Here is a 253445-nt window from a genome sequence, read left to right as displayed (position 1 = left end):
ATGCACCTCTGGAATAGTGTATTTATAATTGCCACTTTAAAAGGAAATCGTTGGGGAGGTGAATGACTAAAAATGCGATTAAGCAAGTGACTAAGTAAATGAGGGAATACTGTACTCTTATTAAAACAAATGAATGCACTTAGCTTAATTGCAAAACCAGTAGAACTTACCTTGGGAAGAGCATATTTAGAGAAAGAAAATGTACCTTCAGGCCATCATCTCCCCATTCACCTTGTGCCCCCTGGATGAAAGATAGGAAAGGGAATACAATGACTTGGAGGGAAAGTTGAAAGCGTCTTTCTAGTTGCTGACTGCCATCAAAGATGAAAGTGCATCAACAGATATGCGATGCCTAAACCTAGGCCAGCCTTCTCCAACCTTGCGCCCTCTGGATGTGTTAGACTACAACTCCCAACATCCTGAGCCAGCAGGCTATAACAGGTTTGCTGGTAATATGGAGCAAGCTCTGTCTAGCTTGGCATTTTGAATGCTATCCTATGCCCGTCTGCTTGAAAGTAAGCCCTGCTGAGTTCAATGGGGGCTACTGCCAGCAAAGTGTTACAGGATTGCAGCCTTCAGCTTTCTATTCCAAGTAGAACACATCAGATGTGTTGAGCCCTGATGGTATTTTGGCACCCATTAAAATCTTATTTATTTAACCAAGCATTTGCTGGTTTTAATGTGTAGCTTAGAGAGATTGTTTGTTTTTATCGTGGATGTTCATTTCACTGTTAATTGATAGAGGACTGTGCACAAGTAGGACACCATAGAGTCTGTTATCATGTTGTATCAGCTACCAATCCAAAAAAGAAAAGAAAATACTCCTGCGTGGAATATGGGGGATTACAGCCGCTATACACATTCCTCCTGGGAGCATATCTTAACAATGCCTCACTGGCAGGAATCATATGGATCATAAAGCTTGGAAATGACCACATTTCCTTTGTGTATTTGTAAAAACATCTCCATGGGATACCCGACAGCTAAAACGCTTTTCTTCTATAGAATATCAAAGGAAAGCTTCCCAGTTCTGCTATGACATGGAGTTACTGTCTGTTGATAGGGACTCCAACTCTGCTTAGTACTAGAGGCAGTCACTATGGGAGTTTATTTGCATCACTGATGATCATTAGCATGTAATTTTACCCTTTGCCATTTTCTCCCTTTACGGCCTTATTTTCCAAGTAGGGGCTCCTTCACACTGACCTTTTATCCTGTAATTGAGATTGCTCCTTCACGGAGGTTTGCAGGCTCTTTACATGACCCCGTGACCCACTAGGGCGTCTCCTACACGAAATGCCTTTTGATCCATTTTTAAATAGATTGCAGATCATGAGGTATCAAATCACCCCGTTGTGTTCCGCTTCAGTTTCCTCCGTGAAAAGTGTTAAAGCGGCAAGAAGAGGAGCGAGATCAATGAAAAATAATGCAAGACTCGGATATGGGGAGAAGGGGAGGGGGGAAAGGAAGCGGAGGAAAGAGGGAGTTGTCGTGATCCTGCATTTAAAACGGAAGCAAAAAGCCCCGTTTTAAATGCAGGATTTTAGGATGGTGTAGAGATGCAGTACGCCAGGTTTCCAAGTTACACCCTGGAGTCCCTGCATAAAAGGAGAGATAAGCTAGTCAAGCAATCCCATTCTCTCTCTCTCTTTCTCTCTCCAGTTTCTGTTCAGTGATTAGTTTCACTGTAGTGGGAGAATTTCACTCTAAACCTGACTAAGAAGAAAACAAATTGGACCAACTCAGCAGTAGCCTTTCCCTCCCCTGCATATGGAATAGTCATATACAGATTTAAAATGCAGCATGAAATTAGATACCATCTTTCTGAAATGTAAGTGCACTACAGAATGTCTTAACACTACACAAAATTAATATTATACAGCTTCTCTTACCACACTGCCTGGTCTTCCAGGTGGACCTCTCAGACCTCTGTCACCTTTATCCCCCTGCAAAGACATTTAATTCCTTTTTTAGTTTTCCTTTTAATGAGAAACCCATCATATTAGATGGATCATTTTACATATTAAAATGGATGGAATCTCAGAGGTTTCTAGGATCTCACATTGTTTGGATCTGCTACAGAAACAAATCATAAACTGTTTTATATTGAGTTTTGACTATTTAATATATTATTGTGTGTTTGTTGCTTTTTTATGTCACCCATTTCCTTTGTTACTGCTGCCCCATGGAAGCTCGCCTGAAAGGCATCTGGATTTTTAAAAATCCTTCTACACTCTGAGGCAGCTATACTGAGAGTCAAACTGCTCATTACTTTTGATATGTATCATGCAGCTATGTCTGTTTTTTCTTACTCAAAGGTAAGGTGGTTTGAACTCTTTGCCTCCCTCTGTTGTCCCGATCCAGATCCCACCCCCACCCCGCTTACGATTTGCATGGGGAAAAGCTCCCATTGAAGTGAATGGGGGCTTTTTTCCTAAACAACTTTCAGGTGCTGATGGCTTAATCTGGTGGCTCCACAGTGGGGGGCAAAGAGTTACCGCCCCATCTGCCACACTAGGGTTCCAATCTGGGTCAGATCCCCCACGCTTACTTTTGAAATAGACAAAAGAACAGGTGTACATGAATGCTACGTATTAAAAGTAACATATTGTTTGACCCCGAATGTGTTATACAAAGTGAAAGGAAAAGCAGTGCTAGACAGTAAGGAGATGTCCCTGATACCTGATAATACTTCTTGCTGTTCACCAGCATGCTCAATAAAACTGCATTGGAGTGTAGAAGTATTTATTTTCATTTGACATTTAATATCGCTCTGGGAAAAGGCCCTGACTATTTTCATCCTAGTTTCATGGACCACTGGAAAGCATCACCATGGAAGACAGTTTTAGATTTGCTGCTTTAGGGCACAATCCTATGCATGCTTAGACAGAAAAAAGTCCTACAACTCCCAGCATTCTCCAGCCAGCCATGCTGGTTGGGGCATGCTGGGAGTTGTAGGACTTTTTTTCTGTCTAAACCTGCATAGGATTGCACCCTTACAATATTTGTTTTAACAAACATATTTGAACTGGCATACTGTGATCTCCCTTACTAATAACTCTCTGCTTGCTTGTAATTAACCTGTGCTCTATCGAAAGGAGAGCTCTGTCAAGGAGATCCAGCACAGACACTTCTCTAATCTCAGTATTTGCCACTTTCCATTACCGTGGGAGGTTTGTTCATATTTTGTTCAAATTGTTCTTGTTTTGTGTCCCATGAATCCCAGCTTGCCCTCTAATCCTGGTATTTCCAAGGGACCCTATACGATAATGAAATTTGACTCAGGACAATGGTGCTATTATTGCGTCAAGATGGAATAATTTAGTACTTGAAAACATCAGGACCAGGGATTCCTGGATATCCTTCATCACCCTAAAAATAGCAATAATTGTGCATCAGCCATATAGTCCATGTTTCCTCTAATTGCCAGCCTTTCAGTAATATCTTTTACAGATAATTATACAGAATGAATTCAGCATTTGTGAAAACAATCTGAGTTGAGCATGAAGAACCAACTTCTCCTCTAAATTGAAGTATAGGTGTCAAGTGATTGGCACATTCATACACTCTGTCTCTGTGCTGCATTCATAATCTTGAATGCTTGAGCACTACATTTGGTGGAAAGGTGGGATATAAATGTAATAAATCTATAAATAAATAATCTGATGAGACTTCATCCAAGACTTTGAATCTCAAAGTCCATTTAAGAGAAAATGGAATTTTTCATCCCCCACCCCCTCAAAATGGTTGATGCCTCCAGGGAAGTCAACCCAAAGAAATGGCTTTTTAATATTTAATGAAATGAAATAAGGATCATAAAACTGAATGATATAATTTCAAATATGGTGACAGGGCCACCCATGGGTTTTTGGGAATGTGTACAAAATGTGTGTACCACTCTCCACATACACTTTTTCCCCAGAGAGACCACAGGCTCTACACAGGGCAGCACCAGCTCTACCTTTAGGCAGAGTGAAGTGATTACTGCAGGCAGCAAATGCCGCTGGGGCTTTCTTGGAAACCAGAGTCTTGTGCTTTTTAACTCTCACACTCAGAGGCTGACAGGTGAGAACCTCAAAAACTACAAGGTCCTCCATTCAGTTCTCTCTGTTTCCCCTTCTTGTCCCTATATATGGACTCATCTGGCTGAAAAACTTAAAATAGGTGAATGTTAGGTTAGGTGCGGTTGTTAAGCAGTTGGTGACCTTGACACTGGTGACTTATGATATAGAAGTGAAATGATACAACCATTTAATCTATGTATTCTTGCAAGTGCTTTAGGATACAGCAGTTCAAACGTGCATGGAGATTATCCCCATCTAGTGAAAATGTAATGGTGAAAGAGCACATACTTTATACCTTTGACCCCTCTTCTCCTATCTCTCCCATCATTCCTGGAAAGCCCTGAGTGGAAGAAAAGGATGGTAATAACAGACAGAGGTAATGTAAATGCATAATAAGTTCTAAAACATTATTTTACTTTGAAAATTGTCTGGTCTTCTCTGATTCAATTATTCTAAGTTCAGTTCCAGTTTCTAGTCTTGACATTATTCTATTTGTTAAGGCATTGCTCATTAGTGAAAAGTGGAGGCAGATTATTTCTGAAATAGTTTCTGAGGCCTGGGACTGGCCATTCCCTGTTGACATTAAGTCCTGAGTTGGTTCTTCTAACTCTGACAGCAGCATAGCCATATACATTTAGCTGTAGGGTATATTTTGTTCCTGTCTAAAAGGCAGATGATCTATGCAAGCAGGAATTCTCTGCAGCAGCCCTGGTAACATGGACCTCTCTCCCTAAGTTGGTCTAGGGATGGAGAGATCAGTCTGTTTTCATTCCATGCCACTTTTGCATGTATTCATTCATAGGTCTGTTCTGTCCAGTTTCTGCATTAAGCTGCAAATTAACATGGTATTATTACAGTTTCCAGGGGGTAGCCATGTTAGTCTATTGCATCAAAACCAACAAATGGTCTTGTGCCATCTTAAAGATCAACACATTTATTCTAGCATAAGCTGATAGTCCACAAAAGCTTATGCCAGAATAAGTTTGTTCATCTTTAAAGGTGCCACAAGACTCTTTATGGTATTATTATTTATTATTTGGTACTTACCACTGGTATATCATCATCCTTTATCCCCCTGGCCAAGACAGTCTCTCCATCTCGCTTGATTATTCCATCATGTCTGACAAGGGCTGTGCCGATCTGCTGGCAATCTAGGTGGAGAATGACCTGGTTTCTCCTGGGACTCAGGGCAAATTTCTGCCAGTCTCCATCAAACAACTTTGCCACATCCTCAAAGGTCGTTACTTCACTACTTCTTGCTGCTCCCGCATGATAGATCTCAGCAATGTAGCTCTCGCCATAGAGGCGGAGCCTAAACTGATCGGCACCATTGCTGCTGGTAATTGACGACAAGTCCCGTGTCATGCTAGAACACAGCTTTCCAAACTTTTCATGTTGGTGACACACTTTTTAGACATGCATCATTTTGTGACACAAAAATTCAGTTTTACTAGCAAACTGGAGGTTAAACTAACCCGTTATAAGAGGTACAGACACATACATAAATTGTAATAACGAAATGTATGGGGATAGAACATACCTCATGAAAACCTTTCATTTATATTTTTAAAAATATATGATTTGTAAGATAATAACATACATTGTTGTCATTTATAAGTAACAGTATGTAAATAAGTGCAAGAAAATGTGAAAAATAAACAAAATTAACTAAAGTATTTTCAAGACAAATTAGGACACATAGGCCCAGGTAGGAGCTCAGCTGCAAAAACACATGAAGTAGAGAAGCAAAAGTCCAACAAAAATGGTGTAAATATATATGTCTCACTACAAGGCTATATTGCTGTAAATATTTGCAATGCCTATGTCCAGAGTCCACTTCCAGCACTCTCCAGTGGTATACTGCTGGTGGGTGGTTAATCCACAATTACAGCAGAGTAAAAATAAAAATAAATGGCAGAAATCAATTATAAGTGCCACGTGGTGGGTGGCTTGCTGTTTGCCACATTGGGTTGGGGAGGGTGGCCTCCCTTCAGCCAGCAGCAGGTGGGTTGACTGGGTGACAGCCTGCAGCTGCGCTCGCCCAGGTGATTGGGAGCATGCCTATTCTGAGGCTTCTGGCCTCCACTGAGCTCCATCCCGACTGGCCAAGATGGTGGACGGCCTGCTTGGTGCAGTCCCAGTCCCAGGCGGCATTTCCACCCACGCGCTACTCTGGCCTGGCCGCGCAGCAGTGCGGTGCAGAAGTCCGCGAAGGGCGCGCTCGAAATCTCGCAGGGCCGGGGGCCGCTGCCACTTCGCGCTGGCATCGGCCAAGCTCTGCTCCCAGGGCGGCGCCTCCCCTCCCCTCTCTTCGCCCCATGCCTCTACCTCGCCGTACTGCTCCAACACCGCCAATCATGTGCGTCCTATGTCAAGACGCCACATGATCCTAAAGCAGCTAATGTTAAAGCAGCTAAGCCTTAGCTGCTTTAACATTAACTCCTTTAGGAAGTTCCAGGGGAGGGGCCAAGGGAAGCAAATGCGAGTAAGGGAGCTCCGCGGTGCCCTTCCGCACAATTTTCTGCATTTCGCGCAACACACCTACACACTGCCGCGCCACTAATGTGTCACGGCACACAGTTCGGAAAGCTCTGTGCTAGAACATCCTATTCTTAACATAGAGATGACGGAGAATTCTTGTGGAAGGCCATACGGGAGAAGATCGCTAGAAAAGAAAGGAAGCCTGGAATGCTTAGGATGTTTGGGAACTGGACATAAAAGTGCTGCCTCCCTTCCACTAGGAACCATCTATAAAACATGGCATACTTTAATTACTGAAAAACAAACAAACATTCACCTCCTACTTTGTTGTACTTTGTCCCATTATAACCAATATCCATCCGTCCTTTGTCACAAGTTTACTACCAAAGGCACAGGCCAACTTTACTGCTCCTGTCCCTTCACATGTGAAATACTTTACAGGTGGTCCCTTACCAGGTTTAACTTCTTGATGTGTAAAGGATTATTAATGGGGAAAGATTGGTTATTTCAAGAAGAGTGGGGGTGAAGGGAAACTATATCTGTTGCCCTGAAACAGATACAGTGTAATTTTTTGAACACAATTCAGTAACCTAACAAGATGAATGGAGTTCTCAGCTAGTAGCATGTAGGTTCAGAATTTTGGCTCAGTGCATACATAATGCTGCCCTATTGCTGAACCATGGTTAGGTAGTTGGGAGTACACCAGGAACTTACAAACTCCTTCCTCCTCTTTCTCACATGGGCTCTCCCCCCTCCCCCACTTCCAATTTTGGAGATACCTAAGCTCCGTGTTATATCTACACCAGCATTTTCACTAACTATAGTTAGCCTGAACTACAGCGTGCAAACCAAATTTCACTGTGTTTTGGTGCTATCATTAGGAAAAGCATTGGTGCAGATATAATGCTAGCCAGTTTAGTGACCTCCAAAAGTGAAAAAGGGTATGAAACTGCCTGCATAAGAGTGAAGAGGAGACAGGAAGGGTCTGCAAGCCTGCAAGGTTATTTAAGATCACCAGATCATGGCTTGGCAACCACACAGCTTTATGTCTGCACTGGGTTAAAGTTTTGGAGATAATTATAACCTTGGGTAATTAATTCCTCTCAAGAGTCTTTTTGTGACTTTCCAGGATGATAATTCCTATAATATTTTACATCTGCGATTCCAGGCAGACAGAAATGTAACTCTCTTAAGTAGGCTTTAGAAGTCTTTGGTAATTGCATGCTGGGATTCTTTGATATGGATGAACGATGTCATAATAATAGCAATAAGACAAATACCACATAATCTTAATTATCCCAAGTGCATTGTAGTAATAGTGATAACAGACTAGAGCTGGAATCTATTTGAAGGAAAAATTATTAGGACATACTTGTAATATGAATTTGATTGCAAAATTCTATTGTATATCTTATAATTCATTGTTCTCAACTATGGATTCTGTTGGATTTGGATTTTTAAAAAAGTTATAAACGCTATAGTATAGGTATCTCATTTTGAAGTTGATATTTTAACTTATTTTCTTTAAATTCATCAACAAGTGTCAACAAAATTAAGATTGAAGTTCTTTAACGGTATTCCTTGACTGGAGTAGATGCAAAGGGAAAGAGGTAATTGTTAGGGTTGTGTTGAATATTAAACCACAAACATTTTCAGGGATGGCATCACAGGGCTTGAAATGTTTTCCACAAATCCACTTCATGATTTATTTATTTTTGTGGTTGTGGGGCGCAGTTTGCAGCAGTTGCTTCTCCTGCCTGCTGCTGTTTTTGTGCCATTTTTTCTCATGGTTATCCTCCTCTGTATGGAGGATAACCATCCCAGCTTATCGTGGAGCATGAATAAGTGAGATAATGGCACAATGCTATGTAGCCAATCAGATCTGGTTATGGGACAGTGTCACAAAACCAATTTAGAGTGAGATCAAGAAGCATTCCCCTCACTCTGCATGCATAATTCAGAGAATGGAGCCATGGAATGGAGCCATGCTGGGGACATTCCTCCATGTTCGCAGCCTCACCCCAGAAAAAACAACAAAGGGGAGAGTGGTTTTTATAGGGAGTAAAAATGTTCATAAAAAGCACTTCCTGATTTTGTCTCAGCCCTTCTCATTGTAATTTAGGGGACCATCACAGTTATTAGCATCCTGTCATGCATCAACCTACTCTAATATGGGACTGGAAAATGAGAAACAGGAAATAAAGGCATTGAAAGGGTAAATTAACTAATTTTTGTTGTTTTTCATACCTGGATTTTATTTTAATATTGGGTTCCAAATGACATGCTGTCAGGAAACTCTGCGATCCTAGAACCATCCTATTTCCTACAGAACTTGCCACTCTTAATTCTTCTAACAGGTCGGCAACTAGAACATAATAGCAGGCAACATTATATGAATTATGTATGAAAATATAATGAAACAAAAAACACTGACCACACAGTGTCAAATATTTAAAGGGCTGTCTCCTACATATTGTCAGAGAATAGCTACCAAAAATGCAGGGTGCTGCTCTAGCATCTAACTCAGGGGTAGGCAACTTGTTTTCTGTTGAAGTCCACATCCTCTTGTGGGTAATCTGTTGGGGGCTGCATGTCAGTGGTAAACGGGACTGAAGCCAGTGGTGGGTAGGGCCAGAGCTGAAAGTTGGTGGGTCACTTCTTTTCTCTTTCTGCCTGTCCATTTTTGTCTCCCACCCCCCGCCACCCCCTTTTCTCTCTATCCCACTTCCTTCCCATGCAGCATGGCTGCAGGGAAGGGACAGATCTCTCTTGCCAGAGGTCTGATCACATGTAGAGGGCTTTTGAAATGAGGCTGAGGGCCACATAAAGTTAGGCCACTGGCCGCAAAGAGCCCTATGGGCAAAGGCTACCCACCCCAGGTCTAAAGGTATAATTTACAGCCCATTGCTATTAATAATAAAACTCCCTTTTATTTTAGAGGCTCAGGATTGCACACTAAAACAAAGTAAGTTGAATCTCAGAAGGCAGGCAAAGAACTAATTTACTTTGGAATAACTTGGAATAATAGGCTGTGCCGATACCATTTTGCAATATAATGGACAGAGTTAAAACACTTCTTTTCTTTAATTTGAAAGATACACGGTTTCCCCTTTTTGTATTTGTTAGGATAACTCTTAACTATCATGTATCTCTAAGCTTCCTTCCATCTCCGTTTCAGAAACTTGATAACCAATCAAACCAAATTCATAAGGTGGGGAGAAACTTTCAAATGTAATGGTATTACTCGTACAGCATCTCCATATGAGCCTAAAATCCTGCATTTAAAATGGGGTTTTCTGCTTCTGTTTTAAATGCAGGATCACAATGGACTCCCTTCACATCTGCTTCCTTCTCCCCTTCCCCTTTACCCCTCCTTCTCCCCCTTATCTGAGTCTTCCATATGTTTCATTGGACTCGCTCCTCTTCTTGCTGCTTTTCTTCTTTTCACGGAGGGAACTCAAGCGGAACACAAGGGGGAGCATGTAATTTGATAGCTCATTATCTGTGATCTATTTAAAAATGGAATATAGGTCATTTAGTGCAGGAGGTGCCCTGGAGGTTCACGATGTCATCTAAAGGGCCCACAAACTTCTGTGAAGGAGCAATCTCAATTGCAGGATAAAAGCTCCGTGTGAAGGAGCCCTTAATGTTGCTCACCTGCTATTTCCTCACTACTTTTTTAGGATGCTTTCAAGTGAATGGAGGGGCAACACAGGAAGAAAAACGGGAATCAACTCAAAAAAGAGGTACTTTGTAGTGTGAAGGTTTGGTGTGAAAGTGTCAGCCTGGTCAGCTGCACACAGACCCAGCAACTCCTGCCAGCTGGTGATTGATTTGGTTCTGTTGTTGCTGCCAGGGCTTCTTGCGTCAGGGGTTGGTATCATTGGGCAGTTGCTGAGGCCCACACCAATTCAGGGTGCCATTTCTGATCTCTGGAGCAGCCTTGAGCTTCTTCTACTCCTCTTCCTACCTGTCTCTTCCTGTTCACCTGCCTTCTCCAAGCATTTAGGCATGGAGAAGAGTGAAGCGCCACAGCAGTATTCTCCCTGTTTGCTTTGCACTGTCCCTCTTGGCGGTTGTGCAGATTGGGTCAAGCAGGATTGGCCAAGTGAAAGGGGAGTGGTGAGAAAGAGGGAGGCCCACTCAGAGAGCCCCCCCCCCCGAGGCATCTTGTCCAAGCCCACCCACCCCCTTCTCCCAAACCTGGATCAGGCACTGGTTGCTGTGTCCCATGTGCTAATCCTAGGCAACCATTCATTTAGACTACCTTTAGGCTGCCTCTCTGCTCAACGAGCACTTGAGATGATGTACAAATATAAACAATAAAAATAATAAAATACATAAGCCACAAAAATCAGTACAAAATGTACACAATTAACCGGGGATTCATAATAAAATCAGAGAGTAGAGTTAACTATTAAAACCTCAGTGGAATAAAATTGTCTTCACCAGCTGTCCTAAGGGCAATACAGAAGAGGATACCCTAGCCCCCGTGGGGAGGGAGTTTCACAGGCAGGGTGCTGTTACACAGAATGCCCTGTCTCAAGGATCCACCATCTTCACTTCTGTAGGAGGTGGGACATCTAACAGGGCCTCAGTTGATGTATACAAAACCTTTTGTGCCCAAAATAGCCTCTCATCCTTCTGTTTCTTAAACCGCCTTGCTGTCCTTCTTTAAGCCCATAAGACTGAATTCTTCAGCAAAGCATCTCCTGATCTACTTCAGTCTCACCTTAGCTCCTCTACCCCATCCCCACTACTTGCTTGTTCATCTAATTCATTCTTAATGTTAATTAAATGATAATTAGTAGTACAAGAAGGAAATTTAACTGGGAGAGTTTAATGGAATAAATAATAAATTAAATTAATCTTAATCCCAGAAAGAATCTGGAAGCAGAAGGCCTAGTAAGGATGTGGGATTTTAGCCTCATGTGGTGAAGCTCTGAGTCTGGATCCAACCCACAGAATTGTACACTATGGGGCTGTCCAATTATCTTTAATGTTTGGGAATAAACAACAAGCAGGACCTCACTGCCTGTGCAGAGTATTCCCTGATACTGAAGTGGATAGGGCAGCCTGGGTTTGCCTAGAGATCTCTTGATCACAGCCATTGCTTGTCATAATCAGGTGCATGATGTGTTCATTTCAGAAAAGAAATGAAAGACTGAGCCGTCCCAGACACCAGAAGCTTTAAACTGCAACTGCAGAAACAGAAGTCCTTTATAAAGGTGAAAATACTTATGCAGAAGAAATATTTTACAATAGCGATCCCTGTCATTATAAATGACTTTGTTGTTGTTCAGTCGTTCAGTCGTGTCCGACTCTTTGTGACCCCATGGGCCATAGCACGCCAGGCCTTCCTGTCCTCCGCTCTCTCCCGGAGTGTGCTACCCATTTATATTTTATGATCGAATTCTAAGGGCACATTCCACCCAAGATGTGCTCTCATGCAACTTTATTGGAACGAATGGCCATCACATGATGAGCACTGCCATGCTCCATTGCACGGGAGAGCTTCCTGGGTGATTGTGCCCTAACTCTCTTTTTTAAATTTCAGAGCATCCTCTGCTTTCTAGATTTCAGGTACCATAATGACAAACCTGGCAATGAGTACTCAAGTGGCCTTTAAAGTGGTAAAGGTGTTTTCATTTTGAATTGTCCATTTGGGGGGGGGGACACAGCAATTAATCATTAATTCAGCTTAATTATTAATAGATTTAGCAGGATGTACCTGAGCAGTATCCAGAGAGAGCTTGTCCAGAGACACAAATAGGCTCCTAAGCAAAACAAGAAAAATACCCATCTCCATGTCACAACTGAAAACAAGGAAGAGGGAAAAAAAATCAAAGCAACTTTTTATGAAATGTAGAAATCATAAAGTCCACCGTAACCTTCCCCAAAGTGGTGCAGCAACTCCCTTCATGCCCAGTCAGCATGACCACTGTCTGAGGATGTTGGGAGTTGTAGTCCAATACAAATGGAGGGCACCAAGTTGGAGAAGACTGGTTTGCTGCAAAGCACAAGGCAAGGGCTATGCCTGTGAATGAATAATCTGTTCCATTATTTATCATATTGGTACCCCATCTTTTGCAAGCAGAACTCAGGGCAGCATAGCCATTGTCCCCCACAACAACCCTGTGAGGAAGACTAGCTGAGAAACATATCACCCGGTGAGATTCATGGCTGAGCTAGGATTTGAACTCAGGTCTCCCTAGACCACGTCAAATAGCTTTAGACTGCATCACGATGGTACTTTTTTTTCCTGCTGGCAGGGCCAATTATACTTTAAATTGCCCAGTTCTGTGCAAAGTTAGGTATCCTTTAAGACCATTGCTTTTAATGGCTTTTAGTTGTTCCTAACTAGGCATTACATCAGCTTGGATCAAGGCAAAAAGAAAACAAGGTGAGGGTGGTAAAGCATAGTCTTTTACGTCTAAAGAGCATCTTGAGTGCCCAGTTTCCAACTAGGCCTTTATATTCATGGTTTAGGCTGCAATCCTATACCCACTGACCTGGAAGTCTCATTCAAAGCAGTGCATGTATAGGTTGTAAATGTAAAGATTCGTAAAGTAGGATGATCAGAGTTATGGGCACATGATTGCCACAATGATATGTATTCATAACATACATTTATAAAACTGGTTGCGGGGCGGTTCAATCTGGAGATTCCACAACATATTTTTGTTCCACTGATGATGTAGGTTTACTGTTGCAACAGATGTTCTGATAGTTACCATAAACAATTAACACGTTCCCCCAGTTATGTTGGACTGCAACTCCCAGCATCTCCAGCCAACATGAATTGTAATCCAACACAAGTCGAGGGCACCAGGTTGGAGAACACTGTTCCAAATCTTTCCCAATTAAGCCCATCTCCCCCCACCCCGCTGTTACATTCTGTATTACAGCTTTTGCTGCAAGCCAGCGTTTATCAGTCCAAAATTCTTATCCTATCTCTGCACCATCAACTCAGGTTTCATTTTTCTAGGCTACTGTCTCAAATTCCATACTTTTGTGCTGCATCTTCAGAAAGTGCCACTGGTACAATCCAAGGCACTACAGGTAGAACCAAAATGCATGTCTGAATAGCCCTTAGAAACAATTTATTAATGCCCAGCCATATTTAACTTTTAAAAAGTTTTCTAATATTGTTTTTAACAGTTTAGTACATTTTTATTTGTGAACTGTGTTTTCAGAATTTCTCCTAAACTGAGTTACAACAATTGTGATTTAAACTGAAAACATGAAAGGCGAAATCAGAAGAGAAATGTTACTGTACCTTTAAATTTGAGTCCGCCATATTTTTCAAGGAGCTGGACTCATACAATATTATCCACCTACACTCAGCTGTTCTAGTAATTAAATCTTCCCTGGCTTTACTTCTTTCCTTTTGTAGCTGGAACGTAGCTGGAAGTTTATTCCCCCCCCTTCCCTTGACTTGCTTTCCTTGATTTTTGATCCTTCCTTTGGTTTACCAAAGTAAAACCTCACATCTGTCAGTGTTTCCCTTTGTCAAGTGTTGCATTCTGGACTCAGAAATGGAGCGTCTTTCAGCAGTCCCACAGTGGTGAGAAATACTTGATTGCTGGTGCAAACATCTTCAGTTTCTTCCAGTTCAGAACACCTCATCACAATTCCTCACTACGTTCTAGCATATTGTAACTGATGGATAACTTCACAAAACTACAGACCTTCACATTTTCTAACTTGCTCTTTGGAATACTTGTTCAGAAGTCTTTGATCTGTTGCTGCTTGAACTGTCCTCCTTCTTCTTACTCTCTATAAAGGTCACAGCATATTTTGGATCAGAAAACCAGAAGCATGTGGGATGTGTATGCACGTGTGTAAAGAAGTCTTGCACAGTTGTAAGTGCAAAATCCAGATATGGAAACAGGTGAGATTCTCTTGGTATGGGATGCAGTACTAGGGAAATCTGCATCTAGGGAATTCCTTGTTTGTTTTAAATTTACTGCGATGTATCCAATATTAGTCCTACTTACACTAGACCCATGGAAATGAATGGGACCTAAGTTAGACTAAGATTGGATACAACCCATTAGGTTAATTTACTAAAACAAGCTCATTTATGTATTACTTGATAATAGATTGTTCATATATTCTATCCATGTGAATACATAATCATAGCAACAATCAATATAACCATAATGTTGAATTCCTTTAGAAGCCTGATGTTCAGGATTAACATTCCCCCAGACCACAGAACATAAGTAGAGCTGTGCTGGATCACGCCAAAGGCCTATCTAGTCCAGCACTCTGTTCCTACAGTGACCAACCAGATGCTCATGGGAAGTCCACAGCAGGGTATGAATGCAATAGCGCCCTTCTGCTCAGGTACTCCAGCAACTGGTATTAAGAGGAATACTGTCTCTGATACTGGAGGTAATATGTAGCCATCATGACTAGTGGCCATTGATAGTCTTATTCTCCATGATTTTTTCTAATCCCCCTTTAAAGCCATCTAAATTGGTGGCCATCCTTCCCTTTAGCAGGACCAAACAAAATGTTACAAACTAGTGAACAAGGTTTCAAGTTCTCTGGAGCTCTTCACCAAGCTGGATGTTAAGCAAAATGAAGCACTGGGGAAGAGAAAGGCTGGCTTGATACTATAGCCACAGAAAGGACTAGGAAGCATTCAACCAGCTGAGGTGATAGAACTGAACAGAAGCACGTAACTATTCTGTATCTGGGTTTATATACCCAGTATACAAGCCCCACCCCTGTGTGCACTGTGTGACGACGCATCATGTACGATGGAGCCGCACATGGTTACACTCCTGATGTCATGTGGTAGAGGTGCTGGCCCTGCGCTCTATAACCACACATTAGGCATGGCTGTCTGCAAAGGAAAGCCTATGTGTGTAAACCTCTCCATGCATTGGCTTTCCATATGTTCTGGAAACTTGCATCATTAGGGTTCCAGAACAGATGGAAAGCCTACACTCATAGTGGTCTATGCACATAGACTTTCCTTTTTTTCTTTTCTTTTTTTAAATCATGAAATTTTATTTTATTCCAAAAGAAGGTTAACAAAATAAAGGCAACAAAAAGAAGCATAATAAAAAATCACAGTAACTAAAGAAACAAAGGAATCCACTAATTAAAAATCTAAGTAGGAGCTCAATTTCTAATGACCTTCCTTCACAGTAGGGAGGTCAGATGCAAAAGTGGAAGGGATTCCTGCACCTTGAATAGTTGTGGAGAAAGGGGAGTTTCAGCAAATGTAGCCTACACTGCTACATCTGCTGAATTTCCCTCTTCTGTGCAACTATTAAATGTGCAGGAACCCCATGCACTTTTGCATCTCGCCACCCTACTTTGTAGGCATCCACGCCTAACGTGAGGATGTTGGGGGAAGACCCACAGTTCTTTTCTGTGTGTGCTGATGCCCCTTGCACCTGATGCATGAGTGAAAAGGGGTACAGACAGGTATATATTAGGATATGAGAGCTGGAACATCAGAAGAGGTGGGGGAGCCATGGAAAATCACCCAGCTGCTAACAGAACAATCCTATGCAGGTTTAATCCAAAAACACTCCCGCTTTGTTCAATGGGGGTTACTCCTTAGCAAGTGCGTTTAGGACTGCTGCCTAAAACACCCTGTTGGGGGATGAGGCATGCTGGGTGGGGATAATGGGTGTTGTAGTCCAACACATCCAGAGGCCACTAGGTCAGGGAAGGCAGGCGAAGAGGAAAAAGATGCCAGAGGGAGTTCAGATGGCAAAATATGTGTTAATTATGCAGTCCTTCCCAGTAACTCAGGTTATGGCAGAACAGGCCCGTTTTTACTTTAGCTAGGTACTGTGCTCCTACTCAAGACGTTTACTGTAGATGTTCCTTATGCGTATCAGTTATAGACCAAGATTTATAATTACGGAATTCCGTTGTTGTTTCTTCTGCGTCTTCTTGCCTTTATGTTGTTAACTTTACTTCGAAACAAAATTTCGGGGCGGGGGGAGGGAGAACAGGCCCCAAGGGAGCCAGGAAAAGTTGCAGCTCGTTTGGCCTCCCGGAAGGGGCCGCTGGTAACCCACTAGGTTTGCTCGCCGCTGCAGGCAAAAGCATGTACAACTGGACGCAGGCGCGGTTGCAAGCGTGGGCGCGGCCGAGGTCGGAACCCTGTCGAACTTCCAAGTCGTGAAATGTCCGGGCAGTTGCTGGCTCCGTCCTCGCGGCTTCTTAGCGGAAGGCTGCGGGAGAGCGTCCGCCGGTCAGCGCCAAGGACCCGCGCCATGCAGGCGAGCTCAGCCCCTTCAGGAGCTGGAGAGCCACCCAGAGAAGGTGGGTAGTTGTGGTTTCTTCCCAGGGCAACGAAGAACCATCCAGATATTTTGGACCACAACTCCCACGATTCATGATAATCGGTCATGCCGGCTGGGGCTGATGGGTGTTGAAGTCCAAAACATCTGGAGGGCGCCAGGTCGGGGAAGACGTTATTTCATGTGTAGACGGTGAACCGACCTTCTCTGTGCAAACAGGGTAGAAACTCAACAGTGTCAGGGACAATCCCCTGCCTCGGATCGATTGTGCATGTGCGCGCGCGCGTGTGCGTGTGTGTGTGTGTATATATATATACACACACACACACACACACACACACACACACATATTTGCAGCTCCTCAGCGACATCTACAGGCCAAGCTTCAGGGCTGCAAAAAGTGGGGTGGAAATAACAAGCAGAAATTGAGGAGGTCGACTTTCCGGGTCAATTGCATTCTGGGGAGAAACTTCACCTATTGGTTTTCTGCCTGCATGCAGGACGAGGAAAAAGTATGCAGCACTGCCAGTAAAAAGTTGACAGCTGTAATAACTGTTATGAACCATGAAGTAATTAAATTTAATTAGGGAGTGGGTGGTTACATATCAGATTTCACTTCGACTAGCGATGTGCCTTGCAGGGAATGGTTGTTTATGTACTGACTTAGTGGGGATGCCACCTTTTTTCTGCTCTTGTATCTTTGAACAGCTGTGTGACAAACAACTTCAAACAGATGCAGTTCTCCCAAGCCTTCAGATGCAGTGACAGAAAAAACTTAAAAGTTTACCTGTTAAGCTTCTGCCCGTTGTGAAGACCTAGGAGGCCTTTTGTAAGGAAAAGCAAGTGGAAGCCTTGGTTGTCATAACAACAGTAGGAGGCAGAATGTGTGTGAAAAGGAGTTTCAGCCGCTCAGTTCCCAACCCTAGATAGGGTAATGGGTGAGTGTATGTCACCAACACCAGCTACTCAAGTATAAGAGTCAGACCATTCAGACAGAGGTTGTCTTAATTCCTTGAGATTGGACAGTGATTTCTTCCCCTCCTATTCTCATTGGTAAACCATGCTGCAGGCCTCCTTCCTATTAAAAATGTAGTGCCCAAATCCTGTGCACAGCCACGCGTGCTTAATTTCCATGGGAATTAATGAGAGTAAGCATATCTAACTATATGCAGGATTGCAACTTTTAATTAACATCTTTTTAAATACATGAAAATGTGTTATAGTAGTTATCCTTATTCATAGCAACCCTCTGTAGTATGTAATTTTAATGCAAGTTCCAGATGGGGAAATGAAGCTGAGAAAGCAACTTGCTTAAGGCCGCTTAGGGCGCAATCCTATGGCTGCTAGTCAACAGCTAGACTGCCATAGGATTGGTCAGTTCCCAGGAACTGATCTTGGAGCCTGCGCTCAGAAGAGCAGCGCTGAGCGGGGAAAATGGGCCATTCCTGGGGGCGGGCAGGTCGGAAGTGCCAGGACGACACTTCCTGTATGTCGTCTGTCCACCTCTCCCTATGCTCCAAGGATCTGCTCCTCACCACTCCTCCTGCCCTGCACTCTGCTTGGAGGCGACCATTGATCCAGATAGGATTGCTCCCTCCAGGTACAATCCTATGCATGTTTAGACAGAAAAAAAGTCCTACAGCTCCCAGCATTCCCCAGCCAGCTACAGCTGGCTGGGGATTGCTGGGAGTTGTAGGATTTTTTTCTGGCTGCCTGTGAAATGCTTTTTTTCATAGCTGTCTGGAGAATGCTAGGAATTGTAGAACTTTTTTCATAGCTGACTGAGGCATGCTTTTTTCATAGCTGGCTGGGGAATGCTGGGAGTTGTAGGACTGTTTTTCTATCTAAACATGCATAGAATTGTGCCCTTAGTGAGTTCACAGCTCATCAGGGATCAGGACCACGGTCTCCCTGGTATGAAAATCCACATGGTGTGGTGGTAGAGATGTTTGGTTTGGGTGGGTGTCTGTCACCAATCTGAAGTACTTAAGGAAAATAATCGACCATTAAGATAAAGATTGACTTAAATCCTTGAGATTTGGGTCTTTGCTCAACTCTGAAGCTCACTGGGTCAGTTAAGACTTTTGTCTGCAGTGGAGGCTGGTGGCTTTGATGTCAGTAGGGCAGTGAATCTGCTCCAGTTTTCAGTCAGAACCAGCCCAGATTCTAAAGGAGAGTTTCCCTTCCTGCAAAATGTACATGAAATCCAAAAAAGATGTGTAACACTCGCATATTAGAAACTATGCTGTCAGTACACACAGTAGATGTAATTTCATAGCCTCTGCAAAGGCCCTAATTGTGCACACTGGGCACACAGTGTGAAGGAACTTTTGCATGGACTGGGGTCCTTCATATTATATTGAGCTGAATAAACAGCTATGATGCAAATAACAGACTTTGACCAGTCAAGTAGCCAAGCGCTTAAATTAAAGATGATCCAGGGGTAAACTAAGCACTGGTGAATACAAAGTTCTGATATTACTAAAACCTCTTCATGCCTAGTTTGATGTTCTGTTTTTTGGTCTTCCTTGCTAATATATGTGGTAGTACCTATTGTTCATAGATGACTGGGTCTGAGTATAAACAGGTACATAAGCCTTACATTATTCCCTCTGTGTGGCTGGACATCAGCTAAGAAATATGTCATTAAAAGCGTGTTTACAAAGACTATTTCTTTAAAAAAACAGACAATAAAATGAATTAGTAATGCATCTTGTACTGTTTGTAGCCTCCACTACAAATTGTTAGTGTCATGTCTAATAAAACAACTGGTTTTGATTTACTAATTAAATGAAATAATTCCCATTGTTCTGTGAAGGGGAAAGGATTGTCTCATAATTGGCTAAAAGTCAGTAGTGGAAGAGCATTATATCTTTAGCTGCCTTTGGGTCAGCAATACAGAGATATGGAGTAAGGATTATAGGCAAGAAAACGTTGAATATCTATTATTGGTTTCGATAGCACTAACTTGTAATAACTTCCTGTGAATTAACAGATCCATTTTGGATCAAGGACGTTTCAATAATGATTAGAAATAAGGGGTTGCATCCAAAGCAGTGCTTGTACAAGCATGATTGCACAAGGAAAAGTCTACACTGCTTCTTCCCCACTGCAGTCCCCTGAAAAACCCCTCCTGAGGGCTGGCTCTTCGGAAAGGCCAGGGCATTGGGGTAGTGGTAAATTTTGAACTGCAGACGCTCATCATGACAGTCCCCATAGCCACGCCTCCAAGAAGAGGCCAACAATCAAGTTAGCTGTGTTGATCCATATCAACAAACCAGTTTAGCAGTTTTTGTCTTTTATAAAGAAAATGGGTCTTAATTGCCTATTCGAGATTACGCCACTCCCAAAATTGTGCTTTGTGAGCTATGTTATAATGCAAACAAGGGATTGGAAGGGGAATGATCAAAAAGTGCTGGTGTTGTATCCCACTGAGCCCTGGCTTCACTACACCACTGGCAGAAGAATGCAGTGGGATGAGGAAATCGGGGTGTGCTTCCTCCACCCAATGAGGCGAGTGTGTTTGGCAGTTCCTTCTGTGCAAGCATCCTTGTGCTTTGGATGGCCCCCAGGTTTTTAATGTGTTCAAATACAAATGGTGTTGGTTTGGGAAGTTCTTTCAAGGTTTGGGGAACCATTGTAGTCCTTTAGAAGTGTGTATTCAGATCTCTAGAGTGAAATACCCAGCCTTCCCTGTATGTGCTGGAAGCAAGACGTGTGCGAGTTACTTCTGCCTTCTGTTGTCTGTGGTTCTTTGTGGTGGAATTTGCGCTTCTCTCCGTGTCGTGAGATACGCAAGCTGCTCCCTCGTTGCAAACATGCAAACATGTATCTCTCTACAGGGGATAGCCTTCTCTAACCTGGTGCCCTCCAGACATTTTGGACTACAACTCTCAGGATTCTTGACTATTGGCCATGCTGGCTGGGGCTGCGGGGGGTTGAAGTCCAAAACATCTGGAGAGCACCCAGGTTGGGAGAAGGCTGAGGCTGGAATGCTAGGCGCTTGGCCCTGGCTGTCTTTCCACTCTAGAGGGTTGAGAGCAAAGCTGAGCTCAACTCCTTAAACCCATTTTATAGAAATAATTTAAATCCAAGATGTTTTCTTGCAAATTAGTGGTTGCTTGCTGTGCCTCAGCCCATTAAAAACACACAGCTATCCATTATTATTAATCCCCAGGAAATGCCTTGTGTCTTAATTCTATTGCTTGTATCCAAGCCTGGGAAACTCTCTCTCTTTGGTGGTGGTTGTTTTTAAAGGGGGGGGGGAACCATCCCCCAGCCCAAACTATTTGAATCCAGTCCATGCAGTTAGTTGAATTTATGAAGAAATTGTAAATGTGATATTGCGGACTTTACCTCAGTTTATATTTTAAACGGACTATTCTTAACAGTACTACATGTTAATCCGTTCAACCAGTCGTTTAAATTAGATTACCATATGAATGGATGACTTAAAAAAAAGAAAGAAAGGAATTTCATGTCAGGTCTGCTGTTTTATTATGTTATTTCAGGGAGAAATAAGGTAATTACTGAAATCCATGGAACGATAATGACAGTTGGAATTAACAGGCCAGAAGTCAGGAATGCTGTGAACCAGGAGACCGCAGGATTGCTGCTGCATGCTTTCCGGTCATTTGAAGAGGATAGTTCCTTGACCGTGGCAGTGCTTCATGGATTGGGTGAGGGCCCCTATATTCTTCAGTCTGTACTCTCATCTGCAACAGGGCCAATTCACTTCTTGCATATTTTAAAGTGTACCTGTAAGATGTTTTACACCTGAGGTCTCCAATGTCGTGTCTGCAGACACCTCTCTTGGCACCTGCCAGGTTCCCTGTCTCTCTGGATTTTGATTTTATTGATTTTTTTGTAATTACATTAACTGGGAGACTGGCATGCTGCAAAGTGAAGGGCTACCCTCCAGTGCCATCTTTAATTGGGTTCAAAAGAGTGTTTTTGTGTTTTGGAGCTTAGACTCCACCTCTGCCTTTGTTCTTAGGGTCTTGGGAAAGTTACTTTTCTCTTAGCCTCACCAATTTGCCTTCTGGGAAATGAGTGTTTTGTGACCGACACTGATTTTATGAATGGACAAGACCCTGTATGGGAGCCATTTTATGAGAGTGCCCACGACATTCAATCAAAATTCCAAGTTGTCCACCAGCCCAAAAACGTTGTACACTTACACTTAAAAATGGAATATATGAATGCACACAAGAGAAAAAATGGATGCAAAAGAGAATGTGTGTGTGTGTGTGTGGGGGCTCCTAAAAAGAAGCTTGAAAAGAATCTGTCATGGCTCAGGAAGGTTCTGATGCTCACCCCCAGGCAGTCATAGATATCTGCGCATGACTTGTATTTTGCCTACTTAAGATGAGACTTATGTCATCCATAATGAAGTTTAACGTTTCCCTTTAGTCTGTGTGAAGGAGTAAGCCTCCAGATCTAAGTATGTGATAGTTAAGGATTGAGTTCTCATCCCTCCTTCCCTTCTGCTACTTCGTTCTTTACTATGCATTATTTGCAAATTGGGTGGCGGTGGGGAGTGAGGAGGGAAATGGTTGTGACCAAGTTGATCACTATGGGAAAAATCCCATGCATGTTTAGACAAAAAAAAGTTCTACAATTCCCAGCATGCCTCAGCCATGCTGGGAATTGTAGGACTTTTTTCTGCCTAAACATGCATAGGATTGTGCCCTAAGGCTGGAATATGTTCAAATAGTAGGGAAAAGTCAGTTAAAGCATAAACATTGTAAAACTTCCTTATAACGATTTTTTTTTTTAAATGAGTAGGGTAAAAATGGAAATAAGTTGCCAGACTAAGAATTTTTGATTTTTTTAAAAAAAGAAGCCCACAGCAAACAGTATCCATAACTGGAAATAATGATAGGGAAAAAAACTGAATTAGGGGAAGAATAATGGGGAGGGGGAGTCATAGGTCAGTGAAATAAAACATTCATTGCATAGTGAAGGGTGATGACTTACAAATTGCGTACAAAAGAGGAAATGCACCACCAAAAAAGGGGTTTGCCAATTTGTGCAACACTTTCATATGCTAATCTATATGTATTGATGCAAGCTTAGAAATAATAACTAATTTAAATAGGAATACAGTATACCTCACCATAGTGGGCAAGACTGATCAGGTGACCTGTGTGCCTGCTCCAAGGGCAGTATCCAGTTTGTCAATACCACTAATGTAAATTATGTTACAGTAGCATAAGCAATGTCTAGCGCAGTGCCAATAGCGTGACAGGTTTTCTGGGGAAACCCATTGCACCAGCAAATGCTGTTGGCATTTGCTAGGGGTTGCTTATGCTAGCACAACATAATTTATGTTAGCGCTAGTGTAAAAATGGATGCTGTCCCAGGTGTTAGCTGTTGATGAGCAACTTCAGGGCCCCGTATGTTTCTTTATCTTTAAATTGGATTGGACCGGACAGGCCTTCAAAGAAAGGAGACCTTCAAAGAGAGGACTGTCCTCTCTAAAGTAGGACATGTGGCCACCCTAAGCCTTCCCCAGCCTGGTGCCCTCCAGATATGTTGGACTGCAACTCCCCATCACCTGCCAGCCAGCACGGCAAATGGTTGGGGATGATGGGAGCCATAGCTGAACACATCCGGAGCACACCAGGTTTGGGAAGACTACCCTTAGGTAACAGAGGTGGGTAGCTCTGCAGACAGTCGTGACACAGCACCAGGAGTATATAAGCCCCTGCGAGGGCACCCAGCGGGTATAACAAGGCACATGACATGGTGCATGTTGTTAGAACTGCGAGCACACAAATGGGAACTTTGATAATGGGGAACGTAGGTTGCTTCCAGCAAGGCTTTTATTGTTCACTTGCCCTTCCTCGAACTCAAAATTTTATGGAGAGTCCAGATGTTGCTGTCTTCAATTTGTAATCATCCTGTGTTTTCTCACCACTTCCCTGTCTCCTTACTACAAAAAATCTGTTAAGGAGGGAAAAGCAGAATAACTGCCTTTTCATTGATTAGCGCTAGGACCAGTCTGTCTGGAAGCGTGTGAAAGAGCATTTTACACAATCAGCAGACAGGCCAGGTGAACAACAAAATAGGAAGGGCAGGTGGATGACTGACTCAGAACTCTTAATTATTCTGCCTGAGAAGTCAGGGACACAAACGCCCAGTGGGAGCCTCAACTTGGCTGCAGCAGTTGGGGGTGCAACGAGAAGGTACCCCACTCAGGCAAGTAAGGGTGGAGGGGAACTTGCCAAAGAATAGGAGCCTGTGTTTTAAAGGCATAGAATCATAGAATAGTAGGGTTGGAAAGGGCCTACAAGACCATTGAGTCCAACCCCCTGCTCAATGCAGGAATCCAAGTCGAAGCATCCCTGACAGATGGCTGTCCAGCTTCTTCTTGAATGCCTCCAGTGTGGGAGAGCCCACTACCTCCCGAGGTAATTGATTCCATTGTCGTATTGCTCTAACAGTCAGGATGTTTTTCCTGATGTTCAGCCAGAGTCTGGCTTCCTGTAACTTGAGGCCATTATTCCGTGCCCTGAATTCAAGGATGATCAAGAAGAGATCCTGTCCTTCCTCTTTGGACAACCTTTGAAGTACTTGAAGAGCGCTATCATATCTCTCCTCAGTCTTCTCTTCTCAAGGCTAAACATGCCCAGTTCTTTCAGTCTCTCCTCATAGGGCTTTGTTTCTAGTCCCCTGATCATCTTCATTGCCCTCCTCTGAACCCTCTCCAGTTTGTCTGCATCCTTCTTAAAGTGTGGTTCCCAGCACTGGACACAGTACTCCAGATGAGGCCTAACCGGTGCTGAGTAGAGGGGAACTAGTACTTCACATGATTTGGAAGCTATACTTCTATTAATGTAGCCCAAAATAGTGTTTGCCTTTTTTGCAGCCATATCACATTGTTAGCTCATATTCAGCTTGTGATCTACAACAATTCCAAGATCCTTCTTGCCTGTAGTATTGTTGAGCCAAGTATCCCCCATCTTGTAACTGTGCATTTGGTTTCTTTTTCCTAGGTGCAGAACTTGGCATTTATGCCTATTAAATTTCATTCTGTTGTTTTCTGCCCAGTGCTCCAGTTTATCAAGATCACTTTGAATTTTCTTTCTGTCTTCAAAGGTATTAGTGATCCTCCCCAGTTTTGTGTCATCTGCAAATCTGATAAGCATTCTCTGCACCTCCTCATCCAAGTCATTAATAAAAATGTTGAAGAGCACTGGACCCAGGACTGAGCCCTGTGGTACCCTGCTCCTTACCTCTCCCCAGTTTGAGAAGATCGCATTGATAAACACTCTTTGAGTCCAATTCTGTAGCCAACTGTGGATCCACCTGATTGTTGTTTCATCTAGCCCACTTTGAGCTACTTTGCTAATCAGGATATCGTGAGGCACTTTGTCAAAAGCTTTGCTGAAGTTGAGATACATTATGCCCACAGCATTCCCACAGTCCACAAGGGAGGTTTCCTGATCATGAGATCAGATTCATCTGGCAGGATTTGTTCTTGACTAATCCTTGTTGGGTTCGAGTAATCACTGCATTGTTTTCAAGGTGCTTCCAGATGGATCGCTTTATCATCTGCTCCAGAATTTTCCCAGGGATTGATGTCAGACTGACTGATCAGTAAGGATGGTGGAGAATTCCGCCACAGACTCCAATGAGGACCCCCAGAGTCCGTGGCGGAATGGAACACTTACCTCCACCTCCCTGCGGAATCCTCTTCAGCCAGATCCTCCGGCTCCGGATTTTCAGCGATACGGCCACCATGCCGTATCGCTGGTTGAAGAGACTGACTGTGGATGCAAATGGCTTCCAGGATGCCATTTGCGGCCGTAAAGGCATTAGTTTAAGGTAAATGCAGCCATACATGGCTGCATTTAGCTTAAACTAAGACCTTTATGGCCGCAAATGGCGTCCTGGATGCCATTTGTGGCCGCGCTTTTCATTCACGCGATAGGCTATGCAAATATTTGCATAGCCTATCACATAAAACAGGGATGCAAATGGTGTCCTGGAAGCCATTTGCGGCCGATTTTTCACGTGATAGGCTACGCAAATATTTTTTTTCACACAAATATCGCATGAATGAAAAGCACGAACGCAAATGGCATCCAGGATGCCATTTGCGGCCGTAAAGGTCTTAGTTTAAGCTAGATACAGCCATGTACGGCTGCATCTACCTTAAACTAAGGTTGCGTCCACAGTCAAGTCCCCTTCAGCCAGCGATATGGCATGGTGGGAGTATTGCTGGCGCTTCAGAGCTGGCCGGCGGCTCTGTGGAATCGCCGTGGAGTGGAGCTCCGGGGGGAGGAATGGATCACCTCCCCGCTGTGGGTGGATTCCCCATGGACTGGAAGGTAGGGAATCTGCCCATCCCTACTGGTCTGTAGTTCCTCGGTTCTTCCTTTTTGCCCTTTTTGAAGATAGGGATAACATCAGCCCTCCTCTAATCATCTGGCACTTCACCCATCCTCCATAATTTCTTAAAGATAATAGTGGTTCTGAGAGTTCTTCTGCCAGTTCCTTTATTACTCTAGGGTGCAGTTCATCTGGCCCTGGAGATCTGAACTCAAAGTAATTTTTGTTGTTCAGTCGTGTCCGACTCTTCGTGACCCCATGGACCATAGCACGCCAGGCCTTCCTGTCCTGCGCTCTCTCCCGGAGCGTGCTCAAGTTCATATTCATTGCATCCGTGATGCTATCTAGCCATCTCATCCTCTGCCGTCCCCTTCTCCTTTTGCCTTCAGTCTTTCCCAGCATCAGGGTCTTTTCCAGGGAGTTTTCTCTTCGCATTAGGTGGCCAAAATATTGGAGCTTCAGCTTCATTATCTGTCCTTCCAATGAGCACTCAGGGTTGATTTCCTTTAGGATGGACTGATTTGACCTCCTTGCAGTCCAGGGGACTCGTAAGAGTCTTCTCCAGCACCACAGCTCGAAAGCATCAATTCTTCGGCGCTCAGCCTTCCTTATAGTCCAGCTCTCACAGCCATACATTACTACTGGGAAAACCATAGCTCTGATTAGACGGACCTTTGTCGGCAAGGGGATGTCTCTGCTTCTTACTATGCTGTCTAGGTTGGCCATAGCTTTCCTCCCCAGGAGCAAGCGTCTTTTAATTTCATGGCTACAGTCACCGTCTGCGGTGATCTTGGAGCCCAAGAAAGTAAAATCTGTCACTGCTTCCATTTCTTCCCCTTCTATATGCCAGGAAGTGATGGGGCCAGATGCCATGATCTTAGTTTTTTTAATGTTGAGTTTCAAACCAGCTTTTGCACTCTCCTCTTTCACCCTCAACAAGAGGCTGTTTAGATCCTCTTCGCTTTCTGCCATTAGGGTGGTATCGTCTGCATATCGGAGGTTGTTGATAATTCTCCCAGCAATCTTAATTCCGACCTCTGATTCATCCAACCCGGCATTTCTCATGATGTACTCTGCATATAAGTTAAATAAGCAGGGTGACAATATGCAGCCTTGTCGTACTCCTTTCCCAATTTTGAACCAATCGGTTGTTCCATGTCTGGTTCTTCCTTAACCATATGCCTCTCAATCTCAAGCTGCAATCCTGTCCCTTCAGCCTGTACTTCACCTTTGCCAGCGGGGTCATAAAACCTCCTTTGGGAGAAGACTGAACCAAAGTAGGAATTGAGCACTTCTGCCTTTTCTTTGTCATCTGTTATCATTTTGCCATCCTTATTCAATAGGTGAACCACCATTTATTTCCTCTGTCTTTTACTATGCATGTATCTGAAGAAAGCCTTTTTGTTGCTGTTGGCATCCCTCGCTAACCTCAGCTCATTCTCAGCTTTAGCCTTCCTGACGCCATCCCTACAATTCTGTGCTACCTGCCTGTACTCTTCCTTTGTTACTTGGCCTTCTTTCCACATCCTATATGTGTCCTTTTTTGTTTTCAGGTCATCTCTAAGTTTTTTGTGAAGCCACATTGGCATCTTCTGTTGTCTTCCACCATTTTTTCTTGTTGGAATTGTTGGTAATTGTGCCTTGAGAATTTACTTTTTTAAAAGCTCCCACCCATCTTGGACTCCTTTTCTCATTAGAGTCGCCTGCCATGGGACCTTACTGATCATTGTTCTGAATTATTAAAATTGGCTTTCCTAAAATCCAGGGTACGCGTTTGGCTACACTCGGCTTTTGCTTCCTTTAAAATGAAGAACTCAAGTATAACATGGTCACGTTCCCCCAGAGTTCCCATAACTGCTACTTTATCCATGAAGTCATCGCTCTTGGTTAGGATCAAGTCAAGGATAGCTGATCCTCTAGTCCCTCCACTTTCTGTAGGAGGAAGTTATCAGCAATACAAGTCAGAAATTTCTTGGAGGGGCCATGTTTTGCAGAATTTGTCTCCCAACAGATATCGGAAAAATTGAAGTCCCCCATTACTACTACATCAAGCTTCCTTGAAACTTTGGCAGTTTGCTTTTCAAAAGTATCATCCTCGTCTTCTCCTTGATTGAGTGGGATTAACTTCCCAGAGGATTTCCCAAGCATAAATACAAGGGCTTTTTTTTCTCTGTCAAATGGATTGTTTGCAAACGGCTGGTGGCTGTTTGGGCTGCTGGTAGAATCAAATCTTTGGTTTGTGGAAGGAGACTTGGATCTTGTGTCTGCAGTTATAAGTTGCCGCCCTCCCTGTCCTAGATGGTCTATGCCAGTGGTGGGGACCCTTTTTCAGCCTGAGGGCAAATTGCAAATTGGGAACGGTCTCAGGGGGCCACATTCTATCTGTGGGTGGGGCCAAACATGTTTATTACTATGTTAAGCCTATTCAGAAGTAAGCCAGACAAGGCTTCTGCATTTCTACTCAGAAGTAAGCCGACAAGTCTTCTGCATGTCTACTCAGAAGTAAGCCAGACAAGGCTTCTGTATGTCTACTCAGAAGTAAGCAGGACTGAATCACTCAGCAGCATTTTCAAATGGCATCTGAAATACTAAACCTCTGCCTAGCTCAGGCACTGTGGGCTGGCTGGGCTGGCAGGCCAGATTTGGTCCACAGGCTGTAGGTTCCCCAAAATGTCTTCATAGGAAACCCTTCCATGTAAGTAATAACATCCAACTCACATATTGGCCATCGCATGATAGCACTCACATGGATATTGCTGAATGTACACACAGTAAAATACGTGCGTGTGACATTATCAAACACTGTTTTCTCTTTATATGGATTGTACACCATTTGGTGTGGGAACATTGTCTCCTTTGAAACAGGCCTGAGGGGTGAGTGAGTGTGTGCAATTTAGCCTTGGCAAACACACACAAGGATTTTCTCCTCCCGGCATGCTCCTGCTGGCTGGGCTCATGCATACCTTTTCAAACAGCGATAACTTGAATAGCTCAACCTTTGTGAAATAAATAAGTATGTTGAGAGGAAGAGTAGTTACACTGAATAAAAGAGCATGGAGAATGCTGCCTTTGCCAAGGCAGCTCTACCCTAGAACCATGCCCATGTCTCTTTCATGCACCTGAGAGGAAATGGTGGCAGCTCATGTGGGATCGTCCAGCAGTGACTGACCCCCAAACTATTGCTGCTCCAGTGGAAATATGCAGCTAGAGCATTTGTGGCAAATCCAATGGTGGATCCAACAATAAACCAGCCATAAACTATAAGTACAAAGACACACACAGTGAGGAAATGTATAGTTTGACTAAAGGATGGTGGTGGAGGGAAGCAATTTTGGTGAACACTTTCAAGGCTCCACTTATGACCTGGACCCCCCGAGCAACTCCTTAGGGATCTCTTGCCTCCTTAAGAATCCCACCTTCCTTCTTTTAAACATCCCCTTTCCAGTAATGTAGATGTGGCGTGACTGGCACACTAGACACAGGGTTTAACCACCACATTCACTAGTAGATTTAAAGCAAAGAAATTACAGCTAAAGGTATTTACATAGTAGAGCTGACTGATACAAAAGGCATTAAAAGAAAAGTTGCAAAACACAAGTTCCTTTACCCTGGCTGTCCTTAGACTTTTCTAGGTTGCTTCTTCCTGCTCACCCTTCAGACTCGGCTCTCACTTCAGGCTGTGACAGTCTCTGCTCTTACTGGCTCTCTCGCTCTCTTTATATACGCTCCTCCCTCAAAACCGAAAGTACAGCTTCAGACCTGAGGAAATGAAACTTAACTGGAGAAATGAAACTGACACTTAACTGGAGAAATGAACTCCAGGCCAAATCAGATGAACAATGGCTGCAAAAAGGCATGGGGAAAAAATGAACACTCTTGATGGAAGGGATTTGTTTTTTGGGTAGATGAAATATTTCTGAACCCTCTGAAAGTGCTACTTTGAATCAGAAAACTGAAATGGTCAATCCATTTAGCATAGCCCCAAGGAAGCTGACCCTGTCTCTCTTTAAGTAATGAAGTGATGGTTGCAGCTTTTAAAATGAAAGCATAACATGTTTTTAGAAAACAAGCAAAACAAAGCTGGGTTTCTCTCCCCTCCCCCTTTCCCCATCAATAGATGGTCTTACTTAACAATTTTGCTTCATAATTACTATATTTACTTTGTTGAGATAGAAAAGCAGTGTTCAGTTGGAATCAAAAGCAGCTGCATTATTGGCAGTCTGAGGGGAAAGGAGAGAGATTACAGTTGGGAACTTTAAAACAAGAAAGATATATGTATATTTATATTTTTAAGGCTTTGTCCCCCCCCCCCCCGGATGTGTATACATAATGTTATTTATAGAACACTGATTTGATTGAGAAAATTATAGCATTGCGCCTTGAGCCTAGAACAGTGGTCCCATCTGTTAAAATGCATATCTGGGTGATGGCTGTTTTGTGGCCTTTTATGTGCTGGAGTCAGTGAGTGATTTCTGTTGGGTTGCAGAGCTGGATATTAAAGTAAATAACTGTGGGCACCAGTGCTTTGGTTTTCATCCTGGTGGTACAGTTAACAGCAGTTCTTTCTTCTGTTTCCAATGCACACAAAAGTAATGATTCCTCTGCCACACAAGAAAAGGCTCAAATTAGCTGCCTCTGCGGTGGTGGATGAAGGAGTCACAGTTTTTGGTGATAATGAGTGCATATGCACCATTAGGAATCCTTTGAATGAAATTCTTGGCTGTGGTTAAAATACTAATTAAAAACACGCACAAAATGATATGCCCTTATTGATTTTGTATTTGACATTATTAAAATGGCATTCTAAAAGGGACTGTGTTTGCTGCATCTCTCCCCCTCCCAACTTTTTTTCTGTTCTAACATTAGACTGAAGTTTGTCTAATGGAACTGGTTGTTTGATTTGATTTGATGTGTAATTTGGCCCTCTTTGCCCTTGTAGGGTTGCCACAGGCACAATGATGCATTGACAGCAAAAGCCACACCTGGCAAACTTCTCCTTCTGTGCACCCCTAGCCTGTATACATACTAATAATGTATTGTGCTTGTGGTCCTGAGGCTTTCAAGACTGTGTGGCTGAGCTTGTGTGATGGCACAGAATGTTCACAACCATTCCAGCTGCGCAGGAAACCACATTTCCAGAATGATTGCAGTGCAGCTTCTGTGAGAGAAAAGAACATTGTCATGCAACAAGAAAATCTGTCTCACATAGGCCATAAGAGTGAGAGAATAGTGAGGCAGGATGATGAGCCCCCCCCCCCCCCCACACACACACATCCTTGAACATATGGCAGCCCTGGGCCAAAGCATGTATTGGGCTGAAATTCAGTGACTTGAGGAAGTGATAAGTGATAGAGACATGGAGTGGAATAAAGTGGTGGCTTAGGAAACAGTAAGACTGGAGTGCAACTTCAGTTAAGACCTTGGAACAGGTCTTAAGTGCACCACTGTCATGAAGGAATACTATAGGCAAGGGATGTTTAGAACGCTGGAGGCAGCAGGGGGGTTGAGAGCTCTACTTTGGTGTTTTGTATGTCACTTTGAGGAAAAGGTTTGGCTGCAAAGGTGACTAAGAAGTGGCAAGCATAAATAAGAAGCAGGCATAACAGGACTAGCAGACTTCTGAAAAGGTGGTTCTGGGATACAGTCCCAGCTGAAAGTTGTCAGTCTCCCTTGTTGTGAATCTTTTGCCGGAAATTAACTTGAAGCAGGAGACTCACTGGTTGTTGCGTCTCCTCTCGTCTGGGCCACACAGTATCCCAGCTCTGTGGTATTCTTGGGCTTTGCTGAGGCTTAGCAGCTTGCACTAGTGCGAATTCATGTCAGCAACACAGGGGGGGATTATTACCTATTATTACCCACTTGCATAAAATGTGAGAGATACACAGTAGGTTGAGTGGTAAGATAAGAACGTAAGGACTGTCTTGATGGAACAAACAAAGGTTCATCTAGCCTAGCGTTCTGTTTGCAGGCATGGCCAGCCAGATGCTGCTGCAAGCTTATAAATGGAGCATGATGGTAATAGCTATCCTTAATTGTTTGGCCCCAGTAACTGGAGATGTACTCCTTGGAGCATGGAAACATTCCCTTTAGGTGTTAGGTCTGTCAATAGACATTAGCTACACCTTCTAGACAGTAGCTCTTTAGTTTAGGACTGCAGAGCAAAACGCATACTTTTGAATAAAAGAAAACTTCTGTATACAACTCAAATCATAACCAAACAGAGGGTGGGGGCAGAGCTGACACCAACATTTTTTCTTGTTCCATAATCTAACTTACCTCCCCGCCCCCTTCCTTGTGGTGTTTTATAGGAGGCAATTTCTGTGCTGGTTATGATTTGAAGGAGCTGGCCCACAATGCAGCCTCAATCAAATTGGAACAAGATGTCACCAAAGGTCCTGGTCCCATGGTATGTTCTCAGAAACAGTCTGGAGGGAAATCCTAACAACTCTGGGTAACTGAAGTCCATTTCCATGGTTGGAAACAGGCAACACATCGCAGCTAATGTGAAAGGAAGGAAGAGAAGGAATCTTCCCTCTCTGAAAGTAATTAAAACCAAATGGGCTTATTTCCCAAAGTAAAAGTTAGATGTCTTTTCCCAGTAAACTTGGAAATTATGCACGCTGTACCCTGTGTTACACACACACACATACACACACACACAGCGAGAGATTGAGAGCACACCCGCCCACAGAAGCTAGATCGGGATCTGCTGCTAGATCAATGGGTGATTTGCAGTAGATCACCAAGGATTTCTGACTCCCAGTTGGCCACTGAGACACATGCCTTAGTTACATCTATATTGGATTATTGCAATTCACTCTACATGGGGTTACCTTTTGAAGAGTCTTCAGAAATTACAGTGGGTTCAAAATGCAGCCAGGTGCTTGTTTATGGGATCATATAACACCTGTCCTGCAAGGGCTGCATGAGTTACCAATTTGTGCCTCGAAACCGTTCAGAGCATTGGTGATGACCATTAAAGTCCTAAATGGCTTAGGTCCATGATACTTAGGAACCACCTTCTCCTATACCAGCCTGCCCATACCCTAACATCTGATGGAGATGTCCTTCTCTACATCACAAATATGGTGGAAGTTCGGTAGATGGGGACAAGAGAAAGAGCCTTTTCTGTGGCCGCACCTAAATTATGGTACACTCTGCCTCAGTTCATCCCACTCCTATAGTGTTTGGCCAGATGGCAAAACCTGTTCTGTTTAGGCAGGTGTTGGATACATGTTTATCCGATGTCTCTGTTTTATCTGCTGCACCTGTCTTTGTTTTTATTACATTGTATTTTTACTATTTTATTGCATTTTATGGCTGCTTTAAATTGTTCTTAGTCATCCTAATGGTGCACAAGCACCAGGAAGATGGAATATAAAATGTTTATATGTATATATAAATAAAAAATAGTTTAACAGTACCAACAACTTTTCTCCCAGATTAGATCGCTGAAACAAAGAAAGCTTCAGGGGAAAACCAGGAATGGATTTTTGTGTGAAAGGGTTGTGAGCTCAGTTCTGGTACTGAAAACAAATTCCTGGACTAAGATGCACTGTTCCTTAATTCGAAGAGCATGTCTCCCCGTCTTTCAGAGCCCCCCCCCCATTGCTAAGGGATGCCTGAGGAATTCCATCTCTGAGAATTACAATATGACTTGATCCGTACCTGCCAGACTGATGTGTGAATCAGAACATAATTATCCTCCTGCTTTCATAGTTCTTCAAATTTTGCGATCCTTTTCTTGGCTCAAAAAACTTACTAAAATGCATTTTAAAATGAGGTACTTAAGGATAATGTGTACATTTCTGATTTTAAAAAAAAGTACTTCTGGAAATAGGCATTCTTGGAGAAAATATGTTCAAAAACTCCCATTTCAATACTTATTTCTATATGAATTTTCATGCGTATTTTTTTAAAATGGCACAGTAATGCGGTAAAGGGAGGGAACACACTTATGAATAGACTTGAAATTGACATGGTCTGGGTACGGATTGATCTCTAAATGTAAAGAGGATGTATAGTCAAAGATGCAGCCATATGGCAGTCTTGGATCAGAGAGTCAGGAAGTTGGCTGATGCACCTTAGGGGTTCAGGGTCTCTTCGAGGATCTGATGTGGAGACCCTTGCATATTTGTAAATAAAGCAAATATTACAAAAGGCTGCAATCCTATACCTATATACCTGAGAGTAAGCCCCACTGAACTCTGTGGGACCTGCTTCTGCATAGACATGGGCTTTCTTCACACGGAGCTTTTATCCTGCGATTGAGTTTGCTCCTTCACGGAAGTTTGCAGGCTCTTTACATAACACCGTGACCTTCCTCTTGCAAAGTGCCCTTTGCTCCATTTTTAAATAGATCGCAGATAATGAGCTATCAAATTACCCTGTTGTGTTCCGCATGAGTTCCCTCCTTGAAAAGATGAAAAGCAGCAAGAAGAGGAGCAAGGTCAATGAAAGAGAATGTGTCAGGAGGCCCTAGCTGGCCTCTTTCAGTCTACTCCAGTAGCCAACTCCAGACACAAACAAAGGTTCTTTTCAAGGCAACTTAATAACTCTATCACCAGCGACTAAGCTATGAACAGCAGAGTAACCTATGCCCCGGGTTGGAAACAGTTGGTCCCCGTTTGAACGAGAATCACTTGCAGACCCTGAACTTATGGGCTAGGGAGAGTCCCTCCCCTTTTCCCTTGGGTCCTCTGGACGCAACGGTTGCTTGCACGCCAAACGGGCGCTACGCCTCCTTTCCGCGCCTTCCATAGCTCGTCGCTCTCTGCGTCTGCGTCGAGCATCCAGCCAGTCCTCCTCCTGCACTCTTTCACTCCCAGGACCGCTATCTTATGTCTGGAATGCCAGTAGGAGGAATGTCTGCCAGCTGCAGGGCCTGGGAGGGAAGAGCGCACTCCTCTCCCACAGACAGCTGTTCCTCCTCAGAATCAGAACTGCTCTGAGGTTCTATGGGCTCAGTGTCCACCCTGACAGAATGGAAGACTCAGATATGGGGAGAAGGAGGGGGGAAGGGGTGGTGGGAAAGGAAGCGGGTGAAAAAGGGAGTTGTGATCCTGCATTTAAAACAGAAGCAAAAAGTCCTGTTTTAAATGCAGGGTTTTAGGCTGGTGTAGAGATGCCCATGTATAGGATTGAACGGCAAGTCTCCAGTGCACGTTTTCCCCCAAAGGAGATCAGACCCGGGTTGCACTGCCCTGGGATTTTCACTGCTTGGGGAAGTGGGAAGTACCCCAAAGTGTGTACAAAGATCTAGTTATTTTAACTATGTGCCATATTTCACAGCAGTAGGTCAATGGGTTGCCTTCCCTATTTGTGTGTTCTTATATGTGTGTTCTTATATTCATCAATGTATATTCTGACTGTGACAGGGTCCTTCCCGAATGAAATTTTCTAAGCCAGTGATTGCTGCAGTGAGTGGATATGCAGTGGCTGGTGGACTTGAGCTGTCCCTCTTGGCTGACCTACGTGTTGTGGAAGAAAGTGCTGTTTTGGGAGTGTTTTGCAGACGTTTTGGTACGTTTTATGTGATCTGTGTCTTAAGATTTGCATTTTGGCTTTGAACAGAAGCTTTAGTTGATTCAGGGCGCAGTCCTATAAGAAAAACGTCCTACAGCTCCCATGGCTAGCTGGGGCATACTGGGAATTGTAGGACGTTTTTCTATCTAAACATGCATAGGATTGCATCCCTAGTCACTCATTGTTTGTCCTCTGATGAAGAGTTATTTGTTCAACATGGGTTGGGATTGATATCAATTGTATTAATAAAAATTATTTTTTGTACCTGTGGATTTCCAAAATTGGAAACGGCGGTCTCCTTGGGCACATCTCATTGATTATTTGTTGACCATTTGTCAAACACACAGTAAGAAGGTAGGTGAGGATTATCCATGCTTATCTACCATATCTTCATCATTTCTATGGATGTATCTATGTGGCTTCAGTGACATTAATATTCCAGTTTGCTTCAAACATAGCTTTTTGTCTTCGTCTTGGTCTTCTTAGGTGTTCCACTGATAGACGGTGGCACTGTAAGATTGCCGAAGCTAATTGGTCTTTCGCGAGCACTGGATCTCATTCTCACTGGGCGGGCTGTTAGTGCACAAGAAGCATACCAGTTTGGACTGGCCAATCGGATAGTTCCCAATGGCCAAGGTCAGTGTTTTATGTGCCAAATCATTAACAGCTACCTTGTAAACAGTTGTTTTTGTGTGTGTGAAAACTAGTAAATATAAAATCAGGCAGGATAGACTTGGACAAATCCATATTGTCAGGCTGCAGTAGTCCCATGTCTCTCAGTCTTATTGGAGTCCATGGAATTAAATGTGTACAGTAGGATTCAGGATTGCAATCTTGTGAGTCATGAGAATCCTGTTGTTAAGTAACAGCACAAAGGGATGCTTGAGTGGAACAAAGTCTGCATTCACACCAATAGCATCTGAGAGATTCAAAGAAAGTTGCTTTTTAGTGTCACTTGGGACAATGAAAAGTAGTATATACATTTTCAAAAATAAAATAAACAATGTTCAGGATGGCATCCCAAAGCTTTCTAAATAAGTCTACAAGAATGCCTAGCCGATGAAAAATATTTGTTTGTTTGCCTATGCATTTCAGTGGCCTGAAAAACAGGGGGGACACACACACACCCAATTCTTTCATCTTACAAAATCTTCCTTGTTCAGTTGCCTAGGCAGTTCTTACTGGCTAAAAGCAAGGAAGCCAATGGCACACACATCTTGCCTGTGAACTTAGGGCCTCTTTTCTGTTCCTGCAGCCAACAATTGGCAATTCTTTATGGATTTAATTCCATTTAGAAGGCAGGACCTCAATTATGTTAAATTTAGAGCTAGAATTTGACAACATGGAAATACATTTCTTCCAATAACAAGGGTGTTTCCCTTCAAGAAAACACATTCCTGCCGTTAGCCTTTGACCACTGAGGGGGAATTACCTCCATCAGGTAAATGTATACAACTGTTCTCTGACCAATCTCTGGAGCTTTCCTGTTGAAGGAAAAAAGAAGACCCTCTGACCCAGGCCTCACCTCATTCTGAATTGGCAGAGAAACTGGTTTTACAGGGTAGCAGCTGCCTTGATTCAGTTTAAGCCGGTGTGACTGCAGACTTGTTCTCCAGACTTGTTAACAAAATGATGACGGCATGTACTTCATATCTGAATGCAAAACAGGCGTTGGAAATTGTTGGTGGGGTGTTTGCATTGTCGCAGCATTTTTAAAGAAGGAAATAAGGAGCCAACTAGCCATAACAAAAAGTTACAGATTCAAGATGTTTCTGTTCTTTGTTTTAAGGCTTTCTGTGCATGTGCGTGTTTTTAAAATTAGGTTATTTTGATCATGGAAGTTTAATGGGGTGGGGGGAAAGAGGACGAGGGAGATCATTTATAATACAGTAAGTTATTCAATCCCTGCTGAAGCTGCCGCCATTCTTCAAGTCCAAGAAGTGACTAACGTCTCCTCAGACTTGCTGTCCATGTACTCTGTGCATTTTGATATCCGGATTCCTTCTTTAAAAATATGTCTGTTTTAGTTGGCATCTGGAGAAGTATCTTTTGAAACAAACATGAATGGAACCCTGTTTTGTTTACTCTAAGCCAGGGATGTTCAACTGCCCACCCCCAACGAGATCCACCCCCCGCTCCCACCCGCAACAATCTGTTTCCCTAGCAGCCTTACCAAAGTTAATCAGAGATGTATGGTAAAATGTTTACTTATAGTTTCACTTGTTAGGAAAAGAGAGCATATTTTCAAGTATAAGAAACTGACAGTGCACTCTTATCCATGTCTACTCAGAAGTAAGCCTCATTGCGTTTAGTGGGGCTTACTCTAAGGTATGAGGTTATAGGATTGTATCCTGAGGCAACAATCCTAATACACTTTTACCTGAGAGTAACTCGCATTGAACTCCATAGGATTTTGTTCTGAGTAGACATGCACTTTGAGATTTTCTATACTTTAAATGTTACCTCTCTCTGGTATGTATATAATAAAGGAAAATATACACTGTGAAACACTTACTGCTTAAGGACAATTACTTTGTTAGGGTTCAATGTGATGGTGGGGGACACACTTTCCAAATCACTGCAGGAGAACAGAGCGACTGCTGCTGAGAAAACAGAAGTTTGACATCTGGACCCTGGAGCATTGCCAATCATCATGCAAGCAAACATAGGGCCATATTAGTTCATTTGGGCTTTATTTACAAATTTTAATATGCTGTGATTCTCCCTCCACAGCCCCTCTTTATTTTTGTTGCTGTGTGTACTGAAAACCGAGACAACTTTATGAACCCAAAGCCTGGCCATCCTGGCTGGGGATGCTGGGAGTTTTAGTCAGACACACCTGGAAGACACCCGATTGGGGAGCGCTGGAGTACAGGTTGTACCTACACAGGCATTTCAAGTGTCTCTACTTTCCAGGGAGAGTGTTTGTATCCTCTTGTCTCTCCTTGACAAATCACTGCCTCTATTTTGTCCATATTTTTGTCTCAAACTTCTCCCCGGAGACACCATTTAAAAACCCCCAAAACGTTTGCACTTCCCAGGGTAGTTGTCACCCCTGCCCCACCCCAGTTAAATCTCGGGGGGGGGGGAGAGGGAACAGATGCATCATGATTTTAGTGCATATGCGTATAAATACATGGCATGAATTAAAGGCACCAAGCAGTGGATTGCCTGACTCCGGCCGATAGGTCATAGAATCATAGAGTAGTAGGGTTGGAAGGGGCCTACAAGGCCATCGAGTCCAATCCCCTGCTCAGTGCAGGAATCCAAGTCAGAGCATCCCTGACAGATGGCTATCCAGCCTCGTCTTGAACGCCTCAAGTGTGGGAGAGCCCACCACCTCCCTAGGTAATTGGTTCCATTGTTGTATTGCTCTAACAGTCAGGAAGTTTTTCCTGATGTTCAGCCAGAATCTGGCGTCCTGTCACTTGAGCCCATTATTCCGTGTCCTGCACTCTGGGATGATCAAGAAGAGATCCTGGCCTTCCTCTCTGTGACAACCTTTCAAGTACGTGAAGAGTGCTATCATATCTCCCCTCAGTCTTCTCTTCTCAAGGCTAAACATGCCCAGTTCTTTCAGTCTCTCTTCATAGGGCTTTTTTTCCAGTCCCCTGATCATCTTTGTTGCCCTCCTCTGAACCCTCTCCAGTTTGTCTTCATCCCTCTTAAAGTGTGGTGCCCAGAACTGGACACAGTACTCCAGATGAGGCCTAACCAGTGCTGAGTAGATGGGAATTAGTACTTCCCGAGATTTGGAAGCTATGTGTCAGGGTGGACACTGAGCCCATAGAATCACAGAGTAGTTCTGATTCTGAGGAAGAGCAGTCGCTCCTGGGAGAGGAGCACGCTCCTCTTTCCCAGGACTAACAGGTGACGGAGATTCCTCCCACCAGCATTCCTAGCTTAGATAGCAGTCCTGGGAGTGACAGAGTGCGGATAGCAGATTTGGTGGATGCGCGACGCAGACGCAGAGAGCGGCGCCAGATGGAGGGCGCGGAAAGGAGGCGTAGTGCCCGGCTGACGCGCAAACAATGGCTGCGCCCAGAGGATCCAAGGGAAAAGGGGAGGGGCTCTCCTTAGTCCTTAAGTTCAGGGGTCTGCCAGTAATTCCCTTTCAAACGGGGACCAACTGTTCCAACTTAGGGCATAGGTACTGTGCTGCTCAGATCTAGTTGCAAACGGTAGAGTTGTTAAGTTGTAAAAGAAGAATAAAGCTTTGAAAGGAATCCCTTTGTCTGTGTCTGGACTTAGCTACTGGATTAGACTGAGAGAGCCCTCCAAGGAGCCCTTGACACTATGCTTCTATTAATGCAGCCCAAAAGAGCATTTGCCTTTTTTGCAGCCACATCATATTGTTGTCTCATATTCAGCTTGTGATCGACAACAATTCCAAGATCCTTCTCGCTTTGTTGAGCCACGTATCCCCCATCTTGTAACTGTGCATTTGGTTTCTTTTTCCTAGGTGCAGAACTTGGCATTTATCCCTATTAAATGTCATTCTGTTGTTTTCTGCTCAGCACTCCAGTCTATCCAGATCACTTTGAATTTTGTTTCTGTCTTCCAAAGTATTAGCTATCCTGCCCAATTTTGTGTCATCTGCAAATTTGATCAGCATTCCCTGCACCGCCTCCTCCAAGTCATTAATAAAAATGTTGAAGAGCACTGGGCCCAGGACTGAGCCCTGCGGTACCCCACTCGTTACCTCTCCTCAGTTTGAGAAGGTCCCATTGATAAGCACTCTTTGAGTCCAATTCTGTAGCCAACTGTGGATCCACCGGATCGTTGTTTCATCTAGCCCACTTTGAGCTAGTTTGCTCATCAGGATATCATGAGGCACTTTGTCGAAAGCTTTGCTGAAGTCGAGGTATATGATGGCTACAGCATTCCCACGGTCCACAAGGGAGGCTGCTTGATCAAAAAATGAGATCAGATTTGTCTGGCAGGACTTGTTTTTGACAAATCCATGTTGGCTTCGAGTAATCACTGCGTTGTTTTCAAGGTGCTTCCAGATGGATTGCTTTATCATCTGCTCCAGAATTTTCCCAGGTCTTGATGTCAGACTGACTGGTCTGTAGTTCCCAGGTTCCTCCTTTTTACCCTTTTTGAAGATAGGGACAACATTAGCCCTCCTCCAGTCATCTGGCACTTCCCCCATCCTCCATGATTTCTCAAAGAGAATAGACAGCGGTTCTGAGAGGGTTTGTTTGAACTGCCGAGCATGATAACACATAAGGTAATTAGTAAAATACATTTTTCCTTTTTAAATCATCTGATTAGACCCAGGCTGTGGATGTCGATTCTTTCTTGATGGGCCAAACACAAAATTCCAGTGAACTGTTTCTTCTCTGCCTACTACACATATTGGACAGGCGAAAGTGCACTCCTGTGCACTTGCGAAGGAATGGGAAATTAATATCTTTTTTAAACGACCCCATATGCATACTCCCAAAGCACTGAAATTTTTTAAAAAACAGGTGGTTAACAAGTGATGGTCCCTCCAAGGTGCTCAAATCTTTCCACTTGTCTAGCATTCAGCCCTTTGTTAAAAATTTGACTTCCTTCTCAACTTCTTACTTCCTATTTGCATGGCGGGAAGTCTATGCAAATTTTCAAAATAGAAAATTGGAATTAAAACCAATAAATATTGGTCAGAACAGTAGCTGAAACCACTTTTAATTGGTTATGCAGGCCATAGTTCTAGGCAAGGTTTCCAGAAAGAAGGGATGACTGAGAGAAGCGGAGCCAAAAATGCTTCCACCCCTTCTGTGAGGGCAGCCAGGTTCTGGGATCAGTCTTTAGCCACTGCTGCCTTATTGGCTGCCTCAGGCCAAGCCAGACATGATGCTGCTAGTTCCGTGGGTTGTATCCAAGATTAACCTAACTTCGTCCTTCTTAGAGTAGACCCTTTGAAATGAATGGGACCTAACATTGGATACAATCTCATGGTTTTTTTTTAAACATGGCACTCGATCATATAGAAAGAGGAGGTGATCCCCAAGCACTTCTCAGCTGAGTCGCAATAAAGCAAATTACCTTCTACTGGGTGGCAGAGTGCTTGGGGAGAAGGCTATGGGGAAGTAAGTGATGGCATCAGCACACACACCACTATCATAGTTAAAATCAGACCTTCCTCTTCTAACATCAGCCTTCAGCAATCTGGCGCCCTCCAGATATTTTGGACTACAACTCTCAGCATCCCTGATCATTGGCAATGTTGGCTGGGGCTGATGGGACTTGAAGTCCAGAACATCTGGAGGGCACCAGGTTGGGGAAGGCTGTTCTATGAGGTTGAAGCGCTTCCCTGTTTAAACACGGAACTGTTTCTATTGCATCTAATTTGGCCCTTAGCTCTTGGTGCATATGTGTATATTTCTATATTCGGATGTTTTGAAACTACAAATAAAGCTGCACTGGGGTAAGTGTGGACATGGATATTTAGACAAAGTTGTGATTATGTGAAGTATGGATTTTTCCCCCTTTCAGATGTTTGTTTATATAACAATGTTGGTTTTTAGTAATGTTGGTACTGAATTAATCAATGTTTATTTACGATAACCATCACTCTTTCACTCTTTGATCTAGGAGATCTCTGCAATATTTTTGGAAAATATTTCTGGCCAAAGGAAGGAGTGGTCCGTAGTGTGTGAATAGCAAGATGTTGCTATTTCTCATTAAAAACTCCTGCTCAACATTTTACATAAAAATGTGCATTCATTTGAAACCAGAAATATTAGGCTCAACACATCAAATTTTATTTTTAGAGTGTTACTCCAATGGCTACAATGGCTAACCATTGAAAATGGTTAGTCTAAAGCCAGAATATTAGGCTTTGTTGATAAGATGGTGCAAAGATGATGCATTCATATTTTGTAGGTTTAACTAAAGAATGTGTTAGGGGAGTGGAACAGAGTTTAATTTCTAAGAGGTGTGGGAACTCTGGCATGCGTAGAGAACTCTCTTGGAGTCCTAGGCCTGTTTTTCCTAATCTCAGTTGTTTATGGGGATGTTGTGTTTGTTGTTCAGGTCACTCTCTTACTTTATATTCTACAGAATTGAACCCTGGCATGGAGAGTGCATTGGGGTTAAGTGCTCAGATTATTGCTTTGGTTAAGCACTCGGATTGAGTCCTAGAGGGAACTGTGTGTGTGTGTGTGTGTGTGTGTGTATATATATATATTGCCACATTAACTAATAGCCACATTAACTAAAGCGGAATCAAAAGACTCTGGCCTTACTTCCTGCTGATTGGGCGGAGGTAAGGCCCGAACAGTAAATCAAGCAGAAAGACTTGGGCAGCCTCTGCATGGGTGGATACTCTAGAGCAGGGGCAAGCGATGTGCCCATGGGCACCAGTGCACCCTGGATACTTTCCTTGAGGCCCGCCAGGGTGCCCTTCCTGTCCCACAACAATAACATATTTTGCTGTGAAATCGGTTTCTGTTGGTGCTGAAAACTGTGGGTTCAAAGGAGCTGTTTAGTGTGTTGGGGCTCAGATGCCACCTCTGCCTTGTACATTTGGGCAGCTTACTTGTCCTTTGCCACATTTCCCTTGGCAGCGATGTTGTGGTGGTTCCCGGTAGAGTTTCAAATTGCCAAATGTGCCCATGGCCCAAAAAGGTTCTCTGACCCTGCCCTAGGTGCATGGGAACCTCCATTTGAAATTGCTCTTGATATACTCCCCACCCCACCCCTCCACACACACTTTCACACTTTTTAAATATAGTTGTATTCCTCTTTTCTTTCTTTCAGCCCTTCAGCATGCCATTGAATTGGCAGAACAAATTTCAGCCTTTCCTCAGCAGTGCATGCGTGCGGACAGAAATTCGGCTTACTATGGTGCATTTGATGCTTCATCATTCACAGAAGCCATACAATTTGAGTATGACACTGGAGTGCGGGTGGTATTAAAAGAGTCTATTCCTGGTGCTATTAAGTTTAGTTTAGGACATGGGCTTGGTGGAGCAAAGCTATAAGGAGTTGAATATCATGGCACTTTGGTTAAAAACATCCCCCCCACTTCAATAATAATACCTCTGTGTTGCAATCTCAAAATAAGGAAAACCACATTCAGTGTATATATGCATATCCTGTTGAAATTTAAACTTTATACTTTTATAGTCCATCTTCAATCGGTGGAAAATTCAAACTTGTGCTACTGCTAAGTAGGGGTATAACTTAATTTTGAATACAGTTAAGATTCTCTATTTTTATTATGTCAGGTCTAAAAATGGTTACATAATTGCTAAACTCAGTGTTTTGAAATATATCAAAATGTGTGTTAATTACTGTCTCTGGTTCTAGAGTAATGTTTTTTGTTCTTTAATTCCCTCTGTTGAATTAAAAATGTTTGTTACTTCAATTTACAGAAACCTTAAAAAAACCCTCTAGGATAATTATTATTGATCACTAACGTGTCTGAAACCGTACAAATACTTACAGGGGTTCCACAGGGGTCAGTTCACAAAGGTTGCCATTCTATATCCACTGGGAATAAGACTGGACTTATTTTTGAGTACATGTATAGTATTGTACTGGAAGTCTCCTTAATCCATCAATCCTATGTGGACACACAAAGAGAGAGAGAGAGAGAGCTTCTCCAGCCACAGTGGTTTCTTCTCTTGTTCTTGTAGGGCAGGGGTGTCAGCTCTTTCAGCTTAAGGGCCACTTTCAATGTTGGAGAAACAATTGGGGGCCCCATTCCAGTGGTGGATCGAGCTGAAGGCAAAAGGGTTGGGGTCAAAATGCCAGCATATTTTAGCTTAATGCTCTTGCTGCTATCTCTTAGCCATTAGGAAACACATTTTGACCTTTTAGAGTGGGGAAAAAACTGCCCCCCAAATGGGAAACCAAATGATTGACAGTCAGGGGATGAAGGTGTGACCATCTGGGGAATCCTAGGTGGGCCACATTTGGCCCACAGGCCTGAGGTTCCACATACCTCCTGGACATAGTCTGAAGGAACATGAGGCAGCCACCATGCTGAAGCTAAGTAGGTCTGGGTCTGGTCAGTGCTTGGAGTCTCACCATGTAGCCACCTTGGGTTCCACAATGGAAGAAAGGTGGGATATAAGTGTAATCAATAAACACCTGTTGTAGGAGAAGGTTCCCCCTCTGTTGAAATTAATTGAAAAGCATGCACATGCACAAGTTCCATAGGCACAATTGGGTGCACACAGATCTCTGGGAGTGGATATAGTTTTTCAGAGTAGATTATGTGTGTTTTGGAGCAGGGAGGAGTTGCAAAATTTTATTTGCTTATGACCTTCATTATAGTAAAATATTAAGGGATAGGGTATTGGATTTGTACTGGATAGACTAGAGTTCCAATCCTGGTACAACCATGAATCCCACTGGGTGGCCTGGACAGAGACATTTTACAGTCTAACCTTCCTCATAGATTTGTTGTGTGGATAATGAGAACTTGTAGGCGACCCTGAAGTCTTTGGAGGAAAAGCAAGATACAAATATGACATATATTAAAAAAAAAGATCAAGCACAAGGGGGTTGGGCTGGATGAACCCATATATTACAGGGGTCCCCAACACCCGGTCCGCGGACCGGTCCCGGTCCGTGGGCTGTTAGGAACTGGGCCGCAGTAGGGGTGTGTGAAACCCCCTTACCGTGGGTCTGTGTGGGGGGGAAGCGATCCGTCCCTCCCCCCCCCCCAAATCCTCACTGGCTTCGCTCCGCGGTGAGTCCGCAGAGCTGCTAGCTGGCTCCAACTGCTGGCAGACTTCTGGCGGCTGGGATGCAAATGGCATCTGGGTAGTGGACGCCATTTGCATCCCTGTTCTTCAAGTAATAGGCTACATAAATCTTTACATAGCCTATTACTGCAAAGAACAGGGACGCAAATGGCGTCCGCTACGCAGATGCCATTTGCATCCCAGCAGCCGGAAGTCCGCCAGCAAAACCATCCCCCCACCCCCCAGTCCGTGGAAAAATTGACTTCCACGAGACCAGTCCCTGGTGCCAAAATGGTTGGGGACCGCTGATATATTACCTATGGTATATTCATGGGTATATTTACAGTACATCACTGACAAAGAGATGACATACCTTCTGAGTACCAGAAGAGAGAATACCTTGGCTTAGGGGCAAGCATTTAAAAAAGCTAATTTAAAAGCAAACTGCCTTTTTTCCTATATGGAATAATTTTTTAAAAGCTGATTCTGGTTCACCACTAGATGTCCTCCATGAGTAGGAAAATATGAAGTCTGCAAAGCTATTCTGTACTTTGCATTCATAACATATTTAAATGCAGGACAGTGAAAGGAAAGTCTGAGAGAGAGAGAGAGAGAGGGAGCACAAATATTAGGAGGTGAAACATTCTTTTAATAGTATTAGTGTTTAATTCTGTGGCCTGAAACACCTCACAAAACATCTTTCTGTTTTATTCACCAAGGAAGTATTTTCTGGACTTTAAATTATGCACTTAAAAATGTATTTAAAAAAAAACTCAAATAGGAAAATGTTAAAGTTGAATGTGTAGTTGTAACAGGCCTTTCAAGTCCCCTCTTGTTAATTCCTTGACAGAGTGTTCAGATGGACTTTTGAACTGAAGTACTGTGACCTGAATCCAAATTAAGACATTCTGATAAAGTACTTTCACTCCCAGATGCCTAGTTATTCAAACTTCAAAATATTAGTAAGGTTTGACTGAATACATACCAGGTAATTAAGTGCAGCTAAGTCATTTTAGACTCTGGACATAATGATCTTATGGGGACACCCTTTAGACGGCCATGTGTGTTACTTCAATTGTGAAGTACACAACTAATATTTCTCCCCTTCCCACCATTCCATGCTTCACAGCTATTTCTACATTCCTGATATTTTAGAACAAAAAACAAAACTGTTTCCAACCCTGATTAAAAAGAAGAGAAATATACTTGCGTTTTAAACTCAAATCATAGCGCGCTCATGAACACATGAATAAAATGGTGTTTGCTTCTGCTGTCCTGATACTAAACACATTTTCTTGGGAATAAGTACCATCATGGTGTAGAAAAGGATAATATATTTTAAAAGTAAAAATAACGAGCATCTGTAACAAGGTTATATGCCCAGTAGGCTGCCCCTTAACTCCAGATTGTTTTTTAAAATAAGGATGTTGCAACAGTGTCAGGTGGGCCCCGACATGCCCATGCCAGCCCAGGAGCTGACGCAGGGCCTCTTTGCCGCTACCCCTTCACCTGCTGCTCTCTGGATGGTCATGGGGGGTGGGGTGGACATCATCTCTGAGATCCAGCCCCAGCTGCACCACTAAATATATATCACTCTGCCTCATGGCAAAATAGCTGTGCTCTATGCAAATAGAAAGGGTACCCAACTGAATAGGACTAGGGAGAAAATGTGGGAAGGATTACCCTTAGGTCTTCTGGAAATATGTGGTTTTTTAACCCCCCACCGAACTGCCTGGAGAGAGGAGTCTGTGCAAGCATGTTTTTTACTTGCTCAGTGGCCCTTTCTTTAGCTGAAGGGGAACAAGCAGCCTGGGGCATGGTGAAGAGGACGAATGGACCCTGGGGATTCCTTAAGTAGGGTGTGGAAGGAGTCCTGGCCTAGGAGATGTGCAGGCAGGAAAGCCAGTGGCATCTTGCAGCAGCCACTGAGGGAACGGGGGCGGAGGAGTAAGCAAAGAAACGGTTGTGGGAAGGTTGGGGTGAAGGGAAGAGAGTGACTGGGAAGCTGGGGAGCGAGCATCCAATTTCACATCCCCCATGATCCTTTGAACTGCAACAGCAACTGACCCTTTGCAGTTCAAAGGGCCATGAATGGGGTGAGGGGACTGGCCTCAGAAAACACGCTTACTCTGAGCCATGTTATTATCTCTCCTGCCCCATGATTTTTTCAGTGGCTTAAAGCAGGGGTGGACAACTTCTGGCCCTTCAAAGGTTTTGGCTTACAACCCCCATGATCCCTCATCATTGGCTATGCTGGCTAGGGCTGATAGGAGTTGTAGGCCAAAACACCTGGGGGGCCACCCCTGACTTAAGGGGAGAGGGGGGGAAACCTCTGTAATCCCACCCCCCTTTGGGCCCAGATGCTAGCATGGAAGTTTAAGCGCATTGCGCTCAAGGGATGTTTTGTGTTCAGCCCCTGAGCCAAAGACACCCCTACCCTCAGTAGTTCAGGGTCAAAAGGCAAGAGCAAAGTCAACACTCATCCCCTTTACACACCTCTCCCGAAAAGCACTGTGGGGCTAGACAGCTGTTGCCGCTCAGCTCAAACAGGGAGCTTCCCAGGTAAACAGGGTCGACTAAGGCTGCCCAGGGAACCAGGAGGTTTGGGTGGAGAGAGAGAGCAAGTACTCAGTAAAATGAGGGCAGAAAATCTTCTATTTTGCCTTGCCCTTCTTCTCCCCCTGCAACATTTTGTGGTGGGAACCCACTTGGAGCAATTTATTTTAAATAACGCCTGTATCTTATACCCTATATTTTTAGTATTTCTTTCTCTTCATCCAAACTGCTGTGTTTCTCCTGTGGCTGAATTCTAGGGAATGTCGCCGTAATGCTTGTTCGGACAGTTGCAATGAATTTGCAGCAATGTAGACCTAAACTGTGGGATGCATGGGGGTACTGTGGCTTTAAGCCTACCTCTGAAATCCCTCTTGAGTGTGAATTGAGATCCCTGCAAACTATAGGAGAAAACACAAGATCTTTCTTTCTTTCTTTCTTTCTTTCTTTCTTTCTTTCTTTCTTTCTTTCTTTCTTTCTTTCTTTCTTTCTGTATCAGCCATAAACATGCCAAGTAGTCTTAGACAAGTATTTTGTAGGGTTAGCTCTTCCCCATCTGTAATATGGGAGCTATAGTAGTGCTTTGTCTTATAGGGTTGTTGTACAAATGCTGAATAATATGTGAAGTTCCTTGGGCACTTAGTAGTTATGTAGTGCTCTAAGGGTGCAATCCTATGCAGGGTTAGGCAGAAAAAAGTCCTACAACTCCCAGCATTCCCCAGCCAGCTATGCTGGGAGTTGTAGGACTTTTTTCTGTCTAAACTTGCATAGGATTGCACCCTTAGTAGTGTTAAAAAAAAAAGGTAAGTGAAATTATATGCATAACTGTCTTTTCTTCTTGGTGTATTTGTTAGGCAAAGGCAAATATTTATGTAGCTCTTTTGGAGTGAACAAAGATTAACTACTTAGTTTATCCAAAAAACAAAACAAAAACCCTGTCCTGAGTTCATGGACTTCCTGCTGAAGTCATTCACAGGTTATTATACTTCCTGTTAACTATTCTACTTGTGAAACATGATACATTGTTTTTAGTACGAGGACTGCCATAAATAAGTTGTGGAAAAGAGGAGGAAGCACATGTGAGTGAATATATAAACTCACAGCTGATTGTCTGACCAAGAATTTCTGCTCATTACATGACTGGCAGTCAGGAAGGGTGTCTGCTCTTGTGACTCCTTTTCAGACGGATGTAGATCCTTAAGATCCATGCAAATCCATAAAAGGAAAATAGCCACAGCCCAATGTAAGTTGATATATTAAACTGGAAGGTGACTTTTGGTTAGGATGACTGGGCTCCTGTACTTAACAGCTGTGAAGAAGAGGGAATTCCAGCTTGTGCACCTTATCTTACCCCCTTGTAGCACTGTGCCACATTAAACAGTTGCACCCATTGAAATTCTTGCTTCTACATAACTAAAGCAGGGGTGTTAAACCTCAAGCCCACAGGCCAAATCTAGCCTAGCAATCCAGCCTTCCAAGTTTGGCCATGCACCCTTCCCTAGCCCCACCTCATTCCCATTGACTGCGAATTTGGTGGTTTCCTGGCTTGTGCATGTTTTCTCCCCTCTCCTAAGGCTTAAATTACTGGCAGTAAGAGACCAAATATACTGGCATTTTAGCCCTGCCCCATGGTTTTCAGTCCCACCCACTACTGGAATTTGCCCCCAGAGTGTCTCCAAAACTCAGTTTGGCTGTTGGGCTGAAAGAGATCCCAAACCCCTCCCTTACAGGTGCAGGAGCCTTGTCTGTTCAGCTGGTTATTCCTCTTAATGGAGATTTTTTAAACAATATATAAATAACCTCCCTGCTGTAAAAGTTGATTCAGAAAACTTGCCATTTCTGAATCCTTCACTCTAGACCAGCTTTAATTAGAACTTTAATACAAAGTGTGCGATAATGTGGAAGGACAAAACACTCTAAAAAATTATGAATCTTTTCAAGTAGTGAGTATATTAAATACAACATATCAGATCCAGAGAAGTGCTAAGCTACGGCACTTATCATCAACGGTACATAAATGTAAGGTATTTTCAGTGATCAATCTATTCTATGGAACAGCGTGAAATCACAGTTCAAGCAAAGACTGTTTCTACTTATAATAGCCCGAATATCTGTACTTGGTACTCACCTTTTGAAAAATGTTCTCATCGTATGCCTGTCAAGTACAGGAACAGTAGGAAGAGAACCAATATAGGATGCAGTGATTTATGATGATAGTCTGGAATGTTGCTTCCCTCCTAGTTTTGAAACACTAGAAAAGCCAAGCTGGTAAAGGCAGCATCTGCTATTGATCCAAGTAGTCCCTTGGTGAGTTTGTACAAGCATTTCCATTTCATTGTAGAACAACCAGAGGCATCAGCACACCTGTGCCATTATGAAGAAGCTTCCTTATGTTTGTGGAGATGAGAACAGTGACTTCCAAGTAAATCTTGCAGGTTCTCTAGAGGCCCTAACAGGCTCCTGTCTTACGGGTGCCTTTACCTGCTTAGTGCGCCTTAGAACAGATACTCTGCAAGCCTAGGCATTTTCTATAGGATTCTGTGCTGCAGAAATGTGCCTTTCTTCCTTCCCTGGGGCCGGTGGGGGAATTCTTGCTACTACATTCATGTTTATGCTTCAATACTATCTAGGGCCAAGGAATGAGGCTTCTAGGGTCAGTCAAGGTGATCTTTGGGAAGAGCACCCCCCTAAAAAAAGAAGAAAAAAAAGCTCTGTGGAAGGCTGCACATGGTTGATCAGTTAAGTTAATCTAGCTATTCTTTTAGCCCAGTGCCATTAATCAGAGGTAAAAGCCACATATAAGCATGCATAAGATTAGCCTTTGTTTCACCTATGAGATGTAAACCACCTTCTGTTCCTGAACACCCACTCGGCTGGCCTTTCCTCAAGTCTGGGCTGTTGGTTTTTTACTAGTAGGTTATGTTTCGGTTAATTTTATTTGGAAATCTCAATTTTTATAGATTTCATTGAAACATGTTTTTGTGGATTTTTAAAAATTATATCCACTTTGTGTGGTTTTTATTTTGTATGCTGCCTTGAGAGGGCTCCACCCTTAAAGGCGGGCTAGATTTTTTATCTATCTATGCATGCATCCCCCCCCCCCCGCAAAAATCTCGTTTTGCCTCCTTGGTCTCCCCCCCTCCCCTTTCCATCTCACCAGACAAAAATAGCACTTTTTAAAAGCTGCAGTTGGAAGCAAAGCCCCCTCAGACATAAAATATATCCAGTCATAGCTATTCTGTTATTGATTGAAAGCCAAAATTTCACTATGGAAGGTGCTTCCCCCCCCCCCCCCAAAAGCCCATCCCAAATTTCCCTGTCTCTTCCCAACACTAGTTCTAGCCAGGACAAGAGAAAAACCAAACACACATTCCTCCCTCGTCCTCTTCACATGTATTTCCATTTCGGCAGCAGATCGTTTCTGGTCTGTTTTAGTCCTTATCCGCCTATCTTATTCTGGGAAGGAGCAGAAGTGGAACCCATCAGAGGCAGGGCCCGGCGCCGGAGTTTGCAGGAGGCAACGCCCCCTCCTGGGGAGGAGAGGCTTCCGCAGTGACGGACAGGGACCGGGGGCCTCTTCAATAGTTGCCTCCGCTGCCCATCAAAAGAGGGGGAGGCGGGCGCTTCTGCCAGCTGGGTCGTGGTACCTGCGAGCAACAGCCGCCACTCACATGAGTGACTCAAGGCTGCCCGTGCTGACGAGGGGAGAGCGCGCGCAATTGGGATTGTCTTGAAAACTCCATCTTTCGCGCAAAAGGAGACCTTCACGGGGAAGCTGCTGTTTTGGCAAGCGCTTTTGCCTCCCAGGGAGGGAGGGAAGAAGAAAGAAAGGGGAGGAGGGAGGCGGTTTTTTAAATTTACTTTTTTTTTGGTGGCATTTTTGATCTGGTTCCCCCCCCCCTTTCTGCTCTTTCCCACCCCCACCTCTTGTCAAGCGGGTTCTTCTTTCTTCCCTGTCCGCACCAACTCCACTCTTGTGAGAGGGACGAGGTGGGCAGGCGGGCGGCTCCTTCTCACTCGCTCTTCGCGTGAAGGAGGGGGCCTGGGGACAAGAGGAAGAGGCGCAAAACAAACCGCCGGCTGTCCCGCCTGGGGAGAAAGACAGACGCCGAGCAGAAGTAGACCACTTTGCGGGCCGGAACTCTCCACCAGAAGAGCGCGAGCTGTCTTGCGCGAGAGGCGGAGGGGGAGTGGGCGTTGTGGGAAAGTTGCACCTGGGCAGGACCTTTTTCTGTCGTCCCGGCGGAGCGGGGGGGGGGGGGCGGCGGAGCAGACCCCTTTGCAGCGCCCCCGCGCGGGAGGGCTGAGAAAGAGCTATGCGGTTAGTTACTCTGAGGGAGGCTCCAACCCCTCCCCTCCCCCTCCAATGAATTAGCCCCCACCCCGAAGGAAGAGGGGTGGGAAAGAGGAGAGCGCGCGCGCGCGCTCTTCTCAGGCAAGCCTTAGCCATCAGTTAAAGCGAGCCGCAGGTAGGAGAGGCGGGGACAGCGATGCCGTTGAGGCTGCGCTGGCTTTGGTGGTGGGCGCTGGTGTGCAGCAGCAGCTGCTGCCGCTGTTCCCCGCCGCCGGTGTTGCCCGTTGTGCCCGCCGCGGGGGCGCTGCTCCCGGGCGGCAGGAGCGCTGCGGGCGACGGCGCGAGCAGCAAAGAGCAGCCTCAGGCGCCGGTCTCCACCTCCTCTTCCTCCTCCCCTGCGGGCTTCCTCTACCGGCGCCTCAAGTCCCACGAAAAACGGGAGATGCAGAAGGAAATATTGTCCGTGCTGGGCTTGCCTCACCGGCCCCGACCCGTGCACGGGTTGCAGCAACAGCCCGGAGAGGAAGAAGCTGCGCTTCCCCAGCAGCAGCAGCAGCGGCGGCCAGAGTTGGTGCCCCCGCCGGGCAGGCTCAACTCAGCTCCGCTCTTCATGCTGGATCTGTACAATACCCTGTCCAGCGAGGAGGCGGCGGAGGAAGAAGAGGCAGAGCACCGCGGGAGAAGCCGGGACCCCCCGACCGCGCACCCCCTGCAGCGCAAAACGCTCCTCAGCCACCACCCGGGATCCTCCGGCGGCGGCGGCGGCGCTTCTCCTGCCTTGGCCAGCTCACAGGACAGCGCCTTCCTCAACGACGCTGACATGGTCATGAGTTTCGTCAACCTGGGTGAGTTTGATGATGAGGAAAGGGGTGGAGCCCTCGGGAAACTTTGATTAGCACCTGTTGACACGTCGCGTGTGTGTGTACGTATTTACGCGCGGGCTAGAAACGTATTCTTCAAATAAAAGCGGTAGGTTCTTCCCCTCTTTTGGAAGTCATGCTTTCGCCCATCTCTCTTCCCCCCACCCCGCGCCTTTGTTAGTCCGAAAGTGCGTTCTAGTTGCACCACTCACATCCCGATCTCACCTACTAATGAGCTCCAGGATCAGAACTTTACAAGGATCAGAACTTTAAATCACAACGTAGAGCAGCGTTGCGTTTGCAGAATTGTCATACCATTCTATGAAGCTGGCAGGTGCCAAGCTAAGGGGAAGAATATAACGAGCCCTGAGATGTAATCCTACTGGATCGCCACCAGTTCCTGTTTTAAGATATGCCTCTTATTTCAAATATAATGAAAAGGCCATCTCATGGGATGGGGAAAGGGCCCCAAAAGTACATTTGTGCGTGCAAACTAAACAGCCACTTTAGTACTAGTTATCAATGGACCACTGATCTCTGAAGCAGAAGGGGGCTTTGGCTCCTCTTTCACTACCATCTGTATTATATAACAGACTTCTCTCAAATCAGAGCTTATTTTATAAGCTTATAACTGCGTAGAACCTGTTCAATATTTTGAAACTTCAGACTTCTCTGATTAGACACATTGGAAACTTTTGTTGATGGCCACCAACTTGGGTGGCTTTAAAAGGGGATTAGACAAATTAATGGAGCAATCAATGGCAGCTAATCATGATGGCTATATATTACCTCCAGTATCAGAGGCAGTATGCCTCTCAATGCCAGTTGCTGGAGGACATGAGTGGGAAGGTGCTGTTGCATTCATATCCTGTTGTGGGCTTTTCAAAAGCATTTGGTTGGCTACTGTGAGCATAGAAAGCTTGACTAGGTGGGCCTTTGGTCTGATCCAGCATGACTCCTCTTATATTGCATGCACAAGATCCCAGGTTCAATACCTGGTATCACCCAGTGAAAATAGTCCCAGAGAGATCTCTGCCTGAGAGCTTAAGGAGCTGTTACTACTTTGAGTAAACACTGGGCTAGATGAACCAATGGTCTAGCTTGGTATATCACAGCTTCATATGAAATCACAGCTTTTTGGTTACAGCATAAGGGGCTTGTTTCTATCATCCTTGGGAAAACAACACTGTTAATTCAGGGTTGTGCTCATATGGACTCTGAGTCTCATTATGTGCCCTGTATCCATTTTGCAGCCACACATCCCTTGCTTGTAAGTTACCTCAAGTCGCTGTCCGTGCTTTTTGTAAGTTGCTGGTATACAGTTCTGTGCACCTGTGGTACTGACCATGGTACTGTTTACATGCTTCTTTGGGCAGCTTAGCCAAAGGATAACTGATTTTAGAGTTCTATTGAGGAGCTGTTTCCTTCAAACATATCTTGCATTTATGTCTTGATCATGTAAATCAGCCTTTCCCAACCTAGTGCCCCCCAAATGTGTTGGGCTATATCTCCCATCATTCCCATCTAGCATGGCCAATAGTTGTGCAAGCTGGGAATGATGGGGCTTGTCGTTCTGCACATCTGGAGGGCACCAGGTTTGGGAAGGCTGGTGTAATCAAATGCAAGCTTGAAACAAGTAAAAGCTCGTTTTCTGTGTAGTAATGAAACACTTAGACTGTGATCCTTTATCTCTCGTGCCTGGGAGTAAGATCCATTGAGCATAGTGGGACTTACTTCTAAGTACACATGCATAGGATTGCTCTGTTAATATTTTGCAGTCTCTTGGATGAGTGATGATTACTACCCCTACTACTAGCTGTGTTTCTTAACATATAAGGATTCTTTGCATTATCAGATTATTGGTCCATCTTGCCCAGTGTTGTCTATTCGGAGGAACAGTGGCTCTCCTAGGTTTCAAGCAGAAGTCTTCCCTGGCTTTGCCACTTGAAATCCTTTTAATGCCAGGAATTGAAGCTGGGGCCTTCTGCATGCAAAACACATTCTCTACAACCAAGCTATGACCCCTTTTCAGGAATCCTTTCTTCTATGTAATCCATGTGCCAGCATATCCCAGAGCACTTCACACCTTCCAGTCACTTAATTTATGTTGAATATTAAAGGAACTTAATTTATGTTGAATATTAAAGGAATCATCCTCAGTGATGGTGATTTTGACTGAAGTGTGATATATTGCCTAGGAAACTAGAGCCTGTCTTTCCTGTGCGTGGATGTATGCACACCAGCAACTCATTCCTAGAAACTAGAGCCTGTCTTTCCTGTGCGTGGATGTATGCACACCAGCAACTCATTCCTAGAAACTAGAGCCTGTCTTTCCTGTGCGTGGATGTATGCACACCAGCAACTCATTCCTAGAAACGAGAGCCTGTCTTTCCTGTGCGTGGATGTATGCACACCAGCAACTCATTCCTAGAAACGAGAGCCTGTCTTTCCTGTGCGTGCATGTATGCACACCAGCAACTCATTCCTAGAAACGAGAGCCTGTCTTTCCTGTGCGTGCATGTATGCACACCAGCAACTCATTCCTAGAAACGAGAGCCTGTCTTTCCTGTGCGTGCATGTATGCACACCAGCAACTCATTCCTAGAAACGAGAGCCTGTCTTTCCTGTGCGTGCATGTATGCACACCAGCAACTCATTCCTAGAAACGAGAGCCTGTCTTTCCTGTGCGTGCATGTATGCACACCAGCAACTCATTCCTAGAAACGAGAGCCTGTCTTTCCTGTGCGTGCATGTATGCACACCAGCAACTCATTCCTAGAAACGAGAGCCTGTCTTTCCTGTGCGTGCATGTATGCACACCAGCAACTCATTCCTAGAAACGAGAGCCTGTCTTTCCTGTGCGTGCATGTATGCACACCAGCAACTCATTCCTAGAAACGAGAGCCTGTCTTTCCTGTGCGTGCATGTATGCACACCAGCAACTCATTCCTAGAAACGAGAGCCTGTCTTTCCTGTGCGTGCATGTATGCACACCAGCAACTCATTCCTAGAAACGAGAGCCTGTCTTTCCTGTGCGTGCATGTATGCACACCAGCAACTCATTCCTAGAAACGAGAGCCTGTCTTTCCTGTGCGTGCATGTATGCACACCAGCAACTCATTCCTAGAAACGAGAGCCTGTCTTCCCTGTGCGTGCATGTATGCACACCAGCAACTCATTCCTAGAAACGAGAGCCTGTCTTCCCTGTGCGTGCATGTATGCACACCAGCAACTCATTCCTAGAAACGAGAGCCTGTCTTTCCTGTGCGTGCATGTATGCACACCAGCAACTCATTCCTAGAAACGAGAGCCTGTCTTTCCTGTGCGTGCATGTATGCACACCAGCAACTCATTCCTAGAAACGAGAGCCTGTCTTTCCTGTGCGTGCATGTATGCACACCAGCAACTCATTCCTAGAAACGAGAGCCTGTCTTTCCTGTGCGTGCATGTATGCACACCAGCAACTCATTCCTAGAAACGAGAGCCTGTCTTTCCTGTGCGTGCATGTATGCACACCAGCAACTCATTCCTAGAAACGAGAGCCTGTCTTTCCTGTGCGTGCATGTATGCACACCAGCAACTCATTCCTAGAAACGAGAGCCTGTCTTTCCTGTGCGTGCATGTATGCACACCAGCAACTCATTCCTAGAAACGAGAGCCTGTCTTTCCTGTGCGTGCATGTATGCACACCAGCAACTCATTCCTAGAAACGAGAGCCTGTCTTTCCTGTGCGTGCATGTATGCACACCAGCAACTCATTCCTAGAAACGAGAGCCTGTCTTTCCTGTGCGTGCATGTATGCACACCAGCAACTCATTCCTAGAAACGAGAGCCTGTCTTTCCTGTGCGTGCATGTATGCACACCAGCAACTCATTCCTAGAAACGAGAGCCTGTCTTTCCTGTGCGTGCATGTATGCACACCAGCAACTCATTCCTAGAAACGAGAGCCTGTCTTTCCTGTGCGTGCATGTATGCACACCAGCAACTCATTCCTAGAAACGAGAGCCTGTCTTTCCTGTGCGTGCATGTATGCACACCAGCAACTCATTCCTAGAAACGAGAGCCTGTCTTTCCTGTGCGTGCATGTATGCACACCAGCAACTCATTCCTAGAAACGAGAGCCTGTCTTTCCTGTGCGTGCATGTATGCACACCAGCAACTCATTCCTAGAAACGAGAGCCTGTCTTTCCTGTGCGTGCATGTATGCACACCAGCAACTCATTCCTAGAAACGAGAGCCTGTCTTTCCTGTGCGTGCATGTATGCACACCAGCAACTCATTCCTAGAAACGAGAGCCTGTCTTTCCTGTGCGTGCATGTATGCACACCAGCAACTCATTCCTAGAAACGAGAGCCTGTCTTTCCTGTGCGTGCATGTATGCACACCAGCAACTCATTCCTAGAAACGAGAGCCTGTCTTTCCTGTGCGTGCATGTATGCACACCAGCAACTCATTCCTAGAAACGAGAGCCTGTCTTTCCTGTGCGTGCATGTATGCACACCAGCAACTCATTCCTAGAAACGAGAGCCTGTCTTTCCTGTGCGTGCATGTATGCACACCAGCAACTCATTCCTAGAAACGAGAGCCTGTCTTTCCTGTGCGTGCATGTATGCACACCAGCAACTCATTCCTAGAAACGAGAGCCTGTCTTTCCTGTGCGTGCATGTATGCACACCAGCAACTCATTCCTAGAAACGAGAGCCTGTCTTTCCTGTGCGTGCATGTATGCACACCAGCAACTCATTCCTAGAAACGAGAGCCTGTCTTTCCTGTGCGTGCATGTATGCACACCAGCAACTCATTCCTAGAAACGAGAGCCTGTCTTTCCTGTGCGTGCATGTATGCACACCAGCAACTCATTCCTAGAAACGAGAGCCTGTCTTTCCTGTGCGTGCATGTATGCACACCAGCAACTCATTCCTAGAAACGAGAGCCTGTCTTTCCTGTGCGTGCATGTATGCACACCAGCAACTCATTCCTAGAAACGAGAGCCTGTCTTTCCTGTGCGTGCATGTATGCACACCAGCAACTCATTCCTAGAAACGAGAGCCTGTCTTTCCTGTGCGTGCATGTATGCACACCAGCAACTCATTCCTAGAAACGAGAGCCTGTCTTTCCTGTGCGTGCATGTATGCACACCAGCAACTCATTCCTAGAAACGAGAGCCTGTCTTTCCTGTGCGTGGATGTATGCACACCAGCAACTCATTCCTAGAAACGAGAGCCTGTCTTTCCTGTGCGTGGATGTATGCACACCAGCAACTCATTCCTAGCAACGAGAGCCTGTCTTTCCTGTGCGTGGATGTATGCACACCAGCAACTCATTCCTAGCAACGAGAGCCTGTCTTTCCTGTGCGTGCATGTATGCACACCAGCAACTCATTCCTAGCAACGAGAGCCTGTCTTTCCTGTGCGTGCATGTATGCACACCAGCAACTCATTCCTAGCAACGAGAGCCTGTCTTTCCTGTGCGTGGATGTATGCACACCAGCAACTCATTCCTAGCAACGAGAGCCTGTCTTTCCTGTGCGTGCATGTATGCACACCAGCAACTCATTCCTAGCAACGAGAGCCTGTCTTTCCTGTGCGTGCATGTATGCACACCAGCAACTCATTCCTAGCAACGAGAGCCTGTCTTTCCTGTGCGTGGATGTATGCACACCAGCAACTCATTCCTAGCAACGAGAGCCTGTCTTTCCTGTGCGTGGATGTATGCACACCAGCAACTCATTCCTAGCAACGAGAGCCTGTCTTTCCTGTGCGTGGATGTATGCACACCAGCAACTCATTCCTAGCAACGAGAGCCTGTCTTTCCTGTGCGTGGATGTATGCACACCAGCAACTCATTCCTAGCAACGAGAGCCTGTCTTTCCTGTGCGTGCATGTATGCACACCAGCAACTCATTCCTAGCAACGAGAGCCTGTCTTTCCTGTGCGTGGATGTATGCACACCAGCAACTCATTCCTAGCAACGAGAGCCTGTCTTTCCTGTGCGTGCATGTATGCACACCAGCAACTCATTCCTAGCAACGAGAGCCTGTCTTTCCTGTGCGTGCATGTATGCACACCAGCAACTCATTCCTAGCAACGAGAGCCTGTCTTTCCTGTGCGTGCATGTATGCACACCAGCAACTCATTCCTAGCAACGAGAGCCTGTCTTTCCTGTGCGTGCATGTATGCACACCAGCAACTCATTCCTAGCAACGAGAGCCTGTCTTTCCTGTGCGTGCATGTATGCACACCAGCAACTCATTCCTAGCAACGAGAGCCTGTCTTTCCTGTGCGTGCATGTATGCACACCAGCAACTCATTCCTAGCAACGAGAGCCTGTCTTTCCTGTGCGTGCATGTATGCACACCAGCAACTCATTCCTAGCAACGAGAGCCTGTCTTTCCTGTGCGTGCATGTATGCACACCAGCAACTCATTCCTAGCAACGAGAGCCTGTCTTTCCTGTGCGTGCATGTATGCACACCAGCAACTCATTCCTAGAAACGAGAGCCTGTCTTTCCTGTGCGTGCATGTATGCACACCAGCAACTCATTCCTAGAAACGAGAGCCTGTCTTTCCTGTGCGTGCATGTATGCACACCAGCAACTCATTCCTAGAAACGAGAGCCTGTCTTTCCTGTGCGTGCATGTATGCACACCAGCAACTCATTCCTAGAAACGAGAGCCTGTCTTTCCTGTGCGTGCATGTATGCACACCAGCAACTCATTCCTAGAAACGAGAGCCTGTCTTTCCTGTGCGTGCATGTATGCACACCAGCAACTCATTCCTAGAAACGAGAGCCTGTCTTTCCTGTGCGTGCATGTATGCACACCAGCAACTCATTCCTAGAAACGAGAGCCTGTCTTTCCTGTGCGTGCATGTATGCACACCAGCAACTCATTCCTAGAAACGAGAGCCTGTCTTTCCTGTGCGTGGATGTATGCACACCAGCAACTCATTCCTAGAAACGAGAGCCTGTCTTTCCTGTGCGTGCATGTATGCACACCAGCAACTCATTCCTAGAAACGAGAGCCTGTCTTTCCTGTGCGTGCATGTATGCACACCAGCAACTCATTCCTAGAAACGAGAGCCTGTCTTTCCTGTGCGTGCATGTATGCACACCAGCAACTCATTCCTAGAAACGAGAGCCTGTCTTTCCTGTGCGTGCATGTATGCACACCAGCAACTCATTCCTAGAAACGAGAGCCTGTCTTTCCTGTGCGTGCATGTATGCACACCAGCAACTCATTCCTAGAAACGAGAGCCTGTCTTTCCTGTGCGTGCATGTATGCACACCAGCAACTCATTCCTAGAAACGAGAGCCTGTCTTTCCTGTGCGTGCATGTATGCACACCAGCAACTCATTCCTAGAAACGAGAGCCTGTCTTTCCTGTGCGTGCATGTATGCACACCAGCAACTCATTCCTAGAAACGAGACCCTGTCTTTCCTGTGCGTGCATGTATGCACACCAGCAACTCATTCCTAGAAACGAGAGCCTGTCTTTCCTGTGCGTGCATGTATGCACACCAGCAACTCATTCCTAGAAACGAGAGCCTGTCTTTCCTGTGCGTGCATGTATGCACACCAGCAACTCATTCCTAGAAACGAGAGCCTGTCTTTCCTGTGCGTGCATGTATGCACACCAGCAACTCATTCCTAGAAACGAGAGCCTGTCTTTCCTGTGCGTGGATGTATGCACACCAGCAACTCATTCCTAGAAACGAGAGCCTGTCTTTCCTGTGCGTGGATGTATGCACACCAGCAACTCATTCCTAGAAACGAGAGCCTGTCTTTCCTGTGCGTGGATGTATGCACACCAGCAACTCATTCCTAGCAACGAGAGCCTGTCTTTCCTGTGCGTGGATGTATGCACACCAGCAACTCATTCCTAGCAACGAGAGCCTGTCTTTCCTGTGCGTGCATGTATGCACACCAGCAACTCATTCCTAGCAACGAGAGCCTGTCTTTCCTGTGCGTGCATGTATGCACACCAGCAACTCATTCCTAGCAACGAGAGCCTGTCTTTCCTGTGCGTGCATGTATGCACACCAGCAACTCATTCCTAGCAACGAGAGCCTGTCTTTCCTGTGCGTGCATGTATGCACACCAGCAACTCATTCCTAGCAACGAGAGCCTGTCTTTCCTGTGCGTGCATGTATGCACACCAGCAACTCATTCCTAGCAACGAGAGCCTGTCTTTCCTGTGCGTGGATGTATGCACACCAGCAACTCATTCCTAGCAACGAGAGCCTGTCTTTCCTGTGCGTGCATGTATGCACACCAGCAACTCATTCCTAGCAACGAGAGCCTGTCTTTCCTGTGCGTGCATGTATGCACACCAGCAACTCATTCCTAGCAACGAGAGCCTGTCTTTCCTGTGCGTGCATGTATGCACACCAGCAACTCATTCCTAGCAACGAGAGCCTGTCTTTCCTGTGCGTGCATGTATGCACACCAGCAACTCATTCCTAGCAACGAGAGCCTGTCTTTCCTGTGCGTGCATGTATGCACACCAGCAACTCATTCCTAGCAACGAGAGCCTGTCTTTCCTGTGCGTGCATGTATGCACACCAGCAACTCATTCCTAGCAACGAGAGCCTGTCTTTCCTGTGCGTGCATGTATGCACACCAGCAACTCATTCCTAGCAACGAGAGCCTGTCTTTCCTGTGCGTGCATGTATGCACACCAGCAACTCATTCCTAGCAACGAGAGCCTGTCTTTCCTGTGCGTGCATGTATGCACACCAGCAACTCATTCCTAGCAACGAGAGCCTGTCTTTCCTGTGCGTGCATGTATGCACACCAGCAACTCATTCCTAGCAACGAGAGCCTGTCTTTCCTGTGCGTGCATGTATGCACACCAGCAACTCATTCCTAGAAACGAGAGCCTGTCTTTCCTGTGCGTGCATGTATGCACACCAGCAACTCATTCCTAGAAACGAGAGCCTGTCTTTCCTGTGCGTGCATGTATGCACACCAGCAACTCATTCCTAGAAACGAGAGCCTGTCTTTCCTGTGCGTGCATGTATGCACACCAGCAACTCATTCCTAGAAACGAGAGCCTGTCTTTCCTGTGCGTGCATGTATGCACACCAGCAACTCATTCCTAGAAACGAGAGCCTGTCTTTCCTGTGCGTGCATGTATGCACACCAGCAACTCATTCCTAGAAACGAGAGCCTGTCTTTCCTGTGCGTGCATGTATGCACACCAGCAACTCATTCCTAGAAACGAGAGCCTGTCTTTCCTGTGCGTGCATGTATGCACACCAGCAACTCATTCCTAGAAACGAGAGCCTGTCTTTCCTGTGCGTGCATGTATGCACACCAGCAACTCATTCCTAGAAACGAGAGCCTGTCTTTCCTGTGCGTGCATGTATGCACACCAGCAACTCATTCCTAGAAACGAGAGCCTGTCTTTCCTGTGCGTGCATGTATGCACACCAGCAACTCATTCCTAGAAACGAGAGCCTGTCTTTCCTGTGCGTGCATGTATGCACACCAGCAACTCATTCCTAGAAACGAGAGCCTGTCTTTCCTGTGCGTGCATGTATGCACACCAGCAACTCATTCCTAGAAACGAGAGCCTGTCTTTCCTGTGCGTGCATGTATGCACACCAGCAACTCATTCCTAGAAACGAGAGCCTGTCTTTCCTGTGCGTGCATGTATGCACACCAGCAACTCATTCCTAGAAACGAGAGCCTGTCTTTCCTGTGCGTGCATGTATGCACACCAGCAACTCATTCCTAGAAACGAGAGCCTGTCTTTCCTGTGCGTGCATGTATGCACACCAGCAACTCATTCCTAGAAACGAGAGCCTGTCTTTCCTGTGCGTGCATGTATGCACACCAGCAACTCATTCCTAGAAACGAGAGCCTGTCTTTCCTGTGCGTGCATGTATGCACACCAGCAACTCATTCCTAGAAACGAGAGCCTGTCTTTCCTGTGCGTGCATGTATGCACACCAGCAACTCATTCCTAGAAACGAGAGCCTGTCTTTCCTGTGCGTGCATGTATGCACACCAGCAACTCATTCCTAGAAACGAGAGCCTGTCTTTCCTGTGCGTGCATGTATGCACACCAGCAACTCATTCCTAGAAACGAGAGCCTGTCTTTCCTGTGCGTGCATGTATGCACACCAGCAACTCATTCCTAGAAACGAGAGCCTGTCTTTCCTGTGCGTGCATGTATGCACACCAGCAACTCATTCCTAGAAACGAGAGCCTGTCTTTCCTGTGCGTGCATGTATGCACACCAGCAACTCATTCCTAGAAACGAGAGCCTGTCTTTCCTGTGCGTGCATGTATGCACACCAGCAACTCATTCCTAGAAACGAGAGCCTGTCTTTCCTGTGCGTGCATGTATGCACACCAGCAACTCATTCCTAGAAACGAGAGCCTGTCTTTCCTGTGCGTGCATGTATGCACACCAGCAACTCATTCCTAGAAACGAGAGCCTGTCTTTCCTGTGCGTGCATGTATGCACACCAGCAACTCATTCCTAGAAACGAGAGCCTGTCTTTCCTGTGCGTGCATGTATGCACACCAGCAACTCATTCCTAGAAACGAGAGCCTGTCTTTCCTGTGCGTGCATGTATGCACACCAGCAACTCATTCCTAGAAACGAGAGCCTGTCTTTCCTGTGCGTGCATGTATGCACACCAGCAACTCATTCCTAGAAACGAGAGCCTGTCTTTCCTGTGCGTGCATGTATGCACACCAGCAACTCATTCCTAGAAACGAGAGCCTGTCTTTCCTGTGCGTGCATGTATGCACACCAGCAACTCATTCCTAGAAACGAGAGCCTGTCTTTCCTGTGCGTGCATGTATGCACACCAGCAACTCATTCCTAGAAACGAGAGCCTGTCTTTCCTGTGCGTGCATGTATGCACACCAGCAACTCATTCCTAGAAACGAGAGCCTGTCTTTCCTGTGCGTGCATGTATGCACACCAGCAACTCATTCCTAGAAACGAGAGCCTGTCTTTCCTGTGCGTGCATGTATGCACACCAGCAACTCATTCCCATGTGCCCTCCCAAATGTGCATGATTCTGCTGATCCCGTGGAATTGCCTTTTAGTGTATATGTCAATATAGACATGTTAGATATAGAAGGAAAGATTACTTTTTGAATTATAATTTAGGAAGGGGGAGATGGACAAAGCACTTAAGAATGTGCTGGGTTTTCTGTTCTTCAAATGGAGGCTAACAGAAAGAGGGAGTATAGCTCGCTAACTTGAAACTATACTTTATTTCCTCCCGCAAAAGGTTTATAGTTATTTAGAGCATACATTGGAGAGAAGTGGAAAACAAAACCAAACCCCAAAGCACAAATAACTTGTGCTTCTCTGCAGAAGCCAATGGTGCAAGAGGTGTCATTCTCTTTTAGGGGTCAAGTGAGAGTCATGGATAGGGGAGAAAAAAGCTTTGTTGGGGTTTACTAAAGAGCATTTTGTTGTAGTCATCTCAAAAGACCCTCACTGCAATTTGATACTTTGGTTCCTGGTATAAAGACTTGGAGAGATTGTCTGGACAGTTCTAATATTGGGGAGTGGACAGGTTGTTCCTATACTTCTGGATGCGTGAAGTGTTTCAGACTGTGCTTGTCCCTCTCAGTCATTGTGAATTGGTTCAGAACCAGCAGCGACTACACAGTCTGCACTTCCTGCACTCAGTCATTTGGAGTAGTAGTGTGGAAGTACCTGGTTTTCCTAGAAATGCTTCTCATTCCCCTTGTTATTTGGTATAGTGCAGAATCCGGATGAAAATATGTTGGACAATAGTGATTCTTATCTTCAAGAATGATGCAGATTGGATGTAAGTTATCCTTGTTCAACTTTCTGAGGAATAGTGGCTGACAGCTGGAATTTACTAGAAAGATGAGTGTAGACGTAGAAAGAAGAACAGCTAGCTTGATTAAAATGTGGTTTTAAAAAAAAGATAATAGCATTTGAAGAGTACTGTTGGAGCTGATATTTTATGCCATTTGTGAAAGAAGGAAATAATGAAAATTAACTTCACCGCAGTGAAATTGTGAGACCTTGAGAGAACATTAGTATGAGAGATGGCCATTAAAAAGAATAAAAAACAGATATTTTGATGAATGATGTTGATCATTAGGCTAAATAGTAGAACTATGATAATTAGGCTGGAAATGGTTTCTGTAATTATTATGGTGTTGAAATACCCTGCTGAACATTCCTCATGCTTTCAAATCTGGTCCAATGGTATGTTTGCAGAAATTAACAAGACACCCTCAGTTGGCAGCAGAAGTACAAGAAAGAAAATGAATGCTGTGTTGAGACATGTTTAAAGAAGGCTGTTAATTAGAGTTTCATTACCTTGTATAGGAAATGTATCTTCAAAAGATCTTACCAATTGCTAAACACCATGGATTGCTGTAGCAGCCTGGGGTACCGTAAGGCTCTGTGCTGAACGCGCACACTAAAACCAGACTAGCTATGGTGTTGCACCCTGCTCCAACTCCACCACCTTCCTGGTATAAGGCAAATTCCTCTCAGGGTTACCATTTCAGATTTCGAGGGGAAGGAGACTTCACTGGGGACAATAATCGCAGTAAGGTTTAACAGTTTGATATTGGAATATTCAAGATTAAACTGCAAAACAGCAGTATATGGTTCTTTTCTCTTTTTTCATTTCATAAGTATAACAATCATACACTGTATGTATATATTACATGCTATGTGATATATATGCATAAAGTGCTATGGGATTTTGATATGCCAACCTAGTACACATAGACACATTTGTTTATAAGACAGCCAGTCAATATGTTGAACCAGTGAGTTGGTCAAAAATGTAGGGTGTTTCCAGACAAGGCTTTTAATCGCCCTGCTTCATTCACAGAATTTTACAGGGGTGGGTCCAGACATTGTTATCATCCACTTGTAATCCTCCTGTGTTTTCCCACTGCTTTTCCTTGCTTTCTTTTTTACAGCAGAAAATCTGTTAAGAAAGGAATATGGAAAGCTGCACAATGCTTTTCGATTGTTAGTGCTAGAAACACTCTGTCTAGAAGCAGCGAAAGATACTTCTAAGGCACAATCAAATGTGGTCTCAAACATTGTGAGATGGGGGTGGGGGATTAATTGGCACCCTGACTTTTTGGTATGGGAAGAGTATATAACTTATACTTTTCATTAAACCAGTGGACTGTTTAAATATTCAGATCTTTTAAAACTTTTCTGCAGTTCAGGCCATCTGCCTTCCCATTGCTCTTCTCTCCTATGTCATGGTATTCTTGACTTGCCCCCTTTTATCAGATGTACTGAAAGAGTCTATGACAGTTCACAGACATAATTGGGTCCATCATTTTGAGTCCAGATTGAAAATACACAGGCCAACTATGAAAAGGAAGATTGTGTGACTTGAAACACCACACAAACTTTAATTGGATTTATGGGTGCTCAGCATGGGAGGAATGTAAATATTATATTTTGGATAGAGACAGCCTGTGTAGCCGGAACACAGTAAGAATGGGAGTAGTTAGGAGGGTTAACCTGCTTTTATATTTAAGGTGCATGTGAGTTAAGCCATGTTTGTATATGTCCAATTACATGTGACAATTAAGAACTGGCTCCAGACAGAGAAGTTTTTTTGTCACCTGGAAAAGATTTGGATTTCTTTTTTTCTTTTCAGCCTGTTGTTGTAGCAGTAGTGGTTTAATGCAGGTATGTGTGTGCAGGTAACCTAGGAGGGAAAAACTGTGAAAAGTATAATGCTCTGAAGGGGAAAGAAAGAAAGAAAGAAAGAAAGAGGATTGCTGAAATTGTATGGCTATGTGTTTGGGTAGTGGGCAGTGGGGAAAGATGGGGAAAAAATCCTGTTGCTAATAAAAACGAACAAACCCAATAACCCAAAAATATTCATTACAAGAGGAATTATGAATCCAGACACTTACATAACAACAAACAAAATTATTCACAAAATGTAGTCTAATGGCATAAAGTACAAGATGGGAGTACTAGGAAATATGAATCAACATCAGAAACCTCCCCTTAATATCCAACTTGCCACTTCATTGGAGCTTGGTTTTAGCTAGAAGAATTAAATTGCTTTCACTGCTGTTGTTTTTGTAGCATGTAATTTTTGTGTTCTTTGTTTTCTTTTTGCTCTTCCTGGTGTACTGCTGTTTTTCTGTCGTTTTTAATGTCAGACAATGTTACTGTACAAAGTAATATGGCATAACATTGAAAATTGGGCCTTAGTACAGAAAGCAGTCTATTTTTGATCAGGATGGGTTTATCTGGTCCATACTAAAAAGCAGCATGGACTTCTCGTAAAGAAAAAAATGCATAGATACTTCTGACAAGGCTGCATGGTACTTACATTTTTGTTTGTTTGCTATAAATTGGAATGGTAGTTGATCTGCTTCCTATCAGCAGACTGTTGCAAGGAAAGATGTAAAAGAAGTGTTGCCCTAGACAACATACTTTAACAGAAAGTACTAGTTTATAGTTCTTTCAGGTCTAGTGGTACTGCTTGATGTTTTCGGGATAGTTTTGAGACTGAACATTAAAATGGGCACCTTCATAGGTAGTGGTATGATGTCCAAGAATATGAATTTGTATTTCTGGTTCTGTACCATGCTTAGCACATTGTTGGTACTAAATAAATATTTAACAGTCACTTCATGTAACCTGCATTAAAACGGAAGGCAAAGGTAATTTTGTATGGTTCATGTAAGGGATTACAGTGCTTATGATGTTACCAGGGCTTGATTGAAACAAAAATGCTAGGATGCTGATGGGTTTGCTAACTTTTGAGGTAAGCAGGTTCGCATGATTGCCACAGCCCACTGTGGCTTATTTGCTGTGGCTTATCATGTTGTCCAAACCTGGTGAGGGTGGATTGTTGGCATGGTTAACAAACCACCCACAACCCATGGGTTGTTTTAGGACTGTGGGTGGTTTGTTAAGCATGCTAACACCCAATCCTTGCCAGGTTCAGATGACATGATAACCTGTGGCAACCACACACCATGGCTTGAATATTCAAAATGGCCATTAGCACACGCCGCAACCCATTGTGGCTTAAATAAGCCTGGGTGGGCTACAGTGATCATATGGACTGGGTTTTCCCCCTTGGCTCTAGAGTTCCAGCCTCCCTCCCAATCTAGCTAAACACTAGTGGAATGCTTTCTCTGTATATCCTAATGCTGGGCACTTCCGGGTAGTCAACCAGGTACCTTCCAGATATTTTGGACTACAACTCCCATAAGCCCCAGGCAGCATGGCCAATGGTCAGAGATTATGGGGGTTCTAGTCCAGAACCTTTGGAGGGCACCACCAAGTGTGCCACTTTCTCCCCACCAAGTGTGCTAGGACCTGAGGTTATCAGTATCTTCTTTAACCTATGATAGTAGTTAATATTTATTTATTGCTCATGTGATGTTTTAAAAGAAGAAGCAAAGTGTTGGGTACTGATTAACTGGCCTTGAAACAATGCTGATCTTTACATTTAATTGTGTTATCCTGTGCAACAGAGCAATGTCTAGTGGATCAATAATTCAGGGCACAATCCCATGGGATCTGCCCTAGGTACACGTAAGCCTCCAAACCCAGAAGCTTACATGTATCCAATGCAGAGTGGGAGGCACCTCTGCATTGGATACATGTAAGCCTCCGGGTTTGGAGGCTTACGTGTACCTAGGGCAGATCCCATGGGATTGTGCCCTGAATTATTCACCTTGTGCCTCCCACTCATTTAAGCTAGACGGGCAATTTCGCCTGTCTAGTGGAGGCTTCTGGGAGGGGGAGAGAAAGAGGCTGGGGAGGCCATAGGATATAGGATGTCTGCTGCCCCAGTTTCCTCCCCTCCCCACCCTACCCTGGGAACACCCTCTTTTCCCAGTCTCTGAACTCCATTTTGTGAGTGCGGACAGGTAGCTGGCGCGGTTGCGCCAGCTATGAGGGGAAGAGGGAGGGGGCAGGGAGCATGGTTTCCTGGCTCCCAGCTTGGAGCCCTGTTTATGAACTCGGATCCAGGGAACTAAACAATCCTATGTCATCCCAGATGCTGTCCAAGGGACATAGATTTGCTCCCTCAGTTGGTTCCATTCCACATACTCACCATGATTTCCAAACACTTGTTTATTGTGCTGGAGAAATATTTCAAATCTCTTTAGTGCTGACATCACATTTTTCAGTTTCTGATGACCAAATTCCTGGAATTCTTCCTCGTTGATGTTTATTTATGTGTACAAACATTTTGAAATTACTTAGCATCTTCAAATTTCACATATTGCGTAGCAGCAAACTAAAGTTTGCCATCAAGTGTACACTTGACAGGGAATTGCAGCCAGAGGGAAAAACACAGAATTAGAAATATATGCAACAAGTCAACACTCTGGAGAGTTTGAGCAGCTGTGAAAACTCACTCAGACAGTGTTGATGAGAGGGTTTTTTTTTTTTTGACGTAGCATTTCAGGAGTCAGGATTAAATGTATTTTCTCCAATTCTTTGTGAAAAATAAAAATAAAAATATTATTTTGCCAGTTCTAAGATTCTTCAATAAAGTCATTATTAGAGATGCATGGATTGTTGTTTTCTGTTCGTGTGTTATTTAAAACCTAAGCCATAGAGCTGATATTTTTTAGCAAACTGCCCCACACAGGTGCCTATGCAAAAACACTTATCTTGTCAGTTTCAGTATTATGGTTGCCTAGTTGTAAAGAGGTGAGATGCTCTGTTTACTCAAGGGCTTAAGAGTGACATAATGTCTATTTAAGCAAAGACACCTTTCCCATTAGGAAACAGGGTTTAACTGAACAGAGCAAAGATTCTTAAACACATTGGAATATTTATATTTTAGCACAGAAGTACCATAGAGAGGGATATAAAGCATTGCAGAAGGCCATCCGTACAACACTTAATTTGGGAATTGCTAGTCTCTGCAATTTATGATGGAATACCCCTGATCCACTGTTCATCTGGAGAGTTAGTGTGGTACAGTATTTTTAGTGCTGAGCTAGGACCAAGGAGACTTGGCCAAAGAGCTTTCTGGGAGCCTTTAGCCCCCGCCTCCTTTCTCAGACTAGCCTATCTTACAGTGTTGTTACAGTATACAATGGATGAGGAGAGTCCTATGTACACTGCCCTAAGCATGATGGAGGAAGGGTGGGATAAAAACATAATAATTCACTAGTTAAATAAAATAATGCATTGCTGGCAGGGGTGAGTGTGGGACGCATGCCACATGTGCAATATGCCCTGCAGGCTCCTTCCATCAGTACAGAGGAAGAGGGGGGAAAGCTATTTTTCCTCTTGTGCTTCTGCTCAGCAAGGAATGTGCACAGCTGGTCTGAATGGGTGTCTCGAAACAATGATGCAAATATTCTGCACATGGTGATCACAAAGCCCCTGGGTCCATTAACTTGCGCTTCTTCTCTTCTTATCCCATCCCACATATTCAGCTAAGCACAAGCTGTTTCTCCCATTGCAGATTCAGAATTCTGGAGCTTTACAGGTGTGAAAGAAGAGGGAGTCTGCTGTTACCTCAGCCTCTGTGGTATAACAGGTCTGGGCCGAATCTACATGGAGACGTTTTTTGAGGCGATTCTGTTTAAATACGGATATTCATCAAATTGGGTTAGCTCCTTCCCTGGCAAACAGTAGCTAGTAATGTGGTGTATACCCCTCCCCCCAAATCCACTTGCATGGGGCAAATGGCATCTGAAACTATTAGTTTGGGGTTGGGTGGGTGGAGTCCCATAAGTAGACCTGAACATCATCACCTGCATAGGTGCTGGACAGCGAATGAGCAGACGCTTGCTCCCTGCAACTTTCCCCCTTCCTCTCCGTGCTTAGTGAGTTTCAGTCGAGGATGAGTTGCTTATGTAAGCTTATGTAACAGACAGCTGTCCTCTATGTCTAGCCCTTCTCAGTGGGATTAGGGGTCATTTGGGGCCATCAGCTCTTAAAATCAATAAAGCTCTGTGTACCTACACATCTCCATAAGGGCATACCTTCCCACTTCCAGCGTAGTTTTAAAAGAACAGGCATGAGGCTTGCTCTCTGCCACTCCCCCCCCCCCCGTGGTCAGTGCAGTACAACTGGAGAGTGTTACTCCCAAGTAAGCATGTTTCTCCAGCGCACATTCATAACAGTGCAGTTTCAAAGGAACAGGATTGGCTGCCCAACCCATTTCCGAGGTCACTTACATGCAATTGGAGAGAGTTTCTCCCAAGTAAGCATGTTTCTCTGGTGCACATTTGCAACAGCACAGTGTCAAAGGAACAGGGCTGGCTGCCTATCCCCTTCCCCACTCCCAAAGTCAGTGAATATTTAATACAACAGGCAAAGGAATATTTCCGCCCCCTCTGTTGTACTTGGCAAAGTGCAATTGAAGTTACTTCCAGGTAGACATGTTTAGCCTTCTGCTCCCCCCCACCACAACTTTCCCTTCCACCAATCAGCACTGCTCCCAGCAACCCACACCAAGGGCAGTTCATGTCACACAGTCTCCTAAAGCTCACTTTAGGAGTGAGCTTTAAGCTGCCATGATGGGATAATCCATCAGAAAAGCAGTTTCAAAAACACTGGATTTTACAGCTAGAAACAATGTGCTGGCTACAGAGAAATGCATACATCATGACATGATCAACTTGGGGACGCAGTAGAACCAGCGTCATTTTGTCTCCCTTCTAATCTTAAGTGTGTCAGAAGCTCTCTAATGTTGGAAGAGAAAAAGGGAAGCCTATCCTTGAAGCATACTGGAGCAGTCCTGAACCTTTGCAGGATAGCACTATATCATAATGACACTAGAGTGGGCTGGTTTGGTGCTGAGTGAACAGCTTGCTGCTCAACCATTCTCAAATCTGAGCAGTGTGGGCTATAGCAGTGTGCTGTAGTTCTAGAGAACTTGGGTTCAAGGCTGAATGAGCAGCTTGCTCATATAACTTACATGCAATTAACATGCATAATATAATTATGCTATAATTACCAGATACCTCAAAATAGTATTGCTGGTCCTCGGTTGTGTGCATATATTGAAGGCCATTAATTTGTCTTCCATTAACACATTTGAAAGTGCTGCAAATTCCAGCTTCGAAATATTGAGAACTGGAATGTTTAACTGAAAGGGTGATATTTAAAACCAGACAGCCAGTTATAGAAAGGCAATTTGCTTGTTTTCCCCATAAACCTCTTTCACAATAAATCCTTAACTTACTTTCTCTCTCTCTCTCTCTGTCTCGATAGAAGGAAGGGGAATAGGATGGACAATCTAGCCACATGGCAGGCATGGTGAGCTCTCTTACCCACAACCATTCCTCACCTCTCAGAGCTAGACAGATATTCAGTGGCTTAATTATTGGGGAGGGAGAAACCCTTTCATGTTACTTCAAAGGAATTGAGCAGTGGCTATAGAGAGAATGATTTGTTTAAATTATTTTTTATAAACTGTATAAGAAAAGGATAAACATATGTGTCATGCCAACATTTACTTTACATTGAGTAAGCTCTGGTGGCTGTAATTCCCTTGCCTTCTGCCCCCCCCTTCCCTTCTTCCACAAGAATTCAATTTAAAAATGGAATAACAGTAGAATTTCATGTTTTAAGGTGGCTTCTCTTTTGCATATTTACTTGTGAGTAAGCCCCATTTAGTCAACGGAATTTACTTCTGAGTAGACATAAGATCATGCTGTAAGTCTGCAACCCTTGACACACTTACCTGGGAGTAAGCCCCATTTAGTCAATGGGATTTACTTCTGAGTAGACATAAGTTCATGCTGTAAGTCTTCAACCCTTGGCACACTTACTTGGGAGTCAACTCTACTGAACTTAATGGGATGCTCTGAATCAACAGAGGATGTTGTTTCTGAGCTTGGTGGGTGGGGGATCAGATCTGTCTCCCTTTGTTGCTGGGAAGCATTTTACTCTCTTCTCTTCTGATTGGCGATTGAGAGACATGTGATCTGAATCAAGGAAAGTCCTTCCCCAGCAAGTTCATGGTGCTACGTTGGCATTACATACTGCCAATAGGGCACCATTAACTTTTATTACTTGTTTATCTCCGATCTTCTTGAAAGCACGATAAAGGGGAAAATGTGTGCGAGGTGGCCTGGAGGTTGACGATGTCATGTAAAGGACCTGCAAACTTCCATGAGCAACCAGTCACGGGCATGCAATAAATCGCTCATGCAGAGAAACCCATAGTGTCAGAACCAGAGATTGGGAAGTATACTGTGTGCCACGCAAGTGAGCCACATGTTACAGTCCCGGGATAAAATGTTAGTGTAGGTTGGCCCCAGGACACATGAATGTCTGAAGGGCCCAGTGACCCAAGATTTAGGGCAGATCCTAATAGATTCTGTCTGTGGCTCTCCTGGTGATTGGCGGACCTGTAGGGAAAGTGCATTTACGACTACAAGAGAGATAGCAGTGCTGGGCAATTGCTGAAGGAGGGGTCTGTAGGCTTGCTGCAACACTCCATTGTATATTCCTACTGTGAGAATGTTCCTCTTCTGGTGGGATCCCTATTCTGCCTCCCTGCTGCTCTCCAAAGAGTCTGGAAACTGGAGAGGAGAGAGATTATCTTTTGCAAAAGTGAGTGGTACTCTTTAGCTGAGGCAGTGGGAGATATCTTTTTGGGTGTGTGTATTAGCCAGTGCATTTCTCTTGCATGGGCACCTACAAAAAGTCCTGAAGCTGGCCCTGCTACTGTCTAGGGTCTCCTGACAGTAGCACTTACTTATACAGTGTGAATTACAACTCTTCTCGAAGGGGTACTTAATGCAACATATAATCATAAAATAATAGCATACTGATCCAATAAAACTAAATAGTCTGCAATAACAGCATCCAGTTAAAAAGATGCAGTTCTTACACAGCATTAATATATATAAATGGGTGTTTTTAACTAGTACTGAAAGATGGATGGTGGGGGAGGATGGGGGAGATAAACAGATCTCCTTGGAAGGGTGTGCCAGGACACTGAAAGCCGTGCTTCTGCTCTCAAGGAGATGTCACCATGGAAAAAGAAGGGATACAGAGCAGACTCCCATCAGCTGATCTTAATACTTGGCGCAGGATATATGGAACAAGGCTGGGAAGTATGCAATTCCCAGAGAGTTTAGGGAGTTAAAAGTAAGCAGCACACCTTGAATTGGATCCAGAAATGAATTGGCAGCCCGTGCCAAGGCGCCAAAACTGAAGTGCTATTTTCACATTGCAATATTACTATGTTTCTGGAGAAATGCTTTTAAAACAAGAAGATGTGTACTTTAAACATACTTTGAAACCTAGAAGCCCTATTTTTAGCAGGGCTGTAGGTTTCTATTAATCATAATTGGTGGTCTCATGACTGACAACTCTGAGCAATAAATTAGTCTTAATAGGAGTGGAGGTCCTTGTGCTAAAAGCTCTAGCTGCTTGTGATCTAGTTGTTCTTGGACCACTGGGCAATATGCTGTGTGACACTAATAACAACCAATTTAGAATTAATTACCATAGTTGCAAACACTGCCAATTCAAAAATAAGACACCTAGCAATTTGTTTCTGGTGCGGTAATTCACAATGGGTGTTTTGGTACAGTGTGTACTCACATTTCTTATTTACACAGCTTTCATAGACCTCAGTGGTAAGCAATGTGTATAGAAACTCTCCTATGCAATGAAGCAGACCAGAAATTTTCTAGAGTATGGCTGGCGACTTTTGCCACAATTATTTGCAATATGAACAGTAATAAAACATAATAATGCAGGTCAAAAGACCCCTTTCCAGGTGAAAGCAGTGAATAGGCTAATACATTGCCTGTTTTGATTCAGATCATTCCAAAGTGATGTGTAGAGCGAGCACAATACTTTTGACCAAACAGAATGCCAAGAATTGGGCATGTGAGTTCTGAGGGTAGAGTAAATTCCTAAATAACTACTTACATAATTGTTGAATAATTAAATGAGCATTTTATTCACTATCATGAGAGGCCACACTGAGATGTCTCATGAGTTGGATGGCCACGGATAATTTATATTTGTAATTACACATGAATTTCTAAGTGGCTGGAGGAGGATGCTGCTTGCAGCCTGATCCTGTTTGAGCTAACTCCTTGAGCAAGACTAGAAGTGCTAGTTTTTAAGGATGTTTTGGAAATAAATGTCAGTCAGCCTGAGTGCTCCAGTTACATTTAGCAACACCCTACAGTGAAAATGTTTGATCATAAATATATGTACAATGCTCTCCTCTTGTTCTGGATGTATTGGTGAGAAAGTTTGGCTGATAAGTGCTACTTTATACTTTATGAGGTGGCTCAGATACCATTGTTCAACCAGTGTTTGCCATAGTAAATATGTAAAGTGAGAATGGAAGACACACATCACCAAACACTGGATACATTCCAGTGAGGCATGATTGATCAAACCTCTTTATTGTAGTAAATATCCACGGTGTGTTCAGAGATGAGTATCTCTCAGTTATGCTTGTGTTTTTAAATGACAAATACTGAGTGCTGTGTCAGTCTTTACGAATTGGTAGATTTGTAATGCATATAAGGGAAAACAAAATATTGCCTTCTGGCCCACAAAGATAGCAGGAACCAAAATGTTCTATGACTGGGTGTTACAAATTGCTGGGATCCTGGGTGAGGTACAGACCGAGATGCAAAAACCTGAATGCCATTTTTAGAACGCTTTTATTTAGATAAAATGCAGTTAGTTTCAATCCATTCACACTAGTTATATTCACTCAAATATCTATCAATGTTGGAGCAACAGAACCTGGTGGCCAATCCAGGTTGTGTACTCAGAAACAGGAGGTGTGCTAGTGTGCTTGGCTACTTCTTTTTGTTGTTCATGTCTTCCTCAAAGTTTAGCTTACTCCGATGTCTCTTAAATACTGTTTTTCTTTGCATGGAAAATACTCTTTGCACTATATGGAAAAACATGTCTTTTGACCATGTGTCATTTCTCTTTTGGAAATTCTTCTTTCTCATGTTAAAGGCCATCACCTTTCAGAAGCTTGGACTGTCCACTTCACCTGTTGGTAACATTGCTGAATTATATATGGTTTGGGGCTTAGACGTTTCTTCAACTAGTGTTTTTTCCAAGCTCAGCTAATCAACTGCATGTTGTTCACATCCCACAGTCAGCCATGCAATTCCACGTTGAGCTCTGCACATACACGTGCCTGTCCCCCCCCCCCCCAATTCTTCAGCCTTTTCTATCTGGTTACTTTGCACATTTCTTTGAGTAACTTTCTTCCATTCAAACCCCAGGAACCCATTCAGTCAAAGGGAGCCATTATATGATTTTACATGACATGGATGCATAATGGGAAGCAGTTCTAGATACAACAGCAGGGAACTAAAACCTAGGGCAGCAGTCATTTTGAATAGTTGCAAGAGTTACACAATGTTAAGTAAAGCCTCTGTGAAACACATTTCTGTCCCTTGTGCTTTCATTTTACAAGATCCAACAGACATTCAGGAGTCTTGGTGTCTCATGTAACATAGATAATATGGTGAAAGACCAAATGAAAACCTAAGGAGAGGCTGAAGTGAACACTAGACAAGTGTTGAGAGAAGAACCTGAAACTGAACCAAAAAAGTGCATGCTTGCTATATCAAAAGTAAAATATCATGGACATATCCTAATCAATAAAGTCTTGAAAACTGGCAACTAAAAATGACGATCATAGTTGAAATGCCTAGACCAGAGAGCAAGGATGATTTGGAAAGCCATATAGGAATGGACCCTTACCATGCAAAGTTTGTTCCAGATGTGGCAACTGTAACAACACCATTAAAATACTTATCGGCCCAAGATGTTGAGTTTTACACCCATGAAACAGCATTCAGACAGCTAAAAAACATACCATTATGCAGAGATTGCTAGATAAAAGAGAAGTTCCAGAAAGTATCTGTTTATTTTGAGAGGGATTAAGTGTACATGATGGAATCATACTAAAAAAATGAAAGGATCATAGTACCACAAGACCAAAGGAAATAATACTTAATACCATATCTGAGAGTTATCAGGGAACTGGACTATGTAAAAGAAGGGTTTGAGAAGTTGTTTACTGCCCAGGTGTGCACGCTGAGGTCTAGGATTTGTTACAGTCACGTGCCAGATGTCAAATCTTCAGAAATAAAAAATCTGAAAGAACCAGTTATTATCGTCAGAATGGGGCTTGGAAACCTGCAAATGTGACTGAGCAACATATGGCCCCAAGGTTATACTTCATTTAGACTGATGACATGGTCTATAAGGGGAAAAGAATAAATAGAATAGAAATCTGCAAAGTGCTTAAAGTCATAAGCTAATGATGGGTAAAACAATGGAAAATATAGAAGATGTACAGATGAGGTACAGACAATATCAAGTCTCAAAAGTAAATAAATGAAACTGAGAGTGCCAGTGAGAGTTCAGATAAGGTTTTGGACACTGTGAGTAACTACTTGAAGAGGCAGAGTGATAAGAGAACATATTGGATAAAGAATTTTATAATTGGGGGAATGGAGAGAAGCAGTTTTGGGGTCAGAAACCTAGGGCAGTAACCACTGCTGTAAGAGTTGGATAGTGTTAAGTTTATTTGCTCCATCGTGCTTGAGCCTCATTTGGCATCATGTGTGCAAGAAATATTACATATGTTGTTTTTATGAGAGTTGTCAGCTCTAAATAGAGAGTGCATGAGCAAATATTCACCTTTTTGACCCCCAGCTTTCCCCAACCCAAATAGGGGAAGGAGAGTGAAGTGGGTTCATGCATATTTCTTCTCTGAAAAAAGAAGGAATCAAACTGAAGGAGTGCAGCTTCCTTCCTACAGTTTTCTTGCTGTTTGTGTTGGATTATACTTTATGCAGTTTCAAAACTTGGTCTTATGTTTTGAATTTATCCAATATAAAACTGCAAATACAAAACTTGCGACCAAGGCAATTTATATATATATATTGGTATTTATGTGGAACGTATAATATTTCATTTTATGCCATGCCTGGTGGCTTATCATTAATTTTTATTTTTCTTACTACTGTTTTGTTTGCAATTTTTATTTTATGCCAAATGGGGATGATGATGATCATAACGATGGCAATGCACTTATTGGAGGCATCTGATGATATCATTATTTTGTGCCTTTTTTCTAGAGGGAAGTGGTCCCCCAGTTTGCTTCGTCTGACAGGTATCTGAGAGCAAGACTAGGTGATACGTTAAAAGCATGATCTCGTTTGCATATCTTTACTTAGTTTTGATTAAAAATTGCAACTGCAGGAGCCCCCAGTCCAGGTGAGGATCATAGTGTGGCAGGTAGGGATCAACCCTTTCCCCTGTATCATTTTCCCAATGAAGTTCATCCTCCAAATGTATTTGTCCTAATGGACGCAACTAGCAAGTTCCATTCTGGGGCAAATGGTAGCTTGGGTGTGGTGGGGGGCTCATATGGCAATTCTGACCTGGATCAGAACTCCCTACAACAGCTACTTTAATTGCTTTTTAAGATATGCAAATGTAATCATGCGACTAGACAGCATGGGGCCATAGGATAGTTTGGATTCCTAGATCCAAGGCTGGAGACAGTGCTCCAACCTTGGACCCAGGAGTCCTAGCTCCCTACCCTCTCCCCCTCATAGCTGGTGTGGAGAAAACTGCACTGGCTGCCTCTCCCAAGGTCAGAAAGGCAACCTCAGAGAGAAGGTAAGGGGAGGGGGAGTCCCGTGGGCGGGAAGGGGACTGAGGGAGCCATTGTACAAGGACTCCTCGGCCTCTTCAGTTTCCTTCCCTCCCCCTCCCCAGCTCCTCAGCTGGATGGGCGAAAACGCCTGTCTAGCTGAAATGTAAAATGGGAGGAATGTGGAGGTGAAGATTGCCTCTGCCGCTCCTCCCACTCTGCACTGGATGGCTGTGAACCTCCGAGTTTGGAGGCTTACGGCCCTCCCCATAGGATTGTGCCCTTAATTTATTGTCTAGTTTGGCTCCAGGTGGTTAATAGTTTGAGTTACTGATACCTAGCATTGGGCAGGGGTCAACTGACTAGTTACAAATAATAAAAAATATTCCATGAAATCAAGAAGAACAAGTGGCTGCCCACCTCTTCATTGCATCATGAGGTCATCTGGTGAGCAACAGTGGGAATGAGGCCCTCAGCCTTGCAGGATTCAGGATCATATGCACAAGCACTTGGCCCCCAAATAAGTTGGACTTAAGTGTTCAAATTGAGGTTTTGAAAGAGTTTGACTTGAATACTCAAGGGGCCTTGATTCCTCCCCATATCTTCTACTCATCTGCTTGCTTGCCAGCCCCCCCTCCACTTCCCCAAGGGGGAAAAATCCTTACCTTGGGAAAAGGAGGGCAGGACAGCTTCACAGGATCTCCTTGGACTGAGTGGACCTGCCATTTTACAACAAGGGATCATGGGGTGGAGATTGTAAATGGTAGAGACAACATGCAAGCTTCAGTTTGAGGGAGAAGTTCAAAAAGGACCCCACCTCATATCGGGACTTCTCCAATTAGAGCAGGAGGACCACCATTCTTGTGCACTCACTACCGAATAACCAACCCATCTCTAGTTAGGAGTATCCTGTGGGATGCAGAGGCCCCCCTGGGACATGGCCTGAGGCTTTATAGAGCTCATGGGGGGGGGGATTGGAGTCTGAGCCAAACGAGACCAGATGTCATTCATGCAATTAGCAACGGTGTCAATAGCTTTAAATAACTAAGTTGCAGGTGCGAGGCTCTATTTGGATCCTGACCCTAGTATGGGAGGTGGGGGGATTTAATCTGCAGTCCCCCCCCCCCACTAATTGCATTGGAAGAAAAGCTTCCATTAGCATGGATGGGAGATTTTCTTCCAATGTAAATAGCAGATGCAGGAGGCCCAATGGGGAGCAGAGAGTTAAAGCTCCCTACCTGCTACTTTATGGTCCCAATCTTAATCAGCCCCCCCCCCCAATTCACCTAGTACTTTTAAAAGGCTATTCATGCAATTGCTGATAGTGTTAATGATATTGCATTTAGTTTGGCCTTAAGAGGACTAGTTTTGAAACTAGCGTAATTCTTTCTGTTTTCTGTCATTCTAATCAATTAATGCTCTAAATGCCTGAGTATTATTTGGCCAACTTTTAATTGTTGTTTTTACCAGTCAAATGCCAGTCCTTCTGAAGTCTGAACAGATATTTCATTCTGTTTGTTCAGGATAAAGAATACAGGCTCCCACTCTGTTCGAAAACTTTACAGTTAATCAAAGCAGTCACTCAGAAGAATACTACATTTGTCTTTAGATGGGGATTATAAGTAGAACTGTCTGTTTTCTGGTGAATTGTAAATGGATGTTGAATTATTAATTGTCAGAGCTATGCAACTTCATCTAGACTGTGATTTATAGAAAGTATTCTTTTAGTTCTAAATAGGGATTTAATCAAAATTTGGAAAATACTACTCACCTGGTAACCTGTAGGAAGTAAGAATAACCTTTAAGCCAACTAGGCAGGCAAGGTTTAAAAAAGATTATTCTTTCTTTCAGGCCACAGATGACTAATATAATTATGTGTGGACCAGCAAATTAGAGTGGTTGTTTGGTTTTTTAAAAAGGTTTATTTACTCTAACAGCTTGATTCAGAGAGATAGTTTTCCCTATTTCTGATTTCATGCTGTAGCATTCAACTGGAAGTAGAAAGGGTACAACTAGGAAGAGGTACCAATTATGGACGGGATTCTGCACTGCACTTAGTGCTTTGGGTTATGCTACCCTTGCTAGATCCTGGTCTGACATTTGGGATTATTAACTATCAGCACAGTTCCTGTTTCACTTGTGTGTACGTCAGGTGTGTTTAAATATGTGCCTCTGACACTTGGGGGAAGAACTCTATCTGGAAGTACCATAAGTAACTTTAAATCTGCTTGGAACTGCATCAATGATGTAGCTGCAGTTTGCAGACCTTCTCCACCCTTTCCTTCTCTCCCTCCATCCCACCCCCTGATTCTTTCAACCTATTTTGCTGTGCAATATTTCTTAAGGCTTGTTACAAGTTTGAAATGCTTGTAGTGCACAGATGTTTTGTGAGACTTGTTATTTTCTATGCTGGAGGTTATGAGTCAGATTACTGTTAAGCAAAATGTTTATGTGAAATCATTTCTGAGTCATATATTTGCATCATATACAACCTGTCTGACAATCAAAACATTCACCACTCTGCTAATGATTATACTAACTTTCCAGTACTCTGCTCCAACATAACATAATTACACAGAAAACTGCAATAAATTACGTTGACAGAATTCTCCATGTGCCTTATTGTGATCCCCTTGACATTATCTCACCACTACTTAAAACCATGAGGCTCACATACAGTTCGCTGTGTCTATTCCATTTTAGAAAGATACTTGCTGCTATCACATTGTATTCAGTTACGAAGTGAACAAAATGCCACGTAATCAACAGGTGCTACTATAGAAATTCTGTCTCAAGAAATGATAAATGGGTACTATAAATGCATACACCCAGCAGATGTATTTGCAAGGTTTAGACCAAGGGTGGGCAACACACAGCCCCTGAGCTGCATGTGGCCCCTGCTGGGTGTCCCCCTCCCTGAAATTCACAGCAGTGGCAAAAAAATGGGTAGTTTGTCGCACTGGTATGTGTGAATACCAGTGGCAAACTATTACGAAGGGATAGTCAAATTTAAAAACAAGCTAAATTTGACTTTTTAATGTCTCTCTAGTGGTTTGCTGCTGAAATTTGGTGGCAAACCACCAGTTCTTTTGCTGCTGCTGGCAAATTCAGCAGCGCAGCAGCAGCAGCACAGCCCCCAAGGAGTCAAAAGTGAACCCTAGAGCCCAGAAGTTGCCCACCCCTGGTTTAGAGCCAAGGCTCTTGACATTTGTCGGCTCTTTTGTGTTTCCCTCAGATGAAAGACTAGTCTGTTGTAATGAGGCAGCAAGCAGGCAACCTCTTTCCAATGCTATCTCATTGGCAAAGGCGACCCTGCAGTACGCCATCTTTCTGCACTGCTCTGATAACACTGGAAGTTTGAAGTCATGTGGGAAGAGCTGGCTTCATAGCTATTTCCTTTGTCATTTTTAGCCCTTTCAGAAGTGGTGGCAACACTTTTTAGAAAGAGGAGCACATCATGGAACTTTCCCACATGAACTGGGGCTTCTGTTGTACTGGAGTGATATGAGGAGATGTACTGCAGCAAGTTCCCTCACACTGCTGAAATAACACTGGAAGGGCTCCCAAATCAGTTTAATAGGCTATAATAGCTGGCACAATTCATTCAAAGAAATTTGGTGACTTTTGTCCAAATCTTTGGCCCATGCACACACAGTAGCAAACACAGTTCCCACATTGCCAGGGCTGTTGCATTCATTTCCATGGTGGAGGCAGTCTTTGTGTGCATCTTATTCTGCATGTGAATTGTTCTCCACTTCTTATCTTTATATAATAATAACGATAATAACAAATGTTACAGTTATATCCCACCTTTTTCTCCATGGATCCCAAGGCAGTGTACATAATTCTCCTTTCCATTTTGTCTTCACAATAACCCTGTGAGGTCGGCTAGGCTGAGAGTCAGCGACTGGCCCAAAGTCACCTAGTGAGCTTCATGGCTGTGTGGGGACATGAACCCAGGTCTCTCCACTCCCAGTCCAACACTTTAACCACTATACTACGCTGGCTGTCATGGATCTCACGCTGCTGCAGTTGAAAAGGAAATTTATATGTGTGGAACTGCTGATTGTACATCAGAGCTTTGTATCTGAGCCCTTAATTTCAAACTGTACATCAAAGTTTTGAATTTGAGCCCTTAACTTCAAACTTTATATCTCAAAACAATGCACATATTTATATTTTAATTATGATGCACTGAAAAACAAATGTATAGAATTGTCCTACAGATCCAACTCTTAAATGGTGTAATATTTGCAATTTCAGAATTTTGTATTAGTAAAGTAATATAGTAAAGTACTGAATGAGGTATCAGAGCACATGAAAAAGATGATACCATATGAGTGAAACAGGTACATCTTTGAAGATATGCTTCATTGTTATGAACTTGCCAGAAGTTGGTGAACATAGTGTGAGAAAATATGTACAGTTGGGAGCATATTAGACAAGGAGATATAACTCCCAAAGAGTTTATTGGCCATGATTTTTTTGGTAAAGTCTGCAATTAATAGACTGAATTCTTGTTCGCTTCTGCTATCATGAAAGAGCATAGGGGCTTTTGGCAAATATGAGATTACATATACATTTTCAAAAATTAGGCTACGTTGACCTTTATTTTTTAAAGTTTAGATGTTTTATTACTTAGGTTCTACTCCAAAAGCATGTGGAGACTTTAAATGGCAAACTCTTTTAAGAGCTGACATGTTGCAGTGTGAAATTTGGTTTATGGTCTTTCAGCATTGGCTTTTCTAAAACTGGATTATGATACGTGTAGAGGATACTGGCAGGATCTGCAACTATAAAATACCACTGGGTTTCATCACTTTTACTAGACTGGCACAGTGCAGACTGCAGGATTGTCTGTGATGACATTCTTTATGTCTGTGGTGAAAATGCCAAGTGTGGACAATACTATAATGGCTTTTTCGAATGTAAATGTGCTAGGCCATACTTTATTGTTAGTGAGTGTGTGTGTGTGTGTGTGTGTGTTTGAAGCTGTAGAAGAGCTTTTCCACATGATGTTGGAGAGCTTTTTCTTAAACAGGGTCTTTGACTAGCACTAATGACGAATACCTAATTGGACTATGAGGACCAATATATTGTGAAGTGTAGTGGAAAATGCCCCCAAAATCTTCTGGATGAAGTCCATTTATCCTGAGTCAGTTCCTAGCTCTGTAAACAAACACAGCTGCTGAGTGTAGAATCAGTGAATATGAGTGGTAAAAATAGTGATGCATTGCTAGTGAGATCACGGCAGAAAAAATATGTAATGCACGAGGCTGCGTCAGAATTGTAGACTATCTTTGGCTGAGATTGGTCACTTCTGTTTATATAGTTCACATATTTATGGCACTGTAGGGTAACATTAACTTGAGTAAGTTGTTCTCATTCCCGGACAGCTCATGCAATAAGGCAGCCAGAATTTTAAGCACTGTTGAGCTGATAATACCAAACTTTGAAAAATGGCCTATACATCGGTCATTGTGCCTCTAAAAGATGTATTTTGTATTTGGTCACTATTTTTGGTGGCCTGTGTGTGTGTCTTTGTAGTATGCCATCAATTCAGAATTTCTTTCTATCCGTTGGGGGAGAGTTGGTTTGTTGTTTTTTTAAACCCTAACTGCAATGTAGTTTTAAGAACGCCTTGCATCACTGAATAGGTGGCACACGAGAAGAGTTAGAACGTCAGGCGCCTTGGGGGCTACGTCTGCTGGGTCACTGGTAAAACCTCTTAAGTGCCAGTTTGTCTTACAGCAGTACAATTTACATGTTTTGACTTCCTTGAGCTGACTAATGGCTCTGTAGAAATGTGAGGATAGTTTAACTTAGTCCCATTGCCATAAGTTAGGTTTTCTCATGAAACTCCTACACCGCTATCACACCGCATTTTATAGCAGAAATCGTTCTTATATTCTAAGTGGCAGGAGACACTGGTTTAATTTACCCTTTCACTTTTTAAAATAAATAAAGAAGATGAATATTTGAAGGACTTTACTTATTTTTAAGAGAATAGTAATGAGAAAGTAGAAACCAACTTTTCAGACCGTATCAGGCAGAAGAGGCTCATATTCGTGCTTCTGCTTAGGGAGTCCTTAAGTAGTTGCATTTCTGCTTTTCATCTCTTTGTCCCCAAGAACTGGGTAGTTCTTGGTTTTTCAACATGGAGAGAGAAATCTTATTCTCCAAGACTGCATTTGACTCAAAATGATGTCACCAATGTCACTTGCAGTGGAAAGTGGCCAGAGAAGTACCCAGGGATGCACTGTGGAATAGGCATGGATATTGTCTAGACTACAGCGTACAGGCCCTCCCACCAAAAAATATGCTGGTGATTCAGGAGATATTTTGGATTGAAACTTTGGGGAGAAAAAAGTGTGAAAGTTTTCTCTGATACGAGTAATTAAATTTTTACTCTGGAGATCAACCCTAGCATTTCCCTCCTCCCCAGTGTTTACCTATTCCTTATGAACAGAGGTTTAAGGAAAAACAATAGAAGTACACATTTAGCAAGGGGGAAATGTTGTATGAAGAAAAATAGTACTGACCCTGTATGAATGGTGCTGAGAACCTTTCTTTTTTTCCTTTATAAATATGAACTTAGAGCATGCACAATTTTAAGAACAAGGCAAATGTTAAATTAAATTACATTATTTTTGTGGCTTTGTGAAAACAATAGTTGCCTCAATGTACCTACCGTAATCTATCTGCACAGTGATGCAAACTGCCTAGGCCTACATGCTTTCTATGTAGCCTTTCATTGGGTATATAAGGATGTTTTTGCAAGTATATTTCTGCTGGGCAGATCCCAGTAGAACGGACAGTGAGGTCTTGTAGGACATCTTCTAATTTCCCTGAACCAAAACCAAGAATGTATGTGGAAGGCAACATGGATATTTATGTATCTATTTATGTAATTTTTATATCCCGCCCTTCAACGTTTCCATTCCCAGGGCAGCTTAAATAAAATAAGATAAATAACAGTTCAAATTGCAGTTAAAATAATTAAAGTATGAAACAGCAGAGCAGTGAATGTAGACAGTGTGAAAGAAAGACAAGCAGCCATGTTGAAATAGAAACTGAGGCACCTCTCACAGAGGAGATAGTCTCTCCTTTAATCAATTCCACCTCACCCTCCTATTCTCCCTTTAACCATTGAAGAACCGTAACAGTATCACACCAGAGGGACCTTTATGCATTTTGGCAGAGATTAAAAATAGTGCAAGATAATTCAAAAGCCTGGGTGAATAAAAAAGTCCTTTGTCAAAAGATAAATCTGCTTTGGGAGTTCAGGTGCTACCCACACCCTGCAACCAAGGAGTCTTCTCTCCAAAGTGCAGATTCTAAAATGAGCTCTTGCTTGTTTTCAGTCAGATTCATCCAGGGTTCCTGCAGGTCTGGGTTCAGGTTTTAGGGAGCCTGGGCATCAACTGCTCTTGATGCCCCTGAAGAGCAGTGGGCCTCTCCTTACAGCAGTAGGAGCAGAGCCCTTTCGTTGGGTAGTGCAGAGCTTACTGGATGGCAGGGAGTGCAGGTTAGGCCCAGCAGTAGTGCTAAGAGAAGTGCTGAGTTTGTGAGACTGGACTCACCAGTGCGGTGGCCATTTTACAATGCAATGCCTGCGACATATATGTTGCAGGCATTTATTGTCGGAATTAAAACGGCTGCTGCCCAGTGAGGCACGGCCGCCAGGCAGGTGGCCCAGTGGGCAGTCCAGCAAGGATGGCAGTAGAGAAGCGGCCAGTAGCACTGCTGATAGGAGTGCCAAGCCTGCATGGCTGGACTTCCTGGCATGGCTGCCATTTACATTTCCTCACAATGCAATGTCCACAATGGGCCAAGATTTAATACAATTAAAGGGGGACCCAGAGATGGGGAAACGGTCATTGTAAGCCTAAACCTCACCAGGAAGTGGTCTGACCATGATGAAGGAGTTGGAAATGAATCCCCTACTCCCCAGATCACTATCTTCCTGGCCAGATGAGAACACTAAATCAAAAATGTGACCCATCACATGGGGGGTGTCTCCACCACCAATTTACTCTGAGCCAGCTGTGTGTTGAGGTTGTTAGGGATACATGACGTCAGGGCCATCTAGCAGCCACCCCTGAGCTTATCAGGGAAAAACTGGATTTCCTGAGACTGCTTAAAGTCCAATTCTTTTCCTTAAGTCAGGTTCTCCACAGTATAGCTGTTGTGTGCCCCAACCCCCGCATTTACCTCGGGTATGCTAGCCCTGCCCAGGAGTGTGCTTGACCCTGGTTTCCTGTCCCTGTGTTTCCCAGCACAAACCAATTAGTATCTACTCAGAAGTAACTCCCATTGTGCTCAGTGAGGCTTGCAGACATCAGAATTTACAGAGATCCCCCTGAATTGAATTCAGAGTTTAAAGCACTGATTACCTGAAGCCTGTAAAGCACTTTACTGAACCTGCGATTTTCTGTGACTTGGATTATTGCCTTAAAAAGTACCTACTTCACACCTTCATTATAGAGATCCTGCGGTTAGAAAGGGGGCTGGTTTCCCATCCCTGAGTTCCTCCCTTTTCTCAGCAAAAACAGATGTATGTCTATTCGGAACTAACTCCCATTGTGCTCAATGAGGCTTGCTCCTGAAGTGCAGGTGCACCTGGAGTTTCAGGGGAAAGTGGAAAGGGGGGACGGGGAAGCCTCTCTTATTGTTGAGCAGCCCCTTCCAGTCAGATGATGTTCACTCCACCCCCACCAGGAAGTATATTCTGTGAAGCGATTTTTAGTGGTGAGGAGCACTCGCTTGTGGAGCCCTGCATGGACTAAAGCTCAGCAAAGCTGATTCCTTTTAAAAAATCCAGTACTCCTCCATGTCAATCCAGACACGGTCCTGGATTAGACTAGTGATATGTTGGGACAGCCCCATGGTCCTGAGCCATCCCCAAGAAGACATGAAGTTCACAGCAAGCTAGCAAGCTGAAGAACCATGCTCAAGCATGTTATTGCTTAAGAGAGCATAACTGAAAAACACATGTACGTGATAGAAGACCACTCCTTCTTGGAATAAAATGTTCTTTTGGGATTAGCTATGCAGACAGGTATGTTATGTGCTCTTTCCCATCAGGTAGTGGTAGAACAGCTGCCTCATTCAGACTAATAAGCCTGTACCATGGGGGATGAAACTGTGGGTAATTCCCTTCGTGTTTTCTGGGCTGCTCCATGAACAGCTGATGAATGGACTCTCTTCTGAGGTGTCTGGGAGGGAAGTCTGACAGAACTGCCCAAAAGGAAATGATGTTCATATGCTTCTCTTGTTATGACCTTATTAAAAGAAACTTACCCGAATATTGCTTGTTCTCTTGCTGAAGAAGTAGTTCAAGGAATAAACTAAAATACTGCATATGCATTAAAAGCTTGAGAGAGACCAGATCTGGACTGGATATAAATACAGATGCCAGAAACTCTGGGTACAAACAGATAAATAGCATTCAGTTTATTCATTAGCCCTTGTTGTCAAATACACTTAAAATCCAGACAATACAGTGGCACAGTTTGCATGCAACAAGAACCCAGGGTTGTTGTTGTTGTTGTTTTTAACCACGAGCCAGAGTACGAGTCACCACGGCTGGAACACTCTCACCTGCTCCGCCTGCCAGTGGAAGCAGCTAAACAACCCAGGGACACTGTGTCCCTGGGCTGTTTATTGTGACATCCAAAACCAGCTAAATCCTGGTTTCCAACTCTGGCTTGTTGTGTGTGAGAGAAGCCAGAGATAAGGGTTTGGATGTCATGATAAACTATCCAGGGACCAAGTGTCCCTGGGTTGTTTAGCTACTCCTGCTGGCAGGAGGACCCAAGCAGGAGCATTTGAGCTTCGGGGACTAGCACACTGGCTCATTCACAACCACCCAGGGTTTAAAAACCAAACCAAACCCTGGGTTATCATTGTGTGCGAATCAGGCCAGTGCATGCTAATAAAGCATAAACAAACAGAATAAAATAAAAGTTTGATAAAAATAGCCATATTTTTAATGGAAGATGGTTTCTAACCTTCTACCATTGCACTTCTAGGCAAAAAATGCACAGGATGGTAATGTTTCTAGAGTTGCTGTTCAGTAAACTGAAAAGTTATTCATCAACACATTTCATACTACCATTAGCTTTCTACATTTAATGTAGAATTTATATTTTCTAGCTCTGCAGAATATTTACAGTATAAACAAATTAATAAAACATAACTGAGCTAGTTACTATTTTTGCAATCATACAATATTTGTTTAGTGGGCAAATGCAGCCACCAGTTAAACAATCTGGAGGTATTTCTTGACCAATACAAATATCAGTTTCTCAGAAATGGAAATATAATTCAGGCTGCAATCCTATATTCACCTGTGCGTAAGCTCATTGAATTAAATGGGGTTTTGTTCTGAGTAAACATGTAAAGGATAGCACTGTAAGGTTGTAATCCTAAACACTTTTCTTACCGAGCGAGTGAGCCCTGTTTGACACAATGGCCATGTTCAGACAATCAAATCTCAATAAGCCAAGATATGCATGAGCTTTATGCGCCTCTGCACAGCTGCTTTGCTCCCCCTTGCGACCAAGTGAAGATGCCAGGAAACCACTGTTAACTGTAGTTTTCCATTATGTCCTAGCCGGGAACTATGGGTAATGGTTTCTAAATGAGCCAGGATACAAAAGCCAGCTTTAAACCATAGCTTCATAGTTTGGCTTGTTTGGAAGCTATAGTTTCTTGGTTCAGTTGTAACAGGAAGCTATGATTAATTGTGGCTTTTTGGCTTGTTTCGCCACTCATGCAAAGCAAGGAATGAAGTGGCTGTGTGTGGTTGCCTAAAGCTCATCCATATCTCAGCCTATTTAGCTGAGATGTGATTGCCCAAATGTGGCCAATGGGACTTACTTCCGACTAAACATGAAAAAGGTTCATTTAACTGCAGTGCAGTTAATTGAAATAAGAAGAAGCAATTTCTCTCTATATACTGTATAGACTCACCAAACCGATGTAAAATATGAAGTGAACATGTTAAAACATAAAGATTTATCAGTAGTTTTAAAACTGCCTGATAACTTAAATGGCGCATAAGCATCCTCATTTTTTATTAAAGCAACTCTGTTTATAAGGGATAAGTGAGTTCACATAAGACTCCAACCATAAATCATTATAATTAAAATCTCATACATGAATATATTTTATACAACTAATAGATGCTAAATATTATAATCTAGAAAGATTGATGTTGGACAATTTATTTATTTATTTTAAACATTTATTTAAAACATATATATCATTAAGATCTCAGGGCGGTGTACAGATAAAATCAATTTAAACAGTATAAAACAAAAAATGATTTAAACAGTTAAAACATATTAAACATTAAAAAAGCTAATACCAATTAAAATCTAAAACAATAAAACAGTTGCATTTAGCCCTCAGAAGCTTTGGTAAAAAGCCATGTTTTTACTTGGCATCAAAATGAAACCAATCTCTGTGCTAATTGGGTCTCCAAGGGGAGGGCATTCCACAACCGGGGTGCCACAGCAGAGAAATTGCATGTGCCTGTGATGGAGAAAAGGATATAGGTTTGCTATCAGGTTACTTTCAGGAGCCTTAAGGACCTGTTCATACATTTCTTACCCAACTGTTTGTTCATGGATGTAGCGCAGAAAGCGCCGCTTATGTCTAGTGCATTTGTATCGTAATTTTTGTTGTTGTTCTGGGATTGTGGCTAGTTGTATACAGGGATGTATGGACTGTGTAAAATCCATTCTGTGTTTTGTGGATTGTCAGGTGCCTTTTGTTCTGTCATCTGCCCATTGATGGAATCAATTTTTGGTTTTTGAATTTGCGCAAATTCGCACACACGGAAATCTGCAAAGTCCCCCAAAATGTGCATTTTCATGCTTTAGCCTAAGGGGAAATGTGCATTTTGGTCAGGTTTTTTAATTTTGTGTATTTTTCTACAAGGAGATTTGCACAAAATTCGGGAATGTTAGAAAGTTGGTCTGCAAGTCTGAAGAATCTGCCTGACAGGACGGGAAAGCCAGTCCCCTGCAGAATCCGCATGTCAGATTCATGAAAATCCAAACTCATTTGGTTCCATTGTGAATTTCTCTGTCATCCCTAGTTGCACACGATAGAGCATTGAGATGGGATTGCAGTAAGTGGTGGCAGCAGCAACTAGGGGTGGGCAGATGCCTTACCTCCGGGTCTGGGGGGGCATCCGCAGGGGTGGGGGAAGCAATCCGTCCCTCCCCCCAGAGTCCATCCAGGCCAGCTCCTCTCTGCGATGATCCTGCAGAGCTGGCCGCCAGCTCCGCAATGCTGGCGATACGGCCGGCTGCCAAATATTTGCGTAGCCTATCACGTGAAGAAAAAGCAGGGATGCAAATGGCTACACTTAGCCTAAGCCACTAGTTTTACGGCTGCAAATGGTGCCCAATAAACCATTTGCATCTGGATACTTAACATAGCGATATGGCACGGCAATGGCAGCCGGCTGTATTGCCAGTATTGTGGAGCCGGTGGCCGGCTCCACAGGATCACCGCAGGGAGGGAGCTGACCTGGAAAGATTCCGAGGGGAGCCAGAGGTGAGTGCTCCGTTCTACCACGGGCCCCAATGGGGCCTGATTCTTGGAATCCAGCCTCATTGGGGTCCGTGGTGGAATTCTCGGACATCCCTAGCAGCAACTTTATTGGCTGCATGTTGACCTTTTTGCATCTTTCACAATGTCCCAGCTCTAGTGGCATTCCAGGGCATTGTAACCACATCAAAGAAAAATGGTGGAAAATATTCAAAGAAAATTCTGTATAAGTGCCCTTTTTCTAGAGGAGTGCCCCTTTTGTACTTTCTGTTACTATTTCATATATTTCAGAGTTGAACCCTAGCAGAGAAAGAGGTTCTAGAGCAATACTCTAGGAAGCCCAAGTCCAAATTAAGTCATCATTATAGGGGAGGCCTTTGGAGAAAAAACAAAAGGGAGGAGAATAAAAAAGAAGTAGAAAATTTAAAAATGAATGGGGGTGGCTGGGAATGTGGAGGAACAGGGAAGAAAATATTGAGAGGAAGTTAGGATGAAAGAGGAATAGAGGGGGAAGTGGGAATTGGGTCCAGCAGTTTTATAAAAGAGAAAACAATAAAACCACTGGAGAAAATAAAGAATAGAAAAGTGTAGAGCATTCCTGCATAACACTAAACCATGGTTTAGCGTATATAGGATGGCAGCTTAAAAAACGAAACTCTTGGGCAGTAGCTCTGATGTGTGGTTTTTAAAAAATGTTCGGCAATTTTAAATGCCAGTTAATCATGCCTGTATAGCATCACTCTTTAACAACAGGCAGTAACACTATGTAATAACTAAACTTGGGTGTGGGAGATTACTTTGTCCATTGGGACTAATGGGGAAATTTTTATGGGCCTCCCAGCATTCCTTTTGGAGAATGCTGGAAGTCTGGGAAGAAGAAAGAGGAGGAGGGGAAAAAAACCCCAACACAATAAGAGAACTCTGCCAAGAAAAGGGCCAGTATGTCCACAGACTGTTTACAGAGTTCATTATGGAAGCCAGTTTGCAGCTTGCGGCTTTTCCCAACTGGAATAGTTTGAATAACTTTGTAAGTTTTACTGGTGTAGTTAGTACATGTGGCTGGCCACACGGCTGTCAGCCAGATGTCTTATTCTGTTTGTGTAAATGTAAAAGGATGTGTGTGTGTGGTGGTGGGAGGGGAGAAGGTTATTTGTGTCACTTTTCATAAGTATCCAGGCTTTCCCCCCCACATTTCATTGGCAATGGAGCCAAAGGTCCCTCCAGATATTTTTTTTTATTACGGTGCCTATCATCCCTAACCATTGTCCATGCTGGCTGTGGCTCATGGGAATTGGAATCCAACATATCTGGAGGGAACCAGGTTGAGGAAGGCTAGTTTAATACGACTATAGGATTTAAATCAGTGTGTACCAAACTTTTCATAGCTGAGGCGCACTTGTTTCATGAATTCAGATAGGAGACGCATGTCAGTTTTGCCTCCAAAAATATTTGTTTTAGCATATGTAAGAGTAAGCATGACCTGCCCTTTGAGGAGCCAACCTTCTTGGTTGGTGCATGAGTCTCTATTCTGGGCATGTCTATTGACTGGAAGGAAGAAAGCTTAGAGTAATGACTCTTCCATAGATACAACTGGCAGATTTCTCTGGGAATGGGTAATTTTGCTGTCTGTTTCCATTGGAAATGATTCACATCAAATGCAGAGGAATGGATGGATTGACCTGCCACAGTGGAGGTTGAGTGGAAGGATGCAAACCTAGAGCAATGAGTCACACAGAGATGAAATGTGCATCCTCCTCCAAGGGTAATACTATTGTCTGTCTGCATTGGCAATTATTGGATAATTCAATCAAGCTTTGTGCAGAGATATCGCAGAATAACAACCTAACCGCATCAAATGTTGACTGGAAGGAGCAAGGCTAGAGTAGTGAATCATGCAGAGAGACAGCAAGGAGCCTCCTTGGAAACCATTGATTATTTAACCTGTTGTTCATGGCACATTGGCAGTTCTCTTGGCGCATACATTTTTAGGATGTAGTGATTTAAACAAAAGGGAAATGTGGACATCCAAAAGTTATTCTTTTGGGATCCTGTTATTATCCATGTACATACAAGGTTTGGCTGGTGTTTCCTCCTCCCTATCCTTCTCTTCCTGGTTATCTTGATCTTCATGCCTTCTCTTTTTAGTAGAATGAGGGGTGGGGGCAACCCAGCTTTTGGTTATTTTGTGGTGGAAGAGGGAAGACATGAGGAACTGAGATGTAGCTGCGATATAACCATCTGTAACAAGTGTGGGTGCACTTCAGGCTTGAGAGATCTGCTTGGTTCTGCAGAAGCTTTGGACCCACCAAATGGAACCAGGTGTAGAGCACTGGCTTATAATTTGTGTTTGTGTGTAGCAGATGCTACGTCTGGGCAATTACCTACTGCACCCCTTGAGCTGCACACTAAAGAGCCAAACTACACATTATGCTAATCACGTAGCATGTAGCTGAGCATTAGCTTTTTATTTACTCTAGTGTGAGTGTGCACAGCTCTAATTCAGAATGGGACCACTGTGCACTGGGAAGGGAGGATTAAACCTTCCCCCTCCACCACTCCCCCCCCCCAAATTGCCCCACCTTCCAAGGGTGAGTTTAAAAAAAAGAAAAGAAAAAGCCTCCATTAATGCTAATTTTTCTCTCTCTCTTTACTCTCCTATGGGGATGATTTCAGAAAAAAATGGTGGGGGGACGTTTAATCCTCCCCTCCCAGTGTATGGTGGACCCAGTCAGAATCAGGGCCACATGTGCTTACATTAAAGTAAATAAAAATCTAATCCTCACCTATATGCTACATGATTAGTGTAATGTGTAGTTTGGCTCTAGGATAACCTGCATTTATAAGTAAAAGTCTACATCTGAGTTAGTATAGATTGGGGTTTTCACAGCCTCACTTGGGAAGGGAGAGCCTTTTTGTTGTTGCTATTATTAAACAATTGGAAGTTAGAAAAACCCTTGTTGATCTACTGCAAATCATCCAGCCATCTACTGTTAGATCCCAGTCTGTTTCCTGCGAACCCCTGATCTGCAACACACACCTTAGATTTGGATCTAGATTAGATGTAAAAATATTTGGATAAAGAGTGTAATAATAATGAAAGTTGCCAACTTTGTGCCACCCTTCGACTGCCCATTCTCCAAATTGCTGAGTTGTGTTCAGTTATTATTATTTATTTAATTTTACAGCTCTCCTGATAATCTAGAGCATTTGGCCCCTTAATGTGAGAATTCCCATTGAAGCTTGCTTGCTTGCTTGCTTGTTTATTTATTTATTTATTTGATTTTTACCCCTACCTTTACATTAAATGTACCATTAAAGACACTACAATAAAAGAATGAAAACAGCACCTAACCCAGCAGACCACCTTATAGGCCAAAGGCCTGTTTGAATAAAAATGTCTTTGCCTATCCAGCAGAAGAACAACAGAGGAGGAGTGAACCTAGCCTCCTTTCACAGTGAGTTCCGCAGCTTGAATGCAGCCGCTGAGAAGGCCTTCTCTCGTTTCCCCACCAAACATGCCTCTGAATGTGACGGTACCAGAAGGCCCTTGCCTGAGGATCTTAAACCCTGGGCAGGTTCGTATGGGAAATGGTGGTCTTTCAGGTTACATGGGCCCAAGCTATATAGGGATTTATAGATCATAACCAGTACTTTGAATTGTGCCTGGAAACAGACCAGTAGCCAGTGACGTTGCTGTAACAAAGGGGGCACGTGTTTCCTTTAATCGGCCCGTCAACAGTCTGGCCACAGTGTTCTGGACCAGCTGGAGTTTCTGAACAGTTTTCAAAGGCAGCCCCACATAGATCATGTTACAGTAGTCCAGATGGGATGTAACTAAGGCATGTGTGACCGTGGCCAGATCAGACCTCCCAGCCGTGCAAATGCATTCTTGGCCACCGCCAAAACCTGGGCATCCAGGTTCATGGCTGAGTCCAGCAGAGCATTTGGACTGCAAGCCTGAGTCTTCAGAGTGAATGTAACTCCATCCAGGACAGGCTGAGTCCCTATTCCTGATCTGCCTTTTGACTAACCAGGAGCACCTCTGTCTTGTCTGGATTAAACTTCAATTTGTTCACCCTCATCTAGTCCATTACTGACATATTTAGAACTAGAACAGCTTCCTTGGAAAGGAGAGATGGAGTTGGGTGTCATCAGCATACTAGTGGCACCAAATCCCAAAACTCCAGATAATCTCTGCCAGCAGTTTCGTGTATATGTTTGATAGCATGGGGGATAAGATAGTACCCTGAGAAACACCACAGGCCACAGTGCTGAACAGGAATCTCCCAGCACCACCTTCTGAAATTGTCCCTCCAAGAAGGAGTGGAGCCACTGTATAACAGTGCTTCCCAGTCCCATCTCAGACAGACGCCCCAGAAGGATACCATGGTTGATGGTATCGAAAGCTGCCGAGATGTCCAGAAGAACCAACAGGAACATGGTCTCCCTGTCCACTTCCCAGCATGTATGGTCCACCAAGCGACCAAAGCAGTCTCTGTCCCATAACCAGGCCTGAAACCAGATTAAAATGTATCTAGATAATCTGCCTCATCCAGAAATTCCTGGAGCTGAGAAGCCATACATGCTCCAGCACCTTGCCCAAGAATGGAATATTGAAAATCGGCTGGAAATTATCCAGTACTGTGGGGTTCAGGGAGGGCTTTTTAAACAAAGGTCTTACCACCACCTTTTTAAAGGAGAGATGGAATCACACCTTGCTGTAAAGAGGTGTTCACTGCTACTCTTACTCATTCAGTCAGTTCCACCCCCCCCCCCGGCTGCTTTTATAAGCCAGGAAGGGTAAGGGTCCAGCATACAAGTGGTAGGCCTCGCCTCTCCAAGGATCCTATCCAGATCCTTGGACTTTACAGATTAAAATGGCCTTGTAGGCCCCTTCCAACCCTACTATTCTATGATTCTATGAAAAAGTATCCATTATAACTTTGGCTGGGGCCAAAGTTACATACACCGGAATTGTATCGACTATGTCATCCAAGTTGGATGGATACAATGGATTTTATCTGCAAAGTGTCATGCAAATTGGTCCCAACAGACTTTATTATTATATCAAGAGAAAATTATCTGAAAACTTAGTGGCAGCCACTGAAAATGATTATTTTTTATGATTAAGATTTCCCCCCCAAACTAAACAACGAGTACTTAACAACAAAATAAACAGATTAAAAATGTCTTTACAGCCTTCATCCCCCTACCCTAACCCACCAAACAGAGTAACAACATCAGTACAAAATGTTACCAGTCTAGTAACTGTATAACCCAACCCCTTTTCTGCATAGCCCAACCTTTCATCTGCACAGATCCAACCTGGGTTCTTTTTCTTGGTCAAGGTAGACTGTGATGCTAGAATGAGACAAAACAGTGGCAACTGCCCTTTACGTATACAGAAGGTAGAATGTCCAGGTTAGTGAACTCACTCCATACATGACACATTTAGGCACAACCCTATGCATGATTATACAGGAAAAAAGTTCTAGAACTCCCAGCATTCCTCAGCCAGGATATTTTTTTCTCCAATGTGCAAGGCTTTCAGCAAGAGACAGGATCTGAAACCACTTGTGCATGCACATTTCACTTGGATTTTTAAAGTACATGCAGTGCGTTTTACTATGCAGACCAGTGTTGTTTCACACATTGTCAAAAAAGCAGAAACATACTGGGCAAACATCATAGGGATATCCAGGTTAATGGTATCTAGGATGTGCTTTTATGTGGCGCTTGTTAAAATGGCTTCTTGGAACACCAGAGAGAGAATATCATTCCATTGCCTCTGATGATTTACAGCTCAAATGCCAGACAGGACACAGAGGCCTGAACAAAACACGAAAGTGGTTGTGAATGACATGTGGTGGGTTATTAGGTTGAGATAACAAAATAAATAGACATCAGCAAGAAAGAGGAAGCTTCCATTTCAAGTGAGTAGTTTTGAGATTTGTGTGTTTAAAGATAACTTCATTCCCAGAGAGAAGTGTTTTATTGCCGTCCTCATTCAAATGTGGAAACTGAACTATATATTTTACAGAATGAAAACAAAGATTAATTTTCCTTAAGTCTATAAACAAGACTCCTTACAATTCATTCTTTGGTCTCATGAGAACTTTACTATCTGTTCTAAATTGTACTTTTTAAGATGAGCAGCAACTGCAAGAAATACTGTCCCCTCACCCCAGTTTTAAGAGTATGGATTGTTCCTACATATGTTGAACTCAGGGCACATATACTACATGTAAACATAAGGTCCAATTCATGGATTCAAGGAAGGCTAAGGAGGTGAGGCACATGAGCAGGGAACAGAAGGTATTATCCTGCGCTCAGGTTCTACAGGCTTTGAGGTATGTGTGAATAGGGCGGCTGAATTTGTTTAAAAAAAGTTTTGACTGATGGCAGCTTCAAAAAGGTGTTTTCCTGTAGAATGGTACTCCATGCATTATTTCATGTCAGCAAGTTTACTCAAGAGAAAATCATTATTTTTCCAATTGCCTAAATATTGCCAGTGTTTCCTAGATGTTGTGCAGTAAAATTCATCAGATTTTACATTTTCAAGTGTTTCCTCCAGTATCTAACGCTGGGCTTATACATCATTTGGAGTTTCAACTAACTTAAGCAACTGGTTGAATTCAAGGAAAAAGGACATTTAGAACTGAAATGAAGTACAGGTTGATTTAAGATGTGTCTTCAGAAGCTGGACATGAACCTTCTATGAACTTTAGTTTTAATACTTTGTTGTTTGAGCATCACAAGAAATCAATTGCCTGCTTTCCCTGCAGCTACTAAAGAAGTGGAGAAGAACTTCAGCCATTTTCTCATGAATAAAGCTGCATGTGTCGTAACTCTGGTTATTCACATGAAGTATTAGCAAGAGATTGGCATCACTGGGCACCTGCTGAAACCCGTGCCCAATAGTGGGCCCACTGCCAATCCCAGGAGCTTTCTAGCCCCACTGCTTCACCTCTCTGCTCTCTCAGCTTGTCCTCCCACATCCCCCCAAACAAGAGAACAGTGAGAGGAGTGAGAAGAAAGAGGATTAATATCTGCACATCTTGCCCTTTCACTCTGGGAAGTGATCTGGATTGGTCCAGAGGAAGGAGCAAACAAATAGGCAGCAACAATAGCAGCAAGGAGGAAGAGTTGGGTGCAAATGAGGGTGGAGGTGATAATTGAGGACACTTTCCAACCTTCGCTTCATTTTCTGTTGATGGATACTTTGTTTTTGTCTCAAGACTTGATTTGTGATAGCCAGCATGTGACAGCTGTTTCATACAAGCAAGCTACCATGGGAGTGTTGTGGTTATGTGTTGGCAGAACAGTTAGCAAAATAGCAGGGGTAATTTGTCTTCTAACTGTCCTATCCAGTTAGCAATGCCACAGAACTCCATCAGAAAGAACTTGATTATACTGCATAAAAGTCTTGAATCACTAAGATCCAAACTTCTGGTGATCTGTGTCTTAACACGGAAAACATATACACACTAGAAATATATGTGTTGAGTATTTGAACCAATCTTTCTTCTTCCTTCCGACCTCTGTAAGGATGCTTCCAGAGAGGCTTTTAGTATGCAGTCACCCTGCCTCATTCATTAAATTTTACAGGTGGATTGGTCAAGACAACGAGCATCTCTACACCAGCCTAAAATCCTGCCTTTTAAGTGGGGCTTTCTGCTTCCATTTTAAATGGAGGATCACAACGACTCCCTTTTTCACATGCTTCCTTTCCCCCCACCACTTTCCCCCTCCTTCTCCCCATATCTGAGTCTTCCATTATCTTTCATTGATCTCGCTCCTCTTCTTGCTGCTTTTACTCTTTTCTCGGAGGAAACTGAAGCAGAACACAACGGGGTAATTTGATAACTCATTATCTGCGATCTATTTAAAAATGGAACAAAGGGCATTTAGTACAGGAGATGCCTTGAATGATCATGGCGTCATGTAAAGAGCCAGTGAACTTCCGTGAAGGAGCAATCTCAATTGCAGGATAAAAGCTTCGTGTGAAGAAAGCCCAACATTGTCTTCCATTTGCAGTCTTCCTGTGTTTTCCCACCACTTCCTCTGTCTTTCTTTCCTTACCACAGAAAACCTATTAAGGAGGGGAAGATTGATTAGTTGCACAATGTTTTGTTTTTTACTGCTAGTACTAGGAGCCCTCTGTCTAGAAGCACCCTAAGTGACAGATTCAGAGGATATGCACATCTGAGCCTCTCTCCAGGATACCTAATACCTGGGGCTAGATCTGCCATTAGAATTCTACTGAGTTCCCCTACACCCTGTCCATTCATAATGTCCCCACTTTGGGGTCAGATTCACTACTACCTTAATAATGGGCACTGTCATCATATCTTCAAACTCAAAATCATTGAGGCTGAATTAGGGGGGAAAGCCAGCAAAGTCTTTGTCATAGCATGACTGTGTACCTTAATGCAAAAGTAATTCAGACTGTTTCTTAGTAATTTTCTGTGAATATGTGTGTGTGTTTTTTTAAAGGGGAGTGAAATACGATGTTTAGAGACAAAACTTAATTCCTTTGTTTTGCTGGGATGTGCCTGAAAAAGCAGTGATCAGTGGTTTGTGAAATGGACGGTACATAGTTGTGGGTAGCGTAGGAGGTTGGGCTGCACATGAAATCAGAAATTGGTGTTTTTAAAAAGCCAGACTGGTTTAGTCACCTATGTTGTTCTTATGTCTAAATGCTTACTCAAAGGAAGAGATGAACTTTATTCTTTTATTTTATTTAGGTACAGCCCTTCAGACTTCTTTTTAAAATCCCAGGTGAACTTCAGTCCAGATGCCCTGGCTGCATTCATTCCAATACCATGTGAACTGCGGAAAGCTTAGTCATTTAAGTTTCTACTAGCTGTGGTGGGTTTGTTTGTTTTTTGTTCAGCCAGGAAGTTTGGTTCTTTCCAGAATGTACAGTTGTCCTGCAATTCAGGTGACCTGAACAGACTTTAATAGTGCAATCCTATACACATTTTCTTGGAGGTAAGTCCTATTAGCTTAGATACAGACTCACTTACTTGAACGTTGTTCCAATTGAAATCAATGGGACTTAAGTTTAAATAATGGCTAATTGTCACACTGATTCCCATGAACTATGTTCAACTGACTTAATCTGGATCTAACCCATTTAGTTCAGTGGAGCTTATCCACAGAGAAATGTGCACAGGATTTGCAGCCCAAGAGGAAAAAAGCACCTTGAGAGCTTTCTAGCACTCAATACTTTTTTTCAATTGAAAATTTCAATAACCTTCAACAATAAAAAATAACAGAGATAATAAATCATTTTTAAAACTTAGAGAAGGAAGTAAGTGATTTTAGTTTGAAACCAGAGGAAGAAGAGTGGGATGAACTGTGGTAGTGTCATATGACTGCTGCTGCTAAAAGAAAATACCCTTTGTTTAATTTAATCATTATATCATACACCCATATCATATATCATATTTATGATGTGACTGTGATGGCTTCCTTGGCTTGGACCTTGTCTTCAGGTCACACTCCTTTTCTCATCTAATTGTTTTTATTTGTTTGTTTTGGCTCCATCCTGTTAACCTGTTCTCTGACCATATTTCTGGGTGTGTTCTTTACTTACCGTTTGCTGACATTCCCAGTTCTGTTGCTGGTTATGACCAAGTCAGACGGCCTTAGTAGATATGAATTCTCATTAGAACTGAGAATGTGGCAGAATTTGATCTAGGGATGGCATGTCAGTTGATTGGGACAAGTCAGATATTGCTAGTTAACTACCTATTATTGATCGTGGCCAAATATTCCATGAACTCCAAAATGCCACTGTCTAGGTAACAGCTGACCTTTTAGAATTTCATTATGGTGTCATTTGTGGGCAAGGACAGGGGTGAGTGCTGTTTGCTCCCTAATCCTGCACAAGTTAGGGACAAACCTAGCAGCATAGCAAAGCTTCTTCATATTGGCCACTTGCTGTAACACCAGGGATTTCTAGGGACACAAGCAGACTCAGTGGAATAGCCTTAAACCACTCATGACTCAATTTGGCTTGTTACAAGAACAAGGGAGTACCCCCTCCATTTGATCTGGCTGTCTATTCTGTAAAGCTCCTTTGAGAAATTGGAATTAGTTCTAGAAAAGCAACAGTTGTTGAAAGAACTGAGGATACTGGTTCAAGGAAAACACATGAGATAGAGACATTGTGAGGGAGACATTAAATTATGGAGAGTCAGGGAAAGCCCATTTCATTTGCTAAATTATCTTTTGTGTTACTCGAACAAAGTTAATGCTTAAAAAAATAACTTGACCAATATTTGGCAGGTTAATTTACCAAATCTTTTTTGGGTGGCTCAAATGCACAAATAATAATTTGACCACATTCAACCACTTTTCTGGATAACCATCAGTGTGCTGTGAGATCAAGTGATGTAATGAGCCAATGAGCTTTTCACCACTTGCTTAGCTGTAACTCCCTTTCCTTGAGGTTGCTGTACATAGGGTGTTGAATTTTGATCTAAACGAATAAGCCTTAAACTTGCTAAATCTGACTGCAATACAACGCACAAAAAGAAGGATGTAACCATTTTATACAAACCTCTTTTGATGGGAACCTAAAATAGAGTGACTTTGAGAAAATGAAGGGCATAACTACATGTTACCCACAAAAAGCCTGGTAGCTGATTTCCCAGGAAAAAGCAGGATGGGAGGAAATGCTTGGAGTGGAGAAGCTGTGTCCGTATGAGTATCGGGATGCTTTAATCTTTTACCTGTCCATGTCTCTGCTCCGAATCCTACTCTGTGGCAGGATTTCAAATGTGTGTTTGCCTTTCCAAACAAGTTGGAATATTGGAGGAGTGGAATGTGGGCTTTTAGAAGGGAACAGCATAGAGAAGTGCAGGAAAGGCATAAGCACCTCTCCAGACTACATTATATTCCAGTTCTCGTCCTGCAGCTGCTTTTCCCTAGTAAAAGCAGCTGTTGGGCTTTTGTTTCATGTGTATTTGTAACATGTAGTTCTCTTCTCACTGATTGTGTCAGCATTGCTGTACCAACAAATAAATGCTTCGGATGAGATGGTGCAATCAGTGTACCAATGCAACATCCTAAATAAAGAAGTTGATGTCAGTGCTACAAGCAGAAAAGCTGGTGCAGATGTTTTGCAAAAAGGTGAAAGAACTTTTCCCCCAATAATATACCATTGCCCTACTATATCAAATATCTAAACCTTCAGGATCATGTGCCCTGATCTGGGTTTAGCCAGTTGTTTAAGCTATATCCTTCCCTAGCTAACCATGTTTCTGTATGGCCTTGGGATTGTTTGCTGCCTTAGACTAGAAGAGGGAATCAATGGTCACATTATTTTGGATCTAAGCATTAACCTCGTGGACAAAGTTTTGTTGCATAATTGGGCCTCTATATACAGCTACTAAGGGAGTCTGTGGGGCTGGCTCAGCTGTACTGTCTAAATGGCTAGCTTCCTTGCACCACTGCAAAATTATTCTGGAGGGAGAATGACTTGACCTTCCAGGGATGCTTCCTGTCCTTCCAGTTGTGCACTGCAGTGGTGAACTGCCCACGCAAGAACCTGCCATACAGATGTTGCCCTAAGAAACACAAGCAATAACTCCCACTCCTAGAAGAATGTATGACAAGCAAGGACAGAGTATCATTGTGCTAGAGGTTTGGATCTGGAGCCCAGGTGGGTGACTGCAAAATCTCTCTGTGTGCTATGTGTTTGAGTTGGCAGCAGCAGTAAACAGATGAGTAAAATGAGTAGGAGACACAAGAATGTTACAGAATGAATGAATGGCTCAGCCTTACCAGATGAGTAACTATGTGGAAGAATTAGTAAAGAGAATTGACTGAGGGGTGTCTAGGCAAGTCAAAAGTCAACCTGTGCCTGTTCTAACATTACTATACCAGCCTAAAATCCTGCATTTAAAATGGGACTTTCTGCTTCCATTTTAAATGCAGGATCACAACTGACTCCCTTTACATACTCTCCCTTTTCTCTCCCCTTTCCCCCTCCTTCTCCCTGTATCTGAATCTTTCATTATCTTTCATTGATCTCACTCCTCTTCTTGCCGCTTTAACTTTTTTCATGGAGGAAACTGAAGCAGAACACAATGGGGGTAATTTGATAGCTCTGCGATCTATTTAAAAACGGAACAAAGGGCATTTAGTGCAGGAGGGTCATGGCAGGGTCACTGCGTCATGTAGAGAGCCCGCAAACTTCCTGAAGGAGCAATCTCAATGGCAGGATAAAAGCCCAGTGTGAAGGAGCCCACGGGGCAAGGTGTCTTGGCAATGAGTCTGCAGGTGATGAGAAACATAGAGAGTTCTCAAAGTTGTATTGTTCTTACATACAATTAAACAAAATTTCAGAGGAACCATGTTTCCACTGATCACACCCTCCCTTTGATTGTGTTGTTTCCATTGCATAAACTCAATATTGCACATACAGAATTAAGTTATGTCACTAATCCTTGAATTCTATAGATTTGAGCAGATTTGACAGTTCAGAAGTGGCATGTGTTACCTTTGCTACAGTGGCTTCTTGTGAGAGTCATAAGAAAATAAGAACTGTCATGCTGGGTTAGATCAAATATCCATCTAGTATTGCATTCTGTTTCCAATAGTGACCAGCCAGATGCCTTCAGAAAGCTTACAAGCAGAATGTTTGATACTTGCAGGTATGCTTCCTTTGAATGTGAAGGTTCCATTTAGCTATGTAACTGATAAGATTCTACTTTAATAATTACAAAGTGGCTAAAATGTGTCACAGAGAGGAATTGTTTGCTACTTTGAAGACGAAAATGACCAGCTTACTTTAATTGTGTAGTATTTTATTATTTAAGGGTGGAGGTGTTATTGTTTTTACTAAACGATTTCCAGCATTTCCAGCCAGTTTTTCCTTTAAAGAAAAAAGAAAGTGATCTTCTGAAGTGGCTAACAATAGTTAACAACAATAAATTAAAACATACATTAAAACATAAACATCATAACAAGCCCCCCAGAAGCAATAAAATAGTCCATAAAACAATTCATAGCAACAAACAATAAAAGAGCAACAGTTGCAATTACTAAAATTAGCACTAAAGTTGCAGTTAGTTATAAGCTGCAGAGGTAGTCACCTATGTGGCAGGTCAGCTAACAGAGGAATCAGAAAATGTCCAAGTTTTCCTAATGAGGAAAAAAGGTGAGATTCCTAATGAAAATAACTTGAAATGTTTTGGAGAAGCTGGCCCTGTACAAAAGGCACTGGCCATACTTGAACTGAAATATTATAAAGGTTGCAGGGCAGCAAGACTAGTTACTCAACTAATGCAGTTATTACAAAAATAAACAGAATATGTGTATAGTTAGTACTGAGATAAGACTGCAATTATTTGGTTAAATTTACAGAGAAGATAGGATTATGGGAAGGACAGATGGAACATCATGGAAGTGATCTAGGAAGAGAAGCAAGGGAACTGATGCTGCATAAGGAGATAGGAGTGTGATAGACAGACACAGGAGGAGCCTAATCAGTTTAGAAAGAGACTGAAAAAGTAAATAACATCTCAGCTTGGGTGACATGGGCTGTGTTTCCACCAGCGATTTACTCCAAACTGGCTGTGCAGTGAGGTCTATGTGCTTCCATGACGTTCTGGCCATTCAACCCCAGCGCCGCATTTTATCGCTGAAAAACCGCTTCTTCTGAGACTGCTTATAGTCCGACTTTTCCAGCTTACCGCGGCTTCATTGCTGACCTGTTTCCATAATCACACTGGGTCTGATATCATAGTCCTGCTCATGGGCATGTAGCCCAGCCTTTGTAGGTGTGTCGATCTGACCTCCATGACCCAACCCTTTCCCTTCCTTTTTTCCAGACGTTTCATTGCCATTTTGGAGCAGGATGCTGAGGGAGCAACTTTTAAAACATCATTGAAAAGAAGTGCTAGAACACAGCCCATGACCCCCAGTCAAGGGGGTGTTTTCTCCCATTGTGCTGAATGAGGCTTGCCCTCTCAATGACCACAGAAATGACAGAGAAGCCCCGCAATTGACATGGCACATATCAAAGCCCTCAATTCTTGAAATGCGATTAAATGCAATCTCGAGGATTTGGTCCATTTCTTTAAGACATAACTCATTCACACAGCTTGCATGTAGAGATCCTGTGCGTTAAAATAGGGGCTGGTTTTGCTCTCTTTCCCACAACAAACCCATTAGTGTCTCCTCAGAAGTAACTCCCATTGTGCTCAATGAGGCTTGCTCCTGAAATGCAGGTGCATCTGGACTTTCAGGGGAAAGGAGCAAGCGGGGGGGGAGAAGGGGAAAGCCTTTTTAAAAATCCCGTACTCCTCCATTAGCTTCTCCTTCCATTGTCCTGGAAACATGGCCAAGGAGGCGGGAACACTGAAGTTGTGTGAAGGAGACGGGGAGATGATCCTGGAGGGAGCAGTCAGGCAGAGATGAAAAGATGCACATATAAGCACCCGTTTTAGGGGCAAGAGAGCCAGTGTAGTGTAGTGGTGAGAGTGACGGACTGGGAGCCGGGAGATCTGGGTTCTAGTCCCCACTTGGCCATGGAAGCTCACTGGGTGACTTTGGGCCAGTCACAGACTCTCAGCCCAACCTATCTCACAGGGTTGTTGTTGTGAGGATACAATGGTGAGGAGGAGGATAATGTAAGCCGCCTTGAGTTCCTTGCGAGAGGGAGAAAGGCGGGGTATAAATGCAATAAATAAATAAATAAATAAGAAAGAAAGAAAGTTTAAAGTGGTGTGGGACACAATGCTTTGATTTTTCGCTCCTTCTCTAAAGCAAAACAAAAGGTCTGGGAAGGCAAGGAGGAGACACGCCAGAGTGGGAAACTTCAGCAGGGGCGAGGGAGGGGGGAATCGGAAACAGGAGGAGGCGGGAAAGCAGATGGGGTAAGCAGACCCAACCCACTCCAAAAAGACTCCACCCAGCCACCAAGAGAATAATGCAATTAGGGCTCTGTGGAAACAGCGCAGACCACCAGGGTACAACGATGATAAACCGGGTGTTTTAGGACATGGAAACACGCACGAGAGAAGATGCGATTGGGGAAACATCACAACGAAGTTGGACAAGAAGTGAAGCTGATAGTGTGGAGACACACCCATGGATAGCTGCTCAGAAAGTCAGAGAAGTAGAAGAGGAAACAGAATTAGAAAGAGAAAGGAGACTAGAGCATAAATATTACCTCACTCATGCAAAAGGGGTAGGACTGTTCCTCAGGGCTTCTGCTGTAAACTGGGAGATTGTCCTTTGTACCAGAACCAGGTGGGGAAGGTTGCACTTTCTGGAGGTCCTGTGCCTTTTAAATAAAGGAAAGGTAGTATACCCTACCAACCTATTTTTCCCAATGTGGTCAGTCCTGTACTACATCATCAGTTCAGGCAAGATGGAAACTCTGAGTCAGGGGTGGGTGACTTGTGGCCCTCCAGATGTTTTGGCCTATTGCACCTGTCATGCCTCACTATTGGCTATGCTGCCTAAAGCTGATGGGAGTTGTAGGCCAAAACATCTGGAGAGCCACACGTTACCTATTCCTGCTCTAAATCAAAGCCCTAGGGAAACACTTTAAAATTCTGGTAGGGTGTGCTCTGCTTGGCAACACTAGAGTGAAACTTTTCTCCGTCACAATACTAGAACCTGGGGTCATCCCATTAAATTGAATTGTGGGAGATTTAGGACACACAAAATAACCTTCCAATGAGCACTCAGGGTTGATTTCCTTTAGGATGGACTGATTTGACCTCCTTGCAGTCCAGCGGGACTCGTAAGAGTCTTCTCCAGCACCACAGTTCGAAAGCATCAATTCTTCGGCGCTCAGCCTTCCTTATAGTCCAGCTCTCACAGCCATACGTTACTACTGGGAAAACCATAGCTTTGATTAGACGGACCTTTGTCGGCAAGGTGATGTCTCTGCTTCTGACTATGCTGTCTAGGTTGGCCATAGCTTTCCTCCCAAGGAGCAAGCGTCTTTTAATTTCATGGCTACAGTCACCGACTGCGGTGATCTTGGAGCCCAAGAAAGTAAAATCTGTCACTGCTTCCATTTCTTCCCCTTCTATATGCCAGGAAGTGATGGGGCCAGATGCCATGATCTTCGTTTTTTTAACGTTGAGTTTCAAACCAGCTTTTGCACTCTCCTCTTTCACCCTCAACAAGAGGCTCTTGAGATCCTCTTCGTTTTCTGCCATTAGGGTGGTATCATCTGCATATCGGAGGTTGTTGATAATTCTCCCGGCAATCTTAATTCCGACCTCTGATTCATCCAACCCGGCATTTCTCATGATGTACCCTGCATATAAGTTAAATAAGCAGGGTGACAATATGCAGCCTTGTCGTACTCAAAAGTGCACGACAGGTGAGAGAGAGAGTGTATGCAAACAGGGCTTATTCACATAGTGCCATAGTTTAGGTTGGTATTATGTCTGAACTGACTATCATTAATAGCAAACAAGCATCATGGAAAGATGCTTGCCTTCCAGTACTGATATTCATCTGAAATATGCACATTCAGCTGTGCAGGAGAATTCTGGATTTGTTCCAGGATCCCCTCTTAGTTCATGCAGGGCAGGAGGGAGGCCTGTCCAATGGTCCACATACCAGAATATTCCATGGGGATCCATAGCAAATATGAAGAGGTTCCCTAGCAGAACTGCAAGGGTTATTCAGCAGATGAGTTGACATGGAAAGGTCTCCCTAATAGTTTGAGAACCACAAAGGTTCAGTAATAAGTAAACAATCAATCAAACAAAAAATGTCTGGTTTATTGTCTGATTTTCCTGCTTCCACAATCTCTATTTCAAGCCCATTTTAAAGAGATATCTGAAAAATTTTAAACAACACCAGAACAAGAATACCACAGTAAGTTCAACAGACAAATCAGATGTGCCTTAGCATACATCATGTTCATGGAGATGGTATGCAAAGTATGCCATGTATGCAAAGTTAATCTGTTTTTAATTTTATGTATGTTTTGTATTTTTTATATATATATTATGGTTTTAATTTTTTTTCCCATAAGCTGCCCAGAGAACATATTGTTAATGCGTATTATTATAAAGTGCTGTAAATAAATATAAACACTGACTGCAGCCTTCTGTGTTGTGATAGGGGGCATCAGTGCTGAATATGTTTCTCAACTTTTTCATGTAGAGGGTGTTTTTGAAGGTAGAATTTGTGCTCGCAAAAGAAAATTATCTGTGAAAGTGCAATCGCAAAATAAACTTATGACACTTATATTGCTTGCTTCCTCAACTACATAAATGAATTTTCAGCCTAAAAGTTTGTTATAGCAGCGCAAGGAAAGTTTGTGTGTGTGTGTGTGCGTGCGCGCACGTGTGTGTGTAGCCTTTAGGAAATTTACTAGGTCATACAGTAATCTTTATATTCAAAGCTCATTGTTTAGAAACCTTTCTGCAACAAGGTGAAAATGCACATTTGAAGACTAATCATACTTTTTACAAGGGCAGATGAGAAGAATCGCAGCAGCTTGTTGTTAATGTCATTTTGATTTTTAGACACCCCCCCCCCACACACACACACACACTTTAAAAAAATCTGTTTATGGTGCAGGAGAATGTGTCTGAAAAAACACTTGTACATAAAACAGCTGTTAAATGAATCTCCACACACTGAGATCAAGAGAACGTGAAGAAATATGTATTTCCAAAGACCTCTCTGCCAACTTGGATCCTCCTTCAGAAAATAAATACAATCTTGCTACAAGTTTTTGGTAACTTAGTTACTGAAAAATAAAATGAGCTACTTAAGACTTTAGAAGCTAACATTCCCTCCCCTCTGAAGTCTTAAGCTCATGCATAGAACTGAGTGGAAAATATGCATTTTGGATTTAAATAAAGTAGTTGTGGAATGTGATTGTGTGTGACCTAACTAGCAGCTTCCAGTGTGTGTGTGTGTGTGTGTGTGTGAGAGAGAGAGAGAGAGAGAGAGAGAGAAGTATAGCAATCTCTACACGGTAGTTGCAGGGTTCTTAAACGTTTTCTTGGTGAGACTCATGGAGGGCTGATTAGTACTACCTTGGGTGAGAGCTGAAATAGGTTTACATTATCCATTGCCTATTCTTCCCCCTCAATTTGGGCCCACATTTTATAGCCCATCAATGACAAACCATAGGAAGCCCTTTAGAAGCATCAAATTGGGATCTAGGTAAGCAATGAAGTAATGAGGTGGTGTATTCATTGTCCACATAGATCAATTCCACATAAGGAATTTATCATTTTATCAGTGCATGTACAAGTACATGCCTGAGTCCATCTATCTGCCTTAGGTCAAGGGCAGTGAGGTGGGGGGATCTGTTTGTTCTTCTCTAAAGTATAACAACTAAGGAAAAAATGGTCAACTCAGTGGTGTTCAATGAAGTTCCAACTTTAAGCAGTCTAAAAAGGCATGGAGCAGGACCACTGTATATTTAAGACCCCCATAGAAAACAAGCCCAGGGCAGGGGGAAACTCTTGGAAAAATAGGAGACTGATCCCAACACTACCAATCAACACTGAGTTGCAGAGCACATGTTGTATTCAGTCTTCATCTGGATCATACAGAGAACTGTGTTGTGATATAAAGACCAGGGAAGAGATTACATTCACCAAAAAGTTGCCCTTGCTTCTTTGGGGAGGCCCTTTCAGCATTTGAGAAATATTAGAGTAATTAATGAAATGCATTTAAATCTGCTCCAAGGTATGTAAAAACCATCAGAAGCCTTTTTAAAGGAAAGGCACTGTCATCAAGAACTTGGCTGTGTCTTCTCAGTCTCAGGACACAGTCTTGAAGAAACATCAGGCCCTAACTTTGCAGAAGCTAATTAGGTCTGGTCAGCATCTGCATGGGAGGCTCCCAGCAAATCTTATCTCTGCTGCCTTGAGATCCATAGCTCGTTGCTAGAACACATGTTTTCCATGCACAAGGTCCCAGGTTTAATCCCTGGCATCTCCAGGTAGGGCTGGAAAAAATCCTCTGCTTGAAACCCTGGAGAGCCGCTGCCAGTCAGTGTTGACAATACTGGGCTAGATGAACTAATGTTCTGACTCAGAATAAGGCAGCTTCCTGTAGTCCAGATAGGCAATGTAATAGATAGAATGTAATAAATAAATAAATAAATAAATAAATAAATAGATAGCTTTCCCCTTTTTGAAATTACTTTCTGGGACAAGGAAAGGGAAACTCCCCTCCTTGCTCTATTAACTCATGTACTACTTCTTTCCATGTCTACACAAACAAAGAATAGCATATGAATTACTAGAGAAGTTCTCTAGTTAATCTTTTCTAGCAGCAGACTGAGTGAGACTTGATGGAAGAGATGATAATGTGGTATGGAGGGTCGACTTCATCCTTCCTCTGATCTTTGGAAGATCCCATCTATATCTAGTCAGTTTCACGCCCAAAGGGAAACTAGTTTTCCCTCTTAAAATAGATTAGAAGCAACTCTGTCCAGAAGGGTTGCAGCCTTGAAAGAGCAGGCTGAATTTTTCTTCTCAAGCAGATCTGCTGGTGGGAAAGAATTCAGTCACCATGTCACTTGAAATGGCAGGTTGTGACATCTAGTCATGAGTAATGGTCCAAGCCTGCCAATTCAAGCAGCAGCTTAACTGCTGGGGGCAGAGCAACATCAGAAGGGACGTTGTAGGGCACATGAGTACTTTCTAAAATCTGGTGTTCACTTCCCAGAGCTCGGAAGGGAAAGTCCTAATCAACGACATTACAGGCTAGACATGATGGCAGCAGACTAATGCTGTCACCCAATTAAATAAATCTTGGTTGATTAATTGTATGGATTGGGGGGGTGATTATTCAGTTTAATTCATCTGTTACATTTGCATATGTTCTGAGCAAGCAGCTTATTCCTTTGTATATTCCTCTGTACATCAACTGAAGCAGGCTTCCCCAACCTACTGTCTTCCAGATGTTTTGGACTACAACTCCCAGCATATCTAACCATTGGGCATGGTGGCTGGGGCAGATAGGAATTGGAGTCCAATACAATGGAAGAGCACCAGGTTGGGGAAGGCTGCTTTAGTTGATGTACACATTTGTCATAGCAGGTGTCCTCTAAGACCTCCAGATGTTTTCAACTTCAACTCCTGTTAGCCCCAGCCAGCATAGGCCATGGTCAGGAATACTGGGAGTTATAGTCCAAAACATATGGTGGGCACCCAGATGGAGAAGGCCGATCTAAGAAGAGGCATTTCCTCCTGTGTGAGACAGAAGGCGGAATGCCTCTTAAGGATCAAAAGAGCCTGACAGACTTTGTCTGCCTGGTCACTTGGTGCCTGACTGATGAGGCATTGCTTGGATGATGTGGAGGGGGATGTGAAGGAGAGGGCCTAAAAGTCTGATGCACAGCATCATCACTTGACTAGGGGGAAAGACAAGAGGTCCCCCACAACTCAGAAAAGCTCCCAAGTAGCCAAGGTGGTTGTGCCTGGAGCCAAAGTAGTTCCTGCTTGAAAAATAGTGAAGATCACCGCTATAGGCACTTACCTAAAGTAAGTCCCATTAAACATATTAGGATTTACTTTTGAGAAGACATGCATAGGGTTGCACTATAAATCTGGAAGCTTCCTGCAGACCCATCTCTTTAAATGTGGGTCTATCCCAGACTGCATAAACTGGGGTCTGGAAGCCTAATTTTAAAAGCAAAAGAGTCACACAGGTGAGCTTACCTTCTTGTAGCTTGTCTCCCCTTCCCCCAAGTGCCTTTTTCCTAGTGGGACTTTGGCAGGGATTGGGTGGAAACTTCCTTTGGGGAATCAACTATGAAGAAGTAAGCCATGGGTGTGGGACAGGATTTCGTATATTTCACTACATGCCACTTTTGCTTTAAAGCAGGACTTGCAGTTTCCACTTTATGCATGATAAAAACCTGCATTTTCAGAGGAGAGGCTGCCACTACCACATCCCTTTACCAGCTGTTCCCATGGCACATCTTGGGAAAAACAGTTGGTGCAGCCACATCCATGGGATCCGCATGAGTGCAGTTTATTGTTACAGGCCACTTATCTGTAGTAGTTCCTAAGTTCAGTCTGCATATTTCAATACAAGCTGAAGTTTCAACCCGTAAAATAATTCAACCCATAAAAATGGGTTTCAGCATAGGAACACTTCTGTACCAGACCTCCTTCCTGCAGGTTTGTTTCATGTCTGAGTGTGTTCTTTCCAGTAGACTGAAATTCACTGTAAAGTCATATCCCTTTAAAGTTCCTCAGGAGTGCAGTACAGATGTTTTTACAGTTCATTTCCAAACAGCTGCCTTTCCTTTCTTTGGTCTGTTTTCCCTTATTTATCAAATCCCTTGGGAAGGCTGTTGGCTTGAAACTTTGGCAATTGTTTCCTCAGTGAAAGTATTTGAAAACTGTATAGAGTGATTGCTTCACAAATAGCACCTGTTACTACAGTAGGTTTATAGATTTAACAGGTTGTTGTCGGGAGCATCGAGGATTTGTGCGTGTGTGTGTGAGAGAGAGCATATGCATGAATATTCTGTAGATTCCATTGGCTTCCCCCAGTGACACGCCTGACATATCTAACATTCCATAAAACAATGCAGAAGGAGATGGGAAAGCACTCATTCACAAATGGAGAAAATGCTTCTCAGGCTGTGTATCAAAGGCTGAGACCCACACCCCTGCATTAGGGGAACCTAAACCAAAGTTTTCTTTAAGGGCACACCACTGTAACAGTTTAGTTGGCTTATCTTACAGTTTCCCAAAGTTTTGATACCAGGGTCTCAGTTTTCTTCTGAGTTAAAAATAGAACCACACCTCACCATAATTTGTGAATATATTTCTTGATCTCCTGACATCCAAGAACAGTGGCCCACTTCCATAGATTCTGCATGAGTGCATTGTAGTATTACAGGAGCATGACTTTTCTATAAAAGTCATGTAAACGCCTTGCTGCCCAGTCAGTCAGGGTCAGGGATAAGACTGTGCTGTTTGGGGCAATAGTGATTGAAGCTTCTGGATTCTGAAGCACATATTAGTTATATAGTGTGGGCAGCATCCAGGAATTTTAGTGCATCATTTGTCCCTACCTCAGAATGATGAGGCTGAATAGGGTTCTGAGGGCGGGGGTGGGAGAGTGGTTCTTATCTCTCTTCTGCTGCAGTCAGGCTTTTAAAAAGTCTCCACTCAGACCATTTTTAAAAGCATCCATTGGTCCCTCTGGAGACTTTTTAAAAGCACTATTACAGTGAGGGAGGGATGTGTGCATATGAATGTATGAGTGTGCTGTGATTGTGAGTGAGTGAATGGGGTCTGGGCAATCATGTTGGAGTCACATTCCAGCAGTGGGGTGGCCCTACTCAATGCTGGCATGTGGCCCGCAATGTGCTTGCCCAGAACCAATTCAGTCCTTGGGCGAAAAAAGTTTCCTCACTCTTGCCATAACATGTCTTCTGTTTGTGATGGACATCATGAGGTTGACTAAGGTCTAGCTTTCACAGAAGTGGTAAGCCTGTGTCTGGGCTGTACCGTGTAAGACTGCAGGTGGGACATTGGGGCTGCATAATTGGATTACTCTCTCTCCAATAAAATAAAATAAAGTCCCTGCATGTAGTAAACTATTTATCAGGGGAAAGAGTTCTAGTCTAGGCTTTTTGAGATGCTAGTTTTCTGTGCATGGGTTTTTTCCCCACATAAAAGCATTCAGTCCTGTCTTTTCCTTGTTCTGTTTCCATAAGCTAAATTCACTCCCCAAAGCTTACTGAGGCAAACAGCAGCTTTGGGAAGAGGATATTTACAGTGGGAAAATGGTGTATGGGGAGGTGGTTAACCCCACCCCTCCTGGTGCTACTGCTCCATTCCAGTCTGAGACCCCTGCAGCTGCTTTTAAATCATTACAAAAACCACAATGTTGGTAGATCTGATCATAGGTAGTTTGGCCCTAAGTTGTAGATGAAAGTAATGCCTGCTTTCCAAATGCTGAGAAGCTGAGGAAGCTAAGAAATGTTGAGTATGAAACAAAGTTGACATTGTGGACTATTTAAAAAAAATATGGTTGGGAATGTGACCTCTGCTTCCTTCATGTGAGGAGGAAACAGCAGGAGAGTCGTTTTGCCCAATAACTGAAATATAGCTGGGGGGCGGGGGCACAGCTGGCTCACCATGTTGGCTCTTTAAGAATGTAGGAACTCTGTACGAGGCTAGCTGCTCAGCTATGAAGTTTACTGAGTGGCCTTGTGCCAGTCACTGTCCCAGAGTATGGGAACCACTGCAACTGACCTCCCTGACATGTTTAATTATATAATTAGAAAAGCACTTGAGGGGAAAAAGAGTTGAGAGTGACTTGCTAAGTCAACTATGTTACTGCTCAAAATGTGGGATGGGAGCACCACCTCTTCTTCATTCAGAAAATTATTTTGGAAAAGTGGCTTGCTTTTACCATTAGATGCAAGCCTAGTCATGTTGAGCAGGATTTCATTGCATTTAAAATAAACAGAGGCATAGATTTTCAGGGATACCCACTACTACTCTACTTTTGCTATTTGCTGAAGGAAGCTGTTTAGCTAAAGCTGAATATTGAACTTTTGTCTGGAATTTTGTTGAATTCCTGCTTGGAGTCAAATATCTGTGCAGCCCTTGAAAACCAAGACCGTAAACTGAGCGCAGTAACCAGAGACAGGCTTTGTCTGGAGTTGGAAATCTCCTGACATAACCCTTGGTGCTCTCCAATAAGTAATGCTCCTGGCACCTCTTGAAATGTTTCTCTTGTATCATCTTTAAGGCTCTGCTTGTGACTTGCTGTCACCACATTTGTTGGCATAATTTTTCTTGTTGAGAGCAAAAGAAAAGAAACCATCTACAAGAGAAAGCCCTGACCTGAAGCCTAGCATTCCCCCTTCCCCCAATATATCCCTTATTCATACATAGTAAGCCTGATCAGGATGTCTTTATAGGGCATAGGGAGCAGCACCTGACCTGTTCTGGACTATGGGTGAAAAATTCTTCTTTGCTGGTGTGTTCAGTTTCCCTGCATTTCCCTTCTTTGGCTACAACAGGTTGGTGGGGCAGTGGCTGAATCTCCTCTGAAATCTGTTAGGCTGCCAGCTGAATGAGCATCTCCCGACACCCTTTCACTCCTGCCTCGAACCTAAAGATGGATAAGTCTGTCCAGCTCAGTTCCACTTGGTTTCTCATTCCCCAATATTAAGTTCATTCTAACCCATTTCCATATCAGTCTGCATGAAATTCATATGTATTTTGTGAGCATTTCTCCTAATGTATGCATTTTTGTACACACTTTTCTTAATATACACATTTTTGCAAACACTTTCCCCAAATGTGAATAGTTTTGCAAGCGATTTCTGCTACTGTAGGCATTTTTGCATGCACTTCCCCCTATTTTATGTGCATTTTTATGCACTTTTTTTGATTTGCAAACTGCATCACAACATTCAGGCTTGTGACCTGCACCACAAATGTCAGGAAAGTGTAAAGGGTCATGTGTAGGTGCAGGAAGTGGGAACTTGGTAGGTTTGCATTCAAATGAGAACTGAATGAATTGGTCACCAATCTCTTCCCCAACCCGGCACTACTCTTATTACTTTGTTTCCAATAGCTGGTCACCTTGGCTTCAGCTGCCTAATGTCTTCTGCAGATGGGAACCAGAAGCCCAAATCCTCCTACAACCTGGCCAGAGACAGCAGTCCCTCGCCGCCTTGCTCTCGTTGCTGTTATTGGCCAGAGAAGATTCCACTTCTACCAAATTTTCCTGTTGTGATAAGCCAACCAATGGAAATACATACTTGGTACAACTAGCAGTTTAAAAAAACCCCACAGAGAGAAGCAATTGAGTGAGAAAGAGAGCAAGAGCGAGAGCCAGAGAGAGGGCATGCAGGAACGTGTGGCTGTACCAAGTTTTCCCAAATGTCTGAAGGATATGTGATGCCTCTATCCATGCCCTTCTCAGTACCCCACCAATATCTGAAGTGCACTTAGCAGGAATGCAGGAGAGGGCCTTCTTTGTTTAGGCTTGGGAACTCCTTTTCTTGGCAGGCCTGCCTAGCTCCTTCTCTACTGACATTCTGTTAGCAGGTAAACACTTTCCTGTTTAGACAGGCCTTTGGCCTGTTGGACTGGTTTATTTATTTTTTGCCTGCTATTGGCTAGTAGTTTTAATTGGCTGATGCTTTCAGCTGATCTTTATGTGTATTTGATATGCATTTGTTCATTTAAAACTTCAAAAGGTGCAATCCTATGCCTTTTTGGAAAGGGAAACACCCTACATCTCGCAACCTTCTCCAGTTTTCTGTCAAAACATGCATAGGATTGCACCCTCAAGCCCTAAAATATTCTAAGGGTGCCTCTACATTAAGCAAACCCTCCCCCCCCCCCGCAAAAATCCACATCCTTTCCAGAGCTTCCTGCTTTCGGTTTCTTGGGGGGATTAGGAAGGGCTCCTTTACATGGCAGACTGGTGGTTTGAACTGAGGGAGTGCCTTTCTCCCTCCCTGCCATGTGTGCAAAAGAGGGTGTGTGTGTCTTGTTTCATAGCTTAACTTCTGCTGTACTTTTTTATTGCAGGAAACCTCTGACTTACTTTTGAGTAGACATAAAATGTAAGATTGTGCCATAAGTCTGCAACCCTTGGCACACTTACATGGGAGCAAACCCCATTGAACTCAATGGGACTTAATTCTGAGCAGACATAAGATCGCCCTGTAAGTCTGCAACCCTAAGCATACTTACTTGGGAGTAAGTCCTATTGAACTTAATGGGGTGCTCTGAATCAACAGAGGACATTGCTTCTGAGCTTGGTGGGGTTGGGGATCATATGTGTCTCCCTTTGTTGCAGGGAAGCATTTTACCCTCTTCTCCCTCCAACTGAAAAATGTGCTCAAGCATTTACATGGCAGACATCTGGGAATAGAGGAAAGTCCTTCCTCAGCAAGACTTGAGCAGAAGAAGGAGTTGCAATTGGTGGGCAATTCTTGCCCTTGCGCCTGTCAAATCTGCTCCTGCACGCCCTGCAGCCCTTCCTCAATGCCTTCTGTCCTGACTGCACCCCCAACAACTGAAAACAAATGCCCACAGCAGGCAGACACAGCAGTTTCTTCCGCTATTGAAGAATTTCATGGGGAGGTCATGGCGTTCCTGTTCCATGGGCTGGAAAAAATACCACATCTTTTGCGTTTGGGGAAAACACGGGATAGGCTGGGGAAAATTGTGGGAGATGCCCTGGAGGGTAACGATGTCATCTAAGGGTGTTTCTACATTAAGCAACACCCCCCCCCCCGCAAAAACTCACATCCTTTCCAGAGCTTCCTGCTTTTGGTTTCTTTGCGGGATTAGGAAGGGCTCCTTTACATGGCAGACATGTGGTTTGAACTGAGGGAGTACCTTCCTCCCTCCCTGGCCTGTGTGCAAAGGTGTGGGGGGGAGCCTTGTTTTTGTAGCTTAACTTCTGCTGTACTGCTTTCTCGCAGCTCCCAGGAAACCTCTGACTTACTTCTGAGTAGACATAAAATGTAGGATTGTGCTGCAAGTCTGCAACCCTTGGCACACTTATGTGGGAGTAAGCTGCATTGAACTCAATGGGACTTACTTTTCAGTAGACATAAGATCACCCTGTAAGTCTGCAACCCTCAGCACACTTACATGGGAGTAAGCCCTACTGAACTTCATAGGGTGCTCTGAAACAACAGAGGACGTTGCTTCTGAGCTTGGTGGGTTGGGGGATCAGCTGTGTCTCCCTTCATTGCAGGGAGGCATTTTACCCTCTTCTCCCTCCAGTTAAGAAATGCAGAGGCAGGAGACGCAAGGCAATCAGCAGGCGATTCTTGCCCTTGCTCCTGTCAAATCTCATCCTGACCGCACCCCCCCCCCCAACTGAAAACAAATGCCCACAGCAGGCAGACACAGTGGTTTCTTCTGCTATTGGGGAATTTCACAGGGAGGTCATGGCACTCCTGTTCTGTGGGCTGGAAAAAATACCACATTTTTTGCATTTTGGGAAAATATGAAATAGGCTGGAGGAAATGGCGGGAGACACCCTGGAGGGTAATGGTGTCATCTAAAGAGCTCGCAAACTTCTGAGAGAGAGCCATCTCAATAGCAGGATAAAAGCTCCATGTGATTAACCCCTCTGATAAACCAGGGTATGCAATTGCACTGAGAGTTCAAGCAAACACGGGTAGAGCTCCTTTTCAGACCTGGCCAGTTCAACATAGGAAAGTCTGAACTGAGCATGCTCAGCCCTGTAAACAATTTAAACCCTCAGATGTTCAGGCAAATTAAATCCATTAATTTAAATTCATATCTAGCAGCTACATCTGATTTTTTCTTTCATTTTTACTCTAGAATTGGTGTAGCCCCCACCCAATCAGGATCTTAAAAGCTCCCCCCCATACATACTAGGGTCCCAGTCCAGATCAGGCCCTGTGCATCTATTCTAGAGGAAAAATGAAAAAAAAAAAACTTTCTATCTTCTGTCGGCCCCCCCCCATTAAAAAATGGTAATTGAAGTGGTTATACATGCTCACTGCACCATTGTCCCAAGTTCCATTTACTGTACTACTGAAAATACTTACAAATTTTGCTTTGTGCTGGAAAATTTGGACCGCTGCTTCACTTCCACAGATTTTTGTGTCCAATGCTATAAAAATAAGTCTGGGTTGTCTTTCAGAAAGTTTTAACCTGTTCTTTCTATAATAGAAAACAGGGAAGTCCAACACTGCTCTTGTAATTTCACTAGGGCACTGCTTTTTATTTCTAGGTAGACAGTGAAGATTTAGAATCCAGGTGACAGTGAGTAACAAGTAAACACTGGTTTGCGGTTTTATTTCTGAAGCTTGCATTTGTTGTTTGCAACCCACACATAACAACTGTCCTTGTTTTTGAGGAGGAACAGGCAGTAAACAGGAAAGCTTACAGCTTAGAATTCCAGAACAGCAGCTGTGCTCAGCCTCAAACCAACTAATAGGGTTTTTTTTCCTCCTACCAATGGTGACCTAAATGCTGTGTGACTGCTCAGAGCTGCCAACTCTGAATTTTTGTAAGATCTACCCAGTTCACCCAATTAGCTTAGAATAAGATGAAAACTGAAGCTAGTACTACTTATTTGAGAGTCTTTTCAGTGTGCTTGTGTGCACGCTTAGAATTAAATATATTCTAAAATGAGTAAATATTATGTGTAATAATTTTATTAACAGTTTCCCTAATATATTATGTACACAATATTTTAAAATCTTTTTACCCTATTAATCCTCATAATATCACTGTGAAGCCACTGTAGAAATGGTGAAGTGAAGGTGAATGATAAGACTGCGTAGAAATGAAACTTTTTGAAACACTTGTAGATAACATAATATAACCAACAGTGTTTGAGCTGTGCATGACTGCTTCTTATTACAAATGAACTGTATACTTAAGAAAAAAAGTTAAGGGCTGGTAATTTTGGTAATTCTGTACAGGGCCATGGCTGAGTGGTAGAGCACCTCCTTTGTCCTTGTCTTTTCAGCTGATGGGAAGCTTTTATCTGAGATTGTCACAAATCTGCTCAGCTGAGGTATGGTGGTTGGGACCTCATTTTATACAGGGTCTTGTGGATTCTCATTAATTTCCTCTGACATACATTACAGACGTAATTCACTGTCACCAGAACCCAAAGTGGCTATTTAGGCTGTACTGTGGGTGCAAGGTCTATTACCCCTCCCTACTCTCTAAATGTATGGTCTCTCCAACCTCACTCAGCACCCACTCTCTTTCAGCCCAGCAATATTACTCAGCACCTAGGTATGTGAGGTTATATTTAATTATGTAAAATATTTTAATGCTCCTTTTCTATCATGTGGTTTGCAGGGCAGCCGTCTATCTGAGCTCTGAGTGGTTACACCACTCTAGAGCCTGTAACACCAAAGGGCATTTTACTGGTAAAACACAAATAGAAAAATAAGGATCAACAAATAAAAGCAATTTAGGAAATAAAACAAAAGGAGGGATATAATTCTAACTTCTCTGTTCTGCCTCCACATTGACAATAGTTTAAAAAGTTACTAAGATAAGAATCATTATTAATATGCTCTTGACCAAATTAGAGCCATGGTGACATCTTCCCAAGGTGGGTTATTTCTTACCTCACTCCCCCCACCCTTCACAGCAAAATCTCCTCCTCCTCCTGCTCTAAATGATGCTTTTGGAGATTGTAGTTTGCTTTGGGATTCTTGGGCAAAGACCTGAAAGTTGGGGCTTATTGCATCTGGAGTGCTTATTGGGTGGCGGTCCGGGGAAGGGAAACTATTATAAATTTGGCCACAACTTTATTGGTTACAGTGTAGAGTTTGATGAGGCATGAGGCTGGATACCTTCATTGGTCAGCCCACCTGCTCGAGTGCTGGGTAGTTCCAAAGGGGGGTGGGTAGACCGGAGCATGGGGTTGTCCCCATTTCAGTTAACTTTGAAGCTGTCCCATTATGATGTGTTGTTAATTACACAAAGCAAATGGGGCAGGAAAGGAATAACTATCTGTCAAGACAAAGATGGCCCTTATCTATTGCCACCTAACTAGGCACTTATTGACTAGAAGGAAGTGTTTTGTGATGGAAGGTGCATTAGGTATGAAACTGCTCTTAGACCTCTGCTGTTTCCTGGAAGGTGACCCATGAGCCTGCTATCATGGAAATCTCAGGGACAGGTTTGAATGTATAGGTAGGTGAGGTTACAAAATGTAACCGAAAAGGGGATTCTCCGTCACAGAGATAAAGAGTATTTCTGATAATATAAGGGATAATGGCATGTTAATATATTACTGGTTTGTTGCAGCCAGAACCCTCTGTAGGCAGTAATCTCCATCATGTGCATGAAGTAGGCTGAACAGGCAGAAGGTGTGTACGTACATGGACATCTAAATAGTTGCACCTACTGTCTGCTGATTAATGATGACCAGTTATCCTATACATTAATCCCCTTCTCTAGCTCTATTTCCATTTTCAGCACTCATCAGAACAATGTTTCTGTTAAGAACTTGCAGTAAAAGAAAGAATTACAAGGGGATAGACAAAAAATTTTAAACACCTGTTCCCACTGACATTAATTCAAAGGAGTGGTTTTCAGTCTTGTTTATCTCCATATTCCAAGCCTGTTATCCAATTAGTTCTGCAAATACTTAATACTCATTGAAGTTTCACAGTTTAGTCAAAGCTGTACAAAGTTTACACAGATAATCAGATACCTAAAACCTTGGAACATTTAGTTTAACAGTAATTAAGCAGCAGAATTTGAAGTTAGGGTTGGTTGGTTCACAATGCTTTACTTTAAAAAAGAAAAGGAAAGAAAAGAAACAAAGACACAACTCTGTTTTGGAAAACAAAATGCTTTTAATGTTCTGTCTGTGGAATTCCCCCAACCCGGGCAGCTGTTGGTGGCAGTTCTGCACACTCATGGTCTCATCTCATAGCCCTCAATATTTACTTTTCATGAATTTATAAAAATACTACCACATGTAAACTTGCAATTTAATTTTACTTCAGTTAGGGGTTATTTTGGCCAAGCCTTAAACCAGAACAGAATTAGTATGAGCATACTGAATATAAAAACTTAGTAGTGAATTACTTCTGGCCTTATGAACAACATAAAAATACTCAGTAGGCTTTTTCTGGAAAAGTAATTTAAAAAAATTAAATATATAAACTGGAACAGAAAAATATTATTCCCTCTTGAATCCACTGCAACCTGTTAAATACCACCTTGGAAGATCCTTTTCCAAACATTTTGATGCCAAAGTCTCATTAAAGTTAGATTTATAGCCTAGTACCTTCTTGTGTTGGGTTGCAACCATCCTAATTAGTTACGCAAACTTAGGTGTTAACTATAAACATTCCAAATGTGCAAACTGCCACTCCCAAATGTTCAAGGCACTCCAAGGAATACCTAGACTTTCATGAAGCATACAGTTGGTATAGGATTTTCTGGCTAGTAGGTATAGGATGAAAATAAATATGTGTATGATTCTTGAGAACAGTGGTCACCATTTCTCATATTGGTGTGTGAACAGAGGTGCCATTTCAGTATGGAAGGCAAGATTCTCAACAGGATTTAAAGGTCTGTTCTTGGATATATTCAGGATTGCATTAGAGCATTTGTTGCAGTTAAATGCTTTATATTTTTCTTAATCTACCTCAGAACAGCAGCAATGTTATCAGCATAGGCCAACATTTTTGTTAAGCAATACAATCTATTTTTCTGCACCTGGTGAGAATCCTCGGGGCATCATGACCATGCAGCACCAGAAGTTGACACTACCATGCAGGCAACAACCATCGTAGATGTGGTATGCTAGTTTTGTATGGCAATTGGGTTATCAGAACAGAATGGGTTGGGGAATGGAAGTTTTTTTTAATGGAAGTTCACTATAGTTACATGCAAAACTTGCAGGGAAAAAATATCCTTCCAACAAATACAAAGAATTACTAGTTCAATTGTATTGACTTGTGACCTAAATTAGTCCTCTAGGCCATTTTAAGTATTTGCACCAACACACACTCTTGAAGATGGTGGTGGTTATTATGGGATCAATGACCAGTTTCACAGAGCTTCATAAACATGGCCAAGAAACCACCATGCCTTGAATTCTTGTTGCCAACCTTAGCAGAAGGTTCATGGTCTAAATAAGAACAGGAAAAGAATGAAAGTGTGAAAGATAAATGTGTGGAGGTTTGTTAAAAGTGTGGTGTGTAGAATCTGTCCCCATGTTCCCTTTTTTTTTGGTTATTAGGTATTTGCAAGTTGGGGGTGAGTAGGTGGGTGGATGTGGTTGAAGCTAAGGTATCCATACTGTCATGTAGGGTTGGATTAAATCTCATTGTTGGAAATAATAATAATAATAATTTATTTATATCACACCCTTCGACTAAAAGAATCCAGGGCAGCAGATAGCATAATTGTAAAACCGTATAATATTTTATATGGTTTAATTTAATTTTGTCAATATTGACAAAAAAGTACAACTAAGGCTCAATCCTATGCATGTTTAGACAGACAAAAGACCTACAACTCCCAGCATGCCCCAGCTGGCATTGCTGGCTGGGGCATGCTGGGAGTTGTAGGTCTTTTCTATGTCTAAACATGCATAGGATTGCGCCCTAAGAAACAATTTCTAAAAAGCAATAACAAAGAACACAGAGCACAGAGCACAACCAATGCTTAAAAACCAAAAACATAACAGCAGCAAGGATAAAAGATGTTGCATGTTAAAACTGGCAGCAACAAAACTAGGTGTCATGCATTAAGAGCCCATCAAAATAAAGAGTGTCTTCAGTTTCTGATGAAAATGACACAAAGAGGGAGCCTGATAAATTTCAATCGGAAAAGCGTTCTAGAGTTGTGGCAGTGCCACAGAAAAGATCATGTCGTTCATGCTTACTTGCCAAATCTCCCAAGATGGCACCATGAATAAGTCCTCTAATTCCAGGGCAGATCTGTATGGAAGCAAGCGGTGCCTAAAGGAAGCCCTTCAGTAAGTAGGGCTTTAAAGGCTAGACAGAATACAAAAAGAGAATGTGTTCTCAAAGGTGCCTATTATTATTATTATTATCATCATCAGCAGCAGCAGCAGCAGCAGCAGCAGCCGCAGTATTGAACCCAATGCATTTCGAATGAAGAGTTCCTTTTACAAACCCAAATTCTAGGAACAGACTAAGCCACCTTCCAAAGATGGTGGATATTTGTATTACATCACCTATTACAGCCTGGATCTTCAGGTGGTGGTTGTGGCAAGGAGTGTGTTTACACAATTACATTTGGTGCACCTTCCTGAGTCAGTCTGACCTGGCAACAGTTATCTATGCCTTGGCTGCATCACATTTAGACTATTGCGATTCACTGTATCTGCGGCTACCTTTGAAGAGTGTTTGGAAGCGACAGTTGGTGCAAAATGTGGCGGCTAGGCCACTAATCAGTGCATGGTATCAGGACCATATTACACTTGTCTTGAAAGACCTGCACTGGTTGTCAGTTGCTTTCTGAGCTCAATTCAAGGTGTTGATTTTAAGCGTTAAAGCCCTAAACTAGGGATGGCCAGCCTTTTTTCTGTTAAGGGCTGCATCCCCTAATGGGTAATCTGTTGGAGGATGCATGTTGGTGGTGGGTGGGGCCAGCGGTGGGCAAGGCCAACGTAAAAAATGCGATGCTGTCTCTCTTCCTTCCCAAGCAGCAGGCTGCCAGGGAAGGGACAGATAACTCTTGCAAGAGGTCTGAACTAATTGCATCTGGACGGCTTTTGAAATTAGGCTAAGGCCTACATGAAATTAGGCTGAGAGCCACTGGTTGCCCACCTCTGCTCTTAATGGTTTAGGACCTGGGTACCTAAGGAACTGCCTATCTCATTATGAACCAGCCTGGTTATTAAGAGGCCCTTTTGGGGATGCCACTACCCACAGAGGCCTTTTTGTTGAGCATGTGTGAAAGAGCTTTCTCCTGTGTCACCCCCAACCTGTTCAATGTGCTTACTGAAGAACTACAATTGGCCCCCACTCTCTTGGCTTTTGGAAAGTGTGCAAAGACGCATCTTGTTAATTTAGGGTGCAATCCTGTGGGATGCGCCTTGGGTACTTGTAAGCCTCCAAACTCGGAGGCTTATGTGTATCCAGTGCTGAGAGGGAAGTGCCTTGCACCTCCCATTCTGCATTTAAGCTAGATGGGCATTTTATATCATCTAGTGGAGGCTTCGGGGAGGGGGAGGGAAGGAGGCTGGGGCAGCTATAGAATTTCTCATATGGCCGCTGCCTCAGTCTCCTCCTCCCACCCCCTCCCCACCCTCAGGAACACCTCCTTTTCCCCATCTCCATGCTCTGTTTTGTGAGCATGGAGAGGGGGAGGGTGCAGGGAGCATGGTTTCCTGGCTCCCAGCTCGGAGCTGTATCCATGAGGTCAGAGCTAGGAAACCGAACAATCCTATGTCCTCCCAGACGCTGCCTAGGGGACATAGGATTGCTCCCTTGGCTTTTTAAATTATGTAGTAGTTTTAAAGATCTAATGTTTTACTGTTTTTAATGTTCTTATTTTTATTGTTTTAAGGTTTTATTGTTTTAAATTACTGTGCACCGCCTTGACTGCTTTTTAGCAAATAAGGCAGTACATAAATGTTAAGAAGAATAAGAAGTTAGACAGCTTTATGATTTACCTACCGTTGTGTCCTATGTACATATATTAAAAATAATCAGTCCCATTGCCAGATCCTTTCAAAATTATCAGCTGCAGGAATCTACAAAGGATTCCAGAATCTTTGATTTTGCCAAAGTAGTTAAAACAATAAACTTAATTTGTTACTCAGAACCAAAGCCACTCAGGGAACAAAAAAGGGCAGTACTCCTGATGTTACTCTATTCCTTCACGTGAATTCCAGTGGCATGAAGGTCACATCTTTTCCCACATCCGTTTTGCAAACATTGTATGTGTGTGCATGCACGTGTGCAGACGGCTGTCTTCTGCTTTTCTTAAAACTGTAATAATCCCCATTCTTTTTCCCCCTCATCTCACTTCTTGAATTGTAAGAACTTGTGCAGTTAAATCAAGTTTTTCATAACTAGTGACTGACTCACTGAAACCTGATAGAGACACCGCTGCAAGAAGTGATGTTGCAGCTTTGGACCACGCCTGTCTGGAACCACATGAATCTTAATTAGAAACAAATTTTGGTGAATAGGGATCATTTCCTTTTTGGATTAAATTGTACCGTCTTCTGCGTGTAGGTGACTCCCTTGAAGACAGAGTGAATTGTGTGTGCATATAGACAGTATAGAATCTGGCCTCACTGCTTCAGTTCCAGGATGAGGATATACTAAGATGGAGTACAAAGATCTGGTGCCAGCTCACGCTTTACCTACAGGCTTGGGTTGTTTTAATGTTCTCATTTGGTTTATAAAATGTTTAAGGAGCCTCATCAAAATAGGGATCTTTTTTTCTTTTCTTTTTTGGTTTAGTTTAGTTTGTTGAATAAAATTAAGTAGCTTCTAGCAAAACATGATATGTAATCTGGAAAAAATCTCAGAGGAGCTTCAGCATTAAATTGTCTCCACGTGTGCTTTTCACATCATCTGCACCTGCTTGGCAGTTACCAAGAGAAATCTTTTCACTGGTGGCCTCCATGATAAATGGTGAGATCATAATTCACTGCCCTGTAGCTCTATTAGGAATCACAAGACAGTGAGACAAACTTAGTACCAGCTTTAATAATCAAGAATGGCCCAAATGATGGTAAAATAGGATATTTATGGAAAGGAAGAAACGGGAAGTTGCAAATGGCACAAATATCTATTAAACTTTTCAGGATTTGGGGGACGGGACAGGAAGACAACTAGCTGCTTTTCTGATTCCCTGGGACAAGCAATATATTTTTAGCACATATTTATTTCTCATTTTAATGAATGTGTGCTTGTTCTTAATGGGCTGCTTGCCCTAGATGCTTAAGCACAGGGATGGGCAACTTGTGGCCCTCCAGATGATTTGGCCTACAACTCTCATCAGCCTTAGCCACCATAGCCAATGGTGAGGGATGATGGGAGTTGTAGGTGAAAACATCTGGAGGCCCACAAGTTGCCCACCTCTGCTTAAGAGGGAGTGAGCCAGAGGTTTAAATAATTTATTTATACACCAATTCATATTCTGTCCCTCTGGTACTTACACACTAGTCAGGGTGAATTATGACCCAAGAGACCTCGGTTCAAATCCCCACTCAGCAATGAGGCTCAATTCCTGGATCAGTCCTGGATTCCTGGATCAGTCACTATTTCTCAGCCTAACCTACTTGACAGGGTTGTTGTGAGGATAAAATGGGAATATAAAATGGGAGGGAACTGTGTCCACTTGTGTCCCTTCTTTAGGGCTTCTTCACATGGAGCTTTTATCATGCTACTGAGATTGCTCACTCACGGAAGTTTGCAGGCCTTTTAAATGACACTGTGAACCTCCAGGGCATCTCCTGCGCTTAAATGTCCTTTATTCTATTTTTAAATAGATCGGAGATAATGAGGTATCAAATTACCCCTCTTGTGTTCTGCTTGAGTTCCTTCCATGAAAAAGGAAAAGAGGAGCTAGATCAATGAAACATATGGGAGACTCAGATAAGGGGAGGAAGGAGGGAAAAAGGGGAGGAGGGAAAGGAAGTGCATGTAAAGGGAGCCTGTTGTGGTTCTGCATTTAAAATGGAAGCAGAAAGCCCAATTTTAAATGCGGGATTTTAGGCTGGTCTAGAGATGCTCTTAGAGAGAGATGGCCTGGCCATAGTTATCCACACTCTAGTAACCTCCAGGCTAGACTACTGAAATGTGACACTTCCTCTGAAACGTGTTCGAAACCTTCAAGGGGTGCAGAATGCACAGCCAGATTTTTAATGGGTACTGACTGCTGTGAACATAATTCTTATTTATTTGTTTGTTTGTTTATAACATTTCATGGCTGCTATTCAGAGCAGAAGTCCTCCGAAGATGGCTTACGGCAATAATATACATAAAAACAGTTAAAATATTAAAAGCAATAAAAACAACAATAAAAGCCAACAATAAAACCAGCAACAACAGCAGTCATATCAAGAGAAGGCCACAGTAAAGTAGTATGTTTTCAAGGCCTCCTTAAAAACCTGCAATGATGGAGCATGGCAGACCTCCAATGGCAACTTGTTCCAAAGGTGTGGGGCAACTGCAGAGTGGCCCCTATTAAAAGATCTTCACTAGCTCCCAATTTGTTTCCAGGAACAATTCAAAAGTGGTAGTTTTGACTGTTAAATCTCTAAAAAAAAAACCCTGATCCTGGACAGCCTTCTCCCACTGAGATTATCTTCAGAGCTCTCCTCTGTATGTCCCACTTTAGGAGGTTAGGTGAGAGGCTACAGGACAGAGGACCATGTTTGATGTGGTTAGAGATTGTTTCTGGCTTTTTCCTTGTCCCCACCCCCAGCCCCAAGCCTTCACATCTCTAGCTGTGGTGCCCATACTCTCTCCCTAGACATGTTTCCCAGGTGCTGTCATTGCTGTCTTTTAGGCATCTGTTGAAGCCCATCTTGTTCTCCTTGGCTTTTAGTGAAACTTTAGATTCTTTTATTTTATTTTTAAAACTTGGATTTTACATAGTTCATTTTTATTATTATGGTGGTGATTAGTGATTTTCTTTTTAAAATGGGAATTTATATGAATATTGTTTTGTTAAGTCACCTTCAGGGATTTTAAAGTCAAAATTAAAAAGTTGGATTATATACATTCCTTAAAACAACCAAGTACTCACTGGGATGGATTGGAAAGATTACATTATACGTTATTGGTCCAATTAATACATACATGAAGTTGGATTGTAGGGTGAGGGAGGTGTCACTGAAGAACTCAAACCTCTCCTAGCTGTTGCTCACACCTCACCAGGAACATCTGCTTTACACCTTGAGAAACCTGAGGATAAGACAATATTGAAATACAGAGACCACATTCATATGTAAAGCTAAACCATGGTGTAATGTGTGTGAGCCTGAACTGGAAGGTGCCTTGGTCTCACACATTCTCTTTCATGTGGCTAGGAGAAGGACTTTGCCAGCATTTACTTTCAGTTTCTCCTAGCGTGTCTCTACATGAACGATTTATTGCACACTCATGATTGGTCATCCATGGAAATTTGCATGTCCTTTACATGACGTCGTCAACCTCCGGGACATCTCCTGCACATTTCCCCCTTTCCCAGCTTTCAAAAAGATCGGAGATAAGCTGGTAATAAATGTTAATGGCACCATATTGGTAGTATGCAATGTTGGTGTAGTGCTATGAACTTGCCAAGGAAGGACTTTCCTCGATTCAGACCACATGTTTGGCATGTAAATGCTTGAGCACATTTATCTATCACAGGCCGATGGGAAGGAGAAAAGGGTAAAATGCCTCCCTGCAATGAAGGGAGACTGATCTGATCCCCCACCCGACCAAGCTCAGAATCAATGTCCTCTGCTGATTCAGAGCAACCCATTAAGTTTGTTTGTTTATTTTATTTCATTTCTATACTGCCCAATAGCTGAAGCTCTCCGGGTGGTTCACAAAAATTAAAACCACAAAGTACAGCATAAAACAATATGCATTAAGTTCAGTGGGGCTTACTCCCAAGTGTGCCAAGGGTTGCACACTTACAGCACAATCATAGTCTACTCAGAAGTAAGTAATGGCTTTCCTGGGGGCTGTGAGGAAACAGTACAGTACAAGTTTAGCGACTAAAACAAGACACTCCCCCCACTCTTTTTTGCGCATGCCAGTGAGGGAGGGAGGGGTGTCTTGTTCCCAAACTTGCATTCATGTTTGGAAAATGTGCATTTTTTAAAGTGCACTTTTAAAATGTGCATTTTGGAAGCATACTTATTTTTACGTTTTAGTCAATGGGGGTGAAAGTATGCCATTTGGTGTGCACTTTTAAAAATGTGCACCTGAATGTGTACTTTTCCTGCTCAAACAACAACAACAAACACTTGCAATTTAGCACACAAATGGGATGAATTGAACTTCAAGGTGAAGCTTGGAGAAACTCATTGAGATCAAGCTTCGCTAATTCTCCTATCCCTAGTTTGTACACAACAGCAAGGTGAGATTAGGGGGAACTGATGAAATGGAAAGCAAATGTTGGCAAAGTCCTTCTGCTGTGCAGGAGGAGAGGAGGAAATGAGAGTGCCCAAGGCTTTGCTTCAGCTCATTTTAGCTCATACAGATGGCACTAAACTATAAGCTTTAGCATTACGTGTGAACACTGCTTGTGTGTCTCACCACTGGATTCCTTTATGAATTCATCCTCTTACCATATTGGTAAATGGCTTCTGATTTCTAACAAATGTATGTAGCCTTTATTGAACTCAGTTAACACCCTGAATAGAACACATTTCATCATACATTTGAACAAGCAGGGGTGGAAATGCAAAGGAAGCATTTTGTAACTGTGGGGTTTTAGAGGTATGTGCTATAGTTAAGAGGGGGAATTTGAGGAAAAGAACATTTTGACTCAGTATGTCTTTTCTGCCTCTCACCTGTATAACTAATTATAGGATTACGTAACCTTGTGTGTTGACAAGTGGTTATGCTATTGGGAAATTGAAAAATTATCACAGAACCTGTGCAGGGGTTTTGGATGCAAACCATCCAATGCCTAGTTGGAAAATTAAGAAGTTTCTGTTGGAAAGGTTTGTTATTTACATGTACAAGCATTTTCTTAACACAATATTTTAAGAACTTTTGTCTAGGACAGATAGAAGAATTTCTGCTTTGTGAACCACTTCTAAAAGTTTCCCTTTAATTATTTGGAAATAGAATAATGTATGAGAAAGCCACCAGCTGTAAAGAAAACTGCAACTTTAATACTTTTCAGTATGTTTGTAAAAGCCATTTAAAAGGCTTACAGTGTATGAAGGTTTCAGGAATCTGTTGAAGTCCTTGCTGAGTCATGTTAATGGGCATGGCTAACCACTGTTGAAAGATTGATAAAGACTAATGAAAGCAGTCTGGTAATATTGTGGGGAAGCATTTGAAAATGTACATGCCATTGACATTCATCAATCAGAGTTCATTGTAAAGCCTTTTACGGAAAGCTACATAGTTACCATCTTTTTCCTGTAAAACAGTAGGCCTGTGGATTTCAAAACACAGCATGGAGACAGATTTCCAGGTTAAAGAGATTATCACTTTTTTGGTGAAGAATATCAAGTTAGGGTAATATATATGAAAGAAAGATGTGCATATTTAAGGCTGTTGCAAGGATTACTGAGATATTGTATGAACAAAGTTTGAGCACTCAAACTTTGGTTTGGTTTGAACACTCAAAATGTGTTACATAAATGCCAAATATTACATCCCATTCACAGCATTAAATTAACACACTCTTATATCATAACCTGGCTGCAGATAGAGGCTGCATCCCTCAAATGTGACAGCAGAATGAAAAGTACTGTGTGATGATTTCCAGTATATTGAAGAAAAGTAGTAGTTGATGTCCCCTTTAATACAAAGGATACTCTGCAAGAGGTGAGCAGTTTAACCTAATTTTGAATTTATCACAAGTTAAAGTCTAGAAGGAAGCATTTGCTGTGCGTGCTCTTGTCAGGTCAAGTCAAACATGTTGTTTAATCAGTTCTAGGGGCACTGAAGGTATGATTTTGGAGACTGATGTTGTAATGTATAGACTGAATGTGTGGTTTTGGCTAACCTCATAATTTGCCAGCTGCATAGTCACCAGTCACTAATAGCAATTGTCTCTTGGTAAACAGAACTAACAGACCCCAAAATAAAGAGCAGTGTTGGGTTGACTGCATGGTTTACTCTGTCTCCCTTTAAAATCCAGAATGGTGCTTTAAAATCCAGAATGGTGTGGCGCTATATTTCTGTGACGGCTGTTTATGCAGCTCTCATATCCCCTGCAGGGACAATGAGTGCATGATCACCATTGTGTGCCTTACACCTGGGACTCCTAGGGGCTAATCTACATGGCAGATTTAATGCAAAGGGAGAGCACACTGGGGTTGTTTGTGACAGATGACGATGTCGCCAATCCTCAGCAACCCCACGCTTCCCTTTGGAAAAGGCTCATTTTTCAAAAGTTCTTTTAGTGCATCTTTCTCCCTTAAATGCGCCTCCCACGTGGTTCTGCCGCAGTGTGCCCCATCCCCCAGATTAAATCCTGGGCATGCCTCTGTGACCTGTTCTGACCCGGCAGTGACGTGGTCAAGGGTGGGGCCGCCCCATTCACTCTTTCTTCCCCATTCTCAGTAGCACTGTAGGGATCGCTAGGGATAGAGTGGCTACCTAATTCTGTCAAGGAATCCTATGGAACCGCTCACACATATCAAATATAGTTTCTCACATTTGCTCACACATATCAAATATAGTTTCTGAAATAGAATTATGTTTAAGATGTTGAAACTGATTGTGAGAGGTATGTATTTACAGCCCCAGCACTGTAGAAATACTGTTCAATGACTTGGACCATGCTGTTCTATTCTGTAGTGTAAGTTAATTAGATGGAAGGAACATAAAGGAAAAAATTATGAGGCTAATAAAGCACTAGCACTAAGTGTAGTTCTTGCTTCTAGTGTGCTTGTTTGTAAACAATATTTTCCCAGGTGACACTGGCAAAAAAATTCATCATGGAGGAGACCGACTTACAAGATCTAATAAAGGTAATAACTTATAAGCCCTGACAAAGCTCTGTACAAGGTGGGGCTGACATTTATTTCAGTGTCAGGGAAAGTTTTACTTGTGCTTAGGGGTAGGTGAGAATTTAGTTTCAGTTTGATAAGAATTTACTAACATTCACAAAGTTTTCCATATTTCGGGCAAAAATATTTTTAAAATCTGAATGTGGAAGAAACCAAAATAGACAGATTCGTCCATCTGGTCCCAGGGCTTTGAGTGCTTAGCTCTTAAAAGTCTGGCTGTGAAGCCCTATGTATTCAACCATGTGTGTGCTAAATCAGGGTTGCGATGTCTTTTTTTCTGACAAGCTATCCATGTTTAATAGGTATATGGCGGACTAGTACAACATGGTCCTCTCCATGCTGGGAAACAGCTGGACCTACCGAATTTGGCCGGTGTGGATGGATTACAATTTTGTTCCAGATTATTTTTGCTTAGAATTTACCAAAGTTCTTCATATTCCGGAGAGAAAGAACTTGAGATTTAAAAAATCTGAGTGCAGGAGAAAACTGATAGATTTGCCTCTCCCTACTCATGTTCATTCCAAGGTTGATTTGATTTAAATCAAATCGATTTAAATCATGATTTTAATCATGATTTAAATTTCTTCTCTGAAGGACTGAATTTTAATGATTTAAATCACTAGTGAGGAAGATTCTATTTAATCATCATTTTCTTAGTAGAAGTACATTATTGTTTAATATAACCTTAATACATATTCAGAGATGTAGGTTTCATTAGAAGGCAGGTACACACTAAGCAATTATTCTGAATTGTTTTCAGATTAATTTTCATCCAAAAATGGGATGATGGTTTGGTCATTTTAGTACTAAAGTAGAATGAACCTGTGAAGTCATTCAGGAGATGAACCAGCTCCAGCTGTTCAATTAATCATGATATTTTTGTCATGGTGTGCCTGACCAAATCACCACCACCAAACAGGCTTTTAAATTGTACTAATCAGGTTATTTATCCTTCTGGTTAGTTTTTTTCTTCAACAACAACAACAACAAAACATCAACAAAACATGCACATGCATTTTTGTGGCGGATACATGCAGCAGAGGTTTCCTCGGGAGTCAGGACTGCTTGAATATGGTCTGTTCACTTTTGTTTTCACTTTCTATTCTCCTCCCCATCCCTTGCATTTATATCCAGACTCCCCCTCCTTATTCAGATCTACCCCATCTCCCCAAATTTTCTGTTCATTGACCTTCTCTATCTTTGCACTTAGAGAGAGGCAAGGCCTTGAGAGAGTGAGAGTGAGAGCAGGAGAGAGAGTAAGCACTTCTGTACACTCCCTGCAGTGCAGAATAGGACTGATCAGGTTATCTCCCATCTCCATAAACTGCTGTTAACGTATTCACAGAATATAATCAGAAGTTGTATAATTAGTATTCATGATGATATCTTTGGCTTGGGCTCTTTTTTACTAATTGTTTTAAGAAAATTTCAAAATCTGATTTAAATTTTTAAAAATCCAATTTAAGTTTAAAAAATCATTAAAAATAATTGATTTTATCAGACCTGGATCATTCCATGTGCACAGCATTCCCTGCCATTGTGATCGCTAATGTGCCCTGCAATTGTAGTTGGCGTGGTCTACTTGTCTCTGTCTTTTCTCTTTCCTCTCTCTCTGATTTGATCTTTGTTCTCACTGTTTTGGTTAGGCTGCTGAGTACCCTGACTCAGACTGATATTGTGGTTGTTTATTTTATTTTTCAAGTTGCTTTAAAAAATTTGGGGCTGGTGCTTTAGCTGTTGGGTCATTTGACACCGACTGCTACTATACAAGCTTACGGCTTGTAAGTGGTTCCATAGCTGCGTGTTATCAAAGCAAGTAAGCTCTGTTGCAAAGCTCTCTGTTTTGTGGGAGTGAGCAAACAGGGCAGTGTGGAAGTTTACTGGGGAAGGTTGAGGGAGGAGTCAAGGGTTATGGCAGATGCATCTGGAAAGCTGAGCAGCACGGACACTGAGGGGGTTGTTCCAGTGGCTGGCAGTGTGGGTGCCATGTTTTTCTTCCTGCCTGAGGACAGCATGAATTAACCTTCAGCAAGTGCAAGCAGGTAGCTCTGCTGGAAGAGAAGATGAAGGGGCTTGAGGCATACCTCTGTACACTTCAGCTTATCAAGGAGGGTGAAAGATTTCTGGATGAGAAGGACCTCCTGAAAGAGCACCAGAAAGAGGAGGTTTCCAAGGAAAAGAAAGAAAACAAAGGGCAAGAGTTAGGGGAGTGGAAGACACATTGGATCAGGAAACATTCTGTGCCTCTGGAACTACACAAATGATACTAGTATCTTCTCATGAAGGGTGGCTTTGGGCTACCTGAAGATAAGACACCTTCCAGTGGTCCACAGAACACTAAGGAAGATAAATCAGGTCCAAGTAGATAGGAGGAATTTACGAACCCAAGGAGGAGCAGATGCTTGGTGATGGCTGGAGACTCCCTACAGAGAGGGCTGGAGGTAGCTGTGTGCACATTGAACATGTTGTATTAGGAGGTGTGTTGCCTTCCTGGACCATGTATTCAAGATACGATGGAAAAGCTACCAAGACTTATCAGACCAACTGACTGATCTATGTGGAAATAAAGGTTACTGCCAGAGGAAATGTTGAGTGGATCTCCAGACACTATGAGGCTCTTGGTACGAAAGTGAAGGAATTGGGGGCACAAGTGGTGTTTTCATCAATCCTTCCTGTTGAAGACCAGGACTTTGGTAGGGAAAGGAGGATGCTGAAAGTGGGCAGCTGGTTATGCAGTTTGTGTTAGCTTTTCCTGGGCCACAGCCTACAATATTAATATGAAGGATTCCTTACAGATGATTGGGTGCAGCAGCCTCACAAACTTCATCAAGAGGGCTTTAAACTAACTCTTGGTGCAGATGGCACATTCCCAGAGCTAACTACAGAGCCAAGTATTAGAGAAAAGGACATGAGGGATAAAGGAGGAGGCAAGATTAGAGCTGTGCACAAATGGCTTCTCAAAATTCTCCAGCCTACTTGTGGCAGAGAAACTGGGGGGACAATTTCACCGAATTTCTCCTAGGGGAGGAGAAATTCTCCAACATTTTCTTACAGATAGGGCTCAACTATTGGCAGGGGTTGTAGCACAGGTTCTTTCTTTTTTTCCTAAGGGGTTTTGGTTTATTGCACTGCTTCTGTAGGTGGCAACAGCACCAACTATGTTGAGGCTTCCACTTTTTTGAGGCAAAATCTTGAATTTCTTTTTGGTGCTATTTTTGAGCTTATTGTTGGCACTGCGAGGTGGCCAAGGGGCCTGTGTGTGTTTTCTCTCTCTATATTACACATCTATCCATTGGTCTGCAGCCTCCCAGGCCACCTGCACTTTCTGAACTGAAAACGCCCCATGGGAGGAATTGCCTCATGATGTCTTCCCCATGATGACTTTAACTGAAGTGCAGGAAGCTGAGGAGGCTACAGGCTTCCACAGAAATTACTGTGCAATGACAGACAGGACACTCATGCACACTCCACAGCCACCTCATAAGTAAGGTAAGCCCAAGAACCCCAAATCCAACTGATGAGAATTTCCCTGAAATTTCTCCTCCTCTGAAGTTCTTTTCTATCAAATTGAATGAGAATGGTAAAAAAAAAATGTTGGAGAAATTTTTGGCACAGCAGTAGGCAAGTCAATGGAGGTGGAACTCAGGAATTCAACAGAAAGGAAAGGAGATTAGTGTCACATGTGAAGAAACGATACTCCTGTATGGAAATAAATGAATAAATGAAAACCCTGTTGCAAGCATCTGGTTAATAATAGAAGGAATGAGAAACAAGATCACCTAGCCAGCCAGAATACATGGATGGTGCTTTCCAGGAACAGAAGACAAACCTTTCACACTGTACATGTGAAAAGGATGTAGGTGTCCTGGTGGATCACAAGCTGAACATGAGCCAGCAGTGTGATGTGGCTGCTTAAAAATGCTAATGCAATCCTAAGATGACTTAACAGAAACATAGTGTCCACATCACATGAAATAATAGTTCTACTGGCCACATTTGGAGTACTATGTCCAGTTCTGGGCACTACATTTTAAGAAGAACATTGACAAACTGAAGCATGTCCAGAGAAGAGTGACCAGGGTAGTGTGGAGTCGGAAATTAAGACCTATGAGGAACAGTTAAAAGAGCTGGGTATGTTTAGCCTGGAGAAGAGAGGAGACAAGGTAACTGTCTTCACATAGCTGTCACACAGAAAATGGAGCAGAGTTATTTCTCTGTTGCATCAGTGGGCAGGATTAGAACCAATGAATGGAAATTTGTTGTTGTTCAGTCGTTCAGTCGTGTCCGACTCTTCGTGACCCCATGGACCATAGCACGCCAGGCCTTCCTGTCCTGCGCTCTCTCCCGGAGCGTGCTCAAGTTCATATTCATTGCATCCGTGATGCTATCTAGCCATCTCATCCTCTGCCGTCCCCTTCTCCTTTTGCCTTCCGTCTTTCCCAGCATCAGGGTCTTTTCCAGGGAGTTTTCTCTTCGCATTAGGTGGCCAAAATATTGGAGCTTCAGCTTCATTATCTGTCCTTCCAATGAGCACTCAGGGTTGATTTCCTTTAGGATGGACTGATTTGACCTCCTTGCAGTCCAGGGGACTCGTAAGAGTCTTCTCCAGCACCACAGTTCGAAAGCATCAATTCTTCGGCGCTCAGCCTTCCTTATAGTCCAGCTCTCACAGCCATACATTACTACTGGGAAAACCATAGCTTTGATTAGACGGACCTTTGTCGGCAAGGTGATGTCTCTGCTTCTTACTATGCTGTCTAGGTTTGCCATAGCTTTCCTCCCCAGGAGCAAGCGTCTTTTAATTTCATGGCTACAGTCACCGTCTGCGGTGATCTTGGAGCCCAAGAAAGTAAAATCTGTCACTGCTTCCATTTCTTCCCCTTCTATATGCCAGGAAGTGATGGGGCCAGATGCCATGATCTTCGTTTTTTTAATGTTGAGTTTCAAACCAGCTTTTGCACTCTCCTCTTTCACCCTCAACAAGAGGCTCTTGAGATCCTCTTCACTTTCTGCCATTAGGGTGGTATCGTCTGCATATCGGAGGTTGTTGATAATTCTCCCGGCAATCTTAATTCCGACCTCTGATTCATCCAACCCGGCATTTCTCATGATGTACTCTGCATATAAGTTAAATAAGCAGGGTGACAATATGCAGCCTTGTCGTACTCCTTTCCCAATTTTGAACCAATCGGTTGTTCCATCTCTGGTTCTTACTGTTGCTTCTTGACCCTCGTACAGGTTTCTCAGGAGACAGGTAAGGTGGTCTGGTACTCCCATCACTTTAAGAATTTGCCACAGTTTGTTGTGATCCACACAATCAAAGGCTTTAGCGTAGTCAATGAAGCAGAAATAGACATTTTTCTGGAATTCTCTTGCTTTCTCCATGATGCAGCGAATGTTGGCGATTTGATCTCTAGTTCCTGTGCCTCTTCGAAACCCAGCTTGTACTTCCGGTAGTTCTCGGTTCGCATACTGCTGAAGCCTAGCTTGTAGGATTTTGAGCATCACCTTGCTGGCATGTGAAATGAGCGCAATTGTGCGGTAGTTTGAACACTCTTTGGCGTTGCGCTTCTTTGGAATTGGAATGTAAACTGACCTTTTCCACTCTTGTGGCCACTGTTGAGTGTTCCAGATTTGTTGGCATATTGAATGCAGCACTTTAACAGCATCATCTTTTAGGATTTTAAATAGCTCGGCTGGAATACTGTCATCTCCTCTAGCTTTGTTGTTACTAATGCTTCCTAAGGCCCACTTGACTTCACTCTCTAGGATGTCCGGCTCAAGTTCAGTGACCGCACTATCATGGCTATCAGGGACATTCAGATCTTTCCTGTATAGTTCTTCTGTGTATTCTTGCCACCTCTTCTTAATCTCATCTGCTTCTGTTAGGTCCCTGCCTTCTTTGTCCTTTATCATGCCCGTCTTTGCACAAAACGTTCCCTTGAGATCTCCAATTTTCTTGAAGAGATCTCTAGTCTTTCCCATTCTGTTGTTTTCCTCGATTTCTTTGCATTGTTCATTTAAGAAGGCCTTCTTGTCTCTCCTTGCTATTCTCTGGAACTCTGCATTCAGTTGGGTATATCTTCCCCTTTCTCCCTTGCTTTTCGCTTCCCTTCTTTCGTGAGCTACTTGTAAAGCCTCATCAGACAGCCACTTGGCTTTCTTGCATTTCTTTTTCTTTGGGACGGATTTCGTTGCTGCCTCCTGAACAATGTTACGGACCTCCGTCCATAGTTCCTCAGGCACTCTGTCTATCAGGTCTAATCCCTGAAATCTATTCCTCACCTCCACTGTATATTCATCAGGGATATGATTTAGGTCATACCTGAAAGGTTTAGTGGTTTTCCCTACGTTCTTCAATTTAAGCCGAAATTTTGCAAGAAGCAGCTCATGATCTGAGCCACAGTCAGCTCCAGGTCTTGTTTTTACTGACTGTATGGAGCTTCTCCATCTTTGGCTGCAAAGGACATAATCAATCTGATTTCGATATTGACCATCTGGTGACGTCCATGTGTAGAGTCGCCTCTTGTGCTGTTGGAAAAGAGTGTTTGCTATGATCAGCATGTTCTCTTGGCAAAACTCTATTAGCTTTTGTCCTGCTTCATTTTGTACACCAAGGCCATGCTTGCCTGTTATCCCAGTGATTTCTTGACTTCCTACTTTAGCATTCCAGTCCCCTATGATGAAGAGGACATCTTTTTTTGGTGTTAGTTCTAGAAGGTGTTGTAGGTCTTCATAGAACCGATCAACCTCAGCTTCTTCGGCCTCAGTGGTTGGGGCATAGACTTGAATTACTGTGATGTTGAATGGTTTGCCTTGGATTCGTACTGAGATCATTCTATCATTTTTAAGATTGTACCCCAGTACTGCTTTTCCCACCCTTTTGTTGACTATGAGTGCTACTCCATTTCTTCTAAGGGATTCTTGCCCACAATAGTAGATATGATGGTCACCTGAATTAAATTCGCCCATGCCTGTCCATTTGAGTTCGCTGATTCCCAAGATGTCGATGTTCAATCTTGCCATCTCATGTTTGACCACCTGCAGCTTACCTTGATTCATTGATCTGACATTCCAGGTTCCTAAACAATATTGTTCTTTACAGCATCGGATTTTCTTTTCACCGCCAGACACATCCACAGCTGAGTGTCCTTTCGGCTTTGGCCCAGCCGCTTCACTCTTTCTGGCGCTACTTGGAAATACCCTCTGCTCTTCCCCAGTAGCATATTGGACACCTTCCGACCTGAGGGGCTCATCTTCCGGCGTTATATCTTTTAGCCTTGTGATACGTTCCATGGGGTTTTCTTGGCAAGAATACTGGAGTGGGTTGCCATTTCCTTCTCCAGTGGACCACATTTTGTCAGAACTCTCTGCCATGACCTGTCCGTCTTGGGTGGCCCTGCACAGCATAGCTTATGGCTTCACTGAGTTACGCAAGCCCCTTCGCCACAACAAGGCAGTGATCCATGAAGGGGGAATGGAAATTGCAGGGAAGTAAATTTCAGTTAAATGTTAGGAGAAGCTTCCTAACAGTGAGAGTTGTTGAGAATTGTGGAACAGATTGCCATGGGAGGTGGTGGGTTCTCCTTCAGTGGAAGAATTGAAGCAGAGACTGGATGGACATCTGTCAGGGATGCTGTAGTCGCATCCTGCATTGCAGAGCCTGCACTGAGCAGGGGGTTGAACTAGATGATCTCCAAGGTTCCTTCCAACTCTGTGATTCTATGAAATGAGGGGGAACCCCCTGCTTACATTTATGTCTATATAATTGAGCTGCTTTGGTTTCAGGCTGCAATCTCTTTCATATATGTTGTCTATAATTCTCAGATATGGTTAGAGAAAGGTTTGCATGCAGGGATTCTTCAGAAATTTTAGCTATTTAACACCAGTTTCAGCAGCCAGGAAGGTGAAAGTAAATAATAAACCTTGTTCATGAGCTGACTTGTTCCACTCTTTGGTAGACTGAGCATCACAAGTGCGTTCATTGTACTATTGTCTCTAACAATGTATAGTTTATAATTGATAATATCTTTTGGGGGCTTATGAAATCATCCACTGACATACAGGTATGAGAAGAGGCCTTCCTACATTCATCCCATACAGATAGATATCAGGAGAGCAATGAGCTTTGATGACAGTTGGTGTCTTGTTAGAATTTCAGATATAGTTGGAATCTTTTAGAGTTCTAATTATTTCAACATTTGCCAGTTAGATCCCTCTTGTTTTTAAATACTTCAAAAAGCATGGAAGCTCTAAAGAACATGGATATATGCTGCTGTATTATGTGCATCCCATCACAGTCTTCTCAGGTTGTGATAGTCTGTGACAGACTCGATTGAACCACATGTGATTTATCAGGAACATTCTTGATTTTGTTACTTTCTGTCACCGGAACTCCCTTCTTCCAGAGGTTTGCCAAAGGCTGAGCTAGAGCACATGGCTTTTGACTGAGTAGTCACTTATCAACCAGGAATACCTGGTTGCTTATAAGTGGCTATATACTTACAGTTTTCTAGAAGTTTATTTATTTATACAATTTATTTTTTCCACTTTTTAAGTGTCTTGTTAAAATGCCAGTACCTGCCCTGAACCTAAGAAACAGAGACACTTTATTAATGTAATTTACTCTCACGATCCTACTCGTGTCTGTTCAGAAGTCATATTGAAGTCAGTGTGGCTTACTCTCAGGTAAGTGTGCATAGGATTTCAGCCTTATGTACCATAATTGGAATGAATAAAACTGACATATTGAAAGCAAAATTATTCTAACCAGCAGTGACAGTTAGGAAATAACGTTTTTTCTTTTTAAAAAGTCCTTTTAAAGCATTTGCAGGTATATGAGTATGAGATCTCCACTGTTATTTTCTTTTAAAGTAAAGCATGAAGTTCATTCCTTTTAATTATAATAAAACAGCATAAAATAGCCAAAAGAAATCTGTGGTCTAGACTAGTTTGTTCTGCTAATTTTTCCTTGGTATTTAAAAACCACATGGATTTGGAATGGTTCAGAAACAGCTGTTTGCCTATACACCTACTCATTGAACATTTCAAAATTTTGTTTTTCCTCATTTCAGGTCTTGTTAATATTCTGTGTGGAACCACAGAATACATATTTTTTCCTCAATGGGAAACTTTTGCAATATGATATATCTTTATTTACTATCCTGTGGGGCTTTATCTATTAAAATACTTAGGCAGAGTGCAATTATGATATACCTACCTTTCCCCTGGGTACATTATCACTGTTCTCCAGTACTGAGCATAGTACTAGTGTTTCCAGAGGATTTTAGGACTCCTGTTTCTAAGTTATAACAGTGACTGGCCTTAATATAAATTCTGTGTCATAGTAAGTTAGTTTTATGCAATGTTAGCTATGAAATCCTTAATGTTATTTGTATTAAAATTAATGGTTCTTTACAGAATACAGACTGAGGATACTATGGCCTTCTCCGCATGGGGCTTTTATTCTGCTATTGAGATTGGTTACTCACAGAAGCTTGCGGGTCCTTTACATGACACCTGCAACCTCCAGGGCATCTCCCATGCTTAATGGCCTTATCCCATTTTTAAAAAGATTGGAGATAATGAGCTATCAAATTGAAGACCTTTTTATTCTCCCAGTATTTTAGCTTCCTAATCTTTTAGCTGTGGTGTTTAAATCTGTATTTTGAATCTCTGCATTGCTGCTAGGTTTTATTCTGGTTGTACTGTTATATTGTGGTCTTAAGCTTTCATATTTTATACTGTTTTATGCTGCACTTGGTGGTTTTAATTTTTGTGAACCGCCCAGACAGCTTCGGCTATTGGGCGGTATAGAAATGCATACATACATACATATATAGCAGCACACTGAGCTCCCTCTTGAAAAGGGGAAATCCCGTAATAAGAGGAGCTAGACACAGTGCCATCTAGTGGCTGTATAATTAAACATATAGAACACACAGATAAGGGGGAAAGTGGGGGGAAGGAAAGCGCATGTGAAGGGAGCCTGTCATGATCCCGCATTTTAAACGGAAGCAGAAAGCCCAGCTAAAGTTGTGGGATTTTAGCCTGGTGTGGAAATGCTCTAAATTTTGTCTTCTCTTAAGAACGTAAGAAGAGTCCTGTTGCACCAATCCAAAGGCCTATTATGTATCCCAATATTACATTTGCATACTGGCCAAACAGATGCCTATGGGAAGACCACAAGCAGGACCTAAACACAATAGTACATTCCTGCTGTCTTCCCTAAAAACTGATTTTGAAAGGTATGTTGCTTCTGATACTGGAGGAGGATGTTGTTGTTGTTTATTCCGTCAGTCGCTTCCGACTCTTCGTGACTTAATGGAACAGCCCACGTCAGAGCTTCCTGTCAGCTGTCGCCACCCCCAGCTCCCCCAAGGTCGAGTCCGTCACCTCCAAAATATCATCCATCCATCTTGCTCTTGGTCGGCCCCTCTTTCTTTTGCCTTCCACTTTCCCTAGCATCAGCATCTTCTCCAGGGTATTCTGTCTTCTCATTATGTGGCCAAAGATGATAATAATACAACGATAGTAATTTAATCAATTTCTATAATAGGATTACGGAAACAGATTCAAAACATAATTACAAATACAAGAAATAATCAGTTAACATGTTAAAACATTTTAAAATATTTAAAAACACAGCTAAAAGCACAACAATATACAGCCATCATGACTAGTAGTCATTGATAGCCTTGTCCTCTATGAATATCTTTAATCCCCTTGTAAAGCATTCCAAGCCTTGTTAGTTTTTCTTCAGCAAGAGTACTATATGCTTGATAATTTTATCTTTAATACTATTTTCCACCAATTTACCCGGAACAGACATAAACTTAACCAGCCTATAATTTCCTGGAACACCCCTTTGATTCCTTCTTTAAAAATTGGCATTACACTGGCCACTTTCCAGTCCTCACATACAGAGGTTGATCTTAGGGACATGTTACATAATTTTACTAGAAAGTCAGCAATTTCACCTTTGAGTTCTCAGATGGATACCATCTGGACCCAGTGATTTGTTTGTTTTCAATTTATGAATAGTTGTATGGATTCCATGGACTTGTGGAGTGTTCTTTAACTTGGGCGGGGAGGGGGGGTTGGCAAGTGCACATTTGCAAACAAGTACAGAATTCTTGTACAAAATCTGATTCCATCAATGAGCAGATGATGGAACAAAACAAAACACAGATGGAATGGATGTAACAAAATCCGTACATCCCTAATTCCATGTTTGCTCTATATCCCCCATCGTCATGCACTTACATATTGTATTTTCCCTTCCATAGCAAGCTATTTTTTGTTACAAATACGTTTTCAGAAATCTGACTTTAAGGCCACAGTCCTGGGTTAGTAAATATGATGGTGTTGTTAGACTTCCAAAGCACTTATTTCAGTCTAAAAACTTTGTTTCATCAATACCCCTTTTTAAAAGACTCAGGTTCTTAGAAGCCTTGGCAAACTTGGACGGGCAAAATCCTTTCTGCTCATTCCCAGGATGAACCAGTTTGTATTGTTCTCATATTACACTGCAATAAATGACCTTATTATTGAAATAACAGACAGTGTGCACCAAAATGGAAAGCAGCACCGTAAAGGGGAGAGTCATTTCTCATAGCACCTTACAATCTTCCCCCCACCGCACAATGTGATTTGGTTCAGGCTGAGCTGAGTGTTAGCTTGTGGAAACCAATACTAATTTATAATCTAATGCATCTGTGTACACCTCCTAATTTTACAAACCAATGACAAGGGGAAAATGAGGCAACCAGGTAGTGTGTAAGCTATGCTTACCCCAGACATGCTTGGCCAAAGTTTTGCTAACAGAGAAGAACATGCCTGTAATCAGTGGCTGCTTCAGTTAATAAATCTGACAAATTATTATTTATTGCTCAAGTTACTACAATTTCAAAGTACTAACCTAGCATTCAGAACAAGGGTCTGGCTTTTAATAACACTAGCTCAGTAGATGTTATTTTTTTACAGTAATGTTATGAAGGCAGTAGAAGCTGGGCTCTGTCTTCAGTGGGGGATCTCTTGGGCTATTTGTTGGGCCTCTGTCCAGGTGGCAGGTTGGGGGTGCCATTGTCAGACTGACCAGTCAAAAGAATGTACTGTAAATTTCTATGAATAAAGCCGTGGCCTGTTTAACCTAGTTGGGTTTCTGCTTTCATTCTTCCTCTTTCTGCTTTGGCATAGTCCCCACTGTGGGTGCAGTGGATCTTGTGTTTTAATTTCATTGCCATGGTTTCATCTGACTTTGACAAGCATATCGCCATAAAAAATCAAAGTGCAGTGGTGGAATTACTAAAACAAATCCTATGACTTATACAGGCTTGAGTTCAGATTTTAGATGAGTGGAAAGCCACTCATGTAATGGCGCTTTCCCACCTCCTTTTCTCTGCTGCAGCTCCCTGCCTCTCAGGAGAGGCTTTGAGGGGATGAAGTAGGTAGAAGGGGGGAGGAAAGCTCCTTTGTCTGGATACAAGCGATATTTTCCATGCACGTTTTTGTATTTGTATAACGTCAAGCATAACCAGTGCACTAACTCTGTTTTTTATTCTACGTCCTGTTCTTTTATTTTACAAGAAGCACCACCAGGAATGTGAAATGAACCTGGGAGATAAGTATTCAAACTTCAGTTTAGCCAGGCAAGCACTCTCTCAACTGCCCCAGTTCCACATGTGCAATGTAGAAATAAACACCGCCCTTGTGGTGCCGTAATAATAAGTCTGAGTATAATAAAGACATGAAAGTACTTTTGCATGTTACATAATAATGCTAATATGCTACACCTGATTGAAATCTTTTGAAATCGTTTGTGTAGACTCAAAGGTGGTCGATTTTAAATAAGAGAAGCATTATCAAGCAAGAGATCGCACACAGAATTGGCCCCAAGGATCTTCCTGCTGGCACAGGATCACACAGGGTGGAACTGCATCACCACCAAAATCAGGCTTCACCCTGAGCACTAGCAGAATAGCAGCAATTTATGCTGATGCAGCAGCAAAAGCTCATTGCCCCCCAAACAATGGCCTGGTGCCAGCACGTAGTATTTTAGGGCAAGTGTTTGGGTTCCAGCAGGACCCACCACCATGGATAACCAGGTCTCCGAGAAGTGTGCTGAGCCTGTGTGCTGTATTTGCCAGTCCCTGCTCTATTTTAATTTGCTCACAGTGACATGTGCATGACACACCACTGCTGGATCAACATGGTAGTGTTGCTGCTGCCACCCGGCTGTATGCCTGGCATGGATGGTCTGACAGTAAGTAGCACTGACCTGGAAGTGGCAAGGTGCCTGTACCATTTAAATTTTGCCATGTCCACAATGCATGCATCTGCGGCACTGCATTGTAGAAAATGTAACCAAAACCGGCAAGTCCAGTGACATGGACCCAGCATCCCAAACTCAGTACTGCTGCCCGGCTGCCACCCGCCACCAGGGTTGGCATCAGAGGTAGGCATGGACAATCACCTACCAAGGGCCCACACCTAAGCAGGGGCCCACTGACAAGAATCCCCTGGACTTGTTCATTCTCTTCACCATTGCAACCTGCTTGTTCACTGCCTCTCGCTCTGGCCCAGACAGGGTGGTGATGAGGAAGAGTGGAGAAGTGGTAGATGCTGCTGCCTACTTGCTCATTGGCTCTTTGCCTCTCAAGCAATCAAGTGCTAGCAATGATGAAAGGATGCAGAACAATAGCAGCTGGTGAAAATGGTGGTGAGAAGATAGACTCACTGAGGGAGCGGGCCCAGTGAGGGTACCTTGCCCAAGGCTCCTCAAAAGCTCTGCCTGCCCCCACCTGATAAGCCTGTTGCCACCAGGTAAAGGGGGCCTGCCACCCCTGCCAGAGGAGTGGGTGCCAAGAGGGCAGTTTGTCCAAGGTCTCCTGAAACCTGGCACCAGCCCTGCCTGCAACGCAGGGTGGTAGTGCTATCATAGACAGAACTAATTGTGTGGGAACCCAGGTCACTACTGCAGAGCTGCAATGTGTACAATTTCAAGTAAAAGGTAGGAGAGGGAGGTCATAATCTCCCCACAACCCCCTCTCCCCTATCCTTTTCTCCGAACAGTTTTCTTTCTGGCATCCACGTCTCCGTTTCAAGTTACTGTGCTGATCATTCATTCAATATGTGGAGATCCTCACAGCAAAGTCAGCTCTGCTATCAGGTACCAACAAAGTGAAGTGACCCTTATCAGGCTAATGGGATATCATTAAAGTGCATCGAAGAGTCAGTATTTTAGATTGATATGTTTACCTTCCAAGCATTTGCATTTTTTAATTCAGGCTCCAGAATGTCTTGGTCCATTTCCGGCAGCAGATTAACTTTAATAATTGGTACCTGAGTTTGTTTTAATCTTCCCTCCTCATCCTTTTTGTGACATGCAAGCCTGCAAGCATGGACTGTCTTGTTTTATTGGTTGCATGTAAATCACTCTGTGAACCATTTCTGCTGAAGAGCAGAGTAAAAATGTTTTAAATAAATGAATAGGCCAGCAGCTTTAGGATCTGGATGTAACGAAGCTTTGCAATTTCCCCAATTAACTTGCATCATCTAACAAAGTATTGCTGAGTTCTTTTTCAACCCGGTATGCTACTGTGGGAATTTTTTTTTAGGAGTTTGGGGGTTTTCTGTTTATTTAAATACATGCCCTGTACAGTAACACATACATGTCCTAATTCCCTCTCTACCATTCCTAAAGAAGGATTTAATTGGTGTTGCTATGAATTCATCTGCAGCCAACTGGGGGTGAGACTTGCAGAATGGTGGCGGTAATCACATTATGTTACATGTTCTCATTTTGTTGAACACTATACCTTGGCACTGCAAACAGGATTGGTTTTATTAATTTTTAAATACAACTGAAATATATGGCTATGACCTAGTTTTCACTGAATTGATGATGTTTGGGCTGTAGTTCAGGTGGGGGTCATATGACTGGAGGTTCTTTCAACAAACAACAAATGCCACACATATGGAAAACTTAGGTTGCTTCTAATGGTCGGCTCCTAGCAATACCCAATCATTGATCTTTGACTGTAATCTAGCAAAATTGGAATCGACTTTCCATGCTTCAGGCGGTATAGTGCTTTTTGGGGGGGCATATATGCCAGGGCCACTATGTTCCATCCACACTACTGGGTGTAACATAGCTGCATGGGAGGGGAAGGGAAGGGTACAATTCAGTTGAGCAGACATTTTTGTTGGATTGATCTTTTAAAAAACCAGTTAAGCACATATTTAAGACTTTCAGGTCTTTAAAAAAATGTTTTATACTGCAACCCTATCCATATTTACTCAGAATTATGTTCCACTGAGTTCAATGGAGCTTACTCTCAGGTAAGCATGAACAGGATTGCAGCATTAAAATGTCTGATATTGTTTTATGGATAATCTGTGATTGGGAAATATTTAGATACGGTGCTGAAATGATGGTGACAGAAAGGCTGTAGTGTGTGTGTGTGTGTGTGTGTGTGTTATCAGTTAGCTCTATAAACTCTCTTTCATTTACACACCATTGTGCAAATATTTTTAAAATGTAACCAAAAACGCATTTTGGCATGAATTAAAAGGTTGATTTTGCAAATATCATTAAAATGGCAACAACCAGAAAGGTAAAAGAAAAGCTGTGCCAAAGTGGCAATAGGATCATCTGCCAATCATTGCAGAAGTCAAAACCACACCTCTTAAAAAAAGCAAAAGAGGTGATGCACACCTGCAGAGATTGCACTATTCACTAAACATTATTATTATTACTATTATTATTATATAGATAAATACTCTTTATCATGGTCACTTGGACATGTTCAGGTTAAAATACAAAGACAAATACACAAGTATCAGGGTGACACAGGCTACAATTTCTTCTATTTAGCTAATACAGTCAATTGGCTGAGCTCTTGTTCACATGGCGATTAGAAATAAATTAAACACCTGTTCAGTGATATGTGGGACTTTATTCAAAAGACAATTGATTACCAATCTTTAATCTGGATGCCCTGGGAAGTTAGTCAGGAGAGGATAAATTATACGACATCTCAAATCAGAATAAAAATTACAATATAAGAGTACATGTGTCAGAGTTTCAGGGACTCCTGCTTTACATAGACACAATCTACTTTGAAGTGGGATTTTCAAAAATCTGCCCTGGAGTACTACTGTTGAAGAACATTACGGCTTGCAAGTATAAATGTTCTGCAAGCTTGTGTATTCCTAAGAGATGTCAGATAAGAAGGTGAGGTACCATAACTGGTCAGAATCCCATGGGTCATGGGAGAACAAAGTTCTGTTAGCCAGAGAATACAGATCCTATCTTTCAATATCATATAATCTATGGATTAGATGTTTAGAGGCTTGTTGTTGCCCAAGCTTTAGAAGGGATTCAAACGAAACACCAGTTGAGCTAAGTTTACGTAAAATTATATGGGACCATTTATTAGAATTTGAGTCTCTTAGCATAAGATATACAAAGCTAGATGTTTGTTTGTTTATTTATTTATTAAATTTATTAATCGCCCATCTGGCTGGTCACCCACCCACTCTGGATGATGTACAATAATAAAAACAGTTTAAAACAATAAAATTCTCCTTCAACACATATTTCTAAAAATACCCTAACCCACCCCAAATGCCTGCCTGAACAACCACGTTTTTAATGCATGGCGGAAGCTCATTAAAGAGGGGGCATGGCGGAGTTCCCTAGGGAGGGAGTTCCACAGAGTGGTGGCCACCACAGAGAAGGCCCTCTCCCTCATCCCTGCCAGCCTAGCTGTCCTGGCTGATGGGACAGAGAGAAGGCCATCCAAGGCTGATCTTGTTAAGCGGCCTGTCTGGTGTTGCTGAAGGTGCTCCTTGAGATAGGCTGGGCCAGAACCATATCGGGTTTTAAAGGTCAAAACCAACAGCTTGAATTTGGCCCGGAAAACAACTGGTAACCAGTGCAACTCCTTCAGCACCGGAGTGATATGATCACACCGGTGGCTGCCTTTAATCAGGCGAGCCACCGCGTCCTGTACCAGCTGCAGCTTCTGAACTGTCTTCAAGGGTAACCCCACATACAGAGCATTACAGTAGTCTAAACGAGAGGAGACCAGGGCATGTACTACCTATGGGAGGAGATGGTCAGGAAGGTAGGGGCGCAGCCGCCGTATCAGATGGAGTTGATACAGCGCTGTCCGGCTCACAGCTGACACCTGAGCCTCCATGGACAGCTGGGAGTCTAAAATGACTCCCAGGCTGCGGACCTTGTCTTTCAAGGGTAGCCATACCCCATTCAACACCTGGTCAACATCCCCCAGCCTTGTCTTGTCTCCCACCAAAAGTACCTCGGTCTTGTCAGGGTTCAGCTTCAGCTTATTCCTCCCCATCCAGCCATTCACCGTCTCCAGACATTTGGACAGGGATTCTACGGCCAACCTTGGTGAAGATTTGAATGAGAGGTAGAGCTGCGTGACATCCACATATTGATGACACCGAACCCTAAACCTCCCCAGCGGCTTCACATAGATGTTAAATAGCATCAGGGAGAGGATGGAACCCTGTGGCACCCCACAAGTGAGCGGCCACGGGTCTGAAACCTCCTCTCCCAGTGCTACCCCCTGGTACCTGCTGGCGAGGAAGGACCAGAACCACCGCAATATGGTGTCTCCAGTGCCCAACCCCTCCAGGCGGTCCAGGAGGATACTGTGGTCAACGGTATCAAAAGCTGTTGAGCGGTCGAGGAGAACAAGGAAGGAGCATTTGCCCCTATCCAGAGCCCTCCTCATATCATCCACCTTCTTCCAAATGTGCCTTCAACTGCATCGCCACCACCCACTCAATCACCTTGCCCCAGAATGGCAGATTCGAGACTGGGCGAAAGTTGTTCAGAACTTGGGGATCCAAGGAGGGCTTCTTTAAGAGTGGTCTTATCACTGCCTCCTTGAGGGCTGATGGCATCACTCCCTCCTCAAGGGAGGCGTTCACCACTGCCCTGATCCCCTCACCCAATCTCTCTCTGAAGTCCATAACGAGCCAAGATGGGCAAGGATCAAGTAAGCAGGTGGTCGGCCTTACAGATGAAAACACCTTGTCCACTTCATCAGAAGGAAGAAACTGGAACCGATCCCACAAAACCGGTTTGCCACAGACCGCCTCTTGCTCACTAACTGTATCCATAGCTCATGGAATAACACTCCTAATCCAATCAATTTTATCTGCAAAGTGCCTTGCCAAGGCCGCACAGGAGGCCTTAGAATGCTCCAGAGGTTCCGGAGCCACTGGACCGACCAGGCTCTGGACCACCTGGGACAGCCTCCTAGGACAGCACTCTACGGACGCGATAGAGGCAGCATAATCCTTTTTTGCTGCCTTCACCGCCACGTGATAGGCTGAAGATACAGCTCTAGCCTGTGTCCGATCGTCTTTGGAACGAGACTTCAAAGAGACTTCAAAGAGCGAGACTTAATCAATCATGTTGATTAAGAAAAATGCAGATGTAACCAGAATTTTAGTGCCTGGGCCTACACTCTGGTTTCAATAAATCCTACCCCTGTTTCCAAACACATGGCTGCATATCCTACACAGTTAGGTACCCCCAAATTATGATGCAAGAAAAATGCCTGAGTTTTTTCCAGAGCAGGATTTGTCATCTCAGTCCATACAGGGATTGTGTCATACAGTGGCATGATTATAATCCACATTACTGATGATACATCACATTATCAATTTGTTCTCTTGTGTTCTCCCTTTGCTTCTTTAATCCTTTTTTCAAATCCAAGAAGTACACATTTCCTGTAGTCTGAAAAAATATGGAAGCAGCATGGAGAAAAACACAGGAGAACAATGACTTGATGTTGACATCATGTAATTGCCCCATAAATGAACAGATGTTTTGCTCCCTGAGGCACAGCTTCAAATGTTGCCCCACTCCACAAATCAAGATGCATAGTACCCAAGGCCAGCCAAGTTATTTTGGCACCTGAGGCAGAAACTCAGACCAGTACCTCTCTCCTTCAGTGACAGTAAAAAAATACAACAATAATAAATTTATTTATTAATTAAATTTATTAATCGCCCATCTAGCTGGTCACCCAGCCACTCTGGGCGATGTACAACATATAATAAAACAGTTTAAAACAATAAAATTCTACAATAAAAACATTTTCTAAAATACCCTAACCCACCCCAAATGCCTGCCTGAACAACCACGTTTTTAATGCACGGCGGAAACTCATTAAAGAGGGGGCATGACGGAATTCCTTAGGGAGGGAGTTCCACAGAGTGGGGGCCACCACAGAAAAGGCCCTCTCCCTCGTCCCCACAGTCTAGCTGTCCTGGCTGATGGGACAGAGAGAAGGCCATCCAAGGCTGATCTTGTTAAGTGGCCTGTCTGGTGTTGCTGGAGGCGCTCCTTAAGATTGAACAACTAACAATTTACTGCCTTTTTATGAACCCCAAACCAGCTGCCTAACATAGCCCACTCTGTCTAACATCAGGGAAGCTTGCCAGATTTCAGGGAGGAAAGTTCTGGATTAGTATCTTCCCTACGTGCTAGTTTTCAATGTGAAGATAATTTTTCTTTTATGAAGAAAGAATGAGCTCCCACCTGTCTGACCTGCAGTCTGAAGTGGTACAGCCCAGACATAGGTTTACCACCTCAGTGATAGGCCTATAATGCAATGCATTCACATTTGTCAAAACAGTGTACAGGTATTTATGATTTAATACAATTATTTTAAATATGCTTTCTGTCTGGGGAAATTCCAAAACACAGCAACAAAACTATTTGTCCTATTTGTTGGAACTGATATAAACTTGTCCAACTTTCGGTAAGAGCTAACTCCATTGGCAGTGCTTGCTGGTGAAGTCTCAGATCCTATTGTCTAGCAGCACATTGATAATTTTTGGGGGAAGGGTTAGTCAGTCATTATAACAACTTACCCTTGTGATAGCATACACTTCTCAAATTGACCCCAAACTTAGTTTTAAATTTAGTTATAAACTAAGCAGACTGGGGGTGCTTCCTGACAGAGAGTTCCTAGCGTTAGCAATCAGACAGTATTGAGCAGCTATACCATCTTTTCTTTCTTACTGGATTTTCTGTGGTAAGAGAAATGCTGGAAAAAACAGTGGGAAAAAATTAGAAGTTGGTGATTTCCAGACCCCTTATAAAATGCTGTGAATAAAGCCGGGCAATGGTGCAATAAAAGCCTCATCTTGAAGCAGCCTGGGTATAGCAAAAAAAGAAGACGCATGCTTTCCCCCACTGCTCTGTGGGCCATTGTAGACATAAACAGATACAAGACTGCACAGATTCACATGCGCCCTGCAGCCTTTCCTCCTGCAAGCAAATTCTCCCTTCCCACCTTAGCCAAGTTTACCACCACCTATGTTAATAACCATCAAGACTAACAGGGATTGGTAACCAGATTGGTCTGGTGTAGGAAGATTGAAGTCCATCATATTATATAGATGTTGTCTTTCTAAGGTTGCCCCTATTTCTTTTTCCTTTTCTTTCTTTTTCTTAACAGGGCTCCTGTGACACTGTGTGATAGGATAAACACAAGTACCATTTTTAATAGGATGGAGATACAATGCTTGGCAAAGCTACACCTGCCAGTCAAATTCCTTCCTGCCATTGTCTTGCCAGGAAAAAAAGGCAACTCTAATGGTTACTACAGAGAAATATATCTTTGGTTAAAAGAAAACAAGCAAGCAAGAAAGAAAGATGCAAAATACACATTTTACAGAGTGATTTCACTTTACAAATCATTTTCCTTGCGGAAATTGTATTTAGCATGCATTTACTTTGGAGGTGAAAATGCATTTACAATCTAAAAGACAACAACAAATATATATTTAACAATTTCACCATGTGCAACACTTAAAAAGTTGTAGTTTACATTACACTAATGTGACCAGGAGATCTAATCCACAAGATTGATGATCAGTAGAGAAGCAGGAGGTAATAGTTATTCCAGATTAGCAAATTTGGTATTAACGGTTATGACCTTGCACATGTGATGTAAACTCTGGCCATCTGCTCAGGGGCTCATTTAAAAAAAAAAAATCCCAGCTCAACTTCCAAATTCTCTTTCTATGCATAGGGTTTTTAAATTAATATCCCCTAATGGTTTAGAACATAGTTGGAATGCCTCTGGCCATCTCATAAGGAGATTAGATGCTACAGTCCAGTTCCAGATAGTCTTACTCTAAAATATGTAGCTTCCATTTTTTTGATGAAAACTCCCTCTTCTCTATAATTTCATACAGGAGGGCACAAAAGCCAAGGAAATAATATGCTGGGAATGTAAAGCAAAAGTTAGGGACAAAGATTGTTTCAGAGATGGAAAAAGAGAACAAAATATTATTAAACAGGATCCAAAGAATCAAAATAGTCGGCTTAATTCTGACATAGTAATACAGCTGGGTAGATCAGCTTAATAACTCAAGAGATAGAGGAAAAAAACAACCCCTGCCAAATCCCACTACCGTTCACAGACACATTTATTTGTTTTCACATTTTTATTCAAAACCCAGATCAGTAAAAATAAATGCATCTGCACAGGATATGGACGTAAACAACCACATTTATTTAATTATTTATCTATTTATTTAAAGCATTTATACTCCACACCTCAGCCAAAAAGTCTGCTGGAGTGGCTTACATATAATCAATAAAAACACAAGACGTACAGGCTTACAATCTAAAAAGATACTATACCAAAGAAGAAAGGGATAGGGAGGGAAGAGGGGTTGGTGGAATGGTCCTTCTCCCCATCTCTTCTCCCTCTGCTGCAGCCTGCTGCATTGGCTGCTGATGGTGACAGTTCAAAATTATGCATAACTAATTAGAGAATGCCCCAGGGAATGGGGCCTGCCGTGAACTGCAGTTATGTTGCTGAAGAAACTGCTTGGATGGGAGATTGCCTAGGAACCATATGTAGGCAGCTCTGAACAAAGAACAGAGTAAAATAAAGGGCACATAAGACTTTTAAAGTAAAAATAAATAATTCATAGGAAGGACCCGCTGGATCCTTCATCCTATTTTCAGCAGTGGCCAGCCATAGGTCCCCAGGAAGCGAAGTTCACAGGCAGGGCATGAAGGCAACTGCCTTCCCCCATTCAAATGGCATCTCAACACAAACAATAATTTCCCTTACAGTGTTTAATCTTGGAACATTTTATCATGAAAGATGCAGAGATTTGTGTGCATGCATCTTGAGAAAAGAGCCGAGGCAGGGAAAGAAGGCATTCCCACTGATCAAACCCTAACCCTACTCCAGCTGGCTGCCTATTCACTACCAGGTCAGGTTTAAGGTTCTAGTACTGCTGTACAAAGCCCTAAGAAATTTGGGATCAGGATACCTGAGAGAGCGCCTTCTCCTTTAACAACCTGCCTGGTCACTGAGGTCATCGGAAGGCTTGCTCCTGGTAGTTCCACATGGACCTATGGCCTGATTGGAGTCCACCAGGAGAAGAGCCTTCGTTGTGGTGGCCCCCTTACTTTGGAACTCCCTGCCCCTGGAGGTCAGCCAGGCACCAACACTGTTGCTTCCAGCACCTCCTGAAAACAGCACTGTTCCAGGAAGCATTCCTTAACTGACTAGCGATGGTTTTATTGGCATTCTGTTTTTAAAAAGCATAATTTGAAAATGGTGTTTTAATCTTTTTATCCTTTTACTATTTTGGCTTTTATGTTCACCACTCCGAAATCTGTTTTAGATATGGAGCAGTATACAAATATTTTAAATAAATAAATTAAATAAATAGAAATATAGTACATCTCACCGTAGTGTGGAAGACTGTGACCAGGTGACCTGTGCGACTTGCTCAATCTGCTATTAAGGTGCTGTTTTTCTGACATCCCTACCCAGAAGTATGACTTCACTTGCTTGGTTTAAGTGATTGTAATATTGATACCGATGTCAACGCAGAGTAATACTTCCAGTGAAAGTAATGGCAAAAGTTTCATCGAATTGAGGAGAGTCATGCTGTGTTTGCACATATCGCTAAACCATGGTTTAATGCTATGTGAATGAGCCTCAATGAGCCCTAGCAAACATCAGGCTCATTTGCTCCCCCTCCCCTCTCATTTTCTAGTGTAGCTGGGAAGAGGACTTTGGCAGAGTTTAGTTTCACTTTCTATGCTTGAACAAGGGATCATGGTTTAAAGTAAACTCTGGTTAGTTTAATAAACCAGCTTCTGAACCCATAGTTTGAAGTTGCCTTGTTTAGACAGAGTTTGTTTTAAACCAGGATCCTTATTTTGAACATAACACTAAGGCAGGATTCAATAAAAGTGAATCTAAACCCTGCTGAAGTACTCTTCCTGGCTGCACAACAGGAGGAGAGGTGAGGGGGAGCACACAAGTCCAACACTTTGCTTGGGCTCATTCAGGCTTGTCCATGCAGCACTAAACCAGGGTTTAGTGTTATGCACGAACCAGCTTACTAACTTGCTTCCTTTAGTTGGGTGATATGCCAGTGCCATAGATAATGCTATGTGAAATGGCAATGGTCTTGTATTCTAATGTATCTAATGTGGGCTCCATCTCTGAAAAATAAGCAGGTGTAGGCCTAGTCAGCATCTTATTGCAAACTGCCTGGGATTCCCATATACACTACATCCACGTTCTTTGGAGAAAAGCTAAGAAACAAATGTAACAATATATTGTTTCCATTTCTGTTGACATGAAACTATATAATCTGGCTGTTTTGTTTACTCAATACTTAAAATATTTGGAACTGAGCATTTTCTGAAGCATATTTTACAAAATGTTTGAAAATTAATGCAACCTATGTTTTTGAAAAATAGGGTGGGAAGTGGACAATGTGGAATACCGCAGTTAAATTGGACATTTCTTCTTTCTACAGTTGAATATGATAAGGAATTCACACCTTATCAGCGACACCACAAGGAGTTCAAGTTTAATTTGTCTCAGATTCCAGAGGGAGAGGCTGTTACTGCTGCTGAATTCCGAATCTACAAGGACTGTGTCTTTGGAGGCTTTAAAAACCAAACCTTTTTGATTAGCATCTATCAAGTATTGCAAGAACATCAGAACAGGTTTGTGCCTATCACTGCTAAAATTGTGAAACCCAGAAAGTGGGAGGCTGTGGGTGTTAAGGAGGAGCAGGTAATGTAGTAATCAAAGATAAATATTTATATATAATTGGGTGAAGGTCTGTGTGTATTTCCTGTCATTTTTGTAGAGTCATCTAAGTTTCCTATTGTTATATACATTTTTAGGCTAAGCTCCTATACACACATACTTGGGAGTAAGTCCCATTGAACTCAGCTGGGCTTACATGTATAGGATTGCAGCGTTACTATTTTAACATGCTCCATTCCTATAGATCAGAGATGGACAGTTAATGATAATTAAATGCAACAACAACCACCCTACAATTCCATCCTTCTCCTGGCTAAAACCCAAACACCATTGGTCACCAAAAGCCATCCCAAATGAGTTGGTCTTACCATGTTTCTTAAAGATGCTTCAGCTTGGATTTCATGATACTCCAGAGAAGTTGCTCCATAGCAGATGTCCATGATTCATACTTTGATAATGGGTTGGATCCTGATTTAGTCATACTTCGAGTAGACCTGCTGAAATCAATGGGGCTTAAATTAGTTGTGATTAACTTAAGTCCCACTGATTTCAGTGGGTCTAACTCTAAGTATGACTAAGTCTGGATCCAAGCCTATAATTGATTGGGTTTGAGCCCGAGTAACACAACTGCATCCAGAGTGTTGCTCAGAGAGTTGCACTGTAACGTCTAAAATAGTGAGTAAGCTATGTAGACAGAAACCAAATGTTTCATGTGCCAGCTGTCTTACTTTTCGCTAAAGTAGATCTGCCAACGTTAAAATCTGTATCAAGAGATAGCAAGAGATGGCAATTCTCTGTCTACCCTTCAGTCCATAGGTGTCAAATATATTCGTTGTTTTATCTTTTACCATTTTGTTAGTGTCATTTTGTTTAACTGAGATGTTTTATTATTTTATGAATCCTGTATGTTGCTTTGGGTATGGTTTATAGAGAAGTGACTTGTTATCAGTCAGTCAATCAATCAATCTGCAAGTTTGTACGGATAGGTAAGGATATATGGAACTAGCATGCAGCATATACATTTCCTGCTTTACTGCACACAGATGCTTTTAACTTCAGTTCCATTTGCCTAAACACTATAGTTTAGGAAGTGTAGGAACAAGGTCATAAGAGCTTTACGTGGGCCTCTGAATATTTCAGGGCAAACATTCTTCAGTCTTCTTAAGCAATAGTAAGGTTAATGCAGGGCAGCCTTCCTCAACCAAGTGCCCTCCAGATTCCTGGACTACAACTCCCATCATGATAATTGGTTGTGGGTGGTGGGAGTTGTAGTCCTGCACATCTCGAAGGTGGCAGAAAAGTTGGGGAGGGCTGATGTAGGGAAAACAAGAAACAAAATATGAAATCAGGTATATAGGAAGAACATTACATGCTAGATCAATTGCACTGTTTTAAGTTAGATGACAAATGGTAGGAAGAGTGTGTGGTTATGTGTGAGGAGACTAGTAAGGTGAGTGAATGAGACTTCTTTATGGTGGGCAGTGAATAGGGTGGATATATGGAGGTGGGGTTGAGGATAGGCAGTTTGAGAATTAGTGTGCTGGATGTGAGAGTGTGGGGTTGTGAGGAATATATGTGCAGTGAGTGCAGATATGGTCCGTGTCTATTGTGGTGTAATGTGTGGTGTGTGTGTGTGCAATATCTAATTATGCATACAGAAAAGGTTTGAGGTGTGTGTGACATCCTATGTGTTTTCAAGTGTTCCCACTTGCAAACAGCAGCAAAGACACAAAACATTTCCAGTCACGCTTGGTGTCTAGACTACATTTGAACTGATGACCTTCTGAGCTGCTCTGATCAGTGGATAATTTTGTGTCTGCGTTCACTGACGTTTCTTCTTTTTAAAGAAAGTATAAGAGCCCAGACTCTGTTACCTGATACTTACACAAGATGTGTCAGATGGGGCCCTCTGTGTATACATACTCCAAGCAACACTGGGTTGTTGTTGTTTAATTCTCTGGGAATTAAACAACTGGCTTTTTTAAAAAGCTGAGATTAATTTATTTAAAAAATCCACAAATTGCAACCTCCATTCAATTGTCTGGCTCAAAACATAGTAAATATTATGATCAGATCCATAGACTTAGGTTGTGAGCTGCTGAATGTATGCTCAGCGTTGGTCTCATCATGGGTGCATTTTATATACCCCAGAAATGCTCCACTGAACATTAGGGAAAAAGCCTTGAGTCTTCTGAAATCAATGGGGGACTTGCCATTCACTTCAGTGGTGCCAGAATTTTACCTTAGGAACTTGTTCTTGGGCCATGCATTAGCAACTGTATCCAGGGCAGTCATAGTCTCACAAGCATGGTGCTTCTTTTTACCTTGATTCCTCTGTGGATGCTTTGAATAATTGAGAGACAAAATTGCTTAGAAAAACATTGTCCTCTATTTATTGGGTCCCCCACTCTTAATTTAAATGAAAACCTCTGCACGAGTTTGTGGCTAACACATTTTTCTTAATTTTTGCTTCTTTTGTGTTGATGATTCATTTGGAATATATTGGGGTCTTTTTCCTATTGGGAACAGACCTTTAAGGCTCAATAGTAGAGAAGCACACAATTTTTTTAAAGAGCAAGTCAGAAAAAGTTTGTAAGACACTGAGTTCCAGCAACTACTCCATACAAGCCAAAAGTGAACAGCTGTTTTTTGCTTAAAATACAGTCCTGTCATTCTTTACCTTGAGACTAATTATCTGAATAAAGATGCCATGTGCCTTAACATTTGATGAGATAGTTTTAAATTCTTATGAATCTATAGGGATCCTGAAGTTGAGCGAAAGAAAGATTGCTCTGATGTCAGCTTGGGGTTAGGATGAATACTTTGAGGTGTGTTTTTTTTTTAAGGCGACGGTTAGGTTTTATCCAGGACTGACTTGCTGAAACCAAGCCTTTATTATGTCAGGTCCTAACATAGTCCTAAAAATCAGGTTTTATGAACTTAAATTGAACCTAAAGACATTTGACTGCTTTTGGAGAATGAAGTTGTGACTGATTAAAGTGGCAGAATTTTGGACTGTAGATTTTTTTTAATGCAACCCCATATCAACAGTGTCCTGCATGTAGCAAAGCAGCATATCAGGATATACGTTTAGAGAGCTTTGGCTATGGGGTGGTATAGAAATGTAATAAATAAATACATACATATATACATAAATAAATAAATAAATAAATATGTTTAGCACATCCCTTTCCCCAATATGCTAGTTTGTTATACACAGGGAACTTTCGGAAGCATTCAGAAATATGACCTCTTACCTGCAGCCTGAAACTGAACCATCCAGAATTCTACAAATCATTCTGAGCCATGTTTTATAGCTATTCTATGGCCCCATTTACATTTTAATTACCCAGGTGGTTGCTCACCACATCAGGGCACTCACATCAGTGGAAGGTTTTAAACTCTGGAGGCAGGAGCAGGGATGCCAGAGAAATCCACAATGGAATCAGATGAATTCGGATTTGTATGAATCTGACCCATGGATTCTGCAGCAGACCAGCTTTTCCCAAGTTGCATGGATTCCACGGACTTGTGGGCCGAGTTTTTTACTTTCTGGAATTTTATGTCGATTCACGCATTTTGGGGGGATTCTTGCATTTTCACAAGTGCAAATTTGTGCAAATGTGAATTTGCACAAATTCAGGAAATTGGAAAAAATCCAATTCTGCCAATGAGTGGATGAAGGAAAGAAAGTCACCCAACAATCCATGAAATGCAGACAGAACAGATTTGACAAAATCTGTACATCCCTGCACAGAAGGGACCCCTCTTTGAAATAACATAGCTATGTTAGGCTCCTTCCTAAGGATTTTTTAAAAATAGATACATCCATTTGTTAATACATCCTTTAAAATAGAGAAAGGTTCCAAGTATAAAATGCAAAGTTTGAAGACCAAGAGAAGGTCCCTCTCTCTCTCTCTCACTGTGTGCACATGTGTGTGTATGGGTCCATAAAAGGAAATGGCTTATTGCTTCATATTAGAGAGAATAATTATTTTGTCTCACACTCTTAGATATTTTCTTCAGATAGTAAGAGACTACTTTCAGCCAAACATTTGACTGGCTAATGTTATGCCTATGAAGGACTATGATTTATGAAGGTGAGAATGAGTGTTGGGACTGAGCACTCCTTCCTTGCCCCTTCTCTCCTCACCTCACCTCCCGGCTTCAGAGCTTCATTCCTGTCTTGTATTAAGCCAGAGTTCCCCATTACATCAGTACTGAGGGACTCTGGCTTAATATCAGTTAACAAACCAGGATAATAAGCCAAGCTGACACATGAGGGGAGTGGTGAGAGAGAAGTACTTGTCCCCCAACACTTGTTCCTGGCTTCATAAACCATGGTTTATGAAGCTAGGAGAGATTGTCTGAACCCAGCTGTGGTTACTGTGCATATATAGCAATGAAGCCTTGTCAGAAACTTTGCATATATCAGACAGACAAAAGAGAGAAACAAAAGACTAATGTTGCCATCTCTTCAGTCCAGGAATTGTTTGGCTAGGTGAGGAGGGGAAGAGGAGTGGGTGGGGAGAAAGACCACTTTTAAATCTTTCCTTGAGGTTGACGTGTTGCTCTCCTACCATCCTCCCCATCTCAGCAGAGCTGCTTCCCTTCTCAATCCCACAGATAACAAGCTGTTGCTAATCCTTTTGCCCTCTGCTACTAAGGGAGAATAGAGCAGGCAACCAAACTTCTTACCAATCATCTCCTGCCTTTTCTCAGAAGACTTTCTATTTTGAGAAGAACCCCAGCTGCCACTGAAGAAGAAAAGGGGTGTGTGTACGCGTGTGCATGCCTGCTTGTGTGTGTCTATGAGAGAGAGAACCTGGAGTGGATTTCTTTTGTGGAGGGAAAGGAGAGGGTGTCTTCTCTGGGCTCAGTGGTACTAAAGACAGATTTTTGGAACTGAGTAGAGTCTTGAACTGGTACAAATGTAGCCATGGGTGGGGGAAAAGAATGAGAGCTTGTCTTTGGAAGGGGTGTGGAGACAGACAGTTGTGAAAAAAGATCATACACCTTTGAGAAGAGTTACAAGCAATATGATGGGGAAAATCAGGAGTGGATTTTTGTGGAGAGGGACTGGTGGTGTGTTTCCACCCTATCGGCTTCACTTTGTTCGCAACTTTGTTGCGATGTTTCCCCAATCGCATCTTCTCCTTTTCCAGTTTCCACAGTGCTTAAAGTCCCAGCTTATCACCGCTGTAGCCTGGGGCTCTGTGCTGTTTCCACTGAGCTCTAAGCAAATTATTTTCTTGATGGCTGGGCGGCGTCTGAATGGAGTCTGGGTTGGGTCTGATGACCTCATCAGTGTTCCCGCCTCCTCAGCCTTGTTTCCAGGACAATGGAAGGAGAAGCTAATGGAGGAATACAGGATTTTTAAAGAGGAATCAGCTTTGCTGTGAAGAGAGGCTTTCCCCCTCTCCCCTCTTTCTCCTTTCCCTTCCAGATGCACCTGCATCTTAGGAGTCCATCTGCAAGTCCAGATGCACCTGCATTTCAGGAGCAAGCCTCATTGAGCACAATGGGAGTTACTTCCGAGTAGGCACACATATGCTTGTGCTGGGAAAGGGGGGAGAGAGCACAAAGAGGGGAACTTGCCCCCATTTTAACCCAGAGGACCTCATTGACCACAATGGGAGTTACTTCTGACTAGACAGAAATGGGTTTGTTGTGGGAAAGAGACCAAAACCACCCCTCTAATTTTAATGCACAGGTTCTGTATATGGAAGCTGTGAATGAATTACATCCTAAGGCAATGGACCAGAGCTTCAAGATTGCGCTTAATAACATTTAAGGAATAGGGCTTTAAAGTGTGCCATTTCAATTGAGGGGGAATCTCTGTAAGTTCCAATGTAGGCATTCAAAGGCAAGCCTCATGCAGCACAATGGGAGTTACTTCTGAAGAGACACTAATGGATTTGTTGTGCAAAAGAGAGTAGTAAAGACAAAGATGGAATCCAGTCCCCATTGTAACCTGCAGGATAGCTATAACGAAGCCGCAAAGTACTTTCTTCCTAAGGCAATTCATAGGAGCCTCACTTGGTCACTTAAAACGCATTTAAGGAATTGGGATTTAATGTGTGCCATTTCAATGGAGGGGGAATCTCAGCCTCATTGATCACAATGGGAGTTACTTCTGAGGAGACACTGATGGGTTTGTTGTGGGAAAGAGAGCAAAACCAGCCCCCATTTTAAAGCACAGGATCTCTATATGGAAGCTGTGAAGGAGTTACATCCTAAGGCAATTGACTGAAGCCTCAAGATCGCACTTAATCGCATTTAAGGAAGTGAGGGCTTTGAGATGTGCCGTGTCAATTGAGGGGCTTCTCTGTCATTTCTGTGGTCATTGAGAGGGCAAGCCTCATTCAGCACAATGGGAGGAAAAAAAAACCTTGACTAGGGTCATGGGCTGTGTTCTAGTGCTTATTTTCAATGATATTTTAAAAGTTGCTCCCTCAGCATCCTGCTCCAAAACGTTGATGTAACTTCTGGAAAACTGGGAGGGAAAGGGTTGGGTCACTGAGGTCAGAGTGACACACCCACAAAGGCCGGGCTACATGCCCCATGGGCAGGGCTAAGACAGTGAACCCAGTACAATTGTGGAAACAGGTCAGTAATGGAGCTGCGGTAAGCTGGAAAAGTCAGACTATAAGCGGTCTCAGAAGAAGCGGTTGTTCAGCGATAAAATACAGGGCTGGTGCTGAATGGCCACGATGTCATGGAAACACAGAGACCTCATCGCACAGCCAGGTTGGAGTAAATCACTGGTGGAAACACAGCCTGGGTTCTCTGAGCATTGCGCAGGCTAAGGAAGTGGGGCAGGGCTTAATTTTTAAAAAGGGTAGTGCTGGGCTCAGGCTTATGTGTCATATCACATGCCTTGTAAGTGTGTGTATGTGTTTGTGTGTGTGAGAGAGAGCATCTTTGTGATCAAGAAAGCTGTAGTTGTCAAATAATTTACAGTTTACAGGCCAGTTTTATTGTCTATAACCTAGGATCAACACAATGTAACAGAAAGAAAATATCCAGAATGTTACAGAAGTAAAAACAAGCAAGTTAAACATAGATTAAAGAAAGTGACTGATAATTTGGGACTGACAAACTAAACTTAAGGTTAAATCATGAGGAAACTACTTGCTCAAGGATATAGTCTTTGTATATTCTAGGACTTGGCTTGGTATTGGGAAAAGATTACTGGGTTTATCTCTGGGAAGCCTAAGAATAATTGAAGCCCTGGGCATTTTTTCTGTTATTTCAGCAGGGATTTTTTTGTGTGTTTGTTGTACATAAAAGAGCTGATTTGGATTATTATTGACCGGTCCAATGCCACGCTGGCCCCACTTCTAACATGCATGCAGGAGCAGGTTGTCTGACTGGGGCCTTTGTATGTAAAATTCTATGTGTGCAGGCCAGAGCTATGTGGTTGATTGCTAGATAAAAAATCTGGGAACTGACCACACAATTTTGGTCTATGCAGGAAGGATTTTACACACATAGGTTCCAATTGGGCAAGTCATTGCTACTGTGTGCATGCACGTCCCTGGTTCCTAAGAAGCAGAACCTATGGGGAGCGCATGACTTCAAGTGAAAGAGGGACATAGACAATAAGTTGATGGCCAGTGAGTACTGGGTGTGTGTGGGTACACATGACTCCCTCTAGCATTGAATATATGGAGGGGGACAAGGGGCTATGTAAGCTAGTACATGCAGATAAGTCCTTCCAATGAACATCAAAGAGACATTCATCAGGGGAGCATGGCAGTGGTGTTCTGTGGTGCTGATGGGTGGAGCTAGCTCATGTGGCCTCATGACCCTGTCTGCACATTCATTCAATATATGGAGGGTGTCAAGTGTACCCGCCTTGGGGCTGAAGAAAAGATCCCATACAGCCATTGACAGGAGAGCTTTCATGGTGGTGGTGGTGGTGTCATCAATGGAATGGGTGGACACACAAGGGAGATTTTGGAGACTGTGTGTTAGAGATGGCCCAAGAGCTCCAGGTGAGAGGGAAACCTGAGTTTTACCTATGGACTGGAACCTATTGGCCAAAGTTGGGGCTTGCTATAATAACTTTGCAAGGATACGATCTGTTAGCACTTATGTGGTAGATTGGTAAGATTAATCCATTACTGTAACTGGAGCAACTGCATCAGTTGAATGTGTACTTGATTATAGCTTTTGAATGTATCATCATTCAAATGTGCGTACCTCTTAATTTAGCAAGATGTTCTAAAGGACACAGAAATGAAAATGGTTCTTGTGGAATTGTTGAGAAATTGTAAAAGTTATTCAGCCTAATGTGGTTTATGCACACTTTTTGTTTTTAAAAAAGGAGGGTTAAAAAAGACTTCTTGTGTAGTTACAATAGGGCTCCCTTCCCCGACACACCTCCCTCTCTCTCTCTCTCTCTTTAGAAAATAAATCTTTTGGGGAAAGTTGTGGTAGTGGTTTTGAATCACATCATCACTGCAGACCATATTTTATCATTACAAAAACCACTGAAGATGTTAGCAAAACATAATGAAAAGATTAATGATATTCTTGCAAGATAGGTCAGATTTCTGGCCAAACTTAACATCCCTTTGAGAAAATTACACAGCTTTTCTCCCACTGTTCATGAAGGCAACAACCTAGTAAAAGAAAATGATGGTAACATTTGACCTAATTCAAGCTGAACCTTCTAAGTTGAAACCATAACATTCTCCTACCTCTTTCTCCATTTGTTATGTATTCCCTGATTTAATCACATACCTTAAATCAGGACACAGGCAGTTGTTGACCAAGGACGATTCACACAACCATGTTGAAGTAATTAAAATTTTTTGACTTGGGGACTGTTCTTATGAATGCACCAATATAAGTGTAGATAATAGCTTGCCTAACACCTGCTGAGCTCATCCAATACATTGAAGGTTTTTCCATGATATAGTGAGCTGTAACTGTAATATGTTTTTGGCCATGCATAAGCCCCTTCCCCATTCCGATTTGCTGTGGCTAAACAATGTCAGCACCACATCAAAACATTTGTTTGAATTTGTCCATAATTAAGGATATAGTTACCAGGAAACAGATGCATTGACCTGAATGGGCATTGTGCAAGGTACAGCTCTGAACTGTGCTCAGAAGGCTAGCAAATGCTAGATCTGGGTAAACAGATAGGTAGGAGAGAGTAGCTAGTAAGAGGGAAAAAGAAACATATGTAATGTCCCTGGCTCCTAATAACTACATGGGCAGCCTCAGGAGCTCCAACGGTAGCTTCATCTAAAGAGTAGTCCATGTACCCAAGAAGACCAGTGGTTGTACCTGAACAAAGTGATGCAAATTACCTAATGAACAGCTCAAACCACTAGGAAATCCACTCACCAACTGCCCCAAATTTCCTTCTCCCTGTAAATCCCCACTTTGGAGTCAAAAGACTCACCTTTAAGCTATAGAACCTGTTAGATCTTCTCTGAGGATAGAGTTTGGAGCAGCTGCTAGGACTTGCTCTAAATTATAATGACAGCTAATTGGCATTACTTGTCTGCTGTTCCTTGGAGCTGACTATTGCCTGTCAGGTCCTGCATCTGCCTTGAAGCAGGATTGCTTATCCGCCCTCTTCCTGCAGCTACTCCCCAACTATCTGCTACCTGCTTCTGCTGCTGTCTTGCAGCTAACACTGACTGCTGGTTACAACCACCTGCCTGTCATCTACCTATGTGTGTCCATCTAAGCTTCAGATGATCTTGCTCATAGGGCCCAAGTTGCCAAAATGGGCCACCCTCACCCCCGCACTCCAAATTCATTAGCTGTCATCGTCAAATGCAACGTTTGTAGTAGATTTTCCAGGCAACTGTCAAATAACTACAGTCATGGGCAGTGTTTGTGGCAAGAATTAGCATTTCATTATTAAAGATATTGCTGAAATGTTTTGTATCTTGTTTTTGAAAGACATGTAGCATAAGTCAAGGCAGACAATTGAGTTGCTCCAAGTCTTCTGAGTTAATCAGACATTAGAGGATGGATGTACACCTTTTTGTGAATTGTTTTCCTTTCTTTATCAGTTCCCTCTTTTCCCTGCTGCTACAGAGGGTCCCCCAGCCATGGGGGGCTGCAAGGCCAAGGAGGAATGGCAAAGATTGCTTCCCTACACCCTTCCTCTAGGATGAGTGGAATTCTGCTAAGTGCTACTCTGGATCAACTGATTATGAGTGGACATTCATAACTATGTTAATGTATTCTACTCCAATGGTATCCCCATTAATTTGAAGTTCCATATAGCCTAAAGTTGTTAATTATTTCTTTATATGTTGATTACATTTGTGCTCCAGCCTTCTTGGAAGGAACTCAGAACAGCACACATAGGCTTCCCAGGCAGTCTACCATTCAGAATTAGCCACCCAGCCATGCTTAGCAATTTAGAGACGAACATACATTGGACACTTTCAGAGCATTTTCTGTTGCCTGGCTCTCATTCTCTTAAAATAGGCAGAATATTGGATTTTAGCCTTCTTCCTTCATTTGAGACTTAAAGGGTGGAGATTTGATCTTCTGTATTCCATCTAAATGTTAGACCTCTCTGGAAACATCTATTCAATTGGAAAGAGACCTTTAAAAAGAGAGAAAACTAAATGGGATTTATTTTTAGAAACTGGTGGTTATATATGAAACTTTCTTAAGCTCTTGGAGGTGTCACGTCAGGAGTACAGGGACAAAACTTTGTGGCTGATCAAAGATAGAAGTCCTTTGCTTCAGGACTGATTATTTTCCAAATGTAAATATCCTGTTAACTCAGACCTCAACCCCCCTTCTTCCCCAAACCCCTCCTACGCTGTCCAAACAACTAATCTATTAAAAACCACAAGGCAGTGGCATGAGAGGATGATCAAAGAGAGATGCTGTATCTTCATGGTTAATGTTTATTTTGTTCTCTTTGCACTGAAACTGTTTAATATAGGTGGCTTGGTACTGTCGTATGGATTCTTTTAGGAGCAATAATATGAGAAAGGGGTGGGAGACCACCTCACACACTGTTGATATTCCTCTGTTGTACTGTGCCACAATGTAATTATAGCAAGACCTAACATCTGTCAGTGTTTTCAGCTTTGATTAACAGTACTGAATTCCCACCCCCAGCTTCCCAACAGGAAACTGACCTAGGCTAGTGTCTGAGATTCTAATCTAAATGACAACTAGTGGTCAATATGCTCTGTAGCTGGTGAGATTTCAAGTAATAGAAAATTGTTTCTCCGGGGCTAGATGGTCAAAAAGAAAGAAGGCAAGGGCTGCAGCTCAGTGGTAGTGTGCATGCTTTGCATATACAAGGTCCCAGGTTCAGTCTCTGGCATCTCCACATAGGGCTGGAAAAGTCCCCTGCCTGAAACGCTGTCTGCACACAGCCAGTATATGCACAATACTGCCCTAGATGTACCAGTGGTCTGACTTGGTATAAGACAGACTCCTATGTCCCTATCCAGCTGGCCATGCAACAGCAGGAAAGTTGAAAGGGGCATAGTGAATGGGAGCATGGGTGATAGATGGGAGCAAATTTGCCATTCTCACAAATTTGCTGCCTGAAGGTGGGAGCTTCACCTCCCCTGGTTAGATGAGACCTGAGTTCAGATGTTATCAGACACATTCTTTTTCCGAGATGGAGGTTTGACATCTGTGTATGTGTGTTTATGTGTGAAATTAACATGTAATGATTTCTTGGATTGGGGAAAGACTTCAATGAAGGTAGCAGAATAACTATAGAATTTAGCATGTCAAAGATTTCACCACCTCAGGAAGGATACTAATATGTATGGTAGTGTGTATCCATAAACACTCTCACAACTTCTGTTAAAAATATCCTTCCTGAGGTTACCACTGTGCAGAGTCTAGACTATTATGTCAACCTGTCATAGAAGAATAGTAAACAAAAAAAAGTTCTGCATGAGGAAAGTTTTAGTGTGTTAGGATAATTAATGTCTCAGTAAATGGCTGTTGATGTGTAATAGTCTTGCTAAGCACCTGAGTAACAGTGACCTTTGAAGACAGGCCAAAAACGGTGGTCCTTAGAACCATAATTAAAATGAGAGGGCCCCTCTTTGAAATTCAGTGGCTTTAAAGAAAGTGTTCTGTTTATTCTCACTGCATTTAAAGGAATATATCTGCCTGGTTGAACAAAAAATAACATAAGGGTTGGACAGGGAGTATAGGAAACTAGACAACTTTTAAAGAACTGTATACTTAAAAATATAGCTCTTTATAGCTCTGATGTTTTGCTGTGGCAGCACTCCATATTATGATGTATGCTCAGGGAAGAGAGGAAAATTATTTTAATCTGGCAGTTTCACTAACTATAGTAGCAAAACAAGCAGCTACTTCACTAATTACTTAAATCTTTATAATACACAATTAGTGCTGAGATAAATAATTAGAATGAATTAAAAGCTCTGGGCTTCTTAAGGCTTAGACAGAAGTTTTAGTTAAAGAAATGTTTAGATTACATAGGAAATGTTGTAATCATTTGCAAAGTACTTGTCCTGTGAATGCTCTAAATATGTGGTCAGGATGTATTGGTTAAGAATAGTAGCTTGAGTTGATATTTATAAAGTAGCAAATGAACACTCTTTGAAAAGTTGGAGATAATTTTTCCTTTCTCAAGACCCTTGTGGGCTAGAAATGTGGGGTTAAAATGCCTGAAATAAATTATTTCTGTGTAAGCAGTATCCATATTGCTTGGGTAAACTGGGCATTACTTTCTTTTTTCTAGATCATCTGTTTGCTGACCTTATTTCCTCTTGCAGAGGTTCATGGAAGAGTAAAATGTGTGTTTGTGGGTGTGCACGCACACACAAACACACACAGAAAATGAGTCAAAACCATCGCTTTGTATAGCCCAGTGTTGTCCACTCTGGCTAGAGGCTGCTCACCGAGGCCCTTTTTAGTTAGAGCCAGCATGGTGTTGAAGTTACAATGTCAAACTTGGACTAAAGTGACCCAGTTGAAATCTGCACTCAACCCTGAAAATTAATGAATTATCTTGTAGCCTAGTCTACCTCACAAAGTTGTTGTGAGGATAAGATTGAATGGAGGGAACCATATATGCTCCCTGTAGCTCCCTGTAGGAAGGGTGCAATATAAATGTAATACACTGCATTCATTCATTCATTCATTCATTCATATGCCATTTTTCTGTATAATAAATAGTGCTGCCAGGAATTAAGCCTACCACCTTCAGCATATAAAATATGCCCTGTGCCCCTGTGCTACGGCACCTCCATACTTTTTGTGTTTTTAATTAATAGGTTTTCCTTCCCAATAGTGAATACTGACTGTACCAGGGCATTGTTGAGACAAAGAGTAGTGAGAAGTTCTATCCGCTTATTCGCTGCATGCAACGGAAGGCCTGCTGTACAACCTTTCCCAATCTGGTGCCTTCCAGGTGTTTTGGACTGCAGCTCCCATAATCTCTGAACATTGGCCATGCTGGCTGGGGTTGATTAGAACTGTAGTCCAACGTATCTGAAGGACACTAGGTTGGGGAAGCATATAAAACATGCCCTTTGCCCCTGTGCTGTGGCACCTCCCCATACTTTTTGTGTTTTTAATTAATAGGTTTTCCTTCCCAGCAGTGTAGACTGGCTCTACCGGGTGAAGGCTGGGGAAAGCATCTGTACATGTGGACTAAAAGAGAGATTGGTGTGAGCTTTCAGTCACAGAAAACGTGATAGGCAAACCAGCCATTTATCATTCTTATGTGTTTGTTGTTTATTCGGTCAGTCGCTACCGACTCTTCGTGACTTAATGGACCAGCCCACGCCAGAGCTTCCTGTCGGCCGTCGCCACCCCCAGCTCCCCCAAGGTCGAGTCCGTCACCTCCAGAATGTCATCCATATTCTTATGTGTACATGAAGTTCATGTAGTCACTGTGCTCCAGAGTTCCACTGGGCTGTTTCCACACACAGAGCTCCTTATGAGCAAAGGAATGCTCTGTCTGTGAAATGTTCTGTACACAAACCTCTGAAACACAGAAATGAAAGAGAAGCCAGTGTGAAGGCTTCATGTGTGCACAGGTACCCATAGTCTTAGGGATGGATGAATCTCTCAGTTTTGCTTTCTCATTTTTCCAGTCTTAAGTTCATTCTGTCCCATTTCTGCATCAGGTTGCATTTCTTTCAAAGTCCACACAAAAAAGCATGTGCATTTTCATGTGCGTTTCTCCTAACGTACACATTTTTATATGCAATTTTTCCTAATGCATTTGTTTTTTGCAAGCAAGTTCCTTAATTTTAATGCATATTTGTATGCTATTTTACAAATATATACATTTTCCCTGGAATATACTGCTATTTAATGCAGTTTTGATTGGAGAACTGCATTTCAAAATGTGAAGTGCAAATACAGAGGGATAACTGCATTTCAGCTCACAGGAAGTGTGAATTAGGTAGGTTTGCATAAACAAGCAAACCCAATGAATTTCTCCCCCCCTCCCTATGTAGATCGGAGTAAGTAGTTGTCCGTACATACATTCTGGTTAGGACAAATGTGTTCATGAGTGTAAATCCCACTTCCACTGATTTTCCTTTTAGGTTTCCATCTTCTCAGTAAGAGGACCATTCCTCTCTATGGTAGAAGGTGTTGAATAAAGGTTAAGTGAGGTCATAGTGAGGAGTGGAAATCAGGCATTAAAATTGCAGTGTGCTGCCAACTGTTTCAGAAAACAGCTGCATAATTTAGAGTATGTGTTGTTTCGTTTATTCTCTAGCAGTTGATATTACATTGTGAACAAACAGGTGTAAATCCCTGGGAGACTGTGTTTGTTGTTTGGAGACCAGCTTAGAGACTGTGTACATCTACACCTGAATTGACAGGGTGGAGCTCCAGTCAGTATGCTTAAGAAACCAGCAGCTCTGGCATTTAGAATGAGTCTCTCAGGGACATTATTTGCTGTTTAGAGGCTGCAGATCTGCACCTGACTTGAAAAGGCAAAGCTTTCAGTCATTCAGTAAATAAACAGCAGCTGCTCTTGTGGCTTAAGTGATGGGGCTTTGAGCTTAAGATCCAAATATTCAGAAGTGAAAGGTTGTTCGAAGTGCACATTTGACTTTGCAGTGTGAAGATTTTTTTGAGTAATCTCCATCAGTGTTTAAAATGTTAATTTAATCTGACTGATTTTCAATACTAAGCAAATGAACAGGGAAGATTATATTTTGTGTGAATTAATATTAGAAACCAAAACTCTTAGTGGGACAGGTAATAGTGGTATTCTTACAAGTATGCATCCCCCTGTCGCTCTCCTAGTTCCTTAGATTAGGGATATTGAATGCAGTCTAACACGTTGAGCTCTTGCCCATCCTCTCTGCATTTTTTAATGAAGATTGCATTGGAGCAGTGTCTGCTAGATTACACCCAATGGCTTGGATCCAGAATTCTCTTCCCATGAATGGAAGGGCTGCTTCTTTCAGCAGAAGGCTTTTGAGCTAGCAGAGAATTTCCACTGGTCAAACAGGGGAGGAGGCAATCCACCAATTTCCCTCCTCCCGTCCCCTATAACCCCCCCCTATCTGCTCCAGAGGGTTGGGAGGACTCTCCAAAACTCTGTGGGAAGTGCTGTTGGGTGCTGCAGAGAGAGGGGGAATTGGCAGAAAAAGAAAAGGGAATGCTGCTGCTGATGGAAAAGCTGGAACCAATCCACTGTGTGGATCTGGACAGATAACTGCCAGGTCTGTCCAAAAAAGTGTAATATCATTGTAGTAATACCACTGTTGCCACCTGGAGTTCCTGTGGCAGTGTTACAATCTGAGAAGTGATCTAGGCCTGGCCTGCACATGCAGCAGAATGAAGTGATAGAGTGCACTATATCACTTTGGACTGCAGGTGGGCGATAAAACTTTTGAATGCTTCCCCAAGTAAAAAAGAAAAGAAACCTGCAAGAAGAAAGCTAGCACATCACAAAGTTTTCAGTCCATTCCACCCTGTGCTGTGCTAGTTTTCTACTTACAAGGAGATGTTTTACTGTGGGAGCATTCAAAAATGTCATTGCCCACCAACAATCTGAAATTATACAGTTCATTCTACCACCTCACCTTCCTTTCACTTCATTCTGCTGTGTGTGTGTGTGTGTGTGTGTGTGTGCAGCCCTGCACGTTACACAAAATAGGGTGGCAAATCTAGGTGGTAGAATTCTGGACTATACCTCTTCAAAGTACAGGTGTGGGGTTCAAATATTTGAAGGGTCCCCATAAAAGGTTCCCCGCATGTAGTAAACTAGCATGTAAGGGAAAACCTTTTTTGGCCTATCCCCCTCTCTAATGTGCTAGTTTACTACATGCTGGGCATTTGTTTGTTTTTATTTCGAAATGGGGGACCATAAAAAAGATCTGACTTCACATCTGTAGTCTGAACTGGTCCAGCTCAGAAGTCTATTACTTATCTATATAATGTGGAGGATCCAGGGATGAATATGGGTGTAGGTTGCATGAATTACCATCTAAGACCCCACTCTCTGCATTAGCAATTTCAGTATTATTTGTACTGGGCTCTCTGAAGATTGGGGGGAGATAATTCCCAATTCCATTGCTGACAGTTCAGTGAATTGGGCCGACTGATTCAAACAGGAAATTTATCTTCAGGTCACCAACACATTGCTCCAAATAAGCAATATGTTTGTGTAAATAAACATAATAACTGTGACTTTGGGTGAAAGAAAGTTATCACATTGTATCTCTTCCCATGGGAAAAAAACCCTTTGGTTGAATTCCAATTTCTAGACTTCCTTGTTACCCCTTGTATAAATATTTCGTCATTTTACAGAGTGGATCTTTAACTGGTTTCAGTATCTCCTTCGGGACCTTACTGCACATTACAAAAAACAACAGAAATACATGTAACATAAGTGCAATTACCCTTTTCCTAGGGAACAGCAGCTCTGGGAAGGAGATTTTGTGAAGAGAACTAGAACCAAACGAGCATAACCTTTTCTTCATGAGCCTCTTTGGTGCTCTAGATCACAGAATACAGTTCACTTTCTGCCCTCTTTAGTTGCTAGATACATTTTCCTCTCCAAATCCATATTTCAAACTCCACAAGGGAAAAAGTGTCTTGGGTAGTGGTGGGTTAAAGTACAGATGTGGCAGGCAGGGAAGGGGCTAAGTACGCCCCCACCCCATTTTTTGCTGAGCACCTCTCTTCCAGAGTTGCTTTCCTTAGGGAAAACAGCATTTGGGCTTTGGTTTCTGCCCTTTGTGATTTAAATGTAGGCTATTAAGGTTCAAGAGATAAGAATATAGAGCTTAAAGGAGATTTTAGCCATTGACTGGCAGTTTAGGTCAATTTCTCAAAGCTTTTGCTGCACACCTACCTAACAGGGTCATTAAGAGGACAAACCAAGTGCTAGAACTTATCTATAAAAAGCGTTTTTCAGAGTCCACTCGAATGTGAGCAAGAAACAGACTAGAATATGCGAGTGAAGGTGTGGGACATGTATGTAGGAACTGGCTCAGTTCACTGTGGCTTGTGCTGAGTTCTACAGGGCAAAGTCAAACAAGCTGCCATCTAGGAAGCAATTGAGAAGGGGGCCAGACCAGACCCTTTCTCCAGACACTGGATTTACCAGGGGCAGGGATAGGTTTAACTGCAACCCCAGCTTGAGAGGAAGGGCTCCACTCACAGAAGGCCTCTCCACTTGATTTTGGAGGATTCCTCCTTCTCCATCCCCCCCCCCCCGCCCCGCATCACAGCTTGCCCCATTCAGCAGGGACGCCTGACTCTGTAACATTTTCAGCGGGATGGAGAGGCTGCTGTGGGAAGGAGCTGATAGGGAAGACAATTTCTGCTAGCGCAGTTGATCCAGCTTAAATTTGGATCCAAGACTTTAACTTCCATTTTTGTTCATACTTGGCTGGACCATTACCTCACTTGGAACAAATATAAATAAGACTCCTTATCATATAAGCATAGATAGTGGTTCCACTCTTGTAAAATTAGGATGTAAGGGCCATGATCAAATTACAGCGACAGGTGAGAAGTGTTTTTAATTTTGCCTTCTGATAGTATTGAAGCCATGAAAGCAAACAGGAAATTTGGGCCAAAGTAATAGTGCAATACTCTTCCTGCTGCTAAGCTGCTGCTTTTTTCTTCTTCTTCAGAGACTCAGACCTGTTTATGCTGGACACCAGAGCAGTATGGGCCTCAGAAGAAGGCTGGCTAGAGTTTGATATCACTGCCACTAGTAACATGTGGGTGATAAACCCTCAGCATAACTTGGGACTCCAGATGAGCGTTGTGACCAGGGATGGTAGGTAATAAGCCAACATACTTTAAACATCTGGCCAATGACCTAGTCATTAATTGGAAGCTATGTTTATAGCATTCAGCTGTGATGTGATGATCTGGCTAATGTAGCCAAACACACAGCTGTGATGCGATCGTTGGGCTCTGGATCTAACTGCACAGATTGAAAGCTGCTCCCTGTGTCCTCCTTGTTCCGTGTTTGTGACTGTAAAATATTAGGAATGCCTGACTTGTGGATATTGTTTTTTGACAAGGTACTCACTTGAAGTGCATTTTTGTTTATTGCCCACAGGTCTCTATGTGTGGGGCTGTGGAAGTGTCTTCTAGGAGACAGATATGAGCTCTTCTCCCTGTATGTTCCAGTCTCAATCCAGCTTTTGTCTGTCTCTTAACTGTGTCAGGAAGCTTACTGCTCACTCATCTCCTTGGAGTACCAGTGCTGATGTAATGCTGTAGTGCACAGCATTGCATCAGTGCTCTTCAGCCTCTATTCCTGATGCAGCTATGGAAATGAACTTGTGCTGCATTGTTGGGAGTTCTCATACCACGCTCCCTTTTTACAGCAGGTCACGGGTCTTTGGTACCATTGGAGACATGGAGGTTGGCAAACATCCTTCAGGTTCAACTAGAACTGGTGGCAGTTCCTACTGATGGGAGCAGAACATATGGAGCTGCCTTCTCCTGAATCAGATCATTGCTCCATCCAGCCCACTATCACCAACTCTGATTGGCAGTGGCTTTCCAAGGCCCAGTGATGAGAGTGGGGTGGGAATCATTACCCTGCATGGCTCCTTGGCCAACCCCACTGCTGGAAAGATTAAAATAAATCAAAAATATTACAGAATAGATTATGCAAGATAAGAAAGACTGTGCAAAATTATGCAAGCTAAGAAAAACTTAAATGAAGTAAGATCCAAATTTAGGCAGATGGAACTGGGCTGGCTGAAGCAGATTTCCTCTCCCTCCTTCCCATAGCAGCCCCTCCGATCCCCCCCCCCCAATGCTACACAGAGGGTTGGGGGACTCTGCTGAATGGGGTAGGCTGCAGTATGGGAAGAAAAGGTCCCTGGAGGTGTCTTCCTTGAGTGGAACCCTTCTGTCCACAGAAGGCAGATCCTGGATCTGTCCCATTATGCATAGCTGATCAATCTGCAATATTTGATCTATTTTGCATATTTGATCAACCTGCAATATTTATACAGGTCTGTTTTATTTATTTAGCATAGATTGCATATGACCAGACTTTGCTTTGCTGAATGGATATTATATTATCCATTCTTTTCCTAATTTGCCTCTCAGCAGATAGAAACCCTTCTTGTAGCAATTGTGTATTCATGGCATTTGAAGCCTTAAAGTAGCAGAGTTTGTGACCTTTCACTGCAAATTAGAGTATCCTATGATATTAACTATAGAGGAGGGGGAATGGGCAAGGGGAAAACCTGAGGAGGGGCAGCAGAAAATTACTTATAGGAAAGCAGCTGTGTTGATCAAAAGAGCTATTCAGAAACACTGCTCCTTGTATGACATACCACTTTTTCATTTAATTTATAGGTCTTAGTATAAACCCCAGAGAAGCAGGACTAATAGGTCGAGATGGCCCTTATGACAAACAGCCTTTCATGGTGGCTTTTTTCAAAGTGAGTGAGGTTCATGTTCGAACGGCTAGGTCAGCCTCCAACAGACGCAGGGAGCAGAGTCGAAATCGCTCCACCCAGCCTCAAGATGTTTCCAGGGTATCCAGTATCACAGGTAACCTCTTAAATGCCAGCTGCGCTGTGTGAAAATAAAATCCCCTTTTGTTGTTTATTAACTACCATTTCCCTAACATGTTACATTTATGAAGTGCTTTTAATTCAAATCTTGTTTCTTTTTTCTTTCTTTCTGTCACTAAAGTAATAGCCTAAAAAAATTTCATTGACCCTCCAAAGACTTCTCGTTTCCTATGTGTCATCATTACAATATTCTGCTGGTGTATTGGGGAGGGTCTCACATGATACATTGACTGATCCAAGGCAAAAGAAGACAGGGGCTTTCTTCACACAGAGCTTTTATCCTGAGATTGAGATTGCTCCTTCATGGAAGTTTGCGGGCTCTTTACATGATGCTGTAACCCTCCAGGGCATCTCCTGCACTAAATGCCCTTTGTTCCATTTTTAAATAGATCGCAGCTAATGAGCTATCAAATTACCCCCTTGTGTGAGTTCCCTCCATGAAAAGAGGAAAAGGGGCAAGAAGAGGAGCAAGATCAATGAAAGATAACGGAAGACTCAAATAGGGGAGGAGGAGGGGGAAAGGGGAGGGGGGAAAGGAAGTTGTGGGGGAAAGGGAGTCGTTGTGATCCTGCATTTAAAACAGACGCAGAAAGCCCCATTTTAAATGCAGGATTTTAGGCTGGTGTAGAGATGCCCTGGGTCTTCTCCTTTTAAAACCCATGTAGAGGAAGTGATTTTTTTTGCAGGTTACATCTTTGCATGCATGATTGAGAATTGGACTACCTGAAATCCCCCTTCTACACAACTCTTAAGATTACACATGCCTCTTTTGGTTCTGATGACCATTTCCATCCCATAATAAACTGTGATAATTTTGCCTGTCCTATACATGTCAGAAGTAAGCTTCGGTGAGTTCATTGGGGCTTACTCTCAAGTAAATATGCACATGATTGCAGTTTTAATCTGAATGAAAACACAGAAAAGCTTATTGAGGTCATTGGTTCCACATTAATGATATTTTATTTATTTATTTATTTATTTATTGCATTTATATCCCGCCTTTTTCCTCTTGCAAGGAACCCAAGATGGCTTACATTATCCTCCTCCTCTCCATTTTATCCTCACAACAACCCTGTGAGGTGGGTTGGGCTGAGAGTCTGTGACTGGCCCAAAGTCACCCGGTGAGCTTCCATGGCCAAGTGGGGACTAGAACCCAGATCTCCCAGCTCCCAGTCCAACACTTTCACCACTACACCAAACTGGCTCTCAATTTTAGCTGTGTCTTTGAGTGAACACCTAAAACATGTATGTAAGGTATCCGATTTGCATACATCCTATTCCACTGTGGTGGTGGGACACTGTTGAAATTTTAACTGCCCGAGGGGGCTATTAAAATGCTAACTGAATGAAAACTATTTATGGGTTTCAGAGCCTGGATTCTTAAGATGCTGAAGAGGCAGTTTTTAAAAATCTGACTGAGGGGCTGACCTCTTTGTAGGGGGTGGTTTGTTTCTTAAAGGAGTAACAATTGTGCATCTGAAGTTAGATATTGTTTAATGCCTTCCCCAAGCTGAAGTTCTCAAGCTGCATTTGACTACAACTTTTGTCGTGGCCACTGGCCATGCTTGGTGGGGCTGATGCGACTTGTAATCCAACACATCTGGAGGGCACCAGGTTGGGGAAGGCTGGTTTAATGTTTTCTGTGACGTCAGCAATGTATTTTAGTTTACTGGACCTTTTCCAAATATCCATTTTGGATTCCAATGGTAAACATCCCTTTACCACTGGAGCACTCACTGAATTATGTGCTAATTCACAAAGGTTGCTCTGGGATAGTGATGTCGATTTTCCCAAAACCAGGGCTGAAGCGTGAGAGCTTTAGAAATACCTGTTCTGTGTGCTGTGCAACACAATCGTAGGCATGTTTACTTGGAATGAAGTCCCACAGTGTTAAATGGGGCTTACTTCCTGGTAAGTGTACATAGGATTGTAGTCTTTGCCATTAAAATAATAATTTCCATTTTGAAAAATAAGTATCTGTTGAAGGTTTCTGTTTTGTCTGAAGTGGCCATGCATATTAATAAACATTTAGATTGGGATAACAATGAGTTGGATCCAGGATCTGCCTTCTGCAAGAGGAAGGTCTCTGCTCATGGAAGTTCCCTCTACCTGATTTTGGGGGATCTCCTTTCCCCCCAGAGCTCATCCTATTCAGCAGGGTCTCCTGACTCTCTGAGTAGTATTTTCTGGAGTCTGGAGAGGCTGCCATGGGAAGGAGGGGGCGAGGAAGCCCATTTCCACCAGTGCAGTTGATCCAGGGTAAAACTGGATCCAACCCTATATAAATCTGATACTTATGCTGTGAGAATATGAGATTTGAAGAGGTGACTTACATTACACTTGACCTTGGTCTCCTTAGCCAACTTGAAATGGCCAAAATTTTCCCTTTGCCATAGGTGTTTGCTGAATTGTGTTAGTATCTATTCTGATAGGATTTCCGCACTTGTGGAGTAAAATGGGATTGCTTTGCTTAGGCTGTCTGTCCCCTTCTATTGCAGTAAGCTTATGTTTTTCTTTCTTTCTCAGGGTCCACAACTTAACGATGCTTCTAAACAAACCATTAAGATGCATCTTTTCTAACTATCTGCTCAGTAACGACTATATAATAATGTTATCCATTCGACGGGAGTAGTGAGCTATGTAGTGACGAGCTACAATATAAACACTGTATACATGGAGCCCAGTAGACAGGTGCCTAGGGTGTAAAAATTCAAGGGGCACCTGTCTCATTCACGTAAATGGCTTGGGGAGAGAGTGAGCTGCTGCCTGAACATTAGGAGGAGGTGCACTGGGACAGTTTAGGAGCTCCTTGGCTGAGTAATATCTCCAGTATTAAGGGCCACAGTCAGCTAAGAGCTTCTTTCAGTGGAGGTCACAGTAACTGAGGTCCTGGTCACAGTTGTAAAGTGGAAGAAATAAAGTACTGGGAGATATTAAGGATGGGAGTGGGGCTGGAAATAGCAACGTCCCGCTTTCTCAGAAACAACACTTTAATTTCCCCAAGGCAACAGAAACATCTTGGGCCAGTCCTATACACAGAACAATTGATTGTGAAGCATACTTCATTTAAGATAGTTAAATGATTCCTTTGCTGCAGCGCCCATCTCTAAGTAATAGCCCTGATCCAGCTATATGCACATGAAGCTGTATATAATATACCTTTGCAACCTGTTACCTGACAGTACAAGTTAGTTTGCTGATTCTGTAATTATAGCAATAGATTCATGCTACTGGTATGGACATCTACCAGTCTCTCGTAGGGCTGGTGTAAAATAGGCTCAGGTAGCATACGTACCAGTCCAGGGTTTTATTACAGAATTGTATCTTGGCTGATGTCTTGGGTTGGTGATGTCTAAGGCAATATAGAGCCCTTCCAGTTAACTCTACAAGCAAACTTTACTACCGTGAAGGCAGGCAATAGTCCTACACAGAGTGGAGAGTTATTCTTACACCATCATTTTTCTGGCTACAACCAATTTTTATTTTTTTTAGAAGTGGTAACAGAAGAGGGAGAAACTACATAACTGGCTGTTTTGTTTGTTTGAAAGACTTACAAAAAGAGAGCAGTTCCTTCTAGTGCGAACTCTAAGTTCCTATTTTAAATCAGTCTTAAAATTAATAGTCAATAAAGGAGCATTAGGCTTTTGTGAATATTGTAATTATTGGAATGGTCGAGGTTTGTGGATATTGGTTCGAGTTCTTTTAAGAAAACATATCAGCAACATGACTTGCAGGGCAACTCTCAGCAAGCCACATTTTCCCATGGGTTAAAAAACCAATTAGTGGACTTCCTGTGATGTCATAGGAACACAGGATGCTGTCTAACACCAGGTCAGCATTGTCTACTCAGACTGGCAGTGCATAGAAATCTTTCTAGTCACCCCCTATCTAAGCCTTTTTTTTTTTTTTATTGGAGATGCCGGGGATAGAACCTGGGACCTTCTGCATGCAAAGCAGGGGCTTTCTATCACTGACCAATGGGCCTTCCTTAAATGTCACTCATTTATGTACAGAGAGGTATAGTAGTGCCCGTGTCATCCACAGGCCCAGTACTGCTCAGTTAGAAACTGGGCAATTTTGGATCTAGCCCTCTTTCTTCAAGAGCTAGCTAGCAGGCAGAAATTAGAAGAGAGGGGGAAAACGGCATGATAGCTCATCTGAAGGGCAGCAGAGGCTGGGCAGTGCAAGGAAGGAAAGGATTCTGTGTGGATAAAATGGATAAACTCATAGAACATTCAGAATGTTTAGGGTATTAAAGTGTTGTAGCCTCTTCTAAAGCCCTCAGTAGCCTTCTGTATGCTGTGTTTTTTGCCAGAGGAATTTGAAAGCAATTTGGATTCCCTCAGGCTCTAGCCAGAGACCTTGGGAGAGAAGGGAGAGCAGGAACGTATATTTAAGTTTTCATTTATCTTGCTTCTTTGTTAGTGGTATATTTGAGTGTACTGAAGCCTGGCATTTCATTAGCTCACCCAATCTGACTCCTTTTATGTTTAGTGGGTTGTTATTAACAGCGCAATCAGTTTACATTAGCTGTATCCAGGCCAATCACCCAAACCAAACATTGAGAAAAGAGGGTGATAGAGAGACTTTCTTTGAAACACTCTGGATATTAATTACACTGTGGAATCTAGTGACTGGGCACTTTAAGAGCAGTGCATGTGTTGGAGAGGGGATTAGCATCAGTAAATATTGGATATCTGCTTAGCTATACTTTCAGTAGAGAGAAGTTTTAGAAAATCTACGAGGAGGAGGAGGGAAAGGGGATTATTTGAATTAGCCTAACCTGACTCTAACCCAGCCTTCCTCGATCTGGTGCCAATGACCATGCTGGGTGGGGATGACAGTATATCCAACACATCTGGGAGGCACCAAGTTGGGGAAGCCTGCTCTAAACCACTGAAATGCGAACTTCTACTTCAGAAAACTTCCTTGTGCTTTAGTCTGGAGGGAGCATTCACCCTAAGACACCACAGCCGTGCTAGACTGCTACATCTTGGGCAGGGGTTGGGTTGGGAAGGAAAAATAACCACTGTTTATATCTGTTCCTTGAAATGGCAGGAACGGATACTAAGGTCAGACTCTGAGCACAGGAGTCTGCAGTTTTGTTAACAGTGCATTTTTTAAAAATAGTATATTACATGTTAAGATCCACTGACCCTTTAACAGGTGGATTTGGAAGCTACCCCCACATTAATCTGAAGCTCTTTCTAGTTTCCAACCTTTAGTTTTCCTTCTTGTACAACTCCCTGCATATTCAAGCTTGTTGGGGAAGATTTCCAGCCTAGGCTTTCTCAAGATATGCTTGTTTTCCAAGTACAGGAAGCTTTGGGTGTTGTTTTTAACATGGGGGCAATGTTCACATATGATTCCCCCATCTGCAACTTCAACTGCACCATGTAGTTCTCCGGATTGTGTGTTTCAGCAACTGGTTTGGACTGAAAGCACTAGGAATGGACTTTTAACAGTGCTTTCCACTTCTGGTCGAACACAAGCGGCCTTGATTTGAAAACAAAAAGCTTGTCTAGAAAAGTCATCCCCATTTTTAATACATAATTATTGGTGTGGGAGTGCATACTTGTACGAGCTAGTTAACAAATTTTAGGTTGATTACGTTTGTGATTAAAGAAAAGCTATTTGAAAGTTTGAAATCCAATCCCTAACACTGAAAGAAGTTAAAACCCCAAACTGTTTACAGTACTCATTTTAAAAAAACGACTCCTAATCTCTTGTGGTTTTGAGGTTAGGTTTGTTTTGAGGGAGAGGGAACATCAACACTAACTGTACCCAGCTGTAACACCGTGATCTCTTGGATGAGCATTTGGTATTATACTTTTTTCCTTTTAAATAAATATTTGCTGTTTTTTAAAGGCTCCTTTAGAGTCCAGAAAATAAACAATATCTTCCTATCCAAGTTGCTGTATCTAGAAAGCTGCCTCAAACCCCTAGTTCCATATTGCCCTCACAGCCATGTTCAATGGCATTAAGTAAATTAGTTGGGATTTGAAGAGTAGAGGAGGGTGTCCATATCTATTGGCTCAGAGAACGTAGGTGTTAAGAGGTTATGATCTCTTAACAGTACTAAGGAAGACTCCAGCAGTTTTAAGACTGTAGGTTGTGATAACTAAAGCATTGCATCCCAGACTTCGGAAATACAGTGATGCTCAGTTAAGACATCATGAAGAGTACTGCTGTTTGTGCTCTAGACAAGGTTGTAACTGAGCACTAATATTGTATTTCTAAGATCTGGGATGCAGTGCTTCAGTTATCCTGACCTTAAGGCATGAGAGTGCTGGACTGCTTCATTTCAAATAGAAGTTTGACAAGTTTGGGGGTTGGACTCGATGGCCTTGTAGGCCCCTTCCAACCCTACTATTCTATGATTTTAAGTAGGAAAGGATTTTGCTCTCGCCACTTCACTATAGGCTTTAGAGCCACAAAATGTCTTCCACCACATTTTCAACAGTGTTTTTTTTTTTTTATACTTCCTAACAGATTACAACAGCAGTGACTTAAAAACAGCTTGCAGAAAGCATGAGCTTTATGTTAGCTTCCAAGACTTGGGATGGCAGGTATGTGGTGTTTCTACCTCCATAAACATGCTTCTAAAACAATAGAATATTGACATAGATTTTTTCTTACCACACTAAATCCTATCCCAGAAGAGAGGACGACAAAGGTCAACTTTCTGCTTCTTTTCATAGGGTTGCTTGCTCACTTGGACATTTATCATGATCTTGTAATTAGCTTGGATATAAGAGTACATTACAATCCAAAATACTAGTATCAAAGTCTAAATGTGCTTGTTTTATTAATTTTTTGCGAGAATATGCCCAATACATGTTTTAGGGAGCAATCCTATGGCCACTAGACATTGTCTAGAGGGCCATAGGTTTTTTCAGTTTCTGGGAACCGAGGTTGGAGCTAGTTCCCATAAACTGCGCTCCCCTCCCCATCCCCTTGTAGCTGGCACAGTTCTCTCCACACTAGCTATGTCTCTATGCTTGGAAATGGAGTGCAGGGAAAAAGGGGCAGTCCTGGGGGTGGGGAGGAGACTGCGTAAGCTGCTTTACGCAGTTCCCTATTTATTTATTTATTTCGTTTCTATACCGCCCAATAGCCAAAGCTCTCTGGGCGGTTCACAAAAATTAAAACCAAACAACACACAATAAAACAATTTAAAATATATAGAACATTAAAACCACAATATAACAATACAACCACAATAAAACCTAGCAGCAGTGCAGGAGTTTAAAATACAGATTTAAAACAGCAAAACTAAACATTTAGAAAGCTAAAATGCTAAAATGCCTGGGAAAATAAAAAGGTCTTCACCTGGCGCCGAAAGAAATACAATGTAGGTGCCAGGTGAACCTCACTAGGGAGCTCATTCCAGAGCCGGGGTGCCACAGCAGAAAAAGCCCTCCTCCTAGTAGCCACCCGCCTCACTTCCTTTGGCAGGAGCTCATGGAGAAGGGCTGCTGAGGATGATCTTAAGGTCCGGGCAGGCACATATGGGAGGAGGAGATCCTTCAGGTAATCTGGCCCCAAGCCATTAAGGGCTTTGAATGTTAGCACCAGCACTTTGAATCGGGCCCGGAAATGGACTGGCAGCCAGTGCAGCTGGAAAAGTACTGGCGTAATATGAGCTCGCAGGCCAGTTCCTGTTAACAATCTTGCTGCCCTATTTTGGACCAGCTGAAGTTTCCAGACCGTTTTCAAAGGCAGCCCCACGTATAACGCATTGCAGTAATTCAGACGAGAAGTTATCAGAGCATGGATAACTGTAGCTAGGCTATCTCTGTCCAGATAAGGGCGTAGTTGGTATACCAGCCTAAGCTATGCACTGTGTGGCCTCCTACCCTCCCTCTTCTGGAAGCTACAGCTAGACAGACATCTAGCCAAGAATGCAAGGTGGCTGAAGCACGGAGGTGATGATCACCTCCATGCTCCGGCTGCCCTGTATTGGATACTCAGCAGCCTCTGACTTCAGAGGCTGCCAACTATCTCAACAGAATTGTGCCCTTAGTTTGTAATTTTTCCTTTTTACTGCTCCTGTTGTGTGTGTTGGTCAATCCAGTTTTAAGACTTTTTGAACTTGGCTTCTGTTCACATCTTTTAAACCTTGCCCAGTACTCACTAAAGATGGCTTTCACCTGCTTTAATTCCTTTTCTCTGTTCACAGATTGAGGCTTATATTGCTGATTTAACTAGATTAAAGAATTATCCATTTATCTTTCCTGTTACTTCTTTAACCACCAAGGTCTTCATAGTGACCACAGAGAATACTCTTTACTTTGTTTTACCTGCGTGTCTTCCAACATGCATTATGCAGTTGTGTTCCATGAGAAGGGTATAGGCTAATAAATTCAGGTTTAACTTGGCTCTTTGAACTTTGGACCCTGTGCACAGCTCTTAAGCTCTGCATTGTTCTCACTAAATATGACCCAGTTTTTACATGCTGGAGTCAATCAACAGTTGACTGTCAGTTGATTCAAATGTTAAAGCGTTCCAATTGGGGATGTCCTGAAAAACCTTCCTAACAGTTTCTGTGAATTGTATACAACCTGAATTATTTGCTGTGTAGAGTTCAAAGCGCAAACCTAGAAACATCTTTGAAAATAGATCAAACATTGCATCACAATGGGTGCGTTCACATGACACGCTAACCCATGGTGGGTGACAAGCTGTGCACCGTGGGTTGTTTTGTGAACAACCCACAGCGTGTGGTTGGTGTGCCCGACAGATGATCGTGCGCACCATTCACAGTGCATGGCTTGCTCCCCCCACCGCTGCCTCAGTCCTTCAGCCAGCTCTGCCTGACATCCCAGGGGACTCGGTGGCAGAACCTGGCTTGTCACCCGCCAAGCCCCTGTCCCTGCTCCAATTGTGATCCTGATTAGAATAGGGACAGAGCCCTTTTTATTTTTTGTGCCCTTTCCCCTTGCCAAAGGTAGCCCCTCCAAAGTGCCCAAACAGCACTTTGGACGGGCTGCCGCTGCCCCCATCTGGCTCCCACTAAGCCCCTGGTCCCTGTTCCGACCGTGATCCTGGGGTTGCCGCCCAATGTCATTGACCCACGATGGCTTGGCATGTCCGAGTTCTGACAACACGACAACCCATCGTGGGGAAAACAACCCCTACAACAGACCATGGGTTATGAGGGTGGGTTGTTTGGGAAAAACAACCCACCCTGATAAAACCGGTCCGGATTTGGATAACACACTAACCCACCATGGCTTGTTTCAGACAACAACCCATTATGTATTAGCATGTCATCCGAATGCAGTCAATCTAAGCAAGTACAGAGCACCACAACTATCACTTAATATGTAACTACAATGCTGACTTTTAAATTCTGCTTAGAGCATGATCCTGTTTATATATGCTGTTGGGCATTCACACCTCTGCACATCGGTGGCAGGAGGAGGGAACAACTGGCATATAGGAATTACATACATGAGAACATGCCTAGCAGGGGAGAGAAAATTCGGTGGGGCATTGAATCATGCCTTAAATTAGTATGCTCCCATTACAGCCAAGACTAGCTGAAATCAATACCCCTCTGCCAGTTTTAGAATTTTGTAAAGAGTGATCAACGCACCTTGAACTTGCCTATTATGGTATATCAATGTATCACTGAAGGTATGAGGAAATTACCAGACTTTCTACCATTAATATATTCTAAGTGTTCCTATCTATGTCAAAACTATAGAATGTATAGTTTTGACGGAGCATTATGATGGGCACACTTTCAACACTGAACTAAGTAAACCTGACCTTTAATAATATTGTAAAATACATAGATATAATAGATATGTAAAATACATGTAACCTTCTTGTTGTTAAGGACTGGATAATTGCACCAAAAGGCTATTCAGCGAACTACTGTGATGGCGAATGTTCTTTTCCACTCAATGCTCATATGAACGCCACCAATCATGCCATTGTGCAAACTTTGGTAAGTATAGACCTTGGCCTAGCCCACAGCTGCTATGAACTTCTCTTCATGCAGTTGTTAACTTCTCTCATGCAGCTAATAATCTTAGGGCCAAACTATACATAATGGTAAACATGTTGCTTCAACTCCCATGAATCATTTTTTATCACTAGATAGTAAGGCCAATGATGATCAGGACCATGGTGCGTGTGGAAGCTTAACCCTTTCCTCCCCCACTATGAATCCAACTAAAATTGGACCCCCACACACAAACTGCTGTTAGTCCCAGGAGTAAGGCCTTTATTAATACTAAGGGGATGAAGTGGACAAACTATAATTAAAGAATATGTAGAACAGCCTAATCCATTGTGCACAGGGTGGCTGTCAAGATAGAGATAACCCTATAGACCAGATGTTTTGCCCTACAACTGCCCTCACCGCTGGCTAGGGCTGATGGGAGTTGTAGGCCAAAATATTTGGAGGGCTACAAGTTGCCTACCCCTGCTTTAAGACACTGCCCCAAGCTCCTCAGAGGAAGGCTCAGATGCAAATGTAAAAGATACATATAAATAAGGCTTGGGCTGAAGCTCCAGCTAAAGCTGTTAATTTCTTTGAACAGGTTCACCTAATGAATCCGGAGAATGTTCCTAAGCCATGTTGTGCCCCTACGAAACTTAATGCAATATCAGTTCTTTATTTCGATGACAATTCCAACGTCATTTTGAAAAAATACAGGAATATGGTGGTAAGAGCTTGTGGGTGTCACTGACAAGAAGATCTCTACAGAAGGACGTGGTATATGCCGTTCTAAATGACTTCCATCCAGTGCCTCAAAGGGAAAAGTCTAATGTTTCTAGAACAGCGTTTGTGCCTTAAGGAGGAATACAGAAAAGCTTGGAACTCCAATGCTACTTGTTGACTTTTGAAGTGTTTGCACAATGGTGGCTGTTTCTGAGTACACCAGAACAAACTGTAAAGTATGGATCGTGATAATTCAGCAAAAGGTACAGACAAAAGCCAGCCTGCTGTTTGATCTACAATTCTTACCAAGCAAGCATTCATCAAATCCTAGTCGATGCCACAAAGAGAAAGAGGATTTGTGATGAGAAATGAAATGCACCATTCGAGGCAAAGCTCCAGCCAGACGTATCGCCAATCCAGTCTGTCCTTACTTATCTTTAAAGGCATGCAAGCTATATGTGAGGATCTTGATCAAGGAAGCGTCTTGCATTGGGTGAAGTACTGCACTCGGGTTTCCTCCTAAAAGCTAACGCAACACATTTGCTGTGCTTAAAAGGAAGCTCTGCCCTTGGCTCTTCAACAAGGAACGTAACCGACGATGTGCCCTTATGGCCTGACTATCACAAAATATATTTTTGTGTTCTAGAGGTATCGTTGTGTTCCAGAGGTAAAATTAGCTGCTTTGAGAGCCATTTTTGGTGGAACGGCTGTCTATAAATAAAATAAATAATTGTCCATCAGGCCAACAAAGAACACTTGCTTTAAAGGAAATTTCTATGCTTAGGCCCCACAGTTCCACCCTGTTGCCAATTATGATCCAATTTTTTTAAGTGCTGCCATCAGCACTGCTATGTGCACATCTTTGTGTGCATACACAAACTCCAGTCCTTCAAATGAACAGAAAAAAATGAATGTTGAACTTTTGGGCCCAATTTTAAAGTGAATTAACACCTAATGGGCATACTTAAGAAAGGGTTAAAACCAAGGATTCTCAAAATATAGCCATTCTTTAAAAAAAAATCAAAAAAAACCTTTGTGACTTCCTAATGTTGGGGGGGAGAAAATGGATCACTCCAAGTATCAAAAGCCTAACTGAAGAGGAGCAAGTTATCCCATCGCTCTTCTGAACAATACATCAATGAGAAGGGGGAGGCAGTAGGCAAAGCTGAAGGACAGAACCTGCAGGAGATCTGCTTTACATGAATGGTGGAGCTGGGTGACTACTCCACCCCACGGGCCCAATTAAAAACATTCTCAAATTCTGATCTGATGGAGGTCATAAATAAACTATCTCTCCTTGCACTTGCCTAGACCTCCTTAGAGAGGCCCACCTCTCAACCATGAGGAACACACAAAAAATGCATATGATACTTATTTCCAAGATCTGGCTCCACACAGCAATGTTTCCCCCAAGGCAAGATTTCAGAAAGTGTTTCCCTTTGACTACTTTGCATTTTAAAAGGCTTTTTGTAAATAAATGAAAATTGTAATTTATTGCAACTGTCAGATATATTAATTTTTGATATACTATTTAGCAAGACCAAGATTTTTTTTGTAAAAAAAAAGATTTTATTCAGAAATAGTTTGTGTAAACAATTGTACCACTTGATTTTGTACAAGAAACTCATGAGTTACAGCTCAGCCTGCTCATGAGATTGTGCTTCGTTAGGTTTTTAAAAAGCCATCATGAATAAAGGCTCCGTTTAAGGCAGAAACATGTGTGTTGATCTGATACATCTGCCATATGTTATTAGCCCTTTTGGTAGATTTCCCATCATTCGTGGGTTTTCACAATTTATGCTGGACAAATTCCTTGGCCTTTAATAGAAAGGACAAACTACAGTACAAAGATTTAGAATGTAGACATGGCTAATGAAGGCATCTCCATCTTAGTCAAATGGCAATAGCATTCTTCTACGTAACTGCATATGTATAAACCTGCAACTCCTCCCCAAATAAATGGCAATAAATGTTTGTATACAAACTAGAACATGTTTTAGCCTCTAGTTTGCTGCTTTAACCTAATCTTCTATCAATACCTGCACTAGAAGTTCTTTGGCTTTAATTCTAACTGGCACATGGCGTACTAAACTGGAAACAGGGGTGGAAGAGGCAGAAGAATCTGCTCAAAACCATAGAACACCTGGAAAGGTTTTGTAGTTAAGTTTGAGTCCTTTGCTTATATTTCTTGGAAAGAGCGAAGGTATTTCAGGGGCCCTTGATGAATGATAAGCCGTGGATCCTGATGCAACTCAAAAGAATTTCAGCCTGGTTACTGTTCTAACCAGCGGATGAAAAGAAACATAAACGTTTTAAAAAGCAGGTTTTTTTAATTGGCTGGTCAACAAAGTGAACATTGGGGCTGCATAAAGAGAGCCTAATCTCTTTTCAAACGATTGAACAGGGCTGTTGTGCTTTTCAGCTGTCAAAACTACCTGACAAACACCATGGTTCAATAATAACCAAGCACACATAACAGTACCTTTACTCATCATAGTACATCCCTCAGGATGAGAGAAAACCAGAGCAGGAAGCAAGCAGCCAATAGTGATCAGGGGCACCTTCCTAAAGCAAGTGTGTGTTTTTCTTTTGAACTTCATTTTAACCTGGTTTCTGAACTAGACATTTTAAAAGGCAGTGATTCACCAATATAACGAAATGAAGTTCTGATGTGCAGTTTTGCAACTCGTACACATGTGGTAAGTTTCTAACTTGTGTAACCTGCAGTGAAAATAATCTGCCATGACCCTTAATTTTAACCTTCCCTCGTTTATTTTAGTCCCAAAAGACCATTTACTTTTTCATCGTAAGACAAGTGGAAGTTCATTAATGCAACCAATACTGCAAATATTCCCAATTTGAACAGTGACTGCTTGTTTAAGCTTCCCTCAAGGTCAGCACAGTGGGGCTTTAGGAAACACAAACACATACAGATACCACGCTTTAGTACATTCAGTTTCCTAAATGACCACTATTGGAAATCCGGTAACATTACCATGATTCAACTCCCATGTTTACTGGACGGACACAGCTAGAGAAGCAGTATCCAAGCAGGTACATTTTTTACAGTTCATCCTTTGCTTGCCGCAGAACAAAGTTATGCAGTGTTTCGAGATCTCTGGCTCCATTATGTTCACTCACTTTCTCCCCACCACGGAAAAGCATCAGCGTTGGGTAGCCACGCACCTCCAAAAGGAGAGAAAAATGCATGTCAGAAAGCAACATCTGCCTCCTTCTTCTAACCTCTACTTTCAGCGCATGTTCATCAATAGAAAATTACACCGCTTGGCATTAGTACATTAACAGTATAATCCTATATATGTCTACTCAGAATTCTGTCCCACTGGATAAGTGGTACAGGGGTACAGCCTAAACTGTACATAGATGAAACTCAACTTTGAACAGTACCACCCACATTGGGTGGTGCTACCACAATCATCTTGCTCCACATGGAGGAATCATTAATTGGTAGCTCGCAGGAAAAGTGGTCAAGATCAGGATGTAGCTTAATTAGGAAAAGATTTCCTGGCAAGTGTGGCCAAAATTAAATATATCCAAGTCTATGGTCAAGTGCCAAAGGATTACGTAGAGAGCTCTGTACATGCAGCAGGACTTCTAAGCCACCTCCCCATTTTTAAAAGCAGTCCCCTACACTATCCAAAAATCCACATCCTAAACTCAGTAGTTTTAGAACTGCCTGTGAGCACAAGTAGCTGTGGCTAGTGGATGAGTACAGTGAGAAGAAACCTTGTCTACCTAACACATGTGCAGAACTTCTTTAAATCCCAGCCTATAGCTTTTACACACAATTATGGTGTGCTTCTATTCACTTTCTCACCTGAAGCAAAGACTTGCTTTAATAAGGCTCTGGAGAGATAATGTAAACTAAGCAGCTTCACACAAACAACTTCAATGTTCAGTACAAATTCCATGGAAAGTCATATAGTGTCCATACTTACAGAAAATCTATTGCAGACATTGCGTTCAGCGGTGCAGTCTACTTCTGCTATCTTGACATCCATTGGTCCTGGAAAGTTCTTTTTTGAGAGGTTCTCCCAAGTGGGAGCCAAGTTTTTACAATGACCACACCTGAAACAATATATCATTTTTTTCCTCATTTTTATTTTTAATATATAAAATAAAAAAGTTTTTTTAAAAAAATACACGATAGAACTGCTAGAGCGTATCCCAACGTCTCCGCTAACAATTATTCACAAACAGATCAAATACAGGCACACAAAGCCCCAGAGAACACACACACTGTAAGAAATTAGAAAAATCCATTATACGGTACAGGAGATTTAATCATTTACAGTCATACAATACAAAACAGTGGACAGCATCCAATCTGACAGTAGCGCTAACGTAGATTGTGCTAGCATAAGGGACCTCTAAGGCAATGCCAATGTTGTTAGAAGGCATGATGGGTTTTCCAGCAAAGCCTGTTGGACCAGCTAATGCTATTGGCGTTGTGCTAAAGGTCCCTTAAACTAACACAACGTAATTTATGTTAGTGCTAGTGTCCGATTTGATACTGCCCGTTAACTGATGTCACATCTACTTCAACCGTTGTCTTCCAAAGCACTAACTCTTTCAAATAATATATATTTTATCATGAGTAGAAATGTATATTCCCCTACCAGGGCTTCACCAATGCACTCAGCAGCTCACCAATGGTGAGCACATCTTTTCATCAGATGAGGTAAGCACAGGGGAAAGTCAGCGAGAGCCTCTGCCCTCCTCTAGTCTTGGGAGAATGTGGGAGATCTCCTTGACTTCACACTGGCCCTTGGAGAGCAGTGACAGGTTTTGCTACTTTCCAAGTGTTTCTGTAACATAGCCGAAGTGTGGAGGTCTTCTCCTCCACAGCAGGAAAAGACCCCTCCTCATGTTTGGGGAATGGCAGGATAAGTGAGTAAAATTTGGTGCTGGCACCAAAGCCAGCCAAAATTTGTGGACACCTTTGTATCTCATCTTTTCTTGTTGCAATGTAAAGCTAACTTCCTTTAACAATCAATACTTTTCTTAATATCTGAATTAAGAAAACACCAAAAATATCTGAATTAAGGACTGACCAATATCAAATTCAGAAATAATGCATCATTTAAACATAAACATTTGTAAAGCCACAACCCTGAAGCCACGGTGTCAGAAGTAGGTTCTGCTGATATTAATGGGACAAACAAAAAGGTGCTGTTCTTGCACCACCACAAAAAGGTGTTGTTCTTGCAGCAAAACCCCAAACCTTAAATGCTGAAAATGATAAAGCAAACTTTTCACCAGAGACATGTATACACAACAGTGAGGCTAAAACTTAGAATATACTTTTACACATAATTCCTTCCATCAGCTTAAAGAAGAGTTAAAAAATAAGAGATGTGGAGGGGTGGGGTATTTTAAAAGTATAGTTTTATTTCAAAATCACAACGCAAACACAGTTAGTACCCCAATGCTTCTGTTACCTCCACAGAAACATCTAAGGAGATTCCCTCTTCAGCTGCTGGTTTGCCCTTGCTTTATCAAGTCCAATTTTTGTGAGGCTATGAAGCAGTGTTTGCCAAACTGATATTTTAATTTCATCCCTGTGCAAGCAACCAATATTTTGTTTTAAACACGGCAAACTGCAGTTAAAACTACAATAAATGGACAGGACTAGGAATTCTTCCATGTGTCTGCCAATCTATATGCCATGTAACATTCCAGTCTCCTTTACACAGGGCTAGACCTGGAATTGTACCTTGAATCAGATCCACTTTGTATCGTAACATCATAGGATACAATCCAGTCAAATTTAAGCACTTTGATGTTCTTTGAGTTCAATTACAAACAGCTAAGCGTTAACTCCACAAATAACTACACTGGAATAAGCTTGTAACCCATTCGGTGCATGAATATTAGGGATGTCAGAATTCCACCACAGATCTCGGTGAGGCCGAATGCCAGTGCATTCGGCCCCCCGAAATCCATGGTGGAACAAAGCCCCCCGCCCCACCACCCCGTGAAAAGCACGCGAAACGGGACACTTACCTGGTGCCATTCGCGCTGCTTCGCAAATGGCGGCCACAGACGCTTCCCTATTTTTGCTGTGATAGGCTACATAAATACTTACGTAGCCTACTATGGCTAATGCAGGGATGCCATTTGCGTCCCTGCGGAGGACGTGATAGGCTACATAAATATTTACATAGCCTATCACGGCCAAAAAACAGGAATGCAAATGGCGGCCGCCGTAGCTACCACCATTTGCGTCCGCAGGATCCACACAGCGCCTGCGAATGCACCTGGCCGGCGGCTCTGCAGAGTTGCCGCGGAGCGGAGCCGGCCAAGTTAGGATTTCGGGGGGTGGTGCAAAGCGCCCCCCCACCGCGAATCACCCCGTCGAAAAGCTAAGTGACTTTCGTACATCCCTAATAAATATACTTCACAGTTAGAAAGTAGATGTCAGCAAACTTGTAGCCTTGAAGCTGAATTCAACTTGTACATGCTTAACAATCTTCCATGAAATCAATGGGACTTGAAACATTCTTAATTCTGGATGGATTGCACTAGGTTCCTACCTATACAGACAGTTCTTGATTCAGGGTAGTATAATTTTAAAAGTATTAAAAATCTGTTCTCCATCTCAGAAAACAAAAGGCATATTTTAAAGACTCCTACTTGCCTGTTTTGCACATAGCAACAACCCACAACTCAACCTGTTGTTACATGTGAACCAAGTCATACTGTGGGCTGTCATTACGTGAGAACCAGTTTACTATATATACACAGGCTATATGCATATACTTGTATATGTGCAAGAGGGTATTGACCATCCATATTGAAAACTATTAAGATGAGATGGGCTTCTACTTGTCATTCAACTTAATGTTAATATTTACTTAAAACAAAGTAAAGGGCAAGAGTAGACTTCAGCACACTCGTGGTTGCTTAGCCAAACATAAAACAGTTGACATGGAAGAGAAAAAGGTCAATTTGTATACAATGAACTATAATTGTGTAAACAATTTAGGTAGCCAGGAATAGGATACCGCTATTTATGTAGTAAACATTAAGTCTAAACTGCAGCTTTTCATGGAAATAACTGTTGCCAAAGAGAGTGGATTGGTTGGCTGGCATTTAGAGTGTCTTTAACACAGCCTTCCTAGATATTTAGCATCCTTGTGGTGTGCCCTTTTTAGAATGAAGTCAGGAGAGAATAGAAGTTATATTTGGAACGTAGCTCTTTTAAAGTTTGCTACGAGAGCTTAATGAATTCCACTGGTACATTATTTCCTTCACAAGTATCGCTGCCACCTGGAAGTAAGTAAGACTGGCCCAATTTCACCTAGCGCTATTCGACTGTGACCAGGTGGTGACTGGATGTCAGGTGGTGACTGGATGCTGTGGCCACCACAGCAGGCTTTACAGATGAAACATATAAGGGACCAGTTGTGTCTCACATGCTAACAAACCTCCCCCAAAGTCCAGGATTCCTCCACCTGCAGGAGTGGGGCAAGAGGATAAACAAGCAGACGGGAAGTCCCAGATAACCTGGAATGCAAGCACAGATGCTGGAGAAGAGAATGATGGTGCCAGTACTGCACCAGATCAAGAACCAAATCACTTCAGTGGGTAAGTGAAGACTCAATTCCACATCCATACTTAGCCATGAAATCATTAGCTGGCCTTGAGAAATTCTCTGGGACAGTTGACACATCTATGTTTATCAGCTGAGTACAGCATCAAGTATACGTGAATAAGCCATAACAGGTCTAACACCACAATCAGAACTTTTGCACTGCACTAGTAATTTTGGTAGCTGCCTTGAGCATGCCAGTGGAGAGGTGAGATATAAATCTAGCAATTAATGTCCCTCAGATCATTTTCTAAAGCCCTTTTCCGGGCACCCCTGCCAAGTGAAGTTAGGCAGGTAGCTACAAGAGAAAGAGCCTTCTCAGTTGTGGCACCCCACTTATGGAATGTCCTCCCAAAGGAGACTCACCTAGCACTCACACTGCTATAGTTTTGGTACCAGGCAAAGACATTCCTCTTCTCTCAGGCATTCTAGATTCTAGACCTTACAGTTTAGATTTGAGATTGGAATGGCTGCTTTTATAGATTTCAGATTGTATATTTATCTCCTGTGCTGATCATTGTTATTGTTGGTTCTTATTGTGTACTACGTTTTTTCCCTTTCTTTTAGTGTCATGTAATCTGCCCAATCCCCTTCATGAATCACTGCCTTGTGGCGACGGGGCTTGGGTAACTCAGTGAAGCCATAAGCTATGCCGTGCAGGGCCACCCAAGACAGACAGGTCATGGTGGAGAGTTCTGACAAAATGTGGTCCACTGGAGAAGGAAATGGCAACCCACTCCAGTATTCTTGCCAAGAAAACCCCATGGAACATATCACAAGGCTAAAAGATATGACGCCGGAAGATGAGCCCCTCAGGTCGGAAGGTGTCCAATATACTACTGGGGAAGAGCAGAGGGTATTTCCAAGTAGCGCCAGAAAGAGTGAAGCGGCTGGGCCAAAGCCGAAAGGACACTCAGCTGTGGATGTGTCTGTTTGTGAAAAGAAAGTCCGATGCTGTAAAGAACAATATTGTTTAGGAACCTGGAATGTAAGATCAATGAATCAAGGTGAGCTGGAGGTGGTCAAACATGAGATGGCAAGATTGAACATCGACATCTTGGGAATCAGCGAACTAAAATGGACAGGCATGGGCAAATTTAATTCAGGTGACCATTATATCTACTACTGTGGGCAAGAATCCCTTGGAAGAAATGGAGTAACACTCATAGTCAGCAAAAGGGTGGGAAAAGCAGTACTGGGGTACAATCTCAAAAACGACAGAATCTCAGTATGAATCCAAGGCAAACCATTCAACATCACAGTAATTCAAGTCTATGCCCCAACCACTGAGACCGAAGAAGCTGAGGTTGATCGGTTCTATGAAGACCTCCAACACCTTCTAGAACTAACACCAAAAAAAGATGTCCTCTTCATCATAGGGGATTGGAATGCTAAATTAGGAAGTCAAGAAATCACCGAGATAACAGGCAAGCATGGCCTTGGTGTACAAAATGAAGCAGGACAAAGGCTAATAGAGTTTTGCCAAGAGAACATGCTGATCATAGCAAACAACATCACAAGAGGCGACTCTACACATGGACATCATCAGATGGTCAGTATCGAAATCAGATTGATTATGTCCTTTGCAGCCAAAGATGGAGAAGCTCTATACATCAGTAAAAACAAGACCTGGAACTGACTGTGGCTCAGATCATGAGCTTCTTACTGCAAAATTTTGGCTTAAATTGAAGAACGTAGGGGAAACCACTAAACCATTCAGGTATGACCTAAATCATATCCCTGATGAATATACAGTGGAGGTGAGGAATAGATTTCAGGGATTAGACCTGATAGACAGAGTGCCTGAGGAACTATGGACGGAGGTCTGTAACATTGTTCAGGAAAAAGAAATGCAGAAAAAGAAATGCAAGAAAGCAAAGTGGCTGTCTGATGAGGCTTTACAAGCAGCTGAGGAAAGAAGGGAAGCGAAAAGCAAGGGAGAAAGGGGAAGATATATCCAACTGAATGCAGAGTTCCAGAGAATAGCAAGGAGAGACAAGAAGGCCTTCTTAAATGAACAATGCAAAGAAATCGAGGAAAGCAACAGAATGGGAAAGACTAGAGATCTCTTCAAGAAAATCAGAGATCTCAAGGGAACATTTTGTGCAAAGACAGCCATGATAAAGGACAAAGAAGGCAGGGACCTAACAGAAGCAGATGAGATTAAGAAGAGGTGGCAAGAATACACAGAAGAACTATACAGGAAAGATCTGAATGTCCCTGATAGCCATGATAGTGCGGTCACTGAACTTGAGCCGGACATCCTCGAGAGTGAAGTCAAGTGGGCCTTAGGAAACATTAGTAACAACAAAGCTAGCAGAGATGACAGTCTTCCAGCTGACTATTTAAAATCCTAAAAGATGATGCTGTTAAAGTGCTGCACTCAATATGCCAACAAATTTGAAACACTCAACAGTGGCCACAAGAGTGGAAAAGGTCAGTTTACATTCCAATTCCAAAGAAGGGCAACGCCAAAGAGTGTTCAAACTACCGTACAATTGCGCTCATTTCACATGCCAGCAAGGTTATGCTCAAAATCTTACAAGCTAGGCTTCAGCAGTATGTGAACCGAGAACTACCAGAAGTACAAGCTGGGTTTCGAAGAGGCAGAAGAACTAGAGATCAAATCGCCAACATTCACTGGATCATGGAGAAAGCAAGAGAATTCCAGAATAACGTCTCTTTCTGCTTCATTGACTACGCTAAAGCCTTTGATTGTGTGGATCACAACAAACTGTGGCAAATTCTGAAAGAGAAGGGAGTACCAGACCACCTTACCTGTCTCCTGAGAAACCTGTACGAGGGCCAAGAAGCAACAGTAAGAACCAGACATGGAACAACCGAGTGGTTCAAAATTGGGAAAGGAGTACGACAAGGCTGCATATTGTCACCCTGCTTATTTAACTTATATGCAGAGTACATCATGAGAAATGCCGGGTTGGATGAATCACAGGTTGGAATTAAGATTGCCGGGAGAATTATCAACAACCTCAGATACGCAGACGATACCACCCTAATGGCAGAAAGCGAAGAGGATCTAAAGAGCCTCTTGTTGAGGGTGAAAGAGGAGAGTGCAAAAGCTGGTTTGAAACTCAACATTAAAAAAACTAAAATCATGGCATCTGGCTCCATCACTTCCTGGCATACAGAAGGGGAAGAAATGGAAGCCGTGACAGATTTTATTTTCTTGGGCTCCAAGATCACCGCAGATGGTGACTGCAGCCATGAAATTAAAAGACGCTTGCTCCTTGGGAGGAAAGCTATGGCAAACCTAGACAACATAGTAAGAAGCAGAGACATCACCTTGCCGACAAAGGTCCGTCTAATCAAAGCTATGGTTTTCCCAGTAGTAACGTATGGCTTCGAACTGTGGTGCTGGAGAAGACTCTTACGAGTCCCCTGGACTGCAAGGAGGTCAAATCAGTCCATCCTAAAGGAAATCAACCCTGAGTGCTCATTGGAAGGACAGATACTGAAGCTGAAGCTCAAATATTTTGGCCACCTAATGCAAAGAGAAAACTCACTGGAAAAGACCCTGATGTTGGGAATGACTGAAGGCAAAAGGATAAGGGAACAGCAGAGGATGAGATGGCTAGATAGCATCACTGATGCAATGAATATGAACTTGAGCACGCTCCAGGAGAGAGCGGAGGACAGAAAGGCCTGGCGTGCTATGGTCCATGGAGTCATGAAGAGTCGGACTCGACTTAACGACTGAACAACAACAATCAGCCCAAAGAACTCTTTTTTGGGACAGACTAAAAATATAATAAATAAGGCCAACTTAGGCCCCATTGATTTCAATGGTCTACTCTACATATGACAAAGACTGGGTTCGGATGACACAATAACCCACAATGGGTTAAATATGCCACCATGGTTTGGTTATTGTGTCATCTGTTGGGAATGGCTAATTTTGGCCAAATAAGCTCTGATAACACTGATAACCCTTACTGCAGACCATGGATTATTTAACCCACTGTGGGTTATCATGTTGTCTGGCACTCACTGTGGCTTATTCCAGTCGCCTATGGAGTCGGCTGGCAAGAGCAGCCAAAACCGCTGTGGCCGCTCGGCTCAGCCTGCAGAGCCCTTTTTTCTGAGATTTGACAAGCAACCCAGGGACAACTGCAGTCAAACAAGCACAGCCTTCCTTGATACCACACTACAACTACAAAATGACAGCTTTCCCAGGGTACAATGACAGCCTTGCACTATCGCGCTACCCTGCTACAGCGAAGTCACACAATGACAGGCTTCCCTGCTCGCTACTTTGAAACTGTGCAACTTGGGAAATAGGTGAATAAGAGAACGAACTGCTCACTTTTCCCACAAAGAAGTGCAGTTCCACAATAATCCACTACAGCATCTGGAGGCACCCCACCTTTGCCCCATTCCAGCAAACTGTCAGGGAGTTATAGCTCCCACCTGGTTTTTCCTGTTATGCGCACGTTTCCATGACGAAGCAAAATTGTGCAATTATCAACTACAGCATCTGAAGGTTTCCTATGATGACATCCCATCTGTGCAGTTTCACCCCATTCCAGCAAACTGTCAGGGAGTTGTAGCTCCCACCCCCTTTTTCCTTCTCTGGTCACTTCTCCATGAAGAAACAAAATGGCTATGGGGGGGGGGGAACGGGCAATTTTGCTTTTGCACAATTTTGCTTTAGCGCTATATGAACAGAAGCAGGGAGAGAGAAAGTATGTGAAATGCGCAACTTCACTGTATTGCTAAAACACTGGGTATGACACAATTTATTTTGACACAACAAAGGCTTCGTGCTAGTCCTGGGTATGGGGGGGTGGGGCTTTTGCACAATTTCATTTTAGATCTAAAGCACTATATAGCGCTACAGCGAACAGAAGCAGCTCTGCCTGCAAGGTTTGGGGGGGGGGGAGAGATGAAATGCACAACTCCACTCTGCCATCGATTTTGATGACAATCAAGGTGTCTATGCCAGCAATGGCTATGGGGGGAAATGAGCAACTGAGGGTTTTGCCCCAATCCTGCAAACCCACAAGGGTTTATTTGTACCACACCCTTTTTGTTGCACCTGGGATTTTCCCTCCTCTGTGGTAAGTGCACAGTGTTTTGATGGTGCATCAGGTGCTCCATCAAAAGATGGCTGTGTGTCACGTTTGGTCCCGATCCTGCAAATGTCCAATGGTTTAGAGCCACCCTGCCCCTTTGCTGGGGTGGTATGGGAAATGTTGCATTAAACCCCTGTACTTCATCCCACACCTTCCCCCTCTCACTGGGATACCGTGGAAGATTAAAACAGGCTGCTGCAACGCTGTCAATGGTCAAACAGTGCAACTGCTCAGCAGGACTTCTGCGGGACAGAGGGATGACTCAGCTTATGCACAGTAGCTTAGAAAGATACTCACAGCACCTTATTAGCCCCGTTGTGTGGTGGGGCACTGTGGACTACTTCAAAATAAGCTACTGATAGTAGTTTATTAAGCCACCAGAGCTTAAAGTGACATCTGAAGACTGGATTCAACCCAGTGCTTTTCAACAGAGCCCATTCATACATCCAACCAACAAATATAACTAGCTGATATACCCGGCGTTACCCAGGATGTAATTTTGTCACAGGCACTATTTGTTAGAAACACATTAAGGTAGGTTTACGCTTCTCGGAAAGGCCACATAAGGAAGGCGAAAAGTCGAATCCACTAGACTTGATTAAAAAAGCACAATTATAATGAGCAGATTGAATAAAAAACACTACTAAAAATGCAAGAGACTGAATCTGTAAGCACTGCTACAATATAATCCACACTGAATCTCATGCCAGTATTAAAATGTTCGATAGAGGCTTCCTTGCTGGATATTGCAGGAACAGGGGAGAGAAACTAAATGCTCTCCACAATCAGAAAAGAAACCATGAGTAAAGGGGAGCGGCCAGCCAGTCCATGGAGAAGGAAGTCAGAGTGAATGGGAGAGAGACCAATAGAATGAAAGATGGCCAGTAGAATGACTCATAGCTGAAATCAGAAACCTGGCCTGTACCATGATTGAGAGGGTGTACTTGTTAGTAAGGGAAAGTATAAACAAAGTAATAATGGAACCCAGTGACTCCTGTCATACACTCCGGCAAGTGAGAATGTGAACTAAAAGGGGCAGCAACTGTAGGGCCCAAATGGCAGGCTCAGTGGCCCCTGCAGTGTGATTACACCCAGGGCAGCTCCCCCTTATTCCCTGCGTTACAGACGGCCCTGCAGCCAGCCTCAAACACACAAACCCACACACAATTTTTTGACTTTTATATATGTAGAAGATAAACAAATGATGAGAAATTGAGTAATTTACATGTATGTGTGAATCAGCCCTGTGTCTCATAGTACTGATTACATAGCACCACACTCTCTCTAACTGGGTGAAACCAGAGCTGAATCCCACCCAATAAAACATGCTTAATTCTCTGGGTTTGCACATGGCATAGAAAGCACAAGAAAAATCTCTAAAACCACTTCAGGCAGGATCATGTTACATTACAGCAGGACAGATAACTTGTTATATACAGTCTGAAGTCTTCATATTCTTAGTCTAGCATGAGCCATGAGACAAAAACTTCAGCACCGAGGCTTTGGAGCACAGCAGTATCTGTGCATATATAAAAGGTCTAAAAAACTGAGTATAAACAAGCAGTGGGAAATCAAATGATTTATATGCACTGGTGAAAAAGAAAATGGCAGTCAATCAGAATTGTAAGGGAGCTCATAAGTGTTTCATGCTCCTGAAAACCATGCCTCCCCACACCCCAAAATGGTTCCACAATTGCGTGGTCTAGAAATTGGGTTCACCGTGTGTGTGTGCGCGTGTGTGTGTGGTCACTCCTACGTATCACACAGAGACTGGGTTCACATGATCACCATGGGCTGGACTTGATGGCCTTACAGGCCCTGTAAGAAGCCCAACCCTACTATTCTATGATTCTAAGCCATGGCTTATTGGGGAGAGAATAACCCACAAATAACCCAGTAACAGCCTATGGGTTATTTAAGTGTTGTTTCCCCCTCCAACAAGCCAGCCTGCCTGGGTTCAGATGACACGACAAGCTGTGGCTGGGTAGGTAATTAGGCAAAAGGCGTCCAACATGCGCCTGAACATGTTGAACAAGCCACGTGGTTTGTTTAACTCATGGTGATTGTGTGAACCGGCCCAGAAGTTCAATGGGAGTCAGGTATTCACCCTGAGTATGTATGTCCAAACTTTAACTCTCAGGAATCAGAGCTGGGCATATGACTGGTTAAAAAAGATCTGGTCAACTGATGTCAAATAATGAGATAGGTTGTATACTTAACTAATTGATTTTTCTAATTAGCATACCTTACTGCGAAACCATGAAATGGAGGGAGCAATCCTAGCTGTACTGACAATCGCCTCCGATCCCAGGGGCAACCGCCTATCCAGTGCAGGGCAGGAGTGGTGAGGAGCAGATCTCCTTCTCCCTCCCCCTGCCCTGCTTTCGCAGCTAGACAGCCGATTTCGATTATCTAGCCACGAGACCTCAGAGTGTGGGAAGCAGTGGCCGGACAACACATAAGATGTTGTACTGGCATTTCCAACCTCCCGCCCCACAGAACGTCTCGTTTTCACTGCTCCGCGCTGCTCAGGAGTGTGGAGCCGATCCACGCTGCCTACGAGGCGACGCGGGAGGGGGTCCAGGTTGGTTCTCCAGGAACTGACCTACCGTATGGCTGTCTAGCCACTGACTAGCGGCCATAGGATTGCACCCTAAGGTGTTTGAAAATTGAACAGCCATACCTCTAAACTGCGGTTACAAGTAATTCATAACCAAATTAAGAGTCTACCATGGATAACTTCAGCTCACCTCAAGCATGATATGGAGACAGGGAACAACTTCTCCCAGATAAAACTAATTTTTAATTCTGGATAAATGCTACTTCAGAGGCTGAAATAGGTAGTTTGGGAAAAGAAGCACTGCAACAAAAAAGGAAATAAAAAGCTAAATATCCACAATCCCAAATACTTTCTCTAAAAACTTACCATGGAGCATAGAACTTGATGAAGGTGATCCCTTTAGCAACTTCTTTATCAAAGTCTTTTTCAGAGAGGGCAAGGACCTTGCCCTGTCAAAAGAAAGGGAGGCCAGAATCAAATGACTTTACAGAATGACAAGTCTATTAAACATGAAGAAAACTCTTGCTGCTTTAAAGCCACTGCTATTATCCTGTATTATGAAAAGTGTGTGCGCGTGCACAGGATGGAGGAATGGCATACACATGGCAAACATTGCATGTGGAGATCCCCCCACGCCCACCAATGGCACCCTTTTAATACATGAGAAGGCTGTGTTCCCTCCACATATTGTCCTTGCTGGATCAGGCCAACAGTTTCCACAGCAGCTCATCTACCATCAGGTAAAAGAGCAATCAGATGAGGAAATGGACTGAATTCAAAGACATGTGCACCTATAGTCACAGAGGTGACAATTAACTTTTTATGCCACCTGTCCAGAAATCTATGCTACAGCCCTTGAAATCCAGCTTGTGAATACTACAGCCTAAACTAACAGCAATATCCATTATTTTGTTTCTCCTGATTTGTGTTTCTTTTTCCTTTAGCACCTTCTGGTTTGTTGTAATCCCTTCTTTCCTGTCCATTTGTTTCCTGTCTCCTTGCTGTGTCACCGATCAAGACAGAATCTACTTATGGCTATCCTTGCCCTGGCAACAAAGTGTGATGTCACAAGGATGGTGACTAAGTGAGAAAGAGGCAGCAGGAAATTTAACATATCATCTAGTAGGAAGCGAACATCCTGTATTTAATTATACAAATAGGCAAAGTATGCACAGTCGGGATCCATTTAATTTGGAGAGCAGCCTAACATATACAATTAGTACAAAAATATGCAGTTATTCACCCTTCCACTACAGCAGTCAATGCCAGCTTTAATAATAGTTGTTGTTATTATTATTAAATTCTTGCAAATTGATAAATATCTGATCCAGGATTTTAGTCAGAATCCTGGTGGAGGGGTGGCACTGAAGCCACTAGAATAATTTTTAGTAGGGAAAACACTTGAATTCAAGAGCAACTTAGGGCCTACCTCCTCTTCAGGAGCCATTTCTCCAGGTAGTGCCGGTTCTTCAGTGGGTTTAGCGTCAACGGGCGCCTCTTCAGAGTTTTTGAACTGGGAATCTATGTATTCTTTCAAAGAGTCCAAATCTCTCTTTCCTTTATATTGGTCAGCCTACAAACAAACCACGTGTACTATTAGTTTAGCAAATCCCATTTAATGATGATTATGTTAAACAGCTATCACACCATACCTATCCCCATTTTATACCGTTCTACCGATCCATTCACTTGGTTCACAACTTCTTTTCTTCTGCTAAGAAAGAAGTCCATGAAACCCTGCTGAGCTATATAGGACAAAGTCGTACTGAAATCAACTGAAGTCTGGTTTAGTTAGGCCTAACTAAAAATTAAGCAAATCTAGGCAATTGCCTAGGGTGAAGCTTTCAAAGGGACAATATTTTGGCTGTAGCGGTATATGTGGGGGATAACTTCTGCTGATGCTGCAGAGAGAAGGAAGAGCCAGAAAATGAGGGGAGTGGCTCTGAACTGACGTGCACATTCCAGGGGAAGGATTATCCTCAGAGATGGCCCTCTGTGAGGAGGATCCTTAAGGATTCGGTACTACATTGACTAGAGCAAGTCCTCCACATCTGTCCGAAGAAACCACCATAACAGACCTTTTTTGACCTTCACTGTGAAAACAGGGGTTCAGAAGTGGGCATTGGATGTGTTTGTAAATCCAGCATTCAAAAGGCAAGATCAGATTCCTTACAACAAAGGACCATTTGTTCTACTAGGCAGTTTGCAGGTCATATGGCTTGTAGTTAATTTCACAAACAGGGCTAGTTCATAACAACCTCACCTTTTCTCCACCTCTGAACCAAAGGAGGCTTGGGTAACCACGCACTTGGTTTGCTGAGCAGAGTTCATAATGCTGTGTACAGTCCACCTAAAATTAAGTATAATTAAAATAATTCACAAGAAGTAAAAGGCCATAGCGTATTTCATATAGTAAGGCATGTATAAACAGGTAATCACCATAGCTCTAAAACAGATACTCAAATATATAAGTCCCCCTTCACACAAAAGGCACAACTGCTGAGGTTAAGTAAATTAAAGTGTATCCTGATAATTTCTTATTCACAAATGCATCTAAAATATATTAGACACTGTACATGAATAAAATGCACATCTCCTGCCAACAGGCTTGCATCTAAAAATATGAAACAAAGGAGAGTGGAATTGGAAGCAGAGGGAAAGCACTGTATTTGCTGGATGAAACTAAAATGAAACAAAAGGCGATACACTAAAACCTATACAATAATTGACTTAACGAGAAAAGAATCAACAGAAGCAAAATGGAACTTCACTATGAAGGAAACACAAGAAAAAGGAAAACAAGTTTTTAATAATTTCTTAAAGGAGGACACAGAGCCCTGTCAAATATCCAACAGGAAAGAGTTCCGCTTATAAGAGAGAGAAAGCATGGAGATGAGAAAGAGCATATGGGAGTGTAGGTTTAGTAAGAAGTTTAGTATTTGACGAATGGAAGAACCAAGGAGGAGAAGAGACAGCAAGCAATGGACAGAGATACGTGCAAGATTTTGAAGTCAAATATGGTGGGCAAATCAAAGACACCAGTGAAGAAAAACGTATACAGCTGTAACATGATTAAAGCACAACCAAATAAAAATTAAATGAGGAAACAGTTGAAAACAGAGATAATATGCTTAAGTTGAGACAGGAAGACTGAAAAGCAAAATATTAGAACAATCGGCATGGCAGGAAGAGAGTATGAATTAGGTCTGTAGTGGAATCAATAGATAAGAAAGGGCAAATTTTACAAGTATTATAAAGAGAACTGACAGACCTCAGCTAGAGTAGTAATGTAAGCCAAGCAAGAGAGAGAAGAATCAAAGGCAATGCTCAAACTCTTAACTTGCTGAGATGACTGAAGAATGAAGTTGCTGACTGAAAAAGAAAGAGAAGGTGAAAGATTTAAGGGGAAATACAATAAATGCTGTCTTTTGCATATTGAGTTTTTGAGATCATGAATGATCCAACATCCAAGCCGAAACAGCTGCAAGACAGTTAGAAATATTACATAGATTCATGTTCAGAGGCAGTATCCCTCTGAATACCAGAAGCAGTGGAAATAAGAGAGGTTCATTGCTTTCATGCCCAGCTTTAGGCTTCCCAAAGGCATCTGGCTGGCACTGCTGGAAACAGGATGCTGGACTATTGGATGCTCAGTCTGACCCAGCAGGCTCTACGATGTGTTTTGTAGGGGCGGGGGGGGAGGGGGAGAAAAAAGAAATAGAACGATAGGGCTGGGTAGCATCATGTAATAATGATAACGTGGGGACAGAGGGAGTTGTATCCAGTGTTAGTCCTGATTAGAGTAGACCCATTGAAATGAATGGGACTTAAGTTAGACTAACACTGGATACAACCCAGGATTACCAAGAGCAACGATATAAAGAGTCAAAAGAAGGGAGTTAAGAATTGAGCCCCTGAGGCTCCAACAAAGAGAGGAAACTGAAGGAAAAGTCCCTTTAATGGAACCTTCCAAAGAATACTTCATGATGGAAATGAAACCAAGAAAGACCAATACTAACAAATCCAAAAGAATGAAGAGAACTAAAGAGCAGAGAGTAGTCAACTCTGTCAAAAGCTAAGGAAAGATCAAGAAGAGTAAGAACAGAAAAGAACTTGTATCATTTAGCATGAAGATCATTCCAATTTTTATATAAAGCAGCCTTGGTAGAATATAGAGGTTGAAAACTAGCCTGGAAAGGAATTGGAAGAAAGAAAATTGAGGCACTGGAAATAAACATGTTGCTCAATTTTGGATAACAAAAGAAGGAAGAGAAATAGGGAGAGAGTTGGAAAGGAGGTGAAGATCCAAAGGCAGATGTTGTTTAAAAATGTTGGGGAACAGTAGCAAGTTTAAAACAAGAAGAGGCATAATCAGAAGAAAGAAGACTGAAAATGGGAATGAGAGCGGAAAGAGCAGATGAAGCATTCATTACTAATTTTAAAAAGGGAAAGGGAACTGGATCAAGAGGGTAAAAGAAAGAAGAAAAGCAAAATCAAAAACTAGAGAAAAAGGGAAGGAGTGGGAGGAAGATTCAACAACATGGATGGAGACATAGCAGGAATAATGCAACCAGAAGAAGAGGGTAAGGAAGAATGAATGACAGAAATGGTATTGATAAAATACTTGGGGAACTATTACAAGAAATTGATGAAGGAACAGCAGAGGAGGATAATGAGAATAAAAGTAGCCAGTAGATGCAAAGGACAAGAAAAGGAAGACTGAATAAGATAAACGAAGAAAGACTGCTTAGCAGAAAATAAATAGAAAAAAGAATAAGGGGTAAGAGAATGAAGGATAAAGAAAACTCAGAAAAGGATTAACAGTAAGAAGATAAAATCACACCAATCTGAAAATTAAAAGCAGTAATGAAAAGGTATATGAACTTTAGAACTATAGCAGGGGTGTTGAACCTCAGGACCTGGGGTCCCAATCTGGCTCTCCAGGATACCCCAGATGGCCCCCCTTCCCTTGGCCCCACCCCTTTTCGCCAACCACCAATCATTTGGCTTTTGCGCAGTTTTTTCCCCATTCTAAAAGGTTGAGATGCCTCTCCTAATGCTTAGTTACCAGCAATAAGAGCTTTAAGCATGGTGGTACTTTGGCCCCACCTGCCACCAGAATGTGGTCCCCAAGAGATTCTCCAAAACTGAATTCAGCCCTCGAGCCGAAAGAGGTTCAATACCCCTGAACTAGAGAAAGAATGGTAGGGAGAAGAAGGGATCTGGAACTGGCAAGAACATGAGAACAAGTGACTCATCACACCCTTCAAGATGGGAGGAGTGAGAAAAGGTTAGAAAGTGCCTTAGAGGCAGAAGCGTCTTAGCTGGAAAAACTGTAGTTTCTACGAGAACAAGGAAGAGAAATAGATCAGAGACATTTCTCAGAGAAACAGATCTAGTACGTTAACTGAAGAATGGCAAATCAGAAAACCAAGCAAGGCAAAGAAACCAAATTAGGATGACAAGAATAATGTGCAGGAGGGCAGGTATTGACAGCAACACTACCAGCTAACCAGAGAAAAATAGAAATAAGAAACTAATGTATTATAGAGAAGCAATAAAGCAAACTCCTAATGCCATTGAATGGCAGACACTAAATTGCTACACCCATTGGGTTGGATCCAGATTAAATTAGTCATACTTTAGTCCCACTGAAATCAATGGGACCCATTAATCATGACTAATTTAAGTCTCACTGATTGCAACTGACCTTGTGTGGATGCAACTCAGTATTTTTTGAAGCAAACTGACACTGAGTATGTTGATTTCATCAAGCAGAGTTTGAAGACTGGACATATTAACAGAAGCACCATATATTCAAACATGTTAAGGGGTTTCAGCACTCCATCTTAAAACACAATTTAGTGGAACACACACTTCTATCAAACAGTAGTGTTTTTGCAAGTTAGCTGTTGGAACCTCACTTGGATATATGGAGACTCCCGATGGTGAACAGCTCTGTCACAGGCTTCTCTTCCTATTTTAAAATTAATGAGAGGTTCCGTAAGATCAGAGCTGAGGAAACTATTTCCCACTTGCAGACCTCCTTCTCTTCTTTTGTATCCCCTACCCAAGGGAGGGAATTCCTGTATTGTACTGCACACTGTCCAGCCGTTTACTGAGCTGCAACTGATGTCATGCTGATGAGAGATTTAATCCCACTTACACAGCTGAGTGACTTTACTGCAGAGGATGTAGTTTGCCAGTGAATGGAGATGTAGCACCACAAAATGATGCCCCATGTGGTCTTTGGCCTGGACTTTAGGAAATAGAAAATGGGGGCAAACTACATGTTCCATACAGAAACAATACTGTGACCGAGGGGTTGTTTGTAAATGAAAAGCAGCTTCAGAAGGGACCATTTTGAACAGAGATACTACAGGGGACAAGGAAGTTCTTAATGTTTTTCCTTGCCAACTATTTTTTCCCTTGTGGGATTCCCATAACCACACGCTAGGGGCGAAACATGGAGCAAAAAAATGGCCAGGACGGTTAAGCAACCATTTGTCTGCCCAAAACTATTTTTCATTAAAAACCAAAACCAGAAATGTAAACACTGATTTAATTTTAATTTAATTTTTAAAAACAATACCATGTGGGGTCTTCCTTAAACAAGTCCGAGTGCAATGTGTAGTTTGTCCCCCTGAAGACAGTGAACACCCCTGACTCAGGACCTTATTTTGCCTAAACTTTAAAAGCGCACCCAGTTGAACACGAAAGACTGGGAGAGCAATCTTTTCCACCAGAAAGCCAACAATATGACTACACTCCTGTTTTTATAGTTAGTTGAAGTTGTTCCAACACCCACACACATCTGCCTGAAGATGGAAAGAAGGGCTCCATAGTCATAAAAGTAAGCTGCAGGGACCTGCCTTTTCCTTCTTTAAAATAACAAGGCCCTGGTATGGCTGTCTTCCTATTAACTACTCATGCACTTGCCCAGAGTAAGAACTCCTCCTATGTTAAGCAGTTTGCTACAGCCATCTCTCAAGCTGCCCTGAAACATACAGGTACAAAGCAAATGGAGTGGTAAATATGTTGTGGGCAGGGTTCTATCAAACACACAAGGCACCAGCAAATTTAAAAATCAAGGTAGGTGGCTGGCTTGTCAGAAAGAGTCTAACATAAAGAGTTGCCAAAGTGAACTGGGGTTTATGGAGCAAACAGTATTCGCCTCCGTAAATGCTACCAAAGGAATTCCTTTTCAATTTAAGAAGACTTAGCTACCTTGCCAATCAAACCCACCTTGCCAATCTTGACAGTCTCTGAATGTTCATGGAGTAGAGCCAACTGTTCCCACGTTGGTGCCAATGCCTTGCAGTGGCCACACCAAGGAGCGAAGAATTTGATAAAGTGATTACCTTTAACAGAAAAGAAAAAGTGTATACGTAAATGACCAGGGCTCAGTTCATTCATCTCTGTGGTGATCAGGTGTCTGTCTTCATGCAGATCTTCACTCTCCGCCATTCCTCTTCCCTAGGTCAGCAACATGAAGTTAACAACACCAACCTTATATCTTCCAGGGTTGTTATAACAATGACAGAGAATATATGTGAAGGGTTTTGAATGCTCAAGAGCACTCTAAAAATGTCAAGTATTATTAGCACGTGGTATCTGTCATACATAAATACACTGAAATATTTGGAAAGAGTACATTAATACCCATTTGCAAGCAACACAAGGTTTAGATCAGGGGTGGGCCACATTGTGGCTCTCAGTGGGAGGCAAGGAGGGGGAAATGGGGAAAAGGGGTGGCAGAAGGAGAGAGGAAAGAGGATGGCAGAGGAGAGAAAGAGAAAAGAGGTGGCAGAGAAAAAAGGGGTGCCTCGCCCACTTTTGGCTCTGGACCTGCACATTTTTGGCTCTAGCATTGCCCAGTGATAGCATGTGACCCCCCAACAGATTACCCCTGAGGGAATGCAGCCCTTGGAAGAATAAAAGGTTCCTTCCTCGTTTCAAAAGCTATGTTTCTTCAGCGACTATGGGAACCATACATAAAGCATGTTCCCCTCCCCACTTCAACAACCAACTCCTCAAAATACTGTACAGCTACAAAATAACTACCCTTTTTTAAATGGTATGTAGAGCACTTTGTTTCTAAAGTGCTTTAGAATCTTTATTATATGATCCCCACAAACCTGTGAAGTATGTCGCTCTTACCAGGAATGTGGTATGAGGGAGTGCAACTTAACTTGCCAGGATCACATAATGAGTCTATGGCACAGATCTGGGTCCAGCTTTCCTGTTGCTTGGACCTTTTTGACCAGGGGTCCCCAAACTTTCTTTGCTCATAGAAGCTAAGCCAAAATTCCTGGAGTCCTGGACCCTGCCCCTTCTCCTTCAGTGCAATACTCTGCAAGTCTACTTGTAAGTTCCACTGTGTTCAATAGGATTTGCTGCCAGGTAACCGCAGTCCTATACATGCTTTCCTGAGAGTAAGTCCCACTGAACCAGGTGAAACATCTGAGTAGATATGCCTAAAATTGTGCTCTTGCTCCCCGATCTCAAGCTGCACCTCTATATAAGGCCGGGGCAATCCCCTGCTCTGCTTCCCCAGCTGGAGGGGAACGGGGGCTTGTTCGTGGTGCTAGTCAGCTCAGGGGCTTGGACTGTCTCTGCTACCGACCGCCCAAATGGTTTCTAGCTTTTGCCTCTAGCAGGAAATGGATGCCATTTGGGCAATGAATGGTAGCGGTGCATTTCAGAACATTTCTGCTGCTCATTGCCCAGACAGCTTAGAGATGGAGAAATGAGCAAGATCTTCACCCCTGCAGCATTGAGCTTCAGAACCCCTTGAAGCTCAACACAACTGATTGTTTCTGCTCCCTCCCTACTTCCAAGCTGGAGAGAAGGGTGGGGCTCTTGTCACCCTTGCCAGAGAGTGATGGGACAGTTGCTGTAGTGAGAGGGTCAAGCTGGGTTGTGGGAGGCTGACACCAACTCGCTGTGCGGGGTAGATGCTGTTCATTATGTGATGCTATATTGTTCTGTATTGTAGTTATATAAAATTAAAAATTCTTTAAAATAAAGAGGATTAAAAAAACAAATCTCCAATATTTACTGTTGAGTTACCTTCTGCAACATGCAGTTTGAAATTAGCTGCCGAGAGTTCATATAGGCCCTGCTTTGGTTCAGGGGCTTTTGTGGGCTCCAATTCAGATTCCTGCTCCTACCATACAAAAAAAATACATTAACAAATTACATAACCAAAATTATTATGTATCAAAAAGGCATGGCTGGTTATATGGCTACTTGCATAATAAAATAATTATAAATTACAGTTATACACGTAACTATAATTGTGATAACATCAATTCATATTTTTAGCTAAAAGTCTACTCTGAAAAGTTAGCTTATTGTATGTACATTCACAGCAGAACATATATCAGCTAACAAAATCTAACTTTGTCACTTGTGAAAGTATTTTTCCCCACAGAGTAACAAACCAGAGGCAGCTATCTTTCAAGAAAAATGAAGCAATGCTGGCACTAGAAGCAGCAGCACTGGGGGTGGATTCCTTAGGCCACACATAGAGCCTGTTCACACAAAACAACAACCTAGAGTATGGCTTGTTGAATCGTGAGCTGTTGCGGATTTGTGGAGTGCTGTGTTGTGTGAATCCAGCTGTGAAAAGCCACGATTTGTTAACCACAAACAACCAACGAACAGAACCCATGATTTGTTGTTAGATTGTGAACTCTGGGTTGTTCATGGTTCACACAACACAACAACCCACAATACAATGACAACACCACGATTCAATGACAACCCATACTCAGGGTTGTCATATTGTGTGAACCCAGTCATAATAAGTTTGTATTTGGTTCAAGACAGAAATAAAGGCTCAAAAACACTGCCTGCATTCAGCTATAATTTTCCTTTAGTATAAATGGCATTAGTTTTTTAAGATGTAGCCATTACTGGTGCTTGTCCATCTTAAAAATAAGTGTACCCTACTGCTTGGGTCAAATTATTGGGGAAATAGGTAGACAGTCCTTAAAGAAATCCACTCCTTAAAGAAATCCACAAGCCCCACCCTCTGATTTCCCCAAATGTTAGCCCAATTATGCCTCCCCTCTTTGGTAGCCATCACAAAAGGTAAGTGTCGCAAGCCCCCAATGGGCCCTCCTGTAATTCAAGTACTGCTCTATTGTATTGGCACTCTTTATAATATATATCTGTTGTGCCACTTTACACCAACCTCTCTCTCTCTATGCATGTGCGCGCGCACACACACACACACACACACACACACACATCTCTCCTAAATAAGGGCTCTATTATTGCTTACAATTGATTCCTCCTTTAGTTTCTCCAGCATCCAGTTCTCCAGTGACTGGAAGTCTCTAGGTCCCTGGTATTTTGCAGCTTCTTGGCCTGGTCTAAGTAGTTTTAGGCTGCAAATGAAAGAAGACAATAAGGCAAATATTTTCACAGTTATACAAGCTTGAAACATTCTGAAAACAATCATACTTATCGCATTATGTCAGATCTCAAAAAACATTCCTTGCAATGGTTTCTTAATCCCAGTTTTTAGAGTTCCGTTGCTTTCAATAGCACTACATTAGGCTTTCCAAGTTCAGACCTCTGGCATTGTTTTATAAACTTTCAAAGGTTCTTTAAAGTGAAGATAGACATTAAAGTAATTGTAGCAGAGGCAGATGGAATACACGTTCACTGCCCTGAAAACATACAGTATACATTCTTCTGTGCTGAAGCAAGCCATTAAACAAACCTGTTCTTTAAACTTCTAGCATGTTTGGGAAAAGCTGGGCTAGAGTTTGTGACATCACCAACATATTTTACCCCCTAAATATCTGGAACAGCTTTGCAACTGTTTTTAAAGTGTTTGTGATTTTTCTTGTTAATGTTACATGCAAATATAAACACCACCTTCAAACATAAAAAAGGACAGCATGCCCGAAACATGAAGGGAGGGGTAAGGGAGAGCTAATTCAGGGCTTGACTTGCAAGACATGTATTGAAAGCAAATTACAACACTAGGCTCTTGCGCCACAGGTGACAAATCTGCTCTGACTGTTGTGAGGAACATTATGTCTGTATTCACCTTTATAAATACAGAAATGCTACATTTTATAACAACAATTACAGAAAACTTAAACGAGTAAGACATTAACTGTGCGATACTATACTTGTTTATTCAGAAGTAACTCAGTGGGGCTTGCTCCCAAGTAAGTGGTCATAGGATAGTAGCTTAAGAAACAGAGCCCAGAGACTAAGTGTTTTCTGTCCGTACATGTCAAGCGAGGTCCTTCTTACCTGAAGTTTGTCACTTTACAGTACATTTAAACCGAGAAGCTATTGAGCTCACACAAGTTCAGTCTGCCCAGGCTGAGGTTATATAAGCCCCACAAAAGGGAGGAACCCCTCAGAAAGAAGCTGTCTCTGCAGGATCATGTAACATGCTGCCCCTGCCAAGAAGCTTAGATGGTTCTTTGGGATTATATGTTGAACTTCCAGGGTTTCATTAATCACTTTGTTCCTGATTTAGCAACAACACACACACCTGGAAGTAAGGAAATGCTCAATACTTACTATACTGGATCAGGTGTGGTCCATTTACCCCAGCGTAATGGAGCAATTCAACCATCACCTTCTCAGCCTGATGAATTGCACAGCTGTTCTTAGGCAGGTATAAGCAAACATATGGGTGGGTTTATTACACCTTTAACTATAATCCAGGGGCAGCAATGAGAAAATATTATGTACATCTTATATTGGAACATTGTTTTACTTGACTTGTGCAATATGATTAAAGCAATACATAATATTAAGAGGGCTTTTAAAAACTTCTATACGATCTCATTGCTACATGAGTGGTTGCTAGTTTAAAGATTTATTCACAAAAGAGGAACAAACATATACAACATAAAATCTAATCTAAAGACACAATATATTGCAGGTACTTGGCAACGAGGTGCAGCTACTGAAATTGGCATTTAACCACAATGCTGCACAAGACATGCTGAAAAGTAGGGCCCTTCTGAACTTGTCAGGAGTCTATGGAAAATACACAAAGTAATAAATCTGTGAAATATTCCTTTACACGTACGTAGGGTATCCTCTGACACTGAATTCCGAACACAGTGGAGTATCTGCAGTGCAGTCCACTTTCACAACATAGGCCTGTGGGTTTTCCATGTTGTTGTACTTGTCCGCAAGATCATTCCAGGTTGGCTGCAGACGCTGACAGTGCCCACACCTGGGATAATAACAAAAGAACAACATTAATGTTCTGGTGGTAGAAGTTTACCATGATTTTGAAGTCACAATCTTGCATTAGAGAAACTATTAAAACTGAGAAGCTTTGCATGAATTTCCCCCCCATTCCCACCACACCTATTGCCTCATGTAAACCTATGAACAGGGCCTTTGCACTACTTAATTTTTTGGTGTTTTCCAAACTGTGTTCTGTGAAAAACCTAAGGCTCCTTCGAAGCTTATCAGGAGCTCCTGAATGATAAGAACAATAATGGCAGACAAAACTCTCGTGAAGGCTGCTTTTCAGGCACTGCCAGATGGAGGGGTCCTAGCACTAGCAATTAGAAGGCATTGTGCAGCTGTTCCTTCTTTATTCTGTAATGGATTTTCTGTGGCCAGAAAAAAGGTGGAAGAAATGGTGGGAAAACATGGGAAGGTTACGAGTGGGAGATACTGGCTGCTGCCCCCAACCCCTCTGTAAAATTCCATGAATGAGGCAGAGCAACGGCACAAAGTATTGTCTGGAAGCATCTTTCTTCTGCTACCAAGCTGTACAGCCACTAGAGTATACAGTGTGTTCTTGGGTGTGTTCTCAGTTCACACATGATGGCTAACATCATGTGAAATTAGTATATACCATGATGGCTGGAGCTTATGGGAATTGCAGCCCAAAACATCTGAACAATGTCAGGTTGTCTACTATCCTTTCCTAAAACATCCCAGAAACTTCTGTGGCATGTAGGGGGGCCATGAGAAACACAAACAGGTTCTCTTGTCCAGCACTTTATATGGAAAAGATTCACTGAAGGTGGAAAACATGAAAAACACTGTTTGACAGTATCTAGTTATGTCTTAAGCCAGCCTCCCACAACCTGATGCGCTCCAGATGTTTTTGATGGCAACACCAATCAGCCTCAGCCAGCATGGTCAATGGTCAGGGATGATGGAAATTGCAATCCAAAGCATCCCCAACAGTCAGATTGGAGAAGTCTGTCTCAAGCAATTATTATTAGTAATTGTTGACAGACTGAAATATAGTTCTGCTGTGAGGGTCAGGTGTTCAAAGTTAAAAAGGCTGGGCCTAAAGTGGTTCCTTGGATCAGAGCCATAATAATGTTTAGTTGAAAAAGAATTACATTACAATAGCTGAACCTTTGAGAATTTTGCAGATAACTGAATCAGCAAGTCAGCAAGATGCTTCATTCAGTATAAATCAAGATCCTTATTATACATAAAGCAGTTTTGAAAAGTTGTCTTCCCCCACTGATCTATTTTCTTGAGAGAAGGAAAGCATCTCTATGTATTTCTGGACTTGTTCTTGTTTGCTAACTTTTTATGATGTTAAAATGTTCAAAGGAATATTAAACACTAGGAAATTTCTTCTTCAGAATGATCAGTGGAACATCCTCAGTGGAAAACAAGGGTAAGAAAGCAATTAATAGCACACCTTGGAAACAACAAAATCCAGACTACAATTTGCAAAAGATTTCAAGGCTTCCAGAAAAATGTTTAAAAGGACAACTTGTATGGAGAACATTTTTACAGTACATTTGAACGCTCTTATAGAATAGGTTAATACTTTTTAAAGTCCTATTTACTAGCCTACGAATTGTTTGCTATCCTGCCTCTCCGTGTATGCTTATGTGGGCAGGCAGGCTGTCCATGGTTACTTGTGGTCCATCCATGGTCTAATGCAGTTTCCCCCAACCTGGTGCCCTCCAGATGTAATGGAATACAGCGGCCATCATGGCTGGGGATGATAGGAGTTGTAGTCCAGCTGGGTTGGGGAAGGCTGGTCTAAAAGAAAAGAAACACCAACTCTTTTCCAATTTACAAAAACCTCCATGGTTTATTATATAAAGGCAATTCCTCTCACCACAGGCAATCAAACAAGCTGCTATTCTACTTTATGATGATACCTTTGTTAAGCCAACTTGTTAGTGAAAAAGGCAAAAACAAAGCAAGATTTTGAGATTCTTATATAGACCTTCAAGCGAAGACCAACAGCAGATCTTATAAATAGCTGCTGGTTCATCCATACAAGGTTCCAAGAACTTCTTCAGATTTCAGGTCAACTGCTAACCAAAATCAAGTCGTCATAGATTGCTGTGATTTTTATAGGATGCAAGAAATAGGTGGTAACAACTTTTTTCTGGCTCTGTCATGTGCCTTTCTCAGCAACCTGATACAGAGGGCTGGATCTAGATTTATACAGGATCAGCTACACAGAGAGGCAGGAGACCCTGCTGAATGGGGTAAGCTGAGGTGTGTGTGTGTGTGTGTAGGAGGATCTCCAAAAAACTGGGCAGAGGGACCTTCCATAAGCAGAACCCTTCCCCTCACATTAGGCAGATCCTGATCTGACCCAAAGAAATTAACCAGATAAAGCCTTTCTGGCTGGAGATAAAATGAAGAAAAAATGTTCTGCAAGCTTAATTCTGCTGTGAAAGATACAAGTCCAAAGCCAGAAAAAAAATGGCAATCTTACTATGACCTCCAATCAGCAGAAACATCTATGTTCACAATAGAAACCATTTAAAAGCATTGAATGTTCAATAACAATATTAAGACCAGGCACATCTCCAAGTCTCACAGGAAAGCCACTATTACTTATCTATGAACATCATGCACTCATATAAACCTTTGTTCTTCATGATTTTGCAAAGCTATGGAGGCATCTGTTTCATCTAGGTAGAGGTAAATTGAGCAAGGCCTTGGGTCCACTGCCTCTTCTATAAAACCTCAAATATTGTTTTTATAATCACGTATCTGCACAGGATTCCTCCTCTAGGTTTCAGGCAAGTCTGTTCAGGATACCCAAGTCCTGCTAGCCACATAGTCACCAAGCTGGCCCTGTGATAGTCTAGTCTGCAAACTGCAAAGTCAGTGCTGGGAGGTGGAGCTTTTATGCAGAAATATTGTCAAACCCTATTCACACATACCGCCAGTTGTTTGCTATGGAATAAGATAGACCTACGAGTTGTAGAGAAGAACCCCGAGACTTTTGTGAAAAGCTGATCTCATAGGGCTAGTCAGCCCTATCATCAGGCAGAAGGAGGCAGCCACATCAAGTAGCACATCTGGGGCACTACTAAAGGGTAACAAATTGTCCCAGATGCTTTAGTATAGAGTGAAAAAGACTCCTACACCTGCATGTTTATTGCTAAATAGCAGAGCAGGGAATGCTTCTGGAGTGGGAATGGAAAAAGGTGTATTTTTCTCTTTCTCCCTCCTGAAACTTCCCAATATAGTATGGGAAACATTGGTTTTTAACCTCACAGCATGCATTCTTCTCCGACCCTAATCCCCCATCAATGCTAATATAAGCTGTTAGAGGCACAAACCAACAAATTCAACCCTTCTCTATTTCCATTTTTTTAAAATGACACCTTGAATATTCTGTAGGTCCTGGAAATAATTGAGAAAATAATCTTGCTGGGCTGTTTGGGTTTTTTCTAAAATTTATTTTTCTTTCAGTTTACAAGCCAAGGTAGTTCTACATACTTGGGGTGTCTCCCAAATGTTCAGAAATCATTCCTTTACTTTTGGGTGGTTTGGTTCACTTCCAAACTGACACACAGGACCACCCAAGTTCAATATTATTTGTATAAGTCTTGCAGATGTATGGTCCACTCTTTCCTTTCCCAAGATTCCTTTGTCCACCCCAGAGCAATTTTGCATTGACCACAGCTCACATTATGGGAGCAAGCCCTGTTAGTAGCAATATCCATGTTGTTGAGCATCCATGCCACCTACTCCATGTTCTCAGGAGCCTCTTGTAAAAGGAGTGAAATAGTACAAATTCACATTTTGATTGGGAGGGGTCACATAATGAGTACTGGAAAATGTTACAACCACTATGGGATCAGTTGCTGGAAGAAGGTTTTTTCAGCAGCAACCCCTTGGTGACCAAAACGAGTCATGGGGACAGGAAAGGAGGGGGAAAGCAATGAAGCATGCTTCCTTTTTTTGTGTCACATCTCCGCATGGTGAAATCCAAAAAATAGTTCATACATCTCACAGCAAAAAAGATGTGCAAGTTCTGTCTTTATAAGTATGACCTGTATATATGAAGCCAACCACAGAATATGGCTACTTGCACTGTAAGAAACAGAGCTAAGAAACGCTCTGGAATATCTTTACATGATGTTACTAAATATGATCCTTTTGGGGGAGGGGGGCACAGAATGAAAGAGCTGTGCTGATGTTTCATTTTAAAAGGTTTTCCATTCGTTTTTCCTTCTATAAATTAATACTTGAAGTGGGGACACACAGGAGATCATATCAGATACCTTTCTAACTAAAAAAAAAAAGCAACTTGCATACACTTGTCATTAATAGGTCACAAGATCACCGTTAGCTACTAAAAATTGCCCCCAGAAAACCTCAAAGGTGACTCACAGGATAAAATCCATCATAAGTCCTACTTAGAGTAGACCCATTGAAATGAATAGGATTTAAGTTAGTTATGACTACCTCAAGTCCAGTCCCATTCATTTCAATGGGTCTACTCTAAGTAAGACTTGCATTGTATTTTGCCCATAGATCCTAATTTGCGGCAGCTTAAAGATCCATTGCCCCAAAATCAGTTCAATGCTGACTGCCTACTTGTGAATTATTAAGATGTAGCCTTATGCCAGAAGCTTCCTGCTTTGCAAAGAGCTCTGCACAGATCAGCACCTCCTACATTATGATACCAACTCAGTTTGTAGATTATCTGTGTATACATATACTTTATCTTTGGAAGGAACTCCATCTATTTACTTTTTTCCTTGCCCTGAGGCTGAGTCCAAGGGAAATACATGAACTCTTAATTAGCTGTTTGCATTTACTTCAGAAGCTGCAGCTGCCTTAAGTGAAAATAGCCTGGAAACGGCTTCTGTATGGAGTTTGAGGACTATGCAACACTGGTTATGGCAGCCTTCCCCAACATGGTTCCCTCCAGATGTTTTGTATGACAACTCCCAGAATTCTGGACCATTGACCATGCTGGTTAGGGCTGATAGGAGTTGAAGTCAAAACATCTGGAGGGCACCAGGTTGGGAAAGACTGGGTTATGGGTTCTCAGCGACCTGGTTTGCACATAACATTAACCCATGGTTTATTTAGCTCATGGTTAACCCATGTTTGTTGTCCTACCCATGGTTTGTCTGGTAGACAGTAGAACAAACTGTTGTTTGTTTTTTCAATCCCCGAGTTGTTTCTCTCCTCCTTCAGCTGCTCCCTGCCTCTGTGGTGTCATAGTATTAGCATGTAGAATGGCTGGGGATTTTGATCACTCTTGCCCACTGCCTCTGTAGCCTGGCTAAACAATGTTTCTGGTTTCACATGTAACAATAACCCATGGTTTAAACAACCCAGAGTTCACAACCCAACAACAAACTATGGGTTCTGTTTCTGGATTGTTAGCAAACCATAGTTTGTTAGTGTGACTCGGTTTGCACATCACAACAACCCAGAATTCAACAACCCATTGTTAAATAAACCACAGGTTAGTTTTATGTGTGAATCAGGTCAGTGAGGCATTTTACTAATACTCAGAGGCAAGTCCTTCACCGGTTCTTGGTCTGAGCCCTGGCAGTAAAACAAGTTCTGGTCTGAGTTCTAGCAAACACTGGCGCAAATTAAAGGGGATGGGGGGGGGGGGAAGAGAAGAGGTATGGTGACATGCACAAAGTCCTATACATTTTTTATTGAAAATAGGTTCCAGTTCTTAGAGAAGGGCTTTTATTTTATTTTTTGCTTTATCTTTGGTCTCTTAGGATCTGTGAATGGGATCCAGTAATGAAGGGGTTCTCTGCAACAGTAGGCATAATCTTTTATAGATCCTTTATATAAAAATCCTATATAGAATACTTTGTGTAAAGATTGTTTGAAGTAACACCAAGTGTTTTTCTTTAAATCCCCAAATATTTTCCCCCTTTGGAGGGTAAGAAGGTAAGAGCCCTGTTGGATCAGATCAAAGGCTTGTCTCGTCCAGCATTATGCTCCCAGAGTGGCCAAACAGAAGCCTATGAACGCAACAGCACCCTTCTGCACGTGGTCCCCAGCAACTGGCATACAGAGGCATACTGCCTCTGATAATGGAGGTAATATATAGTGATCATGACTAGTAGTCAATGATAGCTTTATCCTCCATGAATTTGTCTAATCCCCCTTTAAAGCTATCTTTTAAAGTATTTTAAAATACCTTTTTGGGATGTGGTGATCAGCACAGTACACAGTATTCCGAGTTTGTTTGCACCATAGATTCATCTAAAGGCATTATACTGGCAGTTCTATTTTTGATTCCTTTCCCAATCATGCCCCAACTTAAAATTTGCCTTTTTTCACAGCAACTGCACACTGGGTTTAGTTTTCCACCACAACCCCAAGATCCCTTTCCTGGTCAGTCACAGCTAGCTCAGATCAGCATATATGTGAAGTTAGGATATTTTTTGCTCCAATGTTCATCTCTTTACTGTGGCTCAAGACCACAGTACCTGACAGAACACCTCTCCCAGCCTGAACAGACCCGTGCACTACACTATGCATCCAAGGCCCTCCTCCGGAAGCCTCCTCCAAGAAAGGCTCGGAGGGCAGTAACAAGGGAGAGGGCCTTTTCGGTGGTAGCTCTCCATTTATGGAATAATCTCCCTGACGAGGCCTGCCTGGTGCCAACATTGTCATCTTTTCGGCGCCAGGTTAAAACTGCTCTTTCCTCTCAGGCATTTGGCAGTGTATAATGAGTCTCTGATTGTCTCTGGCTGATTATTTTGAATTGTTTTAGGCATATGTTGTTGTTGTTGTGCATGTTATTTGTTTTATGTCATTATGTGAACGGTTTTTATATTTTATATAATGTGTTTTAATGGTTTTTAATTTTTGTGAACCGCCCAGAGAGCTTCCGCTATGAGGCTGCATAGAAATATAATAAATGAAATGAAATTTACATTTGCTTACATTGAACTGCATTTGCCGTTTTAATACCCTTTCCCACATCAAGGCTGATGTTGTCATTTTTCTAATCGCACAAGTAGCTTCTGCAGTCTTGGGTGTCACTGTTTCAGATGTTACACCACTTAGCCTTATATCAGGAGTGGGCAACTTGTGGGCCTCCAGATGTTTTAGCCTACAACTCCCATTATCCCTCCACATTGGCTTATGTTGGTTAGGGCTGATGGGAGTTGTAGGCCAAAACATCTAGACTGCCACAATTTGCTCACCCCTGTCTTATGTGATCACTTGTGTAAGCAGCTAGTTCGCTAACAGCGGTTTGCCATCTGTGATAACGGTAGCCAGTGCAGAAGTTATGCACTCATGTTCTTAAAAAGCATGTACTGTGAACTGATGAGGTACTCTAGGTATTACTGCCACCAACCAGTCCTAAGTAACTGCTCCTGTGACTGGTTTGCTTTCTTTATTATAAATATATATTTATTATATTTATGCCTGCCCCTATCCTATAGGCTAAGCTGCTTATAGCAATTTCATTAAAATCTCTGTCCTAGAGTTTGTAAGGTCTGAAATGGGGATGTGCTGGAGATTGCAGAAAAAAATCACAGAAAAATCACAATGTGAACTTCTTTATAAGCCGCAAAGGTAGCTACTGTGATCTTTCGTGTCACCTCACCTCAAACGCTAATTTACACGGGGGCAGGGGAGGGCGGCCACCCATTTTGAAAGATGTTGTTTTTCAGGCCAGCACCTGCTCTCAACCAACCACACACACACACACACACACACACACAATAACCCCGAGAAGTTCACGGACGCCGTTTCGGAGGTAGCAACAACATTAGCTCATCAGTTTGTCACGAAGCTGCTGCGAGGCCGAGGTCCCTCCACCTCTCCACACATCCTCAGCCGGTTCGTGGCATGTCTGGAGCCGCTTACGGGCGCAATCCTGTGCATGTCCAGACAGTAAAAAAAAAAAAAAGTCCTACAACTCCCAGCATCCCTCCAGCCAGCCATGCTGGCTGGGGCATGCTAAGAATTGCGGGGCTGTTTTCCCTGTCTAAACATGTACAGGATTGCGCCCTAAATCCCTGCAGGAGGACAATATAGGTGTACGGCCTCAAGTGTACTGGGCTGAGGGGGGGAGGTAATGCACGAGGGGGGGATAGATGTAACAGGGAGCCCCCCGCCCTTGACTTCGCCTCCGGGCCCCTTCCCAGCCGCCCTCGCCGGGTCTCCCTCCCGCTGCCACGTCAGCGGGAGAAGCGGAGACCACGGCGCACCCCTTGTCCCTTTCCGGGCCGCCGCTGCCGCTCACCACGGGGCGAAGAACATAACGAAGTGCGGTGCGCTCTGGGCGCCATGGCGCAGCATCTCGGCGTTGTAGAGGTACCGCGCGTGAGGGTCCGTCTCGTCGCCTGCCGCCGCCGCCGCCGCCTCCTCGGCCCGCGCGGGTGCCCCGCGTAAGACCAGGCAGCCGAGCAGCAGAGCCAGGCAGGCGGCGTGGGAGGAGGCCCCGGGACGGGGAGCGGCGACCATAGCAGCGTCGCAAAGGGGGAGAGAGAGAGAAGGGTGACGCCGGCCCGGACCACGTCGCCTCCCCGCCCCTCCCCGGGCGGTGTCTCCGCCAGCCTCCGCCCCCAGCCCGCCTCGGGGAGTCAAAGGGCGACGGGGAGGGGCTGGGAGGAAAAGGCCGGCGACGCGAAGGCGCGGCTCGCTCTGCGCCCTCGGGTTCAGCTCAGGCGGAAGAGAGGCTTAGGCTGGGGAAGCTGCCCATTGTTCCCTTTCGAAAGAAAGCGGCTCCAGGGCTCACGCCTGACAGGCAGATCACTCGTTGTTGGGCAGCCGAGATACGTTTACTCAGAAGCAAGTGCTGCTCATTGCAGCGGGGCGTGCTCTCCAAGTAACTGTGTAGGACTGCAGCCTTCAAGTTGCTGTCAGCCCGCCCTCTTTCTGATAAGGCACCGGGGCCTTTAACGCCTGCCTCATCGGCGGGAATTCAACAGGTGTTACTCCACCGCTATGGCAGTATAGTAGGCAAAGCAGCGCCTGTTCTTCTACCTGTCAGGCATTCGCGAAAGACATAGGGGATCTGCCACGGGCAAGACAAAAAGGGGGCAACAATCGTACGGGGCTCTTTTGCGGATCACAATTACTGGCCAAGAGAAAGTTCAGAACTCTGCCTGCGAGGAGGGGGTGCACTCCTACCAGTTCACAGCTTACAACATAAGCGTCCAGAGGAATCTGTTCACTCTCGCACTTCCTCCTTTAATTCTCGGTTAAAAACAACAACCCGGTGCATTATGATCCTAACGCTATGCACTGACCTGGGAGTAAGCCCCATTTAATACAATGGGATTCACGTAGTCCCATAGATGAGCATACATACGTAGGATTGTGCTGTATATGTGCTTACTCTAAAGTCCCATTAAGTTCTTTGGGTATGTGATCTAGGGTGCAATGCTATGCATGTTTACGCAGAAAAAAGTTCTACAGCTCCCAGCGTTTCCCAGCTATCATGGCTGGCTGGGGAATGCTGGGAATTGTAGGACTTTTTCTGTCTAATCCTACATAGGATTGCATCCTTAAACATTTTACCTCAGATGGACAGACACACACACTTATACATATTGACACACAACTCAAGCCCAGCTGTATAGGGAGGCAGTTGTGGTAAGGCCTTCTGCAGACATCTAGACATGCTTGTCCTAATTATTTCCTTCTGTGAAACTTTGGCTCATATGAACCTGGGGGAATAAGGGTGACAAGCAGATCTTAATATGAGCCAGTGCTCAATCTGGAAACCTTTACATGCCAGATACATGATTAAAGGAGACTACGTCTCTGAGCTTGTTCAAAGTGCATTTATGTTGCCACTGAAGAACTGCAAGCTATCCATACACATCCAGCATTAGAAGGATGAGCTTATTTGTAGTGCTGAACTGTAACTGTTTTTTACTGCCAAATTATATAACTTTTTACTGTCAAATTATATAACCTGAGTAGATAGTGTTAGATGCTCAAATAATGTCATGAAGACCTTGCACATCTAACCATTATATTAACAGAAGTGGGTATAAAATTTCAAGGTTGTTGTTGTTCAGTCGTTCAGTCGTGTCCAACTCTTCGTGACCCCATGGAACATAGCACGCCAAGCCTTCCTGTCCTGCACTCTCTCCCGGAGTGTGCTCAAGTTCATATTCATTGCATCGGTGATGCTATCTAGCCATCTCATCCTCTGCCGTCCCCTTCTCCTTTTGCCTTCAGTCTTTCCCAGCATCAGGGTCTTTTCCAGAGAGTTTTCTCTTCGCATTAGGTGGCCAAAATATTTGAGCTTCAGCTTCAGTATCTGTCCTTCCAATGAGCACTCAGGGTTGATTTCCTTTAGGATGGACTGATTTGACCTCCTTGCAGTCCAGGGGACTCGTAAGAGTCTTCTCCAGCACCACAGTTCGAAAGCATCAATTCTTCGGCACTCAGCCTTCCTTATAGTCCAGCTCTCACAGCCACATTACTACTGGGAAAACCATAGCTTTGATTAGACGGACCTTTGTCGGCAAGGTGATGTCTCTGCTTCTTACTATGCTGTCTAGGTTGGCCATAGCTTTCTTCCCAAGGAGCAAGCGTCTTTTAATTTCATGGCTACAGTCACCGTCTGCGGTGATCTTGGAGCCCAAGAAAGTAAAATCTGTCACTGCTTCCATTTCTTCCCCTTCTATCTGCCAGGAAGTGATGGGGCCAGATGCCATGATCTTCGTTTTTTTAATGTCGAGTTTCAAACCAGCTTTTGCACTCTCCTCTTTCACCCTCAACAAGAGGCTCTTGAGATCCTCTTCACTTTCTGCCATTAGGGTGGTATCGTCTGCATATCGGAGGTTGTTGATAGTTCTCCCAGCAATCTTAATTCCGACCTCTGATTCATCCAACCTGGCATTTCTCATGATGTACTCTGCATATAAGTTAAATAAGCAGGGTGACAATATGCAGCCTTGTCGTGCTCCTTTCCCAATTTTGAACCAATCGGTTGTTCCATGTCTGGGTCTTACTGTTGCTTCTTGACCCTCGTACAGGTTTCTCAGGAGACAGGTAAGGTGGTCTGGTACTCCCATCACTTTAAGAATTTGCCACAGTTTGTTGTGATCCACACAATCAAAGGCTTTAGCGTAGTCAATGAAGCAGAAATAGACGTTTTTCTGGAATTCTCTTGCTTTCTCCATGATGCAGCGAATGTTGGCGATTTGATCTCTAGTTCCTCTGCCTCTTCGAAACCCAGCTTGTACTTCCGGTAGTTCTCGGTTCGCATACTGCTGAAGCCTAGCTTGTAGGATTTTGAGCATAACCTTGCTGGCATGTGAAATGAGCGCAATTGTGCGGTAGTTTGAACACTCTTTGGCGTTGCGCTTCTTTGGAATTGGAATGTAAACTGACCTTTTCCAGTCTTGCGGCCATTGTTGAGTGTTCCAAATTTGTTGGCATATTGAATGCAGCACTTTAACAGCATCATCTTTTAGGATTTTAAATAGCTCAGCTGGAATATTGTCATCTCCACTAGCTTTGTTGTTAGTAATGCTTCCTAAGGCCCACTTGACTTCACTCTCGAGGATGTCCGGCTCAAGTTCAGTGACCGCACTATCATGGCTATCAGGGACATTCAGATCTTTCCTGTATAGTTCTTCTGTGTATTCTTGCCACCTCTTCTTAATCTCATCTGCTTCTGTTAGGTCCCTGCCTTCTTTGTCCTTGATCATGCCAGTCTTTGCACAAAATGTTCCCTTCAGATCTCCGATTTTCTTGAAGAGATCTCTAGTCTTTCCCATTCTGTTGTTTTCCTCGATTTCTTTGCATTGTTCATTTAAGAAGGCCTTCTTGTCTCTCCTTGCTATTCTCTGGAACTCTGCATTCAGTTGGATATATCTTCCCCTTTCTCCCTTGCTTTTCGCTTCCCTACTTTCCTCAGCTACTTGTAAAGCCTCATCAGACAGCCACTTGGCTTTCTTGCATTTCTTTTTCTTTGGGATGGATTTCGTTGCTGCCTCCTGAACAATGTTACGGACCTCCGTCCATAGTTCCTCAGGCACTCTGTCTATCAGGCCTAATCCCTGAAATCTATTCCTCATCTCCACTGTGTATTCATAAGGGATATGATTTAGGTCATACCTGAATGGTTTAGTGGTTTTCCCTACGTTCTTCAATTTAAGCCGAAATTTTGCAAAAAGAAGCTCATGATCTGAGCCACAGTCAGCTCCAGGTCTTGTTTTTACTGACTGTATAGAGCTCCTCCATCTTTGGCTGCAAAGGACATAATCAATCTGATTTCGATATTGACCATCTGGTGATGTCCACGTGTAGAGACGCCTCTTGTGCTGTTGGAAAAGAGTGTTTGCTATGATCAGCATGTTCTCTTGGCAAAACTCTATTAGCCTTTGTCCTGCTTCGTTCTGTACACCAAGGCCATGCTTGCCTGTTATCCCGGTGATTTCTTTACTTCCTACTTTAGCATTCCAATCCCCTATGATGAAGAGGACATCTTTTTTTGGTGTTAGTTCTAGAAGGTGTTGTAGGTCTTCATAGAACCGATCAACCTCAGCTTCTTCAGCCTCAGTGGTTGGGGCATAGACTTGAATTACTGTGATGTTGAATGGTTTGCCTTGGATTCGTACTGAGATCATTCTATCATTTTTAAGATTGTACCCCAGTACTGCTTTTCCCACCCTTTTGTTGACTATGAGTGCTACTCCATTTCTTCTAAGGGATTCTTGCCCACAATAGTAGATATGATGGTCACCTGAATTAAATTCGCCCATGCCTATCCATTTTAGTTCGCTGATTCCCAAGATGTCGATGTTCAATCTTGCCATCTCATGTTTGACCACCTCCAACTTACCTTGATTCATTGATCTGACATTTCAGGTTCCTAAACAATATTGTTCTTTACAGCATCGGATTTTCTTTTCACCACCAGACACATCCACAGCTGAGTGTCCTTTCGGCTTTGGCCCAGCCGCTTCACTCTTTCTGGCGCTACTTGGAAATACCCTCTGCTCTTCCCCAGTAGTATATTGGACACCTTCCGACCTGAGGGGCTCATCTTCCGACGTCATCTCTTTTAGCCTTGTGATACGTTCCATGGGGTTTTCTTGGCAAGAATACTGGAGTGGGTTGCCATTTCCTTCTCCAGTGGACCACATTTTGTCAGAACTCTCCGCCATGACCTGTCCGTCTTGGGTGGCCCTGCACGGCATAGCTTATGGCTTCACTGAGTTACACAAGCCCCTTCGCCACAACAAGGCAGTGATCCATGAAGGGGATAATATTATAGCTAACTTTAAAATAACTAGACAAAAGCTGTAACTAGAGCTGGCTCTGTCTACAAGGCAGGGAAATATATAAGGTACTTGTCATGTAGCTCTGCTAAATCAGTGGAGTTGTGCCATTTGCCATAGGCCTAAATGCGATCCCTTGTTGCTTTTAACAAATATTGCAAAACGTTAATGTCTTATTTGGGATATGGACATCAAGGATGTTATAAACCAATTATATGAATAATTTCAATTTACATTCTACTGTTAATTTGCCCTAAAATTTAGACTCTTCAAAGGAAAAGAAATTCATGTGTATGCTCTTAGGAGCCTTCCAAATCTCATAGCCAAGTACGTTTTATTTTGACAGCTGTCCTTTGACTGTAATACTGGTTTCTCTGGAGAGATAATGTGATGTAATTTTCATGACAGCTCAATTGTCATTGGTTAGGAAGGATATTGTAATCTCAATAGGGGGAAAAAGTGATGCTGCTGTCTGCAAGCTTCTATCCCAATTACATCAATGATTTGTACCTCTCATGTAGGGGCGGGAGTGGAAACTACTACAAGCTGTTGAATAGAATGACATAATTTTGCCACCTGCAAAACATCCAATTGACAGTCTAAGAGATGGTAATAGCAGTCAGAAAGCACAATCTCATAACAAAGTGGATACTTTTTTGCTTTCCCCTCACCTCCTTAGGGCAGATTCACAAACACATGGCAGCATCTCATGCACACAGAATGACACTGTACCTCACAAGTGGGTATGGGTATGTGCCCTTGGAAAGAGCAGTTCCCTTTAGTCAGCTATGCAGACTCAAGTGAAATACAGCCAGGATCAGAAATATTGGAACAAGGATAACTGTTTTGGCAGTTGGCCTCTGTATACCACCACATTGAAGTTGAAAGGAAACACACCCAGGCCAGATGGGAGCGAAGTCAGGACTTTCAGCTGTAATTCAAGGGGTATGACAAAAGTAGGGCACTAACCATTCAGGAAGTACAGCCAGTGGCATACACATACCCCCATCGTTGGGAGCTCATAAGTAATGGAACAAAACAACATCATTTCAAACTTAAGGATCGCCTGTAATACCTGGATGAAAATCCTTTGCAGTCAATGACTGCCTGAAGCCATGGACATAACCAAATGCTGAGTGTCCTCCCTCCAGATGCTTTGCCAGGCCTTTACTGCAGCTGCCTTCAGCTGCCGCTTGTTTGTAGGTCTTTCTGCCTTCAGTCTTGTCTTCAGTAAGTGAAAAGCATGCTCTATTGGGCTGAGATCAGGTGACTGACTTGGCCATTGGAGAACATCCCACTTCTTTCCATTGAGAAATTCTTGGGTAGCTTTTGCTGTATGTTTTGGGTAGGGATGGCGGAGAATTTCTCCCCGAAACTTCGGGGGGCCGAGCGCCAACGTGTTCGGCCCCCCGAACAAGTTTCGGGGAGAAATCCTCCGAACCCCCCCGGGACGGGACTTACCTTCGCCGAATGTCCCTCCCGGCGGCGGGTCCGGCCGGCGGTTCGGCGGGTGTTCGAGCGGGGCGGGAGTGGCAGCCGGTCTTTCGACCGGCTGCCGCCGCCGCCATTGCAATAAAAGAAAGAAAAAAAAAAGCCCCCTGATAGGCTACGTGACGATTCACGTAGCCTATCACGGCTAGATTTGCAAAGTCAGCCGTGATAGGCTACGTCAATCGTCACGTAGCCTATCACGGGTGACTTAAAAAAAAAAAAAAAGCACGTATGGATAATGGCGGCCCCCATAGGGAGCCGCCATTCCCGTTCCTGATTTGGTCGCTGTAGTCTATGTAAAGATTTATGTAGACTACGGCAAAAATAAGGGCAACGCTATTTGCGTTGCCCTTATTTTCGCCGTAGTCTGCGTAAACATTTACGTAGACTACAGCGACTAAATAAGGAACGCGAATGGTGGCTCCCTATGGAGGCCGCCATTAGCGTACTCACTTTTTTTTTTTTTTTTTTTAAGTCACCCGTGATAGGCTACGTGACGATTGACGTAGCCTATCACGGCTGACTTTGCAGATCTAGCCGTCATAGGCTACGTGAATCGTCACGTAGCCTATCAGGGAGCGTTTTTTTTTTTTTTTAACTTTCGCGTTTGCGGCCGGGCGAGGCGGGAAGCCTCCTCCCCAGCCTGAATTTCGGCCGAGGCGAGGCGGGAAGCCTCCACCCTGGCCTGAATTTCGGCCGGGGTAAGGCGGGAAGCCTCCCCCCCCGGCCTGAACTTCGCGGGGGGAGCAGTGAAGCGCCTCCCCCCCACCGCGAACGTCCTTCGACGACAGGTAAGGGACTTTCGTCCACCCCTAGTTTTGGGTCATTATCCATCTGCAATATGAAGCAGCGTCCTATCAGTTTGGCAGCATTCGGCTGAATCTGAGCAGAAAGTATAGCCCTGTACACTTCAGAATTCATCCTGCTGCTTTTATCAGCACTCAGGTCAACAATAAACACCATTGACCTGGTTCCATTGGCAGCCATACATGCCCATGCCATAACACTGCCGCCACCATGTTTGACAGATGATGTGGTATGCTTTGGATCATGAGCTGTTCCTTTCCTTCGCCATACTTTTCTCTTCCCTTCATTCTGGTACAAGTTAATCTTGGTTTCATCAGTCCAACAAATCTTATTCCAGAACTGGGCAGGCTTTTTTAGGTGTTTGCTGGCAAAGGCTAATCTGGCCTGTCTGTTCTTGAGCATTACCAGTGGTTTGCACCTTGTTGTGAAGCCTCTGTATTTACATTCATAAAGCCGTCTCTTGACTGTAGATGTTGACAGTGACATGCCTACCTCTGCAAGAGTGTTCTTGACCTGGCTAGATGTTGTGAAAGGGTTCCTCTTCACCATGAGCAGAATTCTGCAGTCATCCACTTTAGTTGTCTTCCTTGGTCTGCCAGGCCTTTTGCTGTTGCTGAGCTTTTCCAGTTAATTCCTTCTTTTTCAGGTTGTTCCAAACTGTTGTGTTGGCCACTCCCACTGTTTTTGCTATCTCTCTGATGGGTTTATTTTGTTTTCTCAGCCTAAGGATGGCCTCCTTCACTCGCATGGACACCTCTTTGGACCTCATGTTGGGAGTTCCAGTGAACAGCTACCAAATGCAAATGTCACACTCAGAACCACCTCCAGGCCTTTTCTCTGCTTGATTGGTCATGGGGTACCCAGGAAACAGGCCACACCTGGCCATGCAGCTGCTTGTCAGCCATTCATTCCATTACTTATGAGCCACCAACAATGGGGGTGTATGTATGCCACTGGCTGTCCTTCCTGAATGGTTAGTGCCCCACTTTTGTCAAACTCCTTGAATTACAGCTGAAAGTCCTGACTTCGCTCCCATTTGGGTGTGTTTCCTTTCAACTTCAATGTAGTGGTGTACAGAGGCCAGTTATCCTTGTTCGAATATTTCTGGTCCTGACTGTATATCCTGTGCCCCCACTCTACCTTTTTGCCCTTGTTTACTGTTATACTTTGTCAGTACATATCACTCCTTCAGTTATACTACCTCAAACGTCCAAAACGTAGCTTGCTCCCTTAGTCTATTCTCCTTTGCTGCTTCCTAAACCTGGAACTCTCTCCCAGGCCAACTACGCTGTGTCACCTTTCTCTCTTCCTTCAGATCTCTCCTCAAGACTCATTTTTTTTTAGTGAAACCTTTTGCCCAATCTATTGGCCTACCACACAATTGAAACAAAACTGTACATGTATGGATCACTGCATGCTCATATTCATCCCATTACCCTTGCTTCTCCCTCCCTGCTGTTTCCCACATTGTTTAAATTTAGATTGTACATTTAAACAATGGCAGGGGTGGGCATCTTGTGGCTCTCCAGTGTTTTGGTCTACAACTCCCATTATCCCTCACCATTGGCTATACAGGCTAGGGTTGATGGGAGATGGAGGCCAAAACATTTGGAGGGCTACAAGTTGCCCACCCCTGTCCTGAGGGCATGGGCCTGTTTTGGTTACATTCTCTGGAAAGTGCCATGTATATTGATGGAGTGCATGATAACAATACTTTAGTATCAACGACTAGATATGCCAGGGAAACTTACAAGAAAGGCCAGAATAGACATCCCTATTGTTGTTGTCCCCCTACCCCCAACCATCATTTGATTCCTGTCAGCCATGTGGATGGGCAAGGGAGCAGTGTGGGATGAAGTATCCTGTGTGTGTTTAGCATGGGCATTAGATGTATTGGAACAGTCCAATTCCTTAAAGAAGAGATGTATACTAAATCTGTTTTGGCACAACACATGCAACTTCCACAATTCTATTGACGGTTATATTAACCATCAACGAGTAGACTCCTTGCCACCTTGATGATGCAATTTCAGAAACCAGTTCCAGCAGTTACTTCACTTTCATTATCTGTTTTAGAGGAATTGGTTCAAAGTGTTGATGTTCTGTTGGTTTTGGTTTTTTTTTTAGAGTTTTAAGTTAAGATCATATCTCATTGTACCAACTTGGAACATGTGCAAATGACCAAAAATGTCACTAGGTTGCTTTCAAAACTTTTGAGATATGATAATCTGTCCTAGCTATTTCATCTTAAACTGAGGTGGTTTACAGTAACATCCCCTCCCCTTTTAATTCTTACCCATGGCTGATCTTCTGAAAGCGATCACATCAACCTACTCACTTTCCTCAGAACATCTGCACAGATTTCAGCCGTGCTCTGCAGCCATTGGATATATGTTCTGCAACACATTTTAGCTTCAATCAATAGGACTTAAGACTTAATGAGGCAATTCCCCCAAAATATGTTCCACCTGCATTCTAGCCTTTGAAGGATAGTCCCCCAAGGCCCAATCCAAAAGTAATAGCAAGATAGGTTGTGAAAACACTTTAGATACCCCAGGAGGACATCTAACACCCTTTCCATGAGACTAAACACAACACAGCTTGGCACCATGAATCCTATGGATCAGTTGTTCCTGTGCTGGGGAGAGCATGAGAGACCACAGCCACTTTGTTCAGCTCTGCTTCCCAGAGAATCTTTATTTCTTCAGCTATGAGATATATCTGAGAGCTTTGGTTATTGGGCGGTATAGAAATGAAATAAATGAAATAAATACATAAAATAAATCTGATATATGTTTGCCTTTATGGCTCCTGTGGGCCTAAAGTTTGCCATGCAAGAAGAAAAGAGATTTTTTTATCTAATGGCTATTTCATTGTGGGGGGTTTCCCCCTCAAAAAACACAATTGGTTAGCTTTGCCTCCCAAATTATGGGACGTTTGCACTGGCATCCACAGTGGCTGTTGGCCCCATTCCAACAAAATGCAGCACAAAAAGGCAAAATGGGAGCTGTAATAACCTGTGGAGCTCCTCTAAAGGAGGAGTTGGAAGACAGTTGCTAGACTGGGAGCTAATGAGGGCCAGAGAACAAAGGAAGGTAGAAAGATTCTCTTGCTTCCTAGCTCTCCTAGAATGGCAGATTTGCTGATATGTCTGCTGTAGGAGGATAGGGACCCACATTCTGATACTGGCACCAGATATATACAGTTGTCTTAATGGCACTTGAATAAAATACCTTAACAGAGGATAGCATTGGTAGCATAAACAAAGCCTCACTTACTGTGTTGCCACATTAGATGACAAACAGAATATTCTCTTGCACAATTCTCACTGAAATTAATGGGAGCTGCACAAGAACAAATGTTCTCTTCACAACAGTGTAAGACAAACTGTAACTCCACAGGCATTTGATAAGATTTGCCTTTTGAGTAACAAGCATTTTTTTCTATAAAAAACAAAATCTAAGGACTGGGTAGTGTCATTTCAGCCTCAGTGTAAAGTGCATTTTTGTGATATTTAGCCCTTTCATGGATCCCAATCATTTTAAATCCAGGTGCTTTGACTTAACAGGATTGCAGACTGAACAATAAGCCACAATTTGTTGTAAATAATGGGAGGTGAACTACAGGATCAGCTCCCTCAAAGTGATTAAGTATCTGGAGCGTAATGTCTGTAGTTGGCAAAAATGCCTGTTATAAATCTACTAAATGTACCAATAAATTTACTGAAGTGACAGCATAAATCCTGAAACCTGCCTTAGTATTCTGAAAACATCCTGTTGGATTAAAAGAACTACAAGCTCATATAGAAAGATTCTATAACCTTAGTAGATGGTAAAGAAGGAGGGGGAGAAAAGAGATGAGAGAGTAATAACTTTAAGAAGACATTAGGTGCAGTTTGGAGAAAGGTACATTAGATCCACCCACTGAAATCAACAAGCTGGGTTCAGATGTAATCATACTTAAAGAGTTGACCCACTGATATCACTGGGACTTGTCATGATGACTAATTTAAATTGCATATTGATTTCAATGGGTGTACTACATAAGTATACACTTAAGGCTGTTTTCAGTAAGGTTTATTCAAGCTACACAATTAAAGAAAAATTACATAGTTCATCTCTTGCTGGATTGTATTGCTCAGACTGCAGATAAGGGACTATCTGTTTATCTGTGGATTAGTATGGTTATTCCTCTTAGGGCACCATCTTATGCACCTTTAAACAGGAAAAAGTCCTACAATTCCCAGCATTCCCCAGCCAGCCATGTCTAAACATGCATAAGATTGCACCTTTAATGGATGAGCTCATGCATAGTTAGATATGTTTTCTTACTGCTGCTTTTGTCAATGGTCGGAATACTCTCACAGAAAAGTACAAATGGAAATGTTAACAGACAGAACAGCAGAAGGATATATTGGGGGACAGGCAGAACGTGCCTGGATAGATTGAGCTAAGTGTGAGACAAGTGGGATGGGATTGAGTGGATGGGCAGAGCTTGGGGACCTGGGGTCACTACCCCTTTTTCAGGGTACCCCATCAGCCTCTTTTTAAAGTGGAAATCCTCAGCATTGGCCTTTTGGGAAACTGTGACAAAGTAAGCGTTAGGGTAGCAGGTACTATACATCCTGCAGCCTTGATCAGATTCAGATGTTATTTTTTTAACAGGCACCTTTCAGAGGGTTAAGTTTTTATTGATTTTCATAGCGTACAGAAAGGAAAACCCATCATTGCTAGATATCAGACTCTGCAGCAACCCCTATCTCATTTTCCTTCCTACCCCATTCCCAACATGAAAAAATGAATGTTGGACTTCTACCTACCGCCAATCACCCTAGCTCTGTGGGAGGAGAGTGGGCGAGGGGCAAAGGCAGGTACAGCATATGTAACTGTATTTCTCCCTCAAGAAGCCAGTAGCAGTTTGGAAGGGGATTTAGACGGGGCGGGGGGGGAGGACAGTGTAAGGATTCTGGGTCCACAAAATCACAGAACCAGGAACTGGACTGGCATAAATGACAACATTAATCTGTAGAGAATGTCGATTTGTATAGCAGTCTCAAGTCTTCCTCTGCTAGAACAGATCCACATGACCCCAGGGCATGACAACAAATTAACAGCTTCTGAGAAAGGGTTAATGTCCAAATAATGGAATGTCTCTAAATTATACACTAAGTACAGTCAGGAGGGAAAGGGTTAAGTGCCCTTTCTCCCAACACCACTTCCCTGACCTTTAAAGCAGCTGCTAGGGTACAAAAATGCTCATACATCCCTAAATATACAAAGAAATATTTGTGCATCTTTACTAGCACAATCCTATACTCAGAATTAAGTCCCACTTTCAATAGGACTTACTCCCAGAAAAGTGAGCATAGGATTGCAGTGTGAAAGTGTTTACCTTTGACTGGCTTTTGCCTTAAGTTTTTAATTGTGCACTGAGATCACACAGCAATTATAACTTGGACTAACAAATAATAGGGCATCTAATGGAATGTGGATCTTCTGCTTTTTGAAGATATTATCAGAGTCCCTCTACCAAAATGTGACTATTGATGGTTGTGTTTCCTGGGTTTGGCACCAATGCATAGTGGAAATTATATGACTGCTTGTGTAAAAGGTGTCCCCAACCAGTCGTGTCCGACTCTAGGGTGCGGTGCTCATCCCCGTTTCTAAGCCGAAGAGCCAGTGCTGTCCGAAGACGCTTCCGTGGTCATGTGGCCGGCATGACTGAACACCGAGGTGCACAGAACGCTGTTACCTTTCCCGCCAAGGCGGTACCTATTTATCTACTTGCAATTTCTTGCTTTCGAACTGCTAGGTTGGCAGAAGCTGGGACTGAAGACAGGAGTTCACTCCGTCACGCAGCACTCGGGTCTCGAACTGCTGACCTGCCAACCTTCCAGTCTGCAGTTCAGCATCTTAACCACTAAGCCACCGCGGCCCCTGACTGCTTGTGTGGCAAATATCAAATAACAAAAGTATGTATTGGACTACATAGTTAAATCACATGGTGAGTATTAGAAACCTTGTATTTCCTTTACTTGCCATCCTATCCTCCTGCTTTGTTCTTCCACCTGTGACATTTCTTTTAGAATCACAGGGCATGCTTTTGTGGAAAGAGACAACATGTTTTCAGTCTGTAATTTAAAGATGCCTTGCACACAAAAATAAATGACAATAATAGTGCCTGAAACCCCAGAGATTAAAATTTAAAAACATCACAGTGGTTCTGAAGACAATAACATCATGTTCAATATTAAGACACAGCCATTCAAAACTCAGAGGACTGCATAGCAGGTCTCTGCCAAGACAGTAACAATCTATAAACAATCAGATGGCCTTTCTGGACCACCACACTGCTGTCACTTTTTATTGTCCATGCTAAATTTATTTTTTCCATTTATAACCTATTTTCCTTGCCATAGAATGGCAACTCAAAATAGCTTGCAAAAACGAGTAAAATTTCAGACACAATTTTCTTTTCCAAAAATTGTCATAAACCTACAGTTGTGAAACCAAAATGTCAGAAAATAGATCAATTCCCCACACACGTTATGCCTCTCTAGATAAAAAGGCTTTAATGTTTTCTGAAAGCAAAAAGATTTGTGTGTAAATGGGATCATTCCTGAGCCTAATTACCATGTGGGGTTGGGGCTGAAGAAAGGAGGCTGAGGGCTGGATTCAAAAGTGCCCCAGGCTACATCTGGTCCATGATCTGAAAGTTCCCCACTCCTGATCTATACAAATGGCACGGTAAGGGCATAATCCTATGGTCCTTGGGAGGGCATCTCAGGGGCCATAGGATATTGTGGACCTTCCTCTCTATGGGTGGAAAGGGAGGTCCACAGAAGAGATCTATCATTGGAAGCCTCCTCCTTTGGGCTGTAGAAACCTTTGCTGCCATTGCTGTTCCATTGTTGGTGCTCCAATGGTGACAATGAGAAAAAAGAAGCATTCTGGGGGCAGATCAGGGAAAGTTTTCAATTCGCTGCATCCCAAGCCCTCTTGTCCCCGACACCGTAAGGGAAATTTTTAAAGGAAAAAACAAAGGAACAAAAATGGAGGCCACCCCCACCTTCTGCCAGCCCAGCAGGGATAGGAAATGCAGTTCATCTACCATGGATTTCCCTTCCTTTTTGCCCCCTCTGGATTGTTCTGCCCCAGTGACATAGCTTCAGAGGGCAAGAGAAGGGTTGGTGGGATAAGACAGGAATGGGGTAGATTGAGCCAGTCAAGAGAGCTTGTGTGTGAAAAGGAATTCCCATGGGTGCAGAGGAAAACAAGAGTGGTAGATAGGGAGACATATGGTTTAATTTTTTAAAATGGAAAATGCATTCTTTTTTTTTTAAATTGAGAGAAGAGATGGGACAGAGGACGAGCAGGTTGATGTTAGATGGCTGCATCCTGCTCACTCCATTTTTCGTCTGCCCTGGGTTGCCACCATGCAGCCACTCCCAGACTTGTCAAAGGGAAAATCTTTTCCAGGAGAAAGTCTTTTGCAGTATAAATGCAATACATGGGGCCATACATTGCCTGCCACTAGGATAGAGGATTGTTATGTTTCCAGAATGTGTGAGGACAAGCCAGGATACACATTCAAAAAATGTAAACCAATAACTTTAAAATGGTGAAACATGGAAACTCAGGTAAGGTCTCTTGAATGAGCTTGCCTCTTTCTTGCATCCTACCATTTATCTATTACATGCGAATAGTCACTCTGCTGTTCTGGAATTTCAGAGCCCTCACCATACGATAAGTTATACCGCGAGTCTTTTCTGCCAATTGTTTTTGGCAAATGGGCCAAGAAGCACTATTGTTGTTGCTGACTGTTATCTCTGCCTCCAAATCCCACTTGGCAGAAATTCAAATCTCTCTCGTTGGTGTTGGAAACCAGGCTTCTGGATGAATCAACTCATTAACAAACAAGGAAATGGGAACCAGTCTTAACAAAATATGTACATAAAACCGTTTACTGGATGCTAGGATGTTTGTCCTCATAGCTATGACACTGTTTTATCTTGCTCCACAGTCTTCCTAACAAAGGAGTGGGGAGGTCAATGGTTATCAAATTTTAATCAGCTTCAGTGTTGATGTATTACTTACATAGTACAGAAAATATTTTAAGCATTTTCACTGGTGGGGGTGATGTCAGGAATGCCCATTTTATATCTTTTACCATTGTTTAATACCAGTCAATGCTCTCCACAATGATGGCCAACTTCTCTATTTTTGGGTGCCATTCTGTTCTTCAAGTACTAGTTTATGGGCTAGAACAGGGGTGGGCAGAAGGTAGTTCTCCAGATTTTTTGGACTTCAACTCCCAGAAGCCCCTGAGAGCATGGCCAATCGTCAAGAATGCTAGGAGTTCAAGTCCAAAACATATGGAGATCTACTTTCTGCTCACCCCTGGGCTAGAACAACCTAACCCCCTCATGCATGGCAAGCTCTATAATAAAGTTCATGTCACCTGGCAATAAGGGATTCACAAATATGGACACTTGGATCCTGATGCAATGAGGTAATTGGGTGTGGGGGAAAAACAACTTTATTTGAAGATTTTTTAATAACAAAAGAATACATTGATCAACATTTTATTAATGACTCATTTCAAACAGCCACCAATTTTCTCTTACATATTCTCTTTTCAGAGTTATGGTGACACAAACGGGGAATATATTATCTGCTATATTACACATCTGTGTCACCTTCCAATTATTTTAAACATGGTTTATGGGCATTTTAAAAAATGTCTGTCGGTGTCACTATCACAATATACAGTCAGGGCCAGAAATTATAGAACATGGATAACTGTTTTGGCAGTTGGCCTCTGTACACCACCACATTGAAGTTGAAAGGAAACACACCCAGATGGGAGCGAAGTCAAGACTTTCAGCTGTAATTCAAGGGGTTTGACAAAAGGGCACTAACCATTCAGGAAGGACAGCAAGTGGCATACCCCCCCCCCCCATCGTTGGTGGCTCATAAGTAATGGAATGAATGGCTGACAAGCAGCTGCATGGCCAGGTACAGCCTGTTTCCTGGGTACCCCATGACCAATCAAGCAGAGAAAAGGCCTGGGGGTGGTTCTGAGTGTGATATTTGCATTTGATAGCTGTTCACTGGAACTCCCAGCATGAGGTCCAAAGAGGTGTCCATGCAAGTGAAGGAGGCCATCCTTAGGCTGAGGAAACAAAATAAACCCATCAGAGAGATAGCAAAAACAGTGGGAGTGGCCAACACAACAGTTTGGAACATCCTGAAAAAGAAGGAATCAACTGGCAAGCGCAGCAACAGCAAAAGGCCTGGAAGACCATGGAAGACAACTAAAGTGGATGACCGCAGAATTCTGCTCATGGTGAAGAGGAACCCTTTCACAACATCTAGCCAGGTCAAGAACACTCTTGCAGAGGTAGGCATGTCACTGTCAACATCTACAGTCAAGAGACGGCTTTATGAATGTAAATACAGAGGCTTCACAACAAGGTGCAAACCACTGGTAATGCTCAAGAACAGACAGGCCAGATTAGCCTTTGCCAGCAAACACCTAAAAAAGCCTGCCCAGTTCTGGAATAAGATTTGTTGGACTGATGAAACCAAGATTAACTTGTACCAGAATGATGGGAATAGAAAAGTATGGAGAAGGAAAGGAACAGCTCATGATCCAAAGCATACCACATCATCTGTCAAACATGGTGGCGGCAGTGTTATGGCATGGGCATGTATGGCTGCCAATGGAACCAGGTCAATGGTGTTTATTGATGACCTGAGTGCTGATAAAAGCAGCAGGATGAATTCTGAAGTGTACAGGGCTATACTTTCTGCTCAGATTCAGCCGAATGCTGCCAAACTGATAGGACGCCGCTTCATATTGCAGATGGATAATGACCCAAAACATACAGCAAAAGCTACCCAAGAATTTCTCAATGGAAAGAAGTGGGATGTTCTTCAATGGCCAAGTCAGTCACCTGATCTCAACCCAATAGAGCATGCTTTTCACTTACTGAAGACAAGACTGAAGGCAGAAAGACCCACAAACAAGCAGCAGCTGAAGGCAGCTGCAGTAAAGGCCTGGCAAAGCATCTCGAGGGACGACACTCAGCATTTGGTCATGTCCATGGGTTCCAGATTTCAGGCAGTCATTGACTGCAAAGGATTTTCATCCAGGTTTTAAAGGCGATCCTTAAGTTTGAAATGATGTTGGTTTGTTCCATTACTTATGAGCCCCCAACGATGGGTGTGTGTGTATGCCACTGGCTGTACTTCCTGAATGGTTAGTGCCCCACTTTTGTCAAACCCCTTCAATTTCAGCTGAAAGTCCTGACTTCGCTCCCATCTGGGTGTGTTTCCTTTCATCTTCAATGTGGTGGTGTACAGAGGCCAACTGCCAAAACAGTTATCCTTGTTCCAATATTTCTGGCCCTTACTGTTCATCACTGGGCTATGAAATGTATTACAAATAGAAAATATACATATCTCTAAGTGGTGGCTTGCAATGAAATTGAAAAAAAGGGGCAGGCTTTGACTCCCATTGCATTCTGAGCTGGACAGCGTCTCTGCACTTAATCCTCCTTTTCATTGCCTTCCCTTCACATGTATACCCCTTCAGCACATTTGCAGTCACCACATTCTTACATGCATTCTCACTTTATATGTGTATATTGGGGGTGGGGAACTTGTGGCCCTCCAGAACTTTAACAAGACTCCAACTCCCATCATCCTCAGCCAGCATGGCCAATGCTCAGAAATGATGGGGGCTGAAATCAAAGCACATCTGGAGGGTCACATGTTCCTCACTCCTGATATATATCATAAATTAAGTGTGCGCCCCTTTAAAAAAATAAAACATATAGGTTATGAATGAGCCTGCCCTACATTATTATTAATAATTTCATACATTCATAACTGAGAAGAGTGAAACAAATCATTTAAATATCCCAACCTACATTGGTATGTGTATCCTCCCACAGGAAGAAAGATATCTATGATTGGTTGAGCAGTTATAGCCCAACAACTGATCTTGGAAGCTAGGCAGGGTTAGCCCTGGTTAGTACTTGCATGGGAATCAGGCTTCCTGCATTGAGCAGGGAGTTGGACTCAATGGTCTTGTAGGCCCCTTCCAACCTTATGATTCTATGAAAACTTCACTGACCTAATGTCAATGAGACATTTTGAGGTAATATGAAGTCTTCCCCATGTAGGAACAGTGGTCAAGTCTCCAGTCAACAAGAACTAGAAAAAGCAACAAGCTACCAAACTACTTGGGTGACTCAGGACCTTCTTAAATATTTGTAGTCCAATTTTATTGGGTCATTTGAGGCTCTGATGCTGTGTGATGTTAAAGATATATTATTCAGCACTATGTTAGTATGAAGATGCTAGATGGAACACATTTCTCAAGAAAGCCAATGCTGTTGTCATTGGGCTGAATCCAGACTTGGTTGTGCTTAAGGCATACCCATTGAAATAAATGGGACAAGCTAGTCATGACTAACTTAAGTCCCATTAATTTCAATGGTTCTACTCTAAGCATGACTAAATCTGGATCCAACCCACTGTGTTTTCAAAGCACAGCAAAAGATCCACAGGTAAATACTGGAAGAAAACCTCTAAGAGTTGTTTTGTCTGTGTTAAACTTACAAAACTGTTTGACACTGTAAACTGGAATGGTCCCTTGAATTCTTCATGAACTTGATTCCTGTTTTTCCATAAAAGTATTATGACTCATGTTGTTGACAAATGGCAAGCAATGGCACAATTTTATTGCTCCAGAGCTGTGCGTTGGCACCTTTCCTTTTCAGTATCATGCCATTTGCTGGCTTTACAGATGTACTGAGGGTTGCTGACCAAGGTGTCTACATTATATTCTATTTCAATGGAAACATCTTTAGCCTTTGTGTGCTGAAAGATAAAACTGAGGAGGCCAACCTAATGCTCACCAGCAACTGTGGGCTAGCTGTTCCTATGTTGCATTTTGTTGACAAATTCTGCTATCTTGACAGCCTGCTGTTGGAGAAACAGTAACTGATCTTTGTGTAACTACCCATCTAGGCCAAGCAAATATTTCCTTAAGAAAACTGCCTCACTGTTTTGGGAATAACTACTGAATACTGAACAGCACAAACTGAGAATCTGCGGTGTGACTGGTTCTTTCCATGACATTATACATCTGTCAGACATAGATACTTTCCCCCCTTCCCTGAGAAGTGGTACATTCAAAGTAAGCTTCCTTTCAAGGACAGAACACTGAAAACTACTGCTGTTTTCATAATCAATTCACAAATATACAGGCTGAATAAGGGGTATAGAAACAATCATACAGACAGACAGTGCTGATCCAAAACATATCACTACAGCTTAAAGTGTAGTTTGCACCCAAAATCCAAGCTGCTTCAACCATTTGCTTCTTGCCAAGCCAGGCAAAATCCAAACCCTAACTCGCATAGGTGGCTGTGATCTCATTTCTTTGCTCAGAAAACAGCCGAAAGGCCTATTAGCATCAAGTACCAAGCTACACCAAGCCTATTTGGAGAATAATTTTATCTACTTAGAAGACCGTGTCTATAAAAATACTTAATACTTTGTTAAGATTCCTGATGGCTTTTACATGCATTTCTTGTGAAGGATCTACTATATGATTTGGAAAGGCAAACTACTGGATCTTCCATATCTTAAGGCCTTCCCACAAAATCATTTTCCCCCATGCAACAAATGTGGAGATGTTACTCATTTATTGTACAGGATATAGGCATCTTTCTTTAAGGTAGCACTTCCTTCAAGATATCCATTGTGGGGATATCACATTTTCCCAGCACTCTACCGCACTCTTTTTCTTATCTGGGAAAGCATAAGTGCAAACATATTTCAATTGCTGTGTGGAATGTGGTTGCACAGTGATCATGAGAACCTACTGGATATTGCCTATGTTATGAATTGGTTTATGGTCACAAGAAACAACTCTTGCACTATTTTGTGAATTCTTCTTTGTTCCTTTCAAGGGAGTAAAAAGTCCTCAGCTGTGAAAGTCCAGCATGAGGGAGATTATTCATCTTCTCTTTTCTCTTTATGAACTCAGTTATCCCCTTCTGGAAATGAGAGACATTGGTTTGGGGGTTTAGGTAACCTTGAGTTTTCTTTTTTCTTTTTAAAGGGCACCATGGATTTTCATATGGATAAGGGGAGATGCACACATCCTTCGTTAGTTTACCAAAAGAAAAACTAAGAAAAACTAAGAACTGTATGGTGTGTGTGTGAAGTTTGCCATGCAGCAGAGGTGAGTGGGCTGCTGTTCAAGAAAAACAAGTCTAAAGCCTTCTTGGGCTCACAGAACTAGTTTATTATTTTTTGGATCCTGGCCATTCTCTGGTTTTATAGGGCTGTAAATGTCCTCCTTACTTTATTATCTCGTAGAGCTCTTAAACACTCCTCACAAGAGGTAGGGCTGTTACTCAATTAAGGAAAACTCAGTAGATGGATCCTATGAATTTCAGTAAATTAACTGATTAATCACTTAAATCTGCAAACATTTGTGTTTGAATACACCAATACTTCTGAAGAAAAATGAGTCCGTGTCTTAGATTTTGTACATCCAGTCACAGAAGGCATTGTCTTAGAAGAAGCATACCCTTCTGCATGAATATATATATATATATATATACACACACACACACACACACACACACACACGTTTCTTAAATGCTAACTATGAGTCTCTTCTAGTCAGCAAGTTGGCAGAATGGGGGAGATGAGTGTGGGCTGTAGACTCCTACTTTTTTCAGCTTAACCTCCATTAGAGTTCAGTTCATTTTCAAGGAGTTTTGTTGGAAGTGGGGAAAAAGAATGGATGCTTTAGAAGTATGCAGGGGATAGTATGTCATTTTCAGGGAGGTTTGGCACCTGATGCCAGGTGCTAAAATGTCTAGGGCTGACACTGTTGATAGGTGTGATAGAATTATCGTTCCACATTTTGGAACGATTGGCATGGCACGGTGAGGGAGAAGGGATGGAAAAAGAGGAAAAATGCCTTTTTTATTTTAGTTTTTCCACACCCAAGATATATGTGGTTCGTCAGTGAAGGTCAGTGGTTCATTTGGTGGTGGCAATTTTTAAAAGGCTGTGTGCTACGGGGACTGTAATGTCTGTCATCCGGTGGCCGGACATGAGAGCAGACGTAGCTCAATTAGCGGACAGCATGCCCATCCGGTTGGCTAGATTCACTGTCTTGCCCGTCCTACACATTACCGCAGTTGAGACTCAAAAACAGAAAACCCCTCAGGGCACCAAAAGTGCCAGCAGCCAACTTGTTTCAGTTATTTAAGTTTAATTACACATGGGTGGGTTGGGGTGTTCTTGAGCCTTTCCTTTTTCCCTCTTTATGGCTTGGTTTGAACTCAAGCTGTTGGCAATGGCTACAACTACAGCCTTTGCCCTGAAAGAGTCTGAAAACTCCTTTAGGACACCATTGGCTCATGACTGTGGTTGGCTTCCAATTTCACCAGAAAGGGTGATAGTGGTATGGCTGGGAAAATGGCTGAGAGGACTACAGTCGTCTTTGTATGCCTGCCCCTTGGGACACCTTACCGTAAGCACTTATTGATCCAGGCCTCTACCTTGCTCCATTCATTTCTGTTCCCGGCTGCCCTTCAGGTTAAACAACGTAGCCCTCTGAGTTTTGACATTCCTCACTTACCCTGACTGTGTCTGACTGTGTTTTCTTTCAACATGCCCTAAATCAGAGGTTGAACAGCTGAGTTATTTAAAAAGAAATGGAAAGCATTGAGCTTAAGCAAAGTTAACTGAGGAGCATTACCCTCTTCTCCAAGGTTCATAACAGTGGTTTTCAAACCATCTTCTGGGGTTCCTTGGTAGTTTATCAGGGCCAGAGGTCCTTCAGTGAGAAGATCAGTAATTGTGGACAAGCTTCCTGAAACACACATTGCTCACCACTACCAATCATTCTCTAAAGCAGCCTTTCCCAACCTTAGGTCCCTTTCCCTGGGGATGATTGGAGTTGTTGTTGCACTACAATGCCAGTCATCCCCAGCCAGTATGGCCAATGGCAGAGATGATGGGAGTTGTAGTTCAACAACAACAGACCCAAGATTGGGAAAGGAAAATGTGCAGCTGCAAGGGAATATTGGGTTGCTCAAAGGTGTGTGCTCAGTTTATGTGGAGCAATGGTGAGGATTAGCAAGCCTGCATGAACTGATGCATACCCAAACACTTCCCAGAACCCTCTGCAAAATGCAAAGTGCCTAATGCAGTTCATTAAGCACTTCGTAAATAATAAAAATATATTATGACAGACATGCAGGAGTTTCTTGGCAAATAAGTTGAAGCAAGAAAGTCTGAAACCACTGGTCTATAGTAAGACTGGTAGTGTTTCCAGTGTTTACTAATGGATTTTGCATGAGGTTAGAATGGTGGAGTGCTTAAATATTTGGATAAACAACAACAAAAATATTTTGTTCGCTTGCAAAGGGACTTATGAGGACTGGAGGGCATTGCAAAAATTTGGAAAACAGCATAATCGAGGCCAGACTGCAGAGCAGTGGAAGGTGTTTTTAAAACTTACTTTTTAGTACCCTGTGTATTGCAATAGTTTTAAACTGTAATTGCTCATGGGAAAAAAAGATTTAGCTATTGTGGCTAATTCAATGAAAACCTCTCCATCCAAGCTAGCCAGGAAGTTGGTATTCAGAAAAGACAGAGAACAATGCTGCTCAATAAAATAATGCTCTATAAATACTCAGAATATTTTGAATTATTGCTACTTGTGGTGGCACCCATCCCAAAGAGTGGCCACTCGTGTCCCTACTGAAGTGCCTTCCATGTAGGAAAAGCATAAAGTTTGAAGCAATACTAAATGAGTCAAATATGACCTTAAAAAAACACCTTCAGCAAACAAGGTGTACAGTCTTTCAGTCCTCATTTGCTTAACCTCTGCCAGCAAACAGTGCCAATTAGTACTAACTATAGTTGCAAATTCTGGAAATGTAGATGGCTTGTGAACAAAACATTAATAAGTAAAACTTAGCAATGGAATCCACAAAGGTCAAATAACCACTAATCTAAATCTAAACCTCTCCTTTTCTTGAAGGTCAGTCTAGCAGTGCTATGTTCCATAGATATTAAAAGAAGAAAACTGCAAAAAAGAAAAGAAAAAGTAGAGAACTGAGAAGCTTACTCTGAAGCAAACTTCTTTGCAAATCACCCGTATTATCTATGTTCTAGCTGAATTCCATTGTATCCCCAACATTTCAGTATTAAATTCCACTCAAGAAACTATTCCAATATGAATGATTAGTTACTGAACTCTAAAGACTGAGGATTTTAGTTTTTATAATATCACAAAGTTTTAGAAAAGAAGCAGAAAAACCATTTGTCTTCTGACTGTTGTTTTCCTCAATTATTTCCCACTAGGTTCAGTTCACAGTTCAATTTTGCTAATTTTATTCCATGGAGATAAAATGGAAGATGGGTTATATTGCCCCTGACCTGTTTCATTGTGTGTTTCCTGTTTCTCCTACTGGCACGTCTGATGCTGTTGCTCAAAGGCCACCAAGAAAGAAGCCATGCCTGTCACCATAAGAGGGAAACATATACAAGCAGTTCATTGTCCATGTACTGAACAAAAATAATGTGCAATTAGCGGTCTCCACCACCCCCACCTCACTCGATATCTCTTCACTCACCAGTGCCAAATACAGTAATTTATTGCCCTGAGATGTCAAATTCCAGGCGAAGGAAACTGAAATGTCATACCTTCATTCATAGCACCGTCTCATGGAATTATTTTTTCCGGATTCTTGGGAAGTTAAAATATTTCAGAAGAATATCAGGAACTGTTGTTTTAGCTTGTTTGGTGAGTAGATAATTGCCTTCCAACTCTACATTTTTTCAGGAAATGATGTGAGTGTTGTATTGTTCCTAGATGGGGGCAACAGTGTGTTTTTACAAGGCACATATATGCATTTTTAAAAGAAACAAACACAACAAGAACATGCAGTCTAAGTCCCCGAAGCTGAATCAGACTTTCTGTAGATAAGACTTTGGCCCAGACAAATTGCCCATGTGACTGAAAGAGTTCTTTAGACGGGATGTAAGCAACATTCTGTTTTCAGGAAAAGAAAAAAAAAACAACTACCCCAAAACAAAACCTATGATATCAGACTAAAAAGGTCATTTATATAATGTGATATCAGCTGCAACCAGACAATGCCTCTGGGACAAATTAGACCTTTTCTATGTGATCCTAACAAACAAGACATGCTGCGTTATAAGAATGACAATTATTGTAAAATTGCTTTAATCTTACAATTTTTTGTTCAAAGGAAACGCTAGCAGGATTTAACATCAGCGTCCTTATAGTTCAGCTATGCAATTCGTACTGGATAAGTTTGCATAGCATGCCAAGCATTCATGCTAAATTAGCACACTAACGTTGCCCACTCTAGTTATATTCTTTTTGTGGTATGGGAGCCACTGCATCACAGCTGTTTCCTGTGCTACTCAGGTAATATGAGAAGCTCCAAGCCACATGGAAGGTTCCTACTGTGTGGATCCTCTCCACACTAGTGTTGCTCCACTTTCCGGCGCAGTATGACATCATGTGCAACATGGGCAAACATGCGTATAACTGATTTCTGAAATTCTTCCAGCCACTTTTCTTTTTTTTAAAGGGGAAGGGTTGCAGGAAATGTACATACATACATACATACATACACTCACATCACATATTTTGACATAAATACAATGTTAGGCCATGCACAGCATGAAGCCTACTGATCCACTACACATACAGTTTTTCCAGATTAGAAATTGGGCGAACTGATCCTGTGGTAGGAGATGAAGTGAGAAAGGAGCACGAATCCCAGGTCCTTTTTGAAGAGGACTAGTAACCTAACTTCTGCAGTTTTCAAAGTTGTGAATGTTCTAAGAGTAGTTCCAAAGAATCAGCAAAAGTAATCCTTCTCAGAGAAAAGTCTCTATGGACAATGCAGGCATTAAAACAACCTTATAGATAAATCCTAGGCATGTCTACTCAGAAGTAAGCTCCACTGAGTTCAGTGAGATGTACATGGCATTAATTGTGTATAGCAGGGATGGGGAACATGTGGCCCTCCAGACTGAACTGCAAGTTTCATCAGCCCCAGCTAGCATAGCCAATGGCAAGGGATGATGGGAGTTGAAGTACAACATCTGGAGGGCCACAAGTTCCCCATCCCTGGTGTATAGAACTGCAGCCCAAGGGTTGAATCCAGACTTAGTCATACTTTGAGTAGACCCATTGAAATAATGGGATCTTAATTTCTTAAGTTAATCATGACTAGCTTAGGCCCCATGGATTTCAATGAGTCTTCTCTAAGTATGACTAAATCTGGAACCAACACTAAGGTCGCAGTCCTATGCATACTTAGACAGAAAAAAGTCCTACAACTCCCAGCATGCCTCAGCCAGCCATGATGGCTGGGGAATGCTGGGCATTGTAGGACTTTTTTCTGTCTAAATATACATAGGATTGCACCCCTAAGAGTCTTAAAAGTGTGTTTGATAAACTGAAGTAACTGTGTGAACATGGCCTAACACCGATCTTTTATGCTAATCTGAACTCAGCCCTATACAATTAGCTATTGCCACTTTACACCCTACTGCTACACTTATTTATTTATAGACCGCTCCCCATCAAAGATTTTGGAGCGGTGAACAACAAGATAAAAGAATAAAACCCCATAATTAAAACAATTAAAACATTTTAAAAGAATGGATTCTGAACTTAATAAACCATGGTTGGTCACTCAGGGAAAGCCTCTCGAAATAACAATGTCTTCAGGAGGCACCGAAAACAACACAATGGTGGCGCCTGCCTGACCTCCAAAGGCAGGGAGTTCCACAGGAAAGGGGCCACCATGCTGAAGTCTCTTTTCCTGGTAGACTCCAACTGGGCCATAGGTCCATGTGGAACCACTAAGGGCATGCCCTCTGATGACCTCAGTGACCAGGCAGGTTGGTGAAGAAGGTGGCGCTCTCTCAGGTATCCTGGTCCCGAGTTGTTTAGGGCTTTGTACACTACTAAAAAGGTAAAGGTGTCCCCAACCAGTCGTGTCCGACTCTAGGGTGCGGTGCTCATCCCTGTTTCTAAGCCGAAGAGCCAGCGCTGTCTGAAGACGCTTCCGTGGTCATGTGGCCAGCATGACTGAACACCAAGGTGCATGGAACGCTGTTACCTTTCCCGTACCTTTCCTGCCGAGGCGGTACCTATTTATCTACTTGCAATTTCTTGCTTTCGAACTGCTAGGTTGGCAGAAGCTGGGACTGAAGACAGGAGCTCACTCCGTCACGCAGCACTCAGGTCTCGAACTGCTGACCTGCCGACCTTCCAGTCTGCAGTTCAGCGTCTTAACCACTAAGCCACCGCGGCCCCACTTGTACACTACTACTAATACCTTAAACCTGGCCTGGTAGTGAATAGGCAGCCAGTGCAGTACCCTCAGCAAAGGAGTTACATGCTGAAAAGGGGCAGCTGCTGCCAACAGCCGAGCTCCTGCATTCTGCACTAGCTCCAGCTTCCAGACCAGCCTCAAGGGCAGCCCCACATAGAGCACATTGCAGTAATCCAGCCTTGAGGTTACTAATGCCTGTACCACTGTGGTCAAGCTATCCTTATCCAGGAGAGGCCGTAGCTGGTAAACCAGCTGAAGCTGGTAAAAGGCACTCTGAGCCGCAGTGGCCACTTGGGCCTCCAGCAATAATGATGGATCTAGGAGTACCCCCAGACAATGAAACTGATCTTTCAGAGGGAGTGCAACCTCATCCAGAACAGACAATGAGCCTATCTCCCAGACTCGGGAACCACTCACCCGCAGGACTTTCATCATGCCAGGATTCAGCTTCAGTTTATTGGCCAGCATCCAGCCCATTACTGAAATTAGGCACTGATCCAGGATTTGCACAGCCTCTCCTGATTCAGATGTCACAGGGAGATAGAGCTGTCATCTGCATACTGATGGCATTTAGCTCCAAATCCCCTAATGATCACTCCCAGTGGCTTCATATAGCATTCATATAGATGTTAAACAGCATTGGAGACAAGATGGTACCCTGAGGCACCCCATAGCTCAATTGTCAAGGGGCCAAGGAATAGTCACCCAATGTTACTCTCTGAAATTGGCCCCATAGGTAGGACTGGAACCACTGTAACACAGTGCCTCCGATACCCATCTCACGCAGTCGGTCCAGGAGGATACCATGGTCTATGGTATCAAAAGCCGATGACAGGTTGAGCAGAATTAACAGGGTTGCTCTCCCCCGTCCCTCTCTCGATAAGGGCCATCCATCAGGGTGACCAAGGCTGATTCAGTTGTATAACCAGATCAAAACCCAGACTGGAATGGGTCTAGATAATCAGTATCCTCCAAGAGTGCCTGCAGTTGCTCCGTGACAACTCTCTCAAGTACCTTCCCTAGGAAAGGGGTATTTGCGACTGGGTGGTAGTTGCCTAATATTAGAGTGGGCTTCTTCAGGAATGGCCTCAGTACTGCCTCCTTAAGGACAACAGGGACCACCCCTTCCCGCAGGGAAGCATCTATCACTCCCTGAACCCACCCAGTCATACCTCCTCAGCTAGCTTTTATTAGCAAAGAGGGGCAGGGATCGAGAGGGCACGTGGTTGGTTGCACTGCTGCAAGCACCTTGTCCATATCATCAGGCTGCAGGAACTGGAAATGATCCCATAAAATCGGACAAATGGTGGCATTAGACACCTCAACTGGAACAGAGGCAAGGTTGCTGCGGATACAAGCAATTTTGTCCTCAAAGTGCGATGAAAAAGGGTTGCAGTGGGTCCTTGACGGGGCCAGGGTCCCATTTGCTGGGGAGGGTGTTAATAACCCCCAGACCACCTGGAAGAGTTCCGCTGGACAGCTACTGGAGGACGCAATGGAAGCAGCAAAATAGCCTTCTTTGCTGCCCACACCACCATGCAATAGGCACGATTGTGTGCTCTAGAGCATGCTCGGTCACCTTTGCTTTCGAGTCTTATGCTATTAGTGCTCTAGCCGACGTCCAGCCTGTTTCATTGACCGCAGCTCCCCAGTATACCAAGAAGCAGAGTGGGCTCTAAAGTGCTGAAGAGGGCCCTCAGGTGCAATCAAGTCGATGGCCCTCCACATCTCACTGTTCCACAGTGAGGCTAGGGCCTTGGCTGGATCACCAGCTCTCTCCACTGGAATATCCCCAAGAGCGTTCAGAAATCTATTGGATTCCATCAGTCTCCTGGGGCGGACCATCCGAATGGGTCCCCCACCCTTCGGGAGGGAAGTAGCACTGTGAGTTCAAATCTCACCAGGAAATGGTCTTACCCTGAAAATGGGGTTACTTGCCTCCCCCCCCCCCAATCTTCAGACCACCCAACTCACAAACTTGGAGCAAAAACCAAATCAGGGGTATGCCCTGCTTCATGTGTCTGGCCGATGACAAACTGAGACAGCCCCATGGTTGTCATGGAGGCCATGAAGTCCCGAGCTGGAACTCCAGGAACAGCCTCAGCATGGAAGTTGAAGTCACCCAGAGCCACCATCCTGGGTTCCTCCAACACCACACTCAAGAACGCCTCTGCCAGCTCAGTCAGGGAGGATGCTGGGCAGTAGGGTGGGTGGTACACCAGCAGCATCTCCAATCTCTCTCTATGGCCCAACATCAGGTGCAACCCCTCAAGGCCTGCTCCAAGATAGAGTGGTTTCCTGGTGATGGAGATTCTATGAACCACAGTGACTCCCACCCCCACAGCCCTCCAACCTATGTGGGGGCTGCACCGAGTACCCAGGTGAGCAGAATTGTGTCAGGTCAACCCCACCCAGCTCACCCACCCCAGTCTCAGTAATACACACCAGGTTGGCCTTCTTATCCATGATTAAATCATGAATGAGTGCAGTTTTATTGTGGACCAACCTGGCATTAAATAGCAGTACCGCAAGACAGGAAGGCTCAGTGGATGAGCTACCAGGCACATGAGAACTAGAGGAAGGGGATAGAAGGGGAACAGTGTGTAAACATCTGTAGCCCATTGTACTTTGATGTCCCAACCCCACCATCCTGCCATATCTCCTTCTGCCCCAAGTCACTGGGATAGTGGTGCTCCCTCCATGGGTCCCTGTGTCAGAGTTTCCCAAGCACATCCTTACCACACCAGAACTAACCACACACTCTCAGCACCCACCCACCACACAAATGTACCCTCAACCATTCAACACATACACTCCACTCATCCAACAATCACTCCTAGCCAAACAAACACAATCACATTTTGTAGCTTGTTCTTAATTCTGGGTAGATTTTTACCCAGAATTAAGTTCCATTAGTTGCATTGGGGCCCACTCCCAAGTAAGTATGCATAGTATTACAACCCCCTCGCCCCACTAAACAAAAAACAAAACAAAAACAAAGTTAAAACCATAAGTAATTTATTTATCAACCACAAAATTCAAATGCAATTTTGGGGGGTGGGGAGGGGGCAGAACCCTTGGATGATGCTTGCAGAGCCCAAGGGTTCCACGGAACCCTGGTTGAAAAACACTGATATAAAAGGATTGGAGGAAATTATTTTACAAAGTGAAGATGGGGTAGGAAAGGAGGGTGTGTTTATTCAGCACACTCAAGTAACAAACACATTTCCTTCACCAGGTCACAGAATGATAGCCTCCCCTTGCTAATGATGTGGGAGTGAACTGACAGTGACCAGTGTCAAGAATCCAAGACTATTCCACTGGCAACTCTGTTTTCAAATAACTCCGAAACAAACCTCTGTGCAGGACTTACTTCTGGAATTAAGATATCCCTCAAGAAGTCTTGTTAATTCCTACTATGAGCTACATGAATTGAGCAATTACTGGCCTTGCCATGTGCAATAATAAAAGGGGATAGCAGAGGGAAGTCAGCACTACAACTGTATTCCTCCAAATGTAAGGCAGGCCTCCCTGCGAAGGCCTGGACAGAAGCACGGCAAATACCTCCTTGAGCCCACTCTGAGATGGTCTACAGGTTATGCAGAATGAGATGGGGAAGTGAGTTGCCAGAGTCCATGAGCTGTACAACTTCAGATTGCAGGTGGGGGATTATACTTTTGAATGCTCCTCTATGTATCGAAAACTAGCACATGAGGGAAGAAAGTTTAACATAGC

General features: G+C 42.9%; 3 protein-coding genes across 4 annotated transcripts; 2 read left to right on the top strand and 1 right to left on the bottom strand.

The window, feature by feature from the left end:
• Window positions 1-16687: 16687 nt before the first annotated feature.
• Window positions 16688-46302, top strand: LOC146347289 (uncharacterized). Of its 2 annotated transcripts, none has more exons than XM_084850363.1 (6): window positions 16688-16844; window positions 21334-21501; window positions 32470-32567; window positions 35539-35683; window positions 36173-36322; window positions 43436-46302. In XM_084850363.1, exons 1-6 carry the CDS (start codon window positions 16706-16708, stop codon window positions 43657-43659), a joined length of 924 nt encoding a protein of 307 aa, XP_084706489.1. In that variant the 5' UTR covers window positions 16688-16705; the 3' UTR covers window positions 43660-46302. The 2 variants fall into 2 exon arrangements, with proteins under 2 accessions (XP_084706489.1, XP_084706490.1); XM_084850364.1 differs by lacking the exon at window positions 16688-16844 and adding an exon at window positions 17695-17760.
• Window positions 46303-51531: 5229 nt separating this feature from the next.
• On the top strand, window positions 51532-189928 carry BMP6 (bone morphogenetic protein 6). The gene is made up of 7 exons (XM_084850361.1): window positions 51532-53064; window positions 156285-156477; window positions 174637-174785; window positions 176333-176530; window positions 183046-183122; window positions 186401-186511; window positions 187110-189928. Exons 1-7 carry the CDS (start codon window positions 52416-52418, stop codon window positions 187257-187259), a joined length of 1527 nt encoding a protein of 508 aa, XP_084706487.1. The 5' UTR covers window positions 51532-52415; the 3' UTR covers window positions 187260-189928.
• TXNDC5 (thioredoxin domain containing 5) lies at window positions 189542-223267 on the bottom strand. Its single transcript, XM_084850362.1, has 10 exons — window positions 222976-223267; window positions 214573-214722; window positions 212791-212896; window positions 211572-211668; window positions 209745-209860; window positions 204763-204849; window positions 203929-204072; window positions 202866-202948; window positions 191191-191320; window positions 189542-190417 (listed from the first exon to the last, which is right to left on the bottom strand). Exons 1-10 carry the CDS (start codon window positions 223194-223196, stop codon window positions 190295-190297), a joined length of 1257 nt encoding a protein of 418 aa, XP_084706488.1. The 5' UTR covers window positions 223197-223267; the 3' UTR covers window positions 189542-190294.
• Between the last annotated feature and the right edge of the window lie 30178 nt (window positions 223268-253445).

Source organism: Heloderma suspectum, chromosome 4, assembly GCF_057233095.1.
Source record: "Heloderma suspectum isolate Gila_16-S chromosome 4, 16-S_ref, whole genome shotgun sequence".
Taxonomy (NCBI): Eukaryota; Metazoa; Chordata; class Lepidosauria; order Squamata; family Helodermatidae; genus Heloderma; species Heloderma suspectum.
This window is presented reverse-complemented; position numbering and strand designations above follow the sequence as displayed.

Bases quoted from the DNA above. Each gene is read 5' to 3' on its own strand.
- LOC146347289 (XM_084850363.1), top strand. From the start codon at position 16,706: ATGTCCGGGCAGTTGCTGGCTCCGTCCTCGCGGCTTCTTAGCGGAAGG. The intron at 32,568-35,538 runs GTATGTTCTCAG...TGACTGTGACAG, and splicing joins CCAAAGGTCCTGGTCCCATG to GGTCCTTCCCGAATGAAATT. The intron at 36,323-43,435 runs GTCAGTGTTTTA...TCTTTCTTTCAG, and splicing joins GATAGTTCCCAATGGCCAAG to CCCTTCAGCATGCCATTGAA.
- BMP6 (XM_084850361.1), top strand. From the start codon at position 52,416: ATGCCGTTGAGGCTGCGCTGGCTTTGGTGGTGGGCGCTGGTGTGCAGC. The intron at 176,531-183,045 runs GTAACCTCTTAA...ACTTCCTAACAG, and splicing joins CAGGGTATCCAGTATCACAG to ATTACAACAGCAGTGACTTA. The intron at 186,512-187,109 runs GTAAGTATAGAC...TTCTTTGAACAG, and splicing joins ATGCCATTGTGCAAACTTTG to GTTCACCTAATGAATCCGGA.
- TXNDC5 (XM_084850362.1), bottom strand. From the start codon at position 223,196: ATGGTCGCCGCTCCCCGTCCCGGGGCCTCCTCCCACGCCGCCTGCCTG. The intron at 204,850-209,744 runs GTGGGTTTGATT...ACTTAATTTTAG, and splicing joins AGACTGTCAAGATTGGCAAG to GTGGACTGTACACAGCATTA. The intron at 191,321-202,865 runs GTAAGTTTTTAG...ATATTGTTTCAG, and splicing joins ATCAAGTTCTATGCTCCATG to GTGTGGTCATTGTAAAAACT.